The following is a 288,358-nucleotide window of genomic DNA, read 5'->3' on the forward strand; positions in this document are numbered from 1 at the left end:
TGGAGTGGGATTTGAAACCTTAAATATTTGACTTGTAATTACTATCCACATCAGAAACCCCAGATTGTGCGTTAAAGGGGAGATGGTGGCGTAGTGGTATTGTGACTGGATTAGTAGTCCAGAGACCCAAGGTAATTCAAATCACGGCAGATGGTGGAAAATGAATTCAATAAAAAATCTGGAATGGCCTAGCAAGCATCTGAGTTGTATTAAACCACTAATAGTCAATAAGGAATAATACCAGTTCCCAGTCTGTCCCACCAGCAGGGCAGACCCAGCAGAGCTGGCAGCACAGTAGTGCATGATGTGTTATGTACTCTGGGATAACACAGGCTGCAACTCGATGCAACTTTGACGAAAAGATACTCCAGACTTTGAAGTAAATTTAATGTGATTTATTGAACCATTAGCACAGTTCTCTATGAGTTCGATTCCCGGCTAATCTTTTTTTTTCATACATTTAGAGTACCCAATTAATTTTTTCCAATTCAGGGGCAATTTAGCATGGCCAATCCACCTAGCCTGCACATTTTTGGGTTGTGGGGGCGAATCCCACGCAACCACGGGGAGAATGTGCAAACTCCACACGGACAGTGAACCAGAGCTGGGATCGAACCTGGGACCTCGGCGCCGTCTTTAGCCAATTTTTACTCACTCCACATGATATCACAGGAAACGGCTGAAGGCACTAGACAGTCCAAAGGCCCTGACAATATTCCAGCAATAATACTGAGAACATGTGCTCCAGATCTTGTGCCCTTAGCCAAGCTCTTCCAGTACAGCTACAACATTGTCAAACCCAGCAATGTGAAAAATTGCCCACGTATGTCCTTCACACAAAAAACAGGACAAATCCAACCTAGCCAATTACCACACCATCAGCCTACTTTAAAAAAAAAAAAATTTAGATTACCCAATAATTTTTTCCAATTAAGGGGCAATTTAGCGTGGCCAATCCACCTACTCTGCACATTTTTGGGTTGTGGGGGTGAAACCCACGCAGACACGGGGAGAATATGCAAACTCCACACGGACAGTGACCCAGAGCCGGGATCGAACCTGGGAACCTCAGCGCCGTGAGGCGGTTGTGCTAACCACTAGGCCACCGTGCTGCCCACCATCAGCCTACTTTTGACCATCACTAAATAGAAGGAATGAGTCCTCTGCGGTGCTATCAAGCGGCACTTGCTTAGCAATAACCTGCTCATTGATGCTCAGTTTGCGTTCTACCGGGGTCATTCTGCTCTTGACCTCATTACAGCCTTGGTTCAAACATGGACAAGAAAGCTGAACTTCAGAAGTGAAGTGAGAATGATGACCCTTAAATAATGAGACACCATAGCTGGGAGTGAAGTATGGGCTGGAGCAGGGGGAATTGTTTAGATACATGCATGTTCGAGATTTTGCCAGGAAGGAAATACAGAGCTTCCCAGTGGAGCCGGCTTCCACATTGCGGGAGGAGGTGCTGATGACAGGGGGACTGGAGAAGGGGGTAGTGTCAGCGGTTTACGGGGCTATTTTGGAAGAGGCGAAGGCACTGCTGGAAGGGATCAAAGCAAAGTGGAAGAGTTGGGAGAGGGTATGGAGGAGGGGTTCTGGTGTGAAGTGCTCCGGAGGGGTGAATGCCTCCACCTCGTGCATGAGGTTGGGGCTGAAACAGCTGACGGTGGTATACAGAGCGCACCTCACAAGGGCCAGGATGAGCCGGTTCTTTGAGGGGGATAGAAGATGTGTGTGAACGTTGCCGGGAGGAGGGGGCCCACAGATCACGTTCATCTGTTTTGGTCCTGTCCAAAGCTGGAGGATTACTGGAAGGAGGTGTTTAGGGTAATCTCTAAAGTGATGCATGTGAAACTGGACCCGGGTCCCCGGGAGGCCATATTCGGGGTGTCGGACCAGCCAGTGTTGGAAACGGGTGCGGAGGCAGATGTTGTAGCCTTCGCCTTATTGATCGCCCGAAGGTGGATCCTGATAGGTTGGAGAGCAGCCTCTCCACCCTGTGCCCTGGCGTGGCGGGGGGACCTGCTGGAATTCTTGACTCTTGAAATGGTTAAGTTTGAACTGAGGGGAAGAATGGAGGGGTTCTACAATTCATGGGCGTTGTTCATTTTGCAGTTTCAAGAATTGGATAACATAGAACATTAGTGTAGGGAGGGTTGGTGGGATGGAGACTGTATGTGTTAATGGTGACTATGGATGATTCCTGATTCCTTTTTGTTATTTGTTTATGTTAACATGTGGGAAGTTGTTTGGGGGTTGGTGGGAGGATGGGATCGTTGTTGTTGATATGGGGATTGACATTATATTCGTTACTGCTTATTGTTTATTGTTGATGGGTGCAAATATGGGTGAAAAAGGAGAATAAAAGTAGATTAAAAAAATAAAATAATGAGGCACCATTAGATTGCGTATGGCATCATGTAGCCATAGCAACTCTGGAGTCAATGGGAACCCAGGCGGGTACTCTCCTGGTTGGAGTCCTACCTGGCACAAACAAAGATGGTTGTGGTTGTTGGCGGTCAGTCATCTCAGCTCCAAGACATCACTGTGGGAGTCCTCAAGGTAGTGTCCTAGGCCCAGCCATCTTCAGCTGCTTTATCAATGACCAAATAGGAACGTACATGGTTGAGTGGAAATGTGGCAGAATAGGTTGAATGGCCTCTTTTTTGCTGCAAAGCTTCTATGGTTCCATTGAAACACATTTGAGGCACTTGCAGAGCAGTCGGCCACAATGGAACAATTAAAATTGGTTAAAATTGGGGGTTTGCAAGATGCCAGAGTTGGAGGAGCCTAAAGATCTCTGAGGGTCACATGGGACTCGAGGTAGGGAGGGGTGGAAGAGGCTGAGGGGTTGAAATGACGACTCCCTTTCCTAAAAGAGAGTTAAAGCATTACTGCATTCCGAAATTCTCTTACCAAACTCCTTACTCTTGCTACATTTCTTCCTCCACGTTTAAAATCAACTCTTCAACATTATGTTTGGACAACCCCCCCCCCCCCCCCCCCCCCCCCACCCCACTTGCTGGAGGCCTTCCGTTTCAAACATTTTTTAATGTTTTAAATATTTTAAGGTTTAAATATTTTTCAATTTTGTACATAAACAGTAAAACAATAACAGACCCCCACCCTCCTGAGCACAAAGACCCCCTCCCACACCCCAGATCCCTCCCCACTACCTAACAACTAACATTGACCAGCTGTTTATAGTACAGAATAAATGGCTGCCATCTCTGAATTGCACACTCTCTCGCATACGGTGTCACCGCAAGGGGTTAATACTGTAGAATCATAGAATTTACAGTGCAGAAGGAGGCCATTCAGCCCATCGAGTCTGCACCGGCCCTTGGAAAGAGCACCCTACTTAAACCTTATGCCTCTACCCTACCCCCTTTATCCCCATAACCCCACCTAACCTTTTTGGACACTAAGGGCAATTTAGCATGCCCAATCCACCTACCCTGCACATCTTTGGACTGTGGGAGGAAACCGGAGCACCCAGAGGAAACCCACGCAGACATGGGGAGAACGTGCAGACTCCACACGCAACCTGGGACCCTGGAGCTGTGAAGCAACTGTGCTAACCACTATGCTACCGTGCTGTCCATGGAGGATTCTCCCGTCCATGTCCCATGTTTCTGAGACCACAGTCAGTTTTGTTACCAGCTTTCGGAAGAAGGCTCAAAGTCATCCAGAAGTATTACATAAAGTTTATTGAGTAACACAACTTAAATAAATGCGTGAGCTCTTACTTTAAGAACTGTACTAGTAGAAAGGTTGCAACTTTTCTATACACTACAACTAGGCCTGACCACACTATCAGCCCTGAGCTAAATCTCTGCCTTTGTTCTCCTCACAGTCTAATCAGCCAAAGAGCATTGAGGGCTGCTTGCTTCCCCCTTTATACCTGTCAGTGCTGCCCCCTAGTGGTCTTTCCATTTCCCATCAGCCTCTTCTGTACATACCCATGCAAAGGTCACATCACAGTCAACCCAAGATGGCAGCCAGCCCCAACCACCAGACGGAACAAAGAACCCTCAGTTGCCATCAGAACTCTACCCACACTCCCCCTCCCCATCCCAGAAATCCCCCAGCCACTTCCTCTCAAACTAACAGCTCTTCCCTTCCTCCCACCCTGCATACCTTCCGGAATGTGCCTCAACAGGTCCAGCAAGCCGGAGCCCCTACCACCCACACACACCCCCCCCACCCCCCCATCTTGTTCCCATTCACTCGCCAACCTCGGCGAGGTAAACCCCTGCCAGAGCCCACAGCACCCAAATAAACAACCACAGGAAAAAAAAAACCCACCCTCCAGCCAAACAACAGACACCCACCAAAACGAGAAAACACAACAAAAAGAAAAATCCCCAAACAAAACACACCAATTTTAATTAACAGCAACTCGGTACAAAAAGGGAGAAGGGCAACGAGGGAGAAATAAGAAAAAGCACACATCTTTACAACAACGTCCCCATACAAACCCGTCCTGACCACCAGTTAAGTCCCCTTCAACCCCACTCAATTCTGTCCAAGTCCTTGAGCTTTAATAAAAGCCTCCATTTCCTCTGTTGTCTCGAAGAAATGGTCCTTGGTATTATGTGTAAGACCATAAGACATAGGAGCAGAATTAGGCCATTCAGCCCATCGAGCATGCTCAGCCATTCAATCGTGGCTGATATGTTTCTCATCCTCATTCTCCTGCCTTCTCCCCATAGCCCCCGATCCCCTTATTAATCAATAACCAATCTATCTCTGTCTTAAAGGCACTCTGTGATTTGGCCTCGACAGCCTTTTGTGGCGAAAAGTTCCATAGATTCACCACCCTCAGCCTTGCCAGGCAGACCCACACCAAAACGTACGACACTCCTGAAAACCTGAAGAGTGCTGACTTTGTCCTGTTGAAAGGCCGCACGCCGCCTTGCCAATTCTGCCGCAACACCTTGGTAAATTTGAATACTGTTGTCTTCCCCCAAACCTCCCGATTCTTCTTTGGCCCACTTCAGGACTCTCTCCTTCGTCCGATAGCTGAGAAAACATACAATCACCTCTCATGGTGACTCATTCACTCATGGTTTTGCCCGGAGCGAGCAGTGGGCCTGATACAGCTCAATTGGGGATGGAGTGGGGCGGGGTGGGGGGTGGGAGAGACCTGATCCTCCTCCTCCATAAACTTCAGAAACATTGACTCAAAATATTCAGTCGGCCTTGGACTCTCCACCCCCTCGGGCAACCCCACGATCCTGAGGTTCAACCACCTCTGGACCTATTTTCCAGATCATCGACCTCCGCTCTTAGGCCTTGTGCCTTTCCTCCACCCTCCGCAGCTCAGCATCCAGCAAGACCAACTGATCATTATGTCACGACAGCATCTCCTCCACCACTGTCAACACCTGCCCATGCTCCCGCACCGTCTCCGAGGTCTTCCCAATGCTCCTTTTTAGGGACCAATGCGTCATCCACCGACGTTTTGAGGGTGTCCAGCATCTGTTTCCCTTGCCTCTCGAAATACTTGCCAAACTGCCTTTCAATTCGAAGGCCATTACTCCTGTCAGATTGTCCGCTGTCCGACAAGTTTGCTCTGCCATCTTCGATTCCGCAACTTGCTCAGTTTCTTAGAAGGGTTACCGCTCACACCTTTCTTCCCAATATTATTTTTTTTGTACCTTTTGACATCCTCACACAAAAGGCTCTCAAATGGGATGAATCTGTCCACCAATTGCCACTGGGATCCGGGTGAAAAGGACCAGAAACCAAGGACTCCAGCGGGAGCTACCTTGCACACGATCTCCTTCTGCATGTTGCCACCGGACATCCCCCTCCTGCATCAAATTTAACACCGTTAATTGAAACCAAATTCTTCAAAGGCACTCTACGGCATGTTTTCTATTTCTCGCACCAAGGGTTGGATTTTCCCCTTCATTAGGTCACTTTCAGGCTTTTTAATGCATCAGTGTCAAGTTAGTCAGCGTTGAGCTATGGGTTCATTTCCATAAGAAATTATCATGTGGAGATGCCGGCGTTGGACTGGGGTGAGCACGGTAAGAAGTCTTACAACACCAGGTTAAAATCCAATAGGTTTCTTTCGAATCGCTAGCTTTTGGAGCACTGCTCCTTCCTCAGGTGAATGAAGAGGTAGGTTCCAGAAACATGTATATAGACAAAGTCAAAGATGCAAGATGATACTTTGACTGCGAGTCTTTGCAGGTAATTGAGTCATTACAGGTCCAGATGGAGCAGGTTAAAGAGTGTGAATGGTCTCAAGCCAGGACAGTTGGTAGGATTTCGCAAGCCAAGGCCAGATGGTGGGGGGTGAATGTAATGCGACATGAATCCAAGGTCCCAGTTACGGTTCTTGGCTATAGGTTTCTGCTCAGCGATTCTGCGTTGTCGCGCGTCCTGAAGACCGCCTTGGAGAACGCTTACCCGAAGATCAGAGGCTGAATGCCCTTGACTGCTGAAGTGCTCCCCGACTGGAAGGGGACATTCCTGCCTGGCAATTGTTGCACGATGTCCATTCATCCATTGTCGCAGCGTCTGCGTGGTCTCGAAATAAGAAATTATGATTGAGGCTGCTCTATCTAATTTCAGATAGCACAGTTTAGAGGTTTTGAGGAACAAAGGCTGAAGTTTGCTTTGAGATAATAATAGGTGACATGAAAATTGGAGGGTGATCCGAAGGGGAGGCAGAGAGCACAGAGTCTCACTCTATGCAGACGATCTGCTCCTCTACATCTCGGACCCACAAAGCAGCATGGACGGAATCATCGCGCTCCTGAAAGAGTTTGGAGCCTTCTCGGGCTACAAACTCAACATGAGCAAAAGCGAGATCTTCCCAGTACACCAGCAAGGGTGGGGGGGGGGGGGGGGCAGCACTAAAGGGGCTGCCGTTCAAACAAGCCCGACATAAATTCCGCTACCTGGGGATCCAAATAGCCCATGACTGGAAAGGGATCCACAAATGGAACCTCACCAGCCTGGCGGAGGAAGTAAAAAAGGACCTGCAAAGATGGAACACACTCCCACTCTCCCTCGCAGGAAGAGTCCAGACGATCAAAATGAACGTATTGCCCAGGTTCCTCTTCCTGTTTAGATCCATTCCGATCTACATCCCCAAGGCCTTCTTCAAAGCGCTGGACAAACTTATCATGGCGTTCGTATGGGGGGGTAAAAATGCTAGGATCCCAAAGAAGGTCCTACAGAAAACAAAATCCAGGGGGGGGGGCTAGCCCTCCCGAATCTACAATTCTACCACTGGGCGGCAACAGCCGAGCGAGTAAGGGGATGGATCCAGGAGCCAGAAGCCGAGTGGGTGCGTGCGGAGGAGGCCTCCTGCATGGGGACCTCCCTCCGGGCCCTCGCCACGGCAGCACTCCCATCCCCATCCAAAAAACACTCCAGCAGCCCAGTGGTGACAGCCACCCTCCAATCCTGGAACCAACTGCGGCAGCAATTTGGCCTGAACAAAATGTCGGACAAGGCTCCCATCTGCAACAACCATAGGTTCAAACCAGCACTGACTGACGCCACCTTCAAAAGGTGGAGACAGGACGGGGGGACACTGACAGTCAGGGACCTATACACGGACGACAGGATCGCAACACTGGACGAACTGACAGAGAAATTTCAGCTAGCTGGGGGGAACGAGCTACGGTACCTGCAGCTCAAAAACTTCCTACGAAAGGAGACAAGGACGTACCCACAACAGCCACGACAGACACTACTGGAAGACCTACTGGACGCAAGTATCCTAGAGAAAGGGAACTGTAGTGACATGTATGGCCGACTGGTAGATAGGGACGACACCGTACTGGACGCAACAAGAAGGAAATGGGAGGACGACCTGGGGATGGAGATAGGGTGGGGACTCTGGAGCGAAGCACTGCATAGGGTCAACTCCACCTCCACGTGCGCAAGGCTCAGCCTGACGCAACTAAAAGTGGTACATAGAGCCCACTTAACGAGAAACCGTATGAGTAGCCTCTTCCCGGAGGTGGAGGACAGATGTGAGCGGTGCCAAAGAGGCCCGGCCAACCACGCCCACATGTTCTGGTCTTGCCCCAGACTTGTGGAGTACTGGACAGCCTTCTTCGAGGCTATGTCCAAAGTGGTGGGGGTGAGGGTGGAGCCATGCCCGATAGTGGCGGTCTTCGGGGTTTCAGACCAGCCAGATCTATTCCTGGGGAGGAGGGCGGACGCCCTTAACTTTGCCTCCCTGATCGCCCGCCGTAGAATCCTGTTTGGCTGGCGGTCAGCAGCACCGCCCAGAGCTGCAGACTGGCTGTCCGACCTCTCGGATTCTCTCCAAATGGAGAAAATCAAATTCGCCATCCGAGGGTCGGACGACGGCTTCCACAGAACGTGGGAGCCATTCATGCAATTGTTCCGGGACCTGTTTGTGGCCAACGTACAAGAGGAAGAATAGTCGGGGGAAGGTAGCCGGCGGGGAGGGGGGGGGGGGCTACGGGCTCGTTACGGGGGTTTGATGGCTAGCTAAGGCCCAAAACCAAACTAAATAAATGCCAATAAACATGTTGGGGAATGTAAAATATGTATGCCGGCAAAGAGGGGGAGGCCACAGTTATTACTACGAAGATGCTCACCTGTAAATATATATGTTAATTTTTGCGTGTTTTTTTTCCACTCTCTAACAATTTGTAATTTGTTCAATATAAAACATGAAAACTGAATAAAAAACATTTATAAAAAATAATAGGTGACATGGGAATAGCATGGGGGACAAATAAAAGCAATGTTTTTGCTGGGGCTTGTGTTTTAGTACTTTAATCGATGTCTGGTCTCTCAGCCAAGAATACATAATGAGGCTTGGCTGAGAGCCTGTGATTCCATTATACTGTTGAAACACTGAGTTCCAGAGAAAACATTGCTTGATTGACAGCTTTGGTTCTTTGATCTCTGCTTTCAATTGCTTCCACTCACTCAGCCTGTCCAAATCACGCTTTAGCACAGTGGGCTAAACAGCTGGCTTGTAATGCAGAACAAGAGCGGCAGCGTGGGTTTAATTCCCATACCAGCCTCCCCGGTGCTGGAATGTGGCAACTAGGGGCTTTTCACAGTAACTTCATTGAAGCCTACTATTATTATTATTATGAAGCATCACTGCATCCTCCTCACAGCTCACCCTCCCGCCCAACTTTGCATCATCTGCAAATTTGGAAGTAATACATTTAGTTCCCTCGTCCAAATTATTAACATATAATGTGAACACTAGGGGTCCTAGCACAGATCCCTACAGTACCCCACTTGTCATTGTCTGCCAATTGGAAAACGACCCATTTATTCCAACATTTTGCTTCCTGTCTGTTTCCCAACTTTCTATGCATCTCAAGGTACTCCCTGCAATCCCATGTGCTTTAACTTTACATATTGATCAGCTATGTGAGACCTTGTCGAAAGCCTTCCGAAGTTTAAATAAACCACATCCATTGGTTCTCCCTCGTCAACTTACTAGTTACATCTTCAAATAATTCCAGTAGATTTGTCAAGCATGATTTCCCTGCCGTAAATCCATGCTGACTTTTTCCTATTATGACACTGCTTTTCAAATGCTATGCTATCAAATCCTTGATAGTGAACTCTAACAACTTCCCTACAACCGATGTTGGGCTCATTAGTCGATAGTTCCCTGTTTTCTCTCTACCTCCCTTTTTGAACAGCGGCTTTATATTAGCTATCCTCCAATCTTTAGGAACCATTCTGGAGTCCAGAAAATTTACCACAACTATTTCTTGGGCCACTTTCTTAAGAACTCTGGGATGAAGAGTATCAGGCCCTGGAGATTTATCAACCTTCAATCCCATTAATTTCCTCAAAACCATTTCTCTACTAGTACTAATTTCCTTAAGCTCCTCACTAAAACTTGTGTTTCTCAAAACTTCGGGTACATTATTCATGTCTTCTTTTGTGAAGGCAAAAGCAAAGTACGAATTTAGTTTTTCAGCCATTTCTTTGTTCCCTGTTATGAATTCTCCTGTTTCTGGCTGTAAGGGCCTACATTTGTTTTTTCAATCATTTTCTGTCAAAGGAGCCTTGGTGAGTTGCTGACACCCAAACAGTTTGGTGAGAAATTTATCAATCGGCAAAAAGGTATGAGATTTGCTGGTGGGAATTTAAGAGGCAAATGCAGGTTTTTCTTCAATTTGGATAACCTTACATTGAATTATACAGAATGTACTGCACCAACGTTTCATTCGGCTCACATTTATCTGTATTTTTCCATCAGTTTATCCTAATCCCTTCTCCCATTGGTATTTATTATTGCTTAAATGCAACCAATGCGGCACGGTGGCACAGTGATTAGCACTGCTACCTCACAGCGCCAGGGACCCGGGTTCAATCCTGGCTTTGGGTGACTTGTCTGTGTGAAGTTTGCATGTTCTCCCCGTGTCTGCATGGGTTTCCTCCGAGTGCTCTGGTTTCCTCCCACAGGTGCAGGTTGGGTGGATTGGCCATGATAAATTGTCCCTTAGTGTCCAGGGATGTGTACATTAGGTGGGGTTACGGGGATAGGGTGGGGAAGTGGGCTTAGTGGGGTGATCTTTCAGAGGGTTGGTGCAGACTAGGTGGGCCGAATGGCCTCCTTCTGCACTTTGGGGATTCTCTGAACCATGCTGTTTATCTCCATTACTGCAGGTGATAGCGATTTTCCATATTTGCGTTATTGTTTGACTGGGGCTCATTCTGGGGTAGGTGGGACCTCTACAAACGGGATGGTCTACACCTGGACCAGAGGGGTACTAATATCCTCGGGGGGAGGTTTGCTAATGCTCTTTGGGAGGGTTTAAACTAGTTCAGCAGGGGATTGGGAACCTGAATTGTAGCTCCAGTACACAAGAAGCTGAGAGTAGTGAGGTCATGAGTAAGGTTTCAAAGTTGCAGGAGTGTACCGGCAGGAAGGAAGGTGGTTTAAAGTGTGTCTACTTCAATGCCAGGAGCATCCGGAATAAGGTGGGTGAGCTTGCGGCATGGGTTAGTACCTGGGACTTCGATGTTGTGGCCATTTTGGAGACATGGATAGAGCAGGGCGAGGAATGGTTGTTGCAGGTGCCGGGGTTTAGATATTTCAGTAAGTTCAGGGAAGGTGGTAAGAGAGGGGGAGGGGTGGCATTGTTAGTCAAGGACAGTATTACGGTGGCTGAGAGGACATTTGATGAGGACTCGAATACTGAGGTAGTATGGGCTGAGTTAAGAAACAGGAAAGGAGAGGTCACCCTGTTAGGGCTTTTCTATAGGCCTCCGAAAAGTTCCAGCGATGTAGAGGAAAGGATTGCAAAGATGATTCTGATAGGAGCGAAAATAACAGGGTAGTTGTTATGGGGGACTTTAACTTTCCAAATATTGACTGGAAACACTATAGTTCGAGTACTTTAGATGGATCCGTTATTGTCCAATGTGTGCAGGAGGGTTTCCTGATGCAGTATGTAGATAGGCCAACAAGAGGCGAGGCCATATTGGATTTGGTACTGGGTAATGAACCAGGACAGGTGTTAGATTTGGAGGTAGGTGAGCATTTTGGTGATAGTGACCACAATTCGATTATGTTTACTTTAGCGATGGAAAGGGATAGGTATAAACCTCAGGGCAAGAGTTATTGCTGGGGGAAGGGCAATTATGATGCGATGAGGCAAGACTTAGGAGGCATCGCCTGGAGAGGAAAACTGCAGGGGATGGACACAATGGAAATGTGGAGCATGTTTAAGGAACAGCTACTGCGTGTCCTTGATAAGTATGTACCTGTTAGGCAGGGAGGAAGTGGTCGAGTGAGGGAACCATGGGTTACTAAAGCAGTTGAATCACTTGTCAAGAGGAAGAAGGAGGCTTATGTGAAGATGAGACGTGATGGTTCAGTTGGGTCGCTTGAGAGTTACAAGTTAGCTAGGAAGGCTCTAAAGAGAGAGCTAAGAAGAGCCAAGCGAGGACGTGAGAAGTCTTTGGCAGGTAGGATCAAGGATAACCCTAAAGCTTTCTATAGGTATGTCAGGAATAAAAGAATGACTAAGGTAAGAGTAGGGCCAGTCAAGGACAGTAGTGGGAAGTTGTGCGTAGAGTCCGAGGAGATAGGAGAGGTGCTAAATGAGTATTTTTCATCAGTATTAACACAGGAAAAAGACAAAGTTGTCGAGGAGAATACTGAGATACAGGCTACTAGACTAGAAGGGCTTGAGGTTCATAAGGAGGAGGTGTTAGCGATTCTGGAAAGTGTGAAAATAGATAAGTCCCCTGGGCTGGATGGAATTTATCCTAGGATTCTCTGGGAAGCTAGGGAGGAGATTGCTGAGCCTTTGGCTTTGATCTTTAAGTCATCTTTGTCTACAGGAATAGTGCCAGAGGACTGGAGGATAGCCAAATGTTGTCCCCTTGTACAAGAAGGGGAGTAGAGATAACCCCGGTAACTATAGGCCAGTGAGCCTTACTTCTGTTGTGGGAAAAGTCTTGGAAAGGTTTATAAGAGATAGGATGTATAATCATCTGGAAAGGAATAATTTGATTAGAGATAATCAACATGGTTTTGTGAAGGGTAGGTCGTGCCTCACAAACCTCATTGAGTTCTTCGAGAAGGTGACCAAATAGGTGGATGAGGGTAAAGCAGTTGATGTGGTGTATATGGATTTCAGTAAAGCGTTTGATAAGGTTCCTCACGGTAGGCTATTGCAGAAAATACAGAGGCATGGGATTCAGGGTGATTTAGCAGTTTGGATCAGAAATTGGCTAGCTGATAGAAGACAAAGAGTGGTGGTTGATGGGAAATGCTCTGACTGGTGTCCAGTTACTAGTGGTGTGCCACAAGGATCTGTTTTGGGGCCGTTGCTGTTTGTCATTTTTATAAATGACCTGGAGGAGGGCGTAGAAGGATGGGTGAGTAAATTTGCAGATAAAGTCGGTGGAGTTGTGGACAGTGCAGAAGGATGTTACAAGTTACAGAGGGACATAGATAAGCTGCAGAGCTGGGCTGACAGGTGGCAAATGGAGTTTAATGCAGAAAAGTGTGAGGTGATTCATTTTGGAAGGAATAACAGAAAGGCAGAGTACTGGGCTAATGGTAAGATTCTTGGTAGTGTGGACGAGCAGAGAGATCTCGGTGTCCATGTCCATAGATCCCTGAAAGTTGCCACCCAGGTTGAGAGGGTTGTTAAGAAGGCGTACGGTGTGTTAGCTTTTATTGGTAGAGGAATTGAGTTTCGGAGCCATGAGGTCATGTTGCAGTTGTACAAAACTCTGGTGCGGCCGCATTTGGAGTATTGTGTGCAGTTCTGGTTGCTACATTATAGGAAGGATGTGGAAGCATTGGAACGGGTACAGAGGAGATTTACAAGAATGTTGCCTGGTATGGAGAGAAGAAGGTTAAGAGGTGACTTAATTGAGGCATACAAGATGATCAGAGGATTAGATAGGGTGGACAGTGAGAGCCTTTTTCCTCGGATGGTGATGTCCAGCACGAGGGGACATAGCTTTAAATTGAGGGGAGATAGATATAGGACAGATGTCAGAGGCAGGTTCTTTACTCAGAGAGTAGTAAGGGCGTGGAATGCCCTGCCTGCAACAGTAGTGGACTCGCCAACACTAAACGCATTCAAATGGTCATTGGATAGGCATATGGACGATAAGGGAATAGTGTAGAGGGACTTTAGAGGGGTTTCACAGGACGGCACAACATCATGGGCCGAAGGGCCTGTACTGCGCTGTAATGTTCTATGTTTCTCCTGATTTCTTCTTTGGATTTAAATTACTGGTCACACACTCGGTAATACATTGGCAGATTTTACTGAACTGTGGAAATACAAAGAGGTTCCAGCAATTCTATAAATAGTGTCTGTCATTGCTACCCCTTCATCGAGTATGCGTTTCAGTTCCCTTTATAAACTTCCTTGTTTTTTTTAAAAGGCAGACCTACTTTAGTTCCACATCAATTTTCAGATTTTTTTTGATTTTCAATTTTTTTTCACTTTACTTCTCTATTTTAATAGTCAGCTGATTTTTATTTTGTCAGTTTGATTTCAGATGGATGAAGAAATCTATAGCTATGCTTGAGCTCCCAACCCAGACAGACAGATTGACATAAATAGAGTTTCTGTTTACCTGAAAAAGACATTTCTTCTTTGAACTGTTTGACACTTTTGGAGTTTAAGAGCAAACCGCATTGGCATGGGACTGGAGTCACAAATAGGCTAGAGCCTCCCCCCAGCCCCACCCCAGACATTCCAATGGAAGCTATCAATGTTCAATTAAAAAAGAGAAAATAAATTGGGAATTATGGATGGTTCAAGCGGTTGCAAAATCAAACGGGGAGGAGTTGCACAATGAACAGTAATTTTGTTGGATAATGTGGGTAATTAACTTTTTAGTTAAACTGGGAGGAAATCTTTTATAAAATTGTGCAAAACAAGAGGAGGCCATTCAGCCCATCTTGTCAGTGCCAACTCGTCAAAAAGAGCTAGCTTCTCATGGCAGCAGGTTCGATCCTGGCTCTGGGTTACTGTCCGTGTGGAGTTTGCACATTCTCCCCGTGTTTGCGTGGGTTTCACCCCCACAACCCAAAAATGTGCAAGCTAGATGGATTGGACACGCTAAATTGCCCCTTAATTGGAAAAAAATGATATTGGGCACTCTAAATTTATATTTAAAAAAAGAGCTAGCCTCTCACACTTTCCCCACAGCCCTGCAAGGTTTGCCTCCTTAGGAATAGATCAAATTCCCCTCTTAATTACAGAGTATAAATAACAGGAAAGCTGTGAGTATTTCCAGCCTGGCTTGTGTTTGTGTGAAATAGTTACAGAAACCTTGCTCCATTTGTGACCAATGTGTAAACATGATGGTGAAAAGAAAGCAAAGACTTGGCTCTACATAGGACCCGACTGAACGGTGTCGTCACGCCCGCCTCGAGAGGCCTCTCGTGAGATTTGCAATCTATTGAGATTTCACGACACATTGCGATCTGGACCCTGCACTTGCTGGATGTGATCCAGATTTTCACTTAAATATGTCTACGCCGGAGTCTCCCAAGGCCCGGGATCGAACACCCGCTCCTGGGAGACCTCGCTGTGGTGCCATTAAGTGCGCACCTGCAGGGGTCTCCTAGGCCGTTGGAGGCCCCCGGGTGGTCGGGCTCTGGGATGGGTGGTATCCTAGCACTTCCACCTGGGGGGGTGCTCTGCTTGTGAGGCGGGGGCGGGGGGGGGGGGGGGGGGGGCTCGAGGACCCTCTAACAAATAAATTGTGGCATGAGGGGTGGGGTCTGGAGGCTGTGATGGGGAGGTTGAGAGATTGGACAGGCATTTAAAGGGGCTGGTTTAGCTCACTTGGCTAAATCGCTGGCTTTTAAAGCAGACCAAGCAGGCCAGAAGCACGGTTCGATTCCCATACCAGCCTCCCCGGACAGGCGCTGGAATGTGGCGACTAGGGGCTTTTCACAGTAAACTTCATTGAAGCCTACTCGTGACAATAAGCGATTTTCATTTCAAATGGCGCCCCGATCTCTTCCTGTACTGACGAGCTGCGTTTGGCAGTGTGGCCTTGGCGTGGCGTTCCTCACTAAGGCCAGGAAAAAAAAGTCCTATTTGATAGCGGGGTCTTTTGCTGAGAAACACGTTAAATGCGCTCAAATTTAGACTCTGTTTTCCCCCCATTAAATTGTGACTTAATTTGAGTTGGCACTTGTTTACCCTATTTTGGGGGAAGGGGGGGGGGGGGGGGGGGGGGGGCGGGGGGGTTACTGCTGAAACCATTCAGTTCAGGCTGGGACTCAAAACCATGCATGTCTGCATAGAAATTGGAATCTCAATTCAGGCCTAACACTGCTCTACCACGCCACCATTTTGCGTGACTTCCACCTCAGGCTATTTCTAAATCATATCACAGCTTTTTGAAGCGTAACCCCTATTTCATTGTAGGCAATATGGGAGCCAATAGGTGCATGGCAAGCTCCCACAAATACCAAAAAGGTAATGACTAGATCATTTATATTAGCGATGTTGATTGAGCATTATATTTCGGTCAGTACACTGGGAAGAATTTGCATGCTCTCCTGCAGGGAAATACAGAGTAAACAAAATTGTAAAAGGATAAAATAGATTTGGGACCAAAAAGGGATCTATGCATATAGGCGGGGTGCATGGCTGAGCTAATAGGTGATGTAGTAACCTAGCAAGGCCTAGATTTAGGCCCGTATAAAAGTGGGTATTTTAAATTTTAAAAATTCACCCGATTACATTGGATATCCTAAATTAAAGAATTGGGCATTTTAAAATCATACTGCAGTCAAACCTCAGGCAGGCTGTTGGAATTCAAACTTGACCAAAGTCAAGTACACAGCACCAAGGAGATCATTGCACCCTATTGATATGCACGGGTCTATTGTCAGTAGCTGAGTTTGAACCAGACTTTCCGTCACCCAAAGTTTTGACTGTTACCTTATGTGGGAACAGGTCAGGTGGAGCCCACACCACCAAAGATGGGTCCCGAGGGGAGAGCTCGGGTGGTCTGTCAAACAGTCATCAACCGGACCATTGACTGCTGAAACCCCCTCCTGAGGAATCATTGGCAGAAAGCCAGAGGAAATGGCAAAAGGGTGTGAAGGAAGGGGGATACAAACAGGCACTCCGGACCCCTTTGAAGCAGACTCTTGTGTGCAGACTCTGGTGACCTTGACCAGATCGGAGAAGTGGAGACCAGACCAGACAGAGCTTGACCATACCAGAAGGAAGGAAGGAAGTGACCGCCAGTGCGAACCACCTTTCTGAAGATGGGCCAGAGGAAATCCAGCGATCAGATCCATAGCCTACCAAGCCATCATTATGGATAGTATACACTGATCTTGGGTAGCTCTAGTATTCTGTGGTTAATTGTGTTAATAAATATTGTTGAATATTGTACTATGTTTGTGGTTTGCTTCCTTGTAAATAAAGACACTCTCGGTAAAACCTTTGAATAAGTAAACCGGTCGAAAGTACCTGAGGTTTTACAGATACAACAGTAACATTATCTGTCTTTGCCAAGGAAGAAGGTGTTGCCAAAGTCACTATACCATAACCTGGTGTTGTAAGACTTCTTACCAAAGTCACAGTGAAAGAGGAGCTAGTTGAGACACTGGATGAGTGGAAAAGTGATTAAGAGGAGGCATTTGAAAGGCTGGCTGTGGTTCAAGTAGCTAAGTCATCATATCAGATGAGATGTATCTGGAATACCGAGAAAATAGTTGCTTGGTCATACATAGCTTGAGTATTGCTGAAAAAAAAGACATGCTGTTGACACTTTTCACCTTGCACTAATACAAAATCTCAAGGGGAGCAACAAATTGTACTACAACAAATCAGCACCCACTCCTCATGTAGTGTATAAAGCTAGTGAGGCACTCTCAATTACGACATGAAAGTTAGGTCAGTAATCAAAGGCTTTAATAAGCAGTGAACAATGGCAGCCTCCATGAGAAGTGTGCTCGCAAAATGGAGTCTCATCTTAAGTATTGTTTCCCAGGGGGCGTAGCCAGAGGCGGAGTCCCCCAGGGTTCCAAGCCTCTTAAAGGGGCAATGTATTCCGATCATCACAGCTAGCATGGATTGTGTTTTTAAAAAATTCATTTATGCGATGTGAGTGTCGCTGGTTAGGCCAGCATTTATTGCCTATCCCTAGAAGGTGGTGGTGAGTTTATCTAACTTGATGTGGTAACAGGTATGTGGGCTTCTAAAGTACATTGTGCCACAAAAGTGCTGCATCCAGGCTTGTCAGAAAAGTTGAAATCCACTCAATAAATTGGACAGTGGCAGCATAGGTATGAAGTTGACCAAGTAACAGGAAACAAAGAGTAATAGCGCATGGTTGTTTTTTGGGCTGGAACGAGGTATTCAATAATAACAATAATAACCTTTTATTGTCACAAGTATGAAGTTACTGTGAAAAGCCCCAAGTCACCACATTCCGGCACCTGTTCGGGTAAGCTGGTACGGGAATTGAACCCGCGCTGCTGACTTTGTTCTGCATCACAAACCAGCTATCTGGCCCACTGAGCTAAACCAGCCCTATGGGGTTCATTCGAGGTCGGCACTAGGATCACTATTGATTGTCAATATTAATGGCCCAGACTTGGGTGTGAAAAATGAAATGAAAATCGCTTATTGTCACGAGTAGGCTTCAATGAAGTTACTGTGAAAAGCCCTTAGTCGCCACATTCCAGCGCCTGTTCGGGGAGGCTGGTACGGGAATTGAACCGTGCTGCTGGCCTGCAATAAAAGCCAGCAATTTAGCCCAATGAGCTAAACCAGACCCTAGTGCAGGTCACCATTTCAAATTTGTGGATGACCCCCAAACATGGAAGTACTTTGAATGGTAGGGATTGTGAGGCTTCATGTCACATGGAACACAATCGATTCCAATGAAGAACGGTGCCGGATTCACCGGGTTCAGGGTTGGCACTCAGGAGGCTGACAAGCTGCAGCCGCATGTACACACTTCACTCCCTATGCACACTCATCCCAGCCAACAAGATGGCAGCAAGACGTGTAGCCCTGAGCTTCACCGATGCGGAACTGGAGACCCTGCTGGACACCGTGGAGGAGATGGAGGGCGACTCTGTACCCTGGGGTGAAATGAAAATCGCTTATTGTCACAAGTAGGCTTCAAGTGAAGTTACTGTGAAAAGCCCCTAGTTGCCACATTCCGGCGCCTGTTCGGGGAGGCTGGTACGGGAATTGAACCGTGCTGCTGGCCTGCCTTCGGCTGCTTTCAAAGTCAGCGACTTAGTCCTGTGCATGCCAGCCACTGCCATTCGCCGGGCCTGGGTACAGGTGCCAGATGGACAGGGCCATGGGCAACATCATCTGGCCCGGCCAGTAGTACCACAAAAAACTGCGCAACCTCCTCAGGATGGCCAGGGTGAGTAGTCAGCACTGTGTCCCTGGCACCAATCCCTGTCCCACACACCTGTATGCGTTGAACTGTCTAATCCTGTGTGTCTTGTTTTCCTCAGCCCCATTCCGCAGGAGCTGGTCACCCACAACTGTCAGGAACGGGAGAAGACTGGAGGTGGACCGCCGAACCTGTAGCCCCTACTGCAGCAGAGCAGAGAGCACTGTATGTGTTGGGCACACCCTAAGAAAGGGCAATCACGGGGGCAGAGGTTGGCAACGTGAGGAAGTGAGACCCTGCTGAGTTGCGGTTCCCCACCCCCACCCCGTGGTGCAATCATGCATCTTGTGTCTTGCAAGAGCTGCTGGGGTGGCCCCAACCCAAGTCAGAACCCCGTGTGTCGACCAGCGACGAGGACGGACGTGTGCTCTCCACACACATCCCATGACACCCTGGAGCTCGAGTCCGGAGATGACACTGACTTCCCGGCACAGCTGTCTCCAACACCCTCCACCATCACAAGGACATGCACCTCGGTTGGACACTTCAGTGAAGAAGTTCCTGGGGCTGTGCAGCACACACAAACATTTTAGAAAATGCTGGCCCTAACTGGAGCCTAGTGTCCAATGTTGGGTACCATTGGAAAGGCTGGAGAAATGATGTACAGGAATGGTTCAAGGTATGAGGGACTTCAGCGAAATGGATTTGTTGGAGAAGCTCAAGCTGTTCTGCTTGGAGAAGAGAAGGTTGAGAAGAGATTTTCGAGATATTCAAAATCATGAGGGTTCTGGACAGAGTAGAGGGAAAACAGGCATAAGGTTTCAAAGCCAGGCAACACTGAATGGCAAAAGAACCAAAGGAAGATTTGCTGAAAAATATTTTACCCAGAGAACGATTTGGGTCGGGAATGCAACACCTGAGAGTGTGGTGGAGGCCGAGTTTATTGTGGTTTTTAAAAGGGATTTACATAATTATCTTGAGAAAACAAAATTGCAGGGTTATGGGGAAAGAGACAGTGGAACTGGCTTAGTTGCTGTTGCAGAGATCTAACACAGACACGATAGGCTGGAGAGTCTTTATAATTCTCTGAATAGTTCTCCGGGATCATGTACATCACCTGTAAGCGGGAAGACTGGGTCTCTGTTTAATATTTCATAAGCTGGCACTTTCAACAGTGCAGCACTGCTTCAGCACTGCAGAAATGTCATTCTGAATGATGTAGTCAAATCTTAGTGGGACTATGAACCCAGGACCTTCTGACTCAGAGCAGAATGTGAGCCACAGCTGACACTGATAAAGCTGTTGCAGCCTAGGCTGTTTCTTCCTTCCAATTTCTCATCACAAGTTCCTCTTTTTCAGTTATTAACATCAACTGTCTGATATGCATTTCCTTTAATATGTCTGCAATTTTTTGAAATTAATACTGTAGATGACCTAACTTTTCATTCCATGCAGGGAACTAGTTTCACTGACCTTGTCCTCCCCGGTTATCTCCATGTGTGTTTACCAGTAGGCAAATCCCAGACAGCGATCGAGAAGTTCATTTGCCAGCTGGGGAGTCACTCGAAGTAAGAGATGCCCAGACCTAGGCCTAACATCTACCTTGGCTTGGCAAACGCAGTGATTCAACAACAGTCTGCATTTGCATAGTGCATTTCATGTAGATTATTTGTTTATTATGAGAATGCCATTTGTGAGACCTTACTGTGTTCAAACTGGCTGCGTTGTTTCCTAAGTACTTCAAAAGTAGGCTGAAGTTACCTCTAAATCTCCTGGTCACCACACAACGCTGCCTGTTCGGGTACACTGAGGGAGAATTCAGAATGTCCAATTCACCTAACAGCTCGTCTTTTGAACATGTGGGAGGAAACCGGAGCACCCGGAGGAAACCCACGCAGCCACTGGGAGAACGTGCAGACTCCAACCAGACAGTGATCTGAGCCGGGAATCGAACCCGGGTTCCCAGCACTGTGAAGCAACAGTGCTAACCACTGAGCTACTGTGCTGCCCTTTGTCTGCGAGGTGCTTCAGAACGTTCTGAAATTGTGACATACGTCAGAAAGTAATTCAATCTTCTTTCCTGCACCATCAGAAGACCATGCTGGTAACATTGGCACTTGGCTGGGATCCATCTGTCAGAGCAATTGCAAACTTTTAGCTGCCTAAAATGTAAAATAAAATTTTATGTAATATTTCCCTCCCCTAACCTCCAAATAATTTATTTCATGGCACTGAACACTGTTCCAGAGTTGTTAACATAGACCTAGTCAAGTAGCTGATTTCCACGTTGCTCCTGGCACTATCTGCAGGCATGTTGATTATCACTGGATATTACTGCTGATTTTGTTTGGCTAACCACAAATATTTCTCCACAGGAATGAAAAAAAATAACTCATTTATATGGCAGGCACCTTTCACAATCTCAGCTTTTTCCAAAGTACTTTACTGCTGTCTTTGAAATGTAGGCCGGGATTCTCCGAAATCCCGGCCAAGTGTTGACGCCGGCGTAAACACCGGAGTGGTGTATGCCTACGTCAACAGGCGTCCTGGCCCAGCAATTCTCAGTTTCTTAGGGGGCTAGCACGGCGGAACGGAGCTACATGTTGGGGACCAAATAGCGGGCCCGAGCGGAAGGAGGTAGGCCCCCTCCAGATTGTGGAGCCCCCCCCCCCCCAACTAGGGCGCCCATAGCGACCGCGGGTCTGAGCTCCCGCCGGGTGGTACCAGGTTTGAACCATAGTGGCGGGACTTGGCGGGAGTTCGGCCCGTCGACGTGGAGAATCGCTGCGGGGGCCTATTTCAGCGGCCCCCGACCAGCGCCACGGCGACCGCGAGTGGCGCCGATTCTCCAGTCGCCGGTGAATCGACGGCCCGGTGTCAGAGTGGCATGCCGGGAATTTCCCGCGCCTCCGCCGATTCTCCGACCCGTCGGAGGCTTGGAGAATCCCGGTCCCATGTGAGCTGTGAGCAAAAGCTAATTTATGCACAGCAGGGCTGACAAACAGCAATAAGTGACCAGATAAGTGGAAGAGGAAATTCAGTCTGATACCCTGCTCTCCAGTGACCTCTGCTGGAAAGTACATGTGCAGCCAATAAAGGTCTTGGCTATGATCCAATCTCTGGTGCCTGATCACATTTACAGGTCTTCAGAAGAAGTGGACTCACCTGTGTGAGGTATAGCGATGTTTCTGGATCTTTGACCCGTCAAGGAGCTTAGTGCAGGAAATTACATGGGAACAGGAGTAAGCCTTGAGCCTGTCCCACCATTGAATGAGATTATGATTGATCTGTGGCCTTACTCCGTAAACCTGCCCTTGGCCCATATCCTTTAATATGTTTGTTTAACAAAAATTTATCTAATTTTCAAATTTGCACGCATTTCAGTCCCACCATTAACACTTAAGTCTCCCGAACAGAGATTTTTGCCTGTTTACTTCAAGAAAAAGTTCCTGGTCCCTAATCATAATAATAGAGTGCATAATCTCCAAATGAACACTTGTGTGGCTACACCACTCTTGCTGCAGCAGTATACTGTTAATTGTTAACTTTTTTATGGCTCCTTTCATCAAGTTTAACAAAATTACAGCTGTTCAATACCTGTCGCAATAAATTTATTGCAGTTTTTTACCAACTATTAAATATAATAAAGTTATACAATGATAGATATCTCTCAGTATAATTAAAAGCATTCATGAAATCGCAAAACAGAACATTTTTTGGGTAATATTTCACAGTAAATTACCAGAGGGCAAATGCTCCTGTTACAAGCTGGATAAAAGATGACTAATTTTAACAAGAACTGCAAAGAACCGGTTCAAGTTAAAATCAAGGATGTAGAGGATAAAAGGTATGATTATTCCTCTGCTAATAACCATATTCTGATTTACCCAGTGGTAGAAATGTATTTACCTCCATTCTTCTAAGTTTTAAATGCCACCCTCAAATTGTAATCTCCACATGCTCCCTTTGTATTTTACCCCCATTTTTCACTTTATTATTTTGGCTTCTCATGTCACACACATTTCCCCATCACTGAAGAGATGCAAGATTCTCCCAACTACCATATAGAGCTAATCAAAGGGGAGTGCTAAGATGGTGATCTCTTTTGGATGATGGCACACTGAGATCAGGAATTCAAATTCAACTCCATGAATCTCATCTTGCAGCATGTTTATGTTTTTATGAGTTATTCCTTCTCCATATCGCTATTGTATGTGTGAAATTGTCTATCCTCGGGCAAAAGAAATGACCACACTTAAAAAAGAACTTTTTTCCCCTGTTGGTCGAGGCAGCAATGTTAATAAATGGAGCAGTTTTCATTTTGGACCCCCATTTTGCACTCCAAGACAGGCTTCGGACAGATTACATGGAAGTGCAAAACTCTTTGCACCCTGCACCAACACTGTGCCTCAACCAAACTTCCAAAAAAAGCATCCTTTCCCATGTCATCATCACATTTTTCCAACTGTTTACAGCGGGGTTGTCAACGTAGTGCTTAATCAGTGTTGTACACCCTCTCAGCACTAGACTTAATACCATACGAATTAGAATAGGCTTGAGGGACTGAATGACTTATTCTTGTTTCTATATTTCCCAAATTCACATCACCAGAATCCTCGTAGCTAGCAGACGGGAGAGGATTTTTTCTTTTTAACCTCTTTCATCTAGCTAGATTTAAATTTGGGTTTCTGAAGTGACCGATAAGCTATTGGTAGGTGAAGAACTAGGCAATGAAAATTTGGTCACTAAATAAATCAAGGAGCAACCCATGTCTATGACGGGCAACAGTAAATGAAGATGTATTTCGAAAATCTCACCAGAAACTTTGTAACCCAGTCAGGAAAATGCCACAGTACATTTTCTGACCCGAATGGAACGCTCCCAGTTTCTGCAATTTGGGACCAGTGCAATTTTAAACCCCTGTCTAACAATAGCTACAGGTGCCAGAAAAGATATCTTCTACTGCTTAAACAATAGCGTATGGGAAACTTAAATTAACTAAAAGCATCAGAAGCCTGACAGAAACTCATCATCATCATCTGGAAACTGGGCTCTTCTATGCGAGCAAGTGCTCATAGGCAATGCAGGTCGGAAACTCTTAGGCTGATTGGTGGGCTGACGGGCTAATGGGAAGGGGGCCACTGTAGCTTTGATTTTGTTTTGGTACGGTCTGTTCTGTTGCTGGAAGAGAAACAAAAATAGGCAATGATTAATAGTGTATCACCAGAACAAAATGATAACATTTCCTGCTGGCATCTGCACAATGACTTACCCATTGGCTGTTGGGGCTCCAGATTCCATTTCCAATCTGTGCTAATCTAAGCTAGGGCCACGACTGGAGCACAATTAATTTCTGTTCTTATGGGCTAGTTGGGAAAGCAGTGAACATCAGCGACTCTTTCACTGTCCAACAGCTACTCCCCTCCCCACTGCCTCGCCACCTGGAAAGCAGGAGTGCTTTGCCATCGTGGGGTGACAAATGAGGTCTGATTCTGGTTAGTTAGAAACAAAATCTGACAATGAGCCATGGAAGAAGATATGAGGACAAGTGATCAAAAGCTTGATCAAAGAGATGGGTTTGAAGGAATGTTTAAAAGAGCAGAGAGAGGTAAAGAGGCAGAGAGGTTTGGGGAGGGAATTCCAGAGCTCAGATCACTGATGGAACTGTAGAATTTAGTGTAGACAATGGGGTGTCTCGCCCACTGGCTGAATACCTAGAGGTTGACATGTGTTGTCTCTTGAGAAGGCCATCTTATTGTGTGCCGGTCAAGCGCTGAACTAGGCAGCAGCAGGCCTTTCTAAGAAACAAAGGCCCCAGGGGTGCAAGTCCCTCCCGCCTGCCAAGAGCTACCAGCCAATCAAAAGCTGGCAACATTGTTCAGTAGCGCCACTGGGATGGCAGTCACCTGCTGCTGATAACACACTCACTAGAGGCTCAGAATCATTGTGGAATCCAGGCTACAGGTGAGTAATGGCAAAATAGGGATTGCCGGAAAGAAGGGGAAGAGGGCGATTTCATAGAATCATTGAATTTACAGTGCAGATAGAGGCCATTCGGTCCATCGAGTCTGCACCGGCCCTTACAAAGATCACGCTACTGAAGCCCATGTATCCACCCTATCCCCATAACCCAGTAACCACCGCTTATCATTTTCTGGACACTAAGGGCAATTTAGCATGGCCAATCCACCTAACCCGCATGTCTTTGGACTGTAGGAGGAAACCGGAGCACCCGGAGGAAACCCACCCAGCAAATGTAGTTGGGTGACTCTCAGTGGGTTCCCCTTCCTGATGTTAGGTTCCTCCAAACTGGCATTGACTCGGTGGGGCCCACCTCCTGAAGCTCGAAAACAACCGCAACAAGGTTTGCTTTTTGGGCTTCCCACTTGGCAAGTCCCCCGCCCGCCGCTTGGGTGAATATCCGTGTCAGGGGGATGAGGATTGACAACCGCCCATGAGCCTTCCCATCACAGACTTAATCGGGGAAAAGATGGGAATGTTGCACCCACCACCTTTGTTCCCAATTAAATGCCTTCCTGCCACCAAAATCACCTTGGGGCATTAAATTCCACTCTGATGTTGGGCTATGAAGATCACACTCACAATCTAGACTCCTACATGGTACCAGAAAGTTACTCATGTTCATGGAGACTTAAATCAGCAAGAGTTCGCATTTTCAAGAGAAAGCAGGAGAAAGGCTTTGTGAAGACTGTCAAAAGAATTTATTTTGTTAAGCTTTGAAGTTCGGTCATAATGCAAGAGACTGAAAGCTGATTTCATCAATCAAAAACCTCTGAAATCTTGGTAATTCTTCTGGATAATAATGTTCCAATCAGTCGGCCAATTTCAAATTCCAATCCTATTAATTACTGTTTTAATCCTCAGAAGAAGGTTAACAAAGATCTGGAACTAAAACAAAAGATCCCAAAATATGAAACTTATAAATTACTCATGGCACTTGAACTTATTTGCATATTATTTTTTAAATAACATAATATTCTCTCTTGCAGACCTGTCATACCTGCACATGTGCATGCACAAGGTATGCCACGTAATATTTCAATAAGGTCATAAGTAGCTTCCTCAGATAATTTGTTTGATGCATTTGTATTTATTTTGGAACCTGTGCTAATGACATGTTTTCCGAGCTGCAAACTTTAATTGCTACGCTAAACACTGATGCAAGCTGTTGCTGTTTGCCAAGGTTCATTAAAGCAGATCTGCCAGCTCTTCGCTGCTTTCTAGCTGTGAGTTATGGAAAATCCTCTGTTGCTAATGACCAGCATTAGGAAAGACTCTTAAGGGATGATTTTAACTTATCAAAATTAGTTTTAAGGAGGTGGTAAAGGCCTCAAATATTGGGTTGACAGACATATTGCCCATCAATATGGTTAATGAACCAATCACCACTACCGCTCTACTGCTGGGTGGCTAAAACAGCTGGTTCAGGCATTAGTTCTTTTTAGTGTGCACATTTTGGGGAACTATGAATTACATAGGACTCCAATTAGGGATTTGGGAGAGAACTAGTTGGAGTGTAATTCCCGGTAGTTTCACTGGTGACAGAGCCGAAGGGACCCTGTAAAGTTAAGTTTTAAATTATTTTTGTGAAGGCAGGAGAAGCTGGAGCTTTTCTCTGGTCCTTGCAAAAATAATCAGGGTTGGTCCTGTCTTACCCTATCCACTTCTTCAATCCTCGATTGGAATCTGTTCCAAGACGTAACTATTTGCCGGCTGGATGACATCAGGACTGTTTTGTCATCTCCCTAGTTGAATGTAAATGAGAGCTGGGCTAGGCCTTTTTTTATGTCGTGATGGTGGGTTGCTGGCATGCACCACTGATCAAGTGCACAAAAGTTAAAGTCAACCACTCCTTCAATTTTGCTTTTAACTTTTTACAGTGCAATATAATCTTTAATACTTAGTGCTATGCCACTCCTAGCCAGACTGAGTTACACATGATAAGCTTTCACAAGCAAATGGCATTGTAAATGCAAATATAGGACTCTATTACGGTTATGGGTGCCACGGGAGCACAGTGGTTATCACTATTGCTTCACAGCGCCAGGGACCTGGGTTTGATTCCAGGCTTGGCTCACTGTCTGTGTGGAGTCTGCATGCTCTCCCCGTGTCTGTAGGTTTCCTCCGGTTTCCTCCTACAAGTCCCGAAAGATGTGCTTGTTAGGTGAATTGGACATTCTCCATTCTCCTCTTCATTGCAGTGTTAATGTAAGCCCACTTGGAACACTGGTCATGTCAGAGTACCTTTAAGAAACGGGTGTTTATAAATGGGTATGTATATAAATATCTGTAGTGAGAGTACCTTTAAGAAATGGGTGTTTATTACTGCAGTGATGTCAGAGTGTTGGTGGAGCTGGGCTGTCTGTCAGCTTTTTAATTTTGTTTTAGGCTGTTTGCTGCAGGGTGTGCTTTAGTTTCGTTTTCAGTGTTGGAGCTGAAGCCAGACCAAGCAGGTGTACTGCTGTTCTCTCTGCCATCAAAATACTATCTCTTGATCATTTGGTGAATTCAGAATTATAAATGTTTTCAGTTATGACTTTAACCTGATGTGCTTCTGATAAAGGTTTTGTTTTTTTAAAAGTTGTATGGATGTTAAAAAAGAAAGCTTAAAGGTTTACTTAGTGTTGTAGTCTTTGTGGGTTGTATTTGAATTGATGGTTGCTAAGGTGTTCACTGTATGTTTTAAAAAGGTGAACTTGAGTTCATTGTTTTGTTTTAAAAAAATACTTTTCATTTCTGCTGTACCACACCTGTAGAGTGGGCCGTGTGCTCCCCATACCACAATCTACTGAAAGTTGTGGGTCAGGTGAACCCCATGATACACTTTGGGGTTCTCTAAACCCTGGCCCATAACAAACTGGGGGCTTGTCCAGGATAAAAGTCTATCTATTGGATTGGCTTAGTGAATTTAAAGACAGTGAGGGGTGAGCATATTTTGGGTGCTTTTCAGGTGTGGTATTTTAGTTTAAGTAGGGAGTGTGTTGTGGACAATGGCTCTTTCAGAGGCTCTGAAGTTTTTGGGGGTGGAGACGGTCACAGGACAGAGACTAATAGCAGACTGTTAGATTTGGCAAAAACATTGCAGTTAACATTACCTGACAAAATGCGAAAAGATGAGGTAATTATGGTGGTGGCTAAGCACTTACAGTTACCTGAGACACAGCTTGACTCAGTGGAAATAGCAAAAATTCAGTTGCAAATTAAACAAATGGAACATGAGAAAGAATTAAAGCAGCTTGAATACGAAAGAGAGAGAGAGGAAAAAGAAAGAGAAGAGAAAGAGAGAGAGAAGAAAAAGAGAAGAAAGGAAAACAGAAAGAATAGCCCAAGCAGAACAAAAAGAAAGAGAAAGGGAGATACAGATCAGGGAAAAAGATAAAGAGAGAGAGTTTGAACGTCAGAAAATGACCATGAAACATGACAGTCAGTTAAAATTGGCAGATATAAAGGGAAACGTACAGTTGGATGATAGCGATGAGGATAGTGAGAAAGAGCGTCAAAGTCGAAGGCTTGGTGGGAATTTATTTAAATATGTCCAAGCATTGCCAAGGTTTGACGAGAAGGAAGTGGAAGCCTTTTTCATTTCATTTGAGAAGGTAGCTAAACAAATGAAATGGCTACAGGACATGTGGGTATTACTGATTTTAAAAAAGCTGGTAGGTAGGGTTAGTGAAGTGTTTGCATCACTATCAGAGGAGGTATCTGAGATGTATGAGGAGGTGAAAAAAATCCATCTTAGGTGCATATGAACTAGTGCCTGAAGCTTACAGACAAAGGTTTAGAAAATTAAGGAAAGAATTTGGTCAAACATACATGGAGTTTGAAAGGCTCAAACAGAGTAATTTTGATAGGTGGATGAGGGCTTTGAAAATAGACCAAATGTATGAAGCTCTCAGAGAAACTATACTTTTGGAGGAGTTGAAAAATTCAATTCCTGATGTAGTGAGAACTCATGTGGAAGAGCAGAGGGTTAAAACGGCGAGATTAGCAGCAGAAATGGCAGATGCTTATGAATTAGTTCATAAATCAAAGCTTGGTTTCCGACATCAGATTCAGCCTGGGGACATGAGAAATACTCAAGTGGTAAAGGTAAAGGTGATCTGATGGGAGAGAACAAGGAGAGTGTACCTCAGGTTAAAAAAGAAATCCAGGAGGGTGGAAAAGAAATGAAAAGTTTCAAATGTTTTCACTGTAATAAACTAGGCCATGTAAAGTCACAGTGTTGGTGGTTGAAGAAAAACACTGGGAAGGCTGATGTGGTAAAACAGGATAAGACAGTGGGGTTTTGTGAAAGTGGTCAAGGAAAGCCCAAGGGAAGCGAAGGAGGTACAAAAGATTGTACAGCCTGATCAAGAGGTGATTGATAAGAAGGTGCCAGATCGCTTTAAAGATTTACTTGTGTGGGTAAAGTTTACTCATGTGTATCAGGAGGAGCAGGCAAAGAAGTCACCATTTTAAGAGATACGGGAGCTAGTCAATCCTTAATGGTAAGAGATGAGGAGTTATGCAGTTTTGGAAGAATGTTGCCAGAAAAGGTGGCAATATGTGGAATTCAGGGTGAGAGGAGTAGTGTTCCATTATATAAGGTAAGGTTGGAAAGTCCAGTGAAGAGTGGTGAAGTGATAGTAGGAGTAATAGAGAAACTATCTTGACCAGGAATACAGTTTATCTCGGGTAATGATATAGCTGGATCGCCTACTGTGGTTGATAAGCCAGTGGAAAATTAACTGAAGTATTGAAGGACGAATATCCTGGGATTTTTCCGGATTGTGTAGTAACAAGGTCAGAAAGTCACAGGTTAAGACAAGAGGAGAAAGCAAAGAGTGAAGATGAAGTTGACGTGCAATTATCAGAAACTATTTTTGATCAGATGGTTGAAAAAGAACAAGAGCAGGTGGACGATGAGGCGGATATTTTTAGTTCAGGAAAATTGGCGGAGTTACAACAGAAAGATACAGAAATAAAATGGATGTATCAGAAAGCATACGGAGAAGAGGAATCTGAGTGTATACCAGAGTGTTATTACCGTAAAAGTGATGCCTTGATGAGAAAATGGAGACCGTTACATATGCAGGCAGATGAAAAGTGGGCAGAAGTTCATCAAGTAGTATTGCCGGTAGGGTATAGAAGGGAGGTGTTACGGGTTGCACATGAGGTACCAGTGGGAGGTCATTTGGGAATAAGGAAAACTCAAGCTAAAATCCAGAAACATTTTTATTGGCCTGGACTACATAAAGATGTAGTTTAATTTTGTCAATCATGTCACACATGTCAAGTGATAGGGAAACCTCAAGCAGTGATAAAACAGCGCTCTTAATACCCATTCCAGCATTTGAGGAACCTTTTACAAGTGTCCTAATTGATTGCGTAGGACCGCTTCCTAAAACGAAAAGTGGGAATCAATATCTTTTGATGATAATGGATGTGTCTACTAGGTTTCCAGAGGCCATTCCAGTTTGTAATATTACAGCTCAAAAGATTGTGGAGGAGTGGTCGGTGAACCTTTAAAAGCAAGGTTCTCAAGATCCTCAGAGTCTCTCCTTCCGCGTTCTATACCTACCTCCTCATTCTCTTGGCTGAAGACAGATATGAAGTATTCGTTCAACACCCTACCTATGTCCTCTGGCTAAATACACAGATTTCCCTGTTGGTCCCTAATGGGCCCTACTCTTTCCTTGGTTATCCTCTTCCCATTGATATACTTAATAATAATAATCTTTATTGTCACAAATAGGCTTACATTAACACTGCAATGTTAATGTTTCCAAGCTCCTCCTCCTCAACATCGCGCCAACTCTGCTCCCTGCCGACTACTTAGATAAGCTCCAATATTCCATGGTCCTTCTTTGCTTGTCCTTGTTTCTACCAAATAGAGCCCTTACAGATTATAAACCACAAAACACATTTTCAAACTATAATTGATGAAAGTTGTAATGACTTACCTTGTCCACCACTTACCAATCAGTTCTCACTTGTAGCCTCAGCAGCGGGGCAACACCACTCTCTGAAGATTTGAAAGATACAAAGCAAGGAGAAAAAACAGCGAGCACCTCTTCCCCTCTGCAGTGAATCCCTGCTCGGCTTTAAATTCCTGAGTTTAAAGCTTAAACCTCACTCTGCCTGTGGCCTCACTCCGAGTGTGGCCTCTCTCCCACTGTAGGTGCGCAAAGTTCACTGTAGGTGCGCTTTGAAGCTCTTTACTGAAATAGAGCTGGGACTGCCTGAGATGTCTCACACACCAGTTAAACTTCAAATGATGTAATCAACACCTCTTGCCTACTAAGCAGGCTTCAGGAGATTGACTGAAAACTGCCACTCAGAATAAAACCAACACAAAATCCCAAACCTGCCGCCCCCTGACACCCTAACCAATCCTTCCCCCCACCCCAGCAGCTGATGGTGACCAGTCCCTTGAAATGTAGTATAAACAAACCCCATCCGTTTTGAATCCATCATTTGACAACCCCCCCTCCCCCACGAGCAAATTTCACTTTTTCCAAATACAAGAACCCCATTAAATCCCCCAACCACACCAAGGCACAGGATGGAATCATAGAATGTACAATGCAGGGGGAGGCCACTCGGCCCATCAGGTCTGCACCGGCCTTGGAGAGAGCACCCTATCTAAACCCATACCTCCTTCCTATCCCCGTAATCCAGTAACCTCACCTAACCTTTTTTTGGACACTAAGGGCAATTTACCATGGCCAATCCACCTAATCTGCACATTTTTGGACTGTGGGAGGAAATTGGAGGACCCGGAGGAAAGCCACACAGACACGGGGAGAACGTGCATACTCCACACAGACAGTCACCCAAGCTGGGAATCGAACCTGGGACCCTGGAGCTGTGAAGCCACAGTGCTAACCACAGTGCTAACCACTGTGCTATTGTGCTGCCTGGACAAACTGACCTCCACCCCAACAGGACCCGGCTGCAAGCGATCACCGAGGTGAAGGCTAAAACACCTGCCCCGCTCCCATCTGTAGCTCCAAGAAATTCAACACCCCGAATATGGCCCCAGGGGACTGGGCTCTAAATCCACATGCAAGTTTGCAGACATGGTGTTGAAGAATGACCTCCAACTTCGGGCAGGACCAGAACATATGTAGGTAATTGGCTGGGCCCCTCCCACACCTCTCACAATATCCTCCACCACCTCATACAACTGGCTCTTTCTCAACTTGGTCAGAAAGGAAGGAGCTCGGACAGGCAATGGCAGGACTTCAAGGAACGAATAGGTGAACTCCAAAAGTTGTTTATTTCTATTTGACACTAGAGTAGAACGGGAACTGTGGCCAAACCATGGTTTACAAGGAAAATTAGAGATAGTATTAGATGCAAAGAAGAGCAAATTAGCAAGAAAAAGCAATAGACTGGAGGATTGGGGACAATACAATTTGAAAGTAAACTAGCAGGCAACAAAAAAAAAAACTGACTGTAAAGGTTTCTAAAGGTATGTAAAGAGAAAAGATAAATAAAAACTAAATGAACGCCCCTTAGTCAGAAACGGGGGAATTCATAACAAGCAATAAAAAAATGGCCGACGAACTAATTTGTACTTTGCTTTTGTTTTCACAAAGGAAGACATAATAATGTACCGGAATATCTGAGACACACAAGTTTTAATGTGGAGCTGAAGGAAATTAGTATTTGTAAGGAAATTTAAAAAAATAAAATTTAAAGTGCGCAATTTTTTTTTTGCCAATTAAACAGTGTGGCCAATTCACCTGCCCTGCACATTTTTGGGTTGTGGGGGTGAGACCCACGCAGATATGGAGAGAATGTGCAAACCCCTCATGGACAGTGATCCAGGACAGAGATCGAACCCGGGCCCTCAACGCAGTGAGGCAGCAGTGCTAACCACTGCAAAACCATGCCACCCGTAAGGAAATGGTTTTGGGGGAATAATGGGATTAAAGGGCCTGACAATCTGAATCCCATAGTACTTAAGGAAGTGGCCCTAGAAATAGTAGATCCAGTGTGGTAATTTTCCAAAATTCTTTGGACTTTGGAATGGTTCCCACAGATTGGAGGGTGGCGAATGTAACCCCGCTATTCAAAAAGGGAGTTAGAAAGAAAACAGGGAACTATAGACCAGTGAGTCGAATGTTGGTAGTAAGTTGCTGAAGTCAATTATTAAGGATTTCATAGCACAGAATTTGGAAAGCAGTGGTGTAATCAGACAAAGTCAGCATGGATTTACGAAAGGAAAATTATGCTTGACAAATCTACTAGATATTTCAACTAGTAGAGTTGACCAGGAGGAACCGGTAGATGTGGTTTATTGAGACTTTCAGACGGCTTTCGACAAGGTCTCACATGGCAGATTGATATGTAAAGTTCAAGTGCATGGGATTATGATAGTGATTTAAGATAGACAAAAAGCTGGTTAGCAAAAAGTTGGAATAAATGGGTCTTTTTCTGATTGACAGGCAGTGACTAGTGTGGTACTGCAGGGATCAGTGCTAGGACCCCAACTGTTCACATTATATATTAATGATTTGGACTTGGGAACTAAATGTATTATCTCCAAATTTGCAGATGATACAAAGTTGGGTGGGAGGGTGATCTGTGAGGTGGATGTACAGATGCTTCAGAAGGATTTGGACAGGCTGAGTGAGCATACGCATGGCAGATGCAGTATAATGTGGATAAATGTGAGGTTATCCACATCGGTAGGAAAAATAGGAAGGCAGATTATTATTTGAATGGGTGTAAATTGAGAGAGGTGGATACTCGGCGAGACCTTGGTGTCCTCGTGCATCAGTTGCTGAAAGTAAGCGCACAGGTACAGTAGGCAGTAAAGAAGGCAAATGGTATGTTGGCCTTCATAGCAAGAGGATTAGAGTATAGGAATAGAGATGTTTTACTGCAATTGTATAGGGCATTGGTGAGGCCACACCTGGAGTATTGTGTGCAGTTTTGGTGTCCTTATCTGAGGAAGGATGTTCTTGCTATGGAGGGAGTGCAGCAAAAGTTTACCAGGCTGATTCTTGGGACAGCGGAGGAGAGACTAAATCATTTAGGATTATATTCATTGGAGTTTAGAAGAGAGGGGATCTCATAGAAACATCCACATCCATGAAAGAATGAAAAAAAGCTGTACTGTCACTGTCCCTTAATCCCACAGGCTTTAATTTTTCTAATAAGTATCTTTTGTGATTGCAGAGGTTGGCTAGCTCAGACGGTTAGGGTGTGATGCAGAATGATGCCAACAGCACAGGTTCGATCCCTATACCTGCTGTGATAGCTCATGCCTGCCTCTTTGCTTGGCCATATGCTTGAAGACTGGTGGCCCTCAAGCTATATATAACCTATTGCCTATCTTGCTAATTGAGAGAGATGCTTCTGGTCCTTTGTGGACTAATATTTATTATCTGATATTTTTAAAAATGCATTTTGAATATCCATATACACATGAACCACAATACCTTCATCAGCACTCCCCACAAGGAGGCTACAAAGGGACATGGGTTAAGTGATTGAGCAAAGATCTGACAAATGGAGTATAACGTGGGAAATTGTGCAATTGTTCACTTTGGCAGGAAGAATAAAAAATAAGCTCATTATCTAAATGGGGAGAGATTGCAGAGCTCTGAGGTGCAGAGTGATCTGTGTATCTGAGTTCATGAATCGCAAAAAGCGAGTTTGCAGGTTCAACAAGTAATTAGGAAAGCTAATAGAATGTTACCCAATTGGGGAGTATGGAGTGAGGCAATGCGAAGGGTAAATGGGACCTCCTCTTGTGCAAAGATGAGCCTGATACAGTTTAAGGTGGTGCACAGGGTGCATATGACTCGGGCGAGAATGAATTTCAGGGGGTAGATGAGCGTGAGAGGTGTGGGCGGGAGCCAGCGAATCACGTGTACATATTTTGGGGTTGCGGAAAATTGGAAAGATTCTGGGCGGGAGTGTTCGCGGTCTTAGCCAGGATAGTGGAGGAGGAAGTGGACCCGGACCCTTTGGTGACGATATTTGGCATTTCACAGAAGCCGGAGCTCATGGAGAGGAGGAAGGCCGATCTTGTGACCTTCGCCTCTCTGATTGCACGGCGAAGAATTTTGCTGGAGTGCAGTTTGTATCGCCACTGGGGGTAGCGGCTTGGTTGGCTGACCTGTACAACTTCCTGCAGTTAGAGAAGATGAAGTATGAGTTAAGGGGCTCAGCAGGGGTGTTTGAGAAAAGGTGGGGGATGTTTGTGACCGTATTCGAGGAGCTATTCGCTGCAGGGGGTTGGGGGTAATGGGGGGAGGGGGTGAAAAAGGGGAAAAATCTGTACAGACTGTATAGTTGATTATTGGGAAGCATGTTTCCTGGGGTCTTTATTTGTTGTAACCTGCTTTGATACCTGTTTGTAATAAAATACGTTTTTAAAAAAATACCGGGAATTGAAGACAAATGTAGGAAGGTTATGGTTCAGTTATACAGGGTATTGGTGAGACCTTATCTGTGTACAGTATTGGTATTGAAAGATGGTTGTAGATGCATTAGAAGCAGTTCAGAGAAGGTTTACTAAACTAATACCAGAAATGGGCAGCTTAGTTTCTGAGGGAAGAATGGACAAGAGTAAGAGATGATTTGAGTAAAACATACGAGTTCTTGAGGGATCTGGATAGGGTAAATCTGGGAGGATGTTTCCTCTTGTGGAAGAATCTAGAACTCGGGGTCATTTTTCAAAAGTAAGGTCACACATTTAAGACCATGATGAGGAGAGGTTTCTTTACTCAGAGAGAAGTGAGTCTTTGGATCGTCCTTCCTCAAAAGGCAGTGGAAGGGGTCTTTGAATTTACCAGTACAGGCTTGGAGGGCCCAAGGGCCTGTTCCCATACTGTATTGTTCTTTGAATGCTTTCAAGGCAGAGGTAGATAGTTTCTTGATAAACAAGGAGGTGAAAGGTTATCGGGGCGAAGAGGTGTGTATGTGTGGGGCCGGGGGGGGGGGGGGGGGGGGGGGGGGGGGTTATAGGTGGGAGGTTACAGTCAGATCAGCCATGATCTAATTGAATGGTGGAGCAGGCTCGAAGGGCCAAGTGGCCACTCCAGCTCCTTGTTCAATTATTCGTAATACTTCACCAAAGAGCTTTACCAAGTTAGTCAAACACAATTTTCCTTTAACAAATCTATGTTGCCTTTCTTTTATTAACCAACATTTTCCAAATACAAATTAATTTGGTCTCTTATGTCTCTATTAATAGGCAGAAATGAGGAGCTCAGTCTATTTGTGAGCACACTCACAGATGTTTTCTCAGCCACCTTTACTTAATTTCCCTCATGTGAATGAGCAGCATTTATTCAAATTATTCATTTATACAGCATTGATGCAAATGTTTCATGGGCATGTGGTTTTAAATACCACACATTTTCATCAAGGAAATATTGGTCATTACTATTGTTGGCATAATAGCCAAAATAAGAGGAATTTATGTTTCGCCAGGATCAGATAATGAGTCAATGTCCTACTTAGAATACCATCATAGAACCCCTACAGTGGAGGAGGCATTCGGCTCATCGAGGCTGCACCGACCCTTCGAAAGAGCACCCTACCTAGGCCCAATCCCCCACCCTATTCATGCAACCCCACCCGAAGGAGCAATTTCGTGTGGCCAAACCACCTAACCTGCACATCTTTGGACTGTGGGAGGAAACCAGAACATCCAGAGGAAACCTACGCAGATATGGGGAGAACTGGCAGATTCCATACAGTCACCTGAGGTCGGAATCGAACCCGGGTCCCTGGCGCTGTGAGTCAGAAATGCTAACCAATGTGCCGCCGTGCATCCTATTTGCAATTTTAACCAAAATATTATGCGAGTGAGACAACTGTTATACAGTACTATCATTGATAGCCAAATTGCATCATATTTTGCAACATAGACCAGAAATTTCTCAAGCGCAGGCACTGTACTGCATTGAGTCAGCTGATTCTGGCTGAGCCAGCAGTTGGGATGTGAGAATTGGCTTATGGCCTCTTGATTGCTATCCCGTTGTGGAACTTCTGGAACATGAAGACTTGTGTGTGCCAGGTAAGAACCAGACAGGATTGTTTGTGATGCCCTTTACAGGCTTGAATATTCTGTTTTCACTCAAAATTCAGTTCACAAATGAAAAAAGGACCTGTTGAATGATATTCCAACTTGCAGTGGTTTCAGAGGGATTCAGTAATTTACAACAGCAATAGTTTCATAGAATTTACAGTGCAGAAGAAGGCCATTCGACCCATCAAGTCTGTACTGGCTCTTGGAAAGAGCATCCTACCCAAGCCCACACTTCCACGTTATCCCCATTAGCCAGTAACCACATCCAACACAAGGGCACTTTTGGACACTAAGGACAATTTAGCATGGCCAATCCACCTAACCTGCACATCTTTGGACTGTGGGAGGTAACCGGAGCACCCGGAGGAAACCCACGCACACACTGGGAGAACGTGCAGACTCCGCACAGACAGTGACCCAAGCCGGGAATCAAACCTGGGACCTTGGAGCTGTGAAGCAATTGTGCTATCCATAATTCTACCACAATAACTTACAATGACAGAGCATCTTCAATGAGGTAAGCACTAATTGAGTCAGGTAATGAAGATCAGAGAAAAAAAGTTACTTAGACAATTTGCTCACCTCACTTGTCAAGGGTTAAATACCCTGCTGAAAGTTGCAGAGTATACAAAGCCAAGAGAGATTAGTGAGAATTCTGAAAACTATGAAAAGTAACTCAGTGTGAATTTCTCAATGGCCTGATTGAAAGACTTGAGCAAAATATTTGGATTATATAGATTTTAAATAACTGCCTGGCCCAAAATAAATATCATGGTATATTGTATATGTACTTCCTTTATCATAGATGGCACTAGAGAGACTTCATTATGATCCAATCTCTTTTGCTAAACAAATCATATTTTTAAATTAATATTTAACTGGAAATGCAAAAGGTCATTGCTGAACAAGGTAACCGTTGAAGCATCCTAGGAACACAAAAGGCACTCAGTTTCTTGGCGTGGGTGTCAAAGCACAAATTCAAATATTGTAGCATTTGGTCACAGCGATGAAAGATAAAATGATAGTGGCAAAATGTTCCTGTCACTATTTACGAATACACCTTTTATTCATTTTGTTTTTTATTACTTTTGAACTTCAACAACTGTGAGATAACCAGGGGCTGATTTAGCACACTGGGCTAAATCGCGGGATTTTAAAGCAGACCAAGGCAGGCCAGCAGCACGGTTCAATTCCTGTACCAGCCTCCCTGAACAGGTGCCCGAATGTGGCGACTAGGGACTTTTCACAGTAACTTCATTTAAAGCCTACTTGTGATAATAAGCGATTTTCATTTTTTCCATTTCATATTTTTTCAGCTTCTGCATCCTGGGAATAGGTGCAGGAGGGAGGAATTCACATTCCTGGGACATTGGGACCGGTCCTGGTGAAGGTGGGCTTGGTACAAGCAGGACCAGTTGCATTGAGGCAGGGCTGGGACCAATGTCCTGCGGTGGGTGTTTGCGGTACTGTCGGGGAGGTTTGAACCAGAACGGCAGTGGGATGGGATCCTGAGCAGGGAGACGGATGAGGGAGAAACAAGGATAGAAACAAAAAACAGAAATAAGAAGCAAAAGTGGAAGACTGAAAAAACAAGGGTAAAAAACAAATGGGACGACAATACAAAATAAAGCTAAGATGATGACAATGAAATGAGGAAGATGACTATGATGAGGAAGATGAGGTTACATAGACTCCTGTAAGAACATCAGTTAAAGTGAGTTAAAATCACTCTTTGGGAGGTCTATTCAATATAGGCAATTAGTGCTGCTTCTACCTTTTCCTTATGCATCAAAGAAAAGGTTGAGGAAGAAGCAAAGATTGAGAATTGCAGTCCAGCATGATAATAGGGCTGGATTTGAGTGTGGAGCCTTTAATGTGGCAGGATACGATCTTTCCCAGTTGGTGCAAAACAAACCAAGGTTAAACCCAATGGCAATGTAATTCTCACAGTTCATTTCCAATTTCTCAATTATGGGCTGTTAGCACTGTTGTTTCACAGCTCCAGGAACCCGGTTTCAATACTGGCCTCGGGTGACTGGAGTTTGCACGTTCTCCCTTGTCTGTGTGAGTCTCCTCTGGTGTTCTGGTTTCCTCCCACAGTCCAAAGATGTGCAGGTTAGATGGATTGGCCATGCTAAATTGCCCCTTCATGTCCAAAAGGTTAGGTAGGGTGACCGGGACAGGGTGGAGGCATGGGCTTAAGTAGGTTGCTCTTTCCTAGGGCCGGTGTACTCGATGGGCCAAATGGCCTACTTCTGCACTGTAGGGATTCTATGACTAACAAGGTTAAAAAGACAAATCTAAAAACGTTGGGCGCGATTCTCCGCACTCCCGACGGTGCGGAGAATAGCGTGGCTTGTAAAATTTTACGGCCACGCTGTTACGACGCTCTCCCGCTATTCTCCCCCCCCCCCCCACGCCTGACTCCCGATACGAATCGCTGCCGCCGTTTTTTTACGGCCGGCAGCGATTCTCAGCTGATGGATGGGCCGAGTTCCCAGCCCTTTACGGCTGTTTTTACGAACGGCAAACACACCTGGTCTGGCCGTTCGTAAAAACGGCCGTAAACTGTCGATTTTTAAAACCATGGCACCGATTGGCACGGCAGTACCACGGCCGTGCCAAGGGTGCCATGGGCCTGCGATCGGTGGGCACCGATCGCGGGCAGCGGGCCCGATGCCCGCGCACTCTTTGTCCTTCCGCCGCCCCGCAGTATCCATTCGCGGGGCGGCTGAGGGGCATCCCAGCCCGCGCATGCGCGGGTTTCGCGCAAATGCGCGATTACGTCATCCGCGCATGCGCGGGTTGGAGTCTTCCAATCCGCGCATGCGCGGCTAACGTCATATGACGCGTCAGCCGGCGCTAACTCTGGCAAGCGGGCTTAACGAAATTCGTTAAGCCCGCGATGCCGGAGTTTACGGCGTCGGGATGCTAGCCCCGACCGGGGACCAGAATCGGTTCCCGGTCGGGAAGGGGGGGGGGGGGGGGGGCTGGCGTCAAACCCGCCCGGATTTGACGCCAGCCTTACGATTTCTCCCCATATGGGAGAATTGCGCCCGTTATGGCTTAATTTGCAGAGAATTCACAATTAAGTTGTCGAATTAACAACACAAATAGATATACACAGGTTATGATAGATTCATAGAGTCAAAGAGATCTACATGCCAGATAGTTGTAATTACAGAGGCATGGCTGCAGGGTTACCAAGGGTGGAAACTGAACATCCAGGGGTATTCATTATTTAGGAAGGACAGACAAAAAGGGAAAGGAGTTTGGGTAGCATTGCTGGCAAAGCAGGAAATCGATGCAATAGTGAGGAAGGATATTGGCTTGGAAAATCACGATGCGTAATCTGTAAATAAGAGATAAGAAACACTAAGGGCAGAAAACTTTGTTGGGGGTTGACTTACAGGAGATATAAGGGAAGGTATTAAATGAGAAATCAGAATAGCATGCAATAATCTATCATTATGAAGAGCTTCAAGAGGTTGGTCATGAGGCACATCAACTCCATACTCGCAGAATGTCTTCTTTTTTTAACAAACAATTTTATTGAGGTATTTTAGGCATATAGAAAAAGTAACGTTGTACAGTACAAAAAAAAGTCAAGTCACAAATTACAAAATAAACATAGTGCAAACCACGGCCCTGTTCAAGCATGGACCTGCTTCAATATCCCCCTGCTCTACTCTACTCTACCCTTGCCCACCACCCCCCTCCCCCCTGCTGACGCTTACTCCTCTGTGAAGAAGTCAATAAATGGCTGCCACCTTCGGGCGAACCCTAGTAGCGAACCTCTCAAGGCGAACTTGACTTTATCTAGGCCAAGAAAGCTCGCCATGTCTGATAGCCATACCTCAGCCCTCGGGGGCTTTGAGTCCCTCCATGCTAACAGTATTCGTCGCTGGGCTACCAGGGAAGCAAAGGCCAGAACGTCGGCCTCTCTCTTTTCCTGGACTCCTGGATCCTCCGAAACCCCAAAGATTGCCATCACCGGGCTCATTATCACCCCAGTTTTCAATACCCGGGACATGACGTCTGCGAATCCCTGCCAATACCCCCTGAGTTTAGGGCATGACCAGAACATGTGTACATGGTTAGCCGGCATCTAGCATACTTGTCCTCCAGCCCAAAGAATCTGCTCATCCGGGCCACTGTCATGTGGGCCCGGTGCACGACCTTAAACTGGATCAGGCTGAGCCTGGCGCATGCTGCGGTCGTGTTTACTCTGCTCAGGGTTTCTGCCCAAATACCATCCTCCAGTTCCCCCCTCGAGCTCCTCCTCCCACTTAAGCTTCAGGTCCTCGGTCTGCAAATCCTCAGCTCCCATTAGTTCCTTGTAGATGTCTGAAACTCTACCCTCTCCCACCTCTCCCCTAGAAACGACCCTGTCCTGCCTCCCCTTCGGCGGGACACGTGGGAAGGACGGCACCAGTCTACATAGAAAATCCCTCACCTGCAAGTATCTAAAGTCGTTCCCTCTCGACAGTCCAAACTTCTCCTCCAGCGCCCTCATGCTCGGAAAGCTCCCTTCCAGGAACAGATCCCCTATCCTCCCAATCCCCGCCCTCCTCCACAGTCGATACCTCCCGTCCATGTTCCCCGGGGCAAATCGATGGTTGATGCAGATTGGGGTCCACACCGATGCTCTTACCTCCCCCACAGGCCTCCTTCACTGGCCCCAGATCCGAAGAGCCGCCAACACTATCGGGCTGATGGAGTATCGTGCCAGCGGAAGCAGAGGTACCATGACCAGGGCTGCCAAGCTGGTGCCCCTGCACGAAGCAGCTTCCATCCGCTCCCAAACCGACCCCACACCCACCATCCATTTCTTTATCATCGCTATGTTGGCCGCCCAGTAATAGTTGCTGAAGTTCAGCAACGCCAGCCCCCCTTCTCCTCTGCTCCTTTCAAGCATCACCCTCTTCACCCACGGGGACTTCCCTGCCCATAAAAATCCCAGAATAATTTTATTCTGCCTCTTAAAGAAGGACTGCGGGATAAAGATGGGGAGACACTGAAAAACAAACAAGAACTGCGGGTGAATCGTCATCTTAACAGTCTGCACCCTCCCCACCAATGTCAGCGGAAGCGCATCTCACCTCCGGTCCCCCTCCCTCACTTGTTCCACCAGTCGGGACAGGTTGAGCTTATGCAACCTGCCCCAGTCCCGTGCCACCTGAATCCCCAAATATCAGAAACTGTCCCCCACTAGCCTGAATGGCAATCCCTTCAGCCTACTCTCCTGCCCCCTCGCCTGAATTACAAACAACTCGCTCTTAGCCATGTTCAGTTTGTATCCGGAGGACCGGCCAAATTCCCTCAGGGATGCCATAATACCGTCCATTCCCACCATTGGGTCCGATACATATAACAGCAGGTCATCCGCGTATCATGAGACTCTATGTTCCACTCCCCCCCCCCCCCGGACCAGCCCTTTCCAGCCCCTAGAAACTCTCAGTGCAATTGCCAGCGGCTCTTATGGACAGCGCAAACAGCAGTGGGGAGAGAGGGCAGCCCTGTCTTGTCCTACGATGCAGTCTAAAGTAGTCTGATGTTGTCCTGTTCGTCCTTACACTCGCCTCCAGGGCCTAATACAATAGCCTAACCCAGTCGATGAACCCCGCCCCGAACCTGAACCGTCCCAGTACCTCCCACAGATAATCCCAATCGACCCGGTCAAAAATCTTTTCAGCATCCATGGCTACCACTATCTCTACCTCCCTACTCTCCGGGGGTATCAAAATCACATTGAGCAGCCTTCTTATGTTGGCCACCAGCTGCCTCCCTTTACAAACCCGGTTTGGTACTCCACAATTACATCCGGTACACAGTCCTCAATTCTGGTCGCCAAAATCTTGGTCAGTAACTTGGCATCTACATTGATCAAGGAGATCGGCCTGTATGACCCACAGGCTTCCGGGTCCTTATCCCGTTTTAGAATGAGCGAGATGGTGGCCTGCAACATCGTCGGGGGTAAACTCCCTCTGTCTCTTGCCTTGTTAAAGACCCTGACCAGCACCGGCCCCACTATCCCGGCAAATCTTTTGTAAAACCCCACCGGATATCCATCCGGCCCCGGGGCTTTACCCGACTGCATGACCTTCAGGCTCCCCAATACCTCTTCGATCCTGACCAGGGCCCCCAGTCCGTCCACCAACCCCCTCCCCACTCTTGGGAAGGTCAGTGTCCAGGAATCGCCTCATGCCCCCCGGTGTCCTGGGTGGTTCCGAAATGTACAGCTTCCTATAAAAGTCCTAAAAGACCTTGTTCAGCCCTGCTGGATCACCCGCTAGATTACCTTCCGTATCCACTACCCTCCCTATTTCCCTAGCCGCTTCCCTCTTCCTCAGTTGCTGCGCAAGCATTCTACTGGCCTTCTCCCCATGCTCATAAATCATGCCTTTTACCTTTCTGAGCTGCTATACAGCCTTGCCTGTAGTCTGCACCCCAAACTCGGCCTGCAGCCTCTGTCATTTCCTGAGTAACCCTGGCCTCGGGGATTCCGTGTAACTCCTATCTGTCCATAGAATTTCCTTAATCAGTCGGTCCGTCTCTGTCCTATCTGTCCTGACCCTGTATGCCCGGATTGAAATCAGCTCCCCTCTCACCACTGCCTTCAGTGCCTCCCAGAGCACCGCTGCCGAGACTTCTCCAGTATCGTTCACCTGCAGGTAATTCTGCATGCATCCTCAGCCTCTCACACACCGCCTCGTCCACGAGTAGTCCAACTTCCAGCCTCCATGGTGGGCGCTGAAAGCTGTCCTTACAAAACTGCAGGTCTACCCAGGGGTAAGCCATGGGGTGCGGGACTCTAGCACGGAGTCTGTCCCTGTTGCTCAGAAGGGAAGGGGGGAGAGGAGCAGAGCATTAGTAATTGGGGACTCAATAGTCAGGGGCACAGATAGGAGATTTTGTGGGAGCGAGAGAGACTCACGTTTGGTATGTTGCCTCCCAGGTGCAAGGGTAAGTGATGTCTCGGATCGTGTTTTTCGGGTCCTTAAGGGGGAGGGGGAGCAGCCCCAAGTCGTAGTCCACATTGGCACTAACGACATAGGTAGGAAAGGGGACAAGGATGTCAGGCAGGCCTTTAGGGAGCTAGGATGGAAGCTCAGAGCGAGAACAAACAGAGTTGTTATCTCTGGGTTGTTGCCCGTGCCACGTGATAGTGAGACGAGGAATAGGGAGAGAGAGCAATTAAACACGTGGCTACAGGGATGGTGCAGGCGGGAGGGATTCAGATTTCTGGATAACTGGGGCTCTTTCTGGGGAAGGTGGGACCTCTATAGACAGGATGGTCTACATCTGAACCTAAGGGGCACCAATATCCTGGGGGGGAGATTTGTTAGTACTCTTTGGGAGGGTTTAAACTAATTCAGCAGGGGCATGGGAACGTGGATTGTAGTTTTGGGGTGCGAGAGATTGAGAGTAGAGAGGTCAGGAGCACAGATTTGACTTCGCAGGAAGGCGGCAGTGTTCAGGTAGGTGGTTTGAAGTGTGTCTATTTCAATGCCAGGAGTATACGAAATAAGGTAGGGGAACTGGCAGCATGGGTTGGTACCTGGGACTTCGATGTTGTGGCCATTTCAGAGCCATGGATAGAGCAGGGACAGGAATGGTTGTTGCAGGTTCCGGGGTTTAGGTGCTTTAGTAAAGTCAGAGAAGGGGGCAAAAGAGGGGGAGGTGTGGCGCTGCTAGTCAAGGACAGTATTACGGTGGCAGAAAGGGTGCAAGATGGGGACTCTTCTTCCGAGGTAGTATGGGCTGAGGTTAGAAACAGGAAAGGAGAGGTCACCCTGCTGGGAGTTTTCTATAGGCCACCTAATAGTTCTAGAGATGTAGAGGAAAGGATGGCGAAGATGATTCTGGAAAAGAGCGAAAGTAACAGGGTAGTTGTTAAGGGAGACTTTAACTTTCCTAATATTGACTGGAAAAGATATAGTTCGAGTACATTGGATGGGTCGTTCTTTGTACAATGTGTGCAGGAGGGTTTTCTGACACAATATGTTGACAGGCCAACAAGAGGTGAGGCCACTTTGGATTTGGTTTTGGGCAATGAACCAGGCCAGGTGTTAGATCTGGAGGTAAGTGAACACTTTGGAGACAGTGACCACAATTCGGTGACCTTTACATTAGTGATGGAAAGGGATAAGTATACCCCGCAGGGCAAGAGTTATAGCTGGGGGAAGGGCAATTATGATGCCATTAGACATGACTTAGGATGTGTAGGATGGAGAAGTAGGCTGCAAGGGTTGGGCACACTGGATATGTGGAGCTTGTTCAAGGAACAGCTATTGCGTGTTCTTGATCAGTACGTACCAGTCAGACAGGGAGGAAAGGGTAGAGCGAGGGAACCGTGGTTTACCAAAGAAGTGGAATCTCTTGTTAAGAGGAAAAAGGAGGCCTATGTGAAGATGAGGCGTGAAGTTTCAGTTGGGGCGCTTGATAGTTACAGGGAAGCGAGGAAGGATCTAAAGAGAGAGCTAAGACGAGCAAGGAGGGGACACGAGAAGTCTTTGGCAGGTAGGATCAAGGAAAACCCAAAAGCTTTCTATAGGTATGTCAGGAATAAAAGAATGACTAGGGTAAGAGTAGGGCCAGTCAAGGACAGTGGTGGGAAGTTGTGTGTGGAGGATGAGGAGATAAGCGAGATACTAAATGAATACTTTTTGTCAGTATTCACTCAGGAAAAAGATAATATTGTGGAGGAGAATGCTGAGACCCAGGCTATTAGAATAGATGGCATTGAGGTGAGTAGGGAAGAAGTGTTGGCAATTCTGGACAAGGTGAAAATAGATAAGTCCCCGGGGCCTGATGGGATTTATCCTAGGATTCTCTGGGAAGCCAGGGAAGAGATTGCTGAGCCTTTGGCTTTGATTTTTAGGTCATCATTGGCTACAGGAATAGTGCCAGAGGACTGGAGGATAGCAAATGTGGTCCCTTTGTTCAAGAAGGGGAGTAGAGATAACCCCGGTAACTATAGGCCGGTGAGCCTAACGTCTGTGGTGGGTAAAGTCTTGGAGAGGATTATAAAAGATACGATTTATAATCATCTAGATAGGAATAATATGATTAGGGATAGTCAGCATGGTTTTGTGAAGGGTAGGTCATGCCTCACAAACCTTATCGAGTTCTTTGAGAAGGTGACTGAACAGGTGGACGAGGGTAAAGCAGTTGATGTGGTGTATATGGATTTCAGTAAAGCGTTTGATAAGGTTCCCCACGGTCGGCTATTGCAGAAAATACGGAGGCTGGGGATTGAGGGTGATTTAGAGATGTGGATCAGAAATTGGCTAGTTGAAAGAAGACAGAGAGTGGTGGTTGATGGGAAATGTTCAGAATGGAGTTCAGTTACGAGTGGCGTACCACAAGGATCTGTTCTGGGGCCGTTGCTGTTTGTCATTTTTATAAATGACCTAGAGGAGGGAGCAGAAGGATGGGTAAGTAAATTTGCAGACGACACTAAAGTCGGTGGAGTTGTAGACAGTGCGGAAGGATGTTGCAGGTTACAGAGGGACATAGATAAGCTGCAGAGCTGGGCTGAGAGGTGGCAAATGGAGTTTAATGTGGAGAAGTGTGAGGTGATTCACTTTGGAAAGAATAACAGGAATGCGGAATATTTGGCTAATGGTAAAATTCTTGGTAGTGTGGATGAGCAGAGGGATCTCGGTGTCCATGTACATAGATCCCTGAAAGTTGCCACCCAGGTTGATAGGGTTGTGAAGAAGGCCTATGGTGTGATGGCCTTTATTGGTAGAGGGATTGAGTTCCGGAGCCATGAGGTCATGTTGCAGTTGTACAAAACTCTAGTACGGCCGCATTTGGAGTATTGCGTACAGTTCTGGTCGCCCCATTATAGGAAGGACGTAGAAGCTTTGGAACGGGTGCAGAGGAGATTTACCAGGATGTTGCCTGGTATGGAGGGAAAATCTTATGAGGAAAGGCTGATGGACTTGAGGTTGTTTTCGTTAGAGAGAAGAAGGTTAAGAGGTGACCTAATAGAGGCATACAAAATGATCAGAGGGTTAGATAGGGTGGACAGCGAGAGCCTTCTCCCGCGGATGGAGGTGGCTATCACGAGGGGACATAGCCTTAAATTGAAGGGTAATAGATATAGGACAGAGGTCAGAGGTGGGTTTTTTACGCAAAGAGTGGTGAGGCCGTGGAATGCCCTACCTGCAACAGTAGTGAACTCGCCAACATTGAGGGCATTTAAAAGTTTATTGGATAAGCATATGGATGATAAGGGCATAGTGTAGGTTAGATGGCCTTTAGTTTTTTTTTCCATGTCGGTGCAACATTGAGGGCCGAAGGGCCTGTACTGCGCTGTATCGTTCTATGTTCTATGTACCCAGTGCGGAGCATGGTCCGATATGGCAATTGCCGAATATTCTGCCCCCACCATTCCGGCCGGCAGGTCCCTACTCAGCACAAAGTAGTCAATTTGGGAATACACCTTGTGGATGTAGGAGTAGTACGAGAACTGCCTCGACGTCGGCTGGCTATTTCTCCACGGATCTGCTCCCCCCATTTGCTCAATGAACCCTCTCAGTTCCTTTACCATCACTGGTAACCTGCCCGTTCTTGAGCATGACTGGTCCAGGCTTGGGTCCAGGACTGTATTAAACTCCCCGCCCTTGATCAAGTTACGCGAGTCCAAGTCGGGGATCTTCCCTAGCATCCTGCTAATAAAATCCACATTGTCCCAATTAGGGGCATACACACTAACCAGTACGAATTTAGTTCCTCAGCCATTTCTTTGTCACTGTTATGAATTCCCCGTTATTGACTGTAAGGGCCTGCATTAATTTTTTATTAATCTTTTTTCTTTACATACCTATAGAGAGAGGCGAGACTTCAATAAAAAACGCAGAAAAAGAGGTGAGACTTCATTAAAAAGTGCAGAGGGAGAAGTGAGACTTCAATAAAGAGTGTGGAGAGAGAGAGATGGGCTTCAGTAAAGATCACGGAGAGAGAAGCGGGACATCCGTAAAGAGTGCAGAGAGGCGAGACTTCCATTAAAAAGTGAGGAAAAAGAGGCAAGACTTCACTAAACAGTGCAGAAAGAGAGACGAGACTTCATTAAAAAGCATGAGGAGAGAAGCAAGACTTCAGTAAAGAGCGTGGAGAGGCGGGACTTCAGTAAACTTTTTTAAAAAATTTACAGGACCCAATTTTTTCCAATTAGAGGGAAATTTAGCGTGTCCAATCCACCTACCCTGCACATCTTTGGGTTGTTGGGGCGGAACCTACACAAACACGGGGAGAATGTGCAAACTCCACATGGACAGTGACCCAGAGCCGGGATTGAACCTGGAAACTCGGCGCCATGAGGCAGCAGTGCTAACCACTGCGCCACCGTGCTGCCAGACTTTAGTAAACTTGACATCACAGTAAAGCTGTGATCTGATTGGCTGGTAGGGAAACTGCACTAAATTTCAAAAACAAATTAAAACTAATTAATTAACTAAGTAGAGGGGTAACTAAACCAGAGGACAGAGATTACTGTTTATCATTTAATAATTATAGTAGAAATATAGCGATAGATACCATATATTAATTGGAACTTAATTAAATATTTATTTTTAATTAATTAGTGCTAGAAATATCAGTTGGCAGGGTAAAGGGCTTCACTTGTGAGATGTGGGAGATCCGTTACACTTCCAGCGTCCTGGACAAGGAAGTGTACCCAAATTGAACCGGGTCCCTGGAGCTGTGAGGCAGCAGTGCTAACCACTGTGCCACCCCAGGAAGGAGTAACAAGCCCAGAAAACCATGGATGACCAGCGACATTTAGGATACGATGAGAAGGAAAAGAGGCTTTTAGCAAGTGCAAGGAGAGCAAACCAACAGAGGCAATAGTGGAGTACAGAAGGTGCAGGATGGAGTATAAGAAAGAATTTAGGAGAGCAAAGAGGGGCTAGGAGAAAGCTCTGGCTGGTAAAAGTAGGAAAAATCCCAAGATATGCTATAAGACGGTAGCATAGTAGTTAGCACTGTTGCTTCACACTCCAGGATCCCAGGTTCCATTCTCGGTTTCGTTTACTGTCTGTGTGGAGTCTGCACGGTCTCAGCTGCAGAAAAATACTTTTCACTGTACCCTGGTACATGTGACAATAAATCAAATCAAATAAATCAAATCAAACACCATGGCCGCCACCAGAAGTTTCAGCCCAGTGTCTTCCATAGAAAAGTAGAAACGAAAGCTAGAGCATGAGCCAGGAGGAAGAACCCTAGCCCCTATAACCCCATCTTCCAGCCACAGATCAAAGGACAAACAGATCACCGGACCACCAGCATCAACACCGCCACAGAGAGGTCAACAAGATGCTGTGGGGTCAAAGGCCACTCCTGAAACAGGGGGAAAATCCCATTCCAGGGTGAGATAGCTGCTAGAGACCCAAAATTGGGAGTGCCCTTAGAGGGAGGGCCGATCTCCCTGGAACCAAGGGATCCTCCCTAGCTACCAGGACCACCCAAATGGAGAAAGGATTATGCCCACCCAGAAGACAACATTAATCCATATCTGATTGTCCATGACATTGAGGCCTACCATCCAACATTCAGATGGTAAAATTTGAATTCAATAATAAATTTGTAATTAAATAGTCTAAAGGTGACCACGAAACCATTGTCGATTGTTGTAAACGCCCACTTGGATCACTACTGTAATAACCTTTCGGGAAGGAAATCTGTTGTTCTTACCTGGTCTCGGCCTACATGTGACTGCGACCCACAGCAATGTGGTTGACTCTTAAATGCCCTCAGGGATTGGCAATAAATGCTGGCAAAGCCAGCGATGCCCACATACCATGAACAAATTAAGAAAAAAAGTCAGGTAATAATAGTCACTTGTACTGCGAGAAGGGCAACACTCCCAAGGCCTCCAAACAAAGAAGAAGAATGAAGAGGAAGAGCAAGAACTGTCAGAACTAATCACTCATACAACAGGATTCCACAGGCCACTGCCTAAAACATTACGACTAGACGAGAGCCAACCAACCTCTAATTACGAAGACAAAACAAATAAGGATAATTACTGGGCACAGACCTTTGTCCATTCCCAATCTTCACCCCGCCGAATATGGAATGGCCCACAACGGAATCCCCCATGGCATCCCTAAAGGACGCAACAGGATACTCATCATGACACTGAGCCTGGCCTAGCCCAGCATCGCCACAAAATAGAAAGAAAGGGAAACTGAGCCCCAAGGACTACCATGACACCCCAGCCCTTACACCCTCTGAAACTGTAACAGTTCGGTCCTGCACAGAACACGGCGACACTCCCTCCCGCAAAACATCCAACACATACCAGCAAAGCTATCAACATCCAATGCCCCACCAGGAGAAGAGAAGAAAAAACCCTCTGGGAGCAGGCCAGACAGGCAAACCACCTACCATCGACAAAGGATAGTCAGACTGGCCTTTCTCTCAATAATTTCTGGCAGTAATTAGAACAGTCAAAGAGGGAGACCCGCAGCAGGAGAAATTACTGACTCGCCCCTAAAGGGAGGTTAAACAAATCCCAGTCCTCAGTAGGATAATCCCAGTCTGCCTGGGCCTGAAGAAGAAAAAAGCACAACCAAAAAAGAGATAAGCTCTGACCAGGGGGGACCTTCCTCGAACATAGCGAGGGCAGAACTAACTTTACCACCCACACCCTTCTCCCCGCATCCTGCTCCAGCTCTGCTCACCCTCCCCTCCAAGGATTCAGTCAGATAAAGAAACTATGCCCAATCCCAAAATTAACATTCAGCTTAACATGATATAACCTAATTAAATCAGGATAGCCAACGGGGCAGGACATCAGATCCAGAATATTTGCATCCCTGCACCCAGATGAATTGACAACATCAACAGACAACAACATGATTTTCACAGAGTCAAAGAACAACAAAGAACAAAGAAAAGTACAGAACAGGATCAGGCCCTTCGGCCCTCCAAGCCTGCGCCGACCATGCTGCCCGTCTAAACTAAAATCTTCCACACTTCCAGGGTCCGTATCCCTCTATTCCCATCCTATTCATGTATTTGTCAAGATGCCCCTTAAACTTCACTATCGTCCCTGCTTCCACCACCTCCTCCGGCAGCGAGTTCCAGGCACCAACTACCCTCTGCAAAAAAACTTGCCTCGTACATCTCCTCTAAACCTTGCCCCTCACACCTTAAACCTATGCCCTCCAGTAATTGACCCCTCTACCCTGGGAAAAAGTCTCTGACTATCCACTCTGTTTATGCCCCTCATAATTTTGTAGACCTCTATCAGGTCGCTGTTCGACCTCCTTTGTTCCAGTGAGAACAAACCGAGTTTATTCAATGTCTCCTCATAGCTAATGCCCTCCATACAGGCAACATCCTGGTAAATCTCTTCTTCTTCTGCACCCTCTCTAAAGCCTCCACATCCTTCTGATAGTGTGGCGACCAGAATTGAACACTATACTCTTTCCAGCTGCAACATGACTTGCCAATTTTTATACTCAATGCCCAGGACAATGAAGGTAAGCATGCCGTATGCCTTCTTGACTACCTTCTCCACCTGTGTTGCCCCTTTCAGTGACCTGTGGACCTGTACACCTAGATCTCCCTGACTGTCAATACTCTTGAGAGTTTTACCATTCACTGTGTATTCCCTACCTGTACTAGACCTTCCAAAATGCATTACTTCGCATTTACCCGGATTAAACTCTATCTGCCATCTCGCCGCCCACGTCTCCAAAAGATCTAAATCCTGCTGTATCCTCTGACAGTCCTCATCGCTATCCGCAATTCCCCCAACCTTTGTGTAACCCGCAAACTTACTAATCAGACCAGTTATATTTTCCTCCAAATCATTTATATACGAACAGCAAAGGTCCCAGTACTGATCCCTGCGGAACACCACTAGTCACAGCCCTCCAATCAGAAAAGCCCCCTTCCATTGCTACTCTCTGCCTTCTATGACCAAAACCAGTTCTCTATCCATCTTGCCAGCTTACCTCTGATCCCGTGTGACTTCACCTTTTGTACCAGTCTGCCATGAGGGACCTTGTCAAAGGCTTTACTGAAGTCCATATAGACAACATCCACTGCCCTACCTGCATCAATCATCTTTGTGACCTTGAAAAGCTCTATCAAGTTAATGAGACACAACCTTCCCTTCACAAAACCGTGCTGCCTCTCGCAAATACGCGCATTTGCTTCCAAATGGGAGTAGATCCTGCCTCGAAGAATTCTCTCCAGAAATTTCCCTACCACTGACGTAAGGCTCACCGGCCTGTAGTTCCCAGGATTACCCTGGATACCCTTCTTAAACAAAGGAACAACATTGGCTATTCTCCAGTCCTCCGGGACATCACCTGAAGACAGTGAGGATCCAAAGATTTCTGGCAAGGCTTCAGCAATTTCCTCTCTTGCCTCCTTCAGTATTTTGGGGTACATCCCATCAGGCCTGGGGACTTATCTACCTTAATATTTTTCAAGATGCCTAACACCTCGTCTTTCTGGATCTCAATGTGACCCAGGCTATCTACACACCCTTCTCCAGACTCAACATCCACCAATTCCTTCTCTTTGGTGAATACTGTTGCAAAGTATTCATTTAGTACCTCGCCCATTTCCTCTGGTTCCACATAGATTCCCTCCCCTGTCCTTCAGTGGGCCAACCCTTTCCCTGGCTACCCTCTTGCTTTATATGTACGTATAAAAATCCTTGGGATTTTCCTTAACCCTATTTGCCAATTACTTTTTGTGACCCCTTTTAGCCCTCCTGACTCCTTGCTTAAGTTCCTTCCTACTTTCCTTATATTCCACACAGGCCTCGTCTGTTCCCAGCCTTCTAGCCCTGACAAATGCCTCCTTTTTCTTTTTGACGAGGCCTACAATATCTCGTTATCCAAGGCTCCTGAAATTTGCCATATTTATCCTTCTTCCTCATAGGAAAATGCCGGTCCTGAATTCCTTTCATCTGGCATTTGAAAGCCTCCCACATGTCAGATGTTGATTTACCCTCAAACATCCGCCCCAATCTATGTTCTTCAGCTCCTGCCTAATATTGTTATAATTAGCCTTCCATTAGCCTTCCCCCACTTTAGCACATTCACCCTAGGACCACTCTTATCCTTGTCCACCAGCACATTAAAACTTACTAAATTGTGGTCACTGTTCCCGAAATGCTCCCCTACTGAAACTTCTACCACCTGGCCGAGCTCATTCCCCAATACCAGGTCCAGTACAGCTCCTTCCCTAGTTGGACTATCTACATATTGTTTTAAGAAGCCCTCCTGGATGCTACTTACAAACTCTGCCCCGTCTAAGCCCCTAGCACTAAGTGAGTCCCAGTCAAAATTGGGGAAGTTAAAGTCTCCCATCACAACAACCCTGTTGCTTTTACTCTTTTCTGAAATCTGTCTACCTATCTGCTCCTCTATCTCCTGCTGGCTGTTGGGAGGCCTGTAGTAAACCCCCAACATTGTGACTGCACCCTTCATATTCCTGATCTCTCCCATATAGCCTCACTGCCCTCTGAGGTGCGCTCCCGCAGTACAGCTGTGATATTCTCCCAAACCAGTAGCGCAACTCCTCCACCTCTTTTAAATCCCCCTCTATCCCACCTGAAACATCTAAATCCTGGAATGTTTAGCTGCTAATCCTGTCCTTCCCTCAACCAGGTCTCCGTAATGGCAACAACATCATAGTTCCAAGTACTAATCCAAGCTCTAAGTTCATCTGCCTTACCTTTTATACTTCTTGCATTAAAACATCAGGCTACCAGTCCTGCCGTTTTCAGTAACATCTCCCTGTCTGCTCTTCCTCAGAGCCATAGTGGCCCTATTTCCTAGTTCTCCCTCAATTTTTTCACCTTCTGACCTATTGCTCTGCTACCCTCCTCTCTGTCATACTAGTTTAAACTAGTTTAGTCCAGGATAACAACTGTGAAGCGCAGCAGTTATCAGGATAAAGACTCCTCCACTGGCGCACGAAGAAAGTAGAAATCAAGGATGAAGCAAGATATCGAAAACGATGAGCCCTCCTCACGATCTTGCAAGGATTCCAACGATTGGAACACAAAACCTCATTGCTTCCAACATGCCAACTCAGCCGAGCCCAGGAGGCCAACAACCTTGGCTCCAGCAGTGGGTGGCACTGTGGTTAGCACTGCTGCCTCACAGCTCCAGGGACCTGGGTTCAATTCTGGCTTTGGGTGTCTGCCTGTGTGGAGTTTCCACTACCTCCTGTGATTGCGTGGGTTTCCTCCGGGTGCTCCAGTTTCCTCCCACATTCCAGTGAAGTGCAGGTTAGGTGGATTTGCCAAGCTAAATTGCCCCTTAGGTTAGGTGGGTTATAGGGTTGCGGGGGAGTGGGCCTAGCTATGTTGCTCTTTTGGATGGTCGGTGCTGACTCAATGGGCCGAATGGCTTCCTTCTGCACTGTCGGTGTCCTATGGGCTGACCCAGCTGCCTCAACCATCCCTGGCCATCTCGACAGACATCTGGAATAGACCAAACAGAATCAGAGGTCGGAAGGCCAACCGACCCAGGCATTGGAGACAGGATTAAAAGTACTCCATCAAATTTAAGTTGCCTGCCCTCCAGATCGAGACTCTGAAATATGGTAGCCCGTTCTCCAACTCAGCTGGGAACCGCTCCACCACGTCACCACAGATACCAGGGTCAGCAGCGCTCCTCACCCACTCCCCCTTGTCCTCATCCAAATCCTTCAGGAAGGAGAACAGACCATGCAGCAGGAACTCAACCGTGTGGAGGCAGGCTTCCACCAAAGACAGTGCTGTCTGAACCTCCTCATGCACCGCCATTGCCTTGCGACTATTAAAATTGGGCAGAGCCAAGACTTTCAGACAGATCAATTTGATCGTTAGCTGTCAGAGCGCGAATCCTCTCAAAAGCAGCTGCTTATCCTTAACTCCTTCCAGCGCCACGAATCAACGAGCATTTAAGTATTTTGTATCGCATTTTGTGTGGAAAGCCAGCGAGCAAGGACCCTGAAGACTCTCTCACTCTCTCTGCCGGATCATTCCAAAAGGCATTCTAGCCAAATCTGTGAAGATTTTCTTGATTAACGGGACACAGACAGCCATCAGAACAGGGAAAGTGTAAATCATTTTCCAAAAGATTAGTAACCTTCGAACTGTGGAATTGAAGCTTAAAGTGGGCGCATTTGTTATAAAGCCGCCCGAGTCTTGTACAGGAATCAGGCCAATAAAAACTGCTAAATTCCAGGATCAGAGCTGTAGGGCGTTATTCTCCCCCCCCCGGCCGGCGGGGAGAATCGGTGGGGCGACACGGGAATCACGCCACGCCACACCACACCGAAACCCACACGCGATTCTCCCACCCCCCCCCAAAACCAGCGCCGCACGAACCGAGCCGGGCCGCTCAGAGAATCGCCGCAAATGGCGTGCGGCGATTCTCCGGCCCGGATGGCTGAGTGGCCGCGCATAAATGGCCGAGTCCCGCCGGCGCTGTCCACACCTGGTCGCTGCCGGCGGGTACTCGTCGCGAGGACTTGGGGGTGGCCTGTGGGGGGGGGGGCTCCGTTCCTGGGGGGGCCTCCGAAGGGGTCTGGCCCGCGATCGGGGCTCACCGATCGGCAGGCCGGCCTCTCCTCCCCCAACACCCCCCCCCCCCTCCCCGGGCCTACTTCCTTCCGTGGCCGGCCCCAGAACCCCGGCGCCATGTTAGTGAGGGGCCGGAGCGCTCCGCGAGGTAACCGCGCATGCGCTAGTTGGCGCCGGCCCAACTGCGCATGCGCAGGACCCAAGGTGCCGCATCTTTTACGCATTGCCGGGTCTCTGATGCCACGCCAAGGCCCTGCCCCCGTAAACCGTGTGACGCCCCTACCAGCACCACGGAGAGGCGAGAATAGGGGTCTGGGAACAGGCGCCGACGCCAGAGTAAAACATCCGGGGCGGAATTCTCCGCTCCTGCGAAAAATCGGGACGGCCGCCGTGAACTCGGCCGAGTTTCACGACGGCCCCGGAGGCTGCTCCTCTCACCTTATTCACCCCCACCCGGGGGGGCTAGGAACGGCCCTACGTAACTCTCGGTCGCCGGGCTTTGACGCTTGCGTCAAGGCGGCGCGCTGAGAATGGTGCGGCCGGCGCGCCTAAGCAACATCAGCCGCGCATGCGCAGGTTGGCCGGCTCCAACCCGCGCATGCGCAGCTGACATCATGACGGCTCCATCCCGTGCAAGCGCTGTTGCCGTCTTCCCCTCCGCTGCCCCGCAAGACGTGGCGGCTTGATCTTGCGGGGCGGCGGAGGGGAAAGAGTGCGTCCCTTTGAGACGCCGGCCCGACGATCGCCAGTCCCCTCTCGAGCACGGCCATGGTGCTCACGGCCCTCTCCGCCCCCCACAAGCTTCAAACCAGCTTTTGACGCCATGTTCACGACGGCAGCGACCAGATGCGGTTGCCGCCGTCGTGAACCAGCTGCGAACGGCAGGCTGCTCGGCCCATCCGGATCGGAGAATCGCCGGTCGCCGTGAAAAACGGTGAGCGGCGATTCTTCCGAGCGGGGGGGTGGGAGAATCGCGTGGGGGGCCAGGGGGGCGTGTTGTGAGTCGCCCGGCCCTCCCCCGATTCTGCCACCCGGCGTGGGGAGCGGAGAATCGCGCCCCCGGTTTTTACTCCGGCCTCGGCACTTAGACGCCCGTTGGGAGAATCCCGCCTGTATTCTTCTCAGAGGGAAGTGAAAGCTTCCTCCAGAGGTACAAAGGCAGAGGTGCACTGATCTGAGCATCCTATGTACAGCAATATCTGGTGGCCGGCAACAAGAACTGTAGTGATCTGAACACCCCGGACCTAGCTCCATCTGGTGGCTGAAGAGTGGAATAGCACCGACCTGGAATTCTCAGGTGAAACGCCATCTGGTGGTTGAAGGACAGAATTGCACCAACCTGAACCACTCACATAAACCTATTTCCTCGAGGCTGCAATCACAATAGTGAAGACTCATCTCAAACCTACCCTTTAATCCCTGCTTTTTCTTTTATCCCCGCTGACCCTTACCTTGTGTCTGTCTTGTGTGTATCTGGGTTGAGGGTGGGACGGGCTCTTGTGATTAGGTACTCTGATAGACCACTATCCTGTCATTTCCTTATATGTTCATCTTTTTTCTTTTTATCAATAAACAGTTTGTTAATGTTTTACTTATAAAACAGTATTTTGTCTTGACTCAATAGCGCTGAGACACTGACCAACAAATCTCGGCACAAAGTAAAAACTATGCGCGATTTAACAGAAAGGTTTCTCAGTGTGGGAGTGAGCGGGAACTACCGTGTGCTTCCCGACGGTTGAAATGGCGAGGCCGTCACGAGTATCAAATGATAATTGGGCCACTTAACGAGGCCCCACAGGCTTCAAGTCACTATTGATTGTTCTGCCGGCTGATTTGCTGAGACCGCGCCTACCAGCTGCCTGCAAACAAGGGGGAGCAGCACGTAAACCGATCCCGCAGAGCAAACCCCAGATAGCATGCAGCCATGCCACCACGCAGACCAGCTCCATGATTCGGGGATGCCGAACTGGCCAGAATGTTGGAAGTGGTGGTGTTCAGATGGGATGCCCTGTTCCCCCAAGGACTTTGGAGGGCTGCCAGTGCCACCTGGGAGGAAATAGCTGTGGCTCTGTCAGCGCAGGGAGTGTCACCAGGTGGAACGGCAACCAGTGACCTGTTCCGGGCCAACGGGTGAGTTTGCACTGGCTCCCTTGCCGCAGACCCCCGCAACCCCCTCAATTGTATTGCACCTGGCACAACACCATACCGTGCCCTAGCCCACACATGTCCAGCAGTGGTGTGCTCGCCTGCCCCTTCTTCTCATGATGGCCTCTGTCGCCGCAGGAGAAGTTGGCCCACAACAGATGGGAGGGGGCCCAGACGGGCAGCGGGGAGCCAGACATCAGAGTTTCCATCCCCACGAGGGTGGCAGACGACAAATCAGTCACCGACGCAGAGGTTGGCGTACAATGCAGAGGTGAGTAAACACCGGCCACCACCCCGACAACGGCATGTCTCGGGGTCAACCTATGAAACAAGACTAGCATGGTGAAGCATGTGCCGCCGGCAAGTGCACCAAGGGATGCCCGCCAGGGGCATCAAAGGCCATGTGGCAAGGTAAGCAGCAGGCTGCCTCCACCTTCGATGTGCAACCTGGGGGCACACCTGGATATAGTGGTAAAGCATGGAAGGCTAAACAGGTCGAGGATCACTCAGAGGGCATTGGGGGCAACGGGAGCGGCAGAGGATGCGAGATGCGGAACCATCGGGGGCTAGGGGCAGTTGGGGGTCACAATTGTATGTCATTTTATACACCTTTCACCCTACACATGTGCATACACTGGCATGTTGTTCGTAATGTGGGTTGTCCTCCAATCCCCTTCCCCAGCCCCTCCTGGGCATGGTGTGGTCCTGCACAAGTCATTGTTCGAGCCCTGGAATGATCCTGAGGCATAAACGTTCAGGGCTGCAGTGACCTTGATCCCCCTTCCCCTAGCACTGGGGCAGCAACCCAGAATCGAAGATGGCTAACTCACCTCTTCAGATCCCCGCAGCCATTCCACCTTTTTAAAAAAGAGTGCTGATTGGTGCCCGTGACTGCTTGTTGGAGAGGTGGTTAGATCATTGGAGGCCGTTAGATAGGGGGTCATTCCCGTTAATGGTATTGAGATTGGCTTTAATTGGTGATTAATGGTTTCTCGCCACGGCGGGATTCTGTTCTCAAAAGCACAGGTCACGATTTTGTCCTCTCCCGCAATCTAACGGTCGCACTCTCGTTCAAGTGCGATGTGACCGTTAAATCATGCCCTATGTAAACCAAGAAAAGACATAAGAGAGATGTGCACAAGGATTAAAAAGAAATTGAAAGTTGAGCAGAGCCAGAGCTCATGAAAACGCAGGCGCTCCAGTGCTCACATTACAGTTCCGCGGCACTGCCCTGCCATTTCCCTGACCACCCAGTGACTCCAATGGCCTCTGAACCCCCCCACCCCTCAGTGTGGTCGTCAGGTCTGGTCTCCGGTGGTGGAGACCAGTAGTGATTCCCACTGGCCTCAGCTGTGCCAGCGGGTGGGGGCAGGTGCCAGGTGGATCCGGCTTTAAACAGATGCAGCAGATTTAAATGCTCATTTAAATACGCTGCTTTGGTTTACGCCCAGATTTTGTCACTTGTGACTCATCCAGACAAGTGGAGAGTATTCCACTACACTCCTGACTTATGTTTTGTAGATGGTGGACAGGCTTTCTTGGGGGTGGGGGGGGGTCAGAAGGTATCCACAGTATTAATATGGTTAGACCAGTTCAGTTTATGATAAATGGTAACCCCCAGGATGTTGATTGTGCCTAACACAACAGTCTGAGATACATTTCATCTTGCCCTGGAGATCTGTCTACTTTTAAGCATGATAGACTACTCAGAATCTCCTCTCTATGTTAATTTCTTAAATTTTATCACTCCTTCTCCCTGATTTCTATACCTACGCCAGTGCTCTCATTAGTGAACATCGACACAAAGTATTCATTTAGAACCCTGCCTACACCCTCCGGCCCCACACACAAATGACCACTGTGGTCCTTAGTGGGCCCGACTGTTTTCCTAGTTATCGTGAAGGTACTTGTAAAACCTTGTAGGGGCTGGTTTAGCTCACTGGGCTAAATCACTGGCTTTTAAAGCAGACCAAGCAGGCCAGCAGCACGGTTCGATTCCTGTACCAGCCTCCCCGGACAGGCACCGGAATGTGGCGACTAGGGGCTTTTCACAGTGACTTCATTGAAGCCTACTCGTGACAATAAGCAATTTCCATTTCATTTCCTTTTCATTTCAGTTTAGAACTTTGATTTCATGCCCATCCTTGTCTATTTCCATAATTATCTTGACTCTAACGGAGTTATGATCACTGTCTGAAAAATGGTCCCCAAACTGATATATCAACCACTTGCGCAGCTTCGTAACCGAAAATGAAGTCTAGGACCGCCCCCTCTCTTGTAGGACCTTCTAATAATAATGGCTTAAAAGGTTCTCCTGGATGCATTTTAAGAATTCTGCTCCCTGTAAACCTTTCACGCAATGGATACCCCAGTTAATGTTGGGAAAGTTAAAATCCCTCACTATCACTGTCCTATTACTTTTACACTTCCGCTGCCCAACAGAGCTGGTTGGGTGGCCTTTCAAGGTCATGGCAAAGCCATATGACTCCTGTTAAATCTCTAAGTCACTGCCAAATTGTGGTGGTCTCAGGGATAATAGTTGTCAATTTGTTTATTTATGAGCCTAACTGACATCACATTTCCACCCTTTGAGAATCCAGCATTAAGCCCTTCCACTTTCCAAATTAATTGGGAGCGTTTATCCCATTGTAAGGAGACTGACATGGGGCCTCTTCCATGATAACGTGAGCCCGACAATCAGTCACACTAACATTGTTCTGAAAGAGCACATCACGAAGAGATGTGACTGAAGTGTGGTACAAAGTACCAAGATGTTGTTCCTCCTCTTTTATGTGTTCAAAGTGTTTCCAACTCGCACTCCACAAAATTTACTCTGAGAGATTCAAGATGAATAGTGTCCAAAAGGTTAGGTCGGGGTATTGAGTTTACGGGGATAGGGTGGAGGCATGCGCTTAAGTAGGGTGCTCTTTCCAAGGACTGGTGCAGTCGATGGGCCGAATGGCCTCCTTTCTCACTGTAATTTCAATGATTCTACGACGGTACTTACTTGTAAATGTGTTCACTCTGGATAGTTTTGCTGATCACAGATTTCCACATACTGCTGTCCAGGCACAACCTGCTTTTCTCTGAGCTTTAGAATACTGGGCAAAACTTTTAAATACTCACTGCCTCAAGTTTACACAAACCACTAAATGTATTACCATGAAACAAGGCTTGTATGTCGCAATTTATGGGAACGGTGTGGGTAATCATGAATATAAATACCTGTCTGTATGGTTGCTCAGGATGATTTTGTTCTTTACGTTGTAGTTGCTTTGGTTGCTGACGATAAGGAGTTCTAACCAAAGTTCCTCGGAGATGTTTATACAGATTACTTTTCAGACTCAGTGGGTTATATGTTGATTCGACATCTAGCCCATCCAATATGTCCTACCAAAGTATAAAATAAAAGCTTTTCCTTGTTTCTTTGAATTTGTCGGTGCCAAGAACATTTGGTGCTCTCGCAGACCCCCCCTCCTCCCCTACTCCTGACACCTAATTATTGAAAAATAAAGTGTAATAAACTATACAAAGAAGTAGGCCTGTAGCATGTTTACACATTGCATTGATAATAATGCAAATTGTATCACAATATACCACATTTAAGTGAAACTGCTCAATTTTGTATGTATATTGTAATAAATCTGCTGACTCTGCAGTACCTTTAAATGTGAGAATGTTTTGTTTCAGTGGTTATGTGCAGTTTTACTGATGGCGATTTTGAACAGTCACCCATTTATATAGGGTATGTGAGCATGAGTCTCAGGCCTGTGCATCAATTTGCCCAGCACGGTAGCATGGTGGTTAGCATAAATGCTTCACAGCTCCAGGGTCCCAGGGTCGATTCCCGGCTGGGTCACTGTCTGTGCGGAGTCTGCACGTCCTCCCCGTGTGTGCGTGGGTTTCCTCCGGGTGCTCCGGTTTCCTCCTACAGTCCAAAGATGTGCGGGTTAGGTGGATTGGCCATGCTAAATTGCCTGTAGTGTCCTAAAAAAGTAAGGTTAAGGGGGGGGGGGGGTTGTTGGGTTACGGGTACAGGGTGGATACGTGGGTTTGAGTAGGGTGATCATTGCTCGGCACAACATCGAGGGCCGAAGGGCCTGTTCTGTGCTGTACTATGTTCTAAGATGGTTCAGATAATCATTGCTCTGCAAGGAAAGGGTTAATATTTATATTGCAGTTATGTTAGCTTCTGCCCTTTGTTAATGGAGAAGTATGATTCTTAAATTATTACTATCTTAAAATGGTGCTTCATCAGACACACATCAAACGGAAAAGTTCTCTTTGTTCATTCATTAGAAGGGAGACCTACAGAGGGGGGTGGAAAAAACTCAGGAGGTCTAGCAGCATCTGTGGAGATAGAAGGAGAGTGTTTCAAAGACAATATGATTCTTCCTTGGAATGAAAGCGAGGCAGAAAAGTTATGGCTTTTATGCTGTTGAAAAAGGAGGGAGAATCAGGAAGAACACAAGGGAAGGTCAGTGATAGGTCAGAGGGCGGAGGAGATAAAATTACAAAGATGTCATGGAACAAAAGGCAAAGGGTTTGGGGATGGGTGTAGTGAAAGTTCCAGAGTAGGTGTTAATAGCAGAATAATGTTAAGTGCTGCCTGGGAGCAAAACATGAGAACAAGGTACAGACTGGCACAAGGGGAAATATACAAATGGAGGACAGAATTCATCGCCTGAATTGTTGGACACAATGTTGACTCCTAAAGGCTGTAAATTGCCCAATCAGAAGATGACGTGCTGTTCCTCAAGCGTGTGTTGGACTCCACTGGCATTTGTACCAGGTGGTGCCACAAATGTGAGCATGAGAGAAATGATGTGGAGATGTCGCCGTTGGACTGGGTGGGCACAGTAAGAAGTCTTACATCACCAGGTTAAATTCCAACACCTGTTGGACTTTACCCCGGTGTTGTAAGACTTCTTACCATGAGAGAAAGGTGGTGAATTGAAATTGCAAGCCACGTGGAGTCATGATGCGTGCAAACTGAACACGGGTGTTCTGCAAAGTGGTTGCGCAATCTGTGTTTGCTCTCAATGTAAGTAAAGTCGCCGGCCGGTTTAGTTCAGTTGGCGGGACAGCAAGTTCCCGTATTGGCTGAGGTTATTCATGACCTTCTTGACTTTGCCTGAGGTGTGGTGATCCTCAGGTTAAATTGCCACCAGTCAGCTCTTCTTCTCAAAGGGGAAAGCAGCCTTTGGCCATCTGGGACTGTAGTGACTTTACATTCTCAATGTATGGGAAACTACGTTATGAGCAGCAATTACAATAGACCAACTTGAAAGAAGTATAAGTAAATCACTGCTTCACCTGGAGAAGTGTTTGGGGCCTTGGACAGTGAGGAGAGAGGAGGTAAAGAGGCAGATGTTATACCTCCTCCAATTTCATGGGAAGGTGCTTGAGAAGGTGCTGAGGTGTTAGGATTGATAAAGGAGAGTGTCATGGAGGGAACTGTCCCCTCAGAATGTTAACTTGGTTGGGGAAGAGAAGATGTGTTTGGTAATGGCATCATGCTGGGGTTGGCGGAAATGGCAGAGGCTGGCAAAGTGGTAAGTGAGGACAAAGGAAAAGCTATCATGGTTCTGGGATGGGAAGGGATGAAAGAGCAGTAGTGTGTGTAATGGGTCATACACGGTTGAGGGATCTGTCAACCACACTGGGGGAATCCTTGGTTGAGGAAATAGGAAGTCATGTTGGAAGTGCTGTTGTGAAAAGTAGCATCATCAGAAGAGATGTGACGGAGGCACAGGAGGTGGAATGCCTGCCCGCTTACCTCCTCCATCCTCACTATCTAAGGCCCCAGACACTCCTTGAAGGTAAATAAATCAGTGATTTACTTGTACTTCTTTCAACTTCGTCTAGTGCAGTGTTTTTCAAACTTTTTCCCCGGAACCCACTTTTGCTAATTGGACGACCGTTGCGACCCACGACAGCCAACCTCCACGACAAATGTCACGTTCACTTTCCTTTACAAATTTGCTGATGACACGACCGTAATGGGTCGGATCTCGAACATCGATAAGTCAGAGTGCAGGAGGGAGATAGAGAACCAAGTGGTGTGGTGTAACAACAACACTTTCTCCCTCAATGTCAGCAAAAACAAGGAGCTGGTCATCGACTTCAGGAAGCAAAGTATCCTAATCACCCCTGTATGCATCAATGGTGTTGAGGTGGAGATGGTTGACAGCTTTAAATTCCTAGGTGTGCGCATCAAATCACCAGAAAGCACAACAGTGCCTATACTTTCTCCGGAAACTAAGGAAATTCAGCATGTCCACATTGACTCTTACAAATTTTTACAAATGCACCAAATGAAGCATCCTATCTGGCTGCATCACAGCCTGGTATGGCAACTGCTGCTCAGCTAAAGACCATACGAAACTACAGAACGCCGTGAACACCGCCCAGTCCATCATGCGAACCCGCATCCCATCCATTGACTCTGTCAACACCTCGCGTTGCTTTGGGAAAGCGGGCATGATATTCAAAGACCCCTCCCACTTGGGTTATTCTCTCTTCCAACCTCTTCCAACAGGCAGGAGATACAAAAGTCTGAGAACACGCACTAACAGATTCAAAAACAGCTTCTTCTCTGCTGTTACCAGACTCCTGAAGGACCCTCTTATGGACTAAGCTGATCTCTCCACACATCTTCTCTTCTGAGCAGTAATACACTCCTGTATGCTTCACCCAATGTCTATGTATTTACACTGTGTATCTATTGTATGTCCTATGTTTTTCATGATGGAACGATCTGTCTGGACTGTACGCAGAACAATACTTCTCACTGTATCTCGGTACATGTGACAATAAACTCAAATCTAATCTAATTTAATGTGAAAGGAGAGCCTGCTTGGTTCTCACAATCCCACTCCAATCAGGTTAGACCCATAGAATAGAATTCCTACAGTGCAGAAGGAGGCCATTCGATCATCAATAATCATAGAAATATAGCACAGAAGGAGGCCGTTCGGCCCATCCTATCCATGCCAGCAAGAGTCTGCAACGACCCTCTGAAAGAGCACCCTCCCCGTGCCCACTCCCATGCCCTATCCCCGTAATACCATAACCCCACCTAACCTGAACATCTTTGGACATTGAGGGGCAATTTACCGCGGCAAATCCATCTAAGCTGCACCTCTTTGGACTGTGGAAAGAAAAGGGAGCACCCGGAGGAAACCCATGTAGTATGGGGAGAAAGTGCAATCTCCACTCTGACAGTTACCCAAGGCTGGAATTGAGCCTGGGTCTCTGGCGCTGTGAGGCAGCAGTATTAACCATGCCACCATGCTCCAGGTTTGCAGGAGGAGAGGGCAATGCACATATCCGGTATGGAGTTCAGCCAGTTCCTGTGCCACCGTGCTCCAGGTTTGCAGGAGGAGAGGGCAAGGCACATATCCGGTATAGAGTTCAGCCAGTTCCTGTGTGTTATCTTCATCTTTGTGAGAATAGAAAATCGAACCTCACACACGTAGGTCATTGTGAAGGGAAATAGCAACAAATTAGTGTTTTACTCAGCATTGGATAGTCTTGGGAGATGCTGCTCCAGAATGCTGACAGCCTCAAGGGCTTTTGGTATGTTTTTAATGTGTTGTCAAAGATCAGGTACAGCAGCGTAGTCTTTTCATTTGGAGTAAGTTGTCAGTTAATAATTGATTCTGGGGTCCCAACCTCAAAATAGATTTTTTTAACCTATCACTTCTCTTTCAAAATCTTAAACTTCTCCTCACATCCTCACATTTGCCTGTACCTCCCTGCATATAACACACGTGGGCTTTGAATACTTATTTGCATTGGCACAATTCAGAAAATCATACCTCAAGTAATCCTCTTTGCATTGCTTTGTTCCAAATTAAGTTTCTTCTTTGTAGGCTGTTAACCAGAGGCCCTGGAGCTCTGTACAGAGCTAACACCGGCACTGCTCTGTCCTGCCATGGGTTCTCCTGAGCAGCTCCCTCCAGCAGATCAGATGTGACAGCCTGCCAATAGGTATACTGCCTATTTGTGTTTCTGGACATCTTTCTTGTAACAAAATGATCCATCTTAACAGTCCTCATGTCTTGCTTGCTAGCAGCTAGAAAATGGAAGATGCACTCCGTGATTTGGCGTCAAAAGCACGAATGTACAGGTTGCTTGATGTCAAGTGCATAAGCAGGGCGCGGGACCTGCTCATTGCTGTCGCTTATGGTTAGGCGATCCCATGCAGCCTCTTTTCATTCTGATCTGAATCTGCTCACAGTCGCCATTCTTAATTTAAATGAGTGGGAGCTATTCTCCCGCAATTGGGACCACCATGGGAACGCCTCAATCGATCGCTCTGTGACCCTCCCACACCTGCCTGCAACCTATTGTGAACCGCACTGTGAAAAACCCTGGTCCACTGTACCCGCTGCTCACAATGAGATCTCCTCTATACTAGGGGAGACCAAACACAGGCGGTGTGATTGTTTTGCAGAATACCCCTGTTCAGTCTGCAAGCATGACCCCAACCGTTGCTATTTCAATTCACCACATTGCTCTCATGCTCATATTTCTAACCTTGATCTGCTGCAATGTTCCAGTGGAGTGCAGTGCAAGCTTGAATAATAGCACCTCATCTTCTGCCGAGTCGCTTTACAGCCTTCTGGATTCAACATTGAATTCAACAACTTCAGACTTCTGTCCTCCATTTTATATGATTCCCTCCAATACCACTCTATCTTGTTTCCATGTTGTGCTTTCAGACAGCAGTTATTTTTCCTGCTATGAACACATTCTGCCATTTTGCCTCAGACAGCACTAGGACCTTTATTGACATTAACACCTACTCTGAACTAATGCTTTGTTCTTTTACTACAACCAGCCCCTCTGTCTTTGTCCTTTGTTCCATCATATTTTTGTAATGTAATTATCTTCAGCCTCTAACCTATATTTGACCTTCCTTTTTGTTCTACCTGACTCTCCCCACTTTTTCAACAACATAAAACCCATCACATTTCTGCCTTTCTATAGTTCCAAAGAAAAGGCGTATTACTTCAAATGTTAACTTTCTTTCCCTCTCTGCAGATGCTGCCAGAGCTGCTGAATTTTTCCGTCACTTTGGCTTTATTTTGGACCCTAACTATAAGGTTCAGGGTGGGAGATATAGGACGGATGTCCGAGGTAGGTTTTTTATTCAGAGAGTGGTTAGAGTGAGGAATGGACTGCCTGCTGTGATAGTGGAGTCGGGACACTTTAGGAACTTTCAAGCGGTTATTGGATAGGCACACGGAGCACACCAGAATGACAGGGAGTGGGATAGCTTGATCTTGGTTTCGGACAATGCTCGGCACAACATTGAGGGCCGAAGGGCCTGTTCTGTGCTGTACTGTTCTATGTTCCAGCATTCACAATATTTAGCCTTTATGCCTGAGAAAGACGTTAGTTCTAGAATATTTGGGAATATAGTCAAGTTAGAGAGTCATTAACTTATGTCTGAAAGATCAAGTCATAATCAAATAAGTGTTGAATGATAACTATGTAATTCAATTCCGAAGCATACATAAGGGATGCCAAAAAAAGTTATAAAAATGGGTGCTGGAACAAATCCTTTAGAATTCACTTCTGAGCAATTTTCATACTAATATTGGAATTGCAACTAATTGAACTCTGGTGGAAACTCACAGTTTTGTCATAAGCATGGCTGTAAAGTATATATTTAATTGTTACATGCTTTTTAATCAATCTGTGATGCATGACATTCAAATTTGTGAAACCTATTAATTTGAGAGTAAGTTACAAGAAGGACACAAATAGTTAAAAATTCTCCAATAGCTGAGTAAATTCTATTTGAATGAGAGTGTTAGCTCACTTCTTCCCACTACCTCCTCTCATCACAAGTCCATGTCAATGATGAGCGCAGCCACTCACCTCTATTCGACTTAGAGCTGTCTCAGGTGGTTCATCAGACCTGTAAGGAAGGTCGCAGGGTAAAAGGAGTTCTTGCACCGCTACGGGCTTTACCAGGAGTGTCATTGTGGTTGAAGGCAGGATGATGTAATAGGAGTCAATAGGAACAGACCAAGTGGGTCCCATTACCTGAGGTTCAGATCGAGCCAGAAGCATCCAATCTCTTTTCTGTGAAAACAAAGAAGAAAATGGGCTTGTATTTGTACCTTCCCAAAGCATTTTGCAGCCAATTAAATATCTCTTGAAGTATAGTCATTGTTGTAATGTAAGAAACACAACAGACAATTTGCATGAAACAAGGTCCCACATACAACAATGCATTAAATACCAGATAATTACATTGTAGTGATGTTTGTTGAGGACATGTATATTGCCAGGACAGTGGGGAGAACTGTCTAGCTCTTCTGTGAAATATGGATTTTTTACATCCAGTTGAAAGAGTACACATAACTTTGGTTTATCATCTCATTTGAAAGACAGCACCTCCACATTACGACAATCCCAGTCTAGATTACTTGTTCAAATTCCGAGACTGGAACATTAACGCACAACTTTCTGTGTCAGAGGAAAGATTTAACTTACGAATGAAATATTTTAGATTACAAGTTATAAAAACAGTATTATTTCCCACTTATCCAATGTTAGCTCATAGAAATTGCTGACTATCTACAGGTGAGCCCTCGGGAACACTGGGTAGGATTCTCTGTTTGGGAGACGAGGGCAGGTTTCTCCGTCCCGCCACGCCAGATTTCTGGTTCAGTACACCATTGGGATTCTCCGTTTCGCCAGCTGGTCAATGGGGTTTCCCATTGTGGGGCAGCCCCTTGCAGTCGGGAGCGATGGCAGAGAACGTAGCCCTATGTTCTTCCATCGTGGAGGAGCGCCAGCGATGATTTATTCACGACAGGCAAATGGAAACGTGCAGCCCGCGCAAAACCCGGTCCCATTGGCATCTGATTCTCTAGGGTTGGGATTATCCTTTAGAGCCTGATAAACTGGAGCAGATTTTAAGCGCTCCACTTCCACCACTCTATCATTCCAGCAAGAAGATGGCGACAGGAAGAGCTGTACCTTACTTTATGGATGCCAAAACAGAAAGACTGTTGGACGCTGTCGAGGAGAGGAGGGCCACCCTCTTCCCCAGGGTGGGGTGGCGACCCAACCTACCCTTCTTAACAAGGCTTGGGGTCAAGGGGTAGAGGCCATCAATGTTGCCAGCATGACGAAGAGGACCGACATGCTGTAAAAAGATGAACGACTTCCTTCAAGCAGCTCGGGTGAGTAACCAACTCTGTGTCTCTGGCATTACTCCCATCTCACACCTCCACACCTGCCCTCAATTCCTTAGAGGCCAACAACACTCCACCTGCCTGCATTTCCCTTACAGCCCCCCCTTCACAAGCCCCACCATTTTTAATGCCCTTCTTGGCGAGGAGCTTTGCACACACATGCCCCCCCCCAATAAACTCATTGCCTCGGTTAAAATTATCTTTAACTGGCAGAGTGGGAGAAGACCGGGGCGGGTAACCCAGAGCTACGGATCCACAACCTATTTGATTAAAGTAAGAAGTCTTACAACACCAGGTTAAAGTCCAACAGGTTTGTTTCAAACACGAGCTTTCGGAGCACTGCTCCTTCCTCAGGTGAATGGAGAGGTATGTTCCAGAAACATTTATATAGACAAAGTCAGAGATGCCAGACAATGCTTGGAATGCGAGCATTTGCGGGTAATCAAATCTTAAACCTTGCCCCTCGCACCTTAAACCTATGCCCCCTAGTAATTGACCCCTCTACCCTGGGAAAAAGTCTCTGACTATCCCTCCTGCGGATACCCGCCAAGGGCATCACAGGGCAAAGGGCAGGACAAGCAGCCGTGTTATGTGGACTCTGGGTTTAACATACAGGTTGTGACAGGGAGCTGGTCAGAGTTGCTGACCAGCGGCACCAAAGACGAAAGACCAGAAAGTAACAAGCAAAGGGGCTCAGAGCAGAAAATGAAAAATGAAAATTGCTTATTGTCACGAGTAGGCTTCAATGAAGTTACTGTGAAAAGCCCCTAGTCGCCACATTCCGGCGCCTGTCCGGGGAGGCTGGTACGGGAATCGAACCGTGCTGCTGGCCTGCTTGGTCTGCTTTAAAAGCCAGCGATTTAGCCGAGTGAGCTAAACCAGCTCCTTGGATAATCCCTTGGGCCGGTGCGAATCCCGCTACACCGCCCCGACGCCGGCTGCCCTATTCTCTGCCGCTGTTTTTCAGGGGGCAGGATTCTCGCCACGCTGGTCGGGGGCCGTTGACAGCCACCCCCTCCGGCGATTCTGCGGGCCCTGATGGGCTGAGCGCCCGTCCAGTTTTGGCCAGTCCCGCCAGCGTGAATTACTCACCTCATCCACGGCGGTACCTGGCAGGTAGGTGTGCTGGGGGGGGTCCTCGGGTGGATCCGACCCGGGGGGGGGGGCCTCCACGGTGGCCTTACCCTGCGATCGGGGCTTACCGATCTGCGGACGGGCTTGTTCCGTGGGGGGGACTTCTTTCCTCCGTGCAAGGCCCCTGTAGGGCTCAGCCATATTGCCCGGGGGCCGGCGCTGGTGTGATTCTGCACATGCTCAAAATACGCCGGCATGCGCAGAATCACACCAGCCGTTGCGCGCAGGCACGAGATCATGTCGACCGTTCCGCGCATACACAAACTCGTGCCGGCCCTTTGGCGCAGGCTGGAGTGGCGCCAAACCCTCCGGTTTCCTTACTTCCTTACTTTCAGTGGCTGTTGGCGCCGGAGTGCTTGGTGCCAGTTTTCCCGCCTAAAGAATTTGGTCTGCCGCCCAGGAGCTATGAAGAATTCTACCGGTGTGGGGAGATCAGCCCCTGGAAAAATGTAGAATCAGGAAAGCTACATTTCATGTTTGCAATAAGAGGATGAACATTTGGAGGAAATGCAAGGCTAGGCAGAGCCCACAGGGGGCCATAAAAGAATCAGGCTCCAGTACGCAGTGTTGAGAATAACTCTGAAAACAGATCTGTTTAAACAACACAAAGGTAGGCAAGATACCCCCAATTTCAATTGTACTAATGGTAAACGGTCAGCTAATTAGAATGGAAGTGGACACGGGGGCCTCCGCTACAGTTGTAGGTGAATATTTGCAAGGAGGGGTCTAGCCCCTGAAGTTAAGAAGCACATTGGCCAGGCTAGCCACATGCAGTGGGAAAGCTTCAAGAATCCTAGGAACAGCCACAATGCCCGTAAGCTACCATGACCAGTCAGCTCCACACCCCCTAGTAGTAGTGGGGATGGTGGGGGGGGGGGGGGGGGGGGGGGTCAAAGGGACAAATTAAATTGGTTGGAGATCTTTCAAATTACCAAAGAAGCCCTGAATAACGTCCTAAAAAATCACCAGGAGGTTTTCCAAAACGAGTTAGATGCGATACAGGGCCTAAAAGCCAAGTTTTATGTGGATCCAGAGGCCACGTCCAGGTTTTTCAGAGCTCAACCTGTCCCCTATGCCTTAAACGAGAAGGTTGAGTCTGAATTCAAGCGACTAGAAGAATTAGGTATCAACAAACCTGTGCAGTTTTCAGAGTGGGCGGCTCCAATCGTGCCAGTGCTGAAGCCAGATGGAACCATCAGAATTCACGGGGACTACATACTAACTGTAAATCAGACAGCCAAACTGGACCGATACCTAAAATCCACGAATTAAAGATTTTTACACCAGATTAGCAGAAGGTTTAATTTATACCAAATTAGATAGGAATCATGTGTACCAGCAATTACAGAGTTAGATGAAACTTCCAGGGAATTTGTTCTCATAAATACCAGCAAAGGCATGCACCAATATACGCGGTTACTCTTTGGAGTCTCATCTGCCTGTGTGATATTCCAGTGCACGATAGAAAGTTTACTACAGGGCCTATCCAAGGTAGTAGTCTAACTAGATTATGGGCGGGATTCTCAGACCCCGCGCCGGGTCAGAGAATCATCGGGGGGGGGGGGGGGGGGGGGGGGGGGGGGGTGGGTGCGAATCACGCGACACCGCTCTGATGCGTTCCGCAGATTCTCCGGCGACCGGAGAATTGGCGCCATAGACGCCGGTCAGCGGCTGCTCAACACTGCCTCCCCGGCAATTCTCCCCACGCAATGGGCCGAGTGCCCACCGAGTTAGGCAGTCATTCTTGTGTGGTCCTACCCGGCGGAACCTCGGCATTCATGCTGGGGGAGGTGGCCTGATGGGGGGAGGGGAGGTCCGACTCGGGGGGGCCTCAACGGTGGCCTGGCCCGCGATCGTGGCCTAGCGATCGCCTTGCGGACTTATCCTGATGGGGGCCTATGTTCCTCTGCGCCGGGCCCTTGTAGGTCTCCGCCATGTTGCGTCGGGGCCGGCGCGGAGAAGGCAACCCATGCGCATGCGCGAACACGCGCCAGCTGTGGCGTCCATGCGCAGATCTGCGCCGCCCATGCTGACGCCCAAATCGGCAGCTGGAGCAGCGTGAGGCTCTCCAGTGCCGTGCTGGCCTCCTGTGCGGCTTTTACGATGGCGTCAACACTTAACCCCAGGATTGGACAACCCCACCCTATGTACTAATTACAGGAGCGTCTGAAGAGGAGCATCTGAAAAATCTTGAATAAGTCTTTCAGAGATTTAAGAAGGACAGAGTAAGGCTGAAATGAGAGAAGTGTGACTTCCAAGCTCAGGAAATAACATATTTAGGATTCAGATTAGACGCTAGAGGGCTGCAACCTATGGAGGAGAAGATGAAAGCAATTAAAGATATACCGGGCCCCACAAATACATCTCAATTGAAATCGTTTGCAGGAATGGTAAACTATTCTGGTATATCTATTACCAATCCTTCTACGTTATTGGCACTCTTACACATCCTACTTAAAAAGCCCCAGAGATGGTACTGGAAAGAGTATCAGAAAGAAGCCTTTGAATAGGTTAAATTAGCCTTACAATCATCCAGTCTCTTGGTCCATTTTGATCCATTGAAAGAGATAATCTTTATCTGCAACACATTCCGTTATGGAAGAGGGATGACTTTGACCCAGAAAATGGAAGATAGGCCAAAAGGCCTATCGTCTTTGCCTCTAGGACTATGACGAGTGCTGGCTAGTGTATTCGTAGATCTCTTCACCACCTCACTCCTCCGCTCTGAGGTCCCCACCTCATTCAAGGCCACCATAATACCAGTACCAAAGAAGAACAAGGTAGCTTGTCTCAACGACTACCGACCGGTGGCCCTAACGTCTGTTATCATGAAATGCTTTGAGCAGCTAGTCATGAGACGGATCACTGCCAGCCTCCCAGACGGTCTCGATCCACTGCAGTTTGCCTATCACCGCAACCGGTCCACAGCAAACGCTATCTCTCTGTGTCTACAATCAACACTCAAACACCTCGACAACAAGGACACCTATGTAAGACTGCTGTTCATAGGCTACAGCTCCTCTTTCAACACCATTATCCCAACAAGACTAATAACCAAACTCCGCAATCTTGGACTTGACCCCTCCCTGTGCAGTTGGATCCTCGACTTCCTCACCAACAGGCCGCAATCTGTCAGGATAGGCAACAGCAGCTCCTCCACAATAGTCCTCAACACCGGAGCCCCGCAAGGATGTGTGCTCAGTCCTCTACTGTACTCCCTATACACCCATGACTGTGTGGCAACATTTAACTCCAACTCAATCAATAATTTTGCGGATGATACGACTGTGGTGGATTATATCTCAAACAACGAGAATCAGACTACAGAAGGAAGATAAATCACTTGGTTGCATGGTGTACCGAAAACAACCTCTCTCTAAATGTTGGAAAAGTCAAGGAACTGATCATCGACTTCAGGAAGCGCAGCACGACACACACTCCCGTCTGCATCAATGGCTCCGAAGTGGAGATGTCGATAGCTTTAAGTTCCTGGGGGTCACCAACAGTCTGTCCTGGTCCACTCACATTGATGCAACAGTCAAGAAAGCCCAACAACGTCTCTACTTCCTGCGGAAGCTCAAGAAATTTGGCATATTTGCATCGACTTTCACAAACTTCTACACATGTGCAATAGAGAGCATCCTATCCGGCTGCATCACAGCCTGGTATGGCAACTGCTCAGTCCAAGATCGCAAGAAACTGCAGACTATGGTGAACTCAGTCCAACACATCACACAAACTTGCCATCCCCACATTGATTCTGTATACACCTCTCGCTGCCTCAGGAAGGCAGACTGCATTATCAGAGACCCCTCCCACCCAGGCATTGCCTTCTTCCAGACCCTTCCATCAGGCAGAAGGTACAGAAGTCTGAAGACTCATACATCCAGACATAGGAACAGCTTCTTCCCCACAGCTACAAGACTCCTCAATGACTCTCCCTCGGACTGATCTGTTCCCTGTAAGAACACTATTCACGGTGCCCTATGCTGCTCTTGCTCATGTTTTTGCTTTGTTTGCTTTGTTTGGCCCCTTAGAACATAGAACATAGAACAGTACAGCACAGAACAGGCCCTTCGGCCCTCAATGTTGTGCCGAGCCATGATCACCCTACTCAAACCCACGTATCCACCCTATACCCGTAACCCAACAACCCCCCCCTTTTAACCTTACTTTTATTAGGCCACTACGGGCAATTTAGCATGGCCAATCCACCTAACCCGCACATCTTTGGACTGTGGGAGGAAACCGGAGCACCCGGAGGAAACCCACGCACACAGGGGGAGGATGTGCAGACTCCACACAGACAGTGACCCCGCCGGGAATCGAACCTGGGACCCTGGAGCTGTGAAGCATTTATGCTAACCACCATGCTACCCTGCTGCCCCTTGTTCCGCACTGTAACCAATCACTGTTTTGTCGATGTAGCATTTGTCAATGTTCCCTGTTGATTATTCTTGCGTCTACTATGTACGTACTGTGTATGTTCCTCGGCCGCAGAAAAATACTTTTCACTTTACTTTGGTACATGTGACAATAAATCAAATCAAATCAAATCAAATCATAACAAGCTTGTTCCCAAATTGAAAAGGAGGGACAAGCAATGCTATTTGGAGCCAGAAATTTCCACCAATCATCTATGGACGACATTTCATAGTCTTTAGCGACCACAAACCTCTATTGCGGCTTCCTAGGGAGGGTAAGGCCATTCCCCCATAGCTCTATTGTTGACAGCCTGCAAGTATACATTCCAAAATATGCATGGCACTCACATTTCAAATGCAGACGCTCTGAGCTGTCCTCCCCGACCTCAGAATATACCGCCTCCATCAGCATAGTGGGCTAAACAGCTGGCTTGAAATGCAGAACAAGGCAGCAGCGTGGGTTCAATTCCCATACCAGCCTCCCCGAACAGGCGCCGGAATGTGGCGACTAGGGGCTTTTCACAGTAACTTCACTGAAGCCTACTCGTGACAATAAGCGATTATTATTATTACCACAGGTGATCATTCTTACTTTGCACTTCCTTCATGTATTGCCAGTGTCAGCTCGGCAGATCAAGCTTTGAACACAAAAAGACCCCTTATTAACGCGAGTCAAACACTTGATTCTTCACGGTTGACATTATGATAACAGGCCTGAATTGTTACAGTCCTTTCAGATGAGAAAAGACGAGTTAAGTTGTGAAGACAGTGTATTATTGTGGGGAACTAGGTTGGTGGTTCCCACCCTGGCTACAAAACTATTTTTACAGGAGCAACTCTGCGGCAATTTGGTGATGACAAAAACGAAGATGCTCCCATGTAGTTACATGTGGTGGCCCGGGATGGACATCGACATAGAGAATCTGGTCAAACAATCTGACCAGTGGCAAATGCAGCAACACTTGCCGGCTGTGGCACTCATGCACCCTAAGGTGTGGCCAGGTTGCTCCTGAGTAAGACTACACATCAACTTCACTGGCCCATTTATGGGCTCCATGTTCTCGCTTATCATTTATGCTCACTCCAAGTGATTGGAAAGATGAACTCCATGACCTCATCAGCAACGGTACAGAAATTGTGAGAGACATTCGCCATCCATGGGTTGCCGACGGTTCTGGTCTCAGATAATAGGACCGCTTTTACAGGCGAAGAATTCCAACATTTTATGAGGATCTATGGCATTCATCATATTCAAACTTCTCCATTCCACCTTATTTTAAATGGACTGGCTGAGAGAGCTGCCCAAACATTGAAGGCCGCCATGAAAAGGCGGTTTTCAGCCCCATTGCAACTTAGACTAGCATGGTGGCAAAGTGGTTAGTATTGCTACCTCACAGAGTGAGGGACCCAGGTCCAATTCCGGCCTTGGGTGACTGTGCGGAGTTTGCACTTTCTCCCCGTGTCTGCCTGGGTTCATCCGGGTGCTCCGGTTTCCTCCCGCAGTCCAAAGATGTGCAGTTAGGTGGACTGGCCATGCTAAATTGCCCCTTAGTGTCCAAAGATATGCAGATTAGATGAGGTTATGGGGATATGCGAGGCAATGGTCCTAGTTTGGATGCTCTTTCAGAGAGTTGGTGCAGATTTGATGTGCCGAATGGCTTCCTTCTGCACATCTAGGAATTCAATAGTTCCTACTCACCTATTGTACTATGCCTCATGCCACCAAAGGTGCAACACAGGCTGAGCTGCTAATGGGCAGACGCGTTCGAGAGCGATTGGACTGTCTATTTCCAAATTTGGCGGGGATGGTGGAGGCTAAACCAAATGAACAGAAAGGACACCATGATTCAAAGAAAATTGAAAGAACATTTGTGGTGTGATTTAGTATATATGAAGAATTCTGGTGCTGGCCCAAATGAGATAGAAGTACAAGGGAGAAAGTTTAAACAAAACCTTGAAGCATTTAAGGAAAAGAGAACTGCACACTGAACTAGTGGGACAACTAAGCCCTAGTAGACTTGTCAGCGGGATGGATACAGAGGAAAGTAAAGCCAGGGCAAGCTGTTCAAACTCAGTATTGTTTCAAGGGGAACTGACGAAACTACCTATATGGATACATCTTCACCCATTGAGAGTCAGACCATTGAGTGCCGAACACCAGCCACCTCTACTGTGAAAGCATCCGGCAGTGAATTTTAATAATAGCCTTTATTAGTGTCACAAGTGGCTTACATCAACACTGCAATGAAATTACTGTGAAAAGCCCCTAGTCACCACATTCCGGCGCCTGTTCGGGTACACAGAGGGAGAATTCAGAATGTCCAATTCACCTAACAAGTGCAAATTTCGTGGCTTGAGGGAGGAAACCAGAGAGCCAGGAGGAAACCTACGCAGACACAGGGAGAATGTGCAGACCTCACAGTCTGAGCCCCAAGCAAGAATCAAACCTGGGACCCTGGCGCTGTGAAGCAACAGTGCTGACCACTGGATTGGATCAGTATGGATTTCTTTATTGTCACGTGTCCCGAGGTACGGTGGGAAGTATTTTTCTGCAAGCAGCTCAAACAGATCATTTAGTACATGAAAGGAAAAGAAAATACATTACAGGGCAACACAAGGTAAACAATGTAAATACCTAGACACTGGCACCGGGTGGAGCATACAGGAGTGTAGTATTAATCAGGTTAGTCCATAAGAGTGTCTTTTAGGAGTCTGGTAATAGCGGGGAAGAAGCTGTTTTTGAACCTGTTTGTGCGTGTTCTCAGGCTTTTGTGTCTCCTGCCCGATGGAAGAAGCTGGAAGTGTGAGTTTGCCAAGTGGGAGGATCTTTGATTATGCTGCTTTCCCCAGGCAGGGGGAGGTGTAAATAGAATCAATGGATGGGAGGCAGGTTTGTGTGCTGGACTGGGCTGTGAAAATTGTTTATTGTCACAAGCAGGCTTCAAAGGAAGTTACTGTGAAAAGCCCGTAGTTGCCACATTCTGCCACCTGTCTGGGAGGCTGGTACAGGAACTGAAACGTGCTGCTGGCCTGCCTGGGTCTGCTTTAAAAGCCAGCTATTTAGCTCTGTGCTAAACCAGCCCAGCTGTGTTCACGACGCTGAAGTTTCTTGCAGTCTTGGGCCAAACAGTTGCCATACGAGGCTGTGATGCAGCCAGATAGGATGCTCTCTATGGAGCACCTGTAAAAGTTGGTAAGAGTCAGTGTGGACATGCTGAATTTCCTTTGAGGAAGTATAGGCGCTGTTGTGCTTTCTAGGTGGTAGCGTCGATGTGGGTGGACCAGGACAGATTTTTGGTGATGTGTACCCCTAGGAATTTGAAGCTGTCAACCATCTCCACCTTGGCGTCGTTGATACAGACAGGGGTGTGTACAGTACTTTGCTTCCTGAAGTCAATGACCAGCTCTTTAGTTTTGCTGGCGAGATTGTTGTCGTTACACCACTCTATCTCCCTCCTCTATTATGACTCGTCATTGTTCGACCGTGCCACGCATTGTGTCGCTCTCAAAGAATTAAGTTCCCTGACCCATAAATCAAAAGTACTTTAAAAAGAGGGCTCTTAAAAAGGGGATTTACTGTGTGTATATTTGCTGATCAAATTTGGGGGAGATGGTGGTACAGTAGTAATGTCACTGGACTGGTAATGGAGAGACACAGACTAATTGTCTGTGGTTTCAAATCACAGCAAAGTAGGTGATGGAATTTAAGTTAAATTGATAAACTTGGAATGTAAAGCTAGTCACAGCAGTGATGACGATGACAATTGTCACTGATTGTTGTAAAAATCCAGCTGGTTCACTGATGTTCTTTGCGAAATAAATCTGTCATTATTACCTGGTCTGGCCTATATATGATTCCAGATCCACATCAATGTGGTTGACTCTAACAAGTCACTCAGTTCAAGGGCAATTAGGAATGGACAACAAATGCTGGCATTACCAGCAACGCCAACATCCCATGAAATAATTTTTTGTTACCACCATTCAGTGTGAAACATTCCAGTTCCTCCCTGTTTTGGAAATCAAGGTTGGAAAAGAAGTTGGGTGGCGTGGGTAGGCAAAATAACAATGCAAGAAAAGATTAATATGATTGATTAGAGAAAGTGTACCTGAGAGTCAGGTTCGGCAAGTCTGAGGGAAAACAGTGCCAGCAACCCACATGTAAAAATGTCGGTCGGGGGAAAGGCGGGTGGAGTCAGCAGGAAACAGAAACAATAAGCCTGAGGGAAAATAGTTCCCAAGGTTAACAGGTAAAAGCGACAGAGGAATGTCAGCAGTAAGCAGAGAGAACGAGACAAAGGGAAAACAGTAACAGAGACCAGCAGGTAAAAGTGAAGTAAATGAGATACAGAGGGCTGGATTCACCATTTCTGAGGCTAAGTGTTGACTCCAACGGAGGACGTGTGGGGTTTTGTGACAGAGAAATCGGCGCAACACCTGCACCAATTCAGCTACTTTAAATGGGATAGCACTGTCGCCACATGGAATGCAATCAATTCCATGGAAAATGGTGCCGGATTCATCAGGTCCGTGATTGGCACGCATGAGGCTCACACGCCACAGCCGTACTTAAACAATCCATCCCCCGCCCCACACACACCGTCCCAGTCAACACGATGGCTGGAAGGAGAGCAGCGCCATGGTTCAGGGACGCTGAGCTGGACACCCTCCTGGACGCAGTGGAAAAGAGAAGGATGACCCTATACCCCGGCCCGGGAGGAAGACAGGTAGGCGCTGCCGTTCGTCGTGCCTGGCGCAGGTGGCAGAGGCGGTCAGTGCCATGGGCAACGTCGCCCCGACTGGCATGCAGTGCCGTAAGAAACTCCACAACCTATTCAGGGTGGCCAGGGTGAGTCGGCTGCTCCTTGCCTCTGGCACTAACCACTCCCTCCACACACCTGTAATCAGGCCCCACCCCCCCAGGGGACAGCCACACCCCCACCCTGCCCCACATGCCAGAGCTCATGCCATCCGCCATGGCCTGGTGCCCTGGCCACTGAGGCCACCATCTACCCAGCCCCTGGGCTGCATGCGCCGGACCGTCTAATGGTTTCATTGTTTGTGTTTCCCCCACAGGCTGCGCACAACCACCGGGAGCAGGAGAAGACTGGAGGGGACCAGGCACCTGAAGCGCATCTGTAGGTGACCGAAGCACCACTCAATCACACTCCTGGTCGCTATATGGGCGTCGTCATAGCAGGTGTCCACGTCTGTCTGTGGCCTCCGGCTGGTGTCACCAGCCACGTCCGCAGCGGGTAACCCGTGTCACCCAGGAGCTAACCGCTCAGTGGGGGGAGGGGGGGACTGCGATTTTTGGCGAGTTTTCGTTGAAAAGTAACTATTTTTCGGGTCCATGGGAGGAGAGCCACCTGACGTGCGATTGCTCAGCACATCGTCACCACGACCTTCTTCACCAGATTCTCCTGCTTAAGTTTCTGCTTGCATGCCGGGGAGAAGGAGAACCGTCTTGATTTCCGTTGTGCGATTGGGGGATGGATCGGTAGGTGCCCTTGATGTTTGTGCAGCTGTGGCCAAGGATGTTGGGGCCCCTGGTGGGACAGGAGCTGTGTTGATGTGACGGTCAACAAGGCCTCCCGCTTAGGCAAGTACCCCATGCCATGTGTGAAAATTTTTCGGGTTCATTCTTTCTCGAAGCTGGATATGAATCATTGTCATGTGAGAGTACCTTTAACAAATGGGTGTTTAAGAAATGTACCTTTAAGAAATGGGTGTTTATCAGTGATGTCAGAGTGTGGCGGCACGGTAGCATGGTGGTTAGCATAAATGCTTCACAGCTCCAGGGTCCCAGGTTCAGTTCCCGGCTGGGTCACTGTCTGTGCGGAGTCTGCACGTCCTCCCCGTGTGTGCGTGGGTTTCCTCCGGGTGCTCCGGTTTCCTCCCACAGACCAAAGATGTGCGGGTTAGGTAGATTGGCCATGCTAAATTGCCCGTAGTGTCCTAAAAAGTAAGGTTAAGGGGGGTGGGGTTGTTGGGTTACGGGTATAGGGTGGATACGTGGGTTTGAGTAGGGTGATCATTGCACGGCACAACATCGAGGGCCGAAGGCCTGTTCTGTGCTGTACTGTTCTATGTGGGTGGAGCTGGGCTGTTTGTCAGCTTTTTACTTTTGTTTTAGGCTGTTTGCTGCAGGGTGTGTTTTAGTTTTGTTTTCAGTGTTGGAGCTGAAGCCAGACAGAGTACTGTACTGGTGAACTCTCTGCCATGAAAATACTATCTCTTGATCATTTGGTGAATTCAGAATTATAAATGTTCTCAGTAGTGAATGTAAACATAAGAACATAAGAACTAGGAGCAGGAGTAGGCCATCTGGCCCCTCGAGCCTGCTCCGCCATTCAATGAGATCATGGCTGATCTTTTGTGGACTCAGCTCCACTTTCCGGTCTGAACACCATAACCCTTCATCCCTTTATTCTTCAAAAAACTATCTATCTTTATCTTAAAAACATTTAATGAAGGAGCCTTTGCTGCTTCACTGGGCAAGGAATTCCATAGATTCACAACTCTTTGGGTGAAGAAGTTCCTCCTAAACTTCCCCTTATTTTGAGGCTATGTCCCCTAGTTCTGCTTTCACCTGCCAGTGGAAACAACCTGCCTGCATCTATCCTATCAATTCCCTTCATAATTTTATATGTTTCTATAAGATCCCCCCATATCCTTCTAAATTCCAAAGAGTACAGTCCCAGTCTACTCAACCTCTCCTTGTAAATCTAATGTGCTTCTGTTAAAAGGTGTTTCTTTTGTCTTCTGGATGTTGTTTGGGAAGTTATTAAGGATTACTGAGTGTTGCATTCTTTGGGGGTTGTATTTGAAGTGATGGTTGCTAAGATGTTCACCGTATGTTTTAAAAAGGTTAACTTGAGTTCATAGAATAAACATTGTTTTGCTTAAAAAAAAAAGTTTCCATTTTTACTGTACCACACCTGGAGAGTTGGCCGTGTGCTCCCCATACCACAATCTATTAAAAGTTGTGGGTCAGGTTCTATGATACACTTTGGGGTTCTCTAAACCCTGGCCCGAACACTATGCATACCTCCAGCTGGGGCTGGACACGGCATCCAGATATGTCATGCTTAGTACCCACAGGGGATTGTATGAGTACACCTGTCTCTCATTTAGAGTGCCGTCCGAATGTGTCAATTTCCAGTGGGTTATGGAAAACATTCTCCAAGGGCTCCCCAGCGTGGCTGTCTACTTGGACAACGTGTTGATTGCAACAGCCTCCAAGAAGGAACATCTAGACATCCTAGAAGAGGTTCCCCACCGAATATCAGAAGTAGGTGTCCGCCTGAAAAAAGACAAGTGAGAAGTCATATATCTGGGATACTGGGTTGACAAAGATAGGTTGCACCCGGTAAAAGAGAAAGTCCGAGCCATCAAGCAGGCCCCAAGGCTAGAGAATACGACAGAGCTAAGGCCATTCCTCGGGCTCATTAACTATTATGGAAAATTTATTCCACATCTGGCAACCATACATGCACTCTTAAAGAAGCACCAGAAATGGGCATGGAAGGCGCCGCTAGAAGAGGCATTTGCGCCAGCATTATCCTCCACGCTACTGATGCACTATGACCTGTCAAAACTGCAGATACTCACGTGCGAAGCCTCCCCACATGGCATTGGAGCAGTGTTGTCCCATCACGGTAGGACGATGGGACAGAGCGGCCAATAGCCTATGCATTAAGAATCTTGGTGGACACAGAGCGCTGTTACGCTCAAATTGAAAAGAAGGACTGGTCGTGATCTTTGTAGTTAAAATATTTCACCAGTACGTCTATGGACAACATTTCACAATAATCACAGACCACAGACCCATACTCAGCCCTTTCAAAGAAGACTGATAGCTGATAGCTTTGATAGCGAAGATCCAGTGATGGGAATTGCTGTTGGCAGCATATGAATATACTTTAGGATATTGCTCAGACGCACAGATTACGCTGATTCCCACTGCCTATATGCCTCCCAAGTAGTGTTGGCACTTAATTTTATGGGCATGTTGCATGTCACGGCCTCACAAATTTGTGTATGGACTCAAAAGGCCCCAACACTGGCAAAAATGCGGCAGGTCGTCCTACATGGGGGACTGCAGGGGAAACCTCCAGAAGAACTGCGAGCATTCGCCACCAAGCAACAGGAGCTTAGTGTAGAGGATGGCATTCTTATGAGGCAAAGCCAAAAAAACATTTTACAGGACTTGCACATCCGAGGGTTTCCAAAATGAAGATGATCACCAGGAGGTACATGTGGTTGACAGAACTTGATGGTGATATTGAGAGGTTGGTGCAGCAGTGTGTGGTGTGCCAAGAACATCAAAAGCTCCTGCCATCAGCTTCGCTCCACCCATGGGAGTGGTCCCTTTGGGTGCATTTGCCCGCTGACGTTGCCAGGCCTTTCCTGGGATTGAAGCTGTTGGTCGTTGCCCACTCAAAGAGGATGGATGTAAATCGGATGCCTTCCACCACTTTGCGAGCCACCATGAAGAAGCTACGTCAATCATTCAGCAGTCACGGTATCCCAAAGGTGCTTGTCACCGTTAACGGCACCCCCTTCACAAGTGAGGAATTTCTGGGGCTTAAGCAGACGAATGGAGTGAAGCATATTCGAACTGCCCCATATCACCTTTCATCAAAACCTTTTTGAGGGGCGTGAAAAAACAAACCACGTGATCAGCTGAAACAAAATGGCATGTTTTAAATTTAATTCTCAGACCACGCTGCATCTTATGACTGGGGTAGCGCCAGCAGAGCTACTGATGGGCCGACGGCTCTGAACCCATTTAAACTTAATATTTCATAATCATGGTGGGGAGGTGGAGAAGAAACAAGACCTCCAGAAGATAGTGCGGACAGGAGGTGACATGCCTAAAATTGTAGCTCTTGGCAAACGTGGACCATTCTCGAATGCCGGCGCCTTAAACAGACCTCAACCCACAGCTGTTGGAAGCATAACTGCGGGCAAAGTGGCGAAGGAGGCCTCCTCTGCATCCAGCGACAGGGTAAACTTCGGGGGGGGGGGGGGGGGATGTAATAACCCTCACGAGACCCACGGGGATGACCCAATTGATCTCTCCGTGGGGCCCGTGTCATATGAGCTTCTCCGCTGATGGGCAGAGCCGGTCTGGATTGGGACCAGCATGACTGGTAGTCCCCTTGGTACCTATATGTTGACACTGTATTGCGCCTTTTCTTTTGGTTCCTAATAAATCTCCTTCTTTGATCTCCTGAGCTTTTATAGTGATCTTTAAGGATGGGATGTTTTGTGGTGGGCGGCACGTTAGCACAGTGGTTCGCACTGTTGCTTCACAGCACCAGGGTCCCAGATTCAATTCCCGGCTTGGGTCACTGTGTGCACGTTCTCCCCGTGTCTGTGTGGGTTTTCTCTAGTGCTCCGGTTTCCTCCCACAAGTCCTGAAAGACGTGCTGTTAGGCGAATTGGACATTCTGAATTCTCCCTCAGTGTACCCGAACAGGCGTCGGAGTGTGGCGACTAGCGGCTTTTCACAGTAACTTCACTGCAGTGTTAATGTAAGCCTACTTGTGACAATAAAGATTATTATTATGTTTCACTATAACTACTGCAACAGTAATTTCTCCTAGTCCACCTTTTTGCAGTAAGTGGATTCTTCCACTTGAGGTCCTCAGTAAACTATGTATATAATATGAACTTCCTCTCGTGGCAGAGGTTATTGTTGCATTTCAATTTGTTTCATAGATTATGTATAACTATATGGTGAATATAGCAAATAGGCCATTTGGCTCAATTAGACTGAGCTGGTGCTTATACCTCATGCAAATTTCTTCCTGTTCCATTTACACACATATCGGGGAAGCAATAGTGTAGTGGTATTGTTAATGGACTAGTCATCCAATGACCCAGGGTAATACAAAACCCAGGGTAATGGTCTGGGGATCCAGTTCAAATTGCACAATAGCAGATGTTGAAATTTGAATTAATTAAAAATCTGGATTTAAAAGTCTAATAATGACCATGAAACTATTGTTGGAAAAGCCCATCTGGTTCACTAATACCCGTGAAGGAAATCTGCCGTCTTTACCCTGTCTGGCCTACATGTGATTCCAGACCCACAGCAATGTTGACTCTTAAATGCCATCTGAAATGGCCGAGCAAGCCACTGAGTACAAGGGCAATTAGGGATGTGCAACAAATTCTGACCCAGTCAGAGACGCCCACATCTCAAGCAAAAAGTCTCAGCCTTTCAGCACATCTTTCAATTCCTCTTTCTCACAAGTACTCACATAGTTTGCTTTTGTAAAGATCAATTTCTCCACTTCTGGCGTTATTAGGGTGGCCCTGAAATTTGTGCGAGGTCAGAGTAGTGGTGGGTAGGAAATTCAAGTGGCCATCCCGCTTCTACTCTGAGCTCTCATGTCCTCAGCCTCCTACGCTGTTTCAAAGAAGTTTGAGGAACTTCATTCTTAGGACTTCTGGTGGCAGCCATGAGGTGAGTGGTCGAAGGTATTGGTTTGGGCACTTTATACCCGTTAGTGGGATAGCTCCGGCAGGAAAGTGCTGCAGAAGGTGGAGACGAAGAGGTTCTCCCTAAGATTGGTATGTCTATTGGCTACCAGACTCGGCAAAAAACAAAGACCTGGCTGATTGTTGCACTGTCTCCTTGCTCAGCCGGAGTCTTCGGTGGCATGGCCGGTCCGGCAGGTCCTCGAATGACAGGCACTGCCGGTACAAGCGAGGCCTCATGTCGCACCTCCTTGATACTCCTCCTCCTCGGCCTGGACGGCGGCTGGCTCTCCATCCTGGGCGGTTGCCACTGTCATGACATGCAAACATGCAACCAATGAACACTCAGGATAGGACACAACCAATGGGCAGTCAGGACACTCAGAGGTGGCATCACCACAAAGGGACATGACGTAAACACTATAAAATGGATCAGGCAGTCACACCCTGCCTCTTTCCACAGACAGACATCTAGAGAGTTAGACAGGGTTGATCAGCAGCATCACACCCCAGCACGTGGCTTAGAGCAAGCTGGTACAGTTCGACTGAGTTACTACAGTTAGATTAGCAGAGAGTCAAACTCGTTTGAGAACTGTGTTAATAGTTCAATAAACACGTTGAAATCATTTCAGAGTCTGGATCATCCTTTAGTTAAGACTGCATCAAGTAGCAGCCTGTGTTATACGAAGCAGCAGACCACAACAGCCACCTGTTCTGCTGCATGCTCCGCGGCTGCAGTTTCCTCCTCCTCGAGCAGCTCCAGCTCGTACAGCTGCAGGGTATCCCCCCAGGGCTGTGGTGCCTAGCAGGAAGGCCACCATTGCTGGTTGAATTCCAATATCCATTGTCTGCAGGGGATGAAAGGCTGGCATGTTAGTATGGTGCGTACCCCCGTGCCCAACCAGATTCAACGGGCTACATGGTACCGGTTGGCACTGCGGGCTTTACCCCGGCATGTTCCCCACCACCACACCCCTGGCCCCATCGGTGGCTGGCGCCATGGGGACCACTGGCCCTGGCACCCGTCCCTGCTGCCAGGGTTACCGTTGGCTGGCACTGCCCTTACCAGCAGTACCCCCCCCTATAGGGTATAGTGTCGACGTTACCCTGGTTGGGCTGCCGGCAGATGGCAGCCGGGTTGGGCGGGGGTGTATGGCGACGGTTGGATGCGGGGGTGGGACACCCATGGTGTCATTCTGCAAAACCAGGGCCCAAGGTGGGTGGTCACTGGGGTGTGCAATTAGATGGCTGCCTTGCAGACCACGGCAACAGCGGTCCATGACTGGACACCGCTCCAGTCCTAGTCTCGGCCACTCGGTCTGTTCCCCCATCACCCCCCTCTCCCCTGGTCCTGGCAGGCCCCCCCCCCCCCCCCCCCCCCCCCCCCCCCATCCCAGCGAGCTCGGCCAGTGTCCGGCCGGCAGCCCATGGTCGAACCTCTCTGTGTCCTTCCTCCTCGCTATACTTAATCAACCACGGCGATAATTTCATGAAAGTGCAAGTGAACTACGCCGTCAGGAACTTGGCCATTGGAGGCGAAGAATCGCGGGGGCCTCAGAGAATACCGGGCCGGGCCCGCTAATAACATGCAAACAGTGTACTGTACATGCGTATTTACGCTGCTGTCGAGGTGACAGAGAATTGCGATTTGGCGTCAAATCAACCCCCGCTGCAATTTTGGCGTTGGAACCTATTCTCCGCCCAATCGCGTTTCGCGATTTCGGTGCCAGCCAACGGAGAATCCCACCCACAATCTCTGCTTACTCTATTTAATGTATACCTAATATACTCATCTTTTCTCATAGACAACTGATGAAGTATTATCTATATTTCATGCCAAATGTTACATAGCCATTACAATCATTGCAGCATCAATCTTTCATAGTGAATATATAATTTATTTGTAAAAAGCTTACTGTGGCAATTCAATCTGGTGCATCTATATTTACATCTCCTTACATAAGCTAATCTTTCACATAAAAAATTGAGTGGGGCTGTCATCTGAAAGCTTACAATATAAAGAAATGGGTATCTCCATCTCTGAGTCAAAGAACCACTTCAATGTTTGATGTTTTAGATTTAATGAAAAGTAAGCCAAAACATGCAACAGTGAAATTAGTTTCAGACGTTTTCACATTGCAACATATGTTCTTTTCCTGCCTTTACTCTACATTTATACCTTATCGGGCAATGGGTTTTTTCTGATTCCTACCTTCAAAGTATGACAGAGCGCGTGAAAACTTTGGTGGTTTGTCTCTAGTTCATCCCAGTCCAGTTTCCAGCAGTTTGTGGGTCTGATGATAATTGGAAGCCCATAGAATACAGATTCACAAACACCGTCGGATTTCAGAGCCCTGTAAGGTAAGGATTTTAATAAGCATCCAGGCGTTGACATTTGACTGCCCGGTGTCCATTTCTGAGTGAAAAATGTGTGCTCAGGAATGGTTGTCAGACCAAATGTGACACCGAGCCGCGGAGAAAAGGTGATAGGATAGGTGGCCAAAAGCTTAATCAGGATAGGTTCAAAGAAAGAGAGAAAAAAAGAGGTGGAGATGTTGAAGGATGGACTTCTAAAACTTAGGGCTGAGGTAGCAATGGTGGAACGATGAAAATCAGGGAAGTGCAAGAAACTCAGAGATCTTGTATAGTATAGTTGCAGGACCTAAGGCGATTACAGAGATATGGATGGGCAAGTCCATGGACTAAAGTGAAAAGCTTAATAACAAACTGTGCTATATTAATCAAAAGAAAACGCATAGGGCAGCACGGTGGCGCAGTGGTCAGCCTCACGGCGTCGAGGTCCCAGGTTCAATCCCGGCTCTGGGCCACTGTCCGTGTGGAGTTAGCACATTCTCCCTGTGCTTGCGTGGGTTTCGCGCCCATAACCAAAGATGTGGGGTGAGACCCATGCAGACCCAGGGAGAATGTGCAAACTCCACGCAGACAATGAACTGGGGCCAGGATTGGACCCGGGTCCTCAGCGCTGTAGGCAGCAGTGCTACCCACTGCTCCACCGTACACCCTATTTTTATACCTCAATTAAGCCTCCCCTCAGCCTTCTCTGTTCCAAGGAAAACAACACCAGCCTATCCAATCTTTCTTCACATTTAAAATTCTCCATTTCTGTAACTAGCCAAATAAATCCCGTTTGTGTGCTCTCTAGAGCACAGCATCCTTCCAATAATGCATGACCAGAATTATACATAGTACTCTAGCTGCAGTCAAAATAGAAGAAGACTACTTACTTTATAACTTGGAGTTTGTGCTGCAGGGGTCCAGGATCTGTTGCTTTGTTTGTGTTCTGGTAGTCTCGGAGGCTCTCGGTTTTCTCAGTGAGGAGAGTTGGCCCAGGAAGGAGAGCAGGACTTATAAGTCTCTCCTGAACATCACATTTCAGACATGCTATGAATGAGAAAGAAAACATTATGTAGATCACATTATTTTTACATGAACTACACTAGACCATCCTTATATTGATGTGGAGGTGCTGGCGTTGGACTGGGGTGAGCACAGTAAGAAGTCTTACAACACCAGGTTAAAGTCCAACAGGTTTTGTTTCACCTGAGGAAGAAGCTGAGCTCCGATAGCTCGTGATTCTAAACGTTCCTTATATTGAAATTGAAAATTGAAAATCGCTTATTGTCACGAGTAGGCTTCAATGAAGTTACTGTGAAAAGCCCCTAGTCGCCACATTCCGGCGCCTGTCCGGGGAGGCTGGTACGGGAATCGAACCGTGCTGCTGGCCTGCTTGGTCTGCTTTAAAAGCCAACGATTTAGCTCAGTGAGCTAAACCAGCCCCTATTGGTAACTGGTGAAAAGACAAATCGTGGAAATAAAGAATAAGAACATAAGAAATAGGAGCATAAATAGGAGAAGTAGGCCAATGGGCCCATTTGGTTTGCTCAACCAATCAGTAAGATCGTGGTTGATCTGATGTAGCTTTAAATCCACTTTCCTGTCTGCCCCTTGGGAACCATAAGAAAATTGGCTCTACTTTGAGTGACCTGAGGTGGTGCAGGATCATGAACTTGGAGGAGTCCATTCAGCTCATGAGTGTCACCATGTCTCAGGGCTTTGAGCATTTGAGTTTGTCTATTGAAGCTATTTAGATCTAATGTCATGCAATGAGGAAGAATTAATTAGTAATCTCACAATAAAAGATTCTCTCGGAAGAATTGACCATAATACAATTGAAACACATAGGGCCGCGATTCTCCGCTCCGACGACAGAGTGCAGGCGCCGGTGGGAAAACGGGCACGGTTTACCTCGCTGCCGGCGCCCGTTCCTAGACGGCATTCTCTGGCTGAAAAGGGGGCCAGTAGGGGCGTGGCGGGAAGCGCGTAAACGCCGAGGCGCACAACAGGTGACGCAAGCGCACAGGCTGCCGATGGGGACCATGGCACCATGCTGAGCAGAGCCCAGGTTCACACACCACGACCTGGAGACGCTGCTGGATGCCCTCGAGGAGAGGAGGGGGGCATCTGTACCCCGGACCCGGCCGTTGGGGGGCCAGCCAACGTGGCCCGGCATCTGTAGAGGGATGTGGGCGCGGCCGTGATGCCACCGTGGTGACACCCAGGGCTGGCGAGCAGTGCCGCAAAAGCTCCACGACCTACTGAGCGCAGCCAGGTGAATACATAAGAAAAAAGAACTAGGAGCAGGAGTAGGCCATCTGGGCCCTTGAGCCTGCTCCGCCATTCAATGAGATCATGGCTGACCTTTTGTGGACTCAGCTCCACTTTCCGGCCCGAACACCATAACCCTTAATCCCTTTATTCTTCAAAAAACTATATATCTTTATCTTAAAAACATTTAATGAAGGAGCCTCTACTGCTTCACTGGGCAAGGAATTCCATCGATTCACAACCCTTGGGTGAAGAAGTTCCTCCTAAACTCAGTCCTAAAACTTCCCCTTATTTTGAGGGTATGGCCCCTAGTTCTGCTTTCACCCGCCAGTGGAAACAACTTGCTGGCATCTATTCTATCTATTCCCTTCATAATTTTATGTGTTTCTATAAGATCCCTCCTCATTCTTCTAAATTCCAATGAGTACAGTCCCAGTCTACTCAAACTCTCCTCCTAATCCAACCCCATCAGTTGTGGGATTAACCTAGTGAATCTCCTCTGCACACTCTCCAGTGCCAGTATGTCCTTTCTCAGGTAAGGAGACCAAAACTGAACACAATACTCCAGGTGTGGCCTCACTAACACCTTATACAATTGCAGCACAACCTCCCTAGTCTTAAACTCCATCCCTCTAGCAATGAAGGACAAAATTCCATTTGCCTTCTTAATCACCTGTTGCACCAACCAATTTTTTGCGTCTCATGCACTAGCACACCCAGGTCTCTCTGCACAGCAGCATGTTTTAATATTTTATCATTTTATCCAGCTGTGTGCCCATGGTACCAACCCTCCTACCCCCTACATGTGTGACACCCATCCCCTCCCCAGGGGGATGGTACAACCACAGCCGTGTGGCCCATACAAGTCACGTTGGCCCTGTGCCTTGTGCACCCATGCCAACATAGACCCAACTGCATGCAGTGGACCGCCTAACAATACTGTTATTCCTCCCCCCACCCAGGAAAAGAGCGCCCGCAACCAACGGGAGTGAGCCCGAACCGGGGAGGGGTGAACCTGACCTGCGCCAGCTCACCGTTCACGAGCAGAGGACACTGGACATAGCCGGTGCACCCGAGGACCGGGAGATTGCCCTTGCTGAGGTCGGGGGCAAGCCACCAACTGAGATCCCTCCCCTGCCTGGCCCCTTCCCCTCAGCCCTTTCCCCTCAGCACTCTCCCCTCAGCCCTCTCCCCTCAGCCCTCCCCCTCAGCACTCTCCCCTCAGCACTCACCCCTCAGCCCTTTCCCCTCAGCCCTCCCCCCTTTCCCCTCAACCCTCCCCCTCAGCACTCTCCCCTCAGCCCTCCCCCTCAGCCCTTTCCCCTCAGCCCTTCCCCCTCATCCCTTTCCCCTCAGCACTCTCCCCTCAGCCCTCTCCCCTCAGTCCTTTCCCCTCAGCTCTCTCCACACAGCCCTCTCCCCTCAGCCCTTTCCCCTCACCCCGCGGAGCACTCACCTCGGTTGGCCATGTTAGTGGTGAGGCTTCTGGGACACTAGCTGGTGCGCACCACACAGCCGCTCCGGTACAGCAGGTGGAGGTAGGAGCAGCCGAGGGGCCGGATGGTCGGAGGGCAGCCCAGCCCCGGCAAACACCTGCCGCCCAGACGGGTCCCGGGTTCCTAGATTTCCCCCGCCCACCCATAGACTCGATGCAGTCAGGGATCCAGAGGCAATAGTGTGACGGCCGGTTTCCAGCACCTGCAGATGCAGGTGGAGGAGTGCATCTGCATCCAGGAGCAGGAAATGGTGCCGGTCATGAGTGTCACACAGGCCAACATCGCACGGGTGGTGTCCGCGGTGGGGACAATGGTGGCACGGTGTCGGGCATGGGACTGAGTTTGCAAGGCCTGGGGCTATCCGGGCACGCGGCCTCCGTGGCCCGGGACAGGGCTGCCGTCGCAGAGGAAGCCATGGGCCAGTGCCAGCTGAACATCGCAGAGGTGCTCAACAACCTCGCCCAGTCCTAGCAGGCCACGGCCCAGTCCCAGCAGGCCACGGCCCAGTCCCAGCAGGCCACGGCCCAGTCCCAGCAGGCCACGGCCCAGTCTCAGCAGACCATGGCCCAGTCTCTGCAGGCCACGGCCCAGTCCCAGCAGGCCACGGCCCAGTCCCAGCAGGCCACGGCCCAGTCCCAGCAGGCCACGGCCCAGTCCCAGCAGGCCACGGCCCAGTCCCAGCAGGCCACGGCCCAGTCCCAGCAGGCCACGGCCCAGTCCCAGCAGGCCACGGCCCAGTCTCAGCAGGCCATGGCCCAGTCTCTGCAGGCCATCGCTGACAGCATCAGCGCCATTGGCCGGGCAATGGACTGCGTTGCACAGAGCCAGACACGGGTGGCGCACTCCTTGAGCTCCATGGCCATGAACGTCCAGACCCTGGTCGATGCCAGGGTGGACCTCCAGGACTGGCAGCGCCAGGTGATGCCCGTGCCCCAGGTGCTGGATCCGCCCGCACCCCCATCCCATGAAGAGCCCCGGGGGGCACTGGGCACACCGGGAAGGGGAAGGAGGTGCTGGTGCCCGTCCCGGGTCCCCCTGCAGGGGGGTCCCGGAACCCCTGCGCCTCTTCCGCACCCCACTGCCAACGCCCCTGGTGCACCTGATGGGCAGCGGGCAGAACAGGGTGGCACCACGTCACCCAATTGCCTGAGGTGCGGCCTGGCCCATCCAGGCCGGGCCACCCCTGGAAGCAGCCGCCGACGGGGACCCCAGTCACAGGGCAGGAATTACAGGAGTCCACCTCCAGTTCTGCTGTACCATCTGAGGGAACACCGAGACGTAGTCATAGGGCCCGTAAGGCCAGAAAGGTAGACACGGATGAATGAGTTGACACGGGTGCAGGGCACAGATTAGTTAGATGGGCTACGGCACATGTACAAGACGTCTGTTATTACTCACATTCCACACCTATGCCTCTGTACTCTGTCCGATGTTTGCGGGGGTGGGGTGGGGACTGTGTGCCAGTGTGTGTGAGGGATGCTGCGATAGAGGTTGGGCTCCGGTGTGTGTGACCTGCGGCCACCCCACCCCCCCACTGCCCCCCTCCCCACGGTTCCCCGACGCCAGCCTGGCCATACTTCAAGGCCATGAGATGCAGTGTCAGGGCTGCGTGCAGACACCCAGGTGGAGGGTTGTGATGTGGCCATGAGTCAGACATTGTCGAACGATGTATGGCTCGGAGCCCATCGCAGAGCAGGCTGTCATCATCATCCATGCCTTGTAGCAGACCTGCGTACACCAGCGACCGTGCCCCCATCCCATTGTGGCGCAGGCGGTGTGTCATGGAGGGGTGGTGTGCATGCGGGCGTTGTGGTGGTGGGGGAGTTGGGGGTGTGGGAGTGAGGATGTTATGGTGGTGGTGGGGGTGGGGGAGGTGAGGGTGGTCATCCGTTGGGGAGGTGCCGAACCCGCTGCCTGTGCCGATACCCATCAATACTGCCGCCCACCGTGGTCGCCGAAACAGGCAGCTACCAGCGCCTCCCATGCCTCCTGGCCCAGTGCTGGGCAGCCTTGTGTTCCCGTCCATCCCCTATGTCCCATGCATCTGGGGAGGAGCTCCCCTCATCCTGACCGTCCTTCTCCTCCTCCAGCACGTCGCCTCTCTGCTGGGCTATGTTGTGCAGGATGCAGCAGACCACGACGATGCGGCCCCCGTGGATTGCACGTGGCGGGCAGCGAGGAAGATGGTTTCGAAGATGGCCGCCCCCGTTGATCGCACGTGGCGGGCGGCAAGGAAGATCGCGCCCAAGATGGCGGCCCCCATGACTCGTTCATGTCGTGCGGAGGCGGAATCGGCAGGCACGCTGCCACATTGCGGGGTCTGCGGGCCTGTGAGTTGGAGGGGCGATTGTTCTGGAGAGCGTTCGAGTTTGAGGATTTGGTTTTAGCCAGGCATACCTTTGCAAAATGTCCTTTCCGTCCACAGCTACTGCAGGTCGTGTTGCGGGCCGGGCAGGGCTGCCGTGGGAGTTGGGGCTGGCCGCAAAAGTGGCACGATGGCACTCCGTGGTGGGCGGGTGGCCGCGCGGCGCAGGCCTGGGGTATCTCTGGTCGGGGATCCACGATGTGGTCGCGTGGTCGGCTGGGAACGAGTTTAAACTTTGAAAAGCGACCTCTAACGAAGTCGCTAGTGTTACTGTGTCCTCCAGGTTCTGGGCCCCTTTTTCGAGGAGACGCTGGCACACATAATTGGACCGGACACCTGCAACATACACATCTCGGACGGCGAGTTCCATGTGCTGGGATGCTGTCACAGCCTGGAAGTTACATTCTCGTACTAGAGCTTTTAGGTCGCGCAGGTAGTCTTCTAGCGACTTTGCAGGGCGCTGGCGGCGGGTAGTAAAAATATGCCGCGCGTAAACTTCATTTACGGGCCGCACGTACAGGCGATCGGGTATTGCGAGGGATTCGGTGTACGAGTCGGTACTATCAAGTTGAGTACAAATGCGATGGCTCACCCGTGCGTGTAGAAGACTGAGTTTCTGCTCTTCAGGAACAGCGGAGGTAGTCGACGCAGCCAGGTAGGCCTTGAAGCACCGAAGCCAATGCAGAAATATTTCCTTCACTTCTGCGGCCTGTGGATCGAGTTCCAGTCGATCAGGTTTGAGGGCTGATTCCATGGTGGTTTTTTAAGTCGATTAAATTGATGCGACCATCAATTCACTCAAGACACGAGTAGAAGTAAACTGTGGCTTTAATCGACTTACAACTGAGTCTGCCTGCGACCAGATGAACTGAGGGCAGGCTCGCAAGACCGCAGCACTTTATACTTCCGGTTGTGGGAGGAGCCATGGGCGGAGCACTGTACATGCTCCTCATCTCCCCGTGTGGGCAGAGCCGCGCAACGGCTCACAGATGGAGCCCACAGGGACACAGTGATACACAGTGTGAATTATACATTCACCACAAGGAGTTACGCTGGCAGTGCGGATGAGATCATTTATCCGCTTCCTGCACTGGATGTGCTTCAGGCACGTTTTTCAGCCACGTTGGCCTCCAAGAAAATGGCCTCCCAGTCCAGAGAGGGGAGTTTGCTGTGCTTCATCGAACCAGCCCTGGAGTAGAGGATGTGCCTCGGCATCCAGACTCCTTGAATCAAGACCTCAAAGGCATGAAATGGGGTGCAAACGTGTTCTTGAGGCTTCGGGCCTTCTGCCCTGAGTTCATGACATCCTGCAGGGTCTTGTGAGGACGAGTGGGCTGGAGAGAGTGGCATGAGTGTGTTGGACTGATGTTTAAATATGGCACCTAGACCTTCAAGCCCACAAACTGACGGTGGGTGGATGAGTTAGCTCCCAGCCCGCCAGGTGATTTGGAGAGATATTTGCTCCTGCATAACTATCGAGGCTCCAAGCCTGGAATTGGCTGTGACTTCACGCCATTCTGGTCAGCAGGAACAGTGCCACCAGAACTGCCCGTCACTGCACTTAGACAAAGGCATTGAGAATTTCACCCTTTGTTTCTGTTTTTTTTTGCATGTGCAGGTCTTAATTCTGTTTTTCATACTGTTGCTTTCGGACACAGCTGTTCCTTGTTCGGTCATAACATCCACTCAGACAAACATTATTCCTCTTTACTATAACCATTACTTCGCCCTTTGTACCATGAAATATTTTGTCAGCTAATCTCTCCCATCCTCTACCCACCCTATCACTGACCTTCCCTTTTGCCCTTCTTTCCTCTTTCACTTGTTCAAAGACTATTATATTGTTACTTTATTCAGTTATGAAGAAATGAAATGAAATGAAAATCGCTTATTGTCACGAGTAGGCTTCAATGAAGTTACTGTGAAAAGCCCCTAGTCGCCACATTCCGGCGCCTGTCCGGGGAGGCTGGTACGGGAATCGAACCGTGCTGCTGGCCTGCTTGGTCTGCTTTAAGAGCCAGCGATTTAGTTGAGTGAGCTAAACCAGCCCCTGGCAAGGAAAGGACCTTGACCTAAAGTATTTTGTCTCCCTCTCCACAGATGCTGCCAGACCTGCTGAGTATTTCTAGGATCCTGTTTTTAATTTTAGATTTCCAGCATCCGCAGCATTTTGATTTTGTAGATTGGTTGAAGGACAGGAAGCAGACTAGGGCATATACAAGTTGACAGACTGCAGCGAGTTGAGTCCTCAGCTGCTTGCAATCTATATTAATGGCTTCGGCAAAGAGTAATGTATCTAAGATGCTGATAATACAAAGTTAGTTGGAAATATGAGGACGACACAAAAAGTGGCAAATTAAATAGAATGTGGATAAGTCTCAGGTAGGAAGGACTGGGGGCTGGTTTAGCTCAGTTGGCTGGACAGCTGGTTCATGATGGAACAAAGTCAACAGCGTGGGTTCAATTCCTGTCTGGTTGAGGTTATTCGTGAAGGTGCCTGAAGAGGTAGATTTAGATATAAAAACGTAGATTTAGGTATAAACCTATATACAAGGTTTAAATTAAAACCTAAGGGAGCACTGGAAGGTTCTGGAGATAGATAACCTCAGACCATTGCTATGGTAACAGATACAACTGCCAAGGACTGAGAACAAAGGCAAGGGTGCCTGCACACATAAAGTTGATTGACAAGACAGTTGCTGCTCACGTGAACCACATGTGAAACAGGCCTTCACTCTACAGGCTCCCAGAGACCAGGGAAACACTGCAGAAGCTGGGACCTTCACTCTGCTGCTCTCCAATGACCAGAATAGCATTGCAGCAGCTGGAGCCCTCTCCCTCCCCAGCTCCCAACCACTCTGACCTGGAGAGCTGCAACCCCCGACAGACCCTAAGTTCTCCCTCCACTCCCCCCCCCCCCCCCCGTACAGTCGCTCATACTCCTAAAAATCAACTCCCACAGCCTAACTATCATTAATACTGCTCTTTTAAATCTACTTGCAAGTCTAGAGATCATCCGTCCTCTGAAGGAAGACTGTGATCTGGAAAGGACCCTGCGGACCCAACACACGGACTCGGCCATCGCCTCATCCGCAACCGCGATCGCAGAGACGTCGTCCACCCCATCCACGTGGTCTGGACATCCACCGACCTGTGAAGACAAACCGCAGCCCGACAGCGACCCGGAACACTCAACCACGCAGACCCATTTTCCGAGGCAGGAACCGCAAACAAGGCAACAAATCCTCCATCCACACACCGACCAGAGTGAATAACCTCATTGGATACAACTATACCATTAACACTGCATATTCTCACCGTCTCCTTGGCTGGAAAAGAAGCCGTCACTCCAGGAAGCGTGGAAAACGTGCAGGCCTGCAGTTGAGAGTGAAACAACGCGGCCTCAAAGCCCCTCTGCCAAAAGACAGTACCGGACCAAGCTCGAGTTCCAGGCTATCCACACGGACCCCCGCCGTCTATGGCAAGGTCTGCGAGACATAACGGGCTACAAGATGAAGGCATGTAAAATCACAGGCTCCAATGCACCCCTCCCTGATAAGCTCAACGCATTCTGTGCCCGCTTTGAGCATGAGGTCAGCGAGAGCAAGCCCTCCATCCCAGAAGCCTCGGAGGAACTTGTATCTGAGATCACCATTGCAGACGTCAGAGCAGCCTTCTCGAAGGTCAATCCTTGGAAAGCCACTGGCCCGGATGGGGTAACCGGACGAGTGCTCTGGTTTTGCGCGGAGCAGCTGACGGGGGTATTCGCAGACATCTTCAACCTCTCTTTACAACAATCTCCCTATCTGCTTCAAGAAGACAACCATCATCCCTGTACCAAAAAAGGCCAAGCAGCGTGCCTTAATGCCTATTGTCCAGTGGCTCTGACATCCATCATTATGAAGTGCTTCGAAAGGTTAGTCATGGCACGAATCAACTCCAGCCTCCCGGATTGCCTTGATCCACTACAGTTCGCCTACCGCTGCAACAGGTCCACAGCAGACACCATCTCCATGGCCCTGCACTCTAACCTGGAACACCTAGATAACAAAGACACATACATCAGAATCCTATTTATTGACTACAGCTCAGCCTTCAACATCATCATTCCTACGAAACTCATCTCCAAACTCCACGGCCTTGGCCGCGGCTCCTCCCTCTGCGACTGGATCCTGAACTTTCTAACCCACAGGCCACAATAAGTAAGGATAGGCAACAACACCGCCTCCACGATCATCCTCAACACCGGTGCCCCACAAAGCTGTGTCCTCAGCCCCCTACTATACTCCTTATACACCTATGGCTGTGTGGCCAAATTCCCCTCCAAATCGATTTGCAAATTTGCTGACGACACCACAGTAGTGGGTCGGATTTCAAACAATGACAAGACTGAATACAGGAATGAGATAGAGAATCTGGTGAACTGGTGCTATGACAATAATCTCTCCTTCAATGTCAATGAAGCGAAGGAGATTGTCATCGAATTCAGGAAGCGTAATGGAGAACAAGCCCCTGTCTACATGAATGGGAACGAAGTAGAAAGGGTCGAGAGCTTCAAGTTTTTAGGTGTCCAGATCACCAACAACCTGTCCTGGTCCCCTCATGCCGACACTATAGTTAAAAAAGCCCACTAACGACTCTACTTTCTCAGAAGACTAAGGAAATTTGGCATGTCACCTACGACGCTCACCAACTTCTACAGATGCACCATAGAAAGCATTCTTTCTGGTTGTATCACAGCTTGGTATGGATCCTGCTCTGCCCAAGACCGCAGGAAATTACAAAAGGTCGTGAATGTAGCCCCGTCCATCAGGCAAACCAGCCTCCCATCCATCGACTCTGTCGACAATTCCCGCTGCCTCAAAAAGGCAACCAGCATAATTAAGGTCTCCATGCACCCCAGACATACTTACTTCCACCTTCTTCCGTCAGGAAAAAGATGCCAAAGTTTGAGGTCACGTACCAACTGACTCAAGAACAGCTTCTTCCCTGCTGTCATCAGACTTTTGAATGGACCTACCTCGTATTAAATTGATCTTTTCTCTACACCTTGCTATAACTGTAACATTATATTCTGCAGTCAATCCTTCCTTCCCTATGTACGATATGCATTGTTCGTACAGCATGCAAGAAACAATACTTTTCACTGTATACTGATACACGTGACAATAATAAATCAAATCAAATCAAAATCAGAAAACACAGGACAATGTAAGTGAGTTTAGGGGGGCTATAGCTCAGGTGTCTACTTAATCTAATAACTGTTTGAGAAAATGTAGATAAGAGGCACCTATATACCGAGCACATTATAATATTGTGTAGGTGCCTTGGTTATGATCGGCAATTTCTTTAAAAAAATTTTTTTTTTTTAAGAGTACCCAATTTCCATAACAGCCTCCCCGAACAGGCGCTGGAATATGGCGACTAGGGGCTTTTCACAGTAACTTAATTTGAAGCCTACTTGTGACAATTAGCGATTTGCATTTGCATCTTTTTTTCCAATTAAGGTGCAATTTAGCGTGGCCAATCCACCTAACCTCCACATCTTTGGGTTGTGGGGGTGAAACCCAGGCAGACACAGGAAGAATGTGTAAACTCCACACGGACAATGGCCCAGGGCCGGGATTCAAACCCGGGTCCTCAGCGCCGCAGTCCCAGTGCTAACCAATGCGCCACGTGCCGCCCCCATTATTGGTGATTTCATGTACTTCTAATTCTTAATTGTGAATAGACATAGATAATTTTTGAACAAATGTTTTCTTTTGATTGCTGTATGCTAATTAATTCAGATAACACACAAAGTTTAATTTACATGTATTGTCTGTGCTCAGGAAACGAGCAAGTCACCTGCTGGTAGCCGAGTTCCCTGGCTATAGCTTGGAATAAAAGTTTAAACTGAACACCAACTCTTAACTGTCGTCTGGTCAGTTGGAGAATGAGGTACACTATAGTTGAATAACTATGTGAAAACTCCCACAGAAGCCTTCGAAACCTTGCCCCTCGCCTGAATTGTGGTGATCCTCAGGATAAATCACCACCAGTCAGCTCTCCCCCTTAAAGGGTGAAGCAGCCCATGCTCATCTGATGGTCTGAGTTATAAGGAGAGGCTGGATATTTCATCCCTGGAGCGTAGGAGGCTTAGGGATGGTCTTATAGAGGTCTACAAAATAATGAGGAGCATAGATAAGGTCAATGGGCGGGATTCTCTGATCCTGAGGCTAAGTGTTGATGCCCTCGTAAACGCCATTGCCTTTTACGACGGTGTCAACAGGCCCTTCGGAGCAGCGATCCTGTGCCTCACAAGGGGCCAGCATGGCACTGGAGCGACACACGCAGCTCCAGCTGCCGATAATGGCATCAGAACCGGCGGCACTGCGCATGCGTGCTACGGCCGGCGTGAAATCATGCATGCGCGCTGCGACTGGCGCGAACTCGCTCATGCGGGCTAGTTGCCTTCTCCGCGCCGACCCCAACGCAACATGGCGGAGAGCTTCAGGGCCCCGGCGCGGAGGAACATAGGCCCCCACCAGGAGAAGCCAGCCCGCCGATTGGCAGGCCAGGCCATGGTGGAGGCCCACCCGGGGTCGGATCCCTCCTCCCCCCCCAAGCCCGCCTTCCCCGCAGCATGAACAGCGAGGTTCCGCCGGGTAGGACCACACACGAACGGCGCTGGCGGGACTCGGCCTATCTCAGCGGCCACTCGGCCCATCGCACGCAGCAGTTTGGCGGGGGGGACCCGTGTAGAGTGGCCTCCGACTGACGCCGTGCCAGTGCCAATTCTTCGGTGGATCGGTGTCGGAGCAGCGTCATGTGAATCGCGCCCCCCCCCCCCCGGCGATTCTCCCACCCGGTCCGGGGTCGGAGAATCCCGCTCAACATCATTTCCCAAAGATAGAGGAGTCTAAAACTAGGCGGCACAGGTTTAAGGACAGAGGAGAGAGATACAAAAGAGATCAGAGGGGAACTTTTTTGACACCGAGGGCGGTGAGCATCTGGAACGAGCTGCCAGAGGCAGTGGTAGAGGCGGGTACAATTTTTTCCTTTAAAAAACAGTTAGACATTTACATGGGAAAGGTGCGTATAGAGGGATATGGGCCAAATGCGGGCAAGTGGGACAAGCTTAGTGATAGAAACTGGGCGGCATAGACAAGTTGGGCCGAAGGGCCTGTTTCCATGCTGTAAACATCTGTGACTCTATCTGGGATTATGGTGACTTTACTTACTCGTAAGGATGGAAAAACAGAATATTTTTCACAAGCGTGAAACTTTGAAATGTTCTTTTTATAAATTTGGTGTATCCAATTAATTTTTCTTTTCCATAAGGGGCAATGTAGCCTGGCCAATCCACCTACCCTGCACATCTTTGGATTGTGGGGGTAAAACCCACGCAAACACGGGGAGAATTTGCAAATCTCACACAGACAGTGACCCAGAGCCGGGATCGAACCTGGGACCTCAGCGCCGTGAGGCAACTGTGCTCATCATTCGCGCCACCGTGCTGCCCGAAACTTTGAAATGTTAATGCCCAAAGAGATTTGGGTGTACATGTATAAAAGAATGTTAGCATATAAATACAGCAAGCAATTAGAAAGGCAAGTGGCATGTTGACCTTTATTGCAAGGGGTACAAGAATTTGGAAATCTTCCTACAATTGTATAGAACTTTGGCAAGATTCCAAGTGAATGCTGTTGTGTTCCCCTTATCTCAGGAAGGATCTAATTCTCTTGGGGATCATTCAGCAAATTTTCATTAGACTGATTCCTGGAATGAGGCAGGAGTCCTATGATGGGAGGCTGAGTAAACTGGACCTACAAGGGGACATAAATTTAAGGTGAAGGGTGGAAGATATAGGGAGGATGTCAGAGGTAGATTCTTTACCCAGAGGTAGTGGGGGCATGGAATGCACTGTCAGTGGAAGTAGTTGAGTCGGGACCTTCAAGCGGCTATTGGATAGGTACATGGATTACGGTAGAATGATGGTGTGTGTGGTGAATTCATACTGTATTGTAATTCACACTGTATTGTATTGCATAGTATTATGTCCTTGTGGGCTCTGTCTGTGTGCCGTTGCGCGGCTCTGCCCATAAGGGGAGATGAGGAGCTTGCACAGGGCTCCACCCTTGGCTCCGCCCATGGCCCCTCCCACCTCCGGAAGTATAAAGTGCTGCAGCCGTGAGCCTGCCCTCAGTTCTTCTGGTCGCAGGCAGGCTCAGTTGTAAGGCTATTAAGTTTACTTCCAATCGTGTTCCGAGTGAATTGATGGTTACATCAATTTAATAGTCTTAGAAAACTTGAAGAAAACTACTATGGAATCAGCCCTCAAACCTGATCGACTAGAACTCGACCCGCAGGCTGCAGAGGTGAAGGAAATCTTCCTACACTGGCTTCGATGTTTCCAGGCCTACCTGGCTGAATCAAGCACATCCGAGAATACAGAGGAGCAGAAACACACCTTACTGCACGCATGGGTGAGCCATCGTATCTCTACGCAACTCAATTTTACCACCTCATATACTGAGGCCCTTGCTATGCTCGACCGATTGTACGTGCGGCCGATAAACGAGGTCTACGCGCGGCACATTTTCACGACCCGCCGCCAGCGCCCTGCAGTGTCGCTGGTAGACTTCCTGCGCGACTTAAAAGCTCTTGCTCGGGACTGCAACTTTCAGGCTGTAACGGCCTCCCAGCATATGGAACTCGCTGTCCGTGATGTATACGTTGCGGGGCTCAGGTCTAACTATGTGCACCAGCGACTACTTGAGAAAGGGGCCCAGAACCTGGAGGACACTGTAGAGCTAGAAACGACTATGGAGGTCGCGTTCCGAAGTCTAAACTCATTCCCCGCGGACCAAGCGACCCCATCGTGGGCCCCCGACCAGCGACTGCCCCAGGACTGCGCCACGCGGCAACCCACTCACTATGGAGCGCCAGCGTGCCATTTTTGTGGCCAGCCCCAACACCCACGGCAGCACTGCCCGGCCCTCAACGTGACCTGCAGCAATCGCGGTCGCAAAGGACATTACGCCAGAGTATGCCTGGCGAAGTCGAAACTTTCTAACTCTCCCGCAGTCCAGAGCACTCGCCCCCCCAACTCACAGGCCCGCAGATCCCGTAATGCTGCAGCGTGTCTGCCGACTCCGCCTCCGCCCGTCATGTACGACTCATGGGGGCTGCCATCTTGGCAATCCTCCTCCATGCGGCCGGCCAAGTGCGAGTCATGGGGACCGCCATCTTCCTCGCCGCCCGCCACGTGCGAGCCACGGTGGCGGCCATCTTGGACGCCATCTTCTTCACCACCCGCCACGTGTGATCAACGGGGGCCGCCATCCTGGCCATCAACCGAACCGAACCTCAACGACTACGACCTCAGCAGACAATCATCACAGGGTCACCCCAGCACTGCTGATCGAGCCATCGACTACCTGCAACTCAGCGCAGTCACGTTGGACCAGTCGCGTCCGAAGCACCTCCAGAGCTCAATGATGTTTGTTCGAATAAACGGGTACAGGACACCGTGCCTCTTCGACTCCGGGAGCACTGAGAGCTTCATACATCCTGACCTGGTAAGATGCTGTTCGCTCCCTATCTTCCCTGCATGACAAACTATCTCCCTCGCCTCGGGCTCGCACTCGGTCCACATACAAGGGCGCCCTAATGCTTCAGGGCGCCAGCTACTCTAATTTCCAGCTGTACGTACTCCCGACCTCTGTGCCCCACTCTTACTCGGGCTCGATTTCCAATGTAATCTCAAGAGCCTCACACTCAGCTTCGGCGGACCCCTACCTCCACTTACTATTTGCAGTTTAACGACTCTAAAATTCGACCCCCCCTCCACTCTTCGCTAACCTAACGGCTAACTGTAAAGCAGTAGCCACTCGCAGCAGGCGGTACAGCCTGCAGGATAGAGTATTCATCAGAGCCGAAGTCCAGCGGCTCATACGTGAGGGAGTCATAGAGGCCAGTAACAGCCCTTGGAGAGCTCAGGTGGTGGTCGTCAAGACCATGGAAAAGTTCCGGATGGTGGTTGAGCCAAATCATTAACCGGTTCACGCACCTCGATGCGTACCCCCTCCCCAGAATTGCAGACATGGTCAATCAGATCGCCCAGTACCGCATATTCTCCACGGTGGATCTGAAGTCTGCCTACCACCAGCTCCCAATCCGCCCGGAGGACTGCCACTACATGGCGTTCGAGGCAGATGGCCGCCTCTTCCATTTCTTCCGGGTCCCCTTTGGCGTCACGAATGGGGTCTCGGTGTTCCAATGAGCAATGGACCGAAAGGTGGACCAGTACGGGCTGCGGGCCACGTTTCCGTACTTGGACAATGTCACCATCTGCGGCCATGACCAGCAGGACCACGACGACCTCCACCGATTTCTCCAAACCGCCCAGAAACTCAATCTCACCTACAATAAGGAGAAATGCGTTTTCCGCACTACCAGACTAGCCATCCTCGGCTATGTCGTGGAAAACGGAGTCCTGGGCCCCGACCCGGACCGTATGCACCCCCTCTTACATCTCCCCCTCCCTCATTGTCCCAGGGCCCTCAAGAGGTGCCTGGGATTCTTCTCTTATTACGCCCAGTGGGTCCCCCAGTATGCGGACAATGCCTGCCCACTATTTAAGACCACATTCTTCCCACTGTCAGCTGAGGCCTGTCAGGCCTTCAACTGCATCAAGGAGGACATCGCCAAAGCCGCCATGCGGGCGGTGGATGAATCCGTCCCCTTTCAGGTGAAGAGCGACGCCTCAGCGGTCGCTCTAGCCGCCACTCTTAATCAGGCAGGGAGACCAGTCGCCTTCTTCTCCCGAACCCTCTCCGCATCGGAACTTCGACACTCCTCAGTCGAAAAAGAAGCTCAAGCCATTGTGGAAGCCATACGGCACTGGAGGCACTACCTCGCAGGTAGGAAGTTCGCCCTCATCACCGGCCAAAGATCGGTTGCCTTCCTATTCGACAACTCGCAAAGGGGCAAAATAAAAAATGATAAAATCTTGCGGTGGAGGATCGAACTCTCCACCTATTACGATATCATATATCGACCGGGAAAGCTCAACGAGCCCCCAGATGCCCTGTCCCGCGGCACATGCGCTAGCGCGCAAAACGACCGCCTGAAGGCTATCCACAATGACCTCTGCCACCCGGCTCGCCCACTATGTCAAAGCCCGAAATCTGACTTTCTCCACCGAGGAGGTGAAAGCCATCACCAGGGATTGCCCGATCTGCGCGGAGTGCAAACCGCACTTCTATAGACCAGACAAGGCCCACCTAGTAAAGGCTTCGCGGCCCTTTGAACGCCTGAGCATCAATTTCAAAGGGCCACTCCCCTCGACCAATCGAAATGTGTACTTTCTTAACGTCATCGATGAATTCTTCCGCTTCCCTTTTGCTATCCCATGCCCTGATTTGACCTCCCACACAGTCATCAGAGGCCTGCACAGTGTCTTCACCCTGCTCGGTTTCCCCAGCTACGTACACAGCGACAGGGGTTCGTCCTTCATGAGCGACGAGCTGCGTCAGAACCTGCTCGACAAGGGCATTGCCTCGAGCAGGACTACCAGCTACAACCCCAAGGGGAACGGGCAGGTGGAGAGGGAGAATGCGACGGTCTGGAAGACCGTCCTACTGACCCTCCGGTCCAGGAATCTCCCGACCTCCCACTGGCAGGAGGTCCTCCCCGACGCTCTCCATGCAATTAGGTCCCTCTTATGCACCGCCACCAACCAGACCCCTCACGAACGATTATTTGTTTTCCCTAGGGGCACTACCACGGGGGCTTCGTTCCCATCCTGGTTGAGGACACTGAGCCCGGTTCTCCTCCGGAAGCACGTCCGGGCACACAAAACGGACCCGCTGGTAGAGAGAGTGCTACTGCTTCACTCGAACCCCCACTACGCCTTAATTGAATACCCCGACGGCCGTCAGGCCACCATTTCCCTCCGGGACCTGGCGCTTGCAGGATCCTCCACCACCACCACCGCCGAGGTACCCCTCACACTACACCCCACCCAACCCCCCAAGCCCCCGTGCCTATAGGTTCCCTGCCCACGCCCTGCGCCCCCGCACCTATAGGTTTCCTGCGCCCCCCTTCGCCCGTCGCACTGGTCAGGGGTCCACCCGCATACCCGCACCGACCGTCACCACCCAGCTACCCGAAGAGGCTGCAACCCCGGTGCCCCGCCGATCCCAAAGGACGACTCGGCCACTGGACCGGCTCAACTTGTAGACCCGTCACCCCCGCCGGACTTGATTTTTTTTTACAGGGGGTGAATGTGGTGAATTCATACTGTATTGTAATTCACACTGTATTGTATTGCATAGTATTATGTCCTTGTGGGCTCTGTCTGTGAGCCGTTGCACGGCTCTGCCCATAGGGGGAGATGAGGAGCTTGTACAGGGCTCCACCCTTGGCCCCTCCCACTACCGGAAGTATAAAGTGCTGCAGCCGTGAGCCTGCTCTCAGTTCTTCTGGTCGCAGGCAGGCTCAGTTGTAAGACTATTAAAACCACAGTTTACTTCCAATCGTGTTCCGAGTGAATTAATGGCCACATCAGGGTGTAGATTAACTTGTTCTTAATCTACGACAAAAGTTCGGCACAACATCGTGGGCCGAAGGGCCTTTTCTGTGCTGTATTTTTCTATGTTCTATGTAATACTATCGAGTTTAGAAGAATGTGAGTTCATCCTGTTGAAACATACAAGATTCAAAAGAGGCTTGGCAGCGTAGGCACTGAGTGGTTGTTTCACCTGGACGGGGTATCTAGAAGATGGGCACAGCTACTCAGAATAAGAGGTTCATCATTTCTGACTGAGACAAGGAGAAATGTCTTCAATCGAAGGATTGAGAATCCTTGGAATTGTCCACTCCACTCTGTGGGGTTCTGTATGTTCCATTGTTGACTATATTCAAGACTGAGAATAGCATATTTTTGATCTTTCAAGAATGGGAATCAAAGCAGTTGAAGCAGCAGATTAATCATGATTGTATTGAATGGTGGATCTTACTTCTTATAATGTAGCAGGAGGCCTTAATAGAGCCAATTATCAAGATCAAAATAAAACTTAATTGAAATCAGTTAGATTTTCTATGCAAATTTCACAATCAGCTACACGGAGCCCATTGTTTCACTATGGGAGCCAAGGATAGGATTGGCATCTTCTCTGTACTCTATGACACTGGCTGGTTGTACTGCTAATTATACTTTCAAACGGGATATTAAAGATCTGAGGGCAATCAGTATGAGTTTACAATTCTATTCACATGAATTCATTGTACAGCCAAAAATGCTGTGCTTTGATATTTTTTAAATGACTGCCAAATCTTTGTGCGGTGTGACAGCCATAGAAGGCACAGATAATCAACAGTTGTAGGGAACTTGCCACGAAATTATGTACTTGGATGATTCACACACATTACAGTTGTTTCTGCTTGCAACAAATTGGGTGAGACTTGTTAATAAACCACGGGCAAAATTCTCCACCTTGTGACGCCATAATCACAAACTGCAATCAGGCAGAGAAGCGGGCGTCTGTCCAAAATTGAGGTCTGTGCCCGGCGCCAATTCAGGTGGCATGCTCCTCGTGGCGATAACAGGATTTGCACCCCGTACCAGCGGGGCATGCAAAACCAGCATTTGCACGCATTTAAATGTATTTAGCCCATTTGACCCAGTATGCTCCGGACCTCCTCTCAGGCAGAGGTCACACGAGCGTGATTTACGACAGGTATTTATAAATGGGGACTGGATGTCATGGCTGCTGAGGGGGAGAGAAAGTAAGCAAAGTTTGAAAAACTTTTGCAAGGTTGTTGTGCTTGCCGGGGGTTGGCTGCCAGTGCCGGTGAAACTAGCGGGGAGTGACTTGGTGACAGTTCTGTGGATTCGGGATGTCCCTGTTAGGATCGGGGTGGTCTGGCTCAGACTGCCATTGCTGCAGTATTTGTTTTAAGATTAGAACATAGAACATTACAGCGCAGTACGGGCCCTTCGGCCCTCGATGCTGCGCCGACCTGTGAAACCATCTGAAGCCTATCTGACCCACACTATTCCATTTTCATCCATATGTCTATCCAGTGACCACTTAAATGCCCTTAAATTTGGCGAGTCTACTACTGTTGCAGGCAGGGCGTTCCACACCCCTACTACTCTCTGAGTAAAGAAACTGCCTCTGATATCTGTCCTATATCTACCACCCCTCAATTTAAAGCTATGTCCCCTCGTGTTGGTCATCACCATCCGAGGAAAAAGACTCTCACTATCCACCCTATCTAACCCTCTGACTATCTTATATGTCTCTATTAAGTCACCTCTCAGCCTTCTCCTCTCTAACGAAAACAACCTCAAGTCCCTGAGCCTTTCCTCGTAAGACCTTCCCTCCATACCAGGCAACATCCTAGTAAATCTCCTCTGAACCCTTTCCAAAGCTTCCACATCCTTCCTATAATGTGGTGACCAGAACTGCACGCAGTACTCCAGGAGCGGCCGCACCAGAGTTATGAACAGCTGCAGCATGACCTTGTGGCTCCGAAACTCAATCCCCCTACTGATAAAGACGAGCACACCATATGCCTTCTTAACAGCCCTATCAGGCAACTTTCAGGGATTTATGTACCTGGATGCCGAGATCTCTCTGTTCATCAACACTACCAAGATTCTTAAGCAGATTCTTTTGGTACAAGTTACAAGCCCCTGGCTGCCCACTCTGCTGATTGCCCATTGTGGCCTCTGCATGTTCACAGAGCCTCTGGCCATTTGGCAGCCCATCCAGGAAACCTCAGACCCCAGCTGATCCATCAATGGGATGGGCATGGTCAAGCTCATCAGGTGCTGACACTCCTCAGTGCACTCAGCAGAAGTACTGCCCACAGCCAGGGAATAGCAGAGCTCACCTCAAACAAAGGACACATGCACCATGGCTTTTGGCACTCTCTCTGGCATACTGCCCCTCTCAGGGCAGAGGCCTCAACAGTTACACTATCAGCTAGCCCACCCCTCAGGAGCACCAGCTGTCTCCAAGTCCTGTCTTTCCACTGTGCCCCTGCTCCCATCCATCCAGCCCCCGGTCAAGTTGTCACAAACTATGTGTCACACCCAAGACCCCACATCCCTCCCACCAGATGCACACTTCCCTGCCCACTCACAAGCCTCTAAGCATGGAGGTGATTGGTGGAAAACCATGACCCCTCCACCGCACATTCAGGTGCCACCTGCTGGCGAGATAACATACGGCCAACCCAATGAGGATACCCCTATAGTATACCCCATTGGGGAAACAGGACTGACACGGGTTAGAACATAGAACATTACAGCGCAGTACAGGCCCTTCGGCCCTCGATGTTGCGCCGGCCTGTAAAGCCCTTCTAAAACCCATCTACACTATTCTCTTATCGTCCATATGCCTATCCAATGACCATTTGAATGCGTTTAGTGTTGGCGAGTCCACTACTGTTGCAGGCAGGGCATTCCACGCCCTTACTACTCTGAGTAAAGAACCTACCTCTGACATCTGTCCTATATCTATCTCCCCTCAATTTAAAGCTATGTCCCCTCGTGCTGGACATCACCATCCGAGGAAAAAGGCTCTCAATGTCCACCCTATCTAATCCTCTGATCATCTTGTATGCCTCAATTAAGTCACCTCTTAACTTTCTTCTCTCTAACGAAAACAGCCTCAAGTCCTTCAGCCTTTCCTCATAAGATCTTCCCTCCATACCAGGCAATATTCTTGTAAATCTTCTCTGTACCCTTTCTAATGCTTCCACATCCTTCCTATAAAGTGGCGACCAGAACTGCACACAATACTCCAAATGCGGCCGCACCAGAGTTTTGTACAACTGCAACATGACCTCATGGCTCCGAAACTCAAATCCTCTACCAATAAAAGCTAACACACCGTACGCCTTCTTAACAACCCTCTCAACCTGGGTGGCAACTTTCAGGAATCTATGGACATGGACACCAAGATCTCTCTGCTCGTCCACACTACCAAGAATCTTACCATTAGCCCAGTACTCTGTCTTCCTGTTATTCCTTCCAAGATGAATCACCTCACACTTTTCTGTGAAAGTTGCGGAAGCTACCGGTACATCTGTTGACAGGGACGCATGGTGAGGATAAAAACTCCCCGGTGCCCTTCACTGATGGGGACAGGGGTGTAGTGCAGGCGGCAACACATTGCAGGGGGGAGATATGGTAGGTGGAGTTGAAGTCAACTCAGGATCATCACCAAGTCGGTTGGATTTGTATGGGCAGGGGAATACTCATCTTGCTAACATGTCTTCTGATTTTCCCCGCTGCAAAGAATGAATTTCGGAGTACAGCCAGTAATATTTGCCATCTACCTGGCCACGGTTGCCATTGTGGAATCACAGAGGTTGAAGGCATAGGACCCGCTCGGGGAGAACCCTGCATAAGAGCCTGGTCCAGAAGAGCAGGGGTCAGCTGGTGAGGTTCGAAGTGCCGGCTGTCAACAGGCCAAGGAGGAGGAGAGGAGATGCTCCAGCGCCTCTCCTTCGAGGAGTTGCCAGACCGCCTGTGCCGCCAAAGACTTTGGCTAACCAGGGAGACCGTGCACCACGATAATGGCGCACCTGGCACTGAGGGGATATGGAGGAGGATACCCACTTCCTGTAAGTGTCAAGGTGATGGTCGCCCTGAACGTTTTTGCCTCTGGTTTTTTCCAGTGTCCGAGCGGAGACCTGTCTAGGATCTCTCAGACATCTGTTAACGGATGCATCTGCACTGTGATGGATGCCTATGCGCCCGGGTAGCAGACATATAAACTTTAGTCTAGACCAGGCACACAATATGCCCGGGTAGCAGGATTTGCCATCATTGCTGACATGCCCCAGGTCCAGGAGGTAATCAATAGCACACTTGCCCTCCTATGAGCACCAGTTCATTAGGGGTTGCCCATCATCAATCGTAAGAGCTTCCACTCCCTCAATGTGCAGTTGATGTGTGATCACCAGCTGCGCATCATACATGTCTGCACTCAATACCCAGGCAGCGTGCATGCTGGCACACTCATGGGTTCATGGCACCTTTGAGGCCCTCCCTCCGGTGAGGGGTTGGCACTTGGGCAACAACAGTTACCCGCTGAGGTCTTGGCTAATGTCGCCTTTCTGGAGCACCCTGACTGACGTAGTGAAGCGTTATAATGACGCCCATGCAGCAACCAGGAGCATCATTGAGGGGTGCTTCGACGTCCTCAAGTTGCACTTCTGATTCCTGGATGGCTCTGGTGGGGTGCTCCAAAATAACCCCAGGTGGGTGTCTAACATTGTGCTGGCCTACTGCATCCTGCACAACAACGGACAGCAGAGGGTGGACATGCTGGAGGAGGAGGAAGAACGGCAGGCCTAAACTGACAAGGAGGATGGCCAGGAAGAACCAGGCATGGAGCCCAGTCTGGCATGGAAGACCACCCAATGTGTACTCCAGGACTGCTAGACACGGGACAACCTGATCACCTCCAGTTTGCCTACTAGTAGGCTTGGCTACTGGCAGCTCTGTTAGCCTGTCCCACCTCTTCATACTCTCTCTCTCTCTCTCTCTCTCTCTCTCTCTCTCTCCCCCCCCCCCCCCCCCCCCCCCCCCCCCACCCCCACACACACAAACTTCGAAGCAGTGCCCACTTCCCCATAATAAAAGCAAATTACTAAAGATGCTGGAATCTGAATCTGAAAAAAATGCTGGAAAATCTCAACAGGAAACTAAGTTCAGAGGGTAAGCAGTGACAGATGTAGGGGGGAAGGGAGAAGCAAAGGGGAGAAAAGTAAGGAGAGGGGTTATAAAATGGGGGGGGGAATATATATACATAGATATATATAAAGAAAGAAGCCCTGTTCCCTGCCACCTCAGAGGGTGACCCCAGGTGGAATGTTTAAATGTCCATCATCCACAACCCCATCCGGCACACCCTCTGCACCCATCCCAGCCCATCCTTCATGGCCTTCAGACAGAGGATTGAGGCAGGCTGGAATGTTGGTGAAACGGTGTTCAATAGATAGTGACTATACATTATTGTGCCCTGACCCCCTACCTCTAATCTATGTGCTGCACAGGTGCCAATTTAACTGGTGTCTCCTTATCTTACATGGCCTGCTGCTCCTTCTAGCTGTGACCCCAGACAGCACAGATGAGGAGGCAACCTGCTGCATATCTCGCCCTCTGACCGGAGATGCCATTCATATGCCCACTCACTCAGCCTGTCCAAATCCCGCTGAAGCATCTCTGCATCCACTTCACAGTTCTCGCTCCCTCCTGTGGTAGGTTTTGCTAGTAGTTTCCTGTCGGCTCTGTCGGTGAGTTTGCCATCGTTATCTAACCACATTTAGTCACCTTTTGGGTTCTGGCGAGTTTCCCATCGGTTTACCCACACTTAGGGTGGGATTTACCAACCAATCTGCTGCGTGTTTTCTGGTGGCCGCCATCAGGATTTATTGGCCCCACTGTTGTCAACAGGATTTCCTGTTGACTGCACCCCTCATCGCCGGGGTGATTAGCGGGTAAATCCCGGCCATGGAATTATTTTCACCACTGGGATGCTGAACTCACTGGCCAACTGGCTCCTCAGAGGTCGGGCCGCCATTTTGAAAGGATGCCCCAATCTCTGGGTGAGCTTGTGGGTCCTCCAAACCCATGGGTAATGTCACCCCCACACATAAGGACATTGCCCCCCCCCACCCAAGTGAGTACTCCCCGCTATGTGGTCCGTGGGGCACCCCTCTTTCAGGCCCCCCCCGCATGCTCCCTTACAGGCCCCAACCCTCCAAGATCCCCATCCATCACCCCCTCTTATCTGCCATGTACCCACCACCCTTCATACCCCTCCTCAACGCTCCTTGCATGGACATTTCCCCCATTGGGCCCTGAACCCTGGCAGTGCCATCCTGACACCTGGGCATTCTTGCACTGCCATCCTGCTCTTGCCAGTGCTAAGGTGCTCACATTTTAGAGGGAGGACCGGGGGCGTCACCCTGCCCTTTCTCTGACCACGCAGGCGCCTCCGATGGCTTGGGAGACCCTCGGGTGCCATTCCGCCTGGTTCACGTTTGTGTGGCTCAGTACTGAACAATGCCCAGCTGGGGACTCCCTGGGGAGGCTGTTAGATGCCAGGAGGCTGAAATATCTCGGATGAGTTGGCCTTAGTAGGTTTAAAACCTACTTAAGTGAATGTGGCTTACTCAGGCCCTTTGTGGGCAGGATCCTGATCTAGCGAGGCATACTGGCTGCCAAGAAGCCCGTGGGAGGCTTCACCTTGCATCTACCGGCCACGTTGTGCGCCCATTCGAGCACAACATGGCTGGTAGATCTTGCCATTAGTCCCTCAAACAGAGAATTTTGTCCTTATTATCTGACTTTGAGTGAGGCAGTTGCATGTTTTCTAGGTTTAAGCATTCTCCCAGGGAGGTCCTTCTCCAGAGCTCCACTGCAAGTATGGAATCCCTGAGTACAAACAGTGAACTGAAGATACAGTTATAATAGAACCGGTTTCTCTGATTTGTACTTGCCAGTAGTGGGATTCATGCCAGGCATACCACTGGTGTACTATAATTGTCTATTATTTTTAAATTTATCAACTGAAGAAAACGTAATCAATCTAAGGAAGGTCATACAAACTGAAGTATAAATGATCATCACTTCCAAACTAATGTTCATGAGAGCCAGCTCTCATTTCTGTTCTTTTTCATCTCTCTCTTTTGCAGATGTTGGCTTACATTGTTGGGATATGGTTCCATGGGCTGCAGTAGCTTGCCAAGTGAATATTATTTATGTGTCAGAGTCAAAAGGCTAACATTGATCTTGATAGTAAGTAACAGCCTGGCAATAAAACTCGTCTTCAACTGACAACTGCACAATTGCAATTTCTCTGGGCATTGTTTAGAAATTGTTTTCCAGCTGAATATTTTCTACTCCCTTCCACTCCTGAAATGTTGAGGTCAATTCTTGCACTTTCCTTAAAATCATACGTGATGCAGCACAGAGGAGGCTGTTTTTTGGTACAGCTGTCTAATTAAAACTCTTCCTTGCTCTTTCGTTATAGCCTTGCGAATGATTTCACTTGAAGTATTTATCCAATTCTTTCCTGAATTTTGCGATTCAAGCTGCTCCATCATGTCTGCTTTCCTATGTCGCCTTTGTTTTCTCTGGTTACTGACCCTCCTGCGACTGAAAAAAGTTTCTCTTTATTTACTCTATTGTAATGAACTCCAATTGGCTTTATTGGTTGGCCAATTGGAGTATGAGCTCCCCCAATTATAGCGCATTGAGGGGGCCCATATAATCACCTGTGTAGGCTTTGTGAGCAGTCTTAAGTTGACTGGACTGCTAGCAGCTCTGTTTGTAGCTGCTCCTGTAATATCGTTATTGTAAATAAATATTGGTGTGGTGACGGAACTCCTGCCTCCCGTGGATTACTATATCTATCAAAACCTCTCATGATTTTGCTCATCTCTATGAAATCTCCTCTTAGCCTCTTCTTTTCTGAGAACAGTTATAAATAGGTATAAAGCTTGAAGACATCAGAGCTGTGTGTGTGCTCTGCTCAAAGCAAAAGTGAAACTAAGAGCAGGATTTTCCTGTCCCACCCACCATCTGGACTGTCCAGTTCCATCAACAGTCAGTGGACATTTTGTTGGACCGCCAAACACCCTGCGACGGGTCCCACCACAACGGAGCTGGAAAATGTCGCAGGACATCTTTTCCTTCTGGTGATGTCATCCCTGAAAGACATTTTATAATCGGGATGGAATCTCAGAGGCAGCTTTCAGTGTGGAGAAAGTTTCATAACAGTGCATGCGTTAGCCACTCGATGTGTTCTCACCTCCAGGTGAATTAGTGGTTAGAAACTGACCACTTGGCGCCAGAATAATAACAGCACCTAATGGGCGCCAGGTTGCAGCTGGTGCCAGCGAAGTCAACTTTTTTTATCCTCTTCCCACCCACCCACCCTGGAGCTGCTATAGTCACAGGGCTACAGCTCCAGGCACAGCCCATCTTGTGGAGGGTTCCCCCTTTCATAATGTTGGCCTAGTAGCTGTGACCACAGATAATTTGAAAATGTTCACACATTCTCATTCTGGCGGCACCCCTCGTATTTTCCTGCCTGCAGGAGCAGCGCCCACCTCTCTTTAGGGCCCTCACACTGGGCTAGCTGGGTGCCTGCTCCAACCACCATGCTTAGCTTAAAGAGACGTCTCCAGTGCAGTCAGGCATCACCAGTGGGATTGAAATCCACTTTTGATCCTGACCTCAAAAAATCTTCAAAGGCGGTAAAATTCTGACCAAGTTGCCAGCTGAGCACTAACCAGTGCGTTATAGAGGTTTAGCACAATCTCCTTGCTTTTGAGCTCTTCTCTTTTAATCAAGCAAAGGATCCCCATATGATTTTCCACTAGTCATTCCAGCTTAAACTTTGTGCACGTACATCACCAGCTCTCTCTGTTCTTGCACCCTCCTTTTATGTTAGTCTCTAAGCTATTCTCGTAATCTCTCTTTGCCCTTTCCTAGATTTCCTCTGTACTTTATTTATTCAGCTTGGTTCTCTACTGGATTATCAACCTTATGATTGTAATTAGCCTTCTTTTTCTGTCTCAGTTAGCCTCTGTACTTTTTTAAAAAAGTATTTTGATTAAGGTATTTGCAAAATGTTTATAACAATAACAAAAACAATAACATTAACATGGTAAAATAAACATTTCCCCACCCGACCCAATCTTCACATACCCCAACCATCTGATACCTATCCCCCCCTTCAGAATGCTGCTTCTGCCGACATTTTAATTTTCCCTGAGAAAGTCGACGAACGGCTGCCATCTCCGAGAGAACCCCAACATTGACCCTCTTAAGGCAAACTTTATTTTCTCAAGACTGAGAAACCCAGTCATGTCACTACACTCGGGGGCTTTGAGTCCCTCCACATTAAAAGGATCTGTCTCTGGGCTACCAGGGAGGCAAAGGCCAGGACGTCGGCCTCTTTTACCCCCTGAACTCCCGGATCTTCTGACATTCCAAAGATCGCCACCTCTGGATAGCCTCTGTACTTCTAATAATCCACTTAACTCTATCATGGGATGCCCTCGCTTTCCCCCTCATTAGAATATGTCTACTCTTTACCCAAACAATCTCTTCTTTGAAGGTTTCCTATTGTTCAATTATTCTTTCACCGACCAATTTTTGATTCCAATCTGCCTAGGCTAGATACCTTTTCAATTCACTGAAGTTAACCCTCCTTGAGTTAAGTATTTTTATGCTTAATTGTGCACTATCGTTTCCCCACAACTATTCTCAATCCGCTAAATCTTCAAATCTGACGTTCAACTAATTCAAGTACAGACTAAGGATTGTACCATGGTTCTATAGTCTATTATAGTCCAGTCACGCACTGTCATTGTCAACTGTGCCATGACTTGAACTCTGAAATGCTTACAAGATAGAGAAAACACTTAAAGGTAGCTTTAATCAATCTATTTTACTAGTTATCATTCATAGCACTGATTACTTCTTCCTGCAGAGCTGGGAAGTACTGCTGGAAGCAGCAGATGGAGATGCTCCTTGTCTGTTCCATGATTGTGTAACCAACTCTTGAAGAAACTATCCAGGCTGATTGTATCATTTTCAACTGTCTGCAGATCGATATCTGTTCCCAGGATGGAGCACTCTGCACAGCGGAAAAAGGCGTCAATTAAATAAGTAACTGTAGCAACTGCAGTGATAATCACTTTTTATAAATGTCTACACCATTTACTAACAGCTGGCAAGCAAATATTTTCTGGGTGACATTGGGTGGTCCAGTAAATTCAATCTGGGTGAAATCAGACACAATAGGTAAGATTAATTTTGCCTTTCTCTTCATCAGGTGGCCTTGAGGAAGCATCATTAAGTCAGGAAATCATTTGAACCAGCTAATAGACTTATATGAATGGCACAGTCTGCAAAAACACTGGAATCACCGTTGCTGGGACTATGAGGAGAGCAGTAAAGTTATCTTGACAATGAAAAGCAGGTAGCGAATCTTGCATCCTGTGTGCACAGTTATATTTAGCAGCAAACACAATGTAAGAAATAGCTCTGTTCAAATTGAGAAATAGAGAGGTGGAGGTGAAAACTAGATTATTCGGAAACAACGAGGAGCGATTAACATTTTTCTAGATGACTATATCAACATGGATCAAATTGCTTTCCTCATCCATAATTAATTTGTAATTTTGTTTGTAAAATTCCCTGAAATAACACAAGCTAATCTCTGAATAAGACATTACGGACTGGATTTTCTCCAAGTCGTAATGACTTGGGAGCCCGTAAAAATGGTGGGCAGGTCCTGATTCCAAGATTCCTGACCCCATTCCCGGGCTGCACAATTTTCTGGAATACATTGAAAGGGTGCGAGCTGGTTCCTGACCAAAACCCGCATCCATCACTCGCGACATGGCTGGTTCCATTGGAGAGGTAGGTATCTCCTACTGCTCCACAATTTAAGGAGTCAGGGCAGGTTTTTATGCAGTCTTGGTTCACGGTCCCTTTTGTGAACCCTAAAGCAGGCATTGTCAAACTTGGGGGTGGTACCCGCGGGTGGGTCGCGGAGTCGTCCTTCACGGTGATAGAGATAGATAGAGAAATACAGCACAGAACAGGCCCTTCGGCCCACGATGTTGTGCTGAACTTTTGTCCTAGGTTAATCATAGAATTTTGGACACTAAGGGCAATTTTTCATGGCCAATCCACCCAACCTGAACATCTTTGGACTGTGGGAGGAAACTGGAGTACCCGGAGGAAACCCACGCACATACGGGGAGGATGTGCAGACTCCACACAGACAGTGACCCAAGTCAAAATCGAACTTGGGACCCTGGAGCTGTGAAGCAATTGTGCTATCCACAATGCTACCGTGCTGCCCTTAAGAAGAAGTTAATCTACACTCCATTATTCTACCCTAATCTATGTACCTATCCAATAGCCGCTTGAAGGTCCCTAACGTTTCCGACTCAACTACTTCCACAGGCAGTGCATTCCATGCCCCCACTACTCTCTGGGTAAAGAACCTACCTCTGACATCCACTCTATATCTTCCACCATTTATCTTAAATTTATGTCCCCTTGTAATGGTGTGTTCCACCCAGGGAAAAAGTCTCTGACTGTCTACTCTATCTATTCCCCTGATCATCTTATAAACCTCTAACAAGTCGCCCCTCATCCTTCTCCGTTCTAATGAGAAAAGGCCTAGCACCCTCAACCTTTCCTCGTATGACCTACTCTCCATTCCAGGCAACATCCTGGTAAATCTCCTTTGCACCTTTTCCAAAGCTTCCACATCCTTCCTAAAATGAGGCGACCAGAACTGCACACAGTACTCCAAATGTGGCCTGACCAAGGTTTTGTACAGCTGCATCATCACCTCACGGCTCTTAAATTCAATACCTCTGCTAATGAACGCTAGCACACCATAGGCCTTCTTCACAGCTCTATCCACTTGAGTGGCAACTTTCAAAGATCTGTGAACATAGACCCCAAGATCTCTCTGCTCCTCCACATTGCCAAGAACCCTACCGTTAACCCTGTATTCCGCATTCATATTTGTCCTTCCAAAATGGACAACCTCACACTTGTCAGGGTTAAACTCCATCTGCCACTTCTCAGCCCAGCTCTGCATCCTATCTATGTCTCTTTGAAGCTGACAACAGCCCTCCTCACTATCCACAACTCCACCAATCTTCGTATCATCTGCAAATTTACTGACCCACCCTTCAACTCCCTCATCAATGTCGTTAATGAAAATCACAAACAGCAGAGGACCCAGAACTGATCCCTGCGGTACGCCACTGATAACTGAGCTCCAGGCTGAATATTTGCCATCCACCACCACTCTCTGTCTTCTATCGGTTAGCCAGTTGTTATCCAACTGGCCAAATTTCCCACTATCCCATGCCTCCTTACTTTCTGCACAAGCCTACAATGGGGAACCTTATCAAATGCCTTACTAAAATCCATGTACACTACATCCACTGCTTTACCTTCATCCACATGCTTGGTCACCTCCTCAAAGAAGTCAATAAGACTTGTAAGGCAAGACCTACCCCTCACAAATCCGTGCTGACTATCCCTAATCAAGCAGTGTCTTTCCAGATGCTCAGAAATCCTATCCCTCAGTACCCTTTCCATTACTTTGCCTACCACCGAAGTAAGACTAACTAGCCTGTAATTCCCAGGGTTATCCCTATTCCCTTTTTTGAACAGGGGCACAACATTCGCCACTCTCCAATCCTCTGGTACCACCCCTGTTGACAGCGAGGACGAAAAGATCATTGCCAATGGCTCTGCAATTTCATTTCTTGCTTCCCATAAAATCCTTGGATATATCCCGTCAGGCCCGGGGGACTTGTCTTTCCTCAAGTTTTTCAAAACGCGCAACACATCTTCCTTCCTGACAAGTATCTCCTCGAGCTTATCAGTCTGTTTCACACTGTCCTCTCCAACAATATGGCCCCTCTCGTTTGTAAATACTGAAGAAAAATACTTGTTCAAGACCTCTCCTATCTCTTCAGACTCAATACACAATCTCCCGCTACTGTCCTTGATCGGACCTACCCTCGCTCTAGTCATTCTCATATTTCTCACATATGTGTAAAAGGCCTTGGGGTTTTCCTTGATCCTACCTGCCAAAGATTTTTCATGCCCTCTCTTAGCTCTCCTAATCCCTTTCTTCAGTTCCCTCCTGGCTATCTTGTATCCCTCCAGCGCCCTATCTGAACCTTGTTTCTTCAGCCTTACATAAGTCTCCTTCCTCTTAACAAGACATTCAAGCTCTCTTGTCAACCATAGTTCCCTCACTCGACCATCTCTTCCCTGCCTGACAGGGACATACAGAATCAAAGACACGCAGTACCTGTTCCTTGAACAAGTTCCACATTTCACTTGTGTCCTTCCCTGACAGCCTATGTTCCCAACTTCTGCACTTCAATTCTTGTCTGACAGCATTGTATTTACCCTTCCCCCAATTGTAAACCTTGCCCTGTTGCACGCACCTATCCCTCTCCATAACTAAAGTGAAAGTCACAGAATTGTGGTCACTACCTCCAAAATGCTCCCCCACTAACAAATCTATCACCTGCCCTGGTTCATTACCAAGTACTAAATCCAATATGGCCTCCCCTCTGGTCGTACAATCTACATACTGTGTTAGAAAAGCTTCCTGGACACACTGCACAAACACTACCCCATCCAAACTATTTGATCTAAAGAGTTTCCACTCAATGTTTGGGAAGTTGAAGTCGTCCATGACTACTACCCTGTGACTTCTGCACCTTTCCAAAATCTGTTTCCCAATCTGTTCCTCCACATCTCTGCTGCTATTGGGGGGCCTATAGAAAACTCCCAACAAGGTGACTGCTCCTTTCCTATTTCTGACTTCAACCCATATTACCTCAGTAGGCAGATCCCCCTCGAACTGCCTTTCTGCAGCTGTTATACTATCTCTAATTAACAATGCCACCCCCCCACCTCTTTTACCATCCTCCCTAATCTTGTTGAAACATATATAACCAGGGACCTCCAACAACCATTTCTGCCCCTCTTCTATCCAAGTTTCCGTGATGGCCACCACATCGTAGTCCCAAGTACCGATCCATGCCTTAAGTTCACCCACCTTATTCCTGATGCTTCTTGCATTAAAGTATACACACTTCAACCCATCTCCTTGCCTGCAAGTACTCTCCTTTGTCAGTGTTACCTTCCCCACTGCATCACTACGTGCTTTGGCGTCCTGAATATCGGCTTCCTTAGTTGCTGGACTACAAATCCGGTTCCCATTCCCCTGTCAAATTAGTTTAAACCCTCCCGAAGAGTACTAGAAAACCTCCCCCCCAGGATATTGGTGCCCCCCTGGTTCAGATGCAACCCGTCCTGCTTGTACAGGTCCCACCTTCCCCAGAATGCGCTCCAATTATCCAAATACCTGAAGCCCTCCCTCCTACACCATTCCTGCAGCCACGTGTTCAACTGCACTCTCTCCCTATTCCTAGCCTCACTATCACGTGGCACCGGCAACAAACCAGAGATGACAACTCTGTCTGTCCTGGCCTTTAACTTCCAGCCTAACTTCCTAAACTTGTTTATTACTTCCACACCCTTTTTCTTACCTACGTCGTTGGTACCAGTGTGCACCACGACTTCTGGCTGCTCACCCTCCCCCTTCAGGATCCTGAAGACACGATCCGAGACATCCCTGGCCCTGGCACCCGGGAGGCAACATACCTTTCGGGAGTCTTGCTCGCGACCACAGAATCTCCTATCTATTCCCCTAACCATTGAATCTCCTATTACTATTGCTTTTCTATGCTCCCCTCTTCCCTTCTGAGCCCCAGAGCCAGACTCAGTGCCAGAGACCTGGCCGCTGGGGCCTTCCCCCGGTAGGTCATCCCCCCCAACAGCATCCAAAACGGTATACTTGTTTTGAAGGGGAACGGCCACGAGGGATCCCTGCACTGTCTGCCTGTTAGTTTTCTTTCCCCTGACTGTAACCCAGCTACTCTTGTCCAGTACCTTGGGTGTGGCTACCTCCCTGTAACTCCTCTCGATAACCCCCTCTGCCTCCCGGATGATCCGAAGTTCATCCAGCTCTAGCTCCAGTTCCTTAACACGGTCTCTGAGGAGCTGGAGTTGGGTGCACTTCCCGCAGGTATAGTCAGCGGGGACACCAGTGGTATCCCTCACCACCCACATCCTACAGGAGGAGCATGCAACTGCCCTAGCCTCCATCCCCTCTTACTTTACAGAATTAGCTGCCCCGTGGACCAACTGGACCTCCGCCCTCCGACTCTGCTTCCAGTCAGCTGTACTCTAAACACCTGGCTCCCTTCACGCTCTTTGATAAATATAGGAAATGAAATGTAAGGAGCACCTTACTCCCTCCTCACCTAACTCCCTCAGTCACCAAACTCTCACGGTAGCACTCAAATGCAACAAGCTCAGCACTCCCTCAGTCACCAAACTCTCACTGTAGCACTCAAATGCAACAAGCTCAGCACTCCCTCAGTCACCAAACTCTCACTGTAGCACTCAAATGCAACAAGCTCAGCACTCAGTGCAAACAAAGTCTGCACTGTAACTAGCTCCTATTTATACTGTGACTCTAGCCTCTGAAAACTGGCCTAATCCAATTAACTGGTGCTTCCGATCGCACAACATCCGCGCGCAACATCTGCAGCGGCCGGTTTTTAACTGTGCCGGCTGCAAGCAGCCTTCAAAATGGCCACGAGCATATTAAAAAATTTTTGGTGGCATTGCGCATGCGCACCGATGATCGGGCACGCATGTGCAGTGCAGCCGCATTTTTCAATACGGTCGCAGCCTTTTTTTTTACAAGTTGGGGGGGCCAAAGGGACCATTGGGGCCAAAGGGACTCAAAACCATTTCCTCCATTTTTGTCAGCAACAAACAAGGTAAGAGAAAATGGTGGGTCGCGTAGGTCAGCCGGCGTGGGTTGCGAAGGTTGGCCGGCGTGGGTCGCGAAGGTCGGCCGGTGTGGGTTGCGAAGGTCGGCCTGGTTGGGTCCTGAAGGTTGGCCGGTTGGTAAAAATGGGTTCCCAGGAAAAAGTTTGATAAACACTGCCCTAAAGTGTTCAAGGGGACCTTCCAAACGGTAAGCTTAAAAGCATACAAAATGAGGCTTGGCTGAGAGCCCAGACATCTATTAGAGTAACAGAACACCTTCCCCAGAGGAAACATGTTTTGATTGAAAGCTCAGGCTCTCTGATCTCTGCAGTCAGTTGTTTGTTGACATAACTTGAGATACCCTCAATTACAACTCAAGAGAGATGATTGGTAATACAAAGGCTTTAATTAGCAGAGAACCAGACAGCTACCGAGAAGTGTGCTCACTGCACACTGCCCACTGAACATGACCTTATATATGGCTCCCTGGGGGGGTGGAGCCAGAGGCTGAGTCCCCCAGGGTTCCAAACCTGGTCTTAAAGGGATCATTACATTAAAGGTGCATAAATCATTCATCACATTCACCCCCGTTTTAAAAGTAAACACAGAGTCCGTCAGGGGTGAAATGGAATTACATGTCCAGTCTTTTGGGTGGTCTGATTGTCCTTGTTGACCTTCTCAGCTCCGGCGGTGGTGCGGCGGACACGGGCATCTTCAGTGGGGGTATATCCGGGAGCAGGTGGTCTAAGCCTTTGCCCGTGTTGGAGCAGTATCCGGGGTGACTAGGGTGATTGGTGCCGGCACCGGCGGGGGGCGAGAGAGAGAGAGGGCGCTGTCGGTGTCGGGGGGGGGACGGTGGGAGAGCCAGCGGGTGCCAGGTCTCGCAGGGAAGCTGTGTCTTGCCTTCCGTCGAAGTGTTCGACGTAGGCGTATTGGGGATTCGCATACAGCAGCTGGACCCTCTCGACTAGAGGGTCCGCCTTATGGCTCCTCGCGTGCCTCCGGAGTAGAACTGGTCACGGAGTCGTCAGCCAATGTGGAAGCGAGACCCCAGAGGTGGACTTCCTGGGGAAGACAAACAAGCGATTGTGAGGGGTCTCGTTCGTGGCCGCGCAGAGGAGCGGCCTAATGGAGTGTAGTGCATCGGGTAGGACCTCCTGCCAGCGGGTGGTTGGGAGACTTCTTGACCGTAGGGCGAGAAAGACAGCCTTCCAAACTGTCGCGTTCTCCCTCTCCACTTGCCCGTTTCCCCGCGGGTTATAGCTGGTTGTCCTGCTCGAGGCGATGCCCTTGCTGAGCAGATACTGACGCAGCTCATCGCTCATGAACGATGTACCCCGGTCGCTGTGGATATAAGCAGGGAAACCAAACAGGGTGAAGATGCTGTGCAGTGCCTTGATTACGGTGGCCGAGGTCATATCGGGGCAGGGGAAGCAGGAGAATCCGTTGATGACAGTGAGGATATAGATGTTGCGGTTGGTGGGCGGGAGGGGCTCTTTGAAGTCCACGCTTAGTCGCTCAAAGGGCCCAGAGGCTTTCACCAGGCGAGCCTTGTCTGGTCGGTAGAAGTGCGGTTTGCACTCCGCACAGATCTGGCAAGCCTTGGTCATGGCCTTGACCTCCCCGGTGGAGTAAGGTAGATTGCGGGACTTGATGAAATGAGCAAGCCGGGTGACCCCCGGGTGACAGAGGTCATTGTGGATGGCCCGCAGACGGTCTTTCTGCACGTTGGTGCATGTGCCGCGGGACAGGGCATCTGGGGACTCGTTGAGCTTCCCCGGACGATATGTACTATCGTACGCGTAGGTGGAGAGTTCGATCCTCCACCTCAAAATGTTATCATTTTTTATTTTGCCCCGTTGTGCGTTATCAAACATGAAGGCTACCGAACGTTGGTCGGTGTCGAGGGCGAACCTCCTACCGGCTAGGTAGTGCCTCGAGTGCCGCATGGCCTCCACAATGGCTTGTGCCTCTTTCTTGACTGCAGAGTGCTGAATTTCCGAGGCAGTGAGGGTTCGGGAGAAAAATGCTACTGGCCTGCCTGCCTGGTTGAGGGTAGCAGCTAGGGAAACGTCTGATGCATCGCTTTCTACCTGAAAAGGGATGGTTTCGTCCACCGCTTGCATGGCGGCCTTGATGATACCGGCCTTGATGCAACTGAAGGCTGACCGGGCCTCAGCCGTCAGGGGAAAAGCCGTGGTCTTAATGAGTGGTCGGGCTTTGTCCACATATCTGGGGACCCACTGGGCGAGAAAGGCCCCAAGCACCGTTTGAGTGCCTTGAGGCTACGGGAAAGGGGAAGTTCCTTTAGGGGGCGCATGCGGTCGGGGTCTGGGCCTAGGACCCCGTTTTCCACGACGTAGCCGAGGATGGCTAGTCGGGTTGTGTGGAAAACAGATTTCTCTGTTGTAGGTTAGATTGAGGGCCCGGGAGGTCTGGAGGAATTTTTTCAGGTTTGCGTCGTGGTCCTGCTGGTTATGGCCGCAGATGGTGACATTGTCCAAGTATGGGTAAGTAGCCCGTAAGTCGTACTGGTCCACCATTTGGTCCATCGCCCTTTGAAAAACGGAGACCCCATTTGTGACGCCAAAAGGGACCCTGAGGAAGTGAAAAAGTCGACCGGCTGCTTCGAAGGCCGTATAGACGCGGTCCTCCGGGCGGATAGGGAGCTGATGGTAGGCGGATTTTAGGTCAACCGTGGAGAATACCCGGTGCTGGGCGATCTGATTAACCATTTCTGCTATGCGGGGAAGGGAGTATGCATCGAGTTGCGTAAAATGGTTTATGGTCTGACTATAGTCCACTACCATCCGTTTCTTTTCCCCAGACCGGACTACCAATGCTTGTGCTCTCCAGGCGCTGTTGCTAGCCTCTATGACTCCTTCTTTCAGCAACTGCTGAACCTCTGACTTGATAAAAGTCATATCTTGGGCACTGTACCGCCGACTCCTGGTGGCGACGGGCTTACAGTCAGGGGTGAGGTTCGCGAAGAGCGGGCTGATGCAATTTTAAGTGTTGCCAGGCTACAAACCGTGAGTGGGGGCAGAGGTCCGCTGCACTTCAGTGGCAGGCTTCGGTGGCTACACTGAAAGTCCAGACCGAGCAGCAGGAGGGGCGCAGAGGTGAGGGAGGATATAAAGTTTGCAATGGGCGTATTCGGTGCCCTGGATCACGAGGTTCCCGACACAATACCCCGTGATTTGGACCGAGTGGGATCCGGAGGAGAGGGCGATAGTTTGGGAGGCGGATAAGTGCGCAAGGAGCAGCGCCTTACCGTTTCTGGGTGGATAAAGCTCTACGTGTTCCCGGAGTCGAATAGGCAGGGGGTTTCGCGCCCGTTGATTTGGACGTGCATTATGGAGTTCCGTAGGTGCTTCGGCCGTGATTGATCGAGGGTGATCGCTCCCTGTTGCGGGTAGTCAAGAGTCCTCAGCTGAGTCGGACTCACAAAATGGCGGCCTGGAGTCACAAAATGGCCGCCATCGTCGGTCGCACGTGTCGGATTTTGAAGATGGCCGCCGCCAAGATGGTCGCCCCCATGACTCACACAAGGCCGATAACGCGTCAGAAGGGGGCGTGTCCGGCCGGGGCCGCAGCCGCGTTGCGGGGCCTGTGAGCTCTATTTTTGGGCCCGATGAGACTTTTGTTTGAGCCTTGGGCCCAGCCAGGCAGACATTTGCGAAATGCCCCTTTTTTCCACAGTTGTTGCAGATAGCAGAGCGGACTGGGCAACGCTGACGTGGGTGCTGGCCTTGCTCACAGAAATAGCACGGTGTGCCCCCGGTGTGAGCGGGTCGCCGCGTGGCGCAGGCCTGTAGCGTGGCCGAGTCTGGATGGGACCAAGAGAGGCTCGCAAGGTCCGTGGAGTACGTGCGAAGATTATGGTGGGCCACTTCCAGAGAGGAGGTGAGCGTTACCGTGCCTTGGACGTCTTTTGCTCCGTCTTCGCGGAGTTGCTGCCTGATGTATGTGGATCGTATACCGGACACAAAAGCATCTCGGATGCAAGTTCATATGGACTTCTGCCGTCACCTCCTTGTGGTCGCAGTTCTTCGCGAGCGCAGTGAGTCTTTTCACGTACTCGTATAGTGTTTCCCCGGAGCGCTGCCGGCAGATTGAGAGCAAATGCCGGGCATGTACCTCGTTTATTGGCTTAACAAAGCGCTTCTGCAGGAGTTCGACCGCCGTCTCGTACGTGGTAGCCTTCTCGATCGCGGAGGAGAGTCTGTGGCCCACCCGGGCGTGCAGTAGCTCAGCTTGCGAGGTCTGTCGACTGGAGTGTCTGAGGAGTTCAGGTAGGCCTCAAAACACCGAAGCCAGTATTTAAACATTTCTGCGGTCTCTGGCGACCGAGTATCCAAATTGAACTTCTCTGGCTTTAGACCGCTGTCCATCTTTAAGTAGTCTGCTAATTAAATTGAGATATCCTCAATTACAACTCGAGAGAGATGATTGGTTATACAAAGGTTTTAATTAGCAGAGAACCAGACAGCTACCGAGAAGTGTGCTCACTGCACACTGCCCACTGGACATGACCTTATATATGGCTCCCTGGGGGGGGTGGAGCCGGAGGTGGAGTCCCCCAGGGTTTCGAACCCGGTCTTAAAGGGATCATTACATTAAAGATTCAGTAATCAGTCATCACATAACTCAACTGGTTTTAAATGTTTGAAGTTTGTGATTTTTGAAACATCAAAGGGCCTGGATGATTGACACTGTTACTAGCTTGCTGTCCAGATTTCTTTTCCATAGGTTTAAGTAATCAAAGTTTTCTTTTGTTACACATTCCACTTTACACTGGGGTGTTCATTGGTTCTTGAAAGTTTACAGTGGATCCATGGGACTGGAAGTGCCAGAGCCTGGCATAGGGGCCATAAAGGAACGTAGAGAGTGGGTGGTAGGGCAGAGTTTGGCATGGGGGCATGAGGGGACTGAAGGAATGGCATAGCTGGTATGAAGTAAGAGAAGGAGTGGGTGGAAGGCAGAGTTTGGTATGGGGCATGACAGGACATCGGGTAGGTCATGAGCATGAGGTGGCATGGATGGAGCTTGGGGTGTGTTTTGAAGGTGAAGAGGGTGAGGGCTGGAGGGCTTTTGTTTTTATTTTTTCACTGGGACAAAGTCCCATGGCATTGAGACAGGCCTTTTCCCCTTCCCAACCTGGAAGCCTCTGTGGTTACCTCCACACTTCCTCGATTGTCTGGCCTGACACCAGTACGCACTCTTATGAGGTCAGGGAACTTTTTGCAGCATCACAAACATATCCTGCAAGCTCTGCGCCTAACCTCCATGGTAACTTCTTCCCACTAACAGCGAAGGTGGTACCTGGAGGGCCTTTGATACCAGATAGAATTTCACCCCTATGCATTGCCTGCACCAGGACCCCCAACACACAACTGCAGACCTGGATGCCCTGTCTGAACCCTTTTGAGCCATTTTTCTCTTAAGAGGTATCTCTTCCTATCTGCAGCCACAGTGAATCTCCCTCTTCAGAGCTGTTGGCTGTCTTTAAGAGAGACACACAATTCGGAATGCCCTTCAAACAGGCATGGATAGCACTGACTGTACACCTGAATCATTGTAATGAGGTCCTAACACATTTTCAGATGCTATCAAATTTCTCGGGTAATGTGTTTGAACGAGGAAAGCAAATTAAAGGAAAATGGGTGAAAAGGTCATCTGAAATCCCAGCTTGAAACTATAATTGAACGAACATTTATCTCTTTTCCCCAGAAATCCAAAGAAGCAGACAAAAGTAAGCCTGTTAAATGATGCTAAATTATTTAGGGAAAAGATAAACCATTACCGGGGTCCTGTATCTGTATAGACTGGTTGAGTGGGAATTGATAGCCAATGGAAGCCAATGGCAGTGTTTTCCAATGGAAATAAAATAGGGAGAGATGGAAGATGAGCTAACAGTTACCTCGCATCCATTTTGCATTATTACACCAAGTCAAAATCTACCCTGTAATGCCATTATGCGATGGAAAAATAACTGAATCAGCACATTGAGCTCTCTGGTCGTTGAGTTTGCAAATGCATCAACAATGTGCTGCTCAGCTGTGCAAACCAACAAGATTGAAAATTTGATCACTGTTTGCTAAATTATCTCATTTGACAATTTGGCAAGGATAAAAAACAACTAAAATTGTATCACTTAAGTAAAAATATTCCAACTACAGTAAGTACAGACCATCGGAGTTATTGTCTTCACCAGATAAGGCTGACTGTGTGTTCCATGTCATGTCCATCAACTCCACTGCGTTACATCTAGAGATATGCAGTACCTGCAATCGCCTAACGCTGACTAAATCTGTTTCACTGAGACCTAACTCTAGCTGATTCACCACTTGCTTCCCAGGCTGGCTGGTGAGTACTGTAATCTGAAAGGATAGAAATAAACAAAGGTTATTAAAGTTCAATATTCAATTTATTTAACATTTGGAACCTGATTTTTCGGTTGAATGGGTGCTAACTACCTTTGGTCCTGCAGAGTTTTCTGGAACAGCATTTAATCACTACCTTCAATTACTTGGTTTCATGATTTTCCTCCTCAAATATTCTCGTCACGGCCTGACAACATTAAAGTTTGCTGGGATGCAATTCCATGGGTGCTGGCCATGCTCCAGAATAGGAGAGAATTGTTCGAGACAGGATCTACTCCCATTTGGAACCAAATGGATGTATTAGCAAGACGCAGCACGGTTTAGTGAAGGGGAGGCCGTGTCTCACTAAGTTGATAGAGTTTTTCGAGATGGTCACAATGATGATTGATGCAGGTAGGGCAGTGGATTTTGTCTATATGGATTTCAGTAAGGCCTTTCACAAGGTCCCTCATAGCAGACTGGTACAAAAGGTGAAGTCACACGAGGTCAGAGGTGAGCTGGCAAGATGGATACAGAACTGGCTAGGTCATAGAAGGCAGAGAGTAGCAATGGAAGGGTGCTTTTCTGATTGGAGGGCTATGACTAGTGGTGTTCCGCAGGGATCAGTGCTGGGACCTTTGCTGTTCGTAGTATATATAAATGATTTGGAAGAAAATGTAACTGGTCTGATTAGTAAGTATGCGGACGGCACAAAGGTTGGTGGAATTGCGGATAGCGATGAGGACTGTCAGAGGATACAGCAGGGTTTAGATCATTTGGAGACTTGGGCAGAGAGATGACAGATGGAGTTTAATCCAGACAAATGTGAGGTAATGCATTTTGGAAGGTCTAATGCAGGTCAAGAATATACATTGAATGGTAGAACCCTCAAGAGTATTGACAGTCAGAGAGATCGAGGTGTACAGGTCCACAGGTCACTGAAAGGTGCAACAGAGGTGGAGAAGGTAGTCAAAAAGGCATACGGCATGCTTGCCTTCATTGGCTGGGGCATTGAGTATAAAAATTGGCAAGTCATGTTGCAGCTGTATAGAACCTTAGTTCAGCCACACTTGGAGTATGGTGTTCAACTCTGGTCGCCACACTACCAGAAGGACGTGGAGGCTTTAGAGAGGGTGCAGAAGAGATTTACCAGGATGTTGCCTGGTATGGAGGGCATTAGCTATGAGGAGAGATTGAATAAACTTGGTTTGTTCTCACTGGAACGAAGGAGGTTGAGGGGCGACCTGATAGAAGTCTACAAAATTATGAGGGGCATAGACAGAGACTTTCTCCCAGGGTAGAGGGGTCAATTACTAGGGGGCAAAGGTTCAAGGTAAGAAGGGGCAAGGTTTAGAGGAGATGTACAAGGTAAGTTTCTTACACAGAGGGTAGTGGGTGCCTGGAACTTGCTGCCGGCGGAGGTTGTGGAAGCAGGGACGATAGTGACATTGAAGGGGCATCTTGACAAATACATGAACAGGATGGGAATAGAAGGATATGGACCCCGGAAGTGTAGAAGATTTTAGTTTAGAAGGGCAGCATGGTTGGCACAGGCTTGGAGGGCCGAAGGGCCTATTCCTCTGCTGTACCTTTCTTTGTTCTTTGATGGGAGTTATGTACAGGTCCCCTAGCATTGAGGCAGAAAATAAATCACGGGATAGATAAAGCATGTAAAAAAGATAATATCACAATAATCATGGGGGAATTCAACGTGCAGTTGGACTGGGAAAATCAGGTTGGTAGTGGATCCGAAGAAAAGGAATTTGTGGAACGTTTATGAGATGGTTGTTTGGAGCAGCTTGTGGTAGAGCCCACTAGGGAACAGGCAATTCTGGATTTGGTGATGTGTAATGAGGCAAACTTGATTAGGGATCTTAAGGTGAAGGAACCCTTGGGGAGCAGTGACCATAATATGATAGAGTTGCAGTTTGAGAGGGAGAAGCTGGAATCAGATGTAACAGTAGGGTAACTTAGGGTAACAAAGGCATGAGGGAGGAGCTGGCCAGAGTTAATTGGAAAAGGAGCCTAGCAGGGAAGACAGTGGAACATCAATGCCAGTGGTTTTTGGGGGTTATTCGAGCAGAAATTCATCCCAAGGAGGAGGAGACATGCTAAGGGAGGCCAAGGCATCCATGGCTGACGAGGGAAGTCAAGGACAGCATAAAAGCAAAAGAAAAAGCATAGAAAGTGGCGAGGATTAGTGGGAAGCCAGAGGATTGGGAAGCATTTAAAAGCAAGCAGAGGACAACTAAAAAAGCAATAAAGGGAGAGAAGATGAAATATGAGCAAGCCAGTAATATAAAAGAAGATAGGAAGAGTTTGTTCAATATACAAAAGGTAAGAGAGAGGCAAATATAGACATTGGACCACTGGAAAACGTGGCTGGAGAAGTAATAATAGGAAACAAAGAAATGACAGACAAACTGAATAGTTACTTTGCTTCAGTCTTCATGGTGGAAGACACCAATGGGATGCCTGAGCTCCAGGAGAATCGGGGGGCAGAGGTGAATGCAGCGGCCATCACTAAGTAGAAGGTTCTGGGGAAACTGAAAGGTCTGAAGGTGGATAAGTCACCTGGACTGGATGGACTACACCCCAGGGTTCTAAAAGAAATAGCTGAGGAGATTGTGGAAGCATTGGTGGTGATCTTTCAATAATCACTGGAGGCAGGAAGGGTCCCAGAGGACTGGAAAGTGGCTAATGTAATACTCCTGTTCAAGAAGGGAGGGAAGCAGAAAACGGGAAAATATAGGCCCGTTAGCCTGACTTCAGTCATTGGTAAGATTTTAGAGTCTGTTATTAAAGATGAGATTGTGTAATACTTGGACGTGCATGATAAAATAGGACTAAGCCAGCACGGCTTTGTCAAAGGGAGGTCATGTCTGACAAATCTGTTAGAGTTCTTTGAGGAGGTAACAAAGAAGTTAGACAAAGGAGAACCAGTGGACGTGATTTATTTAGATTTCCAGAAGGCCTTTGACAAGGTGCCGCATAGGAGATTGTTTTTATTAAAACATTTAAAAAAAAATTTAGAGTACCCAATTAATTTTTTCCAATTAGTGGGCAGTTTAGCATGTCTAATCCACCTACCCTGCGCATCTTTTTGTTGTAGGGGCCAAACCCACGCAAACACAGGGAGAATGTGCAAACTCCACACGGACAGTGACCCAGAGCCGGGATCAAAACTGGGACCTCAGCGCCTTGAGACACAGTGCTAACCACTGCGCCACCGTGCTGCCCCCTGCATAGGAGATTGTTAAATAAGTTAAGAGCCCATGGTGTTATGGGTAAGATCCTGGTTTGGATAGATGATTGGCTGACTGGCAGAAGGCAGAGAGTGGGGATAAAGGGGTATTTTGTAGGATGGCAGCCGGTGACCCTCAGGGGTCGGTGCTGGGACCACAACTTTTCACAATATACATAAATGATCTGGAAGAAGGAACTAAAGGCACTGTTGCTAAGTTTGCAGATGATACAAAAGATCTGTAGAGGGACATGTAGTATTGAGGAAGCTGTAGAGGATTTGGACAGGCTAGGTCGGTGGGCAACGAAGTGGCAGATGAAATACATTGTGGAAAAGTGTGAGGTTATGCACTTTGGAAGGAGGAATTTAGCATAGATTATTTTCTAAATGGGGAAATTCTTAGGAAATCAGAAGCACAAGGGGACTTGGGAGGCCTTGTTCACAATTCTCTTAAGGTTAACATGCAGGTTCAATCGGCAGTCAGAAAGGCAAATGCAATGTTAGCATTCATGTCAAGAGGGTGAGAATACAAGACCAGGGATGTACTTCTGAGGCTGTATAGGCTCTGGTCAGACCCCATTTGGAGTATTGTGAGTAGTTTTGGGCCCCATATCTAAGGAAAGGATCCAGAGGCGGTTCACAAGAATTATCCCTGGAATTAACAGCTTGTCGTATGAAGAACGGTTGAGTACTCTGGGTCTGTACTCGTTGGAGTTTAGAAGGATGAGGGAGGATCTTATTGAGATTTACAGGACACTGCGAGGCCTGGATAGTGTGGACTTGGAGAGGATGTTTCCACTTGTGGGAAAAACTAGAAGAAGAGGACACAATCTTAGACTAAAGGGACGATTCTTTAAAACAGAGATGAGGAGGAATTTCTTCAGCCAGAGGGTGGTAAATCTGTGGAAATCTTTGCTGCAGAAGGCTGTGGAGGTCAAATCACGGAGTGTCTTTAAGACAGAGATCGATAGGTTCTTGATAAATAAGGGGATCAGTGGATATTGGGAGAAGGCAGGAGAATAGGATGAGAAAAATATCAGCCATGATTGAATGGCGGAGCAGACTCAATGGGCCGAGGAGCCTTATTCTGCTTCTATGTCTTATGGTCTAAATTTCATTCTTGAATCTGACTTGTCTAGTTTTACCATTAGCTGGGAATGTAACACCGGTTTAATACATCAAATGGCCTACCGCTACTCCTATTTCTTATGTTCATATGGCCCCACTTTGCCTAACTTGTGCAGCTGTAGTAACGGTCAAAACTGAGGGCCACACGCCACCCCACCCCTAACTAAGCTCATGACCATTCCAAGAGTTTAAAGCCATTCCCTCATTACTATCAAAACCAAGGGTAAGCAGAATGATGCAGAAGGGCAGGTTTGTCCTTAAGTACAAATAGGTAGGGGGAGGCAGTGGCGCAGTGGTATTGTCACAGGACTAGTAACCCAGTGACCCAGGATAATGCTCTTACTGGGGTTCAAATTCCGCCAGAGCAGAAGAAGAAATTTGAATTCAATAAAAATCTGGACATAAAAGTCTTCGGATGAGCGTTAAACCATTGTTGATTGTTGTAAAAGCTCATCCGTTACACGAGTGCCCTTTCGGGAATGAAATCTGCCACACATACCTGGTCTGGCCTACATGTGACAACTATGTGGTTGACTCTCAAATGGCCTGGCAACCACTCAGTGCAAGGGCAATTAGTGATGGGCAATAAATGTTGGCACAGCTGTGTATTCTCAGTTTTAAAAAATACATAGGTAAAGGGATATAATAAGATGACTTATATTTTAGAGAATAATTGACAGAGTTGTGCAAGCTGGGTGGCACAGTGGTTAGCACTGCCGCCTCACAGCGCCAGGGACCCGGGTTCAATTCCGACCATGGGTGGCTGTCTGTGTGGAGTTTGCATGTTCTCCCCGTGTCTGCGTGGGTTTCCTCCAGGTGCTCCAGTTTCCTCCCACAGTCCAACGATGTGCAGGTTAGGTGGATTGCCCATTGTCATGTGAGAGTACCTTTAAGAAATGAGTGTTTATAAATGAGAATGTACATAAATATCTGTAGTGAGAGTACTTTTAAGAAATGGGTGTTTATTACTCCAGTGATGTCAGAGAGTGGGTGGAGCTGGGCTGTCTGTCAGTTTTTTACTTTTGTTTTCGGTGTTTTCTGCAGGGTGTGTTTTAGTTTTGTTTACAGTGTTGCAGCTGAAGCCAGACAGAGCAGGTGTACTGTTGATCTCTCTGCCATGAAAAGACTATCTCTTGATCATTTGGTGAATTCAGAATTATAAATGTTTTCAGTAGTGACTTTAATCTGATGTGCTTCTGTAAAAGGTTTTGTTTTTAAGTCGTATGGATATTAAAAGGAAAGCTTAAAGGATTACTTAGTATTGTATTCTTTGGGGGTTGTATTTGAATTGATTTTTGCAAAGATGTTTACTGTATGTTTTAAAAAGATTAACTTGAGTTCATAGAATAAACATTGTTTTGCTTCAAAAATTACTTCTCCATTTCTGCTGCACCACACCTGTAGAGTGGGCCGTGTGCTCCCCATACCACAATCTATTAAAAGTTGTGGGTCAGGTGAACTCCATGATACACTTTGGGGTTCTCTAAATGCTGGCCCATAACAAATTGGGAGCTCGACCGGGATAAAAGTCTATCTATTGGATTGGTTTTAGTGAACTTAAACACTGTGAGGGGTGAGCATATTGTGGGTGCTTTTCAGGTGTGGTATTTTAGTTTAAGTAGAGAGTGTGTTGTGGACAATGGCTCTTTCGGAGTCTGAAGTTTTGGGGGTGGAGACGGTCACACGCAGTACCTTACGACAGACAAGTCAGATTCAAGACTGTTAGATTTGGCAAAAACATTGCAGTTAACATTACCTGACAAAATACAAAAATATGTGGTAATTATGGCGGTGGCTAAGTATTTGAAGTTGCCTGAGATACAGTTTGACTCATTGGAAATAGCAAAAATTCAGTTATAGATTAAACAAATGGAACATGAGAAAGAATTAAAGCAGCTTGAATACAAAAGAGAGAGAGAGGAAAAAGAATGAGAAAGAGAGAGAGAGGAAAAAGAGAAAGAAAGGAAAACAGAAAGAATAGCCCTAGCATTCAAAAAGAAAGAGAAAGGGAGGTACAGATCAGGGAAAAAGATAAAGAGAGAGAGTTTGAACTTCAGAAAATGGCCATGAAACATGACAGTCAGTTAAAATTGGCAGACATAAAGGGAAACGTACAGTTGGATGATGGTGATGTGGATAGTGAGAAAGAGCGTCATAGTTGAAGGCTTGGTGGGAACCTATTTAAATATGTCCAAGCATTGCAAGATTTGATGAGAAGAAGGTAGAAGACTTTTTCATTTCATTTGAGAAGGTAGCTAAACAAATGAAATGGCCACAGGACATGTGGGTATTACTGATTCAAACAAAGCTGATAGGTAGGGATAGTGAAGTGTTTGCATCACAACCGGAGGAGGTATCAGAGACGTATGAGGAGGTGAAAAAATCCCTCCCTCCTGCTCTCACCCCCTCCCCTGCCCCCACCCCCTCCCCCCAACCCCCCTGCCCCCACCCCCTCACCCCCTCGCCCCCCTGCCCCCACCCCCCTCCTCCCTGCTGAGATGGGCGAAGAAGGAGAGGAGTAGTAAGTGGGAGAATGCGGAGGTCAGGATCTACCAGGTCTGGAGTGCGGAGGTGGCAAAGAGAAGGGTTGGTTTTAATCGGACGAAGGCAGTGCTCCACAAGAAGGGGGTCAAGTTTGGCCTGTTACAGCCGGCACGCCTCTGGGTCACTTATAAAGACCGCCAGCTCTACTTTGATACTCCGGAGGAGGCCTGGGCTTTCGTCCAGGCAGAGAAGCTGGACTTGAACTGAGGACTGGGGCTGGGGAATGGTGGACACAGCCCGGAGGCTTTGTCCTCCTTGGTATCCTTTCGCTTTTATCGGTTCTATTTGATGATGTATTTTTGCTGTTCTGCTTTTTCGCGACTGTTATCTGTTTACTTGGGCGTTTTGTCACGTCTGTTTTTTTTTCACTGGTTGAGAGTTTGGGAGTGGTTTGCGGTCCTGTTGGGTCATGTGCCCGTCTTTTCCCGCGTGTTGGGTCGGGGGGCGGGGCTCGGGGTGGAAGCGCGGGCTTCCCTCCCCCACTGGAGGAGCAGTGAGCGGGGCCGGCACTGGGGGTGGGGGGGGGGGGCGCGGTGGTTGTGTTGCATTGGGGAGGGTCATTGGGGTGGCGGGAGCAGCCGGGGTCAGCAGGAGTCGGCTGACTTACGGAAGTACAATGGAAGGGGTACGCAGCTAGGGGGGGTCCTAGCTTGGGGGGGGGGGGGGAGGCTTGGGGGGGGGGGGGGGAAGACCGGGTTGCTGCTGGAATGGCCGAGAAGGAGCTGGAGCATGTAGAGGGGATGGGGTCTGTCGCCGTGGGGAACAGGCTCAGCAGGGGGCGCGGGCACGTGGCGGACTGAGGAAGGGTAATGGCTAGTCGACGGGGGAGGGGTCAGGTAGCCCCCTGATCCGGCTGATAACCTGGAATGTGAGGGGACTGAATGGGCCGGTCAAACGGGCCCGCGCGTTTGCGCACCTGAAGGGGCTGAAGGCGGATGTGGCCATGCTTCAGGAGACGCACCTGAAGGTGGTGGATCAGGTTAGATTGAGGAAGGGATGGCTGGATGCAAAAAATCGGGGGGGGGTGGCGATCCTGGTGGGGAAGAGGGTGTCGTTTGAGGCGGCGAATGTGGTTGCAGACAACGGCGGGAGGTATGTGATAGTAAGCGCCAAGCTGCAGAGGGAGCGGGTGGTGCTGATCAATGTATACACCCCGAATTGGGACGATGCGGGTTTCATACGCCGCATGTTGGGCCGGATTCCAGATTTGGAGGCGGGAGGCCTGATAATTGGGGGGGGGGGGGGGGGATTTCAACATGGTGCTGGATCCACCACTGGATCGATCCAGGTCCGGGACGAGTAGGAGGCCAGCGGTGTTGAGGGGGTTTATGGACCAGATGGGAGGGGTGGATCCATGGAGGTTTGCGAGGCCGAGGGCCAGGGAATTTTCATACTTCTCCCATGTGCATAAGGCCTATTCCCGGATTGATTTTTTCATTATATGAGTAGGGCGCTGATTGCGAGGATGCTGAGTATTCGGCGATAGCCATTTCTGACCACGCCCCGCACTGAGTGGACCTCGAGCTGGGGGAGGAGAGAGACCAGCGGTCGCTTTAGCGCTTGGAGGTGGGGCTGCTGGCGGACGAGGAGGTGGGCGGGCGGGTTCGAGGATGTATCAAGAGGTACCTGGAGGCCAATGACAATGGGGAGGTCCGAGTGGGGACGATCTGGGAGGCGCTGAAGGCGGTGGATAGGGTGGAGCTGATCTCCATTCGAGCCCACAGGGAGAGGAGAGAGCAGAGAGAGAGGGAGAGACTGGTGGGGGAGATGGTGAGGGTGGACAGGAGATACGCGGAGGCTCCAGAGGAGGGATTGCTGAGGGAGCGGCGTAGTCTCCAGGCTGAGTTCGACTTGCTAACCACCAGAAAGGCGGAAGCTCAGTGGAGGAAGGCACAGGGAGCGGTGTATGAATATGGGGAGAAGGCGAGCAGGATGCTGGCACACCAGCTCCGTAAGCGGGATGCGGCTAGGGAGATTGGTGAAGTTAAGGCTAGGGGAGGAAATGTGGTGCGCAGGGGGGTAGACATTAATGGGGTCTTCAGGGACTTTTATGAGGAACTGTATCGGTCCGAACCCCCAGCGGAGGAGGGGGGGATGGGGCGCTTTTTGGACCGGCTGAGATTCCCGAGGAGGAGGGACAGGTGGAGGGACTGGGGGCGCCGGTTGAGCTGGTCAAAGGGATAGGGAGCATGCAGTCGGGGAAGGCGCCAGGACCGATGGGTTCCCGGTCGAATTCTATAAGATGTATGCAGACCTGTTGGGCCCCCTGTTGGTTAAGACCTTCAACGAGGCAAGGGACGGGGGGGGCTCTGCCTCCGACGATGTCTCGGGCGCTGGTTTTCTTGATCCTTAAGCGGGACAAGGATCCCCTGCAGTGTGGGTCACACAGGCCGATCTCACTCTTAAATGTAGACGCCAAGCTGTTGGCGAAGATTTTGGCCACGAGGATAGAGGACTGTGTGCCACAGGTTATCCACGAGGATCAAACGGGGTTCGTGAAGGGGAGGCAGCTGAACATTAACATACGGAGGCTCTTGAATGTGGAAGGGGAGGCGGAGATAGTGGTGGCGTTGGACACGGAGAAGGCCTTTGATAGGGTTGAGTGGGGGTACTTGTGGGAGGTGGGGATTTCTCGGGGTACAAGCTCAACTTGGGGGTTCGTTGTACACCTGGGTGACCAGGAGGGGGCATTGGTAGGCTCCCACTAAAAAGGGCAGAGAGGAGCTTCAGGTACTTGGGGGTCCAGGTGGCCAGGAGCTGGGGGGCCTTGCATAAGCTTAACCTCACAAGGCTGGTGGAGCAGATGGAGGAGGAGTTCAAGAGATGGGACATGTTGCCGTTGTCTCTGGCGGGTAGGGTGCAATCAGTCAAGATGACGGTGCTCCCGAGATCTCTGTTCCTGTTCCAGTGCCTCCCCATCCTATCCCGAAGGCCTTTTTCAGGCGGGTTAACAGGAGCTTTACGGGGTTTGTGTGGGCGCACGGGACCCCGAGGGTGAGAAGCTGTGTTCTTGGAGCGGGGCAGGGATAGGGGGGGGCTGGCGCTGCCCAACCTCTGTTGGTACTATTGGGCTGCCAACGCAGCGATGGTGCATAAGTGGGTAATGGATGGGGAAGGGGTAGCATGGAAGAGGATGGAGATGGCGTCCTGTGTGGGCACGAGCCTGGAGGCGCTGGTAACGGTGCCGCTGCCGCTCCCTCCAATGAGGTATACCACGATCCCGGTGGTGGCGGCTACCCTCAAAATTTGGGGGCAATGGAGACGGCACAGGGGGGAGGTGGGGGCCTCGATGGGGTGCCCGATACGGGGGAACCACCGGTTTGTCCCGGGGAGAATCCCCCCCGGTGAACACCTTTAGGTACATGCAGGTAAGGGCGTTTGTCAGGCGGCAGGTGGCGGAGTTCCCTCTGTTGCCACCGCATGGGGTCCAGGACAGGGTGCTCTCGGGGGTGTGGGTTGGAGAGGGGAGGACCTCGGCAACGTACCAAGTGATGCAGGAGGTAGACGAGGCCTCGGTGGAGGAGCTGAAGGGTAAATGGGAGGAGGAGCTGGGTGAGGAGATTGAGGAGGGGACGTGGGCGGACGCTCTAGGAAGGGTGAACTCCTCCTCTTCTTGTGCGAGGCGTAGCCTCATACAGTTTAAGGTGCTGCAGAGGGCTCACATGACCGGGACAAGGATGAGCCGGTTCTTTGGGAACGAGGACAGGTGTATTAGGTGCTCAGGGAGCCCAGCAAACCATGCCCATATGTTTTGGGCATCCCCAGCGCTGGGGGAATTTTGGAAGGGTGAAGCAAGGACGGTGTCGAGGGTGGTAGGATCCAGGGTCAAACCGGGCTGGGGGCTCGCAATATTTGGGGTTGCAGAGGAGACGGAAGTGCAGGAGGCGAAAGAGGCCGGCATTCTGGCCTTTGCGTCCCTAGTAGCCCGGCGGAGGATTCTTCTTCAGTGGAAGGATGCGAGACCCCCAAGCGTGGAGGCCTGGATCAACGATATGGCGGGGTTTATTAAATTGGAGAGGGTGAAATTTGCCCTAAGGGGATCAGTACAGAGGTTCTTCAGGAGGTGGCAACCATTCCTGGATTTCCTGGCAAAACGGTAGAAATAAGGCCGGCAGCAGCAGCAACCCAGGGTGGGGGCGGGGGCGGAGGGGAGGCGTCCCTTTGTTTTGGGCTGAAGGGACGTGTATATTTGTTTTTTGCTAATGTCTGCCGTTAATTTATTTCTTCTTTTTTGATTTTACCGGAAATTTGTGCTTTCTGTTCTTAGTATTTTCTGTTATTGATATTTTGTGAAAATTTGAATTAAAATTATTTTAAAAAAATAAAAATAAAATGGCTCTACATAATGTAGATGTGGGAAATGCTGTTCCAATCAAACAACATCCATACAGACTTAACCGTTTAAAATTGGCACAGGTTAACAAAGAGATTGAGAGTATGCTTAAAAATGGCATAATTGAAGTGGGTTGCGGCCAATGGAGCTCACCCACAGTGATGGTGCCTGAACCAGATGGTACCCAGCAGTTGTGTGTGGACTATAGAAAGGTTAATGCAGTTACAAGAACGGACTCTTATCCTATCCCCCGTTTGGAGGATTGCATTGAGAAAGTGGGACAATCAGCTGTTATTTCCAAATTGAATTTACTTAAAGGTTACTGGCAGGTACCCTTATCAGAAAGGGCGAAGGAAATTTCAGCTTTTGTGACTCCAGATGGTATATACCAATTCAAAGTTATGCCATTAAGAATGAAAAACACCCCAGCCACAATTCAACAGTTAACTAACAAAGTCGTTTCAGGATTACCCAGTTGTGCGGCATACATCGACGATCTGGTAATTTTCAACCAGACATGGACAGAACATTTAAAACCTCTGATGGAGTTATTCGATCGACTTCAGGAGGCGGGTTTGGTGATAAACCTAGCCAAAAGTGAATTTGGAAAGGCCCAAGTCACTTTCCTTGGCCATACAATCGAACAGGGCCGAATGGTCCCACGGGATGTGAAAACAAAAGTTATTGGGGAGTTTCCGATACCCTCGACACAACGGGAAATAATGCGATTTCTCGGTATAAGTGGATTTTACCGGAAATTTGTGCCAAATTTTAGCAATGTGGTTGCTGCACTGACAGACGTGCTGAAGAAACGTCGAAAATTTCAGTGGCCAGCAGACTTTCAACAGGCATTTGACTGCCTGAAAGCTGTGATAACCAATGTTCGTGTGTTGGAGAATTACAAGGGACTCTGATCAGATTGAACTAAAAGTATCTGATTTTAAAGAGAAATGCCAAGGCGTAGAGAAATGCACGGATCGTGCAAAGACCTTCTTGTTCAAAGAGACTGTCAATCGGGAAGGATTCTAGTTGGAGGAAGATGAACTAAAATGGACTGTTATTATAAATGTTTGCGTGTTTTGTTTCGTTGAAAAAAAAATGTATATTCACTGTTCATATTTCTTTAAGCAAAGTGAAAAGGTGAAAAATGAAACCATCTTGAAGTTGATGGGTTTTTTTTCTTGGGGGAGGTATCATGTGAGAGTAACTTTAAGAAATGGGTGTTTCTTAACAGTGATGTCAGAGTGTGGGTGGAACTGGGCTATCTGTCTGCTTTACTTTCGTTTTTGAGCAGGCTGCTGCAGAGTGAGTTTTTAGTTTTGTTTTCAGAGAAGAGCTGCAGTGAAAGCCAGCAGATATGCGTGGGCCTCTCTACAAGCTGGAGTGTTCATTTGGGTGATTTCAAAGGGATAACAGCTTTCATTAGAGAATTTAAACTTGATCTCTGTGTTAAAAGGGTCTTTTGTCTTCTGGATGTTGTTTGGGAATTTATCAAGGGTTATCTGTCGAGTACTGTATTCTTTGGGGATTTATTGGTGATGATAGTTGTTAAGATGTTTACATGGGTTTATAAAGTGTTAACTGGTTTCATAAATAAACAGTGTTTTAATTTAAAAGTACTGTAACACTCTGTTGAATAACACCTGGAAGGCAGGCACATATGCTCCCCATAACCACAATAAATTAAAAGTTAAGGATTAGGTGAACTCCATGATACACTTTGGGGTTCTCTAAACCCTGGACCTTAACAACAGCAAATGTAAATATGTTTTACCTCTACTGAGCAGCTATTAAATGATGCTCCCACTGTTACATGCCTCATATACTGTTTGAACTGTAAGAGGCCATCCTCTACAGCGTGTTTTAAAGAGCCTGGCTTTTCACGTATACAACCCTCTTTTGGCATTGATCTCAATTCAGCAACACAAGAGTGGAGCCTGGGAAAGTTTCCTTTCACCTGCTGCAGCAGAAAAAGATAATATTAAGGTACTACCCAATCATGCACCAAGATACAAGTCTTGATGTTATTTTTGTACATAATTTAGATTTGCCCCTATTCTTTAGATGATTCTCTTCTGAGTAAGCAGTCTGCTAGTAATAATAATAATGTTTATTAGTGTCACAAATAGGCTTATATTAAGACCGCAATGAAGTTACTGTGAAAAGCCCCTAGTCGCCATATTCCAACACCTATTTGGGTACACGGAGGGAGAATTCAGAATGTCCAATTCACCTAACAAGCACGTCTTTTGGGACTTGTGGAAGGAAACCGGGACACCCGGAGGAAACCCACGCAGACACGGTGAGAACGTGTAGACTCCGCAGACAGTGACCCAAGCCGGAAATCGAACCTGCGTCCGTGGCGCTGTGAAGCAACAGTGCTAACCACTGTGCTACCGTGCCGGCCATTATTGGTGCTGCTCCTAAAGGGACAAGTGAATAGCTTGTGCCTATTGGCTTCATAGCGCCAGGGTCCCAGGTTCGATTCCCCGCTGGTTCACTGTCTGTGCAGAGTCTGCACGTTCTCCCCGTGTCTGTGTGGGTTTCCTCCGGGTGCTCCGGTTTCCTCCCACAGTCCAAAGATGTGCAGGTTAGGTGGATTGGTCATGATAAATTGCCCTTAGTGACCAAAAAGGTTAGGAGGGGTTATTGGGTTACAGGGATAGGATGGAAATGAGTGCTTAAGTGGGTTGGTGCAGACTCGATTGGCCGAATGGCCTCCTTCTGCACTGTATGTTCTATGTTCCAAGTAAAGTTAAAAGTGGTTTGAAACAACCTGCCTTCTCGGCTTACTCTGAGGCAAATAAAAGTGGGAAATAATTCAGCCTGAGAATGATTAGCAAGTTGAATTTTCAAAACCTTAATTGAATACTGGGTCACATTGGCTAAATTAAAACACTAAATTGGTATTACAGTGCGATCATTCTTTTTTAGCTATTCTGATCTGCTACTGCTTTGTACTTTATCTTAATGTTTCTCATTCATCTTCACAAAAAGGAAACTTGTCATCCTTCAAACAAAAAAAACCTAAAACATAGAGAATTTTTTTTAGCAGCAGCAAATTCTCAGTGAATTCCACTTCAAACAGTCCTTGAAAACCCAACCTTTTCTCATATTTCAGTATCAAAAGTACAGCCAAATTCTGTGGTTTACATGGATTGCGTTGGCTTTTGACCAACTGGAAATAATGATTTTATGTCGCGAAATATGCTATCATCTGGCTGATAACCTGACGCAAACTGCATCAATACTGTTAATGAGTTGGCTTATGAACTTCAAATTCATGTAGAGCTGCAATTTCAGAATAATTACATGACAAGTAATTAAATGAAATCCAGCTGCATTGCCTGGGTTTGATAGTCTTACATACCACAAAAGGAAGAAGGCATTCTTGTTGGTTATGAACCACATATAGACTGAACAGAGGCAGGCGAGGCGGCCCTCCCAAACTGCAGGCCAAAGCAAAGAAATTTTCCAGAGCTTCACAGAGATTTGTACAAATGTCTGACCAAAAGGGAGGTGTCACATCCACTATAAGGATTCGGGATGGTTGCCTGGTGGCGATGGTAGAGTGGGTTTTGTTACTGATGCCGTTTCTGTTCTCTGATATTGACCTTTCTGAATTCATTGCAGCGGTTATTTATAGCTCCACCAATCCTACAGATGAAAAAACATAGCGTAAGATTGGGAAAATCATACTTTTCATCAGTTTCAATTGTTTTTAATGACATCGTACAACCGGTGGGTGCTTATCCTCTTTTATGGCCAAGATTTCCCACTGGCTTTAAAAGCCAAACAAAGATCAACTTAAAACTAAATCAGGGAAAGGAACTGAACAACAACAACAACTGCTTGTACTTAGATAGTGCCTTTAATGCTCCAAAGCTTTTCACTGAAGGGTTATCAAAAGAAGATTGATATTGAGCTATGAAAGAGATATTGGGCGCAATTTTCCATTCTTCCCGTCGGTGGGATATTCTAGGCCTGCTGATGGTAAACCTCCCCCCCTTCCCTCCCGCCCCCCCCCCCCCTCCCCCCCTCACTCCCCTCCACCCCCGTGGCAGCTTGGCAGCTTCCCAGGCACCAGAGGGTGCGAGCCATCAACATCGTCAGGACCGGAAGATCCCACTGCCAGTCAATGGCGGGCCACGCAGGAAAACATGCTGCTGGGGGAAAATCCCACCCAACAGGATCAAAAGCTGGGTTGAAGAGGCACAATTTAAGGAGCTTTTTAAATCAGATGAGAAATGTGGAGAGGCACAGCAGTTTCAGCTTCAGGCCCAGACAGCTGAAAGCAAGTCCACCAATATTGGGGATCTGCTAGAGGCTAGAATTGGATAATTGCAGAGACCTTGAAACATTTTTGGTCTGGATGAGGTTGCAGAGAAAGGGAGGGGTGAGTCCAGAAGTATTTTTAAAATAAGGATGAGAACTTTAAAACTGAGGTATTGTTGAAAAGTGAGCCAACACAGGTCAGTAAACACAGGGTTGGTGGGTGAACAGGCCTTGGGGGTTTGAGTTAAAATGCATGAGCTCCAGTTTACAGTAAGTGCAAAGTGAGAGGCTGGCCTGGATGCCACTTTAATCTGAAGCATTCATAAACCAACTACTTGAACTCAGGGGGTAAATGACTCCATAATTTAATTGCTTGTGTGCTGATATACTATTTAATATCCAGGATATGCTATGCTGCTTTCAAAACTAGCATGATTACAAGCGTCACAGAACATAATGATCTAGAAAAGCTTGAATAAATACAGTACTGAAGTGAGACATCCTGGAAACATATGGGGCTGGATTCTCCGTCGGCGGGATTCTCCGCTTTGCCGGCAGCGCATTCACACTGGATTTCCCGATGGCGTGGGGGTGCCCACAATGAAAAACCCCATTGGCTGGCTGCCGGGACAGAGGACCCCGCTACTGGTAGGGGCGCGCCATACCAGAAAACAGGCATGGCGGGAAGGAGAACCTCACCCATGATCATTCAAACCACAAACATACGAAACACTGCAAAGAGACCAGGAGCTAAACCTTATTTACCAATCCATATGTTGGATTCTGGGTTAGGAACATGGAGAATGTCTTGTTATGCACTTGGCGTAGCATAAGCTGCTTCCTTGATGTTCACTCTGATAAAGGAAGGTTCAGACGTGGAGATAACTTTAACACGTTTATTAAACTATTAACAATTCTCCTACTCGGATTCACCTCTACCGTCAATCCTTCTATAGCTACTCAGACTGACGAACCAGTCTGCTACAATCCATGTGGTGGGTGTGATGTTGAATCAACCCTGCGTCTGTACTCACTGAGTGTCTCCACTGGAAAGAGGAAGATCATGTGCACTGTGTCCTTTATATATGGGTTGGTGTAATGCTCCCCTGTGGTAGTGTCACCTCTGTGTGTATCGTGAATGCCCATTGGTCGTATCCTATCTTACTGACCTATTGGTTGAGTGTCTGTGTGTCTTGTCTCTGGTGCTCCCTCTCGTGTCTAGCTAGTTTACGTGTACTTACATTAACCCCTTGTGTATCTACAGTGATGCATATCACCACATCCCCCCTTTTTCATGTTACATATTTTCTGTACACTGTTAAAGAAAATTGAACAAAAAACAGGTAGATAAGCGATGCTCTGTACAAGTTATGATAACAGTGATCATTAAACAATGGGCGCGACTCTCCGCAACCACGATGGGTGGGAGAATAGCGGGCCGCGCTGTTTTTTCCCGCGATGCCGGTCCGACACGCTCCCGTTATTCTCCCCACTGGCCAAATGTCCGTGCTTGGCATACTCGCGGAAATCCATGGCGAGTCGCCCGACGGAGGCAGAACGGCGACTCTCCAGCACCCCCGCTATTCTCCAGCCTGGATGGGCAGAGCGGCCTGCCGTTCCCGACCTGTTCACGACAGTGGCAACCACACCTGGTTGCTGCCGTCGTGAACATGGCACGCCAGGTAAGTGTGGGGCCTGTGGGAGGCGGATCGGGGATCGAGCACCACGACCATGCTCGGGAGGGGACTAGCCCGTGATCGGTGCCCACCTCGATCGTCGAGTCTACATTCTAGCTGAGGGCTGTCACATTGCACATCTTGTATGGGAAGTGGGATGCTGTCGTCACTTGTCTCACATACAGTGGATAGAGCCTCAGTTGCTTCTTGTTCTCTTGGGCTGGGTAGACTGTCAGAGTCTTCTTCTGGTGGCTCAAACAATGTGGATGGACTGTCATAGTCTTTCTGTTGTTCACTTGAGCGTGGCAGACTTGTAATGTCTTCTGCTGGTTGCTCAGAGAAGGTTGCTAGACCCTCATGGTCTTGTTCATGAAAGGACTGCACTTCGGAGTCTTGCGTTTCTTCTATCGTGGAGGCTGTCCACGAGCTCGCTGTGGAGGCTTGTGTCACTTGAGTCACTTCTTGTTCATGCAAGGACTGCGGTGTGGAGTCTTGCAGTTGTCTCGCTGTTGAGTCTTTCATCGCTTCTTGTGTAGAGGCTGGGACCCTTTGTGGTGCGTGGACCACTCTCTGTGTGGAGTCGGGAACCCTTTGTGGTGCGTGGACCACACTCTGTGTGGCAGCAGGCCGCTCTCTGTGGGCTTGTACCGCTCTCTGTCTCTTGGTGTCAGGCCGCAGCATAATCCTGCACTCACGAGTCGGGATGTCATATATGCTGGGCTGAAGATCCTCAGGTCCGAAGAACAGATCCGCGTCTGTGTCGGAGTCTTCACTGTAGAACACATCTCGTTGCAGTTCGGATTTGGTACTGGGGTCGCCATCTCGAATGATGAAACCTTCGTCTGAGTCGTAGTCTTCGAGGACCATATCATCACTTTTTGTGTCATTGGGCTCGCGATGCCCAAAGAAGAAATCAAGGTCGGAGTCGTAGTTTTCAAGGACTGTATCATCTCTTTGGGCGGTGCTAACTGCTTGTTGCAGGGTTCTGCAGAGGTTACTTTCAGCTACTGGTCGAATTTCAGACATTGTGCTGTCGTTCCAGCTTGTCCATGCCGCAGCGACCAGGGGTGGATGGCGCCGGCGGGACCCTGTCGTATCGGAGCGGCCGCTCGGCCCATCCGGGCCAGAGAATTGCCACTCGCCATTTGCGGCGATTCTCCGAGCGACCCGGCGTGATTCACGCGGCCCTGGTTTCCGGGGGTGGGAGAATCGCGTGCGGGGGTCGGGGTGGCATGACGCGATTCGCGCGGCGCTCCAGCGATTCTTCCACCTGGCGGCGGGCGGGGGGGGAATATTGCCCATAGACATAGGGTGAGCATATGGAGATAGTGGTAGAGGCGAGTACAATTTTTTCCTTTAAAACACAGATAGACAGTTCGACATGGGCAGGGTGGGTATAGAGGGATATGGGCCAAATGCGGGCAGGTGGGACTAGCTTAATGTTAGAAACTGGGTGGCATGGACAAGCTGGGCCGAAGGGCCTGTTTCCATGCTGTAAACATCTATGATTCTAATAGAGAAGATGTGTGAAGAGATCAATTCAGTCCATAAGAGAGTTATTCAGGAGTCTGGTAACAGCGGGGAAGAAGCTGTTTTTGGACCTGTTAGTGCGTTTTATCAGACTTTTGTATCTCCTGCCGATGGGAGAAGTTGGAAGAGAGAATAACCCGGGTGGGAAGGGTCTTTGATTATGCTGCCTGCTTTGCAAGGCAGCGGGAGATGTAGATAGAGTCAATGGAGCCTTGCAGGGCCCCGGTATTGAGGACTATCATGGAGGAAGTATTGTTGTTTATCCTTACTGATTGTGGTCTATGGGTTAGGAAGTCAAGAATTCAGTTGCAGAGGGAGGAGCCAAGTCCTAGGTTTTGGAGTTTTGATACGAGCTTGGCTAGGATTATGGTGGTGAAGGCGGAGCTGTCGTCAATGATTGGGAGTCTGACGTTAACGAGATGCTCCAGGGATGAGTAAAGGGCCAGGGTGATAGCGTCTGCTGTGGACTGGTTGTGACGGGTGGAGAAGAGGAAAGAGCTGCACATATGTAAACATAACAATCACCTACTGTAAAATGTGTGATGTAATAAAGTATCCTAAAACAACAAAACAGGGAGTGGGGGGGGGAGAGCCGGGCGCCAACGGAGAGTTCTTGTATATTGTACCCAATCCCCGTACCCTTGTCTATTGTACAGTATATTAAATGAAAAACCTCAATAAAAACACTTCCAAAAAACAGGGGAATCTTCTTTCTGTAGTTTATAGTATAAGTTGCCTGCAGAAAGTAAGTAATCTTTTTTTAGTCACTTGTTACAACACAAATTTTAAAATGTGAGATCTTGTGTGCCATTTTTTCTGCTGTTAACTGGTAGTTTGAATTTCTCTTTAGAAGTTATTGGTGTTGACTTCCGGTGGCGGCTATGACGGAGTAAGTCGCACATTTGGTGGCTCTCGCTCCGGTCTGACTTTAAGACCTTTTCCCCCGACTTTTTTGAACTTTTGAGTGCTGGAGTGAAAAGCAATAGCACTCTGGATCTGAATCCATACAGAGTTGTATGGACTTAAGGAGCAGAAAGGAGTGAAAACAGGCGAAGAAGGGGCTGAACAAAGGTGGTGTGGAAGCTCAAGTGGGAGGAAAGATGGCCGATAAACGGACCACGGAAAGGATGGTCCAGGCAGCACTGGACAACATGCTGCAGGTCATGAAAGAGAGCTTCGCAGCACCGAAGCGGGATAATTTGGAACCGTTCCAGAAAGCAGTGGAGCGACTTGACCAGAGGCTGGATGCTCAGGATAAGGTCCAGGCACTGGAGAAGGCAGTGGAAGAGCAGGCGGATTTCCAAACGGTAGTGGATATGGAAATTAGTAAGTTGAAGGAGCAGCAAGAAAGGCTGATGGACAAGCTGGAGGACCTGAAAAACAGGTCTCGCTGGCAGAATCTGAGAATCATTGGGCTCCCGGAGTGGGTCGAGGGAATGGATGCCACGGCATATGTGGCAGACATGCTGCAGAAGCTGGTGTGGGATGATTTCTTCCCGCGTCCGTTGGAGCTGGACAGGGCACACAGAGTGCAGGCGAGGCAGCCGTGGGGGGGGGGGGAGCCGGGCGATGGTGGTCAGGTTCCTTAGGTCGTGGACAAGGAACGGGTTCTACAGTGGGCCAAGAGCACGAGGAGCTGCTCATGGAACAACAGTGTCCTGCGCATCTACCAGGATCTGAGCCAGGAGGTGGCCAGAAGGAGGGCAGCCTACAGACAAATTAAAGAGACTATGTTTAAAAAGGTCAAGTTTGGGCTACTTTTCCCGGCGTGGCTTTGGGTCACATACCGGGAACAGCAACATTATTTTGACGACCCGGAGGAAGCGATGGACTTCGCTAAGGGGCATGGACTGGTGCCGAACTGAGGATCCATGGACTCAAGTTAGAGTGTACTAAGGGATGTCTGCAGTTGTTCACAGATTGCCCTTCGTGTTAGCGATGTCGTTCGACATGCTCTTTTATTTAAAATTGGGGGTGTTCTTGTGTTTGTGTTTGCTTATTTTAAAGTTTTAAAGTTAAATCCAAAGTGATAGTTAAAGTTTAAGTTGTTGGGTGCTGGGGGGCTGTTCGGGTTCTCTTTGCTTTTTTCTTCTTCTGGGAATGTTGCCTTGTTCTTTGTTTATTTTCTCTCTGTCTCGGTCCCAGAGCGATTGCTCGAACAGGGCTGTTCTGGGGAGGTGGTGTCGATGGGCGGCGGGGGGGACAATAGGTGTGAGACATGGTGGCGCCGGAGTTGAGAGCCACCAGGCTAGCTGCTTTGAGCTAGTCAACGGGAGCGATGTGGGGGGTGTGTATACAGCCATTATATGGCAGGGGTTAGGTTACAAGGGGTTGTTGCTGGTGGGGGGGGGAAGATGATCTGCTGACGAGGGAGGGAACTGAACCAGGTAACAGGGAAGGGGTCTGGGGTGGGAGCTGCCAAGAGGCAGACCAGGGGAGGCGCGGCACATGGGCAGGGGGTGGGCCCAAGAAGGGGGATGGCTGATCGGTGTGGGGGGGGGGGGGCTGGGGCAGGGTGCCCTCCAACCAGGCTGATCACCTGGAATGTTAGAGGATTAAACGGGCCGGTCAAGAGGACACGTGTGTTCGCGCACATACGGGCTCTGAAGGCAGATGTAATGTTACTGCAGGAGACACATTTGAAAGTGGCGGACCAGATTAGATTACGAAAGGGCTGGGTTAGCCAGGTCTTCCATTCGGGGCTTGATGCTAAGACAAGAGGGGTCGCGATCATGATTAACAAACGGGTTAAGTTTGAGGCGGACAGCACAGTTGCGGATGGGGGGGGGTAGATTTCTCATGGTCCGGGGCAAGCTTGAGGGGGTGAAGGTGGTCCTAGTGAATGTTTAAGCTCCAAACTGGGTTGATTATGGGTGGGGACTTTAATACAGTCCTCGACCCCGACCTGGACCGGTCGTGCTCCAGAACGGGCAGGGTACCGGCAATGGCAAGAGAACTGAGAGGGTTCATGGAACAAATGGGGGGGGGGGTAGACCCCTGGAGAATCAGCCGGCCGACGGGGAAGGAGTTCTCGTTCTATTCACATGTTCACAAGGTTTATTCTCGTATTGACTTCTTTATTATGAGCAGGGACTTTTTGGAGGGGGTGAGGGATACTGAATACTCGGCGATCGCTATTTCGGACCATGCTCCACATTGGGTCGACCTGCAGGTCTGCAAAGAAAGTTATCAGCGCCCACAATGGAGGTTAGATGTGGGATTGTTGGCAGAGGAGAGGGTGTGTGAGAGAGTGGGGAAATGCATGCAGGACTACCTGCAGGTCAACGATACAGGGGAAGTCTCAGCAGCGGTGCTCTGGGAGGCGCTGAAGACGGTGGTGAGAGGGGAACTGATCTCAATCCGAGCCCATAGGGACAGAACGGATAGGGCAGAGATGGACAGACTGGTGCAGGAGATGACACGGACGGATAGGGAATATGCGGACTCCCCGAGGGCAGAGCTACTTAGGGAACGACGGAGACTGCAGGCGGAGCTGGGAGCGCTATCCACTGCGAAGGCCGTAGAGGAACTCAGAAAGGCCAGGGGTGCGGTGTATGAGTATGGAGAGAAAGCCAGCAGAATGCTTGCACAGCAACTTAGGAAGAGGGAGGCGGCCAGGGAGATAGGGACGGTAGTGGATGGGGCAGGGAACCGGTGGGAGACCCAGCAGGACTGAACAGGGTACTCAGGGACTTTTACAGTAAGTTGTATACCTCGGAACCCCCCATGGGGCCGGAGGGGATGAGGCGCTTCTTAGATGGGCTGACCTTCCTAAAGGTGGGCAGGGGATGGTAGAGGGGCTGGGGGCCCCGATTAGAGCTGAAGAAGTAATGGGGGGCCTGAAGGCCATGCAGTCGGGTAAAGCCCCGGGGCCGGATGGGTATCCAGTGGAGTTCTACAAAAAGTTTGCGGGTATACTGGGGCCGGTGCTGGTCAGGGTGTTTAACGAGGCGAGGGACAATGGGGTGTTACCCCCGACGATGTCGCAATCCTTCATCTCGCTGATATTAAAATGGGATAAGGATCCAGAGGTCTGTGGGTCCTATAGGCCAATCTCCCTGATCAATGTAGACGCTAAACTGCTGGCCAAGATCCTGGCGTCCAGAATCGAAGACTGCGTACCGGACGTGATTGTGGAGGACCAAACGGGGTTTGTTAAGGGCAGGCAGCTAGTAGCCAATCTAAGGCTACTCAATGTGATTATGATGCCCCTGGAGGGCAGGGAGGTGGAGGTAATGGTGGCCATGGATGCCGAAAAGGCTTTTGACTGGGTGGAGTGGGACTATTTATGGGAGGTGCTGGGACGGTTTGGGTTTGGAGAGGGCTTTGTGGACTGGGTTAAACTGCTATATCACGCCCCGTAGGCTAGTGTAAGGATGAACAGGACGACATCTGAGTATTTTAGACTACACCACGGGACAAGACAGGGATGCCCCCTCTCTCCACTGCTGTTTGCGTTGGCCATAGAACCGCTGACAATTGCTCTGAGAGCGGCAAGGGGATGGAAGGGAATGATCAGGGGGGGATAGAACACAAGGTCTCGCTCTATGCGGACGACCTGCTTTTGTATGTGTCAGATCCAGCGGCAGGGATGGACGGGATTATGGAAATCCTGGGGGAGTTTGGCCGGTTTTCGAGCTACAAATTGAACATGGCAAAAAGCGAGATGTTCGTGGTGCAGGCGAGGGGTCAGGAGAATAGGCTGAGGGAGCTACCATTTAGGCTGGTTGGGGAAAGTTTTAGGTATCTAGGGATACAAATGGCGCGCGACTGGGGTAAGATGCATAGGTTGAACTTGTCCAGGCTGGTGGAGCAAATGAGGAGCAAGTTTCGGAGGTGGGATGCACTCCCGCTGTCACTAGTGGGGAGAGTACAGACGGTGAAGATGACGAGCCTCCCGAGATTCCTGTTTATTTTTCAGTGTCTCCCTATTTTCATTCCGTGGTCCTTCTTTAAAAGAATCAATAAAATCATCCTGGGATTTGTTTGGGCGGGGAAGTCCCCGCGGGTAAAGAGGGGGATGCTGGAACCGTAGCGAGGGGGGGCTGACGTTGGAAGGATGGGTGACTTGTTCCTGGAAGGGAGCTTCGCGAACATGAGGGCGCTGGAGGAGAAGTTCGGGCTGGCGAGGGGAATGACTTTCGGTACTTGCAGGCGCGGGATTTCGTATGTAGACAGGTCCCGTCCTTTCCACACCTTCCACCAAGTGGGATCCAGGACAGGGTAATTTCAGGGTGAGGTAGGAGAGGGGAGAGTCTCAGATATTTATAAGGAGCTTATGGGAGCGGAGAACACAGGGGCCGAGGAACTGAAACTTAAGTGGGAGGAGGAGCTTGGTGGGGAGTTGGAGGGAGGCGTATGGGCAGACGCTCTGAGGACGGTAAATGGCTCGGTCTGATTCAGTTCAAGTTGGTTCACCGGGCCCACATGACAGTGGCCCGGATGAGCAAATTCTTTGGGCTGGAGGACAAGTGTGCTAGATGTGGGGGAGGACCAGCAAACCATGTCCACATGTTCTGGGCGTGTCCAAAACTCAGGGGATACTGGCAGGGATTTGCGGAAGTCATATCCCGGGTACTGAAAACAAGGGTGGCGATAAATCCAGAGGTGGCGATTTTTGGGGTGTCGGAAGACCCGGGAGTACAGGAGGGGATAGAGGCCAACGTTGTGGCCTTTGCTTCTCTGATAGCCTGGCGACAAATACTGTTGGCCTGGAGGGACTCAAAGCCCCCAAAGACCAAAGTATGGCTGTCGGACATGGCAATCTTTCTCGGCTTGGAAGAAAATCAAGTTCGCCTTACGAGGATCACTATCGGGGTTCGCCCGGAGGTGGCAACCATTCATCAACTTCTTCGCGGGGAACTAATCGTCAATGTGGGGGGGGGGGGGGGGGGGGTAGTAGAATAGTGTAGAGTAGGGGGGAAGAATAGGCGGGTCTATCTGCGAGAGTGGTACTGTTATTTGCACTATGTTTTTTGAAATTGGTATCTGCACACTAATGTATATTGTTACTGTTTAAAATGCCAAAAATACCTCAATAAAATTGTCTGTTAAAAAAAAAAGTTATTGGTGTTTATGGAGAGTTGTTATCATTGTTACAGACACTTTGGTGAAGCACTGAGGATCCAGAACAAAACTTCATTTAATGCCCTCAGGAGAGAATAAAAGTGAAGAAATCGAGCCAGATGCACAATCCAGCTAATTGTGGATGTGCGTCATTGTACTGTACAGATCAAAAAGGTCGCAAACATTCAGTTTAATGATATTTCACAGAAAACCACATGAAATCAGCCAACTGTCCAGCTCTTTCAAACATAAAAATTACCAGCTGTGGCTTGGCAAATAGTGGTTTTTGAGTTTAGATACAGCAGTCCATGGAAATGTGCACATTAACATAAATACCAAATCAAAAGAGAAAAATGTAAAGAACAATCCTTAACTTGCACACTGAAGACATCCAAAATCATGACAAGACAAAGCACAACTAAGAACTTGACTCAAAAGGATCTTAAGCATGAACTAAATTCAGCCAGCTGATAACAATTTAATTGTTTTGAAAATTTTTCTTTGATTTCACTTGGAGGAGTGTCTGGCAAAAAAACAAAAATTTAAAGGGTCAAGGCCATATGAAAGAAACATTTGATCATGATCTCAGGGCAACGACGTAAGTATTCTACATGATGTTCGACACAGAATCATAGAATCCCTGCACTGCAGAAAAGGCCATTTGGTATATCTGGTCTGCAACAACCCTCCAAAAGAGCAGCTTACCTAGCCTCAATCCCACTCTGGGCTGGAATCTCAGATTCTGAGGATATGTCCCCATGCCGGCAGATCAAATGGGATAAAATGGCCACTGATCCTCCATTTGCCTGAGGCTGGCAGCCAAGCAGCGTAGAGCACCCGGCTCTAGCTGCCGATACAGCCTGAAGAATTGCCGGGTCCGTGGCCGCAGATGCGCACGGCGGCGGCCTGCAGTGGCCGCACCGTGGTATATGGCGGAGGCTGCTCGTGGACCTGGCCCGCAAAATAGTGCCCCCCCTTTGGCCGACTCGCGCGCCCCGGACCACTCCACTCCAGTGCTCCTAGCCCCTGGTAAAGTACCTCCCCCAACAGTGGTGGCACTGGACTGTGTCCGCAGCTGCCACTCCAAGTTCCCGATGGATGGGACCACAAGAGACCCATGCCGTCGGGAACTTGGCCGGTTGGGGGAGGAGCATCGGGGAGTGGGTCTCAGGCAATGTCCTGAGGCTGTTGATACGGGGCGTGGCATACTCTCCGAATACGCCGCTTTGGAAGGTCAGAGCATCGCGAAAGCGGCGCCATCCACGATTCAGTTGGGAACATTGATTCTCTGGCTGTTCGCCGAACGCGATTGTGGCGTCGGCGACCGGTGAATCCAGCCCCCTAGCCCTGTAACTCCACCTAATCTTTTGGACAATTAGAGGCAATTTAGCATGGCCAATTCACCTAACCTGCACATTGTTGGACTGTGGGAGGAAACTGGAGCACCCGGAGGAAACCCACGCAGAAACAGGGAGAACGTGCAAATTCCACACAGACAGTCACCCAAAGTTTGAATTGAACCCGGATCCTTGCTGTTATGAGGCAGCAGTGCTAACCACTGTGGGACAAATCTTTTTTTTCATCTTGTATCAAATTCTTGTATCGTACCATGACATTAAGTCATAACGTGAAAAATCAAGGAGCGCACAAAATCGATGGAAAAGTCTATTAGAAACATCCATAGAGAATGATCCAGGGGTTTCAGTGGAAATAATCTTTAAATGCCAGCAAAATTTGCAGTGGTGACTAAGAGATTAATCGCACATCCAGATAGTCATAATTGGCTTCTAAAAAGTACCAGCATATCTCAATCTTGAACACTTAATGCAGTTTTGGGCACCAAAGATGTATGGGACACATCTGGCCTGGGAACAAGTGCAAAGAAGGAAACTAAATTGATAAGTAGAATTGCACACATTAGCAACTATTAATGGCTATTAATATTTGGAATGCTCATGTTGGAGTAAAGTAGCTTAAAAGAACAAAGAACAATACAGCACAGGAGCAGGCCCTTCAGCCCTCCAAGCCTGTACTAGTCATGATACCACACTTGACCAAAACCCTCAGTGCGTCCTGGTGCCGTAACCCTCTACAATATATTAATCTTTGTTGTCACAATTAGGCTTACACTGCAATGAAGTTACCCTAGTCGACACACTCAGGCGCCTGTTCAGGTACACAGAGGGAGAATTTAGAATGTCAAATTCACCAAACAGCACGTCTTTCTTGTGGGAGGACTTAAGACCATAAGACCATAAGACATAGGAGTGGAAGTAAGGCCATTTGGCCCATCGAGTCCACTCCGCCATTCAATCATGGCTGATGGGCATTTCAACTCCACCTACCAGCATTCTCCCCGTAGCCCTTAATTCCTCGCGACATCAAGAATTTATCTATCTCTGCCTTGAAGCCATTTAGCATCCCGGCCTCCACTGCACTCCGCGGCAATGAATTCCACAGGCCCACCACTCTCTGGCTGAAGAAATGTCTCCGCATCTCTGTTCTGAATTTACCCCCTCTAATTCTAAGGCTGTGCCCACGGGTCCTCGTCTCCTCGCCTAACGGAAACAGTTTCTTTGCGTCCACCCTTTCTAAGCCATGTTTTATCTTGTAAGTTTCTATTAGATCTCCCCTTAACCTTCTAAACTCCAATGAATACAATCCCAGGATCCTCAGCCGTTCATCATATGTTAGACCCGCCATTCCAGGGATCACCCGTGGGAATCTCCGCTGGACACGCTCCAGTGCCAGTATGCCCTTCCTGAGAGGAAACAGGAGCACCCGGAGAAACCCACACAGACACGGGGAGAATGTGCAGATTCCGCACAGACAGTGACCCTTTGACAAAAGGTCACCTGGATTCGAAATGTTAGATCTTTTCTTTCCCTACAGATGCTGCCAGACCTGCTGAGATTTTCCAGCATTTTCTCTTTTGGTTGTGGATTTCATACCTCAGTTCGTAAATTCTGCCAAATACCTGGGGTGGGATTCTCTCAGCCCGCGCCGGATGGCAGAATCCCCGTTCCTGCCGTTTTTTCTCGCGACGCCAGTCCGACGCTGTTTCGCGATTCTCCCAAGCCAAAACGGCCCGGTCGTGATCAGTGTCGCACAGCCTGAGAATCGTGTGAGGGGGTCCGTTTAGCGATTCTCCGGGGCCCCGGCGGTTCTGCGGCCCGGATGGGCCGAAGTCCCGACCGCATGACCTCAGGTCACGCCGGCACCGTTGTAACCTGCATTTAAAAATCGAGAGCCAGCACGGAGGCAGGAGGTGAGGGGGTTGGCGTGGGGGGCCTATGGGTGGGACGGGCACAGGCGTGGCTGGGACGGGAGGCGAGGGCATCCAGGGCGTAGGTAGGATACCACCGCCGGCCGAGAACGGTCTGCCATGGCAGGGCGGTGCCGAAGCCATGGCCGCCATTACAGCGGCCAGGCTGATGGGCACCGACCCTGGGCACTGGCTGAGCGTGAGCTCCCGGCCGTGCGGATGGGTGCCGGACCCCCGCCGGGGGGAGGGCCACCCAGCCGCCAGCACCCACCGGCGGGTAGGTGCAAGGCTGCATCCATGCCATTCCCCAGTGAAGGCACTGCCATCCATCAGTGGTGCCATCATGAGGGATGGGCAACAGGCATATGGGCACAGAGGGTGCGGCCAGGGGTGGGTGTGCATGTGTATATGTGGTGCAAGCATGGCGCAACCGGCCAACCAGGGCGGCCATGAAGCTCATGGCATATGGTTGTGGAGGGGTCCATGCGCCATGGGGTCCTACGCCCCCGCAGATCATGTTTGGGCACCAGCCAGCGATGTTGGCCGCCGTGACGGGGGCTGCTGCACTGCCTGCAGCCCTGTTGCAGCATTGGCACAGGCAGCTCAGAGGCAGAGGCTGCAGCAGAGGAACAGGATGCAGAGGGCCAGGTGGCACCCGCTCAGGCTGCAGGGCCGCCCGTCCGACAGGCACAGGAGGAGGAGGACAACAACGGGGCTGAGGCACAGGATACATGTGGATGGGGGGGGGAGGAGGTGGAGTAAAAGGAGGAGGAGGAGGAAGAGGAGGAGGTGGAGGAGGAGGTGCTGTGGCACCGATGGGGCCTTGTGTCTACCGGCGCCACATGTCCTTCGAGGACCTGCCGGACAGGACATGCAGGAGGAAACTCCGGATGAGCTGGGAGACCGTCGCCCATATCTGTCACCTGATGGCACACCTGGCACCGCGTGGAACAGGGGGAGGACATGCTATCCGGTGGCCGTCAGGGTGACGGTGGCCCTGAACCTCTTTGCCACGGGGTCATTCCAGACGCCGAGTAGAGACCTGTACGGCATCTCCCTGGCATCGGTGCACAGATGCATCCGTGCAGTGACTGGCGCCCTGTACGATATTGCGGCCCGCAACATCCAGTTCCCTGTGGACCGGGCCCACCAGAATGCCCGGGCAGTGGGGTTCACAGCCATGGCAAGGATACCCATTGTCCAGGGGGGCGATCGATGAGGGTGCACGTCGCCATGCAGCCACCAGCGGAGAACAGGGACGTGTTCATGAATAGGAAGGGGACCTACTCCATGAACATTCAGGTGGTCTGCGACCACCAGATGAAGATCCTGCACGTCTGCGCCCGGTACCTGGGCAGTGTACATGATGCGTTTATCCTGGCACAATCATTCATCCCCGCCATGTTCGAGGGAGACCCCCTCGGCTGAGGGGCTGGTTGGTGGCCGACAAGTGTTACCCGTTGCGCTCAAGGCTGATGTCGCCTATACAGAGTCCACAGACCGACACGGAGAACCGCTACAATGAGGCCCATGCAGCGAACAGGGGTGTGGTCGAGAGGAGGTGCTTTGGGCTGCTGAAGATGCGCTTCAGTTGCCTGGACCGCTCTGGAGGGGTCCTCCAGTACCCGTCGGAGCGGGTCGGCCACATCGTTGTGGTCTGCTGCGTCCTGCACAATATAGTCCAGCAGAGGGGCGATGTGCTGGAGGAGAAGGAGGAGGCCGAGGGGGAGCCCGGGGAAGGGCACATCTCTCCAGATGAGAAGGATGGGGGGGTGGGGAATCTACGGGACATGGGGGCTGGATATGGACGGGGGGCTGCACGACACCACCGGCTTGGCCAGCGAGCACGGGAGGTGTTAATCGCCGCACTTTTCACCAACTAGGTGGTAGGGGCACGTTGAGCACGGGCACTGACCCCACTGTACGTCACCACCTCACCACCCCGCACCTCCACGTCGCATAACACCAAGAGGCACACCACCCACCATCCTTAGTTCCCACACGACATCATGCACCAGACCCTTCAATTACAGAGCCACCTGTGGCACAACGGGCTGGGCTCAGACGGTTGCTTGTGGAAGCGGGTGTGGTCCATGCCATTGGAGGATGGTGACAACTCGCTCTGCGATGAGCTGTGTGCTCAAAATCGTTAGAAAATGTCTGACTCATGGCCACATTTAGGCCCTCCACCTGGGTGGTCCCTGTCTGCGTGCTGGACACTCCATCGCATGGCCCTGTCAAATTGCTGGGGGCGGGGTGGGGTGGATGTCCGGGGGGGAGGGCGCACGTTATACCCACCAGAGTTCAGGTTCATTCACCCCTCGACCACAGTGGCACTCAGTCAGCTAGGACAGAGGCAGCTTGCATTGGTGTAACAGTGACTTTAATTAGAAAGGTTATATACACGCGATCTAGCCCCTATAACTAAACTGTGCCCTGCACCCGTGCCAACTGACTAGGTGTCTAATTTCCTGGCCTTACGGGCCCTACCACTACGTCTCTATGCTTCCCCAGACGGTACAGCATGAGTGGAGGCGGACTGCTGAGACACCTGCCCTGCGACTTGGCATCCCGTCAGCGCTCGTTTCCTGTGGCAGCCCAGCTTGGAAGGGCCAGGCTGCTCCTCGGGCGTCCTGGATGGCGTCGTGCCACCCTGTTCTGCCCGCTTCCCACCAGATGCACCAGGGACGGAATGGGGGGAGTCCGAAGTGCTCGGTGTTCCGGGACCACCCCTGCAGGAATCACCGGTACAGGCCCCAGCCCCTCCTCCTCCCTCGGGGTCCTTGGTGGCCCCTGGGCCTCTCTATGGGATGGGGGTGCGAGCGGAGACAAGCTCCAAGGCTCTACCGACACATGGCACTGCCTGTCCAGGAGGCCCGCTGTGGTATCGACGAAGGTCTGAATGTGAGCAGCGATGGAGCTCAGGGAGTGGAGCCATCCCTGTCTGGGACTGCGCCACCTCCCTCTGGGCTTGTGCAAGGCCATCCAGCATCTGGGCAATGCCGCCGATGCTCTCAGCGATGGCCTACTGAGAATGCGCCATCATCTTGGCAATGCCGCCAATGCTCTCAGCGATGGCCTACTGAGAATGCGCCATCATCTTGGCAATGCCGCCAATGCTCTCAGCGATGGCCTACTGAGAATGCGCCATCATCTTGGCAATGCCGCTGATGCTCTCAGCGATGGCCCGCTGAGACTGGGCCAGACTGCGGAGCGCGGCTGCAATGTCCAGCTGACTCTAGCACATGGCTGTCTGTGAGTGGGCAGCCTTTTCCTGGGCCACATATGACGCATGCACACGAAACCCCATGCATTGCATATCCTGACCCATGGCTGACATCATTGCCCCCACCACGGATGACGCCCGTGCGGTGTCGGCCTGGGTGGCAGCCGTGACCGGAACCACTCCCTGCTCCTGGACGCAGATGAATCTTCCGCCTGTGTCTGCAGATGCTGGAAGCCGGCCGTCATCCCGTTGTATAGTCCCTGGGTATCTAACTGCATTGGGTGTGTGGGTGGGTCTGGTAAGTCCAGGACCCGGGAACCGTCTGGGTGGCAGCTGGTTGCTAGGGCTGGGCTGCCCTCTGACCGTCCGGCCCTTCGGCTGCTCCTACCTCAACCTGCTGTACCGGTACGGCTGTGTGGTGTGCACCAGTCAGTGTCCCAGAAGCCTCATCACTAAAGTGCCCAACTGAGGTGATAGTCTCTACGATGGTGGAGGGTGTAGGAGTTAGCAGTGCCAAGAAGTCAAGGTTGAGTCCGAACCGAAGTCTGGGGTGTCCTGCATCGACCCCTGGCCCGATGGGCCGTGATTCGCCCCCGTCTGCATTTCACTGTCTGCTCTGTCAGTCCTCTGGGTTGGCGTCCTCTGTGTGTCAGTCCTCTGGGTTGGCGTCCTCTGTGTGTCAGTCTGCTGTGAGTCAGTTTCCTGGGTGTCAGTCCTCTCTGTGTCCGTTTCCTGGGTTTGAGTCCTCTGTGTGGCAGTGTCCTCGGTGTCGTGTGCATCTGGGTCCTGGGTGTACATGTCCTGGCTTTCGGTGTCCTGGGTGTCTGTCCTCTGTGTTTCTATCTCCTGGGTCTCTGTGTCAGTGGAAGGGCTTCCATGGTGTCTGGCCTCCCTGCTGTGGCCTGCATCCCCGGGAGTCACTGGGCCTGGCACTGGCCGTGCATCGCCAGACGGGCCGGGACCACCGCCGGCTGGTCCTGTAAGACACAACACAGCATGTATCATTAGACAGGCGGCCGGCGGTGAGAGGGGTGCAGTGGGGCATGAGAGGTATGGGGTGAGGGGGGTTCAGTGGGGCATGGGGTGGGAGGGGGTGCAGTGGGCCATGCGGGGTATGGGGGGGGGGGGGGAAGAGTCAGGCGGGGGAGTCTCACTTGCTGCCTCTGACCTGACAGCCGGCAACCTCCCAGTCCTCGGCTCCGCCTACGAGGTCCAATGCTCTCTGCCCATGGACGGTGAGCGGGTGCAGTACGGGTGGACCCCCTCCGGTACTGTCCCGCTCCCTGTGGTTGTGGGCAGTCTTCTCCTAGGAAACAAACATCAGTGTTAGGCAGTCCGATGTTTGGTATATGATGGCATGGCAGCATGGGGCACCTGGCCAAAGCGCCTGCCATGGGTGGGTGCAGCCCATGTGCGTCAGGTAGGCAGTTGCGCCGTCCCTCGGTGGGGTGGGGGGGGTTTCACATGTGTGGGTGGTATGTGGGGGTGGTGCCAGGGGCACGTCACTGTGTACTCACCATGCCTGCCCTCGTAAGGTAGTGCATCTTCTTCCAGCACTGTTCGCCAGTATGTGCGGTGTGCCATGTGGCTCTGACGGCATTGCCCATCTCCCTCCACAAACGGCGGATGGTGCTGCGCGGGTGGCGGTGTCCACGTCTGGGGCACAGGACCGCCTTCCATTCCTCCACGGCGTCCCGCAGCAGGTCCAGGTCATGGTCCCTGAACCTCGGGGCGGCTTGGCGGGTGGCGGCCATCTGGGGACTGAGCGCCGCTCGTGCACTTTAGCGACGCAGTCCAGCGTCATTGACGCGTTGCGTCTTTCCGATGCCGGTCTGGGGCCACTCCCACCTCGCTTCTCGCGGTGCCCGTCCTAGCCCCTTTTGTGGGCCTGAATCGCTAATGGCAGCGGTCCATTCACGCCGTCGTAAAACTCTCCGAGTTTTATGATGGCGTCAACACTTAGCCGCCGGATCAGAGAATCTCGCCCCTGACCTCTTGACAGCCAAAGTACTTGTGTGGAGCAATAAATGTGTGCTCGGCCCGCATATCGGAACACAGAGCGTCGAAAAGCCTGGTATTGAATGTGCTGCATTTAATGAAATTCACAACTTTCACAATTCCTTTCAACATCACTCCAAGATTGGATGGAATTCCTTTTGATGCCAATGCCTCACAGTGAATAAAGCAATGATTCCAAACAATGTCCTGCCCAGCTGCCTCCTTAATTCTTATTAAAAATCCGCTATTTTCCCCAATCATGTTGGCTGCCCCATCGCTTGTGATTCCTCAGCAACGAATCCAGGTGAGCCCACATTTTCCAACCATGTAACTAATCTGTGCGCCACTTGTGTTGTGCAGCACAGCAAATCATTAACAAATTCATTGTGCCAAACTCCCCCGCCGGGTCAGAGAATCCCTGGAGGGGGCGGCGCGAATACCGCCCCACCTCTGTATTCTCCAGCGCCATATTTTGGGCAGGGGTGGGATTCACGCCACGCCGGTCGGGAGCCAAGCGGCCGTCCGTTTTTGATCAATCCACCAGCATGAATCACTCAACTCATGTACCGGTAGGACCTGGCAGGTAAGTCGGAGGGGGCAGTCCTGGGGGGGGGGGGATCCGACCTCGGGTGGCACCGATCTGCGGGCGGGCCTGTTCCGTGGGGGCGCTTCTTCCTTCCGCGCAAGCCCCTGTGGGGCTCCGCCATGGCCGGCGCGGAGAAACCCCCCCTCCCCCGTGCAAGCGCCAAAATATGCCGGCCGGTCTGCGCTTGCGGGGAACCACGCCAGCGGTTTCACGCATGCACAAGATCACACCGGCCCTTCGCCGCATACGCAAATTCACGCTGGCCCTTCGCCGCTGGTTGGAGCGGTGCCAACCCCGCCGGTGTCCACCTAGCCCCCAAAAGTGCGGAGAATACCGCACTTTCGGGGGCTGTTGACGCCGGAGTGGTTGGCGCCGGTTCTCCCGCTGGTGTGGGGACTTAAGTCCCCAGAAGTGAGAATCCCGGCTGAGGACTTGAAAGTATAATGTTGACCATGAAACCAGTGTCAATTGTCGTAAATATCCATCTGGTTCACTAATGTCCTTCAGAGAAGGAAATCTGCCGTTCTTACCCGGTTTGGGCTTCCTGTGACTAAACCCACACATCGAGGCGGTTGACTCTTAACTGCCCCCCTCTGAAATGGCCGAGCAAGCCACTCAGTTCAAGGGCAACAAATGTTGGCCCAGCCAGCAATGCCCACATCCCAAAAATGAATTTTTAAAAAACATACCTAATGTAAACTAGCAACGTTGCACGATCTGAAACATCTGTGCTTTCATACAGTTTTATTGAGAACTCCTGTGCTGACTTTAAATGAGAAATAAGCTTGGTGTCTAAATTCTCAGCAATATCACAAATTCGGACTGCCACAGTGGTATCACTAAATGGATGCATTTCAGTTTTTCAGCTGACCACTCATCTAGAATCGTACAAGCTATATCTTAACCTTCAGGGAGAATTAATCTCCATTATAGTGTAGGATATTTTCACTTTAGCTACATGGTAAACTACCATGTAAGAGTCAAATTGTGCTTGTCGTTCAATGTTACATTTATGATTTAATGATGATTTAAGTTCTCGCTGCATTCTTTGAAAAAGGACTTTAACCTAGTGTTGTAAGACTTCTTCCTGTTCTTTGAAAAAGATCAAGACGTTTGCCCTTGACCTCGCCATGCTTAATCTTCAAATGCTTTTTAAGTTTTGAAAATACTCAAATACTCGCTCACCAGTACTTCCCTGCATATTACACACATGGGGCACGATCTCCCTGAATGGGAGTGAGCCCGCTTAGTCGAGTGTTTCCCGGCGCTTTGAGCGCCGAGTAACAACATGCTGTTGAATTCTCATACGAGGCCGTTTGCCGGAACTCCTCAGTACAGGAGGTTGGGACACGATTTTAAAATGATGCATGTAGGCTGTTCACCAGAGACCATGGAACTCTGTACAGAGCTAACACTAGCACTGCTCTATCCTGCTGTGGACTGTCCTGTACTGCTCTCTCCCACACTTTCAGTTCTGTAGATTGCGATCCTGTCCAGTTGGCTGTCTATTTGTGTCTCTGGCTTTCTCTTACTTGTAATAAAATGATCCATCTTCACAGTCCTCTTGCTAGGCTTGCTAGCAGCTAGAAAATGGAAGATGCTTCCCTCCATGATTTCACGGCAAATGCATATACGTACAAGGCGCTTGATGTCAAGTGTACGTGTAGGGTACCTGACTTGCTCACCGTTGCTGCTTATGGCCGGAAAACTGCGTAGTTGGCATATAAAAGTCAGTAGCGGCCGGCTGCTATTCTCGAGTTAAAAACTGGTAGCAGCCGTTGGGCGCTTCTCCCGTGATCAGGAAGGCAATGGGAATGCTCTGCAACCCTACAGACACTTGGTCGAAACCTACACTTTGAAAAACCCTGCTCTAGACAATGAGGATGCCACTATTGTTAGTAGTTTCAAATTGCTATTTTGAAGTAATATATTCTTAAGCAGTTTCTGCTTAGATTGATGAAAAGCCTTTTTAATTAAACATAAATCAGCATTATTGGAAACCAGTCGGATTAGTAAGATTAGTCGGAGTAAGATTAGTAAGATTAGTCGGAGATGGGTCCAGGGGTACCCTGCCCATATGAGGTGGGGCATGGGGACTCTATGACCCCCCCAACAGATGAATTGGAGCATTGGGGGGTCCGGGGGTCATGTCAAGGGGTCGCGAGATCGGGGCACCATTTAAAAATGAAGCAGAACTCAGTGCAGGAAATACGACTGAGTGCAGCCCAAAAAATCCAGAGTGCAGTTAGATGGCAGGGTCGTTCCCATTGCTACAAGCATCGGAAACGACCTCGTAAATCCCGCCCAGAACAGTCTCTGTTTTGGCCCATAGTTTGCGAAGAAGCATTGTTGCAAAGCTGAGACGACATGCGTAATTACCTAAAAACCAATGGGCTAATTCTTATTTCATTATTGACATGTTATAGACCAATTGGCTATTTTCCAACCATTGGCTAAGGTGGGTTTTCAATTTGTAAGCCATTTTCAGTAAGGCAGGGCAGTTGCAAAGAGGCAGAGAGAGATAGTGGGGAAGAAAGAGAGATGTTTACGAGAGTCAGAGAAGAGGTGTGAAGAGAGTGATATTTATGGGGAAGTGCTGAGAGTAGTCTTCAATGTTTTTGAAGTTGGTGCTTCACAACTTGGTCTGAAAAGGGTGGTGAGAAGTCTGTTCAATTGTTAAAGTTAAGCTTTCTCCTCTTACTGTTAATTACTGCGAATAGATACTTTGCATTTTATCTTTCTGACTTGTTACCTCTTTAATGGTTAATAAACTATCGGAATTCATCATTGATGTTCTTTCTTTCCATATGGTTAAGTAGAAACATTATGTAATTTACAATTGGGGTTTATTGCAAACAAGTCTTAGTTCAGATAAATAAAACGCATACCAAAGGAATGATTTTTTGGCTTTAGTTTATTACAAGGGCTTTCATAGGGAGTAAGGCAACAGATGAGAGGGATCATAGAATCCCTACAGTGCAGAAGCAGGCCATTTGGTCCAACTAGTATCAAGTCCAGCCCGGACAGGGACCAGCATGTTGGTAGCCCTGAATGGGACTAATACTGTGTGTATATGTCCTACCTTAGGGCAGATTCTTATGACCATGAATAAACCAGCATTCACCCTACCGTTCAGCCGCCTGGTCTTTATACTAAATTTAGCAAGCAGCTGATTTGGAGACTGAAGCATTCTATGTAGAAAACTAACATTTATTGCAGATTAAATGAAAATGCTATTATTGCATGCCTGAGCTGTGCTTTTGTACTGTAGTTATACAATGTGAGTCAACTCGCATAAAAATATATTGCTCAGATAATTTCATGGACCAAATGATTATAAGAGCATAAGAAATAGGAGCAGGAGTAAGCCATTTGAGCCGGCTCCTCCATTTACTCAGATACTGGTTGATCTTCTAACTTAGTTTCCATAATCCCCATATCCCTTAATATCAAAAATCTATCAATCCCTGCCTTGAATATATTGTAAGAAGTCTTACAACACCAGGTTAAAGTCCAACAGGTTTGTTTCAAACACGAGCTTTCGGAGCACGGCTCCTTCTTCAGGTGAATGGAAAGCCTTTCCATTCACCTGAAGAAGGAGCCGTGCTCCGAAAGCTCGTGTTTGAAACAAACCTGTTGGACTTTAACCTGGTGTTGTAAGACTTCTTACTGTGCTCACCCCAGTCCAACGCCGGCATCTCCACATCTTGAATATATTGAACAGTAGAGAGGATTTACGGCTCTCTGGGGTAGAGAATTTCAAAGACTCTTGAAAAATACACTGAAAAGAGATGTGTACTGCAAATGCATTAATGTCTAAATGTACATGGAATTAATTCCAATTAATAGTAGCTAGAACTTACATTTGGCTAGAGCACAACCATCTACACAGAAATATATGTAATATATATATATATATAAATGGAGACGTGTATCCAGACTAAAGCTTCATTAATAGCAGATGAGCAGCATTTTTCACAGAGAAAGCCTGCCATTGGCAGGATCTTCAGCTCACCTTGCTGCCAACAGAGTTCCCCATTGTTTGCACATTCCACTGGCAGGACCCCATGGCAGGGGGTCGCCGTCAGCGGGACTGGGAGATCCCACTGACCGGAAAGGCCACGAAGTTTTGGCCAAAGATTCTAAAAATTCCTATTTCTCTCTTTGACTGACGGTACTGACTTTTGCTGGATACAGTTCTAAGAGCTCAGAACCTCTCAGTTTAAATTATACAGCACAAAAGGATGACATTTGGTCTAGTGAGACTGTTCCAGCTCTTTGAAAAATTTATCCGCTCCTGCCCTTTTGCAGCAAGGAGCAGGTGGCTCACTATTGGCCGCCGGCAGAATCTTACGGTATGCCAATGACTGTGGTGTTTTCCGGGTCTTGTCCTTCTTGCCACTGGTGTAACCGCTGCGGGGTTCGCCTTCGGCGGAACTGGAAGATCCCGCTGGCGGGTAGGTCCATAAAATTCCGCCTTTAGTCTTTTAAATAATTTATTCAATTACCCTTTTAAAGTTAATGCCGAAGGTCCTTCCACCATCTTTTCAGGAGCTGCATTCCAGATCACAATAAAATAATTGTGTAAAAATATTTCCCTCATTTCCTTTCTCGTTTTCTGTTGCCAGTTATCTTAAATCTGTGTCCTCGGGTTCCAAATTCTTCTACCAGCAGAAACATCTTCACACAATTAAATTTATCAAACCCCTTCATGAATTTGAAGACCCATATTAAAATTCCCCTTAACTTCCTCTATCTAATGTAGACAACCCAGCCTCTCAAATCTCTCAACGTGACTGAAATCGCCGGTACCATTCCGATACATCTCTTCCGCAACCTGTCCACATTCTTCCAAAAACACTGTGGCCCGAACTGGGCACAATACTCCAGATGAGGCTAAACCAGTAATTTAAAAAGGTTTTGCCTAAATTCCTTGCTTTGGTACTCCATTCTAACCATAAAGCTAGCCCTTCCAAAAGTGGCCACTGATTTGAGACTCTGAACATTGAATACCAGCAAACCATGTACTGTAATGATGGACGGGAATCACGGCAAGATCCTATCTTTACCCAGTAATTACACTTATGCACTTTTACTAAACAGCAATCAAAAGCAAAAACGGCTGATTTCATCCTCTCCAGAACCATTGGCTGTGGCCAACCCCACTCGACTTAACTATCACCTAGGCAAAAAAAACAGCTTGTCCGTGGTACCTATTGGTCTGTAGGGCTCAGCACCGCACCAGATAATGGTATGGTTTGCACAGGAAGATTATCTGTATCAAGAAAAAGCACAATGGTGAGCGATGGTAGTTCCTTTGTTAAAATAGAAATACATTTTAAAGAACAACTTCCTGAGTTTATTGCAGTGATGAATGAACTCTCACGTCAAATTAACATTAAATATCATTAAATGACTCCTCCCATCTCTGGAATCACAGGGCAGCAAAATACTACCGCAGATGGTGAAATTTGAATTCAATGAAAATCTGGAAGTATAAAGTCTAATGGTGACCATGGGAACGATTGTCAATTGTAAAAATCCACCTTGTTTAGTGAAGGAAAGCTAGAGTCCGTACCTGGCTTGGCCTACTACAGATCTACAGTAACGTGGTTGGCTCTCAATGCCCTCTGAAATGGAGGGCAGTTAGGGAGGGCAATAAATGCTGGCCCAGCCAGAGAGCCTTACATCCCATAAAATGAATCTTTTTTAAAATCACCTTCAACTGGTGGAAATCGTGTTTTCTTTTGGGGGGGGGGGGGGGGGGGGGGGGGGCAAATCTTCATTCTTTCCCTCATACATGCACCAAATTCACGCAAATATCCAACATTTCTGGGGTGAACTCGGTAAGAAAAAAGCATCAAGTGTTTTCAAGAGAAACGTAAGCAATGTTTCTGCGATGAAATGTATATTTCTTAAAGCGGGTTCCGACAGCAGAAACAAAGACGTGCTTCAGAACTGCCCGCCTGTGGTTAAAAGACATCTATTTCCATCACCTTGCCTCTCGCCTCTGGGTGGACAGCCGGCAAACCATTTTCCCGCCTCTTCTTGGCGGGAATCCCGGCAGCCGCGGACTCACGAGGCAGCGACGGTTAGCGGTCACTGTTGGCAGTTACTGGGGCGTTCCAACCACCTATTTCCCCCCCGCCCCAGCCCCCACCCCTCCCCCTTTCCCGGCCCCCACCCACCCTTACCCCAGCCCCCTCCCCGGCCCCCACCCACCCTTACCCCAGCCCCCTCCCCGGCCCCCACCCACCCTTACCCCAGCCCCCTCCCCGGCCCCAGTCCCCACACACACTTATCCCAGCCCCCACCCACACTTACCCCAGCCCCCACCCACACTTACCCCAGTCCCCACCCCTCCCCGACCCCAGCCCCCACCCATACTTACCCCAGTCCCCACCCCTCCCCGACCCCAGCCCCCACCCATACTTACCCCAGTCCCCACCCCTCCCCGACCCCACCCCTCCCCGACCCCAGCCCCCACCCATACTTACCCCAGTCCCCACCCCTCCCCGGCCCCAGCCCCCACCCATAATTACCCCAGTCCCCACCCCTCCCCGGCCCCAGCCCCCACCCCTCCCCCAGCCCCCACCCCTCCCCGACCCCAGCCCCCACCCACCCTTACCCCAGTCCCCTCCCCGACCCCAGCCCCCACCCCTCCCCGACCCCAGCCCCCACCCCTCCCCGACCCCAGCCCCCTCCCCGACCCCAGCCCCCTCCCCGACCCCAGCCCCCACCCCTCCCCGACCCCAGTCCCCATCCACCCATACCCCAGTCCCCACCCCTCCCCGACCCCAGCCCCCTCCCCGACCCCGGCCCCCACCCATACTTACCCCAGTCCCCTCCCCGACCCCAGCCCCCACCCCTCCCCGACCCCAGCCCCCACCCCTCCCCGACCCCAGCCCCCACCCCTCCCCGACCCCAGCCCCCACCCCTCCCCGACCCCAGCCCCCTCCCCGACCCCAGCCTCCTCCCCGACCCCAGCCTCCTCCCCGACCCCAGCCCCCACCCCTCCCCGACCCCAGTCCCCATCCACCTATACTCCAGTCCCCACCCCTCCCTGGCCCCAGCCCCCACCCCTCCCAGCCCCCACCCATACTTACCCCAGTCCCCACCCCTCCCCGGCCCCAGCCCCCACCCACCACCCACACTTACCCCAGCCCCCACCCACACTTACCCCAGCCCCCACCCACACTTACCCCAGCCCCCACCCACACTTACCCCAGCCCCCACCCCTCCCCGGCCCCAGCCCCACCCCTCCCCGACCCCAGCCCCCACCCCTCCCCGACCCCAGCCCCCACCCACCCTTACCCCAGCCCCCACCCACCCTTACCCCAGCCCCCACCCCTCCCCGACCCCAGCCCCCACCCATACTTACCCCAGTCCCCACCCCTCCCCGACCCCAGCCCCCACCCAGCCACACCCACCCCTACCCAGCCACACCCACCCTTATCCCAGTCCCCACCCCTCCCCAGCACCCACCCCTCCCCCAGCCCCCACCCCTCCTCGACCCCAGCCCCCACCCCTCCCCGACCCCAGCCCCCACCCACACTTACCCCAGACCCCTCCCCGACCCCAGCCCCCACCCTTACCCCAGCCCCCACCCTTCCCCGACCCCAGCCCCACCCCTCCCCGACCCCAGCCCCCACCCACACTTACCCCAGTCCCCGCCCCAGCCCCCACCCTTACCCCAGTCCCCACCCCTCCCCGACCCCAGCCCTCACCCACACTTACCCCAGCCCCCACCCACCCACCCCTTCCCCAGTCCCCACCCCTCCCCGACCCCAGCCCCCACCCACCCTTACCCCAGCCCCCACCCCTCCCCGACCCCAGCCCTCACCCATACTTACCCCAATCCCCACCCCTCCCCGACCCCAGCCCCCAACCCACCCCTCCCCAGCCCCCAACCCACCCCTCCCCAGCCCCACCCACCCTTATCCCAGCCCCCACCCCTCCCCGACCCCAGCCCCCACCCACCCGTACCCCAGTCCCCTCCCCGACCCCAGCCCCCACCCCTCCCCGACCCCAGCCCCCACCCCTCCCCGACCCCATCCCCACCCCTCCCCGACCCCAGCCCCCACCCCTCCCCGACCCCAGCCCCCTCCCCGACCCCAGCCCCCTCCCCGACCCCAGCCCCCACCCCGACCCCAGCCCCCCCCCCTCCCCGACCCCAGTCCCCACCCACCCATACCCCAGTCCCCACCCCTCCCTGACCCCAGCCCCCTCCCCGACCCCAGCCCCCACCCATACTTACCCCAGTCCCCACCCCTCCCCGACCCCAGCCCCCACCCCTCCCTGACCCCAGCCCCCTCCCCGACCCCAGCCCCCACCCCTCCCAGCCCCCACCCATACTTACCCCAGTCCCCACCCCTCCCCGGCCCCAGCCCCCACCCACACTTACCCCAGCCCCCACCCACACTTACCCCAGCCCCCACCCCTCCCCGGCCCCAGCCCCACCCCTCCCCGACCCCAGCCCCCACCCACCCTTACCCCAGCCCCCACCCACCCTTACCCCAGCCCCCACCCACCCTTACCCCAGCCCCCACCCCTCCCCGACCCCAGCCCCCACCCACCCTTACCCCAGCCCCCACCCCTCCCCGGCCCCAGCCCCACCCCTCCCCGACCCCAGCCCCCACCCACCCTTACCCCAGCCCCCACCCCTCCCCGACCCCAGCCCCCACCCATACTTACCCCAGTCCCCACCCCTCCCCAGCCCCCACCCCACCACTCCGCAGCCACACCCACCCTTATCCCAGTCCCCAGCCCCAGCCCCCACCCCTCCCCCAGCCCCCACCCCTCCTCGACCCCAGCCCCCACCCCTCCCCGACCCCAGCCCCCACCCACACTTACCCCCGCCCCCTCCCCGACCCCAGCCCCCACCCTTACCCCAGCCCCCACCCCTCCCCGACACCAGCCCCACCCCTCCCCGACCCCAGCCCCACCCCTCCCCGACCCCAGCCCCACCCCTCCCCGACCCCAGCCCCCACCCACACTTACCCCCGTCCCCGCCCCAGCCCCCACCCTTACCCCAGTCCCCACCCCTCCCCGACCCCAGCCCTCACCCACACTTACCCCAGCCCCCGCCCACCCCTTCCCCAGTCCCCACCCCTCCCCGACCCCAGCCCCCACCCACCCATACCCCAGTCCCCACCCCTCCCCGACCCCAGCCCCCACCCACCCTTACCCCAGTCCCCACCCCTCCCCGACCCCCGCCCCCACCCACACTTACCCCAGTCCCCTCCCCGACCCCAGCCCCCACCCACACTTACCCCAGTCCTCTCCCCGACCCCAGCCCCCACCCACCCTTACCCCAGCCCCCACCCACCCTTACCCCAGCCCCCACCCACCCTTACCCCAGCCCCCACCCCTCCCCGACCCCAGCCCCCACCCACCCTTACCCCAGCCCCCACCCCTCCCCGGCCCCAGCCCCACCCCTCCCCGACCCCAGCCCCCACCCACCCTTACCCCAGCCCCCAACCCTCCCCGACGCCAGCCCCCACCCATACTTACCCCAGTCCCCGCCCCTCCCCAGCCCCCACCCCACCACTCCGCAGCCACACCCACCCTTATCCCAGTCCCGACCCCTCCCCAGCCCCAGCCCCCACCCCTCCCCCAGCCCCCACCCCTCCTCGACCCCAGCCCCCTCCCCGACCCCAGCCCCCACCCACACTTACCCCAGTCCCCTCCCCGACCCCAGCCCCCACCCTTACCCCAGCCCCCACCCCTCCCCGACACCAGCCCCCCCCCTCCCCGACCCCAGCCCCACCCCTCCCCGACCCCAGCCCCACCCCTCCCCGACCCCAGCCCCACCCCTCCCCGACCCCAGCCCCCACCCACACTTACCCCAGTCCCCGCCCCAGCCCCCACCCTTACCCCAGTCCCCACCCCTCCCTGACCCCAGCCCTCACCCACACTTACCCCAGCCCCCACCCACCCCTTCCCCAGTCCCCACCCCTCCCCGACCCCAGCCCCCACCCACCCATACCCCAGTCCCCACCCCTCCCCGACCCCAGCCCCCACCCACCCTTACCCCAGTCCCCACCCCTCCCCGACCCCAGCCCCCACCCACACTTACCCCAGTCCCCTCCCCGACCCCAGCCCCCACCCACACTTACCCCAGTCCTCTCCCCGACCCCAGCCCCCACCCACCGTTACCCCAGTCCCCACCCCTCCCCGACCCCAGTCCCCACCCACCCTTACCCCAGTCCCCCACCCCTCCCCGACCCCAGCCCCCACCCACCCTTACCCCAGCCCCCATCCACCCCTACCCCAGTCCCCACCCCTCCCCGACCCCAGTCCCCACCCACCCTTACCCCAGTCCCCACCCCTCCCCGACCCCAGACCCCACCCCTCCCCGGCCCCAGCCCCCTCCCCGATCCCAGCCCCCGCCCACATAACCCAGCCCCCACCCCTCCTCGACCCCAGCCCCCACCCACACTTACCCCAGCCCTCACACCTCCCTGACTCCAGCCCCCACCCACCCGTACCCCAGTCCCCACCTACCCCAGCCCCCACCCCTCCCCGACCCCAGCCCCCACCCACCCTTACCCCAGACCCCACCCCTCCCCGACCCCAGCCCCACCCACCCTTACCCCAGAACCCACTCCAAACTTACCCAAGACCCCTCCCCTACCCATCCCCAGCCCTCCCGACCCCAGCCCCCACCCACCCTTACCTCAGTCCCCTCCCCTACCCCAGTCCCCACCCCAGCCCCCACCCTCCCTTACCGCAGCCCCCACCCCACGATTACCCAGTCTCCTCCCCTACCCCAGTCCCCACTCACAATTACCCCAGTCCCCACCCTGATCCCAGCCCCCTCCCCGACCCCAGCCCCCTGCCCACACTTGCCCCAGTCCCCACCCCTCCCCGACCCCAGCCCCCACCCACCCTTACCCCAGTCCCCACCTTAACACCTGCCCCAGTCCCCACCCCACACTTAGCCCAGCCTCCACCCACCCTTACCCCAGTCTCCAACCTTACTCCAGTCCCTACCCCAACACCTGTCCCATTCCCCACCCCTACCCCTGTCCCCACCCCACACCGACCCCAGTCCCTACCCCGCACCTACCCTCTCCCCACACTTTCCCCAGTCCCCACCTCACCCCACACCTACCCCAGTCCCCTCCCCCCACCCCGACCTTTCCCCACACCTACTCCAGTCCCCGTCCCCCACCTACCCCAGTCCCCTCTTCCACCTCCCCAGTCCCCTCCCCCACCTATCCCTGTCTCCTCCCCCCACCTCCCCAGTCCCATCCCCAACACATACCCCAGTCCCATCCCCAACACATACCTCCTCCCCACACCTAACCCATTCCCATTCCCCTGCCCACATCTACCCCATTCTTCTCCCCAACACATACCCCGTCCTCACACCTACCTCATTTCCGTTCCCCTCCCCACATCTACCCCATTTCTATTCTCCATATTACCCTCCACAACACCTACCCCATTCCCAATGCCCCCACACGTACCCATTCCCCAATTTCCCCTCCCACATCTAACCCTTCCCAACCCCCCCCTCCACCTCCATCACTCCTCCCCTTCTCACCCTCCCTCCTCCACACCTACCTCTTCTCCCCCACACCTACCTCGTCTCCCCCCATAGCTACACAGTTCCCAACCTCTCACCCCAATCCTAACCCCTTCCCTACAACCCTCCCATACCAACACCTGTCACAAACCCCGCCACAGTGACACCTATCATCATCTCACCCCCTCCCTCACAATCCTAACCCTTTCCCACACCCCCTCCCATACACTTACACATTTCACAACCCCTCCCCCAATCCTACCCCCTCTCCCACACCAAGCCCCATCTCAAACCCTCCTCTCCACAGCAACACCTACCACCCTGCCAACCTCCTTCCCCACAACTAATCCTTCCGATCGCTCCAAACTACTCCCTTTCCTCTCCCCCTCAGCTGTCTCCCAACATATTCCCCTCCCTCGCAACCTCTATTGGTCCTCCCTCCTTTTCCACATCTCTCCCACTCGATTCTCATCCTCTAACCAAACTCCAAGGACGGGATTCTCTGACCCCCCGCTGGGTGGGAGAATCGCCGGGGGTCGGCGTGAATCCCGCCCCCGCCGTCCTCCGAATTCTCTGGCCCTTCAAAAGTCGGCGAGGCGTGAATCGCGCCCCCCGCCTCGGAGAATGGCAGGGACCGGCGCGACTCAATGGGCCCCGGGGCTGCCCAAAGTCTCCGGCCCGCGATGGGCCAAAGTCCCGCTGGCTTTTTTCTGGTCCCGCCGGCGTGGATCAGACTAGGTCCCTTACCGGCGGGACCTGGTGCCGTGGGGGAGCTCCCGGGCCCTGGGGGGGGGGCGCGGGGCGATCTGGCCCCGAGGGGTGCCCCGGCCCGCGATCGGGTCCACCGATCCGCGGATGGGCCTGTGCCGTGGGGGCACTCTTTTCCTACGCGTCGGCCGTTTCAACCTCCGCGATGGCCGACGTGTAGGTGACCCCCGCACACGCGCAGGGATGACGTCAGCAGCTGCTGACGCTCCCGCGCATGCGCATACTTGCACCTGCCGGCGGAGTCCCTTCGGCCCCGGCTGGCGAGGCGCCAAAGGCCTTCCACGCCAGCCGTCGGGGCGCAAACCACTCTGGCGCCGGAGAGTACAGGAGAATCCCGCCCCAAATCTCTGTTTTCACCTAACCTATACCACTCCGCCGACTGCTCTCCCTCTCTGCCCCACATCTCCCTATCCTTCCTCCACACATTTCCCCTTTATCGCCAGCCTCCTCTCTTATCTATCACTGACCCATTCCCTTCCTCCTTGATTCCTCCCATCAACCAAATCCCCCTCCTTTTCGCCCAAAACCTTCCTCCTCATTTCCACCCTTCCCCCCCCCCCCCCCCCCCCCACTTTTTCACTATCTTCTTCCGCCAACCTCTTCTGTGTGTCCAGTCATGTGCAGTTGTTCCACTGAACCAGGTGGAAACTGCCATTTTTGCTCAATGCTACCTCCAACTGTCTCTTAAGCCAAGCAGGGTGTCCTGGTCGCAGATGTTTTTGGTGTGTGTGGGGGGGGGGGGGGGGGAGGTGGGGGGGGGACGTTGAGGGTCAGAGGGAGATTTATGCTGAAGATTTGCAAGTTTCCCTTGGGCGGGAATGTGAGGGGATTGTGGTGGCGATGGGATAAGGCAGGATTTGCAGTGGGATTTGCATGGGTCGAAATTAATGCTCATGGGATCCAGCATGAATCCTTTCTGTCTTTCTCCCAAGTTACAGGACAGAGCTTGCCCTCAGCAAACATCATACTTAACGCTTTTTAAAATTTTGTGTCCTTGACCTTATGCACTGTTTCAGCCTCCTATCTGGCATTGAGCTCCAACTGGGTCCTGCACCTGCTGTCCTTATTGGGCAGCAGGGCTCACTCAGGGTTTGTTTTTGTTTTTGGTCCCACCGTTTGACTGGTCTTGTATGAGTATTTGTAGCACTACACCAAAGAACAATCCAAGAATCTTTGTGCCGGCAGGTTTTAGGTTATCGTTCTAGCTGTTCTGTTGGGCTCCTGTTAATGTTTTGTCTGGCAAACAATGAGCTCGCCATTTGTTTTCAACAACAACAAGCCTTTACTTAACAACTTTAACATGGAAAAGCATCTCAAGGTATAAACGGAGAACAGAGGTCAGCAAGTCAAAGAAGGAACGAGATGACCAAAAGAAGGTATTCTATTTGATAATCTGCAAAATAAGTTTGGATTTTCAGAAAGTGGAGATGGTAATATACCTGATGATTAATCTCATTTATCATTGTTCCAAAACAGTCATATTAAACTTCATACAGAGCATACGTAACGCAATGTCTAAAGACTATTGTATGATTTTTGGGAATCATGAATGTTGCTTATCGAAACCTGTTTGTCTCGGCTAACCTTGCGGATAATCAGAGTTCCCAAAGAGCTTTGCTTCACATCTTCCTTATCTTTCATGCTGAGTTCAAATTCGTTGTGTGTTTTTTGATCCTTCAATTATTTTTTTTGAACTAATTTTTATTCAAATTCTCACAAAATATCAATAACAAAAAAAATCAAGAAAAGACAGAACAAACCCACCCCCCCCTCCCCGGGTTGCTGCTGCTGATGGCCTTTTGTTCTACCGTTCTGCCAGGAAATCTAGGAATGGTTGCCACCTCTTGAAGAACCCCTGCACTGACCCCCTGAGGGCAAATTTCACCCTCTCCAATGTAATAAACCCCGCCATTTCGTTGATCCAGGCCTCCACGCTTGGGGGTCTCGCATCCTTCCATTGAAGAAGAATCCTCCGCCGGGCTACTAGGGACGCAAAGGCCAGAATGCCGACCTCTTTCGCCTCCTGCACTCCCGGCTCCTCTGTAACTCCAAATATTGCGAGCCCCCAGCCCGGTTTGACCCTGGATCCTACCACCCTCGACACCGTCCTTGCTACGTCCTTCCAAAATTCCCCCAGCGCTGGGCATGCCCAGAACATATGGGCATGATTTGCTGGGCTCCCTGAGCACCTAATACACCTGTCCTCGTTCCCAAAAAAACGGCTCATCCTTGTCCCGGCCATGTGAGCCCTATGCAGCACCTTAAACTGTATGAGGCTAAGCCTCGCACAAGAAGAGGAGGAATTCACTCTCTCCAGGGCATCCGCCCATGTCCCCTCCTGGGGCTGGTTTAGCTCACTCGGCTAAATCGCTGGCTTTTAAAGCAGACCAAGCAGGCCAGCAGCACGGTTCGATTCCCGTACCAGCCTCCCCGGACAGGCGCCGGAATGTGGCGACTAGGGGCTTTTCACAGTAACTTCATTGAAGCCTACTCGTGACAATAAGCGATTTTCATTTCATTTCATTCATTCCTCAATCTCCTCACCCAGCTCCTCCTCCCATTTACCCTTCAGCTCCTCCACCGAGGTCTCGTCTACCTCCTGCATCACTTGGTACGCTTCCGAGATCCTCCCCTCTCCAACCCACACCCCCGAGAGCACCCTGTCCTGGACCCCACGCGGTGGCAACAGAGGGAACTCCGCCACCTGCCGCCTGACAAACGCCCTCACCTGCAAGTACCTAAAGGTGTTCCCCGGGGGGGAGCCTGAACTTCCCTTCCAGCTAACCCAGGCTCGCAAACTTCCCGTCCATGAACAGGTCCCTCAACTTCCTAACACCTGCCCTGTGCCAACTCCGGAACCCGCCATCAACTGTCCCCGGGACAAGCCGGTGGTTCCCCCGTATCGGGGACCCCATCGAGGCCCCCACCTCCCCCCTGTGCTCTCGCTATTGCCCCCAATTTTTGAGGGTAGCCGCCACCACCAGGCTCGTGGTGTACCTCGTTGGAGGGAGCGGCAGCAACGCCGTTACCAGTGCCTCCAGGCTCGTGCCCACACAGGACGCCATCTCCATCCTCTTCCATGCTGCCTCTTCCCCGTCCATCACCCACTTACGCACGTTGGCAGCCCAATAATACCCACAGAAGTTGGGCAGCGCCAGCCCCCCCCCCATCCCTCCCCCGCTCCAGAAACACCCTTCTCACCCTCGGGGTCCTGTGCGCCCACACAAATCCCGTAATGCTCCTGTTAACCCGCCTGAAAAAGGCCTTCGGGATAAGGATGGGGGGGCACTGGAACAGGAACAGAAATCTCGGGAGCACTGTCACCTTGAATGATTGCACCCTACCCCCCAGAGACAGCGGCTGCATATCCCACCTCTTAAACCCCTCCTCCATTTGCTCCACCAGCCTTGTGAGGTTAAGCTTATGCAAGGCCACCCCAGCTCCTGGCCACCTGGACCCCCAAGTGGCTAAAGCTCCTCTACGCCCTTTTTAGTGGGAGCCTACCGATCCCCCCCCTCCTGGTCCCCCAGGTATACAATGAACAGCTCGCCCTTCCCCAAGTTGAGCTTGTATCCTGAGAAATCCCCAAATTCCCTAAGAATCCTCATCACCTCCGGCATTCCCCCCACCGGGTCCGCCACATACAGCAATAGGTCATCTGTGGAGAGCGACACTCGGTGTTCCTCCCCACCTCGCACCAGCCCCCTCCAGTTCCTCGACTACCTCAATGCCATGGCCAGGGGTTCAATTGCCAGCGCAAAAAGCAGGGGTGACAAGGGACAATACTCCGACCTCCTCCCATTCGTGGCCATGCTCGCCATCGGGGCCTCATATAACAGCCTCACCCACCTGACAAACCCCTCCCCAAACCCGAACCTCTCTAACACCTCCCACAAGTACCCCCACTCAACCTTATCAAAGGCATTCTCCGCGTCCAACGCCACCACTATCTCCGCCTCCCCCTCCATCGCCGGCATCATTATAACATTCAAGAGCCTCCGTATGTTAATGTTCAGCTGCCCCCCCTTCACGAACCTCGTTTGATCCTCATGGATAACCTGTGGCACACAGTCCTCTATCCTCGTGGCTAAGATCTTTGCCAACAGCTTGGCGTCTACATTTAGCAGCGAGATCGGCCTATATGACCCACACTGCAGAGGGTCCTTGTCCCGCTTAAGGATCAAGGAGATCAGCGCCCGAGACATCGTCGGAGGCAGAGCCCCCCCTTCCCTTGCCTCGTTGAAGGTCCTACCAACAGGGGGCCCAACAGGTCTGCATACATTTTATAAAATTCGACCCAGAACCCATCCGGCCCCGGCGCCTTCCCCGACTGAATGCTCCCTATCCCTTTGACCAGCTCCTCCAGCTCAACCGGCGACCCCAGTCCCTCCACCTGTCCCTCCTCCACCCTCGGAAATCTCAAACGGTCCAAGAAGCGCCCCATCCCCCCCTCTTCCGCTGGGGGTTCGGACCGATACAGTTCCTCATAAAAGTCCCTGAAGACCCCATTAATGTCTACCCCCCTTCGCACCACATTCCCTCCCCTATCCTTAACTCCACCAATCTCCCTGGCCGCATCCCGCTTACAGAGCTGGTGCATCAGCATCCTGCTCGCCTTCCCCCCATATTCATACATCGCTCCCTGTGCCTTCCTCCACGGAGCTTCCACCTTTCTGGCGGTCAACAAGTCAAACTCAGCCTGGAGACTACGCCGCACCCTCAGCAATCCCTCCTCCGGAGCCTCCGCGTATCTCCTGTCCACCCTCACCATCTCCCCCACCAGTCTCTCCCTCTCTGCTCTCTCCTCTCCCTGTTGGCTCAAATGGAGATCAACTCCCCCCTAACCACCGCCTTCAGCGCCTCCCAGACCATCCCCACTCGGACCTCCCCATTGTCATTGGCCTCCAGGTACCTCTCGATACATCCTCGAACCCGCCCACCCACCTCCTCGTCCCCCATTTCCAAGCGCCAGAGCGAGCGCTGGTCCCTCTCCTCCCCCAGCTCGAGGTCCACCCAGTGCGGGGCATGGTCAGAAATGGCGATCGCCGCATACTCAGCATCCTCCACCCTCGCAATCAGCGCCCTACACCTAACGAAAAAAATCAATCCGGGAATAGGCCTTATGCACATGGGAGAAGTATGAAAATTCCCTGGCCCTCGACCTTGCAAACCTCCATGGATCCACCCCTCCCATCTGGTCCATAAACCCCCTCAACACCTTAGCCGCCGCTGGCCTCCTCCCCGTCCTGGACCTGGATCGATCCAGTGCCGGGACCAGCACCGTATTGAAATCCCCCACCATTATCAGCCCCCCCGCCTCCAATCCGGCCCAACATGCGCCACATGAAACCCGCATCATCCCAATTCGGGGCGTATACGTTGACCAGCACCACCTGCTCCCCCTGCAGCTTACCGCTCACCATCACATACCTCCCGCCACTGTCTGCCACCACATTCAATGCCTCAAATGACACCCTCTTCCCCACCAGGATCGCCACCCCCCGATTTTTTGCATCCAGCCCCGAATGAAACACTTGGCCTACCCATCCCTTCCTCAATCTAACCTGATCCGCCACCTTCAGGTGCATCTCCTGAAGCATGGCCACATCCGCCTTCAGCCCCTTCAGGTGCTCAAACATGCGGGCCCATTTGACCGGCCCATTCAGTCCCCTCACTATCCCAGGTTATCAGCCGGATCGGGGGCTACCTGCCCCGCCGACTAGCCATTACCCTTCCTCAACCCGCCACGTGCCCCCCCCCGCCCGTTCCCCACGGCAGCAAACCCCCATCCCGACCCCCTCCACATACTCCAGCTCCTACTTGGCCATTCCAGCAGCAACCCGGTAACCCCCCCCTCACACACACACACACACACACACACCCCCAGCTAGGACCCCCTTAGCTGCGTTGCATCCCTCCATTATCAAGGATCCCTCCCACCCAGCTTACTCACTTTTCCAACTTCTTCCATCGGGCAGGAGATTCAGAAGTCTGAGAACACGGACGAACAGACTCAAAAACAGCTTCTTCCCCACTGTCACCAGACTCCTAAATGACCCTCTTATGGACTGACCTCATTAACACTACACCCGTGTCTGCTTCATCCGATGCCAATGCTTATGTAGTACATTGTGTATATTGTGTTGCCCTATTATGTATTCTCATGTATTTTCTTGAATTCTGTTTAATTCCCCTTTCTTCCCATGTACTGAATGATCTGTTGAGCTGCTTGCAGAAAAATACTTTTCACTGTACCTCGGTACACGTGACAATAAACAAATCCAATCCAATCCAATCCATTGTACTCCCGCAAGTCAGCTGACTCCTGCTGACACCGGCTACTCCTGCCACTCCTTCGACCCCTCCCAGCGTGGGGCTTCCCCTCCTCGCCAGTGTCCACCAGCAGGCTTTCCTCCCCCTCCCAAGTGGGAAAAAGCCCGCGCTTCCCAGCTCCGGTCCCACCCCCTTCAACCCTTAGCGCGGGAAAAAGCCCGCGCTTTCCACCTGCCCGACCCCACCTCCCCTACAGCAGCTCCCTTTACCGGCCCGGTCCCCTCGCGGGGCCCCAACCCCTCTCCACACCATCAGCCCCCCACACTGCAGGTCTGCTCCCCTCCTCGAGCCCATCCAACAAACCCAAGCAGAAAACAGCGCCCCACCCGCCCTGAAAACAACAAAGAACCAACATGAAACAGAGAACCCCCCCCTCGAAATATAACACAATTACATGTAGGTCCCCGCACTCAGCCCTCAGTTCGAGTCCAACTTCTCGGCCTGCACAAAGGCCCACGCCTCCTCCGGGGACTCAAAGTAAAAGTGCCGGTCCTTGTAGGTGACCCACAAACGCGCCGGCTGTAGCATGCCGAACTTCACTCCCTTCCTGTGCAGCACTGCCTTCGTCCGATTGTACCCGGCCTTCTTCTTTGCCACCTCCGCACTCCAGTCCTGGTAGATCCGCACCACCGCATTCTCCCACTTGCTGCTCTGCTCCTTCTTGGCCCACCTGAGCACACGCTCTCGGTCATCGAACCGGTGGAACCGCACCAGCACTGCCCGTGGCGGCTCATTCGGCTTGAGTCTTCTTGACAATTTTCGATGGCCCCCCCTCTAGCTCCAGGGGCCCCTGAAAGGACCCAGCTCCCATCAGCGAATTTAACATGATGGCCACATAGGCCCCCATGTCAGACCCTTCCAGCCCTTCCGGAAGGCCCAGGATCCGCAGATGTTTCTGCCTCGACCTGTTCTCCATCTCCTCGAACCTCTCCTGCCATTTTTAATGGAGCGCCTCGTGCATCTCCACCTTCACCGCGAGGCCTAAGGTCTCGTCCTCTCTTTCGGAGGTCTTTTGCCGGATCTCTCGAATCGCCACCCCCTGGGCCGTCTGGGTCTCCATCAGCTTATCAATTGAAGCCTTCAACGGCTCCAGCAGCTCCGCTTTAAGCTCCCTGAAGCAGCGCTGGAGAGTCTCCTGCTGCTCCTGCGCCCACTGCCTCCATGCCTCCTGGTCTCCGCCCGCCGCCATCTTGTGCTTCTTCCCTCGCTTCTGCTTTGGCGCTGCAACCACTTTCTTACTCGCTCCACTCCTGGTTCAGGCCATATACTGCCGGGGAAATGTTGCTGGCTCCTTCCCATGTCGGGAACCGTCGAAAAAGTACCGCTGGGGGCCCTAAAAAGAGCCCAAAAGTCTGTTCCTGGCGGGAGCTGCCGAACGTGCGACTTAGTTCCGCATAGCTGCAACCAGAAGTCGATCCTTCGATTATTAAACCGATTTGTGCACCATAATGGGGTTATATACTTTTGCTTCCTGTATTTTCTATTCTTGCATTATGTCCTTTGTTGTACAAGCTTTTAAAGTCCTATCCTTTGCAAAGTCTATGGTGCAAGGAATTTCTTCTTTGTCTGTTATGATTATACTCTTTTTTTTAATATCCTCTCTGTTTTGATTGACTAGTTAAGTTTATGGGGCACTCCTGTTGGTGGGGTCATTTGGTGGACAGTGCTTGGCTCACATGCAGGCATGTGGGGTGTGTATGACAAATGTGTGGCTACCAAAGGAGACAGTGGCATAGTGACAATGTCACTAAACTACAGATGCCCAGATTTACGCTCTAGGTTCAAATCTCACTGTGGTATCTGGTGGATTTAAATTCAATGACTGAATTCGAAATATAAAGCTAGTCTATAATGATGATCATGAAACTAATTGGTTGTCCTATTATACCACAGACTTTGCAAACAATCACAATTTATATTACAGGGAAAAAGGATGCTGATAGATTGACAAGTGGACTCTGATTGGCTGAGGCACTGCCACAGAGAGAGCAACGGGAACTTTCAGCCCCAAGTTCCCAGGTAATTCAAAAAGGTGTAAGATCTTGAACATATTCTTTTTGTTTGAAGAGAACGGGTCCTTGCGTATCAAAGTATGTTTCTTTTAGCAAATGAGCTATGTTATTAGCTTGATAGATTATCTTAAATATGTTGTTAGTCTAGTAACTATAACCATCAGCCAAATATTATGGTGTATGGCCTAAGCACCTGGCATTGCTTCGGCATTGAAATTCATATACAACGTTGTTCACTTGTGTGGTAGATAGAATGTAGCGTAGCCACTGCATGGTACGGCCTGCTTAGCCTGTTAGACCATAAGACCATAATGTGTATGACCAGATGTAGGTGCAGGCGAAGGTGCAAGAGATAGTTGTCGGATTGGGGCTGGGAGTGGGAAGTGGGTAGTTGTGGGAGAGGGGCCTGAGAATGGGTAGGTGTAGCTACTTCCTTCAATATCTTAGGATGCAACCAATCAAGTCCAGGGAACTTACCGGCCTTTCGCGCATTAGTTTACCTAATAATGTTTCTCCAGTGATAGTTATTGTTTTTATTTTCTCTCCCCCTTGCCTCTTGATTAATTAGTATTTTTGGAATGCACTGCCATGTCCTGGTTCTCCATTATTATTTCCACAATCTCATTCTCTAAGAGGCCTATGTTCACTTTGGCCTCTCTCTTCTTCTTTATATATTTTAAAAAGCTCTCGTTGTCCGTTTTTATATTAGTTGCTCGTTACCCTCACAGTTTATCTTCTCCCTCTTTTTCTTTGGTCACCTTTCGTTGACTTTTAAAACTTTCCTAACCCCCCGGATTACCACTAACGTTTGTCATATTGTATGTTTCTTCTTTCAGTTTAACACTATCCTTTTTTTAAAGGGGCAATTTAGCATGGCCAATCCACCTACCCTGCACACCTTTGGGTTGTGGGGATGAGACCCATGCAGACACAAAGAGAATGTGAGTTTAACACTATCCTTAACTTATTTGGTTAACCACCTTTGATTTATCCCCTTCTTAGAATCATTCTTCCGCACTGGGATATATTTTTGTTGTAAGTCATGCATTATTTTTATAAACGTCACACCCTCATTCACACCCATACCTACCGTCACAGCTTCTGAATTCAGATCGACCCTGAAAGTTAACCATCGGAAAGCAACGGGTCCTGAAGGAATCCCTGCCCGTGCAGTCAGACTTTGCGCGGACCAACTGGTGAGTGTGTTCGCGGACATGTTCAACCTCTCCCAACTCCGTTTCAAAGTCCCCACCTGCTTCAAGACCACCATTATACTGGTGCCAAAGAAGAACCAGGCAATATGGCGCAATGGCTACCATCCGGTGGCCTTGAAATCTATCATTATGAAGTGCTTTGAGAGGTTGGTCATGAGACACATCATCTCCAAACTTCCAGAGTGCCTTGATCCACTGCAATTTGCATCCTGCCACAACCGGTCTATAGCAGATGCCATCTCCCTGGCCTAACACTCATCCCTTCAGCATCTCGACAACAAGGACTCCGACTTCAGACTCGTATTCATTGACTATAGCTCCGTCTTCAACACCATAATCCCAGCCAAGCTCAGATCAAAACTCCAAAACCTAGAACTTGGCTCCTCCCTCTGTAACTGGATCCTCGACTTCCTGACCCATAGACCACAATCAGTAAGGATAAACAACAACATCTCCTCCCTGGTAGTCCTCAATACCGGGGCCCCGCAAGGCTGCATATTTAGCCCACTACTGAACTCCCTATACACACACAACTGTGGAAACATTTGGCTCCAAAGCCATCTACAAGTTTGCTGATGACACAACCATAGTGGGTCAGATCTCGAACAACGATGAGTCAGAATACAGGAGGGAGAGAACCTAGTGGCGTGGTGTAACAACAACAATCTCTGCCTCAACGTCAGCAAAGCCAAGGAGCTGGTCATTGACTTCAGGAAGCAAAGTATCGTACATACCCCTTCTGCATCAATGGTGCCGAGGTGGAGATGGTTGACAGCTTCAAATTCCTAGGTGGCAAATCACCAACAATCTGGTCCTTGTCCACCCATGTCGACGCTACAACTAAGAAAGCACAACAGCGCCTTTCTTTCCTCAGGAAACTAAGGAAATTCAACATGTCCACATTGACTCTTACCAACTTTTACAGGTTCACCATAGAAAACATCCAAGGGTGGCCTGGTAGCACAGTGGTTAGCACTGTTGCTTCACAGCTCCAGGATCCCATGTTCGATTTTCAACCTCGGTCAGTCTCTGTGCGGAGTCCGCATGTTTTCCCCGTGTCTGTGTGGGTTCCCTCCGGGTGCTCCAGTTTCCTCCCACAGTCTACAGATGTGGCGGTTAGGTGGATTCGCCATGCTAAATTTCCCTTTGTGTCCAAAAAGGTTGGGTAGGGTTGCTGGGTTATGGGGATAGGGTGGAGGTGTGGGCTTAAGTAGGGTGCTCTTTCCAAGGGCCGGTGCAGACTCAATGGGCCGAATGGCCTCCTTCTGCACTGTAAATTGTATGATTCTAATAATAATAATAATCTTTTCATTGTCACAAGTAGACTTACATTAACACTGCAGTGAAGTTATTGTGAAAAGCCCCTAGTCGCCACATTTTGGCACCTGTTCGGGTACACAAGGGAGAATTCAGAATTCTCAGATTCTATCTGGCTGCATCACAGCCTGGTATGGCAACTGCTCTGCTCAAGACCTTAAGAAACTACAGAGAGTCGTGAACACAGCCCAGTCCATCACCTGAAACTGCCATCAATAATTAACTCTGTCTACACCTCCTGCTGCCTTACGAAAGCGGGCAGCATAAGACCCTTCCCACCTGGTTTATTCTCTCTTCCAACCTCTTCCATTGAGCAGGAGATGCAAAAGTCTGTGAATACGCACTAACAGATTCAAAAACAGCTTCTTCCCTGCTGTTACCAGACTCCTGAATGACCCTCTTATGGACTAAACTGCTCTCTTCACACAACGTCTCTGCTGAGTAGTACTACACTCTGTATGCTTCATCCAATTGCTGTGTCCACATATTTACATATGTATTTATATATGTCCTATGGTTTATTTTGCGTAGGGAATGATTTGTATGGGCTGAACAATACTTTTCACTGTACTTCGGTACACATAACCATAAATCAAATCAATCAATCAATCAGCTGCTTTTTGCTGCTAAACTCCTTTCCCAGTCCATTTCAGCCAACTCTGTCCTCATTCCTTTGTAATTAATCTTATTTACGTTGAGCATGGTTGTTTCTGATTCAAGTTTCTCACAGTTAAATTCTGCCATGTTATGTTCACTGTTTCCTAGGGGATCGTTTATTTAGATTGTTTATTCAATTTGCCTCATTACACATTACCAAATCCAAAATAGTCTGATCTCTGGGAATAACATTTTGATCGAGGAAACTGTCCCACGAATACTCTATGATCCCAATTGATTTTACTATTGGACGAGAAGGCCCCAGAATGGAACTTTGGCTCAAAAGGCTTTAACTTTTTTTTTAGAAAACATAGATGAACAGTCACAGGACTGCCAAATAGCTTTTAACAACAGAAAAAAAAAAATTAAGCATTAAAGTTTGATTATGATACAATACTCATAATGTGGAGATGCCGGCGTTGGACTGGGGTGAGCAGAGTAAGAAGTCTTACAACACCAGGTTAAAGTCCAACAGGTTTGTTTCAAACACGAGCTTTCGGAGCACTGCTCCTTCCTCAGGTGAATGGAGAGGTATGCTCCGGAAACATATAGACGAAGTCAGAGATGCCAGACAATGCTTGGAATGCGAGCATTTGCGGGTAATCAAATCATTACAGATCCAGAGATAGAGGGTGATCCCAGGTTAAAGAGGTGTGAATTGTCTCAAGCCAGGACAGTTGGTAGGATTTTGCAAGTCCAGGCCAGATGGTGGGGGGTGAATGTAATGCGACATGAATCCAAGATCCCAGTTGAGGCTGCACTCACGTGTGCGGAACTTAGCTATAAGTTTTTGCTCGGCAATTCTGCGTTGTTGCGTGTCCTGAAGACCACCTTGGAGGAGGCTTACCCGGAGATCAGAGGCCGAATGCATTTGACTGCTGAAGAGTTCCCCAACTGGAAGGGAACATTCTTGCCTGGTGATTGTCGCAAGATGCCCGTTCATTCGTTGTCGCAGTGTAGGCATTGGAGGCATTACCTGGCCGGCAGGAGATTCACTCTCCTCTGACCAACGGTCGGTAGCCTTCATGTTTAACAACACACAGCGGGGCAAGATCAAAAATGATAAAATCTTGTGGTGGGGGATCAAGCTCTCCACCTACAACTACGAAATGTTGTATCGCCCTGGTAAGCTCAATGAGCCCCCTGATGCCCTATCCCGAGGTACATGTTCATTTTCATTTTTCATTTTTTTTTTCATGTGCCAGCGCACAGGTGGACCGACTTCGGACTCTGCACCACGACCTTTGTCACCTGGGAGTCACACGTTTGTACCACTTCATCAAGGCCCGCAATCTGCTCTACTCTGTCGAGGAAGTCAGGGCTATCACCAGAGACTGCCAGGTCTGTGCGGAGTGAAAACCGCACTTCTACCAGCCAGACCGTGTGCGCCTGGTGAAGGCCTCCCGCCCCTTTGAACGCCTCAGCGTGGACTTCAAAGGGCCAGTCCCCTCCACCAACCGTAACACGTATTTCCTCAGTGTGGTCGATGAGTACTCCATATTCCCCTTCACCATACCATGCCCCGATATGATGTCTGCCACCGTCATCAAGGCCCTCAACACAATCTTCGCTCTGTTCGGTTTCCCTGCCGACGTCCACAGCGACAGGGGATCCTCATTCATGAGCGATGAGCTGCGTCAGTTCCTGCTCAACAAGGGTATCGCCTCGAGCAGGACGACCAGCTATAACCCCCGGGGAAACGGGCAGGTGGAGAGGGAGAATGGGATGGTCTTGAGGGCCATCCAGCTGGCCCTACGGTCCAGAAATCTCCTGGCCTCCCGCTGGCAGGAGGTCCTCCCCGATGCACTGCACTCCGTTCGGTTACTCCTGTGCACTGCGACTAATGACACACCGCATGAACGTCTCTTTGCCTTCCCTAGGAAGTCCACCTCTGGGGTGTCGTTCCCTACTTGACTCGCAGCTCCAGGACCCGTACTCCTCCGTAAGCACGTATGACTCCACAAGGCGGACCCGTTGGTTGAAAGGGTACAGCTACTCCACCCCAACCGCCAGTATGCCTAAGTAGCATACCCCGACGCCCGCCAAGATACTGTCTCCCTCAGGGACCTGGCACCAGCAGGTTCCACACACACACACACCCCTCCGGCCTGGCCCACCCTCCCCTCCCCCGGCGCACCCAGCCGCAACCCCCGCCCCAGGACAATCCGTCCTCCCCCTGCCCACGCCCGACGATGACGAAGATTTCGGCACGCTCCCGGAGTCACCGAGGACCAGACCGACACCGGAATCCCTGCCACCACTGCGGCACTCCCAGCGGCAGATCAAGGCTCCGGACCGACTGAACCTGTAACTTGATTGGGACTCTTAAAATATGTACTTGTATATAGTTCTCCTCCACCACTGGAATCAATTTTTTTCTCTCTCTGTATTTTAAAACATGTATGTAGTCTCCACCACCCCTGCCGGACTCAATTTGAACAGGGCGTGAATGTGGTAGTCACCACTGATGTATATATTAGGTGATTTGTGGTAAGGCCCTATACTACAGGTACGGGGGTAGTTCCCTGCCTGCAGGCTCCGCCCAGCCGGCAGAGTATAAATATGTGTGCTCCTCGTACAGCAGCCATTTTGCTAGCTGCTGTAGGAGGCCACACATCTTAGTGTATTAAAGCCTCGATTGCATTCAATTCTCGTCTTTGTGTAATTGGTCGTGCATCTCAAAACTGTCTACATTATTCCAGTAAGAAGTCTTACAACACCAGGTTAAAGTCCAACAGGTTTGTTTCAAACACGAGCTTTCGGAGCACGGCTCCTTCTTCAGGTGAATCTGAAGAAGGAGCCGTGCTCCGAAAGCTCGTGTTTGAAACAAACCTGTTGGACTTTAACCTGGTGTTGTAAGACTTCTTACTGTGCTCACCCCAGTCCAACGCCGGCATCTCCACATCATGGCTACATTATTCCAGGTATAGTTTAACTGGCACCTTGCATAGTTTGATTTGATTTGATTTATTATTGTCACATGTATTGGTATACAGTGAAAAGTATTGTTTCTTGGATGCTATACAGACAGCACATACCGTGCATAGGGAAAGAAGGAGAGACTACAGAATGTTGTGTTACAATCATAGCTAGGGTGCAGAGAAATGATAACATTGTTAGAGTTTAAAAGTTAGAATGAGGTTTTGGAAGCATAGAATGAGAGTAAAAGATAGAATTAGAGCGTATGCTGGCTACAGCTTGTATGAAGTCGCCTCGCTCCAGCGCCATCTTGGAATTTAAAAAAATATAGTATAGTTCTAGCAAGACCTCCCCATTTTTATACCCCATTACCTTTGAAATAAAGGGCAACAATCCATTTGTTCCCCTATTACCTGCTGAACTTGTGCTAGCTTGCGATTTATGCATGAGGGCCCACAAATTCCTTGGTGCTGCCGCATTCTGTAGTCTTTGCCCATTTACATAGAACATAGAACATTACAGCGTAGTACAGGCCCTTCGGCCCTCAATGTTGCGCCGACCTATGAAACCACGCTAAAGCCCATCTCCACTATTCCCTTATCATCCATATGTTTATCCAATGACCATTTAAATGCCCTTAATGTTGGTGAGTCCACGACTGTTGCAGGCAGGGCATTCCACGCCCTTACCACTCTCTGAGTAAAGAACCTACCTCTGACATCTGTCCTATATCTATCTCCCCTCAATTTAAAGCTATGTCCCCTCGTGCTAGCCATCACCATCCGAGGAAAAAGGCTCTCACTGTCCACCCTATCTAATCCTCTGATCATCTTGTATGCCTCAATTAAGTCACCTCTTAACCTTCTCACTAATGAAAACAGCCTTAAGTCCCTCAGCCTTTCCTCATAAGATCTTCCCTCCATACAGGCAACATTCTGGTAAATCTCCTCTGCACCCTTTCCAATGCTTCCGCATCCTTCCTATAATGCAGCGACCAGAACTGCACGCAATACTCCAAATGCGGCCGCACCAGAGTTTTGTACAGCTGCAACATGACCTCATGGCTCTGAAACTCAATCCCTCTACCAATAAAGGCTAACACACCGTACGCCTTAACAACCCTATCAACTTGGGTGGCAACTTTCAGGGATCTATGTACATGGACACCGAGATCTCTCTGCTCATCCACACTACCAAGAATCTTACCATTAGCCCAGTACTCTGTCTTCCTGTTACTCCTTCCAAAATGAATCACCTCACACTTTACTGCATTAAACTCCATTTGCCACCTCTCAGCCCAGCTCTGCAGCTTATCGAAGTCCCTCTAACCTGCAACATCCTTCCGCACCGTCCACAACTCCACCGACTTTAGTGTCATCTGTAAATTTACTCACCCTCCTCCAGGTCATTTATAAAAAACAGCAGTGGCCCCAAAACAGATCCTTGTGGCACACCACTAGTAACTGGACACCAGTCAGTGCATTTCCCATCAACCACCACTCTTTGTCTTCTATCAGCTAGCCAATTTCTGATCCAAACTGCTAAATCACCCTGAATCCCATGCTTCCGTATTTTCTGCAGTAGCCTACCGTGGGGAACTTTATTAAACGTTTTACTGAAATCCATATACATCACATCAGCTGCTTTACCCTCGTCCATCTCTTTGGTCACCTTCTCAAAGAACTCAATAAGGATTGTGAGGCACGACCTACCCTTCACAAAACCGTGTTGACTATCCCTAATCAACCTTGAACTGGGTCAGGCTAAGCTTGGCACACGACGAGGATGAATTAACTCTCCTCAAGGCCCTTTCCCATATTCCCACCTCCAACTCCCCTCTCAACTCTTCCTCCCACTTTCTCTTCACCTCCCTGATTGGGATCCCTTCCCACTCCATCAATTCCTTGTATATCTCCGAGACCCTCCCCTCCCCAACTCCCGTTTTTGACATCACCTTATCCTGTAGTCCCCTCAGGGAGAGGCGAGGAAAGCTTGGAACCTGCTTCCGGACAAAATCCCGTACCTGCAGGTATCGAAATCCGTTCCCACCCGGCAACTCAAACTCCTCCGCCAATGCCTCCAGGCGCGGGAAACCCTCCTCAATGAAGTGATCCCCAAATATCTCAATCCCTGTCCGCTGCCACTTCCTAAAGCCCCATCCAGCCCCCCTCGGAGCAAAACAGTGATTATCACAAATCGGTGACCATACTGACGCCCCCTCCAATCCCATGTGCTGTCTCCATTGCCCCCACACCCTCAGGGCTGCCACCACCACCGGGCTTGTGGAGTACCGAGCCGGCGAGAACAGCAGGGGCGCCGTTAGCAAAGCCTCCAAGCTTGTGCCCTTACAAGATGCCGCCTCTACTCGCTCCCCCACTACCTGACCATTGATATGTTGGCCGCCCAGCAATAGTTAATAGGGCCAAGCCCCCCTCCCCATGACCCCGTTCCAGTAGTGCCTTCTTCACTCTGGGGGTTTTACCAGCCCACACAAAAGCCGAGATCACCGCATTCATTTTCCTAAAAAAAGGCCTTCGGGACAAAAATCGGGAGACATTGAAAAAAGAACAGCAGCCTCGGGAGGACTATCATGTTCACCGTCTGCACCCTCCCTGCCAGTGTCAGCGGGGGCATATCCCACCTACGGAAATTCCTTTTCATCTGATCGACTGCTCTACCCAAATTTAACCTGTGAAGCTGCCCCCAATCCTTAGCCACCTGAATCCCTGAAATTCCTCCCCACCACTTTAAAAGGTAACTCCCTCCCCACCACTTTAAAAGGTAACTCCCTCAATCTCCTTTCCTGCCCCGTGCCTGAATTTCAGGCACCTCGCTCTTTCTCATATTTAGCTTGTAGCCTGAAAACCGCCCAAATTCTTCTAGTACCTCCATAATTCCAGCCATCCCCCCCCAGCGGGTCTGTGATATCAAGGAGCAAATTGTCCGCGTAGAGCGAGACCCAATACTCCACCCCCCTCTCACTATCCCCTGCCAGACATTCGATGACCTAAGGGCCATTAGCAAGGGTTCTATGGCCCGGGCAAACAGCAGTGGGGAGAGTGGACATTCTTGTCTTGTCCCACTACAAAGGCTAAAATATTCTGACCGGACCCGGTTGGTTCTTAACATTCACCACCGGAGCCTGGTATAGGAACCAGACCCAATCTACAAATCCCTGCCCGAATCCAAACCTGCCTAGAATATCCCATAGGTTCTCCACCCGGTCATCTGCATCCGTGGCTACTACAACCTCAACCTCGCGCCCCTCCGCTGGCATCATTATAACATTTAAGAGCCGTCTGATGTTGGACGTCGGGTGCCTACTCTTCACAAATCCCATCTGATGCTCCCTGATTACCTCCGAGACACAGTCCTCTATACGTGTGGCCAAGATCTTTGCCAGCAATTTAGCGTCTACGTTCAAAAGGGCGATCAGCCTGTATGATCTCTGGGTCCTTATCCTGCTTCAAAATGAGAGAGATTGATGCTTGTGACAACGTTGGGAGAGCACTCCCAACTCCTTTGACTCATTAAAAGCCTTAGCCAGAAGTGGTCCCAGTGACCCAGAATTTCTTTTTATAGAACTCCACCGGGTATCCATCAGTTTGGGCCTTACCCGATTGCATCGCCCCCAATCCGTCTATCACCTCCCTGAGCCCAATTGGGCCCCTCAGGCCTTCCACCAGCTCCTCATCTACCGTCGTCAACTTTAGCCCCGCCCTCAGAAATCGCTTCATATCCTCCTCCCTGCTGAGGGTTCCGATTTATAAAGTCGACAGTAGAATTCACGAAACACATCATTTACCTCTCCCGAGTCCACTCCCCCTTATATCCTTTACCTTCCCAATTTCCCTCGCCGCCACCTGTTCCTCAACTAATGTGCTAACATCCTACTAGCTTTCTCTCCATATTCGTACACCGCCCTTACCCACCTCAGCTGCCCCTCTGCCTTACCTGTGGACAGGAGCCCAAATTCCTTTTGAAGTCTCTGACGCTCCTTCAGGAGCTCCTCATCCGGAGACTCCGCATATCTCCTGTTCACCTACAGTGAGCAGTGTTAAACACATGTCTGTTCAATATGATATTTTTCACCAGCATGCATATCTGTTCAAATTTCTTTAACAATACCTCTAGGCCCTCTCTCCCTTCCCCCACTTGGAAGACAAAGGATTCATATTTTCGACTGCCTCGGGGCCCACCAAGTTTAACAGTGTGCGCGCTTGTACCTTTTTTGATTTATCGGATAAGCTGCCATCACAGTAGATGCGCCATTCTTTTGCAGACTTGGTCCAATTATCTGCAGATTTTCTATTGAAGACAACTGGATCAATGTGGTGCAGTCCCTGTGCCATCTCGGCCAGCTACTGACACCATGTTAAAGTTGCTGAGTTGTATAGGTTGACATCAAGGGACTAACAAGCAGAAGGGTTTACTCAACAATCTTACATGCTGTATTTATGATGAGCTGGGGGAGCACTCCCACGCTACTGCCATGTCACTTCTTATATCGCTGCCATCCTGATGTACACCACGACCACCCGATATACTGTACTTTCATTTCTGGGATTTCATTTCTTCCCATTACTCTATAGTATTGCTCTGCTGCTAGCTGAGCTGTGAGGGCTCTTTCTTTTCTAGTTGCTAGGCTCCTCCTGTCTTGGATGCAGTTAAAACTAAACTCAAAAGGTCTTTCTAACTTAAAGGTGTTCCCTGGTTGCTCAGCAACATCTCAATCCTTCTCTAAACTCTGTTTGCTTTTCACATTGTAAACTCTCAAATCAGAATGCAGACACCATGTGAAATGAAACCAAAACCCCCATGCATACAAACACCTTTGATTAACATAAATCAAACTGTAGTATTACCTTTTCCTACACAGAAACTCTAAATTGAATTCACTTAAATCTGTACCTTTTTTCTAATATCCAACAATAGAAATATAGAGTACTTAAAACAACCTTTGCTCCCTGACATTACTCATGGATACCTCTGCCAATTTGATTTTCCCAATCCACATGAAAATTAAAGTCACCCATGATTAATGTACTGCCTTTTTTACATGTCTTTATTATCTCCTGATTTACTCTCCATCCTACAGTATAACTACTGTTAGGGGGCCTATAGACTACTCTCACCATTGCCTTCTTCCCTTTATTATTTCTTACCTCCACCTATACGGATTCCACATCTTCCAATCCAAGATTATTTCTTGCTATTTTATTTGTTCATCTTGTACCAACAAAGCTATCCCACCATCCTTTCCTTCCTGCCTGTCCTTACAAAAAGTCACATACTGCAAAATATTTAGTTCCCAGCTTTGATCATCTTGTAACCACGTCTCTGTAATGGCTACAAGATCATACCCATTAACCTCAATTTGTGCCGTCAATTCATTTATTTTGTGCCGAATACTACACATATTTAAATAAAGAACCATTAATGTTGTCTTATTACCATTTTCTCCTTTTGACCCTTTTTGCTGCTGACTTTTTATGTTTGTACACCCTGCCTTTTCCTGTCGCACTCTGGGTATCATTACCTAAATAGCAGCCCGCAATGCTGGCATAACCTTTTTGTTTACAAGCCCATGTATCCCCTCCCAGAAACATATCCTCCCTTTATTTAGTTTGAAGACCTCTCTACTTCCCTAGTTATAGGATTTGCAAGAACACTGGCCCAAGCGCAGTTCAAATGTAGGTCGTCCCAACGCTACAGCGCCTACTTTCCCCAGTACCGATTCTTCTGCCCTACCAACCAAAATCCACTTCTCTCTAATTTTATGTCCCTTCGCCAATTTCCATGCGGCTCAGGTAATGGGTGGAATTCTCCGATCCCCCACTGCGGGGTCGGCGAATCGGTGCAGCACCGCACGAATCGTGCCACGCCCTCGACGCTGACGTGTTTGGCGCGGCGTCGGTCGGGGTATGCGGCAACTCTCTGGGCCAGCACGCCGATTCTCCAGGACGGATGGGCCGAGCGGCCGTCAACAAAAAGCCGAGTCCCATCGGCACCGTTCTAACATCCGCTGAGCTGGCGGGACCTTGGCGTTGAAGAGTCCGGGGGCGGCCTGTGGGGAGGGCGAGGGGGGGGTTCGACCCTAGGGGGGGCCTCCGTAGTGGCCTGGCCCGCGATTGGGGCCCACCAATAGGCAGGCCGGCCTCTCTTCCCCCCAGCCTCCTTTCCTCCGCGCCGGTTCCTGTAGCCTTGCTCCATTTGGCCGCCGCGGGGAAGAAGGCCACTGCGCAGGTGCTAGTTGGCGCCGGCCCAACTGCGCATGTGCGGACCCCAAGGTGCCGGGTTCAGGCCGGGATCAGCACCTTCCTAGCCCCCTGTGGACCGCAGAACGGGGTCCTGGACGGGCGCCGACGCTGGAGTAAAACACTCCCGTTTGTACTCCGGCGTCGGCATTTAGCCGCCGATTGGGAGAATCCCGCCCAATAATCCAGAGATCATGTTTAATTTAGTGTCTAGCTCCCCAACCTCTCTATACCAAACCTCTTTTCTCATTCTACCTATGTTATTGATATCTACATGGACCACAACAATGGGATCCTCCCTCCCACTGCAAGTTCCTCCCCAGCCCAGAGGAGATGTCCAGAATTCTGGGACTGGACAGACACTACAGCCACCTGGACTGTGACTCTGCTGCCGAGAACAGTGTCAATTCCCCTCACTATACTGTCATACACTACCACTATATTCTTATGTGCTCACCTTAATTGAATGGCTTCTTGTGCCACGGTGCCATGGCCTGTCAGCTCATCTACCCTGCAGCCCCCATTCTCATCTAATCAAGCTGAAGGAGCATTAAACCTATCGAACATTTGCAGAAGCTGACTTTCCTGTGCTCCTGCACTCTGGGTCCCCTTATGTCCCTCAGCTGGAGTCACACACCCCTGTCCCTGTCCATTTTCCCTACCAGAAGACCCTATCCAAAGGGTGTGACTGTTTCAGCAAACATTCAGGTAACTGTCTCCCTCCTTGATCTGCCATTGTGTCCGCAGCTCAGCCTCTAGCTCAGTGACATGGAGCAGAAGTTCCTCAAGTTGCAAAGACTTACTGCAAATTTAAATGTTATTCAGTAGCTCCTGCATGCTGTCGCCTTGACACATACATATAGATACATAGAAAATCTCGCTCTATGCGGACGATTTTCTCCTTTATATAACAGATCCGTTGGTGGAGATGGCAGGTATTATGGGGATACAGGAGGAATTTGGCCGGTTCTTAGATTATAAATTGAATATGGGCAAGGGCGAGGTTTTTACGATCCAGGCAAGGGGGCAGGAGAGAAGATGGGGGAGATGCCGTTTTAGGTGGTGGGAGGGGGTTTTGGGTACTCAAGTGGAATGGGACTGGGGTCAGCTTCACAACTTAAATTTGGGTAGGTTGATAGAGCGGATGAAAGGGGACTTCTGAAGGTGGGATGTGCTCCCGCTGTTATTGGCTGGGGGGGGGGGGGGGGGGGGGGGGGGGGGGGAGTGCAGACTGTGAAAATGACAGTCCTCCCGAGATTGCTGTTCGTGTTACAGCGTCTGCTACTTTTCATCCCAAAGGCATTTTTTAGGAAGATGAACGCGGTGATCTCAGGTTTTATTTGGGGCGGGAAAGCCCCACGTGTGAAGAAGGTCCTACTTGAGCGGGGGCGGGGGAGGAGGGCTGGCCCTGACAAACTTTATCAACTATTAATGGGCGGCTAACATATCAATGGTTAGGAAGTGGGTAGTCGGGAAGGGGGTCAGTGAAAAAGCGGGTAGAGGTGGCATCTTGTAAGGGCACGAGTCTGAAGGCTTTGTTAACGGACCTCTGCCGTTCTCGCCGGCTTAGTAATCCACAAGCCTGGAATATAGAACATAGAACACTACAGCGCAGTATGGGCCCTTCGGCCCTCAATGTTGCGCCGACCTGTGAAACCATCTGAAGCCTATCTGACCTACACTATTCCATTTTCATCCATATGTCTATCCAGTGACCACTTAAATGCCCTTAAAGTTGGCGAGTCTACTACTGTTGCAGGCAGGGCGTTCCACACCCCGACTACTCTCTGAGTAAAGAAACTGCCTCTGATATCTGTCCTATATCTATCACCCCTCAATTTAAAGCTATGTCCCCTCGTGTTGGTCATCACCATCCGAGGAAAAAGACTCTCACTGTCCACCCTATCTAACCCTCTGACTATCTTATATGTCTCTATTAAGTCACCTCTCAGCCTTCTCCTCTCTAACGAAAACAACCTCAAGTCCCTGAGCCTTTCCTCGTAAGACCTTCCCTCTATACCAGGCAACATCCTAGTAAATCTCCTCTGAACCCTTTCCAAAGCTTCCACATCCTTCCTATAATGTGGTGACCAGACCTGCACGCAGTACTCCAGGAGCGGCCGCACCAGAGTTATGTACAGCTGCAGCATGACCTTGTGGTTCCGAAACTCAATCCCCCTGCTTATAAAGGCTAGCACACCATATGCCTTCTTAACAGCCCTATTAACCTGGGTGGCAACTTTCAGGGATTTATGTACCTGGATGCCGAGATCTCTCTGTTCATCTACACTACCAAGAATCTTGCCATTAGCCCAGTACTCTGCATTCCTGTTACTCCTTCCAAAGTGAACCACCTCACACTTTTCCGCATTAAACTCCATCTGCCACCTCTCAGCCCAGCTCTGCAGCTTATCTATGTCCCTCTGTATCCTATAACATCCTTCAGCACTATCCACAACTCCACCGACCTTCGTGTCATCTGCAAATTTACTAACCCATCCTTCTACACCCTCTTCCAGGTCATTTATAAAAATGACAAACAGCAGTGGCCCCAAAACAGATCCTTGTGGTACACCACTAGAAACTGAACTCCAGGATGAAGATTTGCCATCAACCACCACCCTCTGTCTTCTTTCAGCTAGCCAATTACTGATCCAAACCGCTAAATCACCTTCAATTCCATACTTCCTTATTTTCTGCAATAGCCTACCATGGGGAACCTTATCAAACGCCTTACTGAAATCCATATACACCACATCAACAGCTTTACCCTGATCCACCTGTTTGGTCACCTTCTCAAAAAACTCAATAAGGTTTGTGAGGCATGACCTACCCTTCACAAAACCGTGTTGACTATCGCTAATCAACTTGTTCTTTTCAAGATGATTATAAACCCTATCTCTTATAACCTTTTCCAACATTTTACCCACAACCGAAGTAAACCGAATAGTGGCAGCCCTGAAGGTGTGGGGGCAGTGGAGGCAGCACATGGGACTTGAGGGGGCATCAGTGTGGTCACTGACCTGTGACAACCACCAGTTCGCTCCGGGCCGCTGGACGAGGTTTAGGAGGTGGCAGAGGGCAGGGATCGAGAGATTTGGAGATCTTTTTATTGAGGAGGGTTTCCTGAGTTTGGAGGATCTAGAGGAGGAGTACGAGTTGCCAGGTGGGAATGGGTTCTGGTACTTGCAAGTGCGGGATTTTGTTGGGAGGCAGATCCCCGGCTTCCCGCGCCTCCCACAAGGGAGCTACAGGACAAGGTGATCCCAAAAACAGGGGGTGGGGAAGGGAAGGTCTCGGAAATATATAAGGAAGAGTTGGAGGGGAGTTGGAAGTTGGGTTATGGGAGGAAGTCCTGAGGAGAGTCAATGCATCCTCGTGTGCCTGGCTTAGCCTGATCCAGTTCAAGGTGGTCCTTAGGGCTCATATGACTGTGGCCCGGATGAGTAGGTTTTTGGAGGAGGTGGAGGACAGGTGTGGGGAAGGTTATGTGCATGTATTATGGGCATATCCAAGGCTAAGAGGATTTTTGCGGATGTCATGTCAGACGTCCTGGAAGGGAGCGTGACTCCGAGTCCAGCGGTGGTGATATTTAGAATGTCGGAAGATCCGGGAGCCCGGCGGGGGGGGGGGGGGGGGGGGGGGGGGGGGGGAGAGGCCGACGTTTTGGCCTTTGCCTCACTGGTGGCCCGGAGACGGATGGAGGGACTCGGAGCCTCCAAAGTTGGGGGTTTGGGTCAGTGACATGGAGGGGTTTCTCAGGTTGGAGAAAATCAAATTTGCCTTAAGGGGTTTGTTACAGGCGTTCGCTTGGAGTTGGCAGCCGTTCATCGGCTACTTCAAGGAAAATAAGTGGGGATGACTTAAATTATAAATGACTTAATTAACTTCCAGTTGCGGTGATGCGGAGCTAAGCCACACGTTCGGCAGCTCCCACTATCAAAGGACTTTCGGGGCTGTTTTAGGGCCCCAAACGGCGCTGTTTCGCCAATTCCCGGTGGGGGAAGGTGTTTGGCGGAACATTCCCCGAAATTTATGGTGCGCACCCAGAGTGGGGCAAAGAAAAAGGCTGCAGCAGCTCCCCAGAAAAAGCGGGGGAAGGAGGACAAAATGGCGGCCGGCGGAGCACCCGAGGATTGGTGGAAGTGGGCACAGGAGCAGCAAGCTGCTCTTCTGCGCTGTTTTGCGGAGCTGAAGGCTGAGTTGCTGGACTCCCTGAATGCGACTACCAGCAAGCTGCTTGAGACCCAGACAGCCCAGGGGGCGGCCATTCAGGAGTTGCAGCAGCAGGCCGCTGATCGGGAGGAGGAGGCCGTGGTCCTCGTGGGGAAGATGGAGATGCACGAGGCACGAGGCGCGGTATATGAGTATGGGGAGAAGGCGAGCAGGATGCTGGCGCATCAGCTCCATAGGCGGGATGCGGCTAGGGAAATTGGTGGAGTGATGGATAAGGGTAGAAATGTGGTGCGGAAGGGGGCAGAGGTGAACGGGGTCTTTAGGGACTTTTACGAGGAACTGTACCGGTCGGAGCCACCGGTGGGGTGGGGGGGGGGGGGGGGGGGGGGAATGGAGAGCTTTATGAACAGGCTACGTTTCCCAAAGGTGCAGGAGGAGCTGGTGGAGGGGCTGGGGGCGCCGATTGAGTTGGAGGAGCTAGTCAAGTGGGTTGGTCAAATGCAGTCAGGGAAGACGCCGGGGCCGGATGGGTTCCCAGTGGAATTTCATGCGGACCTGGTGGGCCCCTTGTTGGTGCGGGCCTTCAATGAGGCATGGGAGGGGGGGGGGCTTTGCCCCCGACGATGTCACGGCCGCTGATTTCTTTGATCCTGAAGAGGGATAAGGACCCCCTGCAGTGCGGATCATACAGGCCAATCTCGCTCCTCAATGTGTATGCTAAGTTGCTGGCGAAGATCCTGGCCACTAGGATAGAGGACTGTGTGCCAGGGGTGATACATGAGGATCAGACAGGATTTGTCAAGGGAAGACAGCTTAACGCGAATGTGCGGAGATTGTTAAATGTTATGATGATGCCGGCGGTGGAGGGGGAGGCGGAGATAGTGGTGGCGCTGGATGCAGAGAAGGCCTTTGTTAGAGTTGAGTGGGGGTACCTGTGGGAGGTGCTGGAGAGGTTTGGATTTGGGGAGCGGTTCATCAAATGGGTGAGGTTACTCTATGAGGCCCCGATGGCGAGTGTAGTTACTAATGGAAGGAGGTCAGAGTACTTCAGGCTCTACCGTGGGACCAGGCAGGGGTGCCCCCTGTCCCCCTCGCTTTTTGCACTGGCAATTGAACCTCTGGCTATGGCGTTGAGGGAGTCGGGGAGGTGGAGGGGTCTGGTGCGGGGTGGGGAGGAACATCGGGTATCGCTGTATGCGGACGACCTGCTGCTGTATGTGGCGGACCCAGTGGGGGGAATGCCGGGAGCTGTTGGCTGAGTTTGGGGGCTTTCGGGCTATAAGCTGAATCTGGGCAAGAGCGAGGTACTTGTAGTGCACCTGGGTGATCAGGAGGAGGGAATTGGTTGGCTCCCGTTTAAGAGGGCAGTGAAGAGTTTTAGGTACCTGGGGGTGCAGGTGGCCAGGAGTTGGGGGACTCTCCACAAGCTTAATTTTACCAGGCTTGTGGAGCAGATGGAGGAGGAATTTAAAAGGTGGGACATGGTGCCGCTTTCGCTGGCGGGTAGAGTGCAGTCCGTCAAAATGACGGTGCTCCCGAGGTTCTTGTTCCTTTTTCAGTGTTTGCCCATCTTTATCCCTGGGGCCTTTTTTAGGAGGGTGACTAGCAGCACCATGAGCTTTGTTTGGGCGCATGGGACCCCGAGGGTGAAGAGGGTCTTCTTGGAGCGGGGCAGAGATGGTGGGGGACTGGCGTTACCCAATCTCTCGGGGTATTATTGGGCGGCCAATGTGTCAATGGTGCGCAAGTGGGTGATGGAGGGGGAGGGGGCAGCATGGAAAAGGTTGGAGATGGTGTCCTGTGGAGACACAAGCCTGGGGGCCCTGGTAACGGCGCCGTTGCCGCTCCCTCCTACGAGGTATACCACGAGTCCGGTGGTGGCGGCTACCCTCAAGATCTGGGGGCAGTGGAGGCGACATAGGGGGGAAGTGGGGGGCTCGATGGAGGTCCCGCTAAGGGGGAATCATCGTTTCGTCCCGGGGAACATTGATGGGGGTTCCAGGGTTGGCACAGAGCGGGCATCAGAAAGTTGAGGGACCTGTTCATTGATGGGAGGTTTGCGAGCCTGGGAGAGTTGGAGGAGAAATTTGAGCTCCCCTCGGGGAACATGTTCAGGTACCTGCAGGTAAAGGCATTTGCTAGGCGGCAGGTGGAGGGATTCCCTTTGCTTCCCGCGAGGGGGGTGAGGGACAGGATGCTTTCGGTGGTCTGGGTCGGGGATGGGAAGATATCTGATATCTACAAGGTAATGCAGGAGGTGGAGGAGGCGTCAGTAGAGAAGCTAAAGGCTAAGTGGGAGGGGGAACTGGGGGAGCAGATCGAGGATGGGACATGGGCGGATGCCCTGGAGAGGGTTAACTCTTCCTCCTCATGTGCGCAGCTTAGCCTCATCCAATTCAAGGTGCTGCACCGGGCCCATATGTCCAGGACTAGGATGATCAGGTTCTTTGGGGGCGAAGACAGGTGTGTCAGGTGTTCGGGGACTCCAGCGAACCATGCCCATATGTTCTGGGCATGCCCGGCACTGGAGGAGTTCTGGAAGGGGGTGGCGAGGACGGTGTCGAGGGTGGTAGGATCCAGGGTCAAGCCAGGCTGGGGACTCACGATTTTTGGGGTTGCGGTGGAGCCGGGAGTTCAGGAGGCGAGAGAGGCCGGTGTTTTGGCCTTTGCGTGCCTAGTAGCCCGGCGGAGGATCTTGCTACAGTGGAAGGATGCGAGACCCCCAAGCGTGGAGACCTGGATCAATGAAATGGCAGATTTTATTAAGCTGGAGAAGGTCAAATTTGCCCTGAGAGGATCGGTACAAGGGTTCTTTAGGCGGTGGCAGCCTTTCCTTGACTTTCTGGCTCAGCGATAGGGAACTAGGTCAGCAGCAGCAGCAGCAACCCGGGGGGGGGGGAGGGGGGGGAAGGGGGGGGGGGGGGGAGGGGGGGGAAGGGGGGGGGGGGGAGGGGGGGGGAAGGGGGGGGGGGAAGGGGGGGAAGGGGGGGAGGGGGGGGAAGGGGGGGGGGGGGGGAGGGGGGGAAGGGGGGGGGGGAAGGGGGGGGAAGGGGGGGGGGGGGGGAAGGGGGGGGAAGGGGGGGGGGGAAGGGGGGGGGGGGGGGAAGGGGGGGGAAGGGGGGGGGGGGAAAGGGGGGGGGGGGAAGGGGGGGGGGGGGAAGGTGGGGGGGGGGAAGGGAAGGGGGGGAAAGGGAAGGGGGGGAAAGGGAAGGGGGGGAAAGGGAAGGGGGGGAAAGGGAAGGGGGGGAAAGGGAAGGGGGGGAAAGGGAAGGGGGGGAAAGGGAAGGGGGGGGAAGGGGGGGGAAGGGGGGGGGAAAGGGGGGGAAGGGAAGGGGGGGAAGGGTAGGGGGGAGGGGAAGGGGGGAAAGGGGGAGGGGGGAAAGGGGGGGAGGGGGGGAAGGGAGGGGGGAGGGGGAGAGGGAGGGGGGAGGGCGGGAGGGGGGGTTGCAGGGGGGAAAGGGGGAGGGGGAAAGGGGGGGAGGGGGGGGAAGGGAGGGGAGGGGGGGAAGGGAGGGGGGAAAGGGGGGAGGGGAGGGGGGGAAGGGAGGGGGGAGGGGGGAGAGGGAGGGGGAGGGCGGGAGGGGGGGTTGCGGGGGGGAGGGGGGGGGTGCGGGGGGGGTAGCATTGACTATGTTTATTTTATTTTAATTTATTTTCCAGTTCTCTTGTTGTTTACTGGGTTTGGGGGGTGGGGGGTTCAATATATGCGTTGCTACGGTCTTGGGGGTGTTATGCTTATTATTATGTTGTTTTATTGTTGCCTGTTACTGTTTGTTGTTATATATTTTGTAAAAAATTTTCAATAAAAATTATTTAAAAAAAAAATAAATGACTTAATTAAAAAAATAGATACATAGAAAATATAAGCAGGAGGAGGCCATTGGGCCATTTGAGCCTGCCCCGCCATTCATTATGATCATCGCTGATCATTAAGTTCAATACCCTGATCCTACCTTCCCCCATATCACTGATCCCTTTAGTCTCAAGAGCTATATGTAATTTCTTCTTGAAATTACGTTTAGTTCATTCATCCAAATCATTAATATATAATGTGAGCAGTTGGGGTCCCAGCAAAGATCTCTACAGTACCCCACTAGTCACTGCCTGCCAATCGGAAAAAGTCTTATTTAGCATCCGGTCTTCTAACCAGCTTTCTATCCATCACAAGACATTACCCACAATCCCATGGATTTTAACTTTAAATATTAATCTGCTATATGAGACCTTGTCGAAAGCCTTCTGAAAGTCTAAATAAATCACGTCTGTCATAATATACACACAAGTATACGATGGCGCACAGACAGACATTGATTGACACACAGGATGACCAATGAACACACAGAACACAGCAGCCAATCACCAGACAGCACACGACCACTATAAAGCCAGAGGGCACTAGTTTTCCCGCTCTCTTGGATCCAGCCTCTGAGACAGTCAGAGCCCGCGAGCAACAGCTAGAACATACACCATGTGGTAGTAAGATAGTCAGGTCAGGTTAGCCTCAGGTCTCCAGTCAACTCAGCATAGTGTCAACCCACAGTCTAAGTATGTATGATAGTTCAATAAGAGTTCAGTAAAATAGAGTTGCATTTCTTCAAGTGTTGGAAGCCTGTCTCTCTCACTACTGCAGTAAACACAGTCCTCGCAGACCCAGCTTACCCAACACATCAACGTCCACTGGGTCTCCCTAGTCAACTGTACTCGTCACATCTTCAAGAATTCCGGTAGAATTGTCGAGGGATTGGAGAGGGCTTGAATGGGCACTTGAAAAGGTTACTGGCTGCTGCACGGGGCTAGTTCATCATTGCACCAACGGTGTAGCTGCAGTAAACGTCCCTGAGGTGAAACTCCGTTGACGGCTCCATAGGGGCTGGTTTAGCTCACTGGGCTAAATCGCTGGCTTTTAAAGCAGACCAAGCAGGCCAGCAGCACGGTTCAATTCCCGCACCAGCCTCCCCGGACAGGCGCCGGTATGTGGCGACTAGGGGCTTTTCACAGTAACTTCATTGAAGCCTATTCATGACAATAAGCGATTTTCATTTTTTCATTTCATTTTCATTTTCATTATGGGAATTGTGGGGGAATTTGGTCAGCTTTAGGGATATAAATTGAAATGCGAAAGAGTGAGGTGTTTCCGATTAACGCCAGGGGCAGGAAGGGTTGTTGGGGGAGTTGCTGTTCAAGGTGGCAGGGACGAGCTTTAGATATCTTGATATTCAGGTGGCACGGAGCTGGGCCCAGCTGCATAGGTTGAACTTGGCCTGATTGGTAGAGGAGATGAAGGCAAATTTTAAGAGGTGGGATTTTTGCCGTTGTCATTGGTGGACCAGGTTCAGTCAGAGAAAAATATGGTGCTGCCTAGGTTTCTGTTTGTGTTTCAGAACCTTCCTATCTGAAAATGAAAAATGAAAATGAAAATCGCTTATTGTCACGAGTCGGCTTCAATGAAGTTACTGTGAAAAGCCCCTAGTCGCCACATTCAGGCACCTGTCCGTGGAGGCTGGTACGGCCTCTTTGTCCCTAAGTCATTTTTCAGGAAAGTCAATGGGTTAATCTCAGGGTTTGTGTTGGCGGGGAAGGCCCTGCAGGTGCAACGGGCTTTTCTGGAACGTGCGCGAGGGGAAGAGGCTGGGATTGCTGAATTTGATAAGTTATTATTGGGCTGCAAACATTGCGATGGTTAGAAAGTGAGCTGTGGAGGAGATGTCGGTTTAGGAACAGGTGGAGGCAGCATTGTGTAAGAAAACAAGCCTTTGCCGTTCTCTCCGGCCAGGTACTCCCTTTGCCCAGTGGTGGTGTCAGCTTTGAGGGTGTGGGGGCAGTGTAGGCAACATTTGGGGTTAGAGGGTATGTCGTTGTGGGCGCCTATTTGTGATAACCACAGGTTTCTGCCATCGTGATTGGATGCAAGGTTCTGGGATGGCGGCAGGTTGGGATTGAGTACTTCAGGGACTTATTCATAGGCAAGTTTGCAGGACTGGAGGAGTTGGAGGAATTGTATGAGTTGCTCAAGGGAAATGGGTTTAGGTGTCTGCAGGTTCGGGATTTTATGAGGAGAGAGCTGCCATCCTTCCTGGGGTTGCCGCCTCTTGCTCTGCAAGATAAGCTTCTGTCGGAGGACGAAGTGGGGGGGGGGAGGCGTTGGATATTTACAAGGAACTGATGGAGTTGGAAGGTGCCCTGGTGGAGGAGGTTAAGAGCAAAGGGGAGGAGGATTTGGGGGCTGGGACATAGGCAGAGACCTTATGGAGGGTGAATGCGTCCTCACCATGTGCGAGGTTAAGCCTCACACAGTTTAAAGTGATGCATAGTGCCCATATGATGGTGGCAAGGATGAGCAGGTTGTTTGAGAGGGTGGAAGATAGTTGTGGGCAGTGCATGGGTGATCGCGAATCACGTCCGCATGTTCTGGGCGTGTCCAGTGTCCAAATTGAGGCGGTTCTGGCAGGGGTTCTCGGATGCTATGTCTTAGGTTTTGGGTGTGATGTTGGCTCCAGGCCTTGAGGTGGCGATATTTGGAGTGTCGGAAGACCCGGGAGTATTTGGGGTGTGGGAGGAGGGGGGTGGAAACAGGCTGTTCTATTGGCCTTTGCCTCCCTGATAGCCCGGAGATGGATTTTGTTATGTTGGCGGGACTCGGAGCTGCTGAAGGCAGGGGTGTGGGTGAGTGACCTGGCAGAAAATCAAGTTCACTCTGTGGGAGTTGGTAGAAGAGTTTGCCTGGAGGTGGAAATCGTTCATTGATTTATAATAATATTTCTTCAAGTTTGATTGAGGGGTCAGCAAAGGGTCAGGGGGGTGTGGATGGGGTCGGTATCAGGAAACAACTAAAAACTTTATAAAATGGAATTCTGAAAATGCAAATAATTCATACCTCTGGGTAATTCTTATCCGCTGATTAAGTTGCCTCCTGAAACAATTCAATAGTCATTCAATAGTAGGTCACAATACAATGAAAATGAAAAATGAAAATCGCGTTATTGTCACGAGTAGGCTTCAATGAAGGTACTGTGAAAAGCCCCTAGTCACCACATTCCGGCGCCTGTCCGGGGAGGCTGGTATGGGAATCGAACCGTGCTGCTGGCCTGCCTTGGTCTGCTTTAAAAGCCAGCGATTTAGCTCAGTGATGCTTCCAAAGTCTTTACATCCAAAACCTCTAATATCTTATCAGAGATAAGAATGATAATAGCTCATAATTTTTTCAATACCTCCTTTTTTATTTTCAAAATCTATACCCAATAAATAATGAATAGCCAATAGCATTTTAAATTATTATCCTGATCACAATCTTATACATGTAAAAGTGAAATGAAAGCTTAGCTAATTTCCTCAATGTCTTATGATAAGCCGAGATGATTCTATAAACAGAGCGTGGGCAGCAGGTTGAGCAGCAGGGGGAGCTGGGAACATGCAACATGTTGCTGGAATGTTACACCACAGTGCCTTACCACCTTGCCCAGATGGAGAGCACACAGTAAGCAGCAGATCTGATCAAAATGCTGACCCCACAGTGGATAAAATCAAAACCTATTCAGGCGAAATTAACATTATGTAATATTATTACTTTGAAAAAAATTCTACCATTTTGCTTCCACTTCCAGTTAAATATAAAATGTATACCCAGACTTCAAAGGTGTCAGCTGTGACTCAGTGGTTAGCACTCTCATCTCTGAGTCAAAATGCTGTGGGTTCAAATCCTACACCAGAGACTCAAGCATGTTATCTAGACTGACTTTTACATGACTGACTGAGGGAGTACTGCACCAGCAGAGGCAGCTTCTTTTGTATGAGCCATTAAATGAAGGCTGTGTCTGCTTTTCAGGTGGATGTAATGAACTTAATCACAGAAGGCGGCATGGTGGCACAGTGCCACTACAACCTCACAGCTCCAGGGACCCGGGTTTAATTCCGACCTTGGATGTCTATGTGGAGTTTGCATGTTCTCCCCGTGTCTTTGTGGGTTTCCTCTGGGTGCTCCGGTTTCCTCCCACAGTCCAAAGATGTTCAGGTTAGGTAGAGTGGCCATGCTAAACTGCCCCTTAGTGTCCAAAGATGTGGAGGTTAACTTGGGTTACGGGGTTATTGGGATAAGGCAGGGAATGAGCCTGGGCAGGGTGCTCTTTCGGAGGGCCGGTGTAGAATCCATGGGCCGAATGACCGAATGGCCTCCTTCTGCACTGTAAGGATTCTAAAATTTTAATTTCAGGAGGCGGCCACATAGGCTCCAGCCAATCAAGGAAGTGCCCGAGCCTGCCACCACCTGATGGAATCAAAGGTCTGGGTGGCCTATATGAGGGCCATCTGAACAAGCAACAGATGTCTAGTGCCAGCCATGGTGTGAGTGGTTGCACACAGGGTAGTTCCTGCTTGAAGACGTAGAAAAGAGCTCTTTTTACCCCAAATTGCGTGTAACTTTGATGGAAAAGTGTAACTGAAGGTTGGAAGAGATGTTCCCCCCAGAAATGGCTTGTCTGATGGTTACCAAACCCGGTAGGAGAAGGTGAAGGATCTGGCCAAGAGTTGGAAGAGAACTGTGGTGCAGCAGCTAGTGGAAAGATGGCGGAGGGAGAAGGGTCAGTGAAAGTTGGAAAACCCCAGATGGAACAGTTGATGGCCTTCATCAAGGAAGTGTTCCGCCAGCAGAGGAAGGAGATGCAGGAGGATCGATCGAAGGGGCTGTGGCACTCCTGAAGGGCTTGATGGAGAGGGTGGAAAAATATCTGGAGGCTCAGGGGTCGCAGATCCGAGAGATTGAGAGGGTGACCACGGAACACAGCGATTGAGTGATGGCACTGGAGGCAGAGGTGGGGCTCTTGGGAGACCTTTGCAAGACGTTGAGAGCAAAATTGGAGGAGCAGGTAAACAGGTTGAGAAGGTAGAATATGCGTATAGTTGGCCTGCCTGATGGAATGGAAGGTGCAAGGTACATTTTGAGGATGCCGGAGGGAATGATGGTGGAGGGGATGCTGTACAATGCCCCTGAGGTGGATAGAGTGCATAGGTATCTGAGGCAGAATCCAAGAGCTGGGAGCTGCCGCAGGCAGTGATTGTGAGATTCCAAAAGTTCGTGGAGAAAGAGAAGATCCTGCAGTGGGCCAGGGAGAAGCGGAACTGCGAATGGGAGGGGGACAAGGTACGAATATACCAAGACATTGGAGTTGAACTGGCAAAATGAAGTGCGGGGTTCAACAGGGCCAAGGCTGTGCTGCATCAACGGCAGATTTGGGGTGCTCTACCCGTCGAAACTACGGAATACTACTTTGAGACCCCAGATGTGGCCAATTACTTTACCAACGAGCACAAACTGGGGGAGAACTGAAAAAGTTTGGGAGACGGAGGTGCTGGCAATTTGGAGTAATAGAGAATACAGGTTGGAGGGAGATGGGGGAGGGGTTCTTTTCCTCCGATGGTTTTCTTCTTTTTTATGTTGGGTTGACAAAGGGTGCCGAGGGAGTGGGCGATGCTACATAAATGAAATCTAACACTGCTGGTGGAGGAGGTCAGGGAGGATCTGAAGAGGTGGGACACGTTGCACTTGACTCTGGCAGGGAGGGTCCAAGTGGTGAAGATGAACATTGTGCTGAGGTTCCTGTTCATATTCCAGACACTTCCGATCTTTGCACAAAGGCCTTCTTTCGAAAACCTGATATGATTATCTCAGATTTTGTATGGGCAGGGAAGATGCCAAGGGTTAAGAGACAGGAGCAGAAGGGAGAATTGGCATTGCCGAACCTGCTACATTATTACTGGGTGGTGAATGTGGAGAAGGTGAGGCGATGGTGGGAAGGAGAGGGGGCAGAAGGGTTAGGATGGAGGAAGTATCCTGTAGGGGGTCCAGCTTGAGGTCTATGGTGATGACGGAATTGCCAATGGCACCAACAAAATATATGGAGAGCATGGTGGTACAGTCCACAGTAAAGGTCTGGAACCAGCTTAGAAGGCATTTCAGGAGAGAAGGGATGTTGGTGCTGGAGTCGCTATGCGAAAACCATGGCTTTGAGCCCAGGGTGGAGGGAATAGACAGTATGTATGGAGAAAAGCGGGGCTGGTTAAGGTGAGGGATCTGCATCTGGAAGAGGGGCTTGCCAGTATAGAGGAACTGAAGGAGAGGGTAGAGTTCCCGCGAGGAAGTGAGTTTAGGTACCTGCAGGTAATGGACTTCTTGCGGAAGGATTGTAAAGAGTTCCTCAAGTTGTTGAGGTACAACCTGTTGGAGCGATTGCTGCTTTCTGATGTGGAAGGGGATGGCAGGATTGGGGACTTATATGGGAGGCTGGGAGAGGAGGGAGATGAGCAGCTGCTGAAGATTAAGGAGAAGTGGGAGGGGGAGCTGGGAGGGGAGATAAACTGGAAAGTATGGAGTGAGAGGCTACGGAGTGTAAGTAAGACTTCCTTGTGTGCACGGATGAGCCTGATACAGTTCAAGGTGGTACACAGGGTACATATGACTCAGGCAAGAATGAGTGGGTTCTTCCAGTGGGTGGCAGATGAGTGTGAGAAGTATGGGCAGGGACCAGCGAATCACCGACATATATTCTGTGGCTGCGAAATGTTGAAGTGATTCTGAGCAGGAGTGTTCGAGGCACTAACATGGATAGAGGGGGAGGAGGTTGAGCCAGACCTTTTGGTGTCGATATTCGGGATATTGGAGAAGCCTGAGCTAATGGAGAGGAGGAAGGCCGACGTTGTGGCCTTCGCCTCTCTGATTGCCTGGTGAAGAATTTTGTTGGCGTGGCGGTCAGCAACGCCACCACGGGTGGCTGGGGAACTTACCTGACTTTCTTCAGGTAACATGAATTAAGGGGTTCAGTGGAGGGCTTTACGGCAATGTGGGGAATGGTAGTGGCCGTGTTGAGGGGGTGGGGTGAGGGGTTGGGTGAAAACACGAAAAATTTGTACAAACTGTATAGTTCTGTGTTGGGGTTGTTTATGTTTTGTTTATGTTTTGTAACCTTTGATACAAGTTTGGAATAAATACATTTAAAAAAAAATCTGAACAAGCAACCATTTCCTGCAGGTAAGAGCTTACAGACACCTTAGGCAAAACAAGTATCCTACCTCTCCTGAACCTCTATATATCAGCTGACCTATTCATAGAACATAGAACAGTACAGCACATTCAGATCCCCCAACAGCTGCATCTACCTTCTCCATCCTCAGCTAAAATTATTTAGTGACATTTACAACACACATGAGCTGGGCAATAACCACCGCCCAAGACATTCAATGACATTACCATTGCTAAACCCCCTTCTATCAATGTTGGGTACTATTGACTGGAATGTAAATTGGCCATGTAAATACTGTGGCTACAAGAGCATGTCAGAAACGGTGAATTATGAAATGAGTACCTCACCTCCTGACTCCCCAAAGCTTGTCCACCATCTACAAGCAACACGTCAGGAGTGTGATGGAATACTCACCACTTGCCTGGTTGAGTGCAGCTCCAACAGAACTCCAGGAGCTAGACACCATCCAGGACAAAGCAGCCCACTTGATTGCTACCCCTTCCACAAATATTTAATTCCCTCACCACCGCCAAATGGTGGCAGTTGTGTGTACATCTACAAGATGCATTGCAGGAACTCACCAAGGTTCCTTCGAAAGCACCTTCCAAACTTATGAGCACTATCCTCAAGAAGGACAAGGGCAGCAGACACATGGGAACACCACTACTTGGAGGTTCCTCTCCAACCTACTCACCATCTTGACTTGGAAATAAATGGCCATTCTGTCACTGTCACTGGGTCAACATCCTGGAATTCCCCTCCCTAACAGCACAGTGGATGTACCTACATTTCTGGAACTGCAGCGATTCAAGCAGGCAGCTCATCACCACCTTCTTAAGGGTAACTAGGGATGGGAAATAAATGCTGGCCTAACCATTGATGCCCATCTCCCATTAAAAAAAAATGTAAAACTAAAAGCTAGCATGTAGCCAATGGTTAGGAAAACAAATGGTTGGAGTTAAGATGCCTTGCTGCAGTTGTCTAGTGTCTTGATGAGACTGCACCCCACCTGGGGTATTATGTGCAGTTTTTGTCTCCTTATCTAAGGAAGGATACACTTACCATGGAGAGAGGGCAACAGAGGTGCCCCAGGATGTCCCAGGATTGAGAATTGTTTATGAGGAAAGATTGACAAAACTGGGCCTAGGTTCTCTCGAATTTCGAAGAATGAGAGATGATCTCACTGAAATGTATTCATTCTTACAGGACGTGACAGGGTAGATGTAAGTAGGATGTTTTCCCTAGTTGGTGAGTCTTAGAATAAAGGCAGGACATTTAAGAGATAAGAATTCCTTCACTCAGAGGCTAGTGAATCTTTGGAATTCTCTTCCCCAGAGGATTGAGCAAGCTCTGTGATTCAGTATGTTCAAAACAGAAATTGATAGATTAATGGTTACAAATTATATCAAGGGATATGGAGATAACACGGGAATATGGCATTGAGGTAGAGGGTGAACCATAATGAAATTGAATGGTGGAGCAGGCTCAATAGGCCAAATGACATTACCATTACCAACTAGTTAGAAACTAGTTGTTTCTAACCAACTAGTTTGGATGCTGCTTCGACAATGGCATGCATTAGATAGAGGAAGCTCTGGTTTTTGGGTGGTTGTTCCACAGGAGTTTATTCATAGATCCAGTTCCATTCTACTATTTATAAATGGTATGGGAAAGTATATGTCTCTCAAACATTTCAAAAGGGGCTGAAAGCATTGAATGAAATCTGGTCAGATTAAGTGCATGGACAAGTGCATTGAGAAATAATCATATTTATTCTAGATATGTCATTTTACATTTTGTTGCAAAGTATTCATATTCCAAGCTCCCCTCCTCTTGGGAAAAAGCAAGGCACATAAACCGTTCTGATTCAAATGAGAAATAAAGGTTGCATGTGGGGTTTTACAAACCACTTTACCAAACCACTGAGTAGCATTATCTACTTAAAGTATAATCAGTACAGCTCGTAGTATGTTACTTATGTATGTTACTAGCAACATAAAAAGGGTCTTCGCACATTTGAACTTAGGAACAGGGGGAGGCAATTCAGCCCCCTAAACCTATTTACCATTGAATTTGATATGGCTGACCTGAACTTTAAAAATATCTATTTGCTTTGGTTCAGTGCCATTTATACCTAGGAAAAATCTGAAATCACAGTGTTGAAATTTTCCTTTGACTCTTTAACAGCTTTTTGGGGAGAGTTCCAGATAACCACGATTCTTACAACTTTCTATTTGGGTTTTTAAAAGCTATTTATTGTAGAAGGAAGGGACTACTGAAAAGGTGAGTAGTAGTACTATTTTAATGGTGCTGGAAATAAGAAAATAGCACAGGAAAGAGATTGATGAATCTGTTTCACCACGTACAGAGTGGTATTTATATATATTTCATATATATACATTATTCAGCATGTATCCTTGGTGCACTTAAAAAGTTAAATTGAGGAGTGAAATATATTACCTTGCAATTTTTTCTGTACACTTTTTCATTACGTCTCTTAGTTATACATGATGTTGTGATGCCGACGCTGGACTGGGGTGGGCACAGTAGGAAATCTCACAATACCACACTAAACTGCAACAGGTTTATTCGAAATCACAAACTTTTAGAGTTTACTTCACCTTTTCATCAGGTGAAATAGTTATACTACTTTCTTTCCACTGAAGAATATGTGGCAATGATAGGGTTAAATTAATAAAAATTAACTACATAGCATGTACACATGGATGGGAATGAGAAGTGGTTAGCACTGTAGGACAGCACAGCAGCATAGTGGTTAGCACTGTGGCTTCACAGTGCCAGCATCCCAGGTTCGATTCCCTGCTTGGGTCACTGTCTGGTGGAGTCTGCATGTTCTCCCCGTGTCTGCGTGAGTCTCCTCCGGGTGCTCTAGTTCCCTCTCACAAGCCCTGAAAGACATGCTTGTCAGGTGAATTGTGCATTCTGAATTCTCCCTTGTGTATCCGAACAGGCTCTGGAATATGGCGACCAGGGGCTTTTCACAGTAACTTCATTGCAGTGTTAATGTAAACATACTTGTGGCACTGATAAAGATTATTATTAATAAAGATTATTATTAGGGGTTGAGTTTGTGACATGAAGACCAGGTGGAGAGACAGTATCTCGAGGGACCAAACCTTGAATGAGATGGGGGGATGCCCCATCTCGTAAGATTATCCCCAAGCAGGATAATCCCCATCCCTGAATCCGTCCTAACAGCCTGAAAATTGAGGGCATGGCAGGATCCCTGATTTGGGGTGTGGTGGGCAGGTGCACCCGCCCACTTCCCCATAGACCTTGCTTTTCTCTATAAAATTGCATGTAGGTTGCGGGTGGGAGGGAGGAAGTTTGAGAAGGCCACATGGGGAATTTTATGGCCCTCCCCACCAACAAACCCACTGGCTGGGTGTCTGTAAGATTCTGCCCATGGAGACCAGAATTGAAACGAAGGGGAGAGGGAGGGAAGTGGAAATGGATGGTAATGAGGAGTATGGATGATAATGAAAGGGGGAGTCTTTTTTTGGAATGAGGATGGAGTATAAAAGTAGGGAAGTTTTGCTACAACTGTAAAGGGAATTTGTCAGACAATACTTAAGAGTACTGTGTACAGTTTTGGTCTCTTTCTTTATCAAGGGTTATCCTTGCATTAGAAACAGTTCAGAGAATTCCACAAGGCTTTCTCCTGTGATAATGGAGTTCATAGAATCTACGGCACGGAGATAGACCCTTCGACTCAAACTGGTCCATGCCAACTAAAAAGCCCATCTAAGCTAACCCCATTTGCCTGCATTTGGCCCATATCCCTCGAAACCTTTCCTATCCATGGAACTGTCCAAATGCCTTTTAAAAAATATATTTTTATTCTCCTTTTTCACATTTTCTCTCAAATTTACACCCACCGACAATATACAATAATCAGCAACAAATGCAATGTCAATCCCCATATCAATAACAACAATCCCATCCTCCCACCAAACCCCCAAACAGCAGCCCGCATGTTAACATAAACGAATAACAAAAGGAATCAGGAATCACCCATAGTCGCCATTAACACATACAGTCCCCCTCCCCCCAACCCTCCCTAATGTTCGATGTAATCCAATTTTCGAAAGTGCATAATGAATAACGCCCGTGAATTGTAGAACCCCCTCCATCCTTATCCAAATGCCTTTTAAATGTTGTCAATGTCCCTGCCTCAGCCACTTCCTTCGGCAGCTCATTCCACATACGTACCACCCTCTGTGTAAAAACTTTGCTCCTAAGGTTCCCATTAATTCTTTCCCCTCTTAATTTAAACCTATGCCCTCTAGTTCTCGATTCCCCAACCCTGGGAAAAAGACTGAGTGCATTCACCCTATCTGTGCCTCATGATATAATACACCTCTTTAAGTTCACTTCTCAGTCTCCTACACTCCAAAGAAAAGAGTCCTAGTCTCACCAATGTCCTGTACAACTGTGACATAACTTCCCAACCTCTATACTCAATGCCCTGACAGATGAAGGTCAGCATGCCCTATCTACCTGCGACTCCACCTTTAGAGAACCGTGCATTTAAACTCCAAGGTCCCTCTATTCCATGATACTCCCATTGACCGTGAAAGTCCTACCTTAATTTGACTTTTCAAAATGCAACATCTCACACTTATCTGTATTGAACTCCATTTGCCATTTCTCGGCCCACTTCTCCAGCTGATCAAGATCCTGCTGCAATTTTTCATACTTTCCTCACCTACAATACCACCTATTTTAGTGTAATCTGCAAACTTACTAATCATGCCTTGTACATTTTCATACAAATGGTTGATATAGATAACAAACAGTAATGGTCCCAGCACTGACCCCTGAGACACACCACTTGTCACAGGTCTCCAGTCTGACAAGCATCCTTCCACCATCACCCTCTGCTTCCTACCATTAAGCCAATTGGATATCCAATTTGCCAGCTCTCCCTGGATTCCATGTGATCTAACCTTCCAGAGCAGCCTACCATGTGGAACTTTATCAAAGGCCTTACTGAAGTCCATATAGACTATGTCTACCACCCTGCCTTCATCAACCTTCCTGGTCACTTCATTAAAGAACTCTAACAAATTTGTACGGCATGATTTCTCATGCACAAAGCCGTGCTGACTACTCCTAATCAAACCCTGTCTTTTCAAATGCCTGTATATCTTATCCCTCAAAAACTTCTCTAGTAACTTACTCACCACAGATGTTAAGCTTGCCGGTCTATAATTCCCAGGTTTTTCTTTACAGCCCTTCTTAAATAAGGGCACAACATTTGCTACCCTCCAATCTTTTGGTACCTCACCCGTGGCTAACGATGATGCAAATACTCAGCCAGCGCTCCCGCAATCTCTTCTCTAGCCTCACACGGTCTCCTTGGATGTACCTGGCCAGGGCCAGGAGCTTGATCCACCATCATATATTTTAATACATCCATCACGTCTTCTGCTATAATGTAAACTGTCCCCAATATATTGTCACTAACCATCGCAGATTCCCAAGTCTTCATGTCTTTCTCCAGATAAACAGAGGAGAAATATTCATTGAGAACCTTGCCCATCCCCTGCGGTTCCACATATGTGTCCACGTTGATCCTTGAGGGGTCCTATTCTCTTTTGAGTTATTATTTTTCCTTTAATATACTTGAAGAATCCCTTTGGATTCACCTTAATCCTCTCAGCCAAAGCTACCTCATGCCCCCCTTTTGCCCTCCTAATTCCCTTCTTGAGTATAATCTTGCATCCCCTGTACACCTCCAGGGAATCCCTTGATTCCAGCTGCTTGAACCTGAGCCATGCCTTCTTTTTCCTGGTCAAAACTTCAATATGTTTTGTCATCCAGGGTTCCTTACCCCTGCCAGCCTGCCCTTCACTCTAACAGGAACATATAGACCCTGAAGTCTATTTCATTTTTAAAGCCTTCCATTTGCCGGAGGTCCCTTTGCCCTCAAACAAGCTACTCCAATCAATCCAATCAAGCTCCTGTCTAATTGTTTTATAAGGAAGGTTGAATTTTTTGGGCTAAAACTCATTGGAGTTTAGAAGAATGAGAGGTGATCTTCTAAGATTCTGAGTAGTCTCGATGGTGTAGATGCTGAGAAAATGTTTCCTCTTGTAAGGGATCCTAGAACCTAGGAGCACAGTTTAAAAATAAGGGTTCTCCCATTTAATTTTTAAAATAATCTTTATTATCACAAGTAGGCTTACATTAACACTGCAATGAAGTTACTGTGAATAGCCCCTAGTCGTCACACTCCGGCGCCTGTTCAGAATGTCCAAATTACCGAAAAGCATGTCTTTCAGGACTTGTGGGACGAAACCGGAGTAACCGGAGGAAACCCAAGCAGACACGGGGATTGTGAAGACTCCTCACAGACAGTGACCCAAGCCAGGAATGGAATAATGGAGCTGTGAAGCAACAATGCGAACCACGATGCTACCATGCTGAAGACTGAGATGAGGAGGAATTTCTTCTTAGAGGTTTGTTAACCGTTGAAACTCTCTTCCACAAAGAACAGGGGAGGAATTCAGTCGGGGGTGATGGTGTGGTAATGTCATTGTACAGTAATTTAGACGACCAGGCTGCTGCTGTGGGGACATGGATTCAAACCTATATGAACAAAGAACAAAGAAAATTACAGCACAGGAACAGGCCCTTCGGCCCTCCCAGCCTGCGCCGATCCAGATCCTTTATCTAAACCTGTCGCCTATTTTCCAAGGATCTACTTCCCTCTGATCCCCGCCCGTTCATATATCTGTCCAGATGCATCTTAAATTATGCTATCGTTCCCGCCTCTACCACCTCCGCTGGCAAAGTGTTCCAGGCACCCACCACCCTCTGCGTAAAAAGCTTTCCACGCACATCTCCCTTAAACTTTCCCCCTCTCACCTTGAAATCGTGACCCCTTGTAATTGACACCACTACTCTTGGAAAAAGCTTGTTGCTATCCACCCTGTCCATACCTCTCATAATTTTGTAGACCTCAATCAGGTCCCCCCTCAACCTCCGTCTTTCGAACAAAAACAATCTAAATCTACTCAACCTTTCTTCATAGCTAGCACCCTCCATACCAGGCAACATCCTGGTGAACCTCCTCTGCACCCTCTCTAAAGCATCCACATCCTTCTGGTAATGTGGCGACCAGAACTGCACGCAGTATTCCAAATGTGACCTAACCAAAGTCCTATGCAACTGTAACATGACCTGCCAACTCCTGTACTCAATACCCCGTCCGATGAAGGCAAGCATGCTGTATGCCTTCTTGACCACTCTATCGACCTGCGTTGCCACCTTCAGGGTACAATGGACCTGAACTCCCAGATCTCTCTGTACATCAATTTTCCCCAGGACTCTTCCATTGACCATATAGTCCGCTCTTGAATTAGATTTTCCAAAATGCATCACCTCGCATTTGCCTGGATTGAACTCCATCTGCCATTTCTCTGCCCAACTCTCCAATCTATCTATATTTTGCTGTATTCTCTGACAATCCTCCTCGCTATCTGCAACTCCACCAATCTTAGTATCATCTGCAAACTTGCTCATCAGACCACCTATACCTTCGTCCAGATCATTTATGTATATCACAAACAACAGTGGTCCGAGCACGGATCCCTGTGGAACACCACTAGTCACCTTTCTCCATTTTGAGACACTCCCTTCCACCACTACTCTCTGTCTCCTGTTGCCCAGCCAGTTCTTTATCCATCTAGCTAGTACACCCTGAACCCCATACGACTTCACTTTTTCCATCAACCTGCCATGGGAAACTTTATCAAACACCTTACTAAAGTCCATGTATATGACATCTACAGCCCTTCCCTCATCAATTAACTTTGTCACTTCCTCAAAGAATTCTATTAGGTTTATAAGACATGACCTTCCCTGCACAAAACCATGCTGCCCATCACTGATAAGTCTATTTTCTTCCAAATGTAAATAGATCCTATCCCTCAGTATCTTCTCCAACAGTTTGCCTACCACTGACGTCAAGCTCACAGGTCTATAATTCCCTGGATTATCCCTGCTACCCTTCTTAAATAAAGGGACAATATTAGCAATTCTCCAGTCCTCCGGGACCTCACCCGCGCTCAAGGATGCTGCAAAGATATCTGTGAAGGCCCCAGCTATTTCATCCCTCGTTTCCCTCAGTAACCTGGGATAGATCCCATCCAGTCCTGGTGGTATATGATCCCATATGGTAGCTGGTGGTATTTGAATTTGATTAACAAATCTGCAGTTATCATCAAATTTATTTTAAAAATATGGTTCACTAACGTCCTTTCAGGAAGGAAATCTGCTGTCCTTACCTTGTCTGCTCTACCTCTGAACCCAGACCCACAGTAGTGTAGTTGACTCTTAACTGGAGACCTGTAGATAGAGTTGGAGCTGTATTTTGCCACAGTCATGTGTGTATAGCGAGTATGGTAGGGAGATAAGTACGCAGCCTTGTGGGGCCCCAGTATTGAGGACTATTGTGGAGGAGGTGTTTTTGTTCATCCTTACTGATTGTGGTCTATGGGTCAGGAAGTCGAGGATCCAGTTGCAGAAGGAGGAGCTAAATCCTAGGTTTTGGAGTTTTTATATGTTTGGCTGGGATTATGGTGTTGAAGGTGGAGGTGTAGGAGTCTGACATAGGATTCCTTGTTGTCGAGGTGCCAAAGGTGTGAGTGTAGGGCCAGGGAGATGGTGTCTTCTGTGGACTGATTATGGCGGTATGCGAATTGCAGTGGATTAAGGCATTCTGAGAGTAGAGAGTTAATGTGTCTCATAACCAATCTCTCGAAGCACTTCATAATGATAGATGTCAAGGCCACCGGAGGGTAGTCATTGAGGCATGAAAGGAGATGGTCATGGATGGAATAGCAATGAACACAAATACACTCATGTCTGAAGGGGTGTGGTCAGAGGAGAGGGTGTATTTCCAGTCTGTACTGATGAAAATTGTTGACTTGGGTTAGCAGTTTTGGCGAGAGGTATTCCTAGAGATTTTACCACAGGCACTAACCCCACACTCTTCTATGTTTCCCCCCCAAATCATAATTTCTATAACCAATAAAAGTAAACACGCATGAACAAAATGTCAATGTCCCCATGATTTTCTGCTGGGTTGCTCACAGAAGTGTTCAGGATATTAATCTTTAATCCCAGGAGATTTGAGGGAAATGTTAACTTGCTTTCTTTTACTTTGGAGATGCTGAATTGTTTCGAGTACTTTCTGTTGCTTTTTTAAAGCTAAAAAGGAGATTGATCTCAGGGGAAGTTTTTTCCTGTTTTTTTAAAGAAGTGCCTCACTGGGTTTATATATAAGATATCCTATTTAATTTCTGAACTTCTGAAAAAAGTGAAGGAACAGTCGACTGAATTAACATGGGTAGCAGAGCCACACGATTCAATTTAAGTCCGAGAAAAATGCTCCGACAGTTGAGAAACGACAAGATTATTGGTGTCCTTGTTGTTGGGGAACGGATGAGAGAGGGTGGAGTTTTCGTAGGTACATATAGGCTGTGACTCAAACCCAATCCGCCCTCTGATTCACGCGTTTTGCGCTACCTGGCGCTGTTGTAATGCTCGATAAGAGACAGGAACAGAAAGCGACTGCGTAACGCTTCCGACTGTCGACATCAACTGTAATTTGTTCAGAAAAGTTTCATAAACTATGGAGAATTCTGGACTGTGAGTCGCAATCTGAATGTAAAGCAGGGGCTGACGACGGAAAGTTTGTAAGGAAAGGAGCGGCTTGCTTTTATTTCAAACACCTGGTGGGCGTGTGTGCACTTTGTTTCTTTGTACTGGCGACTACAAGGAAAGGGAATCGTGAGAATAACAGAGGACGTCGTTTTTTGTCCCCTCCCCATTTTAGTTACGGGACTTTATTTGTTTTTTTTCTGAACAACATGATGAAAGGAGGATCTGCGGCTCTGGCTGTTTATGTTGCGATCTTGTGTTGTATTAGTGCCTGCGTTTTGGGCATAAGGAAGGATTCAGTCCCCAGGAAAACCATCTCTCACGATGGTAGGTGTCAATTTCTGATGTATTTTCTCTCTCAACAATGATCCCCTATCTCCAAATGAATGCATATCTGTTGTTAAGTAGGCTGCATATATTACACTGTTCAGATACTTGAGAGGGTTTAAAGATCGCTTCACCATGCGTTGTTTGTTTATTCATGACATGATCAGTGAGGTACTTGTTCACAAAGGAAAGGAAAAAGTCTGCATTTCTATAGCACCCTTGGAATTGCTGAAACGTTTTGCAGGAAGTGCAGCAGCCAATCTGCACACCGCAAGCTCCCACTGACAACACTGAAGTCATGACTAGATAATGGGATTGAATTTGGTTCTGGGGCATGTTGGGCTTCATAACCAACGCTGACCTAAAATACATCATAACCAATGCTGATTGTAATGCAAAGGACACAAGAGGCTGGTCTGGAATTTGTTCCTTGGGCTACGTTTTCTTTCTTGACCAAGCTGCTAGTATCTTTAGTTCTCCAAGCAGAAAATGCTATTCGTATGGACTCGAAACGTTCAACTTTTTTTTTCCCCACAGATACTGCTGAGTTTAACCAGCAATTTCTGTTTTTATTTTAATACTGCATCTGCAGTATTTTTCTTTTATTTTGATGTGCCTTTAGTTCCCCTGACAGGAGCTTGCCCTCTTTCTAAAGAGAATCTTTAAAAAATTATAAACAATTTTCAAACAAAGATTAAAAAAATATATTTTTATGCAAAAAAAAATGTGTTTTGCAAAGAGCGCTGAACAATCTTGAACAGAGCTCATTATCAACTAATTTCAGCAAAGCGACCTAAAAGAAGTGTTAAACCCCTCATTTAAACATACAACCCACCAAACACCTGGTTTTAGGGGGCTGGATGGAATGTCTTAAAAACGGGTGATGTGAATCTATCAGTAGTTTGATCTCCCAACTGCCATTGTTAAGTTGTGTTATGCCTGTTTTTAAATCCAAAATATCCCGATCTGTTTTAGTGATGTTGATTGTGGGGAAAAATATCAGCCAACACATGGTTTTAATTGCCAAGCAGTGTCATGGGTGATTTATGTCCCACGATAATATGCTCAAGACACTACATCTTCCTGAAGACTGAGTCAAGCATTAATATTTTTAAAGTAATATTTAGGCTAACATTAACACTGCAATGCAGTTACTGTGAAAAGCCCCGAGTCGCCACAGTCCGACGTCTGTTCGGGTACACAGGGGGTGAATTCAGAATGTCCAATTCACCTAACAGCACGTCTTTCAGGACTTGTGAGAGGAAACCGGAGCACCCGGAGGAAACCCATGCAGACATAGGGAGAATGTCTATGACCCAAGACGGGTATCGAACCCGGGTCCCTGGTGTTGTGAAGCAACAGTGCTAACCACGGTGCTACTGTGCTGCCTGTAAGAAGAGAAATCTAGGCAACAGAGGAGGCTCTTAGCAGGACAAACTGGCAATCTGGAAATAAAAATTGAAAGGTATATAGAATTGTTTTCTAGTTTGTTACCCATTTTTGTAAAACTGGATTGCTGAAAGAAGAAAAGGCCAAGGGAGATGAGGAAATTCACAATTTTTGTGGACCTAGGAAATTAGATAACTTACATTATATGTCATAATGCACAGATTAATTCAGTCTTCACCCATCCCAATCTCGGCAAGCCCCTCCAGCATCGAGAAGTTAGTTCCTCCCGCACCTATAAAATTCTTTGGGTGGAATTCTCTGATAATGGGATGTCCCCACGCCTGTGAGAAAATGGGCGTGAATCACTCTGGACATTCCTTGAGAAAGTCCAGAGTGATTCTCCGTTTTGCAGGGGGCTAGCAGGGCCCCGAGTGCTCCTTGCAGCTCCAGCTTCAGATTCCGAGCCCTCCACCTCTGGCCGCAGGTCCGCGCATGCCGCAGCGGCTGTGCGTAACATGGCGGAGTCACACCACGGGCTGGCCCCGACAATATAGGCCCCCCCCCCCCCCGAGAGATTGTGCGCACCCGATCGGGTTGGTGGCCCCCGATCGCGAGCCTGACCGTCCTGGAGGCCCCCTCGGTGACGGATCCCCTGGCCCCGCCCCCCACCAGGGCGGACGCGGACTGAGTCCGCAGCTGCCACTCCGAGCTCCCACCGGGTGGAACCATGAGTGAGCCACGCCTGCGGGAATGAATTGCTGAGGGGGCCTCTTTCAATGGCCTCCAACCAGCGCTGATTTGACTGCGCGAGCGATTGGTGCCAATTCCCTGGAGAATCGTGGGAGTGGTGTCTGACCCAATCGTGGGTCTGTCACCCATTCTCTGTTCCGGCGCCGAGCGCGATTGCGGCGCAGAGGCGCGGAGAATCCCGGCCCCTATTTCTGTAAGTGAAGCTTACGGATTGGATTATTTTGCCTTGCTTCTTTATGTCGACAGCACAGTGAATTCGCCCTCCGTGTACACGAACAGGCGCCAGAGTGTTGGGACTAGGGGATTTTCACAGTAACTTCATTGCAGTGGCAATATAAGCCTACTTGTGACAATAATTATGTACTTTGCCTCTGCTGTGAGGGCAACCAGATTTCATGAAGTAATCACTAATGGGGAGAGACTTGAAAAGCTGGAATTATTCTACTTTGAATAGAGAAGGTTAAGAGGTCTTTTGATAAAGGGGTCTTTTCAGGATGCCAGCCGGTGACTGGTGGTGTGCCTCGGGTCAGTGCTGGGCCACAACTTTTTACAATATACATTAATGATCTGGAAGAAGGAACTGAAGGCTCTGTTGCTAAGTTTGCTGATGATACAAAGATCTGTAGAGGAGCAGCTGGTATTGCGAAAGCAGGCGGGCTGCAGAACATAGAACGATACAGCATAGAACAGGCCCTTTGGCCTTCGATGTTGTGCCGAGCCTTGTCCGAAACCAAGATCAAGCTATCCCACTCCCTGTCATTCTGGTGAGCTCCATGTGCCTATCCAATAACTGCTTGAAAGTTCCTAAAGTGTCCGACTCCACTATCACAGCAGGCAGTCGATTCCACACCCTAACCACTCTCCGAGTAAAGAACCAACCTCGGACATCCCTCCTATATCTCCCACCTGAATCTTATAGTTATGCTCCCTTGTAATAGCTACATCCACCTGAGGAAATAGTTGCTGAACGTCCACTCTATCCCCCTCATCATCTTATAAACCTCTATTAAGTCGCCTCTCATCCTCCTCCACTCCAAAGAGAAAAGCCCTAGCTCCCTCAACCTTTCCTCACAAGACCTATCCTCCAAACCAGGCAGCATCCTGGTAAATCTCCTTTGCACCCTTTCCAATGCTTCCATATCCTTCCTATAGTGAGGTGACCAGAACTGCACACAATACTCCATCTGTAAAAGTTTGAGAGAGTTGATGCAGATATGCTGAGTTTCTTTAGCTTCCGTAGGAGGACTTGGACAGGCTGGGAGAGTGGGCAAAGAAGTGGCAGATAGAATACAATGTGGAAAAGTGTGAGGTTATGCACTTTGGAAGGAGAAATGGAGGCCTAGACTATTTTCTAAATGGGAAGATGCTTGGGAAATCCGAAGCACAAAGGGACTTGGGAGTCCTTGTTCACAATTTTCTTAAGGTTAACGTGTAGGTTCAGTCGGCAGTTAGGAAGACAAATGCAATGTTAGCATTCATGTCGAGAGGGCTAGAATACAAGATCAGGGATGTACTTCTGAGGCTGTATAAGGCTCTGGTCAGACCCCATTTGGAGTATTGTGAGCAGTTTTGGGCCCCCTATCTAAGGAAGGATGTGCTGGCCTTGGAAAGGGTCCAGAGAAGGTTCACAAGAATGATCCCTGGAATGGAGAACTTGTATGAGAAATGGTTGAGGACTCTGGGTCTGTACTCGTTGCCGTTTAGAAGGATGAGGGGAATCTTATTGAGACTTACAGGATACTGTGAGGCCTGGATAGAGTGGACATGGAGAGAATGTTTCCACTTGTAGGAAAAACTAGAAGGAGAGTACACAGTCTCAGACTAAAAGGACGATCCTATAAAACAGAGATGAGGAGGATTTTCTTCAGCCAGACGGTAGTGAATCTGTGGAACTCTTTACCACAGAAGGCTGTGGAGGCCAAATCACTGAGTGTCTTTAAGACAGAGATAGATTATCGCTGGCGGGCAGAGTGCAATCCGTCAAAATGACGGTTCTCCCGAGGTTCTTGTTCCTCTTCCAGTGCTTGCCCATCTTTATCCCTAGGGCCTTTTTTAAAAGGGTGACCAGCAGCATCATGGGATTTGTTTGGGCGCATGGCACCCCGAGGGTGAAGAGGGTCTTCTTGGAGCGGAGTAGGGATGGGGGTGGCTGGCGTTGCCCAACCTCTCGGGGTATTACTGGGCGGCCAACGTGTCGATGGTGCGTAAGTGGGTGATGGAGGGGGAGGGGGCAGCATGGAAACGGATGGAGAGAGCGTCCTGTGGGGATACAAGCCTGGGGGCCCTGGTAACGGCGCCGTGGCCGCTCCCTCCCACGAGGGATACCACGAGTCCGGTGGTGGCGGCTACCCTCAAGATTTGGGGGCAGTGGAGGCGACATAGGGGAGAAGTGGGGGGCTCGATGGAGGCTCCGTTAAGGGGGAACCATAGGTTCGTCCCGGGGAACATGGATGGGGGATTTCGGGGATGGTATAGAGCGGGCATTAGACAGCTGAAGGACCTGTTTATCGACGGAAGGTTTGCGAGCCTGGGGGAGTTGGAAGAGAAATTTGGGCTCCCGCCGGGAAACATGTTTAGATATCTGCAGGTAAAGGCATTTGCTAGACGGCAGGTGGAGGGATTCCCTGCGCTCCCCGCGAAGGGGGTTAGTGACAGGGTGCTCTCGGGGGTCTGGGTCGGGGAGGGGAAGATATCCGATATCTACAAGCTTATGCAGGAGAAGGAAGAGGCGTCAGTAGAGGAGCTGAAAACGAAGTGGGAGGGGGAACTGGGGGAACAGATCGAAGACGGGACATGGGCTGATGCCCTGGAGAGGGTAAATTCTTCCTCCTCGTGTGCGCGGCTTAGCCTCATCCAATTCAAGGTGCTGCATAGGGCCCACATGACTGGGACGAGGATGAATAGGTTCTTTGGGGGTGAAGATAGGTGTGCCAGGTGCTCGGGGAGTCCAGCGAACCATGCCCATATGTTCTGGGCATGCCCGGCATTGGAGGAGTTCTGGAAGGGGGTGGCGAGGACGGTGTCAAGGGTGGTGGGATCCAGGGTCAAGCCAGGATGGGGACTCGCGATCTTTGGGGTTGGGGTAGAGCCGGGAGTGCAGGAGGCGAAAGAGGCCGGTGTGCTGGCCTTTGCGTCCCTAGTAGCCCGGCGAAGGATTTTGCTACAGTGGAAGGACGCGAGGCCCCCAAGCGTGGAGACCTGGATCAATGACATGGCGGGGTTTATTAAGCTTGAGAAGGTTAAATTCGCCCTGAGAGGATCGGTGCAAGGGTTCTTTAAACGGTGGCAACCTTTCCTCGACTTTCTGGCTCAACGATAGGGTACTGGGACAGTAGCAGCAGCAACCCGGGGTGGGGGGGGGGGGGGGTGGGGGGGGGGGGGGGGGGGGGGGCGTTGATTATGTTAGCTTATTTTATTTAAATTTGATTTATCTAATTTTAATTTATGGTTAAGTTCTCTTGTTTGGGGGGGGGGGTGGGGGAATGTGATACATGTGATGTTACGGTATGGGGGGAATTGTGGGTGGTATGGGGCTGTTAGTTGCATATTACCGCTTTTTGCTATACTTTTTGTTATATTTTCTGCAAAAAATTCCAATAAAAAAAAATAAAAAAAAGACAGAGATAGATAGGTTCTTGATTAATAAGGGGATCAGGGGTTATGGGGAGAAGGCAGGAGAATGGGGATGAGAAAAATATCAGCCATGATTGAATGGTGGAGCAGACTCGATGGGCCCAGTGGCCTAATTCTGCTCCTATGTCTTATGGTCTTATGGATATATTAAATACATGTTTTTGTGTTTATATATTGAATGTAATATTTTAAATTATGAGGCACTTTTATTGAGTAATTAAGGAGGAACTTTCCACCTGCAGGAGGGCAATAACCAAAGGACACGCATGTAAATAAATTGAGAAAAAAATGGATGGGGTGTAGCTGAACTTCTTTTAATGCAACGAGTGGTCACCACTGCTGCCTCACAGTGCCAGAGGCCTGGGATCAATTCTGACCTTGGGTGACTGTATGGAGTTTGCACATTTTCCCCGTGTCTCTATGGGCTTCTTCTGGGTGCTCTGGTTTTCTCCCACAGTCCAAAGATGTGCAGGTTAGTGGATTGGCTGTGCTAAATTGTCTCTTAGTGTTCGAAAGGTTAGGTGGGTTTACGGGGACTGGACCTCGGTTAGGGTGCTCTTTCAGAGGGTTGGTGCACACTTGATGGGCTGATTGGCCTCTTGCAAATTCAACAGGAACTTGGAGAGATTAAACTTGGATATAATTTGGTCCGGTGAGTGGGCAGCATGGTGACAGATGGAGTATATTATTGGGAAATGTAGATGCACAGTTGTTTACAGCATAGAAGGAGACCATTCAGCCCATTGTCTCCACACCAGTCAACAAAGATCTGACAACACTAATCCCATTTTCCACAGCTTAGCCCATAGCCCTAGAGGTTGAGGCAGCGCAAGTGCATATCTGAATATTTCTTGAATATGCCAAGAGTTTTTGACTCAACCACGCTTTGAGTTCCAGAGTCCCACTACTCTGAGTGAGAAGGTTTCTCCTCAACTCCCCTCTTACCTTGGGAGGTACGATGGGGCAGTTGTTAGCACTGCTGCCTCACGGCGTCAAGGACCCGGGTTCAATCCCAGCCCCAGGTCACTGTCCGTGTGGAGTTGGCACATTCTCCCTGTGTCTGTGTGTCTCACCCCCACAACCCAAAAATGTGCAGTGTATGTGTAGGTGGATTGGCCACGCTAAATTGCACTTTAATTGGGAAAGAAACCTCCCCTCTTGCCTTCTACTTGTTACCCTAAATCTATACCCCTTGTTTATTGACCCTTCTATTAATGGAAAGTGCCTTCTTAGCCACGTTATCTATGTCTCTCATAATCTTACACACCTCTATCAGGTCAGGTGTCGACCTTCACTGCTCCAAGGAAAGCAGTCCCAGTCTATTCAATCTTTCCTCATGGTCATGCAGCATCCTGGTAAATCTCCTCTACACCCTGTTCACTGCAATCTCACACTACCTATATGTGGCTGGTTTAACACAGTGGGCTAAATAGCTGGCTTGTAATACAGAGCAAGGCCAGCAGCGAGGGTTCAATTCCCATACTGGCCTCCCCAAACAGGTGCCGGAATGTGGCGACTAGGGGCTTCTCATAGTAACTTAATTGAAGCCTACTTACGAGCTCTACCGTAAAATATTCAATGGTTCCTCTTCTACTGCCTGTTGAGAAAGGAGTTCCCGACACTCATGGAGATAAAAGCAAGTTACTGAAGATGCTGGAATCTGAAACAAAAACAGAAAATACTGGACAATCTCAGCAGGTCCGACAGCATCTGTGGAGAGATAAGGGAGCTCCGATTGAGCAAGAGAAGACAGAGTGCCACACTAGAGTTTTAGTGTTGGGCAGAGGTAATTTTACAGGCCTGAGGAAAGAGTTGGTCCAAGTAGACTGGGTACAGATAATTGAGGGTAGGATAGTTGAGGAACAGGTGCCGGAATGTGGCGACTAGGGGCTTCTCATAGTAACTTCATTGAAGCCTACTTGTGACAATAAGCGATTATTATTATTATGATGATGATGCTGACGATGTGGTGACCAGAACGGAGAACGGTGAATTCGTGAGAGGAAGAGGAATTGTAAAAAGGAGCAAAACGTTCCATGGCTAAAAAAGGAAGTAAGGAGGACAAAAAGGAAAAAAAACTAGAGCTTACCATACTGTGAAAGCTAGTGGTTAGCTAGAGGATTGGAAGAACTTTAAGGTTTAGCAAAAGGCTACTAAAAATAAAACCAAAAGAATGAAGATGAGCTACGAAAAGAAACAAGCAGAAAACTTAAAAACTGATAAAAACAAAAGCTTCTGTAAGTACATAAAGAGGATGAGAACAGCTAAAGGAAATGTTTTTATTCAAGGCTTTTCAACAAAAATCTATATATGCAAGATATCAAAAGAACAACCAACGAGCAACAGAAGAACAGCGCATCAACCCCAACCCTCCAGCCCCTCTGACACCGACCCCCAGCCAAATCCAGCCTTCCCCATTTTAACCCCCTTTCCCCCGCTGAAGGCCCACCCCCCTTGCTGAGCCCTCAATCCTCCTTGAAGAAATTGACGAACTGATTCCACCTCCAAGTGAACCCTTCTACTGACCCTCGCAAAATCAACTTTACCTTCTCCAACCACAGGAGTGCTGCTGGGCGCTCACCCATACCCCTGCCTTCATCGGCTACGAGCCCTCCAACATAACAAAATCTGTCTCCAGGATATCAGGGAGGCAAAGGCCAATACATCGGACCTTCCCCTGCACTCCCGGATCTTCCGACACACCAAATATCGCCAACTATCATGTGAGCCCAATGCACTATTTTAAACTGGATGAGGCTTAACCGCACACAAATTGAGAACACATTCCCCCACCGCAAACCCTCAGCCCATGACCCAGCCCCCATCTCCTCTCCCAACTAGGGGCAGCACGGTAACATAGTGGGCAGCACTGTTGCTTCACATGCTCGGAGTCCCAGGCACATCTTTGGACTGTGGGAGGAAACTGGAGCACCCGGAGGAGACCCACACAGACACGGGGAGAATGTGCAGACTCCGCACAGACAGTGACCCAAGCCAGGAATCGAACCTGGGACTCTGGAGCTGTGAAGCTATAGTGCTAACCGCCATGCTACAGTGCCGCCTGTTGTGCTACTGTGCTGCCTGATAAAGATAGGGAGGTTCTGAAACACCAACAGAACCTAGACAGCACCGTTGTTTTTACTGTCTGCACCCGCCCTGCCAGCGACAACGGCAAAACATCCCACCTCCTAAAATACACCTTCATCCCTCCACCAATTGGGCCAAGTTCAACCTATGCAGCTGGGCCCAGCTTCACGCCACCTGGATACCGAGGTATCCAAATCTTGTTCCCACCACCCTAAACGGCAACTCCCCTAACCTTCTTTCCTGCCCCCTAGCATTTATCGGGAACACCTCACTCTTTCCCATGTTCAATTAATATCCCAAAAACTGGCCAAATTCTCCAAAATCACCATAATCTCTCTAATGTAGCCCAATGAGTGCCATTGCCAATGGCTCTTATCGGAAAAGCAAAAAGCGATGGGGAGAGCAGGCACGTCCCACGGTGAAGGCCAAAGTACCCCAAACTCACTCGGTTAGCCCGCGTACGTGCCACAGGTGCCTTAGACAACAACCAGATCAAATCCACAAACCCTGTCCGAACACGAATCTCCACAACAGCTAGAACAAATACGCCCACTCCACCCTATCAAAAGCCATCTCTGCGTCCATCGCCACCACTACCTCAATCTCCTGCCCCATGAGGGCATCATAATCATGTTGAGTAGCGTCTGCACATTTGCCAACAACTGCCTTTCTTTCCCAAAACCCATCTGATCCTACCCAATCAACCTCAGCACTCAATTCTCAATCCGTGATGCAAGCATCTTCATCAATAGCTTGGCATCGACATTCAACAACGACATCAGGTGGTGTGAACCACATTGCTCCGGTTCCTTATCCTTTTTAAGAATCAGGGAGATAGAAGCCTGCGACAAAGTAGGGGGCAGGGGGGAGTTCCCCCTTCCTATCGCCTCAATATACGGCCTCATCAGCATTGGCCCCAGTTCCACATCCAACCTCTTGTAAAACTCCACTGGGAACCCGTACGGCCCCATAGCCTTCCTTGTCTGCATTGCCCCATGCCATCCATTGCCTCCTGCAGCCCAATTGGGGCCTCCGGGCCGTGCACATGCCCCCCCTCCACCTTGGAAAACTCTAACCTCCTCATTCCCTTTTTCCCTCTTCAGGGCTCCGAAAGCCTCCTATTGAAGGCTTCAAATACCCCATTCACCTCCTCCGGGTCAATCACCACCTTACCCCCTCCATCCGTCACTCTACCGATCTCCCTTGCTGCTGCCTGCTTCCTCAGCTGATGGGCCAGCATCCTATTTGCAGTCCCCCTGTACTTCACACCATGCTCCTCTGGCCCCATCGCTTTCCCCATTGACACTAACCCAAACTCCATCTGGAACCTCTGCCTCTCCTTCAACAACCCCTCCTTCAGCACCACCGAGTACCTCCTATCCGCCCTCAAGATCTCATCAACCAACCTTCCCCTCTCCTTCCACTCCACCCTCTCCTTGTGCACCCAAATCAAAATAAACTTCCCTCTAACTACAGCCTTATTGCCTCCTACAACATGGTGGCTGTGACCTGCCCGATGTTGTTCAACTCCACATTGCCCCGAACGGCAGTCCTCACCCGCTCACACACCCCCCTCATCTGCCAACAGCCTCACATCTAACCTCCACTGCCGTCGTTGGCCCCCGAACCACCCGCAAATCTACCCAATGTTGCGCGACCACGATCGTCAAATACTCGGAGTCGGCCACCTCTGCCAGCAGCGCCTTGTCAATTAAGGAAAAAATTAATTGGAGAATATACCTGTTGTACATGAGAGAAGTATGAAAACTCCTTTGCCCTCGGCCTCCCAAATCTCCACGGATCCAACCCCCTCCCAAGCGCTACATGAACCCCCTCAGCTCCCCAGGCACTGCTGACCTCCTCAGCGACTTGGGCCTCGGGACCAGGGCTGTATTAAAATCCCTCCACATAATAAACCAGTGCGTATCTAAATCCGGAATCCTCCCCAACACCCGCTTCATAAAATCCACATCATCGCTTCCAGCTTCCCACTAATCATCACATACCTACACCGTGGATCAGCCACAATGCTCCCCACCTCAAATGCCATCCTCTTATTGACGAACACTGCCGATCCCCTCGCCTTCATATCCAGCCCCGAGTGTAACACCTGCCCCACCATCCTTTTCTCAGCCTCATCAGATTCCCCCAACTTCAGGTGCGTCTTCTGCAGAAATACCACATCCGGCTTCAGACTCCTCGGGTGAGTGAGCAAACGCAACCGTTTAACCCACCCATTTAACCCTCACACATTCCACCTGACCAGCTTGGTCAGGTGGCTCCCCGCCTCCTCCCCTGCCAATCAGCAATACCCCTTCTTGGGCCAGCCCCTGTCCTGCGTCATCTACCCCAACAGGCCGCCGCCCCCCCCCCCCCCCCCCCCCCCCGTCTCTCCCTTCCCAACTATGTCACAGCCATGCCCGCAACCCCCCCCCCCCCCCACCCCCAGACAAAGAACTAACCCCCCTCCCCCCACACCTTCCTCCTGGCAACCCCCACTTCACTTCCGTTAACTAGCCCACCCAGCTAGCACGGTAGCCCCGCCCAAGTCCTCCAACCTCTCCCTCCTCCCAACCACCAACAAACAAAGAAGAACGAAAAGCACACTCGCCATCACTGCTCCCCGTTGAAACGCTGAAAATACGCACCCCAGGATTTTACACTACACACAAAGCGCCTCTCCAAAGTTCCGTGTCCTCGCACTCCTCCCAATCCATGGTCTCTCATAAAGTCCATCACCTCTTGCGAGTCAAAATAAAACTCTTGTCTCTGACGAGACCTCCACAAGCAGGCAGGGTACAGAACCCCAAACTTCAGTTAGGTGGATTGGCCGTGATCAACTGTAGGGATTCTATGGGGCAAGTCCACAGCATATGGGAGGCAGTGGCACAGTGGTTTTGTCACTGGACTGCTCTAGGGTCCCAGGCTCAAATCCCGCCACTGCTCATGGTGAAATTTAAATTCAATAAAAATCTGGAATTAAAAGTCTAGTGATGACCATGAAACCATTGTTGTTGTCGTACAAACCCATCTGGTTCACTAATGTCCTTTAGGGAAGGAAATCTGCTGTCGTTACCTGGTGACTCCAGGCCCACATCAATGTGGTTGACTCTTAACTGCCCCCAAGGCCAATTAGAGATGGGCAATAAATGCTGGCACTGCCTGCAACGCCCATTTCCCATGAATGAATAAAAAAAATTCTCAGGCAATACTTTTGGATCAGCCAGCTCCGTAACCTGTTACTGGGGCACATTTCTTTGTTGCTTGTGGCTCAATTATCTTAATTATATTCAGCTAGTGAAAATTGTATTCGATTTATAAACTCCATTTGAACAAAATAAGATCCTAAACAGAGAGTGTTGCATGACAGTTTGTGTTTCCATGCCAACATGTCATAATGTCTCTGCTGTTCGGTTGAAAATTATTCACAGCATACCCCTTTTTAAAAAAAAAAAGAGATGTTTAATAAAGGGCAGCAAATATCTTGATAATCACTGTGCTGCTGGTGTCAAATTCTGGAGCAAAGATCACTTCTGATGTGCTGATTTGCATATGTGGAGCAGTAATTTTTAATGTATGCCTTCTGGGCACTGGTCTTAAAATGCTCATTGTACTTGCACAGTATAGGCTTCTCTTCAGTCATTTGACAATATACAATAGTCCGTTACAGTTAGAAAATCGTCACTTTCTGCCCTCAGAGGATCTACTTTTCAATCTAATATAAAGTTCCATTTACTTTACCAATTTTGCTGTTGTCAGCATCAGCAGGGTTGACACTTACAAGCCCCACTCCCTGACAGAAGTGTTGTTTACATCTATCAATAGTAGAGCTGCCTCTTCTAACAAGATAACCCCAAAAAGTCATGACTGGCCATGTGCTAAGCTGATCCTATGTTATTAATGGTCATCTCTTAGAGCGGCACAGTGCACTGTTGTCAGCACTGCTGTCTCACTGCGCCAGTGCCCTGGGTTCGATTCCAACCTTGTGTGACTGTGTGGAGCTTGCACATTCTCCCAATGTCTGCGTGGGTTTCCTCTGGGTGCTCCAGTTTCCTCCCACAGTCCAAAGATGTGGTAGTTGGGTGGATTGGCAGATTGGCAATGTTACACTTCCCCAGAGTATCTAAAGGTTAGGGGGAATTAAGGGGATAGGGCAGGGGTGTGGGTCTAGGGGGGGTGCTCTTTTAGAGGGTTGGTGCAGACTTGCTGGGCTGAATGATTCGTTCTGCACTGTAGGGATTCTATGAATGGTGCTAGATTCCTTTCCCTGAAAAACACAAGTTAGCATCTTGCGGCAATCCAAAACCTTTCATGCTCGCTTTTCGCTGCGCTGTATGATTAACTAAAGATTAATTGAGGTCACTTTCACAATTTGGTAGATGATGGATATGGTGAGTACTTGCTAGTGCAGTGACATAATGTCTGATAATAGTAGCCTTGGACCTGCTTTTGTAGTGTGGCAAAGGTATTGGGAGAACAAAATAATTTCACTGCTGTCCTGCATTTATTTGGGAATAGTGCAACTACCTTACTGCTCCACCAACAGGTGCAAAGATGATGGAGTGGCAGATTTATTTACCTAATCATGCTAGCATAAAGCTTAATCCCAAATTGAACCTCATTTAAACGCTGCCAGTAAACTGTGGGTGACAATTGGGGTGTCCTGTTGCAGCTCATCAGAGATGGAGGGCAGGGAATTATTTGACTCCTACACCCAAATTCTCTGCAGGTTGAGTCTTGGAGAGATAGAGGAGACGATCCTGTAGCAAAGTTTTGAATGGCCCAGAGATTTTTATGGGGAGCACTTTTGCTTCTCCTGGGATCACAAAAATAAAAACAGAAAATTCTGAAATCCTTAAATTAAATTTCACCTCTGCTTTGTTTGTGCAACCATTTGCCCAACTTCCCATCTGCTGCTTGCTGAACACGCCAGCTCTGGTCCCCTTTTTCTAAGGGACCTCTTGTAGACCTTTTGTGAAATTGGTGGTGGACTAACTTGTAAAACTGCAGTGGATATGGAGAAGATGTATTCATATCTGTTGGGTAAAAAAGGTCTTTGAGTTAAATAGTTAAGCTTTGCTGAAACATTCTGGATAATGAATGATTCAGTTCCTTCATGAGGGGGAGAGGAGTAAATCTCACTTTGAAACAAATATTCAAACATAAGGTGGAGAGTAAGCTTCATTTTTTAAAACTGAACTAGAAATTAAAATTTCATTGAATTTTGTGAATGTCTCTTGAATGCATTTATAAACAAATTATTTTGACCATTATATCCAGGGCAACATTTGTTACCCATCCCTAATGGCCGTTGGGAAGGGCTGCCAAGGAAAGGATCTGACTTGGGCTGAGTCGGAAAATTAAGCTTTCCTGACGATTGGCTTTTGACCTGCAGGAAGTTTATTAAAATCCCACGAGAAAGTTATTTATAAGATTTTTATACACACATCTATGCACACAAGGATGTGAGTAGTCTGATATTTCTAATTTACGTCTAGTGTTACAACACCCTGGACCAGTGCTTGGTCAGTTCCACAGTTGAAACTAACTTTTATTTAAAAACACACGAGGTCTTCAACTGCCCAATAACTATAGTCATCAGGTTTGTAAATTTAAAAGCAATTAACTTTATTATTTCAGTAACTATAATTAAATAGGCAACAAATACAACTGGTTAGCTACTGTTTAAGGTCTACCCCAACCCCCATTTTAACTCGCCCCACCCTCTATATATGCCACACACACACAGACAGAGGGGAAAGAAGGGTGCAAAATGATGAGTAAAGTAAAAGGATAATAGTCTTTGTTTCAGGTGGATGTCTCATTGTTAGTTTCTTCTTTAGTCCAGGCTTTCAGATGGATGCTATCTTTTCTTTCAGCTTGTGATGGCTTTCACTGTAGGCTCTCAAAAATAGCAGGCAGCCAACATTCGAGAGAGGGAGAGAGAAATCTACTTTCAGTGTCTAGAAGCTTCTGTCGGCAGCAGAAGAGAGAGAGCTGCTTAATTTGGGCAGCACAGTAGCCTTGTGGATAGCACAATTCATTCACAGCTCCAGGGTCCCAGGTTCGATTCCAGCTTGGGTCACTGTCTGTGTGGAGTCTGCACATCCTCCCCATGTGTGCGTGGGTTTCCTCCGGGTGCTCCGGTTTCCTCCCACAGTCCAAAGATGTGCAGGTTAGGTGGATTGGCCATGATAAATTGCCCTTAGTGTCCAAAATTGCCCTTGGTGTTGGGTGGGGTTACTGGGTTATGGGGATAAGGTGGAGGTGTTGACCTTGGGTAGGGTGCTCTTTCCAAGAGCCGGTGCAGACTCGATGGGCCGAATGGCCTCCTTCTGCACTGCAAATTCTATGATATCTATGAATTCCTGAGGGTCCAGTGACTTCTCTCGGATTCTCTCAGAAAAATTCCACCTGACAAAAAACAATCATTTTCGGTTGCTGGGCAGAATACTGTCCCTGACTAATCCATTGGCCACCAGTCCACCAATCAAAACAAACCCCTCCAATCTCTTGGGTGATATAAAGTCTGGGTTCTGTTGTCCAATACACACAACTTTACAACACAGTGTACTGTTTTTACACCGCTAGTTCCTTCCTCTACTCAACTTAAATGTATTTCTCCATTAATGATCCATGGACCAAAAACGATAATGACAAAATAAAAGAAATAGGAACTAAGGGAATCAACAGGAAGCATGTTGGAGGTTATAGATGTGTGATAGTGGTTTGAAAAATTACGATGTTAACAGGCTCTGTGCGTGTCAGGAAGATTTTAATGCGGATGCATGAAGGATAAGAGACAGGAAGTATGATAACATCATTTGCAACCTGCGTCAAATGGAACTTCTGCTATCAGTGTCAAACTCAAATGTCAGTATTGTAGCACTTGAGCTTGGATTTCTTGGATTTGTTTATTGTCACGAGTTCCAAGATACAGTGGAAAGTATTTTTCTGCGAGCAGCTCAAACAGATCATTTTGTACATGGAAAGAAAAAATAAATAAAAATAAAATACATAATAGGGCCACACAAGGTCCACAATGTAAATACATAGTCACCGGTATCGGGTGAAGCATACAGGAGTGTAGTATTAATCAGGTCAGTCCATATAGGGGTCATTTAGAAGACTGGTAATAGTGGGGAAGAAGCTGTTTTTGAATCTGTTCGTCCGTGTTCTCAGACTTTTGTATCTCCTGCCCGATGGAAGAAGTTAGAAGAGTGAGTAAGCCGGGTGGGAGGGATCTTTGATTATGCTGCCCGCTTTCCCCAGGCAGCAGGAGGTGTTGATGGAGTCAATCGATGGGAGGCAGGTTTGTGTGGTGGACTGGGCTCTGTTCTTGCAGTCCTGGGCTGAGCAATTGCCGTACAGGCTGTGATGCAGCCAGATTGGATGCTTTCTATGGTGCATCTGTAAAAGTTGGTAAGAGTTAATGTGGGCATGCTGAATTTCCTTAGTTTCCTGAGGAAGTATAGGCGATGTTGTGCTTTCTTGGTCGTAGTGTCGATGTGGGTGGACCAGGACAGATTTTTTGGTGATGTGCACCCCTAGGTATTTGAAACTGTTAACCATCTCCACCACAGACCCTTTGATGTAGACAGGAGTGTGTACAGTACTTTGCTTCCTGAAGTCAATGACCAGCTCTTTAGTTTTGCTTGTATTGAAGGATAGATTGTTCTCGTTGCACCACTCCACTAGGTTCTCTATCTCCCTCCTGTATTCTGACTCGTTGTTATTCAAGATCCGACCCACTATGATTGTGTCGTCAGCAAACGTATAGATGGGGTTGGAACCAAATTTTGCCACGCAATCGTGTGTGTACATGCAGTATAGTCGGGAGCTAACTACATAGCCTTGTGGGGCCCCGGTATTGAGGACTATCATGGAGGAGGTGTTGTGGTTTATTCTTACTGATTCAAGGTTCCAGTTGTAGAGTGAGGAGCCAAGTCCTAGCTTTTGGAGCATTGCTATGAGCTTGGCTGGGATCACGGTGTTGAAGGCGGAGCTGTAGTCAATAAAGAGGACTTTGATGTACGAGTCCTTGTTCTCGAGATGCTCTCGGGATGAGTGTAGAGTCGGGGAAATGGCGTCTGCTGTGGACCGGTTCTGGAGGTATGCGAATTACAGTGGATCTAGGCGTTTTGGGAGTATGGAGTTGATGCGCTTCATGACAATCTCTCGAAGCACTTCATTACGATTGATGTCAGGGCCACCGGACGGTAGTCGTTGAGGCACGTTGCCTGCTTCTTCTTTGGCACCGATATGATGGTGGTCTTGTTGAAGCAGGAGGGGACCTCGGAATGGAGTAGGGACAAGTTAAAGATGTCCACGAACACATCTGCCAGCTAGTCCGCGCAGGCTCTGAGTGCTCGACCAGGGATCCCGTCCGGAGCCGTCGCCTTCGGAAGCTGTGATGGTGGGTATGGGTGTGTTCTGGGCTGCTAGGGCACTCGACAGCGGATCAATGGTTTCCTGTTTGAACCGAACATAGAATGCATTGAGTTCATTGGGAAGGAGTGCGCTGCTGCTAGAGATATTGCTCGACTTTGCTTTGTAGCCCGATATGTTTTTGGTTGTACAAGAGTCTATAACGCTAGTCTGTGACTCTAGCTTGGTCTGATATTCTCTCTTGGCATCCCGGATGTCTTTGCGGTGGTCTATCTGGATTTCTTGTATAGGCCAGGGCTGCTGGTCATGAATGTCTCAGACCTGTCCTTCAGTAGGGAGTCAATCTCCCGAATAAGCCATGGTTTCCAGTTGTATGTGTTAGTATGTGTGCACAACCAAAGCTGGCTTTCCGGTGGTGCTCAAGTGTAGATAGCAATTGGCACAGGCAGTTGAAAAGCATGGCCAACCTTTAGTAGCTGAAATATTATTGCCTGCCATGGCATTAACATTAACCAAATTATTACCAGCAGAAACTTCTATAACAGCTCCAAATATACAGTCTTGTGACTGGGGTAAGGGAGATTGATAAAGTGTGGATAAAACATAGGATATCTGTTTTTCTGTCATTTACAACCCACAAAATCTTTCAGTTAAAATCGACATTTCTTCAATTTCCTTGGTCAACCATTATAAGAGAGAAGGCAGAACTTGAACTAAGGTGTCCACCTTGGCTCACTAGTAGCACCCTCGGTATTGAGTCAGAACATTGTGGGTTTAATTCCCCTTGGCGAGGCTTGAGCTCATAATCTAGGCTAACAACATTTAATTGTAGCACTGAACGACCCATTGCTCTGTTGGAGATCACAGCCAGGATTTTCTGGCACCCACGCGCGCATGGCTTGTTTCCTGGCATGGAAGTCGCTCACCATCGGTTGCTGGCAGGATCTTGTTTTGTATGGCTTGCCCGCTCCACTGCCAGGGAACCTGCTTCAGAGGGTTGCCTTTGGTGGGACTGGATTCCACTGGCGGGAAGGGGGGGAAATTCCACTCCACATCAGATGAGGCATTAGGGGCCTCACGGTAGCATGGTGGTTAGCATCAATGCTTCACAGCTCCAGGGTCCCAGGTTCGATTCCCGGCTGGGTCACTGTCTGTGTGGAGTCTGCACGTCCTCCCCGTGTGTGCGTGGGTTTCCTCCGGGTGCTCCGGTTTCCTCCCACAGTCCAAAGATGTGCGGGTTAGGTGGATTGGCCATGCTAAATTGCCCGTAGTGCAAGGTTAATGGGGGGGATTGTTGGGTTACGGGTATACGGGTTACGTGGGTTTAAGTAGGGTGATCATTGCTCGGCACAACATCGAGGGCCGAAGGGCCTGTTCTGTGCTGTACTGTTCTATATCTATATCTTCTATAAGGCCCCATCTTGCCTCTCAGGTGGATTTAAGATATTATATTATTTCAAAGAATGGGGAAGCTTTCCTGTGTGCTGGCTTTTGTGTATCCCTCGAATAACATTGAGGAAACAGATTATCTGGTCATCAGTACATTGCTGTTTGTAGAATCTTGTGTGAAAATTGACTGCCATGTTTCCTATGTTACAACAGTGATTATCTTTCACAAATTGCTTCATTGTCTTTAAAGCGCTTTGGACCTGATTTCTGCAATCACGAAAGGCACTATAGAAACAAAGATTTTTTTATATAGAGCGCCTTCTGGACATCCCAAACTGATTTACAGCTTGTACATTACTTTTGAAGTGTAATCACTGCTGACAAATGCACACAGCAAGACCAACAGATGGTATGTCTTTGATCATTGAGGGATAAACATGCAGGACACCAGAACATAGCTGCTTGTCTTCAGATGCTGCAACACGATTGTTAATATCTATTTGAGCAGGCAGAGCTTTGTTTTAACACCTCATCTGCATGACACTCTGTAACAATGTAGCATTCTCAGTTGCCTCATCGCTGTACTGTATGTGTCAGTCCAGATTGTTAGGTGCCAAATCTCAAGTGGGGCTTCAACCCAAAACCTACATTTAAAGGGAAATATAATTTTATTGACACAAACAAAGGATCCATTCTTTGCTGGAACAGCTTAGATATATACCCTGGCAGGTTTAGAACATAGAACATAGAACAGTACAGCACAGAACAGGCCCTTCGGCCCTCGATGTTGTGCCGAGCAATGATCACCCTACTCAAACCCACGTATCCACCCCATACCCGTAACCCAACAACCCCCTCTTAACCTTACTTTTTAGGACACTACGGGCAATTTAGCATGGCCAATCCACCTAACCCGCACATCTTTGGACTGTGGGAGGAAACCAGAGCACCCGGAGGAAACCCACTCACACACGGGGAGAGCAGCAGGGCTGGAAACAGCTTCTGGAGGCAGTTCTCTCACATAAGTGACCTTAAAGGGGGGCTGTGCGACATTTTGAATGCATGGGTATTTGAAAGTAAATGTGTATTGTTTCATTTGTTCAAGTACAGTCAATGATTACATTTTTCAGGCTTTGTTTTGATGTTTGCATCATGATGCACATGTGGATTATAATGCTTTTTGTGCTGTGCCTTCATCACATTTTGCATTCATATTGTACAGAAAAAGATGCAAGCTGCTTTCATAGGGGTGCAATGCAAAATTGAAACCTTTTTGAGCTGTTATCAAAAGGTTTTCTCAGAGTTTTTAGAATGAGCCTTAAAGGAAGCAAAGAAGAGAATGCCAAAGTATGGAGTAGGTAAGCGATAAGAAGGGCGAGCCATCGTTAAAATTAACATATGGATGAGAATTTTAATTTGTGGTCTAAAAGTCCAATATCAGTTGGCGAGGGCAGGTGATGGGAGACTCGACATTTTGCTTGCTGCCAGATGCTGGAAGGAATTGATTGTACTTGAAAGCTGTTTGTATCCAATCTATAAATATAATTGATGAGATGAAGGTGCTGTTTAGTACTGTGCGTTCTTTGACGTGTCCTCCTGCCAAACTACTTGCACTTTATTATAGGAGTGCAGATGATGGGGAGGATTCGTATCATAATTTGGAGCAGCAGGCAATGATGTATGGTGTTTATATTTTCAGATTTGCTATTCTTGATTTGAAAGCTTTTTTTCAATAAACATTTTATTGAGGTATTTTTGGTATTATAAAACCAGCAAAATAAATAATGTACATGAAACTATAAACATAGTGCAAAAGCCGTCTCCCTCCCTTACAGGTCCCACCTTTTATTAACCCCCTACTCTAAGCTAAACTACCCCCCCCCCCCCCCCCCCCCCTTCTGCTGACAATTAATTTTCTGCGAAGAAGTCGATGAACGGTTGCCACCTCCCGGGCGAACCCTAACAGTGACCCTTTTGAGGGGAACGATTTTCTCCAAACAGAGAAAGCTAGCCATGTCCAATAGCCATGTCTCCAACTTCGGGGGCTTTGAGTCCCTCCAAGCTAATAGTATACGTCTCCAGGCTACCAGGGAAGCAAAGGCCAGAACATCTGCCTCTTTCTCCTCTTAGATTCCCAGGTCTTCCGACACCCTGAAAATCGCTACCTCTGGACTCGGTGCCATCCGAGATGCCGAGAGAATATCAAACCAAGCTAGAGTCACAGACAAATTCTCGGTGGTTGTGGCAAGGACTAAACAACATAACTGGCTACAAAGCGATGCCGAGCAGTATCTCTGGCAGCGCCCCACCCCTCCCCGATGAACTTGATGCATTCTATGCTCGGTTCGAGCAGGTAACCAACAATCCGCTGTCGAGTGCCCCAGCAGCCCATAATTCACCCATACCCACAATCACAGCTTCCGAAGTCAGATCGGCCTGCCTGAAAGTGAACACTTGGAAGGCGACGGGCCCAGACTGGATCCCTGGTCGTGCACTCAGAGCCTGCACGGACCAGCTGGCAAGAGGTATTTGCGGACATTTTTAACCTGTCCCTATTCCACTCCGAGGTCCCCACCTGCTTCAAGAAGACCACCATCATACCGGTACCAAAGAAGAACCAGGCAACGTGCCTCAATGACTACCATCCGTTGGCCCTGACGACAATCGTAATGAAGTGCTTCGAGAGGTACTCGAAATGAAATGAAAATCGCTTATTGTCACGAGTAGACTTCAATGGAGTTACTGTGAAAAGCCCCTAGTCGCCACATTCTGGCGCCTGTTCGGGGAGGCTGTTACGGGAATCGAACCGTGCTGCTGGCCTGCTTGGTCTGCTTTCAAAGCCAGCGATTTAGCCCAGTGAGCTGAAGCACATCACCTCCATACTCCCAGAGCGCCTTGATCCATTGCAATTCGCATACCATTGCAACCGGTCCACATCAGACGCCATTTCCCTGGCCCTACACTCATCCCTAGGACATCTCGAAAACAAGGACTCCTACATCAGACTCTTATTTATTGACTACAGCTCCGCCTTCAACACCATAATCCCAGCCAAGCTCATACCAAAGCTCCAAAACCTAGGACTTGGCTCCCCACTCTGCAACTGGATCCTCAATTTTCTGACCAACAGACCATAATCAGTAAGAATGAACAACAACACCTCCTCCACAATAGTCCTCAATATCGGTGCCCCGCAAGGCTGCGTACTTAGCCCCCTACTCTACTCCCTGTACACACACGACTGCGTGGCAAAATTTGGTTCCAACTCCATCAACAAGATTGCTGACGATACGACCATAGTGGGGCGAATCTCGAATAACAACGAGTCAGAATACAGGAGGGAGAAAGAGTGGTGTAGCGACAACAATCTCTCCCTCAATGCCAGCAAAACTAAAGAGCTGGTCATGGACTTCAGGAAGCAAAGTACTGTACACATCCCTGTCAGCATCAAAGGGGCCGAGGTGGAGATGGTTAACAGCTTCAAATTCCTAGGGGTGCACATCACCAAAAATCTGTCCTGGACCACCCACGTTGACGCTACCACCAAGAAAGCACAACAGCGCCTATACTTCCTCAGGAAACTAAGGAAATTCGGCATGTCCACATTAACCCTTGCCATCTTTTACAGATGCACCATAGAAAGCATCCTATCGGGCTGCATCATAGCCTGGTATGGCAACTGCTCGGCCCAGGACCGCAAGAAACTTCAGAGAGTCGTGAACACCGCCCTGTCCATCACACGAGCCTGCCTCCCATCCATTGACTCCATTTACACCTCCCGCTGCCGGGGGAAAGCGGGCAGCATAATCAAAGACCCCTCCAACCCGGCTTACTCACTCTTCCAACTCCTTCCATCGGGCGGGAGATACAGAAGTCTGAGAACACGTACAACAGACTCAAAAACAGCTTCTTCCCCACTGTCACCAGACTCCTAAATGACCCTCTTATGGACTGACCTCATTAACACTGCGCCCTGTATGCTTAATCTGATGCCAGTGCTTATGTAGTTACATTGTATATCTTGTGTTGCCCTATTATGTATTTTCTTTTATTCCCTTTTCTTCCCATGTACTTAATGATCTGTTGAGCTGCTCGCAGAAAAATACTTTTTCCTGTACCTCTGTACACGTGACATTAAACAAATCCAATCCAACACTGTCGACATGCCATCTGCAAACCCCTGCCAAAATCCCCTGAGCTTCGGACATGCCCAGAACATATCAACGTGGTTCGCTGGTCCTCCTGCACATTTTGCGCACCTGTCCTCCACCCCAAAGAATCTGCTCATCCGGGCCACTGTCATGTGAGCCCGGTGAACAACCTTAAATTGTATCAGGCTGAGCCTGGCACATGTTGTGGACGTGTTGACTCTACTCAACGCGTCCGCCCATAGGCCATCCTCTATCTCTCCTCCTAGCTCCTCCTCCCACTTGTGCTTCAGCTCCTCGGTCTGCGTCTCCTCTGACCCCATATGTTCCTTGTAAATATCAGAGATGCTCCCTTCCCCTACCAACCCTCTGGAAACTGCCCTGTCCTAAATCCCCTTTAGCGGTAGGAGCAGGAGGGTTGGCACCTGTTCATGTAGGAAGTCCCGCACCTGCAGATACGTAAATTTGTTTCCCCCTCGCCAACCCAAACTTCTCCTCCAGTGCCCTCGTACTCGGAAAGGTCCCCTCTATAAACATATCCCCCATCCTCTCAATCCCTTCTCTCCGCCATATCCAGAACTCTCCCATCCATACTTCAAGGGGCAGATTGGGGACCAGACCGATGCTCCCTCTGCTCCCACACCAGCCTCCCCGAACAGGTGCCAGAATGTGGTGACTAGGGGCTTTTCACAGTAACTTCATTTGAAGCCTACGTGTGACAATAAGCGATTTTAATTTTCATTTTTTTCACATGTCTCCTCCACTGCCCCCAGACTCTCAGGGCCGCCACCACCACAGGCTGGTGGAGTACCGTGCTGGTGGGAACGGCAGAGGCGCAATTACCAATGCCCCCAGGCTGGTGCCCTTGCATGAAGCCGCATCCTTATGCTCCCACGCAGACCCCTCCCCCACCACCCACTTCCTGATTATGGCTATATTCGCCGCCCAGTAATAGTTACTAAAATTTGGCAGCGCCAGCCTGCTCTCTCCCGACTCCCCTCAAGCATTACCTTCCTTACTCGCGGGATCTTGCCCGCCCAAACAAAGCCAGTGATCACTTTGTTGACCCGTTTGAAAAAGGACTGCAGAATAAAGATGGAGAGACACTGAAACACAAACAGGAATCTCGGGAGGACCGTCATCTTCACCGTCTGTACCCTCCCAGCTAATGACAATGGGAGCACGTCCCATCTCCGAAAATTGTCCTTCATTTGGTCTACTAGTCGGGCCAGATTTAATTTATGCAGCCGGTCCCATTCCCGCGCCACTTAAATGCCTAGATATCTAAAACGTCCCCCTACTAATCTAAACGGCAGCTCCCCCAATTGCTTCTCCTGTCCCCTCACCTGGACTGCAAACATCTAACTTTTCCCCATATTTAGCTTCAATCCTGAAAACCGGCCAAATTCCCTGAGTCCTCATGATTTCTTCCATCCCCTCTAATGAGTCCGATACATACAGAAGAGGGTCGTCTACATACAGCGAGACTCTGTGCTCCCCACCCCCAGACCAACCCCTTGAGGCTCTCCAAGCAATTGCCAGCGGCTCTATAGCTAGCGCGAACAACAGTGGGGAGAGGGGGCAACCCTGTCTCGTCCCCGGTGAAGTCTAAAATAGTCTGGTGTTGTCCTATTAATCCGTAAGCTTGCCACAGGAGCCTGATACAGCAACCTGACCCAGTCAGTAAAGCCCTGCCCAAATCCGAACTGCCTCAGTACCTCTCACAGATAATCCCAATCTACCTGATCAAAAGCCTTCTCTGCATCCATTGCGAACACTACCTCCACCTCCCTATCTTCCGGGGGCATCATGATCAAGTTTAACAACCTTCTTCTTATATTGGCCGCTGACTGCCTACCCTTAACAAACCCCGTCTGGTCCTCCCTGATAACGTCCAGAACACAGTCCTCCATCCTTGAGGACAACATTTTGGCCTTGAGTTTGGCGTCCACATTGAACAAGGATATCAGCCTGCAGGACCCACACAGCTCCGGGTTCTTGTCCTGCTTCAGGGTCAGTGAAGTCGTGGCATGTGACGTCGTCGGGGTCGTCACCCCTCTCTCCCTTACCTCATTTAACATCCTCATCAACACTGGCACCAATATCCCAGAGAACTTTTCATAAAACTCCACTGGGTACCCGTCCGGCTCTGGGGCTTTACCCGACTGCATGGCATTCAGACCCTCCACTATATCTTCCAACCCGATCAGGGCCCCCAGCTCGTCTACCAGCTCCCTGTCCACCATTGGGAAATTCTTCAGCACCCCCCCCAAGAAGCCTCATCCTCTCCGCCCCTGTTCGGGGGTTCCGACCCATACAGCCTCCTGTAAAAAAATCCCGAAACGCCTTATTCACCCCTGCTGAATCTCAAACCAGGTTCCCATCTCTGTTATTTACTTTCCCTATCTCCCTGGCTGCCTCCCTCTTTCTACGTTGCTGTGCAAGCATTCTGCTGGCCTTCTCTCCATGCTCATTTATCACTACCCTTGCCTTTCTCAGCTGCTCCACTGCCCTCCCTGTGGTTAACAAGCCAAACTCCGCCTGTTCCCTTAAAAGCCCTGCCTCTGGGGTCTCCGCATACCTCCTATCGATCTGTAGTATCTCCTTTACCAGTCGGCCCGTCTCTGCCCTGTCCACCTTCTCCCTATGGGCCCCTATCAAGATCAGTTCCCCTTTAACCACCGCCTTCAATGCTTCCCAGTAACAGCATTCCGTAACCCAACCCCTTTAATAAACCAAACATATGCACACCCCCCACTATGCTTCCAGCTAGCTTGGTGGCCCCCATCCCTGTTGCCGGAAAGTCTCCCACCTATTGCTCCCTCCCCACCCTCCCGCCCGCTCATACATACATACTCCAACATCAAACAATCCCAACATAATTGCCCAACAGTAAAACACCAAAATCTAAACAAACGCACTTCCATCCCCCAACAGTGCAAATGAAAACCTTAATTCACTCGGCTCTGCCACTGGTCCTAAATCAATACAGAAGGCATTTCAAACTGCTTCCACAAAACGAAAAACGAGAAACTTTAAAAGAAAACAAAAAAAAACATGTACGATACAGCAAAGTTCAAAAGTTCCCAGTCCTTTCCTTTTCACGAAATCCAGGGCGTCCTCGGGCGACTCAAAAATAAAAGTGCTGTTCCTCGTATGTGACCCAGAGATGGGCCGGATACATCAGCCTGAACTTCACCTTTTTTCTTAAAAAGGATCAACCTGATCTGGTTGAAGCCTGCTCTTCTCCTGGCCACCTCTACACTCAGATCTTGGTAGACCCGATGGATACTGCTGTCCCACTTCCAGCTCCGTGTGTTTGGCCCACTGTAGAATGCGCTTCTTATGGATTCAGTAAGAAGTCTTACAACACCAGGTTAAAGTCCAACAGGTTTATTTCAAACACGAGCTTTCGGAGCACTGCTCCTTCCTCGGGTGACTGGAGAAGTATGTTCCAGAAACATTTGTATGGACAAAGTCAGAGATGCCAGACAATGCTTGGAATACGAGCATTTGCGGGTAATCAAATCATTACAGATCCAGAGATAGGGGGTAATCCCAGGTTAAACAGGTGTGAATTGTCTCAAGCCAGGACAGTTGGTAGGATTTTGCAAGTCCAGGCCAGATGTGGGGGATGAATGTAATGCAACATGAATCCAAGATCCCGGTTGAGGCCGCACTCATGCATGCGGAACTTAGCTATATGTTTTTGCTCGGCAATTCTGCGTTGTCGCCTGTCCTGAAGATCCTTATGGATTGCCTGTGGAATCTCACCAACACTGCCCTCGGGGATCTCCCATTCGCGACTTCCTCACGAGTGCTCTGTGAGCCCTTTGCACCTCCAAGGGTGGGGAGAATGCCCCATCCCCTAGCAGCTTCTCAAACATGTCTGCGATGTATGCCCCAGGATCAGCTGCTTCGGACCCCTCCGGGAGCCCAACGATTCTCGAGTTCTGCCGGTGAGACTATTTTCTAGGTCCTCCACCTTCTCCAGGAGCTTCTTCTGCTGGTCTCTCAGCATCTCCACCTCCAACTCCACAGCAGTTTGATGTTCCTCCTGCTCAGCCAGTGCCTTCTCTCCGTTCTGGATTGCCGAATCTTGGGCATCCAATCTAAGCTCCAGCCGCTCAATTGACTCTTATCGGGTCCAAGCAGTCCCGTTTCTGCTTAGCGAAGCGTTCCTGAATAACTTGCATCTGCTGCTCCGTTGACCGCTGGGTCGACAAGCCAGAGGTCCGGTTCTCCGCCATGCTGTCTCCCACTGCAGCTTCAGCCTAAGCCTCTCTGTCTTTCTGTTTCTGCCTTTACGAGCACTTCTAGTCCTTCTCTCCACGCACCGATGTGGGAATTCAGTAAACAATTGCCTCTGTCATCAGTTTTTCAATTAAAGTCTGGTAGAAAATTGAGCGAGAGGTCGAAAAGTCTGACCCGAGCGTGAGCCACCAAATGCGCGACTTACTCCTTCATAGCCGCCACCGGAAGTTCCCGATTTGAAGGCTTTTAATATAGCCAAATACAATACTTAATATTTTGGGAATTTAATACTGTCAAACGACTTCTGCTATGCTGCAACATGATGTTTTGGCCCAAAAGTTAATCAAATGTAATTTTTGACCCAATTTATTTGCTCTAAGATAATGCCTGCAATTTATAACTCTGCATCCCCAAAAGACTGAATTAAAGTCCAGTGACTTCTGAGGTTAATAACTGCTAGCTGGAAGTACCGAAACATCTACAAATGATTTCAGAATGGTAAATTCAATCTGAAAGTCAGTGTATTGCCACTAGGCCTTTCCAGACCAGTCCAAAGTGAAACCATAAACACATGTTGTGGGGTGGCGGTTGGGGAATTTCTTCCAGAAATTTTAAAGTGTCAAAGATTTAATTATTGGTGATGAGTGAATAGTTGGTGTGGAGTTGGGCAGTGATGGGTTGGGGCAGCTAGGAAAGTAAACGTTATAAAATTCATATTCTGCTCTAACCAACCCACTTTTAGTTTCAATGGAGATGGGTTGGGGGGCATAAAAAACAAACCCACTGTCAGGAGATGGTTAGTCACTAAAATCTGGTATCTGAGTGCCTCCATTTAAAAAAAAATATATAAATTTAGAACACCCAATTATTCTTTTCCAATTAAGGGGCGATAAAGCGTGGCCAATCCACCTAACCTGCATATTTTTGGGTTGTGGGGGTGAAACACACAGACACATAGAAAATGTACAAACTCCACACACATAGTGACCCGGGGCCGTAATTCAACCTGGGTCCTCGGCGGCGTAGGCAGAAGTGCTAACCACCGCGCCGCCCTTGAGTGCCTCCATTTTAACTGGATTTTTATTTTAAAGACGGGGGGGGGGGGGGGGGGGGGGGGGGGGGTGCATCGTCCGGGAAGGGCAGGAAAACACAGGTCGGCTGCTTTTGCGGCTTCTGAACAGCAACCCTGCCTTTGAAACACATTCCTGACATATTTTTGTCTTTGAGAGAGAGAGTTGGGTTTTTGCGAGTCATAAAGAGGTACAAGAGGAGTTTGGTGCAGAGGCGGGAATATTATAATTCGCAGGTCTGTTCTTGAGGGCAACAACCTAATTGCCAATTATTCTTGCACTCCTAAAGGCTCACCCCATCGTCATTATCTTTCAGTGCTACTTTGCATGTTCGGCACCCGACTTCACATGCCCCTTCATGATGCCTCATATTCTCCATGCAAGCTGATGACTCCTAATACTCCATGCTCCCTCATAGCCCCCATGCTCTTTCTGTCCTCATGCCCTCAATGGGCTGCCGTTTTGTGTGGGCCCGATAGCGAGGTCCGGTGCTGGCCACCCCCCCGCATCAAACTTCAGCACCCCTCACATCACAATTCCGCTTCCCACCCCTGGATTTTCCCGGTCGCCCCCTTCCCCCAAGTACTAGGGTGACCCGGCCCATCTTCCTCACAGAGGATCCCCCCCCCAAATAAATGGACCTCCCTGATACCCCCTAAATAAAAGGACCTCCCCAAGACAGCCTAAATAAAGGGTCCCTTCAGAGACCCTCTAAAGGGACCCCCCCACAGAGACCCCTAAATGAAAAGGTTCCAAAGACATCCTAATAAGGAGAACCCCCCCCCCCCCCTCCCCTGAAAAGAGAAACCTGTCTGGAAGTGAGAGAGCAGTCCAGACCGAGGCAGTGGAAAAAATATATATATTTGTGTAACTCACCTGGGTACATACCTTTTTTTAATTCTATTTAATCGCCTAACTCATTTCCATACTTTTCCTTTCCTGTTTTCCACCTCCCCAAATTCCTGCTAACCAGTTGCGGACTGAGTCTAAAAATATTGGTTGCCAGGAGACAAAGAGGGCCGACCCACAACTACAATGCTATCATTTAATTTTCATAACGAATAAATAAAATGTTCAAAAAATACATATGGAAAAAAGGTACAATTAAAATTTTTGTGGAAAAAATGTGTATTTCTTAGTAATTACAGTGTACATGTACTGTACATATTGTTGGCAGTAGATACCAAATGTAAATACAGAATGTCATAATTGAATTTTTTAAATTTTTTAAAAGTAATTGGTTGATATTTTTAAATAGTTTACTGCACAATTTACACATTAACAGATAGTTCAAAAGCACAATAGAGCATTGCATGCAGTCCACTATATTAAGAGCAATCGTTTGTGTTCGCTAGATGATTGTGCGAATCTGCCAATAATTGCTTCTGCATCCAATTCATCTAACAATTCCTTTTCAATGGATAGCAACATGTATGATTCCAAATTCTCCTCAGACAGCGAATTTCTTAACCTTGTCTTTATGATCTTTAGCTTTGAAAATGTCCTCTCACATTGGACTTGAGTAACTGATAGTGTGCAGATGACTTTATAAAGTTCATAAAGGTTATTATATGCCTTGTTATGAAGTCTGTTGGATGCCAGAATTTTTAGTACACACGATGGGCAAGTGCTGCAAATTTTACAATTGTTGCAACTGGAATCCATATTCTCACCATCATTAAGCAATAGATTTAATATATCAAAGTTTGAAGCAAAAGAAAACAATTCCAATATTACTTGATCTTTACTGATTTGTGGAAACAGCTTAATAATACCTTCCAATGCTTCATCTTCAAGGCCCTTCTCTGCAATAGTTTTAAACTTTGCTGGGTCCAAGCAGGACAAATCTTTATACAACTGTTTGTGTTGTACAAAGCGTGAATCTAGTGACTGGACAATGTGATCCATTATTAGGCTAAACACATTTACTCGAAAATCAGCTAGAGAATCTGAGGAATTTCTTTCATCATCAATAAGCTCATCTGCCATTATTTTCTTCTTCCTCTGCCTCTTAACTGGCAATGCTGTTTCCAACGCATCAATTTCCAATGTTTGATTTTCATCCATATTCATCTGTGAAATTATGTCATTACATTTATTTACAAATTCCAAAGCCTTGCTGTGAACGTTATCAAATGTTCTTGTCTGTTCCTTCAACTTTGTTGTAGCTGAGTCTACCAAACTCCATGCAGTAAACATATCTAAACCACTTGTCTGTAGATAACTTGATAACGGGATTGTAGTTTGAAATATATACAGGTAAGTAAATGCTGTCAATATGGTTTCAAACTTTAGAAGACTTTGAAGTAAAACATTTGCTTCATGTTTTGTTTTTGCATCAAACTTTTCTGAATCTTGTATCATTGATAAGCATGTCAATAGATTTACGAAAGTACTGGCAGCGGCATCATCAAAACGTCCAAATATAGTTGTTGCTGCATTGGATTTTCCTGACCATCTGGTCTCACCAATTAGCTTTAATCGTTAATTTTTTCTTGTCCTAGATGTTTTCCAACAACTTCTATCCATACAGCCATTCTCTTGTAGGATGCTTTCACAAAAGTTGTTATATTCTGGAGCAAATTGAAAAAAGAAACTGCAGGCACACAACATTTTGTCGTTTCAGTTATAACCAAATTCAAGACATGGGCATAGCACCATATATGAACATGTTGATCAGCCACATCAGCAGTTTTACTTTGTAAACCATTATACTGGCCATGGTAGCTTGCAGCGCCATCTGTGCTATCAGATAAACATTGTTGGGGGTCAATTTTAAGATGCTGTAATGTTTCAATCAATAGATCAAAAAATCCCTTTCCTGTACCATCATTACTTGGCACAACTGAAAGTAGTCGCTCACAGATAATACCTTTAAGCACATACCGAATAATAATGCTAAACTGATCGATGGATGAATTATCTTGTGTTGAATCAACCTGAATAGAATAATATTTTGCTTGAGAAACTTCATGACTAATTCTTTCTTGTATCATATTCTTCATAATTTTGATTAACATGTTTATAGTTGTTTTACTCAGGTATGTAACAAGTCCACCACGGCCTTTACTTTGAGCCTTTCCTTGTTGCTCTAATCGTTTGATTCTTTGTTTAGACTTGTTTTGCACTGCAGAAACGTGAGCTGCCATAATGGGGTCATATTTTGCCATCAACTGCACTGTAGCTAAAAAATTGCCATGATTCAGAACCTCATTATCTAGAGTGTAGGCCGATTCATTTCTGTGACCTCGAAAAGGAAGTGCTTGCTTGCCTAACATCTTTATGATGTCTATGATCCTCATGACAATACTTCTCTGCTTCAATACTTCTTTCCTTTTAATTAGTGATGCTGCAAAAAATGTTTCTAAGGTGCCATCATTAACCACACTGATATATTGCTGAGCATTTCTGACGTGTGTTGTTGTCGATTTCATGTAAAGTCAAGCTCTGGCTAATACGCCTGTAGTCACTAAAGCCACGTACAAAGGGTGATGGATTACAAGTGTTGGGAAACTCAAAAGGCTAAGCAGTATGAACAATATAAGCATCTATTTTCTTTGTTATATGTTAGCCATTTTCTTGGGACTGAGTCATTCATAATTTTCCTCTCATACAAATGAGCATCAAATGGCAGATCATCAAGTGGCTGAAGTGGATGTTCAGCAAAAAACTGTTTTAGCTTTGCTCGTGATGGATATTGGAAGATTGCAGCAATTGATCTTTCATTTTCTTGCGCAGGTTCATTTACAGGATGTGCTTCAGAAACCAAGTCATTTATGCTTGAAGGAATATCTGATTCCCTGTCACTAGTTGAAGCTATGTGTTCAGATGTTGCAACTACAGGCAGTACAGATACCGGAACAAGGAAGCCAGAAGAAATATTGGGCCTGGGTTGATTAGTAATGGATGCACTTGTATCTGTCTCTACATTCAAAGTAGCTCATCTCTGTTCTTGTAACTCGCATGTCATTGCATCATCACCATGAACATTGTGTCTTGCTTCTTGATTATTTGTTGCAGAACTGGATTTTGATGTGGATTGTGCTTGTGGTATTATAAACTCTGTAATAGGCCTGCATCGCTTGGCTGATTCCTTCCTTTCTGCTTCTTTTTGTTCTTTGCGTTTTAGTGACCCAGATTTATGCTTTTTCTTCTCCATGCTGGTAGGGGTAATATTCCTGAAATAAAAACTTAATTAAAAATAGCCCACATTGGGAAAAATGAATATTGATGATTGCAAGAATAACTTGAAGGAACGCCAGATAAACCCCTACTTGATAAAAAATATAAAATAACTTACTTACACTTCAATAGGCTATGTTCATTAGTCAATACTACTGTGGCCTCTGCAGCTTCAGAAGAGGAGACAATCCACTGTCCAGTGTTCACACCAGCAAGCAACTGAGACAACTGTTGAAACTTAGAAGTTTGGTCTGACAATAGTAAGACATTAAGAATGGTCCCGCGACCAAAGTTTTTTTTTTTTTAAATAATTTTTATTGAAAGAGTTTTTCCATACAGACATTTACCCCTACTAATTTTTAAATTATTTACAACACAATCCCTCTAGGCAAATGTCCCTCCCTCGCCCGCCCTCTCGCGCGCACCAGTCCTCCTCCCCCCCCCCCCCCCCCCCCCCCCCCCCCCCCCCCCCCCCCCCCCCCGGCAACCTTAACAAACAAGGCAGCCTACAGTTTCAGACATGAGCAGCGAGCAGACTTGCCCGCGTTACAGTCGTGCATGTCCCCCCATGACCCTTGCTGCCCCCCCCCCCCTCCCCTCCCCCCCCCTCCCCCCCCTCCCCCGGGTTGCTGCTGCCACGACCCCAAACGTCTATCTCTGATCTAAAAAGTCAAGGAAAGGTTGCCACCGCCTGGCGAATCCCTGTACCGACCCTCTCAGGGCAAATTTGATCCTTTCTAGCTGAATATAGCTAGCCATATCGTTAATCCAAGTTTCGACGCTTGGAGGCCTCGCGTCCTTCCATTGAATTAATATCCTTCGTCGAGCCACTAGGGACGCAAAGGCCAGTATTCCAGCCTCCCTAGCCTCCTGTACCCCCGGTTCTACCCCGACCCCAAAGATCGCAAGCCCCCATCCTGGTTTAACCCTGGACCCCACCACCTTCGACACCGTCCTTGCCACCCCCTTCCAGAACCCTTCCAGCACCGGACATGCCCAGAACATATGCACATGGTTCGCTGGGCTTCCCAGACATCTGACACACCTGTCCTCACCCCCAAAGAACCGGCTCATCCTTGTCCCCGTCATGTGAGCTCTATGCAGCACCTTAAATTGAATGAGGCTCAGTCTCGCACACGAGGAGGAAGAGTTGACCTTCTCCAGTGCATCCGCCCACGTCCCGTCTTCTATCTGCTCTCCCAGCTCCCCTTCCCACTTGGCTTTCAGCTCCTCCCCTGATGCTGCTTCCGCCTCCTGCATTATCTTGTAGATGTCTGATATCTTCCCCCCTCCGACCCAGACCCCCGAGAGCACCCTATCACTCGCCCCCTTACTGGGGAGCAGGGGGAACCCCTCCACCTGCCGCCTAGCAAATGCCTTCACTTGTAAATATCTGAACATGTTTCCCGGGGGGAGCTCAAACTTCTCCTCCAGCCCTCCCAGGCTCGCAAACCTCCCCTCTATAAACAGGTCCTTCAGCTGCCGTATGCCCACCCTGTACCAGCTCTGAAATCCCCCGTCGATGTTCCCCGGGATGAATCTATGGTTCCCTCTTATTGGCGCCGCCAACAGACCTCCCATTTCCCCCCTATGTCGCCTCCACTGCCCCCATATCTTGAGGGTGGCCGCCACCACCGGGCTCGTGGTGTACCTCGTGGGGGGGAGCGGCCATGGTGCCGTTACTAGGGCCCCCAGGCTTGTGTTGCCACAGGACGCCCTCTCCATTCGTTTCCAAGCTGCCCCCTCCCCTTCCATCATCCACTTGCGCACCATTGACACATTTGCCGCCCAGTAGTACCCCGAGAGATTGGGCAGTGCCAGCCCTCCACTGTCCCTACTCCGCTCCAAAAAGACCCTCCTCACCCTTGGGGTGCCATGCGCCCACACGTAGCTCATGATGCTACTCGTCACCTTTTTGAAGAAGGCCCTAGGGAGGAAGATGGGCAAGCACTGAAATAAAAACAAGAACCTTGGGAGGACCGTCATTTTGATTGACTGCACCCTCCCCGCCAGCGACAACGGTACCATGTCCCACCTCTTAAATTCCTCCTCCATCTGTTCCACCAGCCTGGAAAAGTTCAACTTGTGGAGGGTCCCCCAGTTCCTTGCCACCTGCACCCCTAAGTACCTAAAGCTCTTTCCTGCTCGCTTGAAGGGGAGTCTCCCAATACCCTCTCCCTGGTCCCCCGGGTGTATCACAAAAACCTCGCTTTTGCCCAAATTTAGTTTGTACCCCGAAAAGTCCCCAAACTCTGCTAATAGTTCCATTATCTCCGGCATTCCCCCTTCTGGGTCTGCCACGTACAGCAGTAGATCATCCGCATACAGCGATACTCGATGTTCCTCCCCTACCCTAGTCAGTCCTCTCCACCCCCCTGAACCCCTCAGTGCCATCGCCAACGGTTCAATCGCCAGTGCGAAAAGTAGGGGGGATAGGGGACATCCCTGCCTGGTCCCTCGGTGGAGCCCGAAATACTCCGACCTCCTCCCGTTTGTCACTACACTCGCCGTCGGGGCCGAGTAGAGCAACTTCACCCACTTAATAAACCCTTCCCCAAACCCAAACCGTTCCAACGTCTCCCACAGGTACTCCCACTCCACCCTATCGAATGCCTTCTCCGCGTCCAGCGCTACCACTATCTCAGCCTCCCCCTCCACTGCCGGCATCATAATTACATTCAGCAATCTCCGCACGTTCGTGTTGAGCTGCCGCCCCTTCACGAACCCCGTCTGGTCCTCATGGATTACCCCTGGCACACAATCCTCTATTCTAGCTGCCGCGACCAAAGTTAACATGTCCAATTTGATACCAGTGCAGTGTTACAAGTCGCAACCCTTTGAGTTTACCGATCATGGCTTATCACTTCAATATCTTTGACCTCGTGATTCACGGTCAAAGGTACCGCTTCTCCTTTTCGGTGACCTCACGACCCCATGTACTGCTTGATATCCTTTCAAGTTGCCGACCATCTCAAATCACGAACTGTAACTTTATCTTTAAATTCACACACTCTTGCTGAAAATGTGGATTTCCAACTATGTCCAACCCGGTTTAACACTGCTTCGTTCCTTCATACACTGAGTGATTATTTGTTTGTTTCTTTATTGCATTTTTATTTGGTATTACTCTTTTAAAAAACAATTATATTTTATTAAGTTAGAATACAAATCTCAGGAAAGAAGTTGGAGATTTATTTAGCTAATTAATTATAATTTTTAAGGGCCCTTCAGAGATTCACGGGCTCCTTCTTGGCTCTCCGGGCCCCGGGCCGATGTACCGGCTGAACCCAAGACTACTGCTTGATATCCTTTGAAGTTGCCGACCATCTCAAATCACGAATTGTAACTTTATCTTTAAATTCACACACTCTTGCTAAAAACATGGAATTTCCTTAATTATGCCCGACCCGGGCCCCCCCATTCCACATCCTTCCACTACCTCCCCTGCTTTGTTCCTTTTCATGCACTGCTTATTTGTGTCCTGTTCTCTTTTTTTTTCTTATTCCTTTTTATTACTAAAACAGTTGTCTGTGTTTGTTTCTTTATTGCATTTTTATTTGATTTAGGGGGCCCACTTCATCAGGGGCCCACTTGCCATCGGGCAAGCTGACACCCTGGCCAGTCCGCCACTGCTGCTAACTCACTATCTGCAAAAACATCAATGGCTACACTGTTGATTTTCTTTCTTCCCCAGATTTTTGCCTACTGACGTATGCTAGCTTTAAAAAATATGAACAGTTAAACATGAGTTGTTTTCACAATTGTTTTAATTGTTTTGTCACTTTTGGGCTACTGAACATCATGTTTGTTGTTTTGATATAATTCTACAATGCATAACTATCACCCTCTGCATCTCACTTCCTTTCTAAAAAAAAAACGACCTGCAGATAAAGCTTTTGGTCAGCTGGGCTAAAATCTCTGTAAAAATTTAATGTAATAATGATTCTTCTGTGATATACTGTGAGATGGTGGTGAGAGTATATGGTGATGTTGTTGTCCGAGCCTGCTACCTTGCAGGCATTTCTTTTGCGTTGTTTAACAATTGGGCATTAATCTGATTAGAGTTAGTCTGAATAGATTTCTTTGTACTGCTCATAAAGGACAAGAGGGACATTGTGCACAAATGTGACCTGATTTAATGGCAAACCTTTGAACCATTGAACAAAGAACAAAGAAAATTACAGCACAGGAACAGGCCCTTCGGCCCTCCCAGCCTGCGCCGATCCAGATCCTTTATCTAAACCTGTCTCCTATTTTCCAAGGTCTACTTCCCTCTGTTCCCGCCCATTCATATACCTGTCTAGATGCTTCTTAAATGATGCTATCGTGCCCGCCTCTACCACCTCCGCTGGTAAAGCGTTCCAGGCACCCACCACCCTCTGCGTAAAAAAACTTTCCACGCACATCTCCCTTAAACTTTCCCCCTCTCACCTTGAACAGATGCCGTAGTGTGGCGACTAGGGGATTTTCACTGTAACTTCATTGCAGTGTTAATATAAGCCTACTTGTGACAATAATAAAGATTATTATTAGGGCAGGGAAGTCAGCCCAGGGTGCGTGCAGCCTCAGTGGGCTGAATGGCCCCCTTCTGCACTGTAGAGATTCTATGATTCACAGCCATCTTTCTTTGTGCTACGTCTGATTCCAACCAGTGGAGAGTTTTCCTCCTTATTTCCATTGACTTTAGTTTTGTGATGGCTTCCTGATGGCATACTCGGTCAAATGATGCCTTGATTTCAAGGGCAGGGATTCTCTCTCACCTTTTTTTGTCCACATTTGGACCAAGGAGGAACTGAGTTGCTCTAGCAGAATTTTGGTGAAATTAAGGCCTGGAAAGCTTTGATCTGATCTGTTGGTTGTGCGAATGCTTAGCACTGTCTTGTATGCTACTTGCAGGGCCGGCTCAAGGCACCGGCAACTCGGGCAGTCGCCCGGGGCGCCATGTGCTAGGGGGCGCCAGACTCGGTCCCGCGCATGCGCAGTTGGGCCGGTGCCAACCAGCGCATGCGCGGATGCCGCCCTCCCCCAGGGCGGCCCCGCCCCCCCCCGCTCGGTCCGCTCCCCCCGCCCCCCCCCCCCTCGGGTCCGCCCCCCCCTCGGGTCCGCCCCCCCGCCCCCCCCCTCGGGTCCGCCCCGCCCTCGGGTGCGCCCCCCCCAGACCCCCTTCGGGTCCGCCCCCCTTCGGGTCCGCCCCCCCTCGGGTCCGCCCCCCCCTCGGGTCCGCCCCCCCCGCCCCCTCCTCGGGTCCGCCCCCCCCGCCCCCTCCTCGGGTCCGCCCCCCCCCCCCCCACCCCCCCCTCGGGTCCGCCCGCCCTCGGCCCTGCCCCTCCTCGGCCCCGCCCCCCCTCGGCCCGGCCCCCCCCCCCACACAAGGGCGCCGAAGTTCAGCTTGCCCGGGGCGCCAGCAACCCTAGGGCCGGCGCTGGCTACTTGGCATGAAAGTTGCCATCTCAATTTTAGGTATGCCCTCTGCTGCTCCAGGCAAGTACTTGGAACCAGTTTGAAGCTGCAGCTTGATGGCAATGGTAGAATAAGGGATATTTTGATGAGGTTATGTATTATGGTTGAATATACTACTGCTGCTGATGGCTCACAGCATCTCTTGCTTTAGGTTCGTGTTGCTAGATCTGTTTAAAATCGATCTCATTGAGCTCAGTTGTCATGCCACACAACACAGTGTTTTTGTTTGAGACATTTTCAATTATTTACAAACAAAACACAGCGCCAATAACTGTCGCTTCCAAACCAAACTCCAAATACAGAATGAATGAATGAATGAATGAAAACCGCTTATTGTCACAAGTAGGCTTCAAATGAATTTACTGTGAAAGCCCCTAGTCGCCACATTCCGGCGCCTGTTCGGGGAGGCTGGTACGGGAACCCCTATATCCCAACCTACATCACTTCCCGTTTTTCTAACTATAATACCCGCAAAGAAAACCCCACTCTCCATAGCAATCCCTGCCCCTCTGCTGACGTAACCATTCCTCAAAGTGGTCAATGAACAATCTGCACCTGGAGCAGAACGCCTCCTCTGGACCCCTAGACAACACACTTTATCTTCTTCAGGTGCAGAAATTCCGCCAGATCGCTCACCCACCCCGCTGCTTTAGGTGGCTCTGGGTCCCACCACCCCTAACAATATCCGCCTCTGGGCGATCGGGGGGGGGGCTAAGGACAATATGTTGGTCTCTCTCCCCTTTCCACCCAACTGCACTTTTTGACACCCCGAATATTGCTACCCACAGGCTCGCAGCTAGCTTTACCCCTAGAATCCTCGACATTTTCCCCACAATGGCCTCCTAGAACTCCTCCAGCTTCGGGCATGCCCAGAACATGTGGACATGATTTGCTGGGCTACCTGTGCACCACCCGCACCTTTCCTCTATACCCGAGAAGAACCGCCTCTTGATACCGTCATATGTGCTCTCTGCCACCACCTTAAACTGAATGAGACTTGGTCTTGCATATGAGCGGGACAAGTTTACCATTCGTAAGGCCTAACTCCATCGTCCAACTTCTAGTGCCCCTCCCAGCTCTTCTTGCCATTTCTGCCTTATTTTCTCCACCGATGATCCCTCTCCATCAGTTCTCCGAGATCCTATCCTCCCCATCTTGTAATTTTATCTTGTAATGCCGGGTTCGGTAGATTTGGTAACATAACCAGCTCCTTTCTGACAAACCCATTTCCTCTTGGGAGTTGAAACTCCGTGTCCAGTTGTCCTAGCTCCGCAAACTCTTTCTCTCTCCACACCCCCGCCCCAAATGAACATATCCCTGAAGCACTTTACACCCGCCCACTCCCACGTCCTGAACGCGGAATCCAACCCCACCTGAACAAATGCCGCATATTGGCACCCACAGTGACATGCTCTTCATCTTAAGATGCTGTCGGCCCTGATTCCACACTCTGAGCGATGAGACAACCACTGTGGAGTACCAGGCCAACCAGAGATGCCAATAAACCCGTCCCCCTCAAGGCCTTCCATCCACCCCTACACCGACCCTTACCCCAGCGTCATTTCCTACCTTTTCTACGTTCACCGTCCAGTAGTAATTCAACAAGCTCGGCAGCGCCAACCCGCCTCTCCACCTGTCCCTCTCCAAAAACACCGCCCTAATCCAGGGTATCTTCCCAGCCCATAGGAACTTCAAGATTATCTTATTCATTCTAACGAAAAAAGATTTGGTACAAAAATTGGGAGGCTTTAAAAGACAAACAGGAACTTCGGCAGCACTGTCATTTTAACTGTCTCGGCCCTTCCAGCCAATGAGAGTGGCAGGGCATCCCATCTCCTAATGTCCTCCTTCACCCCCTCCACCCAGTTCATCAAATTCAGTTTGTGCAACTGGGCCCAACTATGCACCACCCGTAACCCCAGGTATCATAAACTTGACCCAACCAGCTGAAATGGCAACTTCATTCATGGGTGATAATTTTCTCATCCCCATTCTCCTGCCTTCTCCCCATAACTCGTGATCCCCTTATTCATCAATAGCCTATCTATCTCTGCCGTACCCTCCAACTTCCCATTCACATTACACTTACCCTCGGGATCACCCACAATATTATTCACCGAGAAAGCCACCCTCTTACTCACCAGCACCGCTACCTCCCTTGCCTTCATATCAAACCATGAACGAAACATTCGCTCACCCACCTTTTTCCTCAAGCTCACTGGTCTGCCACCTTTAAATGAGTCTCTTGCACAAACACCACATGTGCCCCCCCCGCCCCAGTGTTCTCTCAATTCCCTCAGTCCATGACCTCTTAGCAACTTACCCCTATATCTCATATCAAAGAAATGTTCCTTTCCCCCCCCATACGTGACTCACAAACGAGCAGGGTATAACATCCCAACTGCACCTTATTCCTAAATAGGGTAGCCCCGACCCTGTTGAACCCACCCGGCCACTTGGCTAGCTCCGCTCCCAAGACCTGGTAGATGCGAACATCATGTCCCTCCCAGGTACACACTCTCGCCTCCTTCACCCACCATAGGATCTTATTTTTATCCAGGTAACAATGCAGCCGCACAATCCTTGTCCTCGGTGGCTCCCCTTATTTCAGCTTCCTCCTCAGAGACTTGTGCGCCTGATCCACTTCAAGAGGTTGGACAAAGAGCCCTTCCCCCACCAACGTCTTGAACATTCTAGCCACATGTTTCATGGCCTGTGTTCCTTTGATCTCTTCAGGCAGCGCATGATCCTTAGATTCTGCCTCTTTGAGCGGTTTTCCAAGTTATCCACCTTCTCTCTTAATTTTTTCTGGCCCCCCGCTGTCATGAGCATTTTTGCCTCCCAACGAGGCCAGCCGATCTTCATGATCATCTACCTTCTGGAACGTCGCATCCTGCGCCTCCAGCCTCTGCTCCACTCTCTCCAGGGCAGCCCGAATCAGCTCTACCATCCTCGCCAAATCCTCCAAGGTCGCCTTCCTCTGCTGCTGAAACTCAGCCGTCAGAAACTCCACCAATTGCTCCATTGACAATTGTATGGGCAACCATGTTCCAGACCTCTCTGCCATCTTTCCCGCTGCTGTGCCACACAATTCCTCATGGCCTAACTTAGAACATAGAACATAGAACAGTACAGCACAGAACAGGCCCTTCGGCCCTCGATGTTGTGCCGAGCAATGATCACCCTACTTAAACCCACGTAACCCGTATACCCGTAACCCAACAATCCCCCCATTAACCTTACACTACGGGCAATTTAGCATGGCCAATCCACCTAACCCACACATCTTTGAACTGTGGACCTTTGCTTGTTCCACACCTTGTTTGATAGGATTGCAACATTTCCTACCGAAGGAGAATCACTAGTTTTTTATTCTCACATTTTTCACCAACAATCACCCCACAGAACGGGCAGAAAGGGCCAAAGAAACCAACCTCGGGCAGGAACGACCTTGTGTGCGACCATTTACTCCTTGGCCGCCACTGCAAGTCAGAATGTCAGGTACCCTCACTGTGAGGACTGGATTTTGTCTCCAAAGGTATTGTGTCATGGGTCTCTCCTACCAGTACAGTCATGGACAGATGCATGTTTGACTTCTGCAGTTAACTTTTACAGATTGGCATTGCTATCCTAAAGCTCTAGTACAAGAGTGCAAACAGGAATTTGGGTGCAGTGGTGGATGGGCCTGACATTAAAATAGCCATCAGAAGAGTTGCTTGTGAATATAGTCTACTCCTTGTCATTTTAGTGGAAAAAAAATGCAAATTAACAAAATAATTCCTGAAATGTTTAGATACATGCAGGTTCGAGATTTTGCCAGGAAGGAGATACAGAGCTTCCCGGAGGAACTGCCTCTACATTGCTGGAGGAGGTGCTGACGACAAGGGGACTGGAGAAGTGGGTAGTGTCAGTGGCTATTTTGGAAGAGGGTAAGGCACCACTGGAAGGGATCAAAGCAAAGTGGGAGGAAGAGTTGGGAGAGGTTATAGAGGAGGGGGGTCTGGTGTGAGGTGCTCCGGAGAGTAAACGCCACCACCTAATGTGCGAGGTTGGGGCTGATACAGCTGAAGGTGGTATACAGAGGACACCTCAAGAGGGCAAGGATGAGCCGATTCTTTGAAGGAGTAGAAATGTGTGTGAGCGTTGCCGGGGAGGGAGGGAGGAGGGGGGGGGGGTGGGGTGGGGGGGCTAATCACGTTCATATGTTTTGGTCCTGTCCAAAAAAGCTGGAGGATTCCTGGAAGGAGGTTTTTAAGGTAATTTCCAAGGTGGTGCACGTGAAACTGGACCCGGGTCCCCGGGAGGCCATATTCGGGGTGTCTGACCAGCCAGAGTTGGAAACGGGTGCGGAGGCAGATATCGTAGCCTTTGCCTCGTTGATCGCCCGAAGACGGATCCTGTTGGGATGGAGAGCAGCCTCTCCACCCTGTGCCCTGGCGTGGCGGGGGGACCTGTTGGAATACTTGACCCTTGAGAAGGTCGAGTTTGAACTGAGGGGAAGGACGGAGGGGTTCTACAGGTCATGGGCATTATCCATTATACACTTTCAAGAATGGGACAACATCGAACATTCGTTGGGGGCGGTGGGATGGGTGGGAGGTTGGGGGGAGGAGGGCTGTGTCTATTCAGGATGACTATGGGTAATCCCTGATTCCTTTTTGTCATTTGTTTATGTAAACATGCGGGCTGATGTTTGAGGTTTGGTGGGAGGTTGGGATCGTTGTTATTGTTATGGGGATTGACATATCTGTTGCTGATTATTGTTTATTGTTGGTTGGTGTAAATTCGGGAGAAAATGTGAAAAAGGAGAATAAAAATATATATTTTTAAAAAATCATTCCTGAAATAATGGGCGGGTGTCGTTTTTCACCGCCCCACCCCCACTGAGGTATGTTTTGCGGGAGGGGAGGCAGTCCACCACTGGCCAGTGATGGGATCTTCCTGTTCGTTGTTCACACCCTCCACTGTTGGGGAATCTGCGGCAGGGGACTGCTGTCGGCGGGAGCAGAAGATCACGCTGAAAGGAACTTCCAGAAAATTCCACGCATTGAATGTTCAAATTATTTGAATTCAACAAAAGTAGAACAGGCTACAATAGGAGCAATGAGGAAAGTGAGTAATGGCCCTCTGCAACGTTGCTCTTTTTGGGCAGTCCCTTGGGCTTGAGGATGACATTTTAGTTACAGCACAGAAGGAGACCATTAGGTTCATCGTGTCTGTGTTAAACCTCTGAAGGAGAAATTCATCTGCTACTTCTTCCCTTTTTCCTGCAGCCCTGCAATTTTTACCGTCACAGATAATTATCCAATTTTCTTTTGAAAGTCTCCATTGACCCTGCCTCCATCACACACTCAGCAAGGCAGTGCATTCCAGACCCAAACCACTCTGCGTGAAAACATTTTCCCTCAGATTGCCATTGCTTTTGGCAATTACCTTCAATCTGTGCCCCTTGTTCTTGCTCCTCTTTAATGTCTTCACATTCTTCCTAAAGTCTGATGCCCTGAGTGTGAGGAAAAATCAGTATTTTCAACAGGTTTAAACCAACGCCCTTGCCCCTATTGATAAAGCCCAGAATATCATATGCTTTATTATTGTGAACGAGGTGGAGAATAGGGTAGAACTCCCTCAATACCAGCAAACCTAAAGAGCTGGTCATTGATTTCAGAAAGCAAAATACTGTACACACCCCTGTCAACATCAACGGGGCCAAGGTGGAGATGGTTAGCAGTTTTAAATTCTTAGGGGTACACATCACCAAAAATCTGTCCTGGTCCACCCACGTCTAAGCTACCACCAAGAAAGCACAACAGCGCCTATACTTCCTCAGGAAACTAAGGAAATTTGGCATGTCCACATTAACTCTTACCAACTTTTACAGATGCACCACAGAACGCATCCTATCTGGCTGCATCACAGCCTGGTATGGCAACTGCTCGGCCCAGGACCACAAGAATTTCAGAGAGTCGTGAACACAGCCCAGTCCATCACACAAACCTGCCTCCCGTCCATTGACTCCATCTACACCTCCCACCTGGCTTACTCACTCTTCCAACTTCTTCCATCGAGCAGGAGATACAGAAGTCTGAGAACACGCACGAACAGATTCAAAAACAGCTTCTTCCCTACTGTTACCAGACTCCTAAACGACCCTCTTATGGACTGACCTGATTAACACTACACCGCTGTATGCTTCATCCATTGCTGGTGCTTATGTAGTTACATTGTAAACCTTGTGTTGCCCTGTTATGTATTTTCTTTTATTTCCTTTTCTTTTCTTGTACTTAATGATCTGTTGAGCTGCTCGCAGAAAAATACTTTTCACTGTATTTCGCTATACGTGACAAACAAATCCGATCCGATCCAATTTTTCTTTATTTTGTTTTGTCTAACCACCTTCTTCCTACCTAAATGAACCAGTCCACACTTTGCTGCATTAAAATGCATCTGCTACTTGTTCTTCCAGTTCCCTCAATCTGTCTTGTGTTCTTTTGAAGTTCGACCTTATTCTCCACCTGGTTCACAATATTTTCAAGTCCGAGATGGAACATTTAAATTACGAAGTTGGATAGGCTTGGGTTGTTTTCTTTGGAGCAGAGATGACTGACTGGTGACCTGATCAAGGTGTACAGGATTATGAGGAGCATCGACAGGGTGGATGGGGAGCAGCTGTTCATAAGTTCAAGGTGAGGGGCAGGAGGTTTAGGAATGATGTGAGGGAAAGCCTTTTTACCCAGAGGATGGTGGCAGTCTGGAATGCACAGTCTGGGAGGGTGGTGGAGGTGGGTTGCCTCACATCCGTGGGCAGCACGGTAGCATGGTGGTTAGCATAAATGCTTCACAGCTCCAGGGTCCCAGGTTCGATTCCCAGCTGGGTCACTGTCTGTGTGAAGTCTGCACGTCCTCCCCGTGTGTGCGTGGGTTTCCTCCGGGTGCTCCGGTTTCCACCCACTGTCCAAAGATGTGCGGGTTAGGTGGATTGGCCATGCTAAATTGCCCATAGTGTCCTAAAAAGTAAGGTTAAGGGGGGGTTGTTGGGTTACGGTTATAGGGTGGATACGTGGGTTTGAGTGGGGTGATCATTGCTCGGCACAACATCGAGGGCCGAAGGGCCTATTCTGTGCTGTACTGTTCTATGTTCTATGTTAAGTGCCTGGAGGAACACTTGGCACATCATGACATTCAACTCTGTGGGCCAAATGCGGGCAAATGGAATTAGGTAGGTAGGTCAGGTGGTTTTCATCTGTTGGTAGAGACTCGATGGGCCCAAGGGCCTCTTCTGCTTTGTATTTTCTGTGAATCTGTAAACCGTATTCCAATCCGAAAAACAACTATTCACTGCTGCTCTTTGTTTCCTGTCACTCAGCCAATTTTGTATCCATTATATTGTCATTTTTAATTCCATGAGCTATACCTTTGCTCACAAATCTGATTTAAGGCACTGTATCAAATGCCATATGGAAGCCTAATTTTGTATTGCATTTTCCACCTGAGATATGTCATAAGCACACTTTTTCTACTTCCTCGTAATCTTTATCTCTTTTGTCATCCAGGGAGCTCTGGATTTGTTCGCCCTGCCTTTCCCCTTCGTAGGAATATATCTCAAACTATCCCTTCTTTATAGTCAGTCCATTGTTCAGATAGTTAGCCTAATAAATGAGCGGCATGGTAGCATAGCGGTTAGCACAGTTGCTTCACATATCCAGGATGCCATGTTCGATTCTCGGCTTGGGTCACTGTCTGTGCGGAGTCTGCACGTTCTCCCTGTGTCTGCGTGGGTTTCCTCCGGGTGCTCTGGTTTCCTCCCACAAGTCCCGAAAGACGTGCTGTGGCTGTTAGGTAATTTGGACATTCTGAATCCTCCCTCACTGTTACCTGAACAGGCGCTGGAATGTGGCGACTAGAGGATTTTTACAGTAACTTCATGTTAATGTAAGCCTACTTAATCTACAATTTCAATTTTACTGGCCAGATCTGTTCTTACCTCATTGAAGTTGGCTCCCCCCAGTTCATTATTCTTACTCTGGATTGTTCCTTGTCCTGTTCCATTGTTACCATAAACCTTATGAAAATATGATCACTGTCGCTTAAATATTCCCCTATTTACACATGGATCCACTTGATCTATCTATTTTCCAAGAACCAAGTCCAGCAACACCATTCCACATCAAGCATAGTTGACCAGAAAACTTCCCCACTCTAACCACCTGCCCTCCTGTGAGTCTCCAGGTGTGACTAAATTCCAACTTTGCTCATTATTACATGAACAAAATATCTAGGAATTAGAATATCTCTGTTCGGCCCAACCATTTGATAGATTACAGTAAAAACTATTTGTTTAAATAGTTTGTGGCAATTGTGAAAACAGTTGGTTACATTTACATAGGATTGCATAGTACTGAAAAGGCTATTCTGGAATATCATACAGGGCCCAAAGTCTGGAAACATCATGAGATATTGAGATATCTTTCTTATCCCTCAATCTCTTGCCTTGCCAAATATCTGTTACCTGTTAAATTCATCAAGGAAATCCATCTCTATAGCTTCTCCTGCAGAAATCCATTTTGCATATTTATAAGCACGACAAAGCAATAACAAGCTCGCTTCACATAAGGTGAACTATTATTTTATACCCTTCCCAAAGCATCTTGAATAGAACAAAATGTCCCCAGAACCTTCTTGAACATACTATTCTTGAAGGAATTGAGGTATAGATTGGCTGCGATCTAATAGAATGGATGAAAGGCCCAAGGGCTGAATTACCTCCTTTTGTTCCTGGTTTGTTATAGAGGCCGCAACTCAGCAGACCAAAGTTAAAGTCTGCTTTTGGTGGGGGAGTTTGATGGTGGCTGCGTTGGCGAGACCGTGGACTGTATTCAATTGCACATAGTGCCAAAAATGAGCCCACATGAGAATCTCTACATTACTGGCTCCCTGGCTGTCTGATTCACCCGACTCTCGCCTCAGCTGCTCACTGTTAACACCACTCATTCTCAGTCAACACACAAGCATGGCAGGGCGCAGACCAGCTCCTCCGTTTGGGGATGACACCCTCAACACTGTGGATAAGAGGTAGGGAACCTGTTCCCCTGAAGGGGTTGGAGGACCGGCAACAGGGTCAGCAATGCCGCTTGGGAGGCAGTGGCAGTGGCTGTCAGTGCGGGCAGCATGACCAGGAAGATCGGCGTCCAATATAGAAGAAGACAAATGACCTCCAACGAGCTGCAAGGGTAAGTTACCACCTCTCTCCTGGAATCAATTGCGCTTGCTACCCCTCAAATTCCCAAACTCCTAATCCACTAGCTGACAACTCGTACCCTCCCCACATCCGATCTTCAAGCCTGTTCCGCAAAACCTCCGGCACCCACCAGCATAACCCCTTCATGTCCAGGTGTGATCTCCCCACATGCCACCTGCTATAGACCCCTTGATCCATCAAGCACGAGGCTCACCATGCCCTCTCTTTGTCCCCGCAGGAGAAGATAGCCTATAATAAGGAGGATCAAGATGAGGGGGTGGGGAAGGAGGAATCCCATAGATCCAAGTCCTCACCCCCCATAAGACAAGGACCCTGAAAATCACGGAGTTGCCCGAGGAGGGAGAGGAGAACAACATTGAGGTTGGCAGCACCAGAGACATGAGGATCCTCTGCCCTTTCATCCAGATTACCTGACTCAAGTGAATGAAATGAAATGAAAATCGCTTATTGTCATGAGTAGACTTCAATGAAGTTACTGTGAAAAGCCCCTAGTCGCCACATTCCGGCGCCTGTCCGGGGAGGCTGGTACGGGAATCGAACCGTGCTGCTGGCCTGCTTGGTCTGCTTTAAAAGCCAGCGATTTAGCTGAGTGAGCTAAACCAGCCCCATGAGTGAGTTCATGTCAGACAAAAAGATTCTTCCCTTTCACTGACCCCATGTCCACTGTCTTGCAGAGCTCCGAGGGGACCACCGGCAAGGCATCACATCTATCACCCATCCCTTCCACCAGTGCAGAGGCACACACCTCAGTGGGCAACATTAGTGAACAGGCTTCGGGGACACATTCTGGTGAACAACACACAGCTGCTGGCAGGAACAGTGCAGACGATAAAAATGATTATGCTGCCATGGTTCCTTTTCCTATTCCGGTCACTTCCGGTCTTCATCCCCAAATCCCTCTTCACCACGGTTGACAAACTGAATAGGACCTTTGTCTGGGTGGGAAAGAATCCTAGGATAATGAAAACCATCCTAAAAAAGAGGGTGACACATGGAAGGCCTGGCTCTGCTGAACCTCTAAACCTCTATTGTACCACTGGGCAGCGAACACCGAGTGTGTGGGGGTGGTTGGGAGAGCCGGAGACGGAATGGTTGCAGATGGAGGAGGCCTCCTGTGCAGGGACATCCTTTGGGCACTGGCCACTGCTCACACCCAGCCAAATATCGAGGAGCCCGGTGGTAGTAGCTTTATTAAGGATCTGGAACTAGTTCAGACACAATTTCAAATTCAGTGGCATGTCTGCTGCGGTCCCCATCTGAAGGAACCATAAATTTATCCCGGCAAAAATAGACCCCACTTTCAAAACGTGTTGACGGTGAGGGACATGTACGTGAATAGTAGAGTTACAACCCTGGGGGAACTAAAAGAGAAGCCCCAACTCCCAAAAAGGAAAGAGCTTGGCAACTGCTAGACTTCCACCGCAAACAGCACTTTCCCAGATATCTGGACACACCCTACTGCTGGCACTGGACTTGCTAGGTAAATGTGGCAACATATACGACTGTTCGAAGAGGTAAAGGCCACACTGGATGAGATGTAGAAAGAAAATGGGAGGAGCTGGGCACAAGAGATGAAACTCCACTAAAAACATTTTAAAATGTCAAGGCCTCTTTGTACACGGACAACATAACAGTCTTCTGCTCGGATCTGCTGTCCGTGCACAGGTGGATCAACATTTGTGACCAGTTTGAACTGGACTCGGGTGCCAAGATAAATTGTGGCAAGAGTGAGGCCATGTTCTTTGGGAACTGGGCTAACCGATCCCTCAGCCCATTCACTGTCTGGTCAGATGGTACAAAGGTGCTGGAGATGTGTTAGAAACTGGAAGGAGCGGGTAGGTATAATGAATTAAAAATTGTGTATGTGGGAGCGACACACTCTATTGCAAATAAAAACCTGGTTATCAGGTGCAAGGCACTCACGGTGTTGCTGTGTGGGGCGCACATCAGGGCCATTACTCACTCCTACGCTATGGCGATTACCTGAGCCATTTTCCACATCATTTGTGGGTCAAAATCGACCATGTTCAAACGGATGTGATGTACAAGTCTCTAGATAAAAGGGCAGGGGTCAAAATGTGCCCAACATCGCCTTAATCCTGATGGTGATTTTATGTGTGGCTGCATCAAATTGTTCATAGGTCCTCGATATGCAAGCACGAAGTGTCGCTATGTGCTGAGATTCTACCTGCCCACAGTGTTGCAAAGGTTGGGTCTGGCCGCGCTGTCGCAGACCCTTCCCAAGTATTTGGACTGTGCTGTACCACCTATCCTTAGAGGAAACATTTATGCAGAGAAACACCTTTGACCACAAGTTCATCAAACAGTGGGCTGCATGCAATGCCCGAGAAGTCATAGAGTCATAGATGTTTACAGCATGGAAACAGGCCCTTCGGTCCAGCTTGTCGATGCTGCCCAGTTTCTATCACTAAGCTTGTCCCACCGTTTAAAAAATGTAGAGTACCCAATTTTCTTTTTTCAATTAATGGGCAATTTAGCGTGGCCAATCCACCTACCCTGCACATCTTAGGGTTGTGGCGGCGAAACCCACGCAAACACGAGGAGAATGTGCAAACTCCACACAGAGCTGGGATCGAACCTGGGACCGTGGCGCCGTGAGGTAGCAGTGCTCACCACTGCACCACCATGCTGCCCCTAGCTAGTCCCACTTGCTCACATTTGGCCCATATCCCTCTTTCCACCCTACTCATGTAATTGTCTTGTTTTTTTTTAAAGGAAAAAATTGTACCCGCCTCTCCCACTGCCTCTGTGAAAAAACTTCCCCTCTTGGTCTTGGTCTCTTTTGTATCTCTCCCCTCTCACCGTAAACCTATGCACTCTCATTCTAGACTCCACTTGCCCTTGGGAAAAGACAATGGTAGATTCTGTTGGATGGTTCCCTGAGCAGACTATCAAGGTAATTTGGCAGAATGCCTCATGACTAGATCTTTCAAACAAGCACCAAGACCTAGCATGGTTGGGGGTGAGAAAGGACCTCCCCGTCAGATCCTTCTGCTTGTCCGGAGCCTTGCCTCATCTGCATGCAGCCCTCGAGGTGACATTTAAGCCTGGGGCGGGAAAGCTAATAAGTTATCCTGACTGGGTGAGACGCATGCTCGGTTGTTGAAAGAAGTAAAGGTATAAAATGCAGAGATGCTGGCTACAACCTTACAATCCTCTTTCAATATGGGGTGGACTAGAGGATTGACAAATTGTTCAATAAATGGGAGAAGGATCAGCCTATCTGTTATGGGCCAGCTTATTTAACACCAGTGGTGGGAAAGCGTCTTGAAACAATGATCTAACAGAAAGTTAACATGTACTTGGAGAAGTTGGGACTTATAAATGTGACGTAGCCTGGGATTCTTTTGATAAGGGGCTAGATTTTATGACTTCTCACCGTGTTTTCAGCAGGGGGCAGGTGGGGATACGTAAAATATGATGGATGATTAGCCTGCTGTTGGGCAGGCACCAAAATTGGCAGCCTGCCTGCCATTTTAAAAAAGATGATTAGCAGGCAATTGAGCTTGTTAAGCCAATTAACCTGTTATATTATACTGCCCACACTAATCATTGGTTGTTGGTAGGTTGTTCTTTTTTTACCAAATTGGAGGGAAGGAAGGGTGATCTATGTCGTTTGGGTGAGCAATCCCCCCACAAGATGTTACCCCTCCTTTGTTCCTTCCCCCTGGCCTCTAATACCTACCCTTTCACCCGCCTTGCTCCACATCTGAAGTTGGCTGATCCCTTCCTGCTCTAAAGCCCAAGATTTACTTCATTCCTGATGCCATTGCTCTTTCTCAAAGTTTTGCCTGCAGTCCAGCAGTGCCCACTACTGAGTTAAGGTGATGCTGAGAATGAGAGATCCTCAGCCAATCAGATTGGCTGGCAGCTCCTGAGGGCAGGACCTCCTCCCACTGAGGGGTGGAAATCCGATCGTCACCTGCCTAAGGCTGCCAGCAGTGGGTTATGTTCATCTGAAAAAGGAGCAGAATTAGGCGTTTTGGCCCATCGCGTGTTTTGGCCCATCAGGTCTGCTCTGCCATTCGATCATGGCTGACCTCACCGAGGCCTCAACTACACCGTCCTCCCATTCTCAATAACCCTTCAACTCATTACCAATTAAAAATCTGTCTGACTCCTCCTTAAATATACTCATTATCCCAATATCCACCGCACTCGGGGGTAGCGAATTCCACAGATTCACAACCCTTTGGGAGAAGTAGTTTCTTCTCAACTCCGTTTTAAATTTGCTCCCTCTTATCCTAAGACTATGACCTAGGTTTGCAGTGGTGATGGGTTATCAGTGGCTGAGAGATGGCGTGTTGAGTGTTGGTCAGAAAGGCACAGATTTTGGGACTTCCGGTTGCGGCTACGCGGAGCTAAGCCGCACGTTCGGCAGCTCCCGCTACTTAAGGACTTTTGGGCCGATTTGAGGGCCCCAAACGGCGCTGTTTCGATGAATCCCGGTGGGGGAAGGTGTCTAGAGGAGCATTCCCCATAATTTATGGTGCTCACCCGGAGTGGGGCAAAGGAAAAAGCTGCAGCAGCTCCCCAAGAAAAGCGGGGGAAGAAGGATAAAATGGCGGCCGGCGGAACACCCGTGGACTGGTGGAAGTGGGCGCAGGAGCAGCAGGCCTCTCTTCTGCGCTGTTTTGCGGAGCTGAAGGCTGAGTTGCTGGACTCCCTGAATGCGACTACCAACAAGCTGCTTGGGACCCAGGCGGCCCAGGAGGTGTCCATTCGGGAGTTGCAGCAGCAGGCCGCTGAGAGGGAGGAGGAGGCCGTCGTCCTCGTGGGGAAAGTGGAGTTGCACGAGGCACTTCACAAAAAGTGGCAAGACCGCTTGGAAGAGCTGGACGTTCGCACGAGGCGAAAGAATTTGAGGATCCTGGGCCTGGCGGAGGGGCTGGAGGGGTCGGATCTCCCGGCGTATGTGACCACGATGTTGAGCTTGTTGATGGGGGCGGGGTCCTTCCATTTGCCCCTGGAGCTTGAGGGAGCTCACAGAGTGCTGGCCAGGAGGCCCAAGGCAAATGAACCCCCGCGGGCGGTGCTGGTGCGGTTCCATCGATTCAGTGACCGGGAGTGTGTGCTGCGCTGGGCCAAGAAAGAGAGGAGCAGCAAGTGGGAGAATTCGGTAGTGAGAATCTACCAGGACTGGAGTGCGGAGGTGGCTAAGTGGCGGGCCGGGTTCAACCGGACGAAGGCGGTGCTGCATGCCAAGCAGGTCAGATTTGGAATGCTGCAGCCTGCGCGCCTGTGGGTGACATACAAGGACCGGCACCACTACTTCGAGTCCCCGGAGGAGGCGTGGGCCTTTGTACAGGCGGAGAAGCTGGACTCTAACTTGGGCCTGGGAACACACTATGGCCGTTGCTGTTTTCGCTGTTGCTGTTCTTTAACTTTGACATGGGTGTTTTTTATGCTGGTTTTCTTTTTGCTCTGTTTCCGGGTGGGTATGGGTGTGGGGTATGTGGGGAATGTTGGGGGTTTGTATTTTATATGTTCTGTATGGGGGTTGGGGTGAAACTGGATTTTGGGTAGCTGCGTCAGAAGGGTGGGGTGTGGCAGTGTGAAAGCGCGGGCTTTCCTCTGGTTTCCCGGGGCGGGGGGCGGAGCTGGCGGTGGGGGCGTGGCCTCTACTGGTTTTCTTTCCCGCGCTGAAGCGGTGCCAAGGAGGTGTGGCAAGAGGGGGATGACCCCATGCCGGGAGGGGATGGGTTTTGGCGGGAGCTGCCGGGGTCAGCAGAAGTCAGCTGACTCACGGAAGTACCATGGAGGGTGCATCGCGGCTAGGAGGTGTCCTAGTCTTGGGAGGGGGGGGGCATACCGGGTTGCTGCTGGAATGGTCAGGAAGGAGCTGGTGTGGGCCGGGAGGGGGGGGGAGGGGGGGGGGGTGTAAGAGGACAGGCGTTATCGCCATGGGGAACGGGTCGGGCGGGACGAGCTGGCCTGGGGCGAGCAGTCGATAAGCTATGGCTAGCCGTCGGGGGAGGGGGGCGGGTTGCCCTCTGATCCGGCTGATTACCTGGAACGTGAGGGGGCTGAATGGGCCGGTTAAGAGAACTAGGGTATTTTCTCATCTGAAGGGGTTGAAGGCGGACGTGGCTATGCTCCAGGAGACCCACTTGAAGGTGGCGGACCAGGTTTGTCTGAGGAAGGGGTGGGTGGGGCAGGTTTTTCACTCAGGATTGGACGCAAAGAACCGGGGGTGGTGATTCTGGTGGGGAAGAGGGTGGCATTCGAGGCGGCTGAGGTGGTGTCGGACAAGGAGGGCAGATATATTATGGTGAAGCGTAGGCTGCAGGGAGAGAAGATAGTGCTGGTTAATGTGTATGCCCCGAATTGGGATGATGCTGGCTTCATGAGGCGCTTGTTGGGCCGCATTCCGGACCTGGAGGCAGGGGGCCTGATCATGGGGGGAGACTTTAACACAGTGCTGGATCCCCCACTGGACCGGTCCAGTTCAAGGACGGGTAGGAGACCGGCGGCGGCCTAAGTACTGAGGGGATTCATGGACCAGATGGGAGGGGTGGATCCCTAGAGGTTTGGGAGACCGAGAGCGCGAGAGCATTCCTTTTTCTCTCGTCCATAAAATCTATTCGTGAATAAACCCTTTCATCCTGAGCAGGGGATTGATCTCGAGGGTGCAGGATGCCGAGTATTCGGCCATAGCGATTTCAGACCATGCTCCGCACTGGGTTGATCTGGAGATGGGGGAGGCGCGGGACCAGCGCCCGCTCTGGCGCCTGGATGTGGGGATGCTGGCTGATGAGGAGGTGTGTAGGAGGTTCCGGAGAAGTATTGAGGGGTATCTTGATACCAATGACACGGGGGAGGTCCGGGTGGGGATGGTCTGGGAGGCTCTGAAAGCAGTGATCCGGGGGAAGCTGATCTCCATCCGGGCCCATAGGGAAAGGAGGGAGAGGAAGGCGAGGGAGAGACTGGTGGGGGAGTTCCTGGATGTGGACAGGTGATACGCGGAGGCACCGGAGGTGGGGTTGCTAGGGGAACGGCGTAGTTTGCAGGCCAAATTTGACTTGTTGACCACCAGAAAGGCAGAGACAAAGTGGAGGAGGGCACAGGGCGTGGTATATGAGTATGGGGAGAAGGCGAGCAGGATGTTGGCGCATCAGCTCCGTAGGCGAGATGCTGCTAGGGAAATTGGTGGAGTGACGGATGGGGGTGGGAATGTAGTGCAGAAGGGGACAGAAGTAAATGGGGTCTTTAGGGACTTCTACGAGGAACTGTACCGGTCAGAACCTCCGATGGGGAGAGGGGGGATGGAGAGCTTCATGAACAGGCTATGTTTCCCAAGGGTTCAAGAGGAGCTGGTAGAGGGGCTGGGGGTGCCGATAGAGTAGGAGGAGCTAGTCAGGGGGATTGGACAAATGCAATCAGGTAAGGCCCCGGGGCCGGACGGGTTCCCGGTGGAATTTTATAAAAAGTATGCGGATCAGCTGGGCCCCCTGTTGGTGCGAGCCTTCAATGAGGCATGAGAGGGGGGGGCTTTGCCCCCGACGATGTCGTGGGCACTGATCTCTCTGATCCAGGGGTCAGGGGTGATACACGAAGATCAGACAGGATTTGTCAAGGGACGGCAGCTCAACACGAATGTGCGGAGACTACTAAATGTTATCATGATGCCGGCAGTGGAGGGGGAGGCGGAGATAGTGGTGGCGCTGGATGCAGAGAAAGCGTTTGATAGAGTTGAGTGGGGGTACCTGTGGGAGGTGCTGGAGCGGTTCGGATTTGGGGAGGGATTCATCAAATGGGTGAGGCTGCTCTACGCGGCTCCGATGGCGAGTGTAGTTACAAATGGAAGGAGATCGGAGTACTTCAGGCTCTACTGTGGGACCAGGCAGGGGTGCCCCCTGTCCCCCTTGCTCTTTGCACTGGCGATTGAACCTCTGGCTATGGCGTTGAGGGAGTCAGGGAGATGGAGGGGTCTGGTGCGGGGTGGGGAGGAACATCGGGTATCGCTGTATGCGGACGACCTGCTGTTGTATGTGGCGGACCCAGAAGGGGGAATGCCGGGGGTGATGGAGGAGCTGTTGGCGGAATTTGGGAGCTTCTCGGGCTATAAGTTAAATTTAGGCAAGAGCGAGGTATTTGTAGTACACCTGGGAGATCAGGAGGAGGGAATTGGGAGGCTCCCGTTTAAGAGGGCAGTGAAGAGTTTCAGATACCTGGGGGTGCAGGTGGCCAGGAGTTGGGGACTCTCCATAAGCTTAATTTTACCAGGCTGGTGGAGCAGATGGAGGAGGAATTTAAAAGGTGGGACATGGTGCCGCTATCGTTGGCGGGTAGAGTGCAGTCCGTCAAAATGACGGTTCTCCCGAGGTTCTTGTTCCTCTTCCAGTGTTTGCCCATCTTTATCCCTAGGACCTTTTTTAGAAGGGTGACCAGCAGCATCATGAGCTTTGTTTGGGCGCATGGGACCCCGAGGGTGAAGAGGGTCTTCTTGGAGCGGGGTAGAGATGGGGGGGGGGGGGGGGGGGGGGCTGGCGTTACCCAATCTCTCGGGGTACTAATGGGCGGCCAATGTGTCGATGGTGCGCAAGTGGGTGATGGAGGGGGAGGGGGCAGCATGGAAACGGATGGAGAGGGCGTCCTGTGGAGATACAAGCCTGGGGCCCTGGTAACGGCGCCGTGGCCGCTCCCTCCTACGAGGTATACCACGAGTCCGGTGGTGGCGGCTACCCTCAAGATTTGGGGGCAGTGGAGGCGACATAGGGGAGAAGTGGGGGGCTTGATGGAGGCTCCGTTAAGGGGGAACCGTAGGTTTGTCCCGGGGAACATTGATGGGGGATTTCAGGGTTGGCACAGAGCGGGCATCAGACAGCTGAGGGACCTGTTTATTGATGGGAGGTTTGCGAGCCTGGGGGAGTTGGAGGAGAAATTTGGGCTCCCCCCGGGAAACATGTTCAGGTATCTGCAGGTAAAGGCATTTGCTAGACGGCAGGTGGAGGGATTCCCTTCACTTCCCGCGAGGGGGGTGAGTGACAGGGTGCTTTCGGGGGTCTGGGTCGGAGAGGGGAAGATATCTGATATCTACAAGGTTATGCAGGAGGTGGAGGAGGCGTCAGTAGAGGAGCTGAAAACTAAGTGGGAGGGGTAACTGGGGGAACAGATCGAAGACGGGACATGGGCTGATGCCCTGGAGAGGGTTAATTCTTCCTCCTCGTGTGGGCGGCTTAGCCTCATCCAATTCAAGGTGCTGCACTGGGCCCACATGACTGGGACGAGGATGAGTAGGTTTTTTTGGGGTGAAGACAGGTGTGTCAGGTGCTCGGGGAGTCCAGCGAACCATGCCCATATGTTCTGGGCATGCCCGGCACTGGAGGGGTTCTGGAAGGGGGTGGCGAGGACAGTGTCAAGGGTGGTGGGATCCAGGGTCAAGGCAGGATGGGGACTCGCGATTTTTAGGGTTGGGGTGGAGCCGGGAGTGCAGTAGGTGAAAGAGGCCGGTGTTCTGGCCTTTGCGTCCCTAGTAGCCCGGCGAAGGATTTTGCTACAATGGAAGGATGTGAGGCCCCCAAGCGTGGAGACCTGGATCAATGACATGGCGGGTTTTATTAAGCTAGAGAAGGTAAATTCGCCCTGAGAGGATCGGTACAAGGGTTCTTTAGGCGGTGGCAACCTTTCCTCGACTTTCTGGCTCAACAATAGGGTACTGGGACAGTAGTAGCAGCAACCCGGGGGAAAGGGGGGGACGGGGGACGATAACTATGTTTATTTATTTAATTTTAATTTATTTTTAAGTTCTCTTGTTGGGGTTGAGGGGTGGGGGGGTATGATACATGCGTTGATACGGTCTGGGGGGGTGTTACAGTGTTGCATTTCATTGTTTGTTGTTATATTTTATATTTTATGTAAAAAATTCCAAGAAAAATTATTTTAAATAAAAGAAAGGCACAGATTTTGCTTCCGGGTGGGAGGTGGCGTGAAATTCCGCTCCACTCGCCCATGGCAAAATTCAGCCTGAGATAATTGAGAGTGTGGATGAGGTAAGTGCACTTGAGTATATAGACCTCCAAAAAGTGTTAGATTAAAGTATTACACAATTGACTTGTTGTGGAATAAAAGGGAAAATAGCCGCATGGATACAACATTTGCTAAGAGACAGAAAAGAAAGAGTTGTGAATGGCTTTTTTTTTAAATCGGAGGGAGTTATATCATGGTGATCCGCAGGCTTTAGTAATATGAACATGGTTGTCACATTAATGACTTGGACTTGAGAACACAGGACACAATTTTGAAATTTGCATATGACCTAAAGAATGATCTAACTGATGATACAGCTGACCTGAGAGTAGCATTAGGAGAGAGGGATTAAATTTGTTAGTGTGCACTTTTGATGCCTGCAATGGAACGTGTTTGGTTTACCAGCAAATTATCCTCCAATTTGACAAGTACAAAATGATGGAAAATAAAGAAGAACTCTGCAGACAAGCTTGTTGAATACCAATGAGCCACCCACTAACTTACTTTTGACTTAAGTATATGTTTAGTAAATTAAGTTATTGTAAAATGTCATACTTGGCTTTTGTCCTGTACCTTGATTTATCAGTAGCTGCAGTGATCTGGCTAATGCTTGCAAGCTGTTGTGTTTGAGGCAGCATTGAAGCTTGTATTTTCTCAGAATGATAACCACTTTCCTCTATCTTCATATAAATTTATTAATATCTGTCAGTATTTTATTCTGAAGGTGAAGTTGTCCATTTTTGCAGGAAGATTAAAAAAGAAGCATATTTTCTAAATGGTGAGAACACAAGGGTCGGAGGTGCAAAGGGAGCTAGTGCAAAAATTGCAAAAGATTAGTATGCAGGTACAGCAAGTAATTAGGAGAGTTAATAGAATGTTGTCATTTATTGAGAAGGGAATTGAATACAAAACATAGGAGAGGAGCAGGAAGAGGTCATTCGGTCTCTGGGCAGAGTGGCATCCTGCCACTGCTGAAGCCACCTGAGCTTTTGGAAGTGCCACCCAGACGCCAGGCTGGCAGTGCAAAGGCGCCCAGGTGGCATAATCCCACACCAGAATTGAGCCCGGGTGCATTGCCCTTAGGAGATGGGTGTGGGGGGGCTTGAGGACCCTGAGCAGATAAGTTTGGGGGGGGGGGGGGGGGGGGGGTGGTCGGGTTGGAAATTTGTGCCAATTCTTTCTGCAATGACGAGAGGAGCTCCTCAGTGCAGGAAATGAAGCCGACTGAGGCCCGAAAAAGCGAAGTGTCCCATTCGATAGCGCTGGTAACCACTCCGTTAAACCCACCGACAACGGGGCACCCTATTTTTTTGTTAAATCGCAACCCCGTTTCTCTTTCAAAGCAGAGTAGGGCAGTTATCACTGGTATCTTGACTGATATTTATCAGTCAAGTTATATCACAAAAGCAGATTATATGTTCATGATCACAATGTTGTTCGTGGCAGCTTGCTGTGCACAAATTGGCTATTAAATGTTCTGCATTACAACGGTGACTACACTTCTAAAGTACTTAATTGGTTATAAAGCATTTTGAGACATCTGGTGATTGTGAAAAGCGCTACATTTCTGAGAGCCTTGTTTTTCTTTTACAAATTCATAATTCCACCATCAATGTGATGGAATTTTCTCTGATCAGATATCAGTGAAGAAGAATTTAGGTTTATAGTTACTTTGCTAGCTGTGCAAGTTTGACTCAATGATATAAACATGCTAATAGTTGTGTGGGGCAGGGAACCTGTAAAGAATAATATGGGTTGGATTATTTGTTTCAACGATATGCCTTGTAGTGTATAGAACTTTGATGCTGAAATGCTTTCAAGTTACTGCCAGTTGGAACTCCTCTAATAATGAGAAGGGACCGACACTCGAGGCCGTTTTGAAGTTCCTGAGATGGGTTATTACTTTGGCAGTAGCCATTAGCGGAAGACAAAGACGCTCAGAAATGAATATTTGCATCGGAGTAAAGAAACAATGGAAACATCTGGCTGGAATTTTCCGGCCGTTTGTTGGCGGTGGGACTCTGGTCCTGTGGGCAGCGCACCTCCGCCCGCCGGTTTCCCAGCGGTATTGGATGGCTTTGGTGGGAAATCCCATTGACAGCAACGGGAGCAGAGAATCTCACCTTCAACGAATGGTGCACTGACTCCCACTGCCAAGAAACATGCGGCTGGGAAACCCACGGGTGTGGGTGCACTGCCAACAGCAACAGAGAATCCCGCCGCCAGCGAACGGCTGGAGAATTCCGGCCACAATCCTTTCTATTCCTTGAATGATTTGGGGAGATATCATGAGCGGGATTCTCCGACCCCCCCCCCCCCCCCCCCCCCCCCCCCGCCAGATTTGGTTGGGGCGGGAATCGCGTTGCGCTGGACGGTGGCTGCTAGCAGCGGCCCGCCTGGCGATTCTCCGGCCCGCGATTTGCCAAGTGAATGCCTGTTTTCGGCTGGTACCATCGGTATATGTTACGACAGGTTCTTACCGGCGGGACCTGACTCCGCGGGCGGCCTCCGAGGTCCTCGGGGTGGCGCTGTGGAGATCTGGCCCCGATGGGGTGTCCCCATGGTGGCCTGACCCGCAATCGGAGCCCACCGATCTGCGGGCGGGCCTGTGCCATGGTGGCACTCTATTCCTCCGCGCCGGCTGGTGTAACGGTCCGCGATGGCCGGCGTGGAGTTGAACCCTCTCTGTGCATGTGCTGGAATGACGGTAACACACGCTGGTGCTCCCGCGCATGCGCCGGCTGGTGGAGGCCCTTTGGCTCCGGTTGGCATGGCGCCAAGCCCCATCCATGCCGATTGGCGCAAACCAGTCTGGCGCCGGCCTAGCCCATTCCTCCGCTCCTTTGGGGCGACTGACGCCGTAGTGGTTCCCGCCACACCTTCGTACACGAGTTGCCCGCCCCGCCGGTTTCCGAAGAATCCCGCACCATCACTCTGTTCTTATTAACTGAAACAGATAACGTTTCTCCCTCAGCCAACCTCATGAAAAACAGATCATATGGTCATTATTCACCTGCTGAATGTGGAACCTTGCTGCGCTCACAATGCCTACATGTTTTTACAAAATAGACTGCGATTCAAAAATAGTCCATTTGCTGTAAAGCACTTTTAGCGTCCTTTTAAAAAAGACATATAAATTCATATTCCTGGCCTGGAGCCATTGGATGAAAATACTTTAATGGATGGAAAATCATTGGCAACACACCAGGGTATTTGTGTAATTTTTCCCTCAGGTGACTAAGTAAACATGTCTTGTTATGATTATGAAGAGTTTTCTCAGTCTCGTAAATTGTACAATATCCTGTACTTTTACACTTGTTTGCTGTTATGATTGCAAATGCTTGCTAAGAAGTCTAGCAGAAATGTGACATGATGCTTGGCCATACATTCAAATTGTGTTATTCTGCAGTGTTGTCATAGCTAATGTGGATTTTTTTTTTAAACGTATCCAGCTATTAGTATATGTTGCCTCCCATTAAGTGGAGAAAATAGAAAAAGTTCCAGTCTGACTGGTTTTGATACCTTCAGGCAAAATCCCACAACTAGCTATGAATCAACTCTAGGAGGCGGGCAGCAACAGCTCTGATGAATTTGCATCAAGTTGCCTTTTTCAAATGTACTCTGTGCATCAGAAGATCGTGGGTTTCAGTCCCACTCCTGAGATTTGACTGCACAATCTTGGCTGATCCTCCAGTGCAATACTGAGGGAGTGCTGCATTGTGCGAGGTTCAGCCCTCTCAGGTGGGCATAATATGGTACTACTTTGAAGAAGAACAGGGGTGTTCTTTATGGTCTTTTGGCCAATATTAATAGAGGGATGGACAGATATAGGGAGGGCATTCTGGAGTTTTAGGGCTTTAGCAGCAAAAGGCATGACCACCGGTGGTGGAACAGCTAAAATGGGGGAGGCGCAAATGGCTGGAGTTTGAGGGAGCACAAATTTTGGAGGGTTGTAGGCTTGGAAAAAGTTCTAGAGAGGGGGAGGCGCCATGTCCTGCAGGGATTTTAAAAGAAGAATGAGAATTTTAAAAGATAGTCCTGGGAGAGAATATACATCGATGAGCACAGAGGTGCTGCATTGTGATTTAGGACACGGGTAATATAGTTTTGGATTACTTCAAACATACAAGAGGGTAGACTGGCCATGTGTGTGTTGGAATAGTTAATGGCGGAGGTAATAAAGTATTGAGAATGCCAGACTGCTCAACTGAGACAATAGTTCCTTCCCTTTCCTCCAGTCATTTCTAATCTCTCCACCCAAAATCACAAATTAATCAAACTTAAAAATGGTGAAGCAACTATTCTATTAAAGTGGCCTGACAGCAGCAAGAACTGGAGTAGAGACATGTACCATCTTGAAACAAATAACTTTCTGCTCACTTCCTTTCCATACATTTAAATATTTAAGAATTGCTGAAAAAAGAGACATAGAATTTTCATAGAATTTACAGTGCAGAAGGAGGCCATTCGGCCCATCGAGTCTGCACCGGCTCTTGGAAAGAGCACCCCACCCAAGGTCAACACCTCCACCCGATCCCCATAACCCAGCAACCCCACCCAACACTAAGGGCAACTTTGGACACCAAGGGCAATTTATCATGGCCAATCCACCTAACCTGCACATCTTTGGACTGTGGGAGGAAACGGGAGGAAACCGGAGCACCCGGAGGAAACCCACGCACACACGGGGAGGATGTGCAGACTCCGCACAGACAGTGACCCAAGCCGAAATCGAACCTGGGACCCTGGAGCTGTGAAGCAATTGTGCTATCCACAATGCTACCGTGCTGCCCTAAGCTGTCAAAGCTTTTTGTCTTGCATTCATAGGACATTTTGCAAGAATGCTGATGAGGGGTAAAAAGCAACTGATACTGTTTTGAAGAAAGTGCTCATTGATTAGAAAGTATATTCTGATTGGTAGAGGCATTGTCATGAAGAATGCTCCAGATGACTGACAGTTAACTGCCAAGCATTGTTTCAAATTCAAACCAGGCAGTTTGATCCTGATTGTTCAAGGCACTACGCTGAGCAATGAGTCAGCGAATGGTGAGCATTTATTTTGTTTAGTTAAAACAAATGCAATGTTCTTTCTGTCCGCAAAGAACAGGACCTTATGTATTAAAATATATGTAGATTTCAGTGCATGCAAACCACACCGTGAGCCTGATTATCTTAAATTGGTTGTCAGCATAATTCTCAGCACGCTCGGGGTTATTTCACAAACGCTGGTATCACATCTAATGTTGGACGCTGTAGTTTGTGATTTGAACAAATGGGCTGACTGGGTACATGCTTTGCATGCACAAGCTGGTTGGGTACAGTCTGTACGTTGCTCATTGCGAACAGTGGCTAGAATATGCTGTTTGCTAAAATCTGCCAGTCTTTGAGACATATGGTTGTATACCTAGAATCATACTGAAATTCATCTACCACATTACTCATTTGTGTTATGGACAGGATGTCTTTGTGGCTAAATGGCAGCATCTTGTTAGCGGTGCATACCACTGGTGTTGCTACTGCATTAAATATTTGGTTGGAGGACTTGAGCATGATATGATGAAGAAATGGGATTAATTGGAAAATATAATTTCGCAAAGTGAACGTTGGCACAGATATTCGATATGCACTGCTGATACATACTAAACCTCCTTAGGCAGCGCCTTCTAAACCCATAACCACTGCTATCCAGAAAAACAAGGGCAGCAAACACATGGGAACACCACCACCTGGATGTTTTCTCTCCAAGCCACTCGTCATCCTGAATTGGAAATATATCGTTGTTCCTTTACTGTTGCTAGGTCAAAATCTTGGAACTCTCTTCCGAACATCTGTGGGTAAACCTATAACCATATAGACTGCAGAGGTTCAAGAAGGCAGCTCACCACTACCTTCTCAAGGGCAATAAATGCTGGCCTAACTAGCAACTCTCACATCCCAAGAATTATTTTTTAAACAAATGAGCATGAATGGGGGGTTGCATAAAGAATAATCTCTGCATTTGAATAAATAGGCATAAGCTTCAGTTCTGAAGATCTAATGGCCAGTCCTAGGCAGCTTAGTGGAAATAATCTTTGGTCTGGGCACTATGATGTGAAGGAGAATAGTGGTAATCAGATGGATCAATAGCAGTCTTCAATAATTGGAAAGGATGGATAGTGGTGATCAGGATGCAGAATAGCAGTCTCCAGTGCTTTGGGAAATTGGGCAGTATTTAGGATCAGAAGGCTGGGGGCTGCAATTTGGGGAGGATAACGGCCAGAAGCCAGAGCTGGTGGCTTTCGGTGCTGGGAGCAGATTGGTAACAGTGCCGAGGGGGCGGACTGCCATGACAGACTGTCTGGTTTGAATGTGGTCAAGAAGAGCATACTTTCTCCTCCAAGTTTTACAGTCCGTTCAGTAAATGAACACTTAGCTTGTTGGCTGGGGCCTGCTTTGGTTCCTTTTAAGGACTGCTAGGCAAGCAGTCTGTGCATTTGCATTTCTTGAACACAGCCAGCTCAGTAACAACTGCACTAGAATAACTCTGGATTTGAGACAGGGGCTCATAGGGTTTGGGCCCTTTATTTCAATATGATTTAGAGACCTCCAGCCTTAATATTGATTTCAATGACTTCATAACATAACCTCAACTCCTATTTTCTCTTGGACAACAGATTCTGGTAATGTGGGTTGCACCAGAGATTTTAAAAATGTGGAAGATTTTGGATTAAAACTGGAAACACTCCGCTTTGAAAAAGAATCATGCAGACTCAAAATATTAACTGTGTTTCTCCCTCCACAAATTATTCCATACCTGCTGAGATTGCCCCGCATTTTCTGTTTTATTTCAGAATTCCAGCAAATATAGTTTTTTTTTGTTTAAGGTTCTGGGCTGTTGTTTTATATCAGTTTCTACCTCTTCACCATGGTGTTGTCTATGAGGATCCTAACGTTCCAGACCCCAAACCATTTTAAGGGTGGAAAGTGCCTGTGCGTGAATTCTTTTAAAATTGGGTGGCTATTACACAAGAGCTACTGCAAGGGCTGGACAGAGCAAGGCCTCAGTCCAGTGGTAAGGGTGTCCAAGACGACTGGAGACCAGGCTCCAGTGTATGATTCGAGGAAATACAAACACACATACTCCAACTGTCCTCCTTTCTCCTTCCTACAGGACCACTGTCCCTGGGATTTATACAGAGTGCCGTGGTGGGCTTGTGAGGATGGCAATAACCTCTCAAGGGGCTGGTTTAGCACAGTGGGCAAAGGCAGCTGGCTTGTAATGCAGAACAAGACCAGCAGTGCGGGTTTAATTCCCGTACCGGCCTCCCCGAACAGGTGCCGGAATATGGCGACTAGGGGCTTTTCACAGTAACTTCATTGAAGCCTACTTGTGACAATAAGTTATTATTATTATTATGTTACTGGCTTTACTGCTCCTGTCTCACTACGAATAATCCCACCGCTCCTTTTAAAAAAAAAATTAATTTATGGGATGTGTATATCACTGGCTGGGCCAGCATTTATTGCCCATCCCTCATTGCTACTCGGAAGGTGGTGGTGAGTTGCCTTCTTGAACCGCTGCCGTCTTTGAGGTGTCGGTATACCCACAGTGCTGTTAGGGAGGGAGTTCCAGGATTTTGCCCCAGTGACAGTGAAGGAACGGTGATATATTTCCAAGTCAGGGTGGTGATTGATGTGGAGGGGAACTTCCTAGTGGTGGGGTTCCCAGGTATGTGCTGCTCTTGTCCTTCTAGATGGTAGTGGCCGTGTGTTTGGAAGGTGCTGGCTAAGAAACCTAGGTGAGTTACAGAGTGCATAAATGGTACACATGGCTGCCACTGTTGGTCGGTGGTGGAGGGTTTGAATGTTTGTGAAAGGGGAGCAATCGACCGGGCTGCTTTGTCCTGGATGTGTTGTTGGAGTTGCACTCATCCAGGCAAGTGGAGAGCATTCAATTACATTCCTGACTTGTGCCTTGTAGATCAGTGTTTTTCAAACTTTTTTTTTCCCGGGGACCCATTTTTACCAACCGCTGACCTTCGCGACCCACGCCGGTGGACCTTCGTGACCCACACCGGCCGACCTTCGCGGCCACGCCAGCCGACCTGCACGATCACCATTTTCTCTTACCTTGTTTGTTGCTGACAAAAATGGAGGAAATGGTTTTGGGTCCCTTTGGCCCCAATTGTCCCTTTGCCCCCCCCCCCCCCCCCCCCCCCCCCCCCCCCCCCCCCCAAACTTGGGGGAAAAAAAGGGCTGCGACCATATTTGAAAAAAATGTAGGCACACTGCGCATGGGTGCCCGGTCATCGGTGCTCATGCGCACTGTTGATCGGGCACGCATGCACAGTGCAGCCAAATTTTTAAAATCTGTTCCTGGCCATTTTGAAGGCCGCTCACAGCCGGCATTATTAAAAGCCGGCTGCTGTGGTGTTGCGCATGGATTTTGCACAATCGGGAGCGCTGTGACGGACGGCTCCGCGACCTTCCTGACACCCGCCCACAACCCACCCGTGGGTCGCACTCCTGAATTTGCTAATGTCTGTTGTAGATGGTGGGCAGGCTTTGGTGGGTCAGGAGGTGAGTTACCCGCCGTAGGATTCTGAGCCTTTCTCCTGACTTCGTAGCCACAGTATTAATATGGCTAGTCCAGTTCAGTTTCTGATCAATGGTAACCTCCACGGTGTTGATTGTGGGGGATTCAGCAATGGTAATGCCATTGAATGTCAAGGGGCGATGGTTAGATCCTCTCTTATATGAGATGGTCATTGCCTGGCACTTGTGTGGTGCAAATGTAACTTGCCGCTTGTCAGCCCAAGCCTGGATATTGCCCAAGTCTTGCTGCATTTGGACATGGACTACTTAATTATCTGAGGAGTCGTGAATGGTGCTGAGCACTGTGCAGTCATCCGCAGATATCCCCACTTCAGACCTTATGATGGGAGGGAGGTGATTGATGAAGCAGCTGAATATGGTTGGACCTAGGACACTACCCTGAGGACCTCCTGCAGTGATGTCCTGGAGCTGAGATAATTGACCTCCAACCACCACAACTATTTTCCTTTGTGCCAGTATGACTCCAACCAGCGGAGATTTTTGATTTTGTTTTATTGTCACGTGTACCGTGGTACAGTGAAAAGTATTGTTCTGCGTACAGTGCAGACAGATCGTTCCATACGTGGAAAAACATAGGACATACGATAAATACACAATGTAAATAAATAGACAAAGACATTGGGTGAAGCATACGGAGTATAGTAATATTCAGTAGAGAAGATGCTTCGAAAGATCAGTTCAGTCCATGAGAGGGGCATTCAGGAATCTGGTAACAGCGGGGAAGAAGCTGTTTTCTGAACATGTTAGTGCTTATTCTCAAAATTTTGTACATCCTGCACGATGGAAGAGGTTGGAACAGAGAATGACCCAGGTGGGAATGGTCTTTGATTATGCTGCCCGCTTTCCCAAGGCAGCGGGATGTGTAGACAGAGTCAATGGACGGGAGGCAGGTTTGTGTGATGGACTGGGCAGTGTTCACGGATCTCTGTAGTTTCTTACGGTCTTGGGCCGAGAAGTTGCCATACCAGGCTGTGATGCAACCAGAAGGATGTTTTTTATGGTGCATCTGTAAAAATTGTTAAGAGTCAATGTGGACATGCTGAATTTCCTTATTTTCTTGGGGAAGTACAGGCTCTGTTGTGCTTTCTTGGTGGTAGCTTCGACGTGGGTGGATCAGGACAGATTGTTGATGATGTGCGCACCTAGCAATTTGAATCTATCCATCATCTCCACCTCAGCACCATTGATGCAGATAGGGTCACAGTAACACCGTGATTATAATTGTTGTTTCACAGTGCCAGGGTCCCAGTTTTGATTCCCGGCTTGGGTAGCTGTCTGTGCAAAGTCTGCAAGTTCTCCCCATGTTTGTGTGGGTTTCCTCCAGGTGCTCCGGTGTCCTTCCATAAGTCCCAAAAGACGTGCTTGTTGGGTCAATTGGACATTCTGAATTCTCCCTTCATGTACCCGAACAGGCGCCGGAGTGTGACGACTAGGGGATTTTCACAGTAACTTAATTGCAGTGTTAATGTAAGACGACTTGTGACACTAATAAAGATAAAGGGTGTGTATGATACACTTTACCCCCAATTCCCATTGACTCTAGTTTAGCTGGGGCTCCTTGATGTCAAATGCTACCTTGATGTCAAGGGCAGTCGCTCTCACCTCACCTCTGGAATTCTGCTCTTTTGTCCATGTTTGAACCAAGGCTGTAATGAGAGCAGGAGCTGAGTGACCCTGGCGGAACCCAAGCTGAGCATCCGTGAGCAGGTTATTGCTGAGTAAGTGCTGCTTGATAGCACTGTTGATGTCTCCTTCCTTCACTTTGCTGTTGATAGATTGTAGACTGATGGGGCGGTAATTGGCTGGGTTACATTTGAGGTTTCTTGTGTACAGGCCACATCTGGGCAATATGGGTTCCTCTATCATTGAGGATGGAGATATTTGTGGAGCCTCCTCCTCCAGTGAGTTGTTTAATAGTCCACCGCCATTCACAGCTGGATGTGGCAGGACTGCAGAGCTTAGATCTGATGCATTTGTTGTGGAATCGCTTCGCTCTATTACTTTCTGCTTATGCTGTTTGGCACACAGTTAGTCCTGTGTTGTAGCTTCACCAGGTTGACACCTCATTTTTCGGTATGCCTGGTGTTGCTCCTGGGATGCTCTCCTGCACCCTTTATTGAACCAGGGTTGATCGACTGGCTTGGTAATGGTAGAGTGGGGGATATGCCGGGCTATGAGGTTGCAGATTGTGATTGAATATAATTCTGCTGCTGGTGGCCCATTGCACCTCATGGATCCCAGTCTTGGGTTGCTGGATCTGTTGGAAGTCTATCCCATTTAGCACGGTGGTAGTGCCACACAACACAATGGAGGGTATCCTCAATGTGAATACGGTACTTTGTCTCCACAAGGCTGTGTGATGGTCACATCTATCAATGCTGTCATGGACAGATGCATCTGCAGCAGGCAGGTTGGTAAGGATGAGGTCAAGTATGTTTTTCCCTCTTGTTGGTTCCCTCACCACCTGCTGCAGTCCCAGTCGAGCAGCTATGTCCTTTAGGTCAGCTCG

General features: G+C 49.3%; 2 protein-coding genes across 11 annotated transcripts in view; one reads left to right on the top strand and one right to left on the bottom strand.

Moving 5' to 3' along the window:
* Positions 1-22,504: 22,504 nt before the first annotated feature.
* Positions 22,505-168,134, bottom strand: LOC119963830 (meiosis 1 associated protein). Of its 6 annotated transcripts, none has more exons than XM_038793159.1 (11): positions 168,040-168,134; positions 167,257-167,318; positions 142,792-143,078; positions 141,196-141,378; positions 128,001-128,190; positions 115,881-116,039; positions 88,134-88,290; positions 87,101-87,242; positions 67,509-67,715; positions 60,840-61,004; positions 22,505-24,036 (listed from the first exon to the last, which is right to left on the bottom strand). In XM_038793159.1, exons 3-11 carry the CDS (start codon positions 143,047-143,049, stop codon positions 23,863-23,865), a joined length of 1,635 nt encoding a protein of 544 aa, XP_038649087.1. In that variant the 5' UTR covers positions 143,050-143,078; positions 167,257-167,318; positions 168,040-168,134; the 3' UTR covers positions 22,505-23,862. The 6 variants fall into 6 exon arrangements, with proteins under 6 accessions (XP_038649087.1, XP_038649085.1, XP_038649086.1 ...); XM_038793157.1 differs by having other exon boundaries at positions 141,196-141,381; XM_038793160.1 differs by lacking the exon at positions 22,505-24,036 and adding an exon at positions 25,136-25,764 and having other exon boundaries at positions 141,196-141,381.
* A 6,777-nt stretch (positions 168,135-174,911) lies between these two features.
* Positions 174,912-288,358, top strand: part of sema4f (sema domain, immunoglobulin domain (Ig), transmembrane domain (TM) and short cytoplasmic domain, (semaphorin) 4F) — a 335,297-nt gene continuing 221,850 nt past the window's right edge. For 3 of the 5 annotated variants that reach the window (XM_038793152.1, XM_038793153.1, XM_038793154.1), the window contains exon 1: positions 219,775-220,258. In XM_038793152.1, coding sequence (XP_038649080.1) covers positions 220,141-220,258 — 118 coding nt within the window. In that variant the 5' untranslated portion in view covers positions 219,775-220,140. Of the gene's footprint in view, positions 175,067-175,089; positions 175,721-182,601; positions 182,697-219,774; positions 220,259-288,358 lie in introns of those variants that run through there. The other 2 variants (XM_038793156.1, XM_038793155.1) reach the window with 2 other exon arrangements.

Source organism: Scyliorhinus canicula, chromosome 3 (assembly GCF_902713615.1).
Source record: "Scyliorhinus canicula chromosome 3, sScyCan1.1, whole genome shotgun sequence".
NCBI classification, from domain to species: domain Eukaryota; kingdom Metazoa; phylum Chordata; class Chondrichthyes; order Carcharhiniformes; family Scyliorhinidae; genus Scyliorhinus; species Scyliorhinus canicula.

Coding starts and splice junctions, on each gene's coding strand:
- LOC119963830 (XM_038793158.1), bottom strand. CDS start 143,049: ATGAATTCAGAAAGGTCAATATCAGAGAACAGAAACGGCATCAGTAAC. Junction 128,191..141,195: donor TTAATAGCTGCTCAGTAGAG/GTAAAACATATT, acceptor CTATCCTTTCAG/ATTACAGTACTCACCAGCCA. Junction 61,005..67,508: donor CAGCTCTAAGTCGAATAGAG/GTGAGTGGCTGC, acceptor ATACTTTGGTAG/GACATATTGGATGGGCTAGA.